Here is a 259,173-nt window from a genome sequence, read left to right as displayed (position 1 = left end):
AAAGTGCTTTCGGGTTTCAATTTTTATATCTAATACTTTTGATTTCCTTCTTAGTGATACTTGCTGACAGCTGCAGAACTGCAGTTACCTGTGAGCAGAATCTGCCAGAAGAGCTCTCCCATGGTTCAGCTTGAGTGAGAAGCATAAACATAAAGAATTTATGGACGGTTAGAAAACCCTCATTATTGATCATTTCCCAGATTACCTGGGCAGCAGAAATCTATTTAAAAGGAGATTCTAGATTAACTCACTCACTCTGAAATGAAAATGCTTGCAGTCCTTTGTTTACAATGCAGTTGTGGGAATGATTAATAATGAGGCTTTTCTAGCTGTCGATTAATTCTACAAACTTATGTAGTGCTGACGTGAAGGAGCTGCTTCTACGGAGGGTTGGAAGGAAGGAATATGTTGCTTTTATTAGTTTCCATTAATCTCATAGGTTCCCAATTTTGGGTTTTTTTTTTTCTTTTATGACTAAAAACACACTTAAGGGCTTTTAAAATACTGTAGCTCGTAGTCTAGAAATACATCTGTAAGTGGGGTTTTTTTCTGCCAGAAAGAGAGTGGTGCGCTGCACTGTGAATGCTGCCCATTCCAGGTCCAGTTCACCTGGTAACCCTGGCTGCTGGGGGCTTGTGCTGGTTTTGGCTGGGATAGAGTTAACTTTCTTCACAGTAGCTAGTATGGACTCCGTTTTGGATTTGTGCTGGAAATAGTGTTGGTAAGGGAGGGATGGTTTAGCTCCTGCTGAGCAGTGCTTTCTGAGCCAGGGGCTTTCTGCTCCTCACCCCACCCCACAGCGAGGAGGCTGGGGGTGCAAGGGGCTGGGGGGGGACACAGCTGGGACAGCCGACCCAAGGGATGTGCCATGCTGTGTGGCATCATGCTCAACGTGTAAAGCTGGGGGAAGAAGAAGGAAAGGGGGGACGTTTGGAGTGACGGTGTTTGCCTTCCCAAGTCACCATTAGGCAATGGAGCCATCCAGGGGATGGCTGAGCCCCTGCCTGCCATGGGGAGCGGTGGGGCAATCCCTTGGTTTGCTTTGCTTGTTTTCAGGGCTTTTGCTTTGCTTATTGAACTGCCTTTATCTCAACCCATGAGTTTTCTCACTTTTTTGATTCTCTGCCCCATCCCACCGGAAGGGAGTGAGCGAGCAACTGCGTGGGGCTGAGTTGCTGGCTGGGGTTAAACCATGACAGGGCTACAGCTTGGGATGGGCAGCACAGTCATTATAGGAGAAAAAATACGCCTGCCCCCAGGAGGGGACAGCAGTGGCAGTATTTGGAAGGAGCGATGGGAAAGGAGGGAGTGGAGCTGCTGTTTGCAGCACATGGACCATCGGGGGAATAGCGTCGGTGACGGAACTGTCCCACTGTGCCTTTGGTGAGAACAGCAGCTTTTAGCTCAAGAGTTCAGGATCAGCTCTAAGTCAAGTGGTTGGGGGTTGTCTTCGCATGGCAGAGCGGTGGCTCAAGGTCAAATGATGGCTCAGGTGTCATGGATTTTATGGGACAAATTAGGCCATCTGTACGTGCCAGCATTCAGTACAGCTCAGTGGCATGTGCGAGGCAAAAGTGTCAGGAGGGCATGCTGAGCTTCTTGCCTAATTGCTTACTTATTATCTGGGTGGAAGTCTCAAAGCTTCTAAACAAGAGCTTGGGGAAGTTCTAGCCAATGTCCTTTTCTCTTGGACTCTGTGACCTAATATTCAAAATCAGGAAGGTGTAATGACTGAGCAGGCCAGAACACCTGGAGTCCTGGGGCTCCTGACATCACACTGGCTTATTTCCATTTCTGTCAGTGGTAGGAGTCTTCTTGGGCATGTTGCAAATCTCAGCCAGCAATCCCACAGTTCTCCAGTGTGCTGACAGGTCACAGAGCCAGAGCTCTGTTTAATGATTGCATTTCCAGATGCAGGACGAATGAAGGCTCTGGAATTTCCCAGATATCACTGACTCCCTGATAACCTCTTTTTTTTTTTTTTTCCATTTTTTCTTTGCAGGCTTGCCTGAATGCCTCCTACCTTATTCAGATAGTTTGAGCAAAGAACACATCAAAGATGTAGACTCGTCTCTCATCAACTAAACACCAGCAGCCAGGTTATCAAGTAATTTTCTGCCTGCCTGCCTGCCACTGGGAAGAAAGTGCCTTCAGGGGTTCTCATTGTGTGCCCTGAAAGTACACAGCCTAACAGCTCTTGAGTAAACAGAGGGGAAAATCAGTATCCCCCATCCTCCTCACTGAAACACTGTATTCACAATAAAACCCCCGCTTTGATCCCTTGCCAAGGATAACACAGACAGTCTATTAAAACATCTTTAATAACATGATATAATTAAAAATATCTAACTTGCAACTCAAAGAAATGAATATGAAGCTCATTTAAATCTGTTTCCACACCCCTCCAAACTTGACTGACAGGTTCCAAACCTTCATTAATTGGCCTGAAAATTTATGAATACCTCAATATTATGGGGGAGGGGGGGTGTCCTATATATAAGTTGGGAGCACAAGGAATTAATAATCAGATTAGAAAGGATTTGGGTGCCATGGTAGCTTTAAAAATCCTGCAAGGCGTATCACAGCATTTAAATTTGTTTAAAGTGGTCTGAAATTAGTTGGAGACGCTCATCCCTTAGGCTTTTAACAGCCTGTGTGTTTAAGTCTCTGAAGGCATCAGAGAAGTGAATTCTAAATGCTTTAGTCAAAGGACAGCGCTGGTCTGAATTGATCCCTTTTCTTCACAGTAACAGAGAATTTGTATGGCATCTGACTTTTTAGACAGCAGAACAGACCAGAGGTGCTGAAATGACTGCCAAGCCCCAGAGGAATCCTGAGTGCCGGATTATAAAGTAACTGGTCACAATCTAACATGTAAGTCATTGGACTGACAATTAGGAAAGCTGTTCCTGGGCCTGCTCTTGTTGAAAGGACAGTACTAGATGAGAGACTTCACTGTCAGAGTCAGCGAGACAAGCAGTTCAGTGTAAATGAACAAACTGGTGAACCTCAGCCCAGCACGCACCCTGTTTTAGCACATGTGAAATTAAATGTGTTAAGTCCTGGTTAAAGAGTTTAAATTGACAATTTTAACCCTGAGTTGCTATGACTCAACCGAGAGACAAGAGCTCAGCTGTGTGTCTGTGCCCTTTGTTTCTCCTTTGATGCTCCACACATTTTGTAGAGTCCAAAACTAAAGAGCATTGCTTTTGAAGGGTTCTCGGTCAGTAGGAGCATTCGCTGGAAGGGAGATGGAAGAACAGACAGATCAGTAGTAGCAGGCAGAAAATACCTGCTTTTTCCCTAGATCATGGAAGCAAGTTGGTTGTTATATTCTGACTATATTTTAATGCTGTTCCAGTCTTCGCTGGTAGCGATACTGCAGGTATTGTCTCTCTCATGAGCACAGAAGAGGACAGCGCACTTTTTTCAGTTGCCACCTCTCCTGATTAGACAAGGTTGTTCAATACTAACTTCACAACAGCTCAGGACCTGCCTGCTCAGAGGTGGTGTTTCATTAGGCTGACACAAGTAACATCAGCTGCAGCCCAAGCAAGATCTGTGCAGGCTGCTCTTATCTGGAGAACAAACAGCTTGCCATCCACCAGGAATCATAGGTTTCTTGCAGAGCAGGATCCATTGTCTCAAAGTGCTCCATAGTGCAAGTGCTAGCAAGTGGAAATAAGGCACTGAGGCTCCAGGAGTCCTGCAAGAAAATCACTTGCATCCTCCAGTGACTTACATCTGTGTGATTTCTGTACATTCCCTATTAACTGCCCACTGGCAAGAGTATCGATTCCCAGAATACCTGTCAGTTGTCATCAAAAACACTGCTGTTCCTGTTACTGAAGCTGTTCTCCTTGACCATCACCCGGTATGAGATGCGCATGAAAGAGCCAGTGAGCAGCACAACAAAGAGGATAAGGAGCAAAGACCAGACCCCTGGTTCAATCCCTTTGAGGAAGCTTGGGCTGTCCTGGGGGATGGTGTTGGTCAGACTCAGCAGGTACCCAAGAGTCCAGCTAGATGATGCATCACCCATCTATCGAAATAAAAAGGAGGAGATGTCAGAAGAGAAGGAGACAATCCACCTCAGCTGTGTTTTTGTGCATAGGTCCAAAATATGCTTTATTTGAGACTGATCCAAGAATCAGGCTTGAAATGAGGAGTGATCACACTGTCAGTGCTCTGAGTGCACTAATAGGCCTTAATTGTCCTGACCAGCCTCACCTGGCACTTCCACCCACCCCTCTGCCCATGGGCCTGGCAGCTCCATTTAAGCTCTGGGCAGCCCCACCTTTCCCAGGCTGTGCTGTGGGTGTGTGCTCTTTTCTCTCCCGCTTGTTGACTGCTTTTCCCAGCTGGCCTTCAGGTCTGTGTTGTGGGTAGTTCTGTCTCTGGCCCTGTCGCCTGGTTGAACCTCATGCTGATGTTGTAGGCTGCTTGTCTCTGGCTTTCCAGGCTGGCTTCCCTGGATGGACCTGGGACCCCCCTCGTTACCTTGCCTTAGCCTGATGGTCACCACGTGGCTGACTGCACCACTATCACTGATGTGGCCCTGCTCAGTGGGGCTATGCCTTTGCTGGGGAGTTGTGAAGGGGTCAAGGAATAAGCTTTTTTTCTTTTATGAAGGGGAGGACCTAAATCAAATCCCCCTTTTCTAAGGGGCTCCAGACTCTCAAGCAGTTTCAGACCTTGTAAGCCAGTTAGAAACCCTCACTAGTATTAAGTTGATGGCAAAGAAGTAGGGCAGTGTCTCTTGTCTCAGGAAGTATACTCGGCAGCTTGTTCTTGGCATTAAGTGGTGATTGAGCCATGCTTCCTTCCCTGTTGGGCATGGACTCTTAAAGATGGTGTTGCTGCAGATAAGGTTTTTGACCCGTCTAATTTTTTGGTGGGAACAAGCATAATTCCTAGATCTCTGATGCCGGTTTTCTTGCTTATCACAATTGTGAACTTATTTTGCAAAAAATGTGTTGCTGGAGAAACCTAGCTTGTTAGGGGTTGTAGGAGTGGGGACAGGCTGGCTTTACTGAAGCCATCCCTTCCCTGTAATTGGAAATATCACACTGTAGGTAACTGACCTTCTTCTGGAACGCAGTCCAAGCAGGCCTGTCAAAGTCGAAGGTGTATCCCTTGGTACTGAGGTGAAGGATAAAGGCAGACACAATGCAGTAATTGGCAACTCTATCCAGGTTTGTGTGGGAGTCCTTGACCAGCTGGTGTCATTTCCAAAAGAAGATGCAGGAAAAAAAGAAAAGAACTAAACATTCAGTAGCTGAATTTCAGGTCTGCTCTAAGCTCTCCTTTCCTGCTATGGGACTGACTGTAGGACTAGAGGAGAGGGTTGTGCCCTGTGTGGACTGAAACAGTGTTTCCCGCATCTGCTGGGCTGTGGTCCGGGAACCAGTGCCATCCCTTAGCGCCTTTGCTCCCATCTTATTAAAGACCAGGCGGTTCCAAGAGCAGCAGGACTGGCAGCCAGGTCTCCTACAGTCACCTGGCAGGTGAACTGCTTGATATCATTCTCTGCTTTCTAGTTAGGTTGAGCTAATGCTGTAGGCTTTCTCTCAACGGACACATTAACAAGACCTTTTGCCTCTATCCAGAAGAGAAAGCTTTAGGGATGTGCTTATGAGCTTTGCTACCCCATTAGCAAATGCTGTAGAAATTGTCGTTTGTCACTGTGGATGCTTGGTCAGCTGAGGTGCAAATGAGTGACCTCATAAGCCACCAGCTGAGGGTGAAAAAACTTGGAGACCATTCTCCCTGGCTTAGTCTCCATGGGCCCCGGTGGAATAGGAAAGCCCCTGGAGTCTGAGCAGATGTGTTCCTTGCACTGAAGGAGGGGAGGATAACAGAGACCAAGGGGATGGACAGGAGTGAGTCAACAGCCTTCCTGTTTACTCCTTAATAGTCAGTAAAAGTTACTTGTGGCTTTTCATTTAATTAAGTCCAGGTGTTGCCAGCAGCAGCTGGGACTTGAGAGGAAGGAAAAGAAGTCAAGCCTGTTTCCCCAAAGAAAAAAAACCAAAACAACAAAACAACCAAACAAAAAACCACCAAAAAAACCCCAAACAAAAAACTGAAACCAAACCAACCAAAAATAAAACAAGAAAAAACACCAACAAACCAAAAAACCCACCAAAAAAACCCAGGCAAATGGAAGTTTTTCTCTGAGGGAGCCAGTAAGTTATGGTTCTGTCAGCCTGAGCCCCATGGGCTCTTGTAACAGATCATTCCTTACTTCCCGGTCTCCCTGCACATGAAGTTATTCTACAGTTACCTCTTTGACAGACATCCCACAGAGCCTGTTGACTGCCTGACCCAAGTCGGGAGAGGGGACAGTTTCTCTCATGAAGTCCATGGCCTCAGAAATCACCTACAAGAGCAGCAGAAAGAATCGGCAGGTTGGACTGCGCTCTGCATCCTTGCATTGTGAACAGCGCCTATAGGAAAGTAGGTGGCAGTAGCTGTGGGGTGCACTGCCAGGGTGCCCTTTCTGGGTGCCTCTGAGGGGTGCAAGGAGGGCAAGCAGCAGTTATTGTCTGGAGATGGAAACAAAACTGTTTCTAGCTCGCATGCAGCAGCCTTTCTGGCCCTGCCTGGATAAGTAGATAGTCCTTATGCTCCTTGGCACCATGTCCCTGGGAGGCTCTCAGGGGCAGGGGCCTAGGGAAATTTCTGCAGTTCCTCCCTCTGAAATGCACTCAGTTTGTCCTAGGATCTTGAGCTTAACAACCAAATGACTTTGGACACTAGATGCACGGTCTCAGATATAAGCGTGCTTGTGGTGGAGCGTGCCCAGATGTTTGCTAAGGAAGTGGCAGAGGATCTTCAGCTTTACCGCAGGTTTTGTGTGGCAAGTCCGGCTCAGCACTCAACTGCTGCCTCTGTGGAGCCCAAAGTTTGTCTCACAAGCAGACGTTGCTGAGACATGGATGAAGAAAGCCCTAGCACAGTTGGTGGTGGGAAGCCTGGGGTCTGTATTTGAACAGCTGTGTGCCAACGAGGGGCAGAGGACAGGAGTCTGTGTGTACAGCACTAGCCCTCTTGGCTAGCAGAAGGTACAGTGTGGCTGGTCCTACTGTATTTATTAATGATGAAACTGGTCCCATTTCATGGGTTCTCCATACCAGTTGCCTACCCCGGTGTAAATGAGAACCCACCAGAAACCTGGTCCGGAGGGGCTTGAAAACGCTGCTGAGGGAACTTTTGAAGAAGCTGCAGGAAGAGGAGGAGTTGAGCAGGCTTTGCACAAGTCTCATGCAGGCGGTGGGATTGCTGGAGCCGGTGATGTTGAAGACTTCTTCAGGGGCAGGGATGTCTGACGTGTGATCGCTGGCAGCACAAGGCACAGTATGCACTGATCGCCACTGCACTTCCCGGGAGTAGGTGAGGGGCCAGCAAGGATTAGACACAATTTTAGCACTTCTCTGATCCTAGAGGCAGAATAAAACAAGGACAGAGGCAGCAAGAGAGGAGGTGCCATCCCAGGGTTTCATAAAGGGAGACAAAATATGACAACAGTGAAGGTAGTGTTCCTCTGCACCACAATGTTGTGATCAAGCAGGTTCCCAGCTCCTGCAGGGTTCAAGGCAAGCTGCAGCGACTAGACCTGCTGTGGGAGGCTGAGGGGTCCTAGCCCTGTCTGCTCTCCCTTAGACCAGAAATACAATTTCAATGAATCCTGTACTCTTTCTAGTCGCAAGAAAGGGGCTGTTCTGGTCTGCCTTCCAAATGGCTCAGCCCCTGAAGGATCCATGTTTCTTATCTCTAGGAATTCCCCAGTATAACTGTGGTGAGGTAGGTCTCCATGTGGGACGTTCAGGTCTCATATGTGTGGTTTATAGGGAGGCAAGTGGATGGGCAGTAAGTAGTTTATTTATGAAAAATTCAGTTTTGGTGGAGACCGAAGTGATTCCTGAGCTTGCATCAGATCCTTCCCCCCACCCCCAGTGAAATAGTTTGGAAGAACCAAAACACCTGCATGTTTTCAAAATGAAATACTGCTCTTTTAAAAATGCTTCAGGGTTAAAGTCAGAAAATGTCATCTAGTGATATTGTATCCAGGAACATTGCAAATACCTTCTGGCAGACTCACTTGAATAAGCATAGAGAGCAGCCTGCTGCGGAGCTGGTCCGTGCTGTGGCAGGGGCAGCGGTGAGTGTACACGTTGTGTGTCTGCCCATACAGCTGCAGCCTCACTCCCTCTTTTGGTGCCTGGTTCTCCTCTTCCACTTTGGAAGTGAACTGTGTTGAGGTTCCTCCCACGGACAGGACTCCTGCCATCCCCTTCGTGGAGGGGACCAACTGTCCACGCCAGTCATACTGACCCAAAAAGAACCAGAGAGGTCAGTTCTTAAGATTGTACGTCTGGGTTACAGTCAGATGCAAGCATTAGTGCACAGAGAGAGAAAGCAGCTTTCTGGTGTGGAACAACCCAACTTTTGTTTTTGCCCCACAGGATATGAGGATACTGAACTGGTGGCTTTGGAGGAAACAGAGGAGCCATTGAACAAGCACTTTCATCTGGGCAGAGAGCCACCCACAGCCAGCGAGAGCAAATTGGGCTCACCATCCTGGGTGGCTGCTCAAGGCAGTGGTCTCGGCAGGTAGGAGCAGGGGAGAGATGAGAGAGTGGTGGGGAGTGGGAGGATGTTTCCATATGGGCAGATATGGGCTTCAAGTGCTGCCTTGATGCTAAAGCGATCCTCCTGTCATGAAGAGCCCCATGGTTTCATCTCATGCAGTCTGGCAGAACTGATTTTGGCAATGCTGACGTTAGCAGTACAGGCAGGAAAGTTTAGGTGGGGGTAAGCCCTCTGTCGCTGGCTGGGGGAGGCTGTGTTGCTGCCCAGCAAGTCCTGAACCAGTGCATGCTGGCTGCTGGTTATCAGAACTGCCTTTCACTTTCCTGATGTGAAATAACTCAGTCTAGCTACCTTTCTCTTGCCCTTTGAGTTCTCCTTGAGACTCTTTGGCTTGAGAAGCCATAGGTAGAGCAAGGAAACTTAAATGTATTCTTTCTTTGAGTGCCTTCTGAATACAGACCAGGCCTCCATGCTGGGAACACCAGCTACGCTCTTCACTAGCATCTCAATGAAAAGAAATTTGATGGACTTTTGCTTTGGTACCAAAACACTCTGCTTCTCTCTCTACCATCCACAAGATGTCCCAAGGGACAGCTGGACTCCAGTGGCAATCCCACAGGACCCCACAGACAGCAGCAATGCCTGTTTGACAGTGGTGCTGAGCTAGATCTGCAGGGATTCAGAGCAGTGGAGTTCTTATTGATACCCCAGGGCCAGGCTGTGTAAGGTCTTTTATGTGAGCGTGCTGGTTGTGTTGTCCAGAAAGCCTCACATCTTCACATCTGTTAGGGCAACTTTATGAACGTGTCCATGAAAGGCTATATTAGAGGTTTGGTCCTTCAACCTAGTTACAAGTGTCTCACATTATGTCACTCAGCCAGCTAGTGCTGGATATGACCTGCCTCTGAGAGACAGTGGAAGTTGTGCTTAAGCATTGTTTAAAATACAGGGTTTTAACAACCCCTCCACATGTCTCTGTGGCTATTTCTTAATAGGAGTTGCTGAGCTCAGTTCTGTCCTCCCCAGGCAGGATCATCCTTTACCTTGAAGAAGTTCTCCAGGACATAGTTAACAGCAACCCAACTGAATGCTTCCTCAGCTGGACTGGATAGGATCTGTGCCCCCTTAAAGTCAAAGGGAGATGACTTCAGGGCCACAGTCAGGGCTGCAAGGAGACCATCGGAGAGGATGGGGTTGGTGAGGCTAAACAGAAAAGAAAAAGAAGGCACATTTGTTACAGAACCCTCCCAGGAGCAGCCTGTGGTGGGTGCACAGTGGCAGGGCCTCTGCTCTACTCCCCACTTTGGGCAGTAGCACAGAGGCACAATGACAGTCCCACTCTTGCTGCCACCTCCCTTTCCCCTCGCATGGCACAGCAGAGGGATGGTTTGAGCAGTTGTGCCACCATTCCAATTTTAGGAGTTCAGTACTCTGCCACTGAGGGAATCTGGTGGCATTACCCCACTGACCTCGTCCCCGCCAGACCTTACTTGTCCTCAGACTCTAAAAGGAGGTAAAAGTCCCAGTAACGAGGTGACTGAGAACAGGGTTCATGAATGTGTGTATGATCAAGTGGATCTTTCCACCACCATTCCCAACCTGCTGATAAGAAGCACCCCTGTAAGCCCATGTGAGTTGTCACATAAACGGAAAACACTTCGGCTTCCAGACCAACAAGTGTTTTCTCAAGCCCTAATTGTGAAGATTTCATACAGACTGGTAGCAGTAGCAACACTGTCATCCTCATGGCTGCTTGGGGGGACTGTGGAGATGCAGCCATGCCATACTCCCCTCGAGTACATCAGGACCTGAAGAAGGTTTACCTGACTAGCAGATTAGGGATGAAACACACTGCAGAGCAGACAGGGTGAGATGCATTTACAGAATGATCCACATGACGTGTGCTGATCTCTGGGTATGGGTTTGCAACATTCACTCACTTCAGCTGCCTCATGCTGGCAGTTGCTCCCAAGTAGAGGGGGGTTTGGCTGTGCTGCTCTGCCGGGATCTCTTTCTGGGCCCAGTTCAAACATGGCTCCAAGCTCTTCCCTACTTTCTGAGGAGAATCTGAGTAGCTGGAGACTCCCAGACCTGAGAACCAGGGGAAAGAATGAAATTTTCTAAGGAAAGGTACAGGAGAAGTGTGAGAGCTGTTACCCAGCCTTACAAGAGGTTGCTGTCCTAGGGCATGGTTTAAGTCAGGACCTGTCACAGGTGGAATGAAGGAGTTCCTCCAGGTAGCTGTCCTGCTAAAACATGGTACTGGGAGCAAAACACATGTGCATGTAATCCCAAACAGCACTAAGAGAACCCTAGCTCTGCTGCTGAGACATCCCATAAATGACTGTCTCAGCCATGTGACTGCTGCAACAGCTGAGGCTGTCTCAGCCCACAGAGGACGAAATGTGGCTTTAGCCGCTAGAAAAGATAAGCAAAAGGATGCACTGCTGTGCAGACAGAGCTGAGGCTGACGTGTTATCTCTTCCCTCCAGCCACTTCCTCTTGTGTTGGCAGAGGTGGCTTCTGAGCCCCGCGCTGGCAAGCAGGGGCACCTCTGCTCTAGAGGAAGATGGTGCTGTGCAGGGGGAAGCTGTCTGCAAGCCTTGACTCATCTTTCAGCGCTGGGCTCTTAGATGCTGGTTTTGAACTACTACTCAGGCAGAGTCTCACTTCCCCTACCTGTGGCCCACTCGTTTTCCTGGCTGTGTGACTCTCTCACCATGTGCTTTGCCCTCCTGGGCCCTGCTTAGGGCTGAGCTGCAGTTTGCCTACAGCTACTCAAAGGCTATGACCGCACTGCCATGCAGACAGGGGACTGCTGCTCATGCCTGGGTGACAGACCTGCCTGGACCTCCTGCTGTTGCTGCTGAGCTGCTGCACCAAGTTACAGCTGCTGGTTTTAACTCAGCCACTGAATGTGGCAGCAGTCAAGGGATACATACAAGGTTTCAGGAGCCCTGATTGCATCTTCTGTATGTGGTTTGTGTTGTTTATAGTCTGCAAGGGTACAAGCCCTCTTCCCTGCTTGTTGTGCACCTGCCCTCCCACAACACGCTGCTGCTGAGAGTTCAAGGTTTCCCAGCATCCTGCTATAATCAGGCTTCAACATCAAAGCAAGATTGAGAGATAGGGAAGGAAAACCCCAAGCATTAAGGCATGAAACCCTTTCAGGTGGCTTTGGCAGGGTCAAGCTGATTCAGACTAGTGAGGAAGACCCCAATGTTCTCCAAAATGTGACACCTAAACCCAAGCTGAACTCGTGCTTGTGCTGTCAAGCCCCACACAGGAGGTTAGAGACTTCACACTTCTGTTGTGCTGGAGCTACACCACCTACTGCCCAGAGTAGTTGGGAGGAGGCAGAAGACACCAGGAGCCACCCTGCAGCCAGATTTGTCTCCCTTGCTGTTCACTGTTTCGCCTGGGTGAGAAGCTCAGCAGCCTTGGCTCTGCCACTGATCCACATGGACATCAGGAGCCCCATCCTCTCTGTGTGCTTCCCTGCTTGCAGCAGGCCAAGAGAACTGTCACCTGCTGCCAAGCACTCTGATGTCCAGCTGTGTCTGCCTAAATCTGCTCATGTTGAGAAGACCCATGTTAGAAATAACCAGCCTGTGCTTCACTGTCTCCACTAATTCAGCTAGATGATACGGGAGCAAAGAAAACTGCAGTGACGGCCTATGCACCGATCTCTGGGTTTCCTTCCATCCTGTGCCAGTCCCACAGCCCACCAAGCACGAACTGGGCACCTTACCTTGCACAGGACAGGAACTACATTCTCTGATCACCCCAGTCTTGTTTGCCTTGGTAGTGGTCCACTGGTAGAGGAACAGGATGGTGCGGGATGGGCCAGCATCCAGAACAATGCCATACTGGAAAACCCCAAAAACATTCTAGATAAACACCACTGAATGCAGGTTGCTTTGTTGTTGTCAGGTTGCTCGGCATTACGTAGGTATTCTAGGTAACCCATGGGCCTGCACTGCAGTATTTGAGTTACATTTTTACGTTCAATGAAAGGGTGAAGCCAGATTATGTGGATTTATAGGGAACCATCTGCATTTCTGAATATACATGAGGAGCAGCAGGAGTGGAGAGACACCCAGAAATGCATCAGACCTACAGTGGCATGCTCTGTTGGTGTTCCTGAAACCAGGCAGAGAGATTGCACTGAGAGCCGAGCCACCTGGAGCTCAGGAAAAACAGGTCCAAAAGCAGTGGGAGATGGCACTGTACAGGCTCTCAACTGATTCTGGGACTCAGACTGCTGCTGAATTGGTTTGCTAAGACTTTTGTGCAGGAATCGGAGGGCTGTGGCTTGGTGCTACTTCTGAGGAACCCAAGACTCTGGTATCTGTTTGATGCCATGCTGCAGAGATGGTGTGACACGGGCTGGGTTTGCCCTGGTGTGTGCCAGACCTGTAGGAGCTGCAGCACACTGGGACCAACCAGCACATACACTGTCCAGTGCAGCAGCCCGACGGAGATGTTTGTCGCAGCAAACATGAGATTTCTCAACACCTCATCCACCGACAGTTCTCCTGCTGCCTGGCCCATGAGGCCGAGGGCTTTCTTAATCTCTGTGCAGCCCAGTGTCTGGTTTATTTGTTGCTGACTGAGCCTTGCTCAGCTGCCCATCATATGTGAGGATTAGGAAATGAGAGCCACTGGGGTACCCTGCAGCACAGCCCCACACTCAAAATAGCCCTGGTGCTAGCCGAGGGTCTCCTCCTCTTCCCCCTATTACACGACCCTGAAGTGGGGCATCTACACAGATGGGAAAGAAATTTGTGAAACCTGGGAGGTACGTGGTAGTGCATGGTCTAAGCTGTATCTTGTGCAGAGATAGTTGTAGCTGTGACTGAGTGGGAAGAGAAACCTCCTGAGAGGCTGACGTTAACACCGTTGGGAAGGTTTTAGCACAAGACAGAGCCTGGCTGCAGGCTCCAAATGAAGCTGGCTGCCTGCTGCCTTCCTGGGAGCTCCCAGCAGCACCAGACTTGGTGTCCGGGCCAGAGGCTGGTGTGACTGGAGCTGGAGCAGAAATGCGGAAGGAGGATGGAGCCCACTGCCTGAGCCTGCTGGCATCCTCCCACACGAGTGACAGCGCATATTTCTTGCAGGGACATGTTGGCTGCCGCAGAAGAGGAAGAAACTAATGGTATTGGCAGAGAAACCTGGATTTTTTTCCTCCTTCACAAAATGAGAGGCTGGGAGCGCAACAAGGGGAAAGGATCACTGCATTTCTGCCCTAGCTCAACACCAGGGAGGGACAGAGTGTGGATCAATAAGGTTGTTTTTTTTTTTAAATCCAGTTCTGTTTCCAAGAGGAGTGTGGAGGAGAGGTAGTATCTCTAAATGCACAGATTAACCTACTTCTGTTCAATTAAACCATAGCGTGCTGCTGATCTCCTCACCAGCGTGTGCATCAAGAGGCAGAGTGGATGGGCATTAACCACCCGCTCACCGGGCAGATCTGGCCCTGCCACCTAGAGCAGGCTGGCTCTTTGGTTAAAATCAAGATAGGACAGGAGAGGAGATGAGAACGCATGGAAGGTAATTTTCTTTTAAAGACAGAAGCAGCAGTTCAGGGCTAAATTCCTACTGACTTTCAAGAGGGACCTAGCTCTGTCCCTCCACCACTGGTTCCTTGCCACTCTGGGGTGGCTCCTGATATGGGCTGCCTCTCCTCAGCCTTCAGTGAGCCTCTCTGTGGATCAAGAACCACATCCAGCCTGTATTTCCTGAACCAGCCAAAGACATTTATTTTCAGTTTGAAAAGCTACAGCATGTTGAAGGATGCCAACCTGTCCTCGCAGCCTTGTTCTAATCCCCTCCTCGGCTAGTAACTAACTCAGTAGCGCAATGAATGTAAAAAGCAACAAAATGCACCAGTTTAAATGCCTGGCTTGCACAAGGAAACAGGCAGCGGCTTCTTAACGAGCAGCCCCACAGACAAGGAGAAGGTTCCCTGCTCATTGCCCGGCAGGACCCCCAGCTTGGCCACCCCTCGGGCAGGCAGATGCCCTTACCTTGGTCCTGAGAGGGGCAACAGGCACATCTTTAGTGGAGATGCAAAGCAGAACGATGCCCGTCAGTCCCGCTACGATCACTAGCCAGGGAGGAAGGAGCTCCCGCCAAGACATGAAGCGTCTTTTCCTTTCGCAAAGTCAAAAGAGGAAGCAATGGAGCAGCAAACTGACAGCAGCTGCTTTTTACAACCTTTAAAAAGAGGAGAAAGGCGGGGCCGGGACCAGGCTCTGACTTCAGCCCAGCCCCAAGCCACAGGGACCACAAGGCGCGCGTGGGCCAGGCTGTGATGCGTCAGGCAGCTCTCCCTTCCATTGCTCCATGCAATAAATAAAACAACGGCTTCGTGCCTGTTCAGTTTGAGCTTTGCAAAGGCATCGGTGCAACCTCGAAACTGCCCCAGGCAATGTGGTTGAGGTAAACAGAGATGTGGGGTTAACTCAGCTGTGTAATAAGCAGAAAACAGGCAAAACTCATCCGTTTGGTATTCTGCGCCTAGCAATACTAGCTGTCAAGTGGGGAAACTCCTTGTAGCTGGGTATACTTTATATCTGAGGGCTCCAGGGTGGACCTGCTTCCCCGCAAGCACGCGTCCGTCGGGTTGGGGCAGAGCGTGGGCACTCTGCACGGTTCCTTCAGACTGCTCCTGCTTCCTTGTTTGCTCCCAAGTGGCACCTGGGACAGGAGAACATCTTGCATGTTTGGGCTTCCACCTGCAGGAGACTCTGGCTGGTTTGGTCTTTGCTTTGGGTAGGAGACAGCAAGGGCTGCTGGTGTCAGCATAGATGCCTGTACAGCCCTTTCTGACAGCTATAGACTTGTTTTGATCTTTTTGCTAAATATATGACTGAGTAACAAAATTTTAATGCCAACAGTTACCAAGAAAGTTCTACCAACCAAAATGTACGCCAATGATAACTGAGAAAAAAGTTGTGAAAAAGGAAGGTACAGATCAGCATCTTTCAATTGCAGTTTACATTTTTTACAGCACCATGTGTGTTCTTGTGCTTCTTGTGAATATGTGGGCCTGCGTTGTAGTATTTGGATCTATTGTACTAGTCATGCCATGACTACTCCCAGTGTTTGAGTAGTATGTGTACCATGCTTTTATCTTTCATGAAGTCTGTTTTCAACATGTTTAAGGCTAGCATTTTGATTCTTGGTTAAACAGCCTGCAGGATATTGCAGTGTGATTTAGATTTTTCTTAATCTGTTCTGCCTGCTGGCCTATGCTTAGATAATAAGCATAATTTTGTCCCAGTGCCCCAAAATTTCTTTGAAGAACCGCCTTTGAAATTCTTTCTGACAGCCTGCCCTCAAAAGATAACCAACCCCCGGGCTTTACAAAACACACACCTGCTTTCTCCTTTGCAGTGCCACAAAGACACATCCCCAAAACCAGAATTTCTGAAGAAAAACCTCAGTTTTTCTGTCCCAGGAGAGATGCTGCTTTCAGGCTGTCCCCATCTGTTTCCCAGTGACTGGGTCTAGGAGCAGCAGTGCAGCTCCTTTGAAGGATTTCATATAGTTTGTGTGAGCTGGACCATTTATTGGCAAGGCCATCTTGTCCCCACCAAAGGAATGCACCAGCCAGGCCTCTGTCTGTGGAACTAAAGGAACACCACCTTTGTGGCCAAGTGCCAGAATTCCCTCACCTTCCTGCAGACTTTAGAAAAAAAATTTTTGCTGGTCAGCATCTAGAATGCAGCTGCAGCTGTCCTGTAGTGACAGGACAAGGGGCAATGGTTTTAACTGAAAGAGAGTAGGTTTAGATTGCACATAAGGAAGACATTTTTTGCGGTGGTGAGATGCTGGGACAGGTTTCCCAGAGAAGCTGTGGATGCCCCATTCCTGGAAGCATTCAAGGCCAGGTTGGATGGGGCTCGCAGCAACTTGATCTAGCGTGGGATGTCTTTGCCCACGGCAGGGGGTTGGATTAGGTGGTCTTTGAAGGTCCCTTCCAACCCAAACCATTCTGTGATTCTTTTTGCTTACACCTGGGCTGACAATGCTCTACTTTGCAAAGGGGACAGGGATTAAATTGCCAGAGTGCTAACAATCGGCCTTGCTTCTGCTCCCATGCCTGCCCCTGAGAACAGGCAGGCTTCCACGCACTTTGGTGGGACGATTTGTGCAGCGGGTCATCCTGCTGCAGCCTTGCAAAAAAAATGGGTGCCCCAGGTGTCCTCCTGTCTCAATGAAATGCTGCAGATGGGTGCGTGGAGTGGCTGCTCGGCTCTGCCTGTTGGCTGATCGCTTTATGCCCACGGGCTGGTCACAGTAGTTTATACCAATATCACGATATATCATCGGCACCTACTGATATCCAGCAGCTGCTGAGGAGCTGCCAGATCCTGCTGTGGTCAGGCTGGTCCGGCATCGCTCCTGCAGAAAGCACTCACTGGCAGAACAGCGTGCACCCCAAAAGCTCCTGCTGCCAAAGCAGCATGCACCCCAAAAGTACTCAACAGCAGAGCGGGGCGCACCCCAGCAGCGCCCACCGGCAGAGCGGGGCGCACCCCGAGCCGTGCCGGGGCTGCTGCCGCAGCTGGGGCGCGGGGAGGGCGGCGGGGCGCGGGGGGCGCACCCCCTTCCCCCGGCTACCGGGGTTCGCAGCCCCCCGCGGGGCTCGGGGGCGCGGTGTGGCTCAGCTCCCCCCTCGATCCTACAGTAACCGCTGGGCAGGTGCCGGAGCGGGTTGGGCGACGGACTGGAGCGGCGCAGCTCTGCAGGGCCCTGGCTGCAGGCCCGAGCGGGGCATGTCCTGGACCCGCAGCGGCTGCAGACCCGCAGGGGCACCCCGTGACCGGGGAGAGGCCGGCTCCCCCCCGCCCGTAGCCCCTCACTGCCCCACGGGATCCGGGCAGCCACCGCCGCGCACAATGGGAGGCCGGAACCTTTGTGCGCGGAGCGGGTTCGGCGGGGCGGGGAAGAGCAGCCGGACCGGCGGGGGCGGGGGCGGGGCGGACCGGCCCGCGGGGGGAGCTGCGGCGGGAGCGGGCCCGGCGGGGCCCGGTTAGGCCGCCATGTACGCGGGGCTGCAGGACCTGGGGGTGGCCAACGGCGAGGACCTGAAGGAGACGCTGACCAACTGCACGGAGCCGCTGAAGGCCATCGAGCAGTTCCAGGTGCGGCGGGGCCGCCCCTGAGGGGCCGGGGCGGCGGGGAGCCCGAGTGGGCCCGGGGCGCGGCCTGCTCCGTGGGGCTTTTCCTCTTTTTGTTCCTTAGCCGGCATGTCGTTAGCAGTCCCTGATGCCGTTCGCTGGCTGGCGGGGCCGGCTAACCCCTCGCCTCCGCCCCGGTCCGGTGCTTGTGTTGGCAGACTGAGAATGGAGTGCTGCTGCCCTCGCTGCAGTCCGCCCTGCCGTTCCTGGACCTGCACGGCACCCCCCGGCTGGAGTTCCACCAGTCGGTGTTCGACGAGCTGCGGGAGAAGCTGCTGGAGAGGGTCTCCGTCATCGCTTTGGAAGGGAAAGTCGAGGAGAGGTTTGTCAGAATTCTTGGTTATTTGGTGCGAGCTGGGGATTTTGTGTGGAAACTAGTTACAGCAGATGAGCGGCTTCTGCAAAGGAGAGTTAGGCTCCTGGGGGATCAAGTGCCAGTACCTCTGAGGTGAGCCCCTTTGGTTCTTTGCTGTTATGTAGCCTCTTGCTATTGTTTTCAGGTACAAAAAGCTGGAAGATCTCCTAGAGAAGAGCTTTTCCCTGGTCAAGATGCCCTCCATACAGCCTGTGGTAATGTGTGTCATGAAGCACTTGCCCAAGGTAAGATGGCTGTGCTGTCGGCCTGTTTCTTACACCCCTGCGGTACAGCTTTTCTGTCCGCTGGGCTGCGTGCTCCATCCGCAGACCTCCTGTAAGTCTGTCATTCAGTGTTAGGAACTGACTGAAAATTTACTACATTCTTGTATCTGGTGACAACTTAGTAGACTAATTCAAAAAGCATTTTACATTTTCATAACCAGGCGGGACTGTTTCACTCTTCTATTGAATACATGCAGCTTCCTAAAAGTAGTCAAGTTCATTGATAGGTGAATTTTTCCACAGCTGATTTAAAAATATGTGACAGGTGGAAAACAAAATTTGAAGAATGCAGCTAGAAGTAGAAGGGAGTGAGATTCTCTCTGAAACAAAATCTCTAGGAGTAGCCTTATTAAAAGTGTCATACTTAAGGTAACGGATTCAAAACTGCTTCTAGAACTTCTGTAAGTTTGCTGAGTTTTGAGACATCACCTCAAATCTCAGCATCATAGGTTTAAAGGAAGTATTTTTTTTTTTTTGAAAGAAATAAGGAGAAGCTTGGTGCATAATTTAGTTGTTGAAGACATTAAGTGACTTAGGACTGGCTTACTGTTACAGGACTAGGTAAGGCAGAAGATGAGCCTGTGATACTGCCTGTTGTTAATTTGATTGTTGTGTAAATTACAGTTTGCCACAGATTATGATTTAGATGTCTTCTGTAGTCGGTTACTTGTTACTTGGACAGGCAGTCAGGCGAGCTGCTCTACATTTTGATAACTGCTCTGTTGATCGTAGGTCCCTGAAAAGAAGCTGAAGTTAGTAATGGCTGATAAGGATTTGTACAAAGCGTGTGCAGTGGAGGTGAAGCGCCAGATTTGGCAAGATAACCAGGCTCTGTTTGGTGATGAGGTGTCTCCACTGCTGAAGCAATATATCCTGGAGAAGGAAAATATTCTCTTCAGTAATGATATTTCTGTCTTGCACAATTTCTTCAGTCCGTCTCCCAAAACAAGGCGTCAAGGAGAGGTAAGGACAAGGAAGCCTCCCTCTTACAACATGCTTGTAAATGGAATTAATCACCTTTCAGTCAACGTCATCAAATAACAGAGCATCCATTTCACCCACCCAACTTTGCTACTGAAGTTGTTTAGCTGGACAAAGTATTTGCAAGAAATACTGGACCGTTTTGTCCTATGTGTCTTGAAAGAAGCAGGAATTATTATAATCATTACTCAGTGCTGTGTAATAATTGATTAGTGTTCTAAGCTGTTTCTGTGTTTTGAAAAAATAGCAAGGCCAGATTTTTTCCTTTGTGGCTTAGTCTGGCTTTAATACGTCTCAGCTGTTCTGAAGGCTGAGCATCTCTATCAAATCAGTTTGAATGCATTAAATTTGTTTTCTTGAGACTTTTCCCTAGCAGGACGTAGGCCAGCAAAAGGGTTTTTTTTGTTTATTTTGTTTGGTTGGTTTTTGGTTTTTTGTAATGGAAAGGGACATGGAAAGTTGTAGCTAGGTTGGCGTTCAGCAAAGTTGCTCTTTGAATGGAACTATATGAGATGGCTGAGCTGATCCAACACTCAGCCACAGGAATGGCAGGTGCTGCCCCTCCCCTCTCTACCTGTAACTCTGGTGATTGTCAGACCCTTCCATGAGCTGATACAGCTCGGGACTTGCTACAGAAGCTCTAGCAAATACAACCAGTAAGTAGTTTTCCAAGACAGTGAGTTGAAGCTGCTCAAAGAAGAGATCAGCTGGCACCAAAGCCATGCAAGGCAATGGACTGGATCACCCAGGACTGGATCCCACTGATGTGGGAGGGTACAGGTGCTGGGAGGAGTGGGTCTCTCCTCTTCTTGGCAACTGCAAGCCATTGCCATGGTTCAGCTATAATGTGTCGCTTTACCTCAGGGGGCTTTTGGTCCAAAAGGGAAACACCAGGGTTTCTGTAAAAACCTTGCTATCGAGAATGCTAAGGAATAGAGCAGTATAAAGCTTTAATTTCAGAGAGAGCAGCACATCTGTTACATGGAGGGGTTGGCTTGGGTCTGTTTTGCTTTCAAAAGCCCACTTAGTGTAAGTGCTCTGGTGCAGTTTACTTCAGGTTTACACTGCCGACTTGTGGTTTAACCCTGGCTGGCAGCTAAGCCCCACACACCTGCTCATTTCGCTCCCCCGCAGTGGGGTGTGGGGGAGAATCAGAGGGGTAAAAGAAAGTCAGTCATTAATTAAAAAGAAATGTAAGAAGGCATTTGTAAGAAAAAAAACAACAGAGGAAAATAAAACACAAGAAAAACAAGCGATGCAAATGAAAACAGTCGCTTACCACCAACTGACCAATGCCCAGCCAGGCCCCAAGGGCCCTCCCAGCCAACCTCCACCCCCAGTTTTTTTGCTGAAGTCACAGGGCACGGAATATCCCTTTGGTCAGTGGGGTCAGGTGTCCCGGCTGTGTCCCTTCCCAACTCCTTGTGCCCCGCAGCCTGCTCGCTGGCAGGGCAGTGTGAGGAAAAGGAAGGGCTTACCTCTTGTGTCAGCACTGCTGAGCAGGAACTAAAACGTCCCTGGGTTATCAGCACTGTTTCCAGCACAAATCCAACACACAGCCCATACTAGCTGCTATGAAGGAAAGAAACTCGATCCCAGCCAAAATCAGCACAAACCTTCACCTTCATTCTCCTGTCCGTAGCCTGAAGGTAGATGTAAATGCAAAAAGACTTGCAAAAAAAAGTTAGTTTCATTCCTGTTACAATAGTTGTAAATTATATTCATCAATAACGGGGGGGGTTATGTTATATAACATCATATAATTATATCATAATTATATAACATCAATAACCGCTTCTTAGCCATTTCACATAGCTGAGCACCTTATTTTACAAATGCTTTGATTTCCTTTTGCAAAAGCTTTTCTGGACATTCTTTATTCTTTCATGATGGCTGTGAAAGATTTGGTGAACATCTTGAACAAACGCTCTTGGAAATCTTGGTACAAATAGTTCCTTTTCGGGAAGTCATGTCAACGCAGATGTTTCCATCTGATAAATCATGTAAAAAAATTAATTTACATTTTGTGTGTGTGAGAAATAACAGTATCTCTTGGTACTGAGTGCACATTTTTTCCACTTTGAGTTTAGGTGGTTCAGAAGCTGACCCAGATGATTGGGAAGAATGTGAAGCTCTATGATATGGTGTTGCAGTTTCTGAGAACTTTGTTCCTTCGGACAAGGAATGTTCATTACTGCACGCTACGGGCAGAGCTCCTGATGTCACTGCATGACCTGGAAACCAGTGAAATCTGCAACGTTGACCCGTGTCATAAGGTATTAATCATGTGGGACAGATAGGAGTATTACTGGAGAATTTTCTGTTTCGCCCACTCCTGTGCATACCTGCTGCCCTGCAGGACTTCAGCCCAGAGAAGATGACTCCTCTCTGTGACGAGAGTTCAGACCTTGAATCCAAAAGTCATCTTATATTCCTTGGAACTTCAGGTGAAAATTTCATCTTGGTTAACCAGCAGCTTGCTTTCATTTCATAACCCATAAATCATTCAAATTTATGGTATTTGTGCAGTGTTAAAAACAATGTCTAATCTGACCTATGTAGATGCTGCAAAAAAACACCCTGTTAACTAGCCCCAGGTTCTTAATTGAAGCTTGCTTCCCTCCCCGTTGTGGCTGGTGTGATATAGTCCATCTGTCAGTAAACTGTGTGTAACATTAAATACTCTGGATCTTGAATTATAAGAAAACATTATTAAAATTTTGGGGTGCGACAGATGTGTTAATGTCACACCAGGATCTTGTGACTGGTTTTTGTCCACAAATAGTGTCTTGTGACACTATCACCTTTATCTAGAATAAGGCTTTTTCTCTTAAGTAACGTAGCGAAGTTTTATGTATATTCTGCTTATGGAGATTATGTCCTAGAGTGATGCTAAATGTTACAGCATGCTTTTTAATGTCTTCTGATCAAGAGCTCCAAAATCAGTATACAGACAGTGACTGACTAGAAAAGGGCAATTCCTGTTCAAGTTACAGATTATTTTCAGCAACCTCGTTTTGCCACTGCAAAACGCAGTGACTGCTGCAAGGACAGTAAGCCACAGTGAAAGAATTTCAGAAAACTCAGCAAGTTTTTCTTTCTTGACAGCTGAAATATTGGGGCCAAATATGTGTCATTTTCTGAAAGGGGAAAAAAACCCCCACCTTAATTCTGGGTCAAATAAAATGTTTCTCTTAACTATCTTTTTCCATTTTGGTAATACAGCTCTAAAGCAGAAGCACCTCCAGTGTTTATGTCCCCTACGTAGAGGGTGGCAGTGATACTGCAATGGCTAAAATTTCCCATATTAATACTGCTAAGTGATGCTCCTTCTTTCTCAGCCTCCTGCTTGTGCAAATCCTCATAGATCAGGTGTGCTGGGCAGCGGTATATTTTATACATGCCTGCTCCTTAATTGCCAGGGAATGCCTTTCTTGGGAGGGGAGAAATGACACAAGTTGAACTTACATAAGTATCTCTGACCTCCTTTTGGGATGTTTGTATTTCCAACCTGCTCTGTATTTGTGGCTAGCTTGGTACCATACTTAGGTATATTAATAAGTGTATTAATTCCAGGTATTTGGAGGTCATTCTGAGCCTGTTTTCTCTGATACCATATGTTTTATTGCTGGTTTATTGAGTTGCTGTGGTTCATAAAGCTTTCTCCTTTTTTGTAACAGTTCACCTGGTGCCTTGATGCTTGCATTCGGGAGAAGTTTGTGGACAACAAGAGAGCTCGGGAATTGCAAGGGTTTCTGGATGGAGTGAAGAAAGGACAAGAACAAGTGTTGGGGTAAGGCACTTGAGCTATTTATTGAGAAGCTGAAAATGCGTTCCTGGCAGTCACGACATCTAACAGGTATTGTAGGTGTTAATTCTCCACTAGAGCCAGCTAACAGCCAGGAGCTCTTCTGTCTGGCCAAATTCAGTATAGTCACGAGCACTAACGCGCTAGGGCATAGCCAAGCACATTCTGGTGTCATAGCTTGTACTGCTTAAGTCACCGCTCCCCTGCAGCCTGGTGACTGGTGGCCTGGTAACAGACTGTGGGAGACCTCCTGCTTGATTTTAGTGCAGAAGACTTTTAGTAATTATTTTCAGCTAATATGCTCTTTTCAAGTCAAAGAAATAACTTTCATGGTGTTTTTACAAGACAGGAGAAGGTTCATCAGGTGGACACTTGTAGGTAACGACAGAAATTCAGATTGTACATTATTGTGGTAAGGGTGTTGTAGTTACAGTGCTTGTCTTGTGTCTACCTCTCTTTTTAAATTCAGCCGTGTGTGTGTTTACAAAAATACAGTGTACACACGCCCACAATACTTTGATGTTAAATATGATAGTTTACAGGATTACAACAAAGAATAGGCTCAACCATCTTACCCCAGTGAAACACATGTTCTCAAGAAGCTGGTGTCCTACAGCTGGATACAGAACTGTACAGCAGGGTTGTTATGTATGACGTGTATTTGATTTTTCTTTCTTCTCAGGGATTTATCAATGATCTTGTGTGATCCCTTTGCCATTAACACCTTAGCCTTGAGTACCATAAGGCACCTGCAAGACTTGGTTGGGCAGGACACCTTACCCAGGGTGAGTGTTGCAGCATGTGTGCCTAATATGAGCTGTAGTCTTAACTGAAGAGCATGCATCAGCAGAGGACTGGCACTGTGGAAGAAGTACGATTAAGTTCTCAAATGCATGTGTAAATTGAGATAAGGGAAACAGGATACTACCTGTCCATTTGTGGCACATACCTTAGAGCTCTGCAGGAGCACTGCTTGGAGACGGACGTTTTGGGGCTCTCCAAATCGGCAATGAATTATTTGCATGGCCCATTCTAGCCTAACAGCTATGCCTATGTAGAATCATATATTGAATATGTGCCTCCCTGCTTTGTCCTTCCATTGGTTTGCCTAACAGCCGCAGCCCTTTCCTCCCTGCCGTGGTAAATGCGATGGATTTGGTTACACTGTGTTGGTCTGTTGGCTGCAATATAATACAGTTCCTGCAAGTAGTGTCTGCAGGAGGTACTTACACGTTAAAGGAGGGTAGTCTTACAGGTGTCTGAACAGAGTGTAAAGCATTTGCTGTTTTTATCCCCAGGTCACTGAATTTTATTGTTGGATTGAATAACTTGCTCTTGAAGTTTAAGACTGAAAATGGTTTTGGTTTCAGGGCACAATATAAACAAAAAAATGTTGTCATGCTTATACATGCTTGCTTTCTTAGTGCTGCTGAGGGGACCTGATTTGGCCATGTTATGTTTCAGTGTACTCATTTGGCAGGACACATTTAAAAATGATGTCATGATCAGATCGGCTGCATCTTGGTGCCTTATAAAATGTTACAAAAATCCACAAACCTTCAGATGTGTCTGTTATTTGATTCACATTTGAGGAAATCAGTTGTCAGTTAAATTGGAGAACTGAATGCCTCCAGCAGTCTTTGATAGTCTCCTGCTAGTCCAGGAGATCTTTGAATGTAAACCACTACTTCCAAATAAATATATGTGCAACTTGTGGAAGATCAAAATAGCTGGTTTTCTCCTTCCCTTAAAATTCTAGGAAAGCCCGGATCTGCTGCTGCTCCTTAGGATGCTGTCTTTGGGACAGGGGGCCTGGGACATGATTGACAGTCAAGTCTTCAAGGAACCAAAAATGGTGAGCCATTTTCATGTTTAGAATTTATAACATCTACTTAAGCACATTTAGACTTGTTTATTATTTTATTGCATCCCTGATGTAACACTCATTCTGCATACCTCTCATCATAGCTTGCTTAGAAAAATATGTAAGTGATCACAGAGCAGCAGCTCAAGTGGACGTGCTGTAAGGTTTGATTACCTGGGGTTTTATTTACATGAATGCCTGACCCTTACTGTTTTAAAATCAGACCATACCTCTATTAAATTGTGCACTGATTGCTCGTTTTTCCTGGGAGCTTCTACTGACACGTTTGTATAAACCCATCTTGTATGAGAAAGGCAGGATTTCAGAGGCTGGTCTGAAACTCTGGTAGCAGTGTAGTGGCTTTTCCTTGACTCAAAAAATGTTTTTCCCTTCCAGCTATCTGTAGTAGCAATTCTGTGTAGTGCCACGTTCAGCTACAATCTTCCCATGCTTTGGAAATCCTTTGTTCGATATTACGGGCAGCCCTAGCGTAGTTTGGGAGCAGGTATATTCAACTGATGACAGGAAGGCTAACCGTGGTGTTACACAGTGGGACTGTTTCTCAAGAGAAATGTGCTGTTTCTGTTCTGAACGATAAAGCAGCAAATGTTTACCTAGGGGGACATTTGAAGTCTCCAAAATACGTATTACTGGCTGATGGCACGTGTAAATTTACCACAGGAAGGGTGTGTGTTAACACTGAGACTGTAACAGCGAGGGTCACCGAAACTCCAGGAGTAGCACTGTGGTTTGACTTGGCAGAGGTGCTCTGATGAATCGCTTGAAAAAAAAAGAACATGTGAACAATTTTCTTAAAGGAAATCTCCAAATCTGTATTTAAAAAACTGTTTTTATTTGTGATTGCCACAAGCTGTAACCTCCCACTCTGTGAATCTGATACAACATAGGTTGATCTGCCTTATTGTGAGGAGATGCTTTTTATTGTTGCTATTCTCGCTATGCATTGATCCCTGCCAGTTTAGGGAATGAACAAAATGATTTGTAGTTGTTGATAAAAGCAGTTTGATGCCATCCTTAATGTGCAGTGCTTGCAGCGGTATTGGAAAAGGTCTCTCAGAAGAAATGCTACTAATTGTCAAAAGAAAGGATTTGAGCGGGAGTATTTCTGTAGATGAGGTGAAGTACAATTTTCCGGATTACCAGTGGAACATGTGGAAGTGAATTATTCAAGAATTTTGACTGGAACTGGATGTCTGAAAGCTTGTTTTTCTAAGTGGAGGGTGGGGCTCGTAATACTGCCTCACTATTTGTTATGGCTCTCTAGGACCATTAGGTGGCATGAACTGATTGATCAAAGTGGTGTTCTTCTCCCTCTGTTCTTCCATCCCTCTAAGGAAGCTGAGCTGATCACAAAGTTCTTGCCTATGCTGATGTCCTTTGTGGTGGATGACCACACGTTCAATGTAGATCAGAAACTGCCCTCGGAGGAGAAGGGACCAATTCCCTACCCCAGCACCATTCCTGAAGCTTTCACCAAGTACGTAATCTGCCTTCCCGACTTTGTATACATAGTCCTGTTGCCAAAGCAAAATATCAAGGAGCCAGCCAACACTGACAGGAAAAAACACTGTATGTGGTAAAGTGAAGACGGTCTTGGGCTAAGATTTAGTCCCAGTTAATCAAACCTGAACTTTTCTTTTAGCAGAACAAGTTTCCACTGTGATTCCTCAATCTATCTACATAAAATAATATTTCCTGTAATGACCGTCCTTTTGACAGATTGAATATGAAAGTCTTTTGTATTACTGCTTTCAAATATGCTGCCTGTGGAGCTTGCCAAGCGGTGAATGATGAGCGTTTGATATTTGGTTGCAGCTGAACAAGTGCCCGTGCTTGGCTCTGAAGAGTGCTATTGTAAATCGCAAAGTTGGCATTTTTGTCACGCAGACACTTGCTCTCTGTTGATAACCTGTCACTCCAGGGATGTCAGAAAGATAAATAAAACCTCTGTGTGCTCTGATGTATTCAGATCGTGCGCTGATTTCCAGCACAATTCCTACCTGTATGCCAGAATCTGGAGTATTGTATCCCAGTTAGTCGTGCTCTCATCTGTGGCAGTGTTGATATTTGACCTTTGGGAAACTAAAACAAAACAGTATTGCACTTTGTATCATTTTTGAGTATTTGGGCTTCTTCTAAAACCCATCCTGAATAGCACTTCTATCATTAATGCTGTTATAAATGTTCACTGTCAAATCCAACTGTTTGATTGTGAGGCGATGTGTGTTTGCTGAAGTAGATTTTTCTGGACCGTGGTAGTGAACATAGTCACTGAGTAGCTGCTTTTCAGTGGGTTTGAGGTTAGCCACTGCTGTAATGGCTTGGTTGCTATCCAGCAGCATTCTAAACCCTATGTTTAACAAAAACCCGACAACTAGTTCATTTTAGCTTTATTGACGAAGAGACTTTGCTTCTGCCATAACAGATTCTTGCAGGAGAACAGAATAGCTTGTGAGATTGGGCTATATTACATCCTCCACATCACTAAGCAGAGGAACAAAAACGCTTTCCTTAGGCTCCTGCCAGCACTGGGTAAGTTTTTATCTTGTCTTCCATTTTATAGCTGTTTGCCTTGCACTTGGCACCCAGGAGGCAACTAAACCTGGAGTGAAAGTGATTTTGGAGTCAAAGACTTAATGTTCTGCCTTTGGCTCTTCTGGTGACGTAGTTCTAAGGTCCTGCAGAAGTGTTTGGTTTTGTCTGCAATTAGGATACTTTGCTGCTGATCTGAGAATTTAGGGATAGCAGCTGAAGGTCAGTAGTTCTGTGGATCAAAAGCTCTATTAACAATGAGATTAGCTGAGAACTGTTTGGAATGAGTCTAGAAAGATAAAAGAGCAAGTGGAATTCTGCTGCTGCTCATAGTAATTGCAGGTGGCCAGAAATTCCTGGGACTTAGCTTTGTGTGGTGAAAATACCTGTGACAAAACAGGACTGAACACAGCCTTAAATTTTTGCCTGGGATTATTTTTTCACTGACTTCTCTGGGGTAAATTGCATGAGAGTTCTGAAGCAATCTTGGGAATTGCAGCTCCCAGCAGTGGTGGTGAGGGTTCACTTCCTGCTCCCTCACTCCAGCTCTGGTGTTCTTTGAACCCTTTGCTGAACTGTCAGCTCATTCACGTGGGTGAGTTTTCCACTGGTGATTTGAATCTACTCACTGCGGGGTCTGAGGAGTGCAAGGAGGTGGATGTGGCTTTGAAGAGAGGGTGGTGGAGGAGCATAGTAGGGGGCTTTGTGATTTTTGGCAGGAGCAAGCTACTCTGTGACTTCAGCCTTGGTAGAGGCAGGGCCTTCCTACATATTCTTCTCACTCCTCTGTTCCTCGTCTTTTCTATCTGAAAGATCAAAGCCGCCCGCCTGGGCTACTTGTTTTAGAAGGAAATCTCACTGCAAAGTTTTCTGCAGGAACATCTACTGTGTAGTCAGGTTTTGGTACATCCCTGTCAGTCTCAGTCTCTCCTTTTCATGTTGTCTAGTTGAGACGTTCAGTGACTTGGCCTTCAGTGACATTTTTCTGCATCTGCTTACTGGTAACCTCACGCTACTGGGTGATGAATTCGCACTTGAGGAGTTCTGCACCAATCTCTTTGATGGCTTCTTTCTCACTGCCTGCTCAAGGTAAATCAGATTTTCCTCAGGGGAAAATGAGTTGACAGGATACCTGGGAGAGGTTATACTACTTCGACCTATAGTTTAATAGTTCAGCAAACTCTCCACATATAGTGGAAATACTAGCCTGATGCTTTTTTTCTTGAAGGAAAAGCTTATATTTGGTGATCAAGTTTTTATCAGCAAAATGGTTAAGCGTTGATTGTGAATTATTATCTAAGCTGTAATACATTATTCATAAGTTGGGGTTTCAAAAGACAATATACTTTATGTTTTCCAGTAGGTCTGAATACGGAGAGCTAACTTCAGCTCTTGGCAGTGTCAGCTGCCCACAGAAAATCTGTATCTGTTAAACCTGTTAAGTCAGTATGGTTCGATTGATGGCCTGCAGACCAGATCTAACCCCACGGAGGCTTCCCCAAGAGTGGCTAGAACGGCAGTTCAGGCATAGCAGCGTGTGCTGCAGCTACCGCTTCCTCCACACATATGGAGGGACAAACGGCCTCCTGCACATGCATGTGGCCTGTCCAGCAGAGAGACCAGCTGCTGCCACGTGCTACGGTCTGTGCTTGAAATCTTCCCCCTCCTTCCTCGTGGTTGCTACCCTTCGTGGCTCCTATTGAGTAATTAATCTGAATTGCTTGAAAGTCTAAGGCAGGATTAGCACTTTGTAGCACATAGGCTACAATTCTCAGGTGTTTTGGAAAATTGTAACGAAGCTGCCGGTCTGTGGGTGTGTGAATTGTTCTGGTACTGTTGCTGTAGCTGTCTTGTTCTCAAGATGGTGTTTGTTTATATCAGTTACTCTGCTTTAAAATCGCTTTTTGCAGAAAGGAGAATGTACATAGACATGTGCTAAGACTGCTGCTTCATCTGAATCACAAAGTGGCGCCTGCCAAATTAGAGTCTCTCCAGAAGGCTTTGGAACCCACCAAGCAGGTAAGAAGGGAAGCATGAGAAAGGGAAAATTAATTGCACATGAAAGCAGCTGCCTTTCCAGACGTTGCTTAATGGAACATGAGCTCTGTTTTCCAAGTGTACCAAGTTGCATCTTAATTACCTTGTAACTTCCTCTTTCTTTATTGGTTTGTGTTAAAACACACAGAGTAATTGCATAGTTAGTGTTCTAGCTAGCAGTAGCTAGAATGAAGCATGACTTTTCTGTTTTTCCCCTCCCTACTTCTCGTTCTGCAGAGTGGGGAAGCTGTGAAGGAGCTTTATAACCAACTCACTGAGAAACTGGAGCTTCGCAAGCCAAGTCCAGCCGAAGTGACTGAGACTCCCTCCATGGAGCTGCCCTTGCCCGCTGTGCCCACACCAGCCTCACGCTGAGCCGTGCCTGTAGCGCAGGAGTGAGACAGGAGAAGAACTAACCTAGTGCTCTGCCGCGTGAAGGCACTCTACTGCCTTTCAGCTGTCTCTGCCTACAGGGTGGAAACAAAAAAAAAAGCCACTGAAGCTCTTTCAGGAAACACTGAAGTTTACCCAACGCACTGGCTCTTGCTGGTTAGAAAACTCTGTATGCAGTGCATTGCAAAGGTTTACTTTTCTTAAAGGTAGCTGAGTGTTGTCTTGTAGATCCACTTTAAAATCCGACTGTACATTTTTTTCAAAAAGAAAATGTGTATTTTTAAGCTTGGCATCTTGTATTTTTAAACTTTTACCTTTAAGAACTGGTCAATGACTCCATTGTGGTTGGGCAGGTAATGTGAACTCCTGAAAGCTAACCATAGCTTTCTGTGGCTTAGTTTGTTCCTCTGGGTCTTTGGAGAAGGTGCTGAACAGAAGGAAATGTCAGAGGAGATAAGCTCCACTGTTACAATTTCCTGTTTGAGGTTCTAGCTCTTCTGGTCCGTGGTAAGACATGCTGCATTAGTTAGAGATGTCCACCACGGTCACTGGACCAAGAAGCAGTCAACAGCCATCTTTGCAGCTAGGCTCTTACAGAGGCGGCTGGAAATGGAATAATTTTCTCCCCTTTTTTCCCTACTTTTCTCCGAAGGAGTAGTTCGAAATGAGTCCTGGAACCAGTGTATTCCCCAGTGACAATAGGGTCTGAGTGTAGGTGGAGTGAAATTCTGTCTTGGGGGGGGGGGGCGGGAAATGGGCTGTTCTTCACGTCTCATTTGTCTCGTCGCTGTCTGTACTGTTACTGTTAGTTCCTGTTCGTCACTGTCTGTACTGTTGCTGTTAGTTCCTGTTCTGCTTTTATTGCTGCCTCGGTGTAAGCCTCGGGTAGAGCGTGCAGGAGGATGGGCATGGGAGAGGAATGAGTTGTGTGGGTTTACAGTAGACTTCGCACTGATTTCGACAGGTACAATATGCTTGAAAAGAATCTTGCTGGTCCCTTGTAAGTAGGAAGCCATCTACATGAATTATTCCGAGTCGCAGAACAGTGTAGGCAGGAAGGCACCTCTGAGGATCTGTGGTCCACCCCCTGACCCAGAGCAGGACCTAGGTGAGGTTGCTCAAGACTTTATATCTCCCTCTGAGTTTAATGAGGTTTCTGCCAGGCTGTTTCTCCAGCCTGTTGAGGGGGTCCCTTTGCCCACAGCCCTGCCCGGTGGATCTGTTACCGAAATCTCGGAATGAAGAACTTATCGACACCAATGTGATGTAGATAAGCAGACACTTCTTTATTAACGGCCAGGTGCGTGAGCGAGTCCTCTCACGATCAACGCACGCCAGGTCTCAAAATCAGACACCATATATAGAACTTTTTCATGCATATTCATTAAATATTCATGCATAACCATGATATTTCCCATAAATCATTAACATATTCTCCTCCTATATCCGATTCTGCACAGTAGAGCTTAGAAAGGTCTAGAAATGGGTCTGGGGTACGATTTGGGTAGGTGGTATATGAGTCGGTGATTGCGATCTCCCCCTGCCGGAATTACCTTTTACTAAAGTTCACGATTTCTTGGCAGGTAACTACAAGTTGTTCCAGTCGACTCTCCCCAGTTCCCATTAATTTTATATTCTGACATTTCAATACACCTCTACATACAGAAGACTGGTCAAATACAAAGAAACCTTTCAAACCCTAAAGTTATTACCTAAGTTTTAACAATGGTTCTAGCCCCTTCTTCTAGCCTTGGTACAGGATGTACAGAAGATCTCATAGCAGCTTTTACTGTGCAACTATAAGTTTCATTAAAAATATTTTATAAAATGATTTTATAAAATCAATTAATCAATCAAATCAAGTCAATCAATCTTAACTTATTAACGAATCGATAACAGATCAGCTGTGCCCACAACTTGGTATCATTTGTGAACTTGCTGAGGGTGTGTTCTGTCTTCAGGTTATAAATTGAGGCATTAAATAATATTAGCCCCATTAAAGGCCCCTGAGGATCGCCAGGAGTAACGGGCTGCCAGTTGGACCTTGTGCTGTTTGATCACAACCCTCTGAGCCTGGTGTCCCCCTGGTTTTCCGTGCCGCTATCTGAACTGTATCAAAACGATTTGGTTACATGGATTCTTCAGACAGTTGAGTCAAAAGCCATTTAAAGCCAAGGTAAGCTACCCGCTGCGCTCCCGCCGCCCACCCCAGCAGGCGTCGATTTGTACGAGGTTACTGGGTTTGCCAGGCACAGGTAACCCTTGGAATTTGCCCATCCTCGCTGGCTGTGCCCTGTCCTCTTTTATCCCCTTTTATCTGTCATGTTTCTGGATACGATTTCCACATCCACACCCCCTGTCACCCCTTGTTCCTGGGACTTGCGCACTCGCAGTGCCAAGTCACGCACATGAGACTTTTCCATTTCCTGAAGATGTGTCCAAAAATAAACAAGCGCTAGTTCAGTAGAGGTGGAAATCCCTCCCCAAAGCTGCTGACTCATTGCGTGGTTTTTCTTCCTCCTGGGCTCTCAAATGCTGCGTGAGGAAAGTAAGTGTCACCTCTCTCCATCGCCTTGGTGCTTTATTTTTCTTTATGCAGGGACTTGTCTGTGTCTTGCAGGTGAGCTGGGAAGGTGGATTAGGTTTGGGTGGGAGACAGGGGCACTGTCCTCTAGGCTGTGCTGCCTTTGTGCACCTCGTCTCCCCTGCGCGCCGGGGTCAGTGCTGCCTTTGGCAGCCTCTCAGCCCTGCTGGCATCGGACTTAGAGGAAACAGGAACTGGGTATGACAATTGGGGCTGTCCTGCAAAGTTTTGTTTTTAAACCGTTTAAACTGTCATGGTAACTTATGCAAAATAACATCCCACGCTGCTGGCAAGCCTTGTGCAACGAACCTACTGGGGCCTGTGCTCTGCTGGGACTCTAAGGTTGGTTTAGGTTTGTGTTGGGGATTCTCTCTGTCACTACAGGTTTCCCGTATACCGAAGGTTTCCCTTATAGCACTTGCTGACGTGGTGCGCTCCTGCAGCATGAATTTCTTTTAATCCAGGCTGACTGATGTGCTCCTTGGTAGAAAGACCTCTTGTGTTTTAGCCTGTACCCACAAGACTGAGATATGTACTGGTGATTTTTTTTCCCAGGTTTTTAGATCCACAAGGAAATGGAATCCCAGAGCACAAACTGGCTGTGAGCTGTGCTGGTGGATGCTTTGGTTGAGGAGGGGAAATCGAGGCAGCCGGGAGTGGAAGTGGCTGCCAGTCTGTGCTCTCCCAGCCTGCCTTCCACACAAGGATGTGAAAAGAGACGCTTTTCAGAAAACATATTTTTACTAGTGAATATCTTGGCTTATTTCCATTCTTTGAGATGAGAATGGTTTCACTGCAGTGCCAGAGCACCCGGACTCCACTTGCACAGTAAGCCTCACCCCAGCGTGGCAGGAGCTGGCTGTGGCTGCCTTGGCTCCTGGTCCAGAGTTGGGACATCCCTGGGATCTGCCCCGGGGTTCCCGTCTGGAGGAGTGTGCGCTCCTCTTCACCTCTAGATGCTCTTGTATCAGATGGTACAGCCCTGCCAGGTGAAGTACAGCTGCGCCGTGTAAGACAGTGTCTTTTTAAATTATTATTTATTAAATCTTAATTTTAAAAAATACATATTTTTTTTTAATCTTCTGCCCTGCAGGTAGCGCTGGGATGCCCACGGGGTGCTGTGCGGTGCTGTGGGTGCGCACTAGAGGGTCCTGCTCCCCCGGCTGCCCCTGCTGCTGGAAATCTCTCCCTTTGGCACGGCACAGGGAGCTGGAATCGCTCCCCACTTGCACTTGTGTCGCAATTTGTCTTTACAACGGGGGTGTCATACCTGTGGTATGGAAAAATGTGTCTTCCCTCCAAACCTGCCGTGCCTGACTGGGGAGGGAATTTGTACTATGAATTCTAATTCGCTTGAGCAGTCTGGTCCTCTCTGTGTGCTTTTCCTGAGAGATCGGAGCAATTAACAGCCCGGGGACGTTCCTCGGGCTTTTTGGATGGTTAACATTGAAATGAAATATTATGTTAAGCTGTGAAATGATTTGGATTGAGCTTCGTTAGAAGATGGATAGAGCACTGTAACTGCAACAGTCAGCAGAAGCAGCCAGTTATGGAGGCCTGTGCTAGCAGAGGAACCGGGTCTTATATAAAATTAGTGGGAAAGATTATTACTATAATGAAATACTATTTACTGACACCAAAAGCGTGCCTAGCATAATTTCAAAAATGCAGCCAGGTTCCACTCGACACATTGGTTTGAGGTAGGATGGCTTTCTGGACCAGGATAAAAGGAGACCAAACAAATCTCCTTGGCCAGAAAGAATAGGAAGACCCCCTGGATACCCCTCAGCTATTCCGAATCCCTTCTATTTTGCCAGGAACTCTTTGGTTTTTAGGGGATTCCTGGCCTCCTCTATACAATAGCTTAAGGGAAACCTGCCATAGGTTTAATTTCAGAGATAAGTGATTTCATTAATGGGGTTGTGCGGCGCTGGTCAGACTGCTCCCTGCTGAGGGCAGGAGCGTGGTGGGCTCAGGGGTCTGGCTGCAGTTCCCCCTGCTGCTCCTGGGGGTGTCAGCTCTGCTGGGACAGTGGCGCTGGAGGCTTTCTTGGGGTGACAGCATCCAGTTCCCAAAGTATGGTGATAGGTTGGGCTGAAATTCCAGCCCTGGGATATCAGGGATTTATTATTCGTTTTATTAATAATAATAAATTTATTATTATTATTCGCTTTAAGAAAGGAAATAGCTGAAAATCATATTTTCCCAATTTCTGTGCATTTAACTGCAATCCAGAGCAGTAGAATTTCTTAACCAACGGGGGAAAGAAAAAAGTGTTAGTCCAGCCTCAGGAGTGGCTGTGGCTTAGGTGCTGCATCAAGAGGCCCGGTGTGGGAGAGACCTTAGAGGTTTCTCCCCAGAACCAGACGAGGGTTCCGGCAGTGCGTACAGCGTGGGGAGGAAGTGTGCAGGGTATGTCCTGTTTGATTCCCGTGCTGAAGTGGCCGGGTTTGGGAAGGCGCATCGCCTCCACATCTGGCCCATCTTCTTGCAGAGGTGAGCACAAAACTGGGGTTGTCCTGAACTTCACCCTGTGGTCCCCGTGCGTCTGGCTCTGGAGCACCGGTCCCAGCACACCAGGTCTGCTAGGGGGTCTGCTGGGGGGATGAACCGGTCACCGGGGCCAGCTCGCTCACCGCTCCAGGCGATGCGGCTCTGCCTCGCCGGTGGAGCGGCCGGTTCTTTGCAGATGGAGAGTGGCCAGCAACCGCCAGGGACCAGCTTTTGCCTTTCCAGGTGGGGCAGGAATTACGCTTTGCAGTCATCTCTCCTGCCTTAAGCTTGGCTGTAACACTTGGGCCCATCGTGGTTTTAGCCTGAAATACTGGAAGCAAATATCAATCCCCTCTTGTTCTTCTAATTTTGTGTCTCTGCCCACTGTGCTGCCTCAAGTAAAGCTTGATTTTTGGCCAAAGCAAGGAGCATGGCGTTGGGCTTACAAGTGACTGTCCCTCCTCCCCTTCTCAACAGGACTGGAGTGGCAGAAGTGGGTTCCTGCAAGGATCTAAATGATTTCAGCAGGCACAGGACCACGGAGAAGCATCCGCAGCGTTTTCACATGACATGTCCTTTGCTACCTCCTCTGCTGTAGTTGTTCATCACCAGACAATGAGGGCTGCTGGTCTGAGGGCTTCCCTGGGGAGGGACGGGGGCTGTCAGTCCCAGAGGAAACAGCCCTCCTGACCTTTCCTCCTACTGCTGGAATGCCTGAGGTCCACCCAGACCGTTCTTGCTGTGATTTCAGAGGCTGGCTACTGGGGCAGCATGCAGTGGAAGCAGGTAGGCATGTTGCCTTGGCCTGCTGAGACTCAAGAATAGCCTTGAAATTAGCCTCCTGGAGAGCACCGGTTGCCAACTTCTGGTTTCCAACCCATTGACGCTATTTCCCAAATAGTCCCGCAAAAGCCACGGCTGGGACCCTCGTAAGGGTGAGCTCTGTTAGGCTGGTAAAGGTGGTAAGAGGTGGGGACCCAGCAACTGGAAGGTGGTGTGGTGCAGCTCCACAAGTCTGAATGCCCAAAAGCAGCTGCTTGGTGGCACAACACCCTGTTCTTAGTGCTGTGGGCAGTGGATCCATTGGAAAAGTGGTCGGGAGCAATGGGTTGTGGTGCAGATGGCCGGAGGGAAGATGGACGTTAAAAAGAGTGTCTGACAAAGTCTGGAGCAGATGCTGCACAGCAGGAAACTGAATTATTGCTCTCCAGGATACTTTTCTGGTGGAACTGCTATATGGTTCAGGCTTTACGGTCACCTCTAGGTTAATTCTGATGCGTTGCGTGTGGTGGGAGACTTGGTATGTGGCTTTCCCTGTAAGCGAGAATCCCTTATCCAGCTTCCTTGGGATGAATGTCTTGCTTTGACTTTGGGAAAGTGGTATTTAGCCTAGAAAATGAAATGGCATGAAAATTCTTAACTCCTTTTTCAGGATAGTTCAGCCGTTTGGGGATGGAGAGCCCCACAGATTTTGTCTGCAGGTATATATAAATGTACTTGTCGCTGCCCTGAATTTTAGGTCTCCTTACGCTGGGGTTGTTCCTCAGAGGTGACCAGCAGCAGGGCTGTGTGGGGCAGGAGCTGTGCCACCGCCTGCACCCGAGTGCTCCAAGTCTCTCCCAGATGCAGAGAGGAGACTGAACGCCATGGCAATTCAGAGAGCTTCTGGCCTTCATCACAGTTGTGACTGATGAGACACAGATGCTGCTTTATGTTTTCTTTTGTACAGTGGTAGGAAGCCTGTCCTGGCATACAAATGCCATTATTAATACAGCTGTCTCTCTGGGGACACGTCTTGATGGAGCAGCTTTTCAGGAGGAGTATTTCTGCAATTATCTTTGCAGCTCTGGTAGATCCCACTGTGACCACAGAACTCTCTGCATTCTCTGGCTTTGTTTTCTCACCTTTATTTCCCCTTCAAGCTGTTATGTTCATAAGGGCTGAGCCCAACAGGGCTTGTGGACCAGTCCAGACTGTCCCCATGGCTCCGAACCCACAGACATGCTCAGGGTCTCCTTGCCAGCACGCTCCCTCCACCAAACCAGGCTCAGCATTAAAAATCAAGGGGTGAGTCGGCTTCTGAGAGCTTCAGGTGGGTGTAAAACACTGATTAAGGGCAGCTCCACCCAAATTCAAGTGTTGAGGGCACATCAGACAGGGTTTCAGCTCCATGGTTGCTCCAGACTTCGCCATCCATGGAGATGCTCTGCATCCACTGCCCTTTCCCATGTCCTTCGTCCTCTGCTTCTTGCCCTGGGGCACCTGGCACTTATTGCCACCACCTTCACCTCCATTCTCTGCTGCTGCTTCTGGTCTCTGAGCTGACCCCAGCAGACCAGGCAGTTCGACTGCCAGAGGTCTTTCCCACCTGGATGAGGGCAGGTGCCTTAACCCTTCCCTCCAGCAGGCTCCTGGGAATGCTGGCTCCCGGTGTCGTGGTGGCTGGGGCAGTGGGACAGCCGGCCGTGTGCTGGTCTTGGCTGGGTGGGCAGGGGGGTGATGCCTGGCTCTGTGTGCTCGAGCCCTGGCTCCCCCTGTGCTTACAGCCCAGGTCTGTGCCTGGGGCAAAGCACAGCTCAGCCTGGGGTGTTGAGGGACCTGGGGCTCACACGCGTTGTGAGCAGCGTGTTCTTGCCTGTTAGTCTCGTGTGCTGGGAATTCACTTATAAACTACCTCTAGGTTTGTGCTGGGTTTATATGTCAGCCCTTAAAATTAAGATTTTTCTGGCAGGAGACACTGTTGTTGGAAAGTTTCTTGCTTTCTAGGGGAATCAGATTTTAAACCTGGCTGATACCCCGCTCGGTAATGCAAGAATGACCGTCAGTGAACAGAGGATGCATTAGCACGTGGAGACCATGCTGAAGGCAACGAGGTCGGTTCAGCTTGAAGAAAGCAGCCGAACCATCCGTGTGGGTGGGTTTTGACCTGCTGGACCTGCAAGGGGAGTTTGATGAGAAGGACAGAGCTGAAGAACTGGATGCAGTGAAACCAGCTTCCTTGCAAAACAGTTGCACAAGGTGGAAGAGGCATCTCACCAGGGCTTATGGACAGCTGCACCCAGATGGGTCCATGTTGCTGCTGCTCCCGATCAGCAGGGCCGGTCCTCAGGGAAGGCGAAAAGCATCAGCATGGGACCACAGCGTCTGCACCCACCTGGGTTAAAGGCAGCAGCCCAGAAGCGAGCATCAGTGCCTTTCTCACCTCCTCCGGGTTCTGTGAACATCAGTTCTGTGGCAAGGAAGGTAAGAAAGGTAATTCCTGTAATGAGCCACCCAGCTTGAGCCAGACTAAACTCCTGCTGGTTCTTGTGCCTTTGTCACTGAAAAAAGTCCAGAACTCAAGAGGCAATTATTATTACTTGTCGTTTTAATATTAATTTTTTCCCTCAGACTAGCATCAATTCACTGTGCCAAAGCTGTTTTCTGATCAGAGTTAACAGAATTTAAAAGTAGTGAAATGTTTATCAAACCCTAGTGATGAGTCATTAGCAACCTGATACAAAGCAATCTGATGATTAAGAGCGCAAGTTTCATTTTTCAACCACATTTGTAGGTAGAAGCAATTAAAAATCCTCCGAAGAAATATGTCTCAGAGCATCTGTTCTTTGTCTTTTATTAACTGTTGACTCACATGAGGCTGTGGAAGGCGCTGATGGATTCTGCACTACCTCTTTTTCTTTTTAACCCTGAAAATCCCTTTTCCTGGCCGCTGTGAAGGCTGAGATCTGCTCCCTCCTGGCTCTGTTGGCAGTTGTATTGCCACTTGCCCGGCTGGTTCCAGATCTGTTCGACTTCTGAGCTGAGGAAGGCAACACTGATGTGGATGAGGGAGGAGAGAGGTGTCTGCACGTGGTGTTTGTTCCCCTGCTCATGAAGCCTCATGTCGGTGTGGGAGTCACTGGGCTGGAGTCGTTACTGGCTTGTTGCTCCCCAGGCTTCGTTTGACAACAAAGCAGCTGGTCCAGTAGGTCACAGCTGTTACCAGCCCACCGCCCACTCCAAATGAGCACCGTGGTCTCTCTTTAATCTCTAATGAATAATCTTCTAATTACAGAGGGCTTTTTACAGGCAGGTTCCTTGCAGGGCAGCCAAAGGGCAGAGAAGGGAAGCTGTTACCGATCTCTCCTCTCCCGGCAGGACAGCACTCACACCCTTTGGCTGAGGGCAAGTGTGTACGGAGATGGGGGAAGCACCCCTGCAACTAACAGCATCCTGCTCAGGGTGTTTGGTGACACCAGACCCTAGGACCTCAGGTGCACCTTTACTAGCACAGTACCTAAGTAGAGATGCTTCTACTTACAGATGCTTGTGGCCCGGCTGCTGCCTGTGGGGGATCACTGTGTCTCCTGGGCACCACAGGGATTTTGGACCATGACCCCATCTAAGAGCTGCTTGGGCCTGATCTTCTCTTTAAACTTGTGTGTGTGAGGTTTGATGTTTCCAGCCCTTGACTATCCTGTTGGCTGGAGGGATCCCTGAGCCCTGTGCAAGGGGAATGCAGATCACTGTCTTGTCAGCAAAGCTCTGAAGTTCCTTCAAAAAAGCCAGTAATTGCAACAAGTTCAACACACAGTTTAGGTCCACCCTGACTTACTGTAACAAAACAATTGCTGCTGCCTTTCTGTGATGCTGTTTGGAGATTCTGGGAGTTCTGGATCAAAGGTGAGCCTTGGGAATGGTGGGGTTTCTGGTTAAAGTCAGTTACACCATCTTCCAAGTGGAACAATGGGGTAATGGGTGCTTCCAAGGAGCCTGAAGGAGGGTGACATTTGGTGTTGCACTGTGCCCTTGGGGCTGCAATGAATATAAATGCTGACTGGCACCTGCCACCTCTATTTTTTTTTTTTAAATCTCTTCAGCAGTAAAGAGGCTTAGATTGTCATCTGACAAAGAGGGCAACAAGCCCTGAGTAGCAGAATGACCTAGTCCCATTCCTCAGTGCCTTTGCTCCAGCAATACACAGCCCAAAAGAATGGGAACGCTGCAGCAGTCAGGCTTGCAGGGGATGAAGGGCTTGGTGACTACTCAAGTGTTGGGGGTTTTTCTTCCAGCCCAACTAGCTGGACTGAGTGCCTTGGACAGAGGAGCTCGGCCCCATCTCCACCCTGGTTTCACGAAGGAATTGCAAACCTGCACGTGCTAGTTCCACTGCTTCTGACTGAGATTGTGTCAGTGCACCAGTGGCTCAGCTATGTCACGGTTCCTTGTGTGTCTGCTTAAACTGTGGGTTGAAAGAGTTGTCCTCTGCATGGGTTTCTGCCCCACTGAAACTGGGGCAGGCTGCTTTGTATCCAAGAAGTTGCTTTTCATGTCCTTCTGTTCTTCAGAGCCCACCTGAGTTCCAGGCTCTCTCAGGTCCTGCTTCCCTCTTACCTCAGGCTTGGAGAACTTTCTCCATGCCACTTCTTTCACTCAGCCTTCATCCATATTTGACCTGCTTGTCATTTTTGTAGACTTGCCTGAAAACAGCAGGAGAGAGGGATGATGTACCTGAGGAGTGCTGACTCTTAATTACAACCATTTGCAGAGCAGTGGACAAGTCGAGAAGCAGACCAAGGCTGCTCCGCAGGTTCAGGCTGTTTCAGCGCTTGGGTGCCTACGTCAGGCGACAGCCTTGCATGCCTCTGTGTATCTGTCCTGACTAATGACTGTACCAGGGTGTGCAAGAGCTGCTGCCGGCTCCGACCCTTAGGAGTCCCCAGCATGTTTGCTAACCGCTTCTTGGCCCTGCCGAGAGTACTCACACGGGCTGAAAGACCCACGTCGGTGCTTCTGCTCCCACCCCACCACTCCAGGCCGACGCCGAGGCTGGGCCCTTGGGCTGAGTTCAGGCGCTGGTGTGGGCTGGGGGAAGAAGGGAATCACCTGCAGCTTGGGGGGGATCTTGGGGTGCCACACAGCTTGGGCAGGGGGGTCCTGGACCCTCATACCACATGTCTGCTGGTGGGGCCCTTCAGTGCCATCCTGCCCTCCCCTCCCAAACTGGGCTCCAATCGCTCTAAAATCAGCCTCTCCCGTTCCTTGTTTGAGTCGTTTGCCAAAGAACTTGCTGCTGGTGACCAGTCACCAAGCTGCTGGAAACCAGCTGCTCTATCAGGAGCTCTTGGCTCTGGCAATAGCTCACAGGCTGTTGGCTTTTCTACGTGACATTGTATTCAGGATAAATTGGTGAAATTTTTCACACAAAAAAATGTGTGTTAAAGTTTAGGTAGCTTTTTTAAGACTCAAAAAGATTTTCAGACCTAGGTGATGTTTGCTTGGGTATTGAGGATGGTCAAAGAGCAGAGGCAGCCTGCTGGGATTTTAGAAGGAGCATCAGTCCGTCAGGCTGTGATGTTCAGCAACAAGCAGATTTTTCAAAATGACTTTGTGTTCATCAGATAAAGCACCTAATACAAAACTAGGAGTAAGTTGTAGCGAATTGTCCTGCTGCTCTTACCTCAGCAATTTCTCTCTTTGATTTTGTGTAAAAAGCTGCTCTCCCCAGAACAAAAGAGTCACATTGCCTTTACTCATTAAAAATTGCACATGTATAAAATATCAGTGTTGTCTTTAGACTAAAATCCCTTGCTACGTATGACTTGTACCATACATCAGAACCCATCTCCTGCAGCCTGGCAACTGTCTCTGTTGCTATAGGGACGGCTCCACTATCCTTTCGTGGAGAACCTCAAGTATTCCCATTTTTGTAGCTGTTAGAACACCTTCAGTCCTTCTTTGTTCCATTCACTTGCTCACTCCCATCCATGAGATCTTCTCCTCCCAATTTAGAGTTACTCAGCACTTCTGCACTCATAAATGACAGTACATCAGCCAGCTGGAGGGAAGTCACAAGCACTTCGAAGTGCATATTTGACTGGGGCATTGATACTTTGGTTTATTTAATATGCAGGCATACTGTCTAATTAGCATTCCCCAGTGTGTATTAAATTTGTATTTAATAGAAAATGATGAAAATCCCTGGTTTCTGCATGCTTGTCTGCAGTTATATACCAAAGGGCAAAAGTTTCTAAGAAAACTCTGGCCTCAGGTGTTGGACCCCCAGGTAACGTAGCCGGAGTGAGCTGGGAAGCAGCTTCCTCGGGTGAGCTGGCTGCGACGTGGCGCGTTACGTGGCAGCCGTGCACGGCCTTGAAGATCTGCACAACCCAGCTCCGTGCTGGAGAGCAAGGCCAGCAGTGCCTGCGTGTCGGAGCTGTGGAGTTGAAGGTGACGAGGGTCCCTGTGTTTGCTCTCCTCTGGGCCACCTTTTCTGCACCGAACGGGCACAGCTCCATTAAGCAAAGGTAGGCTGGTTGATCTGCCTTCTTGCTTCTAGATGACCCTGATAATTAAATAGTTGCAGAGGGCTTACTAGTCCACCTTTGGAATTTCACTGGAATAACATGAACTTTGAGCAAGATGGTTTTACTCATAAAAAACACACTGGGCGGGGGGGGCGCATTTTTTGTATTTATCCAAGTGTCTAAACAAGACCCAGTTCTGCTTTTATCCTGCTAGAAATACCAGGCACATGTATTGCACTGTGTCCTGGTGGAAGGGAGAGGCTGAAGTGATCTAGTGTCGTGACCAGATCTCAGCTGAGCAGGATCCTACGCTGCTAAACAGAAACATGTCGAGGGGCTGGGAGAGGAGCCGTGGTGTGGAAAAGACTGGAAGCTGTTGCACCACGGTTTTCCTGCACATCAGGTACCCCACCAGAGCTTTTCCACTGGGAAAACAGCAGCTGAAGGAATCAGAGGTAAGGAATAATGACAAGGAGAACAAAAAAGTGTGAGAAAAGTGAGCAGAAGAAAAGATTTCTCAGCTGCAAAATACTCGGTCACACTCCCAATGAACACTGGCTCGGTGCATCCCAAAATTCTGAGACACTGGGAAGAGGCAGCTCAGAGAATCCCTGGTCATTGACTGAGGGTTTTAATTTATTCCTTGCAGCCAAGACAATGCTCCCCTTGCCGGCTTGTGGGCACCGCAGCCGCCTCTCCCCCCGCCACCGATCAAAGGGGCGCTGCCGAAGCCAAGCGGCTCTGGCGATGGAAGGGTAGGAAGCTCATGGCTGCGGAGTAATGCAGACAAAGCATGAGTGAGAGGGAGACAAAAGGGATGGAGTCCCAGAAGATGTGATCCACCCCGTTAAAGGAAACGTCCGTAGGCTCTGCAGCTGTGTTTATGCTGCTTCACGCAATAGGCACCAGCCTCTCATCCCCCCCGGGGAGATTTTTACAGCATTAATTCACTCTGCACAAAACCCAGCCTGCAAGGCTCCTCTTCAGCAGCAAACCTTTCATCCCTCCAGCTCCCCCCGTTCCCGAGAGCCCTGCCCGCAGGAGCTGCACCCCTCTGGCTGACCTCCCATCGCTCTCGATCAAATGTCACCTGTACCCAATGAAGCAGACCCCGAAGTGCCACGAATGGATCCCAGGATTCTTATTTTCCTTCTCTACGTGATGATCCTTCACGAGCTGGTGAGTGGCTGGATGGAGTACCAGAAGCAGATAGCCAAGCCAAAGAAGCAGGCAGGTCCGGTTTGGTCTTCTAGGTGAGTTAATGTCTATTCTGTTTCCAAAAGGTGAAGAACTCTGGTATGTGTTGATGGGGAGTGTTGTCTTTTGTGTACATACATTGGTCCTTATAGCTGTGTGCGTGCGTGTATCCTCCGTGCGCATTAATGCACAGCGGGAGGATTAAGGTCCATTAATCTTTCGAGCCTGTGTTGTCTGAATGTGTCCTGCACATTTGACACGCTCGCAGATAAATTTGCCCGTGATTTGTGGGATTTTTCTTTTGTGTGTGGAAATGTGCCGTAACTCAGCACAGTTATCATCGCTCAGACTCCCAATCAACACACCTGGAGGAGAAAAATGTGGGTAGCACAAGGAGCTACGCTTCATGCATGATATTCATCAATGAGGCACAAGCCTCTAGAGACTCTTTGCAATCAGAGTATTTCATGTTAAATCACTAGTGTGCATGTCACTATCTCGCCGTCTCCTCCCACTCACTGGGCTGTGCCCACTACACTAATTCCTTCCTTGTTTTCTGCCCAACAACAAAAATGAGCTGGAGAAATAAGGACACGAAAGAAAAATGCTGCGTGTCCTTAAAATTCAGCTGTTTCTGCAAACATGGTTTACTTGTAATAGTGGTCTTCATATTGTTGGGGTCTTGTAACGAAAGGTATCTCGGCAGCTATATATTGGCTGTGTGATTAGAGATGTGCACCCCAAGACCCAAAATTCACCTCCTGGCAGATCTCAGGCACCGGCTCACCGACACCTCGTAGCTTTGGACCGACAAAGACGCCTGTGACCCAGTTTGCTCTAGGTGTGACAGCTGCAGCGCGAGCGCATGGAGCTCGCCGCTTGCTCCTCACCCGAATCCCCTGACGTGCCGCAATGCCAGCCACAATCCCAGCCCCACTGTGCCTGGGCTGCACATCCCCACCCCAAAGGTATCTCCAGAGGTGAGACCACCGAGAGTGGCGCGAGGATGCGCCCACGGCTCGCTGGAAGTCAGCAGCCAGCAGGTACCAGCCTCTTCGTCTGCAGTTCAGGGATAAATGCACTGGTGGAATTTCCAGCCCACCGAGGCTGAGCTGCACCTTGCGCTGTCTGGTTGTACCAGTGAAATGATGAGCACAGGGAGCACGGCCATGGGTGGAGACAGCTCTGGTGCAGAAATAGCTTGAAAACAATGGAGCTGGCAGGGCTATAATTGAGGTGAGAGGCAGAATTCCTCGCTGTCTTCAAGGAGGAGGGGAGGGAGGCATTGAACAATTAACGTATGCTGAGGGACCCTGGTGCTAGCAAAAGGATGCAATGCAGAAAACCTAACGGAATCATTTTATTTACGAGAGGCCACCAAACAACTTGCATCAGGCTGCTGGGATCATGTCACAGGACTGACTTTTTTTTTTTTTTTTAAGAGAACCTAAGGAAATTAGGCACACTCTCAAGACACAAAATCTCCAGTGGTGCCATCTAACCCAGCCTCCTCTGGGGAGGTGGGACCAAGCCGGATGATTTGTGCAGGGCCCTGTACCCTGGGGACACCCCAGCCACCTCCAGCTGAGCTGAACGTGCAGCCCTTGCTGTGACGGCAGTCTTTGCCCAGCCTGTCCCTGCCCTAATACCTGCTCCTGCTGCTCCTCCAGCTGACTCCAGCCAGCCTGGGAAAGGAGAGCCACCAGACCTGCATGTCACACAGGTCATTCACAGGTTGCACGGTGAAGAGGTGAAGCTCTGTGGCCCGGAGAACTGGAAAATTACAGGATGAATTGGGATCCTCTCAGCAGAATTATGGTTGCCCTGCATGTGCACCCTGGTTCTGGTGTAGCCTGGGCTCATCCACCCCCACTGCAATAATGCTGAAGCTTTCTTGAGTAATGACCCCCATGATGTCCACGTGTGTGGACGTTGGGTGATGGCCACGTTTCCATGCTCAGAGAGCACCGCTGGAGCAGCACGAGGAAGGTTCCTCACGCCTCGCATAAGGTCAGGAGCAGCACAGCACCAAGCCGGCTCAGAAGCGAGGTTTGCACCAGTTGGTTCGATGCTGGACCAGGTACCATCCAGCCCAAGAACTGCCTGTCTTCTTGCAGCTGGTACAGCACCAGCATGAAAGCGTAAAGCACGCGGCAGTATCAGCTTTGATTTAATTGACAAAGTGACTGTACGCCCACACCTGTGCCAGACAAAGTACGGAACTGGGGCACCAAGCCCAGCTCAGCCCTGGTGTCAGCGGTGGTGGAGCGGGATGCTGCGCGCACAGCCACCAAGCATCAGCGCTGCTGGGTACCACCTCCAGCTGGGAGGGATGGGAGCAAGGGGCTGGTGTGGTCTGGGATCCGAGGATTATTGAGTTTTAGGAAGGGTTTGCAGACATTGCTGAGGTAGCTGCCCGAAACTTTCCTGTAAGAGCTTAAACCTGAGCTGACAACAGGGCAGACCTCCCCAGAAGCGGTGGATGTAAGGCCACCCTGCTTCCCAGCACAGCCTCGAACTGGGCCAGTGCTGTGGTGGTGAAGCTTCACCTCCTGCCACGGGGCCTGAGTTGCCACCTCCCCAGCCTGTTAGAAGTGATTAACTTGAAAACCAATTAGGAAATTAAGTTATAAAGCAGCAAGCTAATTAGGGCATGAGGAAGCTGTCTCTTGCCTGTAGCCTCAGCACAGGCAGGGATTTCAGGGCTCTTCCTCCTTTTGTGGATGTTGAATAGTAACAAGCTCTGTTGTAAAGCAGCTTTTTCTCACATTCACAGCTTTTCCGCAGCGCTCTCTTCCTCCGCTCCCGGAGTGGCTGGCGGCTCCCCCACTCCCTGCCTCCATTCATCAGCTGCTGCTGGCGTCCAGTGTCGCTTCTGCTCCCCGCTAGGCTTTCCTCCATGACAGGCATGGGGGGAAAGGGTACCTGGATGACATTTCTTGGTAAAACCACTGGGGATCAGAGGAGGAATAACTCTGAGCAGGACCTAGAAAGAGGAGAGATCACCGGACCCAGAGAACACTATTGCACAGCCCTTTTTGCAGGGAGGGGGAGGGGATGCGCTTCATCCCATATGAATTTCACTGCAAATTCCTACAGAGACAGTTGTGCTTCACATCACCCTCTGCACTGGCAGGAGAAAACGCACGTTCACTGCACCAGTCTTTTGCAATCTTTGCAAAAGCTAGATAAAAAAGTGAATAGTGAAGGTGTTAGTGAGGAGGAAGAAAAGCAAAACCTGGGACCGAGTGCTTAGGGAGAATAGAAATGCCCAGGACAAGCGGGCCTGAGCATGAAGTCACCCCAGAAGAGCCCTAGGTGGGCACAACCCCACTGCTCCTGCAGCTGAGCCAGCTCTGCCAGGCTGTCCCGGGGGTCTCTGCACGTGGGGGTCTCTGCACGTAGCGTGGTTGCTCGTGGTGTGGTTGGACCACCCCCCGGTTAACCCCCGGGGAGAACAAGGGCGGCAAAAGCCCAAAGAGCTGCCGGGTGAGGATGGCGTTGGGTCTCATGGTTTTAAGGAAAGCTGCTCAAAGGGGTTTGAAGGGGAAGTTTCGGCAAGCCAAGGGGTTTGGTTTCAGTGACCCCCCTGGCCAGAGTGGTCGGTGCCTGGGGCTCTGCCAGGCTGTTCATGGGATTCTGAGCTCGCATTTGTGCACCTGTAGTTCAGCAGCTGTTTGCAAGACCTCCAGTAGCTGGGACGGGGGAGGGTCCCCATCACCACTTGAGGTGCGTAGGAGTACCTCACCCCTAGGTCTCTGCAGCCCCGGCATCTGGAGCATCAGGGGCTGCAGCAGGGTCCAGTACCAGCCCTTCTCTCGGCAGCAGTGGTGGTGAACCCCTTTCTGCTGGCCAAAATTCTCTACCTGTTTAGGAGCCTCCACTAGCAGCAGGAGACATGTCCCGGCTCTGACCCACACCAGTAATGATGTCTCACTTTGTTCCCCACTAGCAATGCCACCAGATCAAACCGCTCCAGCTTCTCCCGGCCTCTGGTCCACTCCGTGCGCAGGGAGAGGTACCGGGACTGGAGGAAACCAGGGCGGATCATCCGGAAAGCGTGAGGGAGCATCCACCAGGGAGCGATTACTGAGCCAGAGGCAACCGTCCCTCGCAAGGTCCGCACCGGCACACCACCCTGCACCAGCCACCGGCGTGAGAGCATCCTCCGGGATCTGCAACCTGCTGCTTTCGTCCCATCGCTGAGCCTGGCACGACCGAGAAGGAAGGAGCCCCTGTCTCCAGGGAACCCATCCCTGCGCTGGGAGGAGCTGCGGGGGAGACACCCCAGCAGCACGGCCCGAGGTGGGATGAGGCTTTTGCCACCCAACACAGCGAAGTGACTTTTCTTTCTCCTTCCCAAAGGGTTGAGTAGATTCCTTGGGGGAACAATGAGATTTGCTCCTGCATGGGCGGCCCTGGGAAGCCTCCAAATGGTTTCAGGCTCCTCTCCTCCTGCTCGAGGATTGCGTGCCCAGTAAGCAGCATTTCCCAAAGTGACTGGAAGATCGTTGGTGTCCAGTTTGTCACCGTTCCCAGGAGAACTTGCTTTCATTGGGGCACCCACTTTGGGAATGCTGGCTCCCCGTCAAGTCTCATGCACTGGGAGTCTGTAAATTTTTTTCTGCTTTTCCTCACCCTTGATAATTGAGTTACTCCAGGGTGGAAGGGGGAAAGCGCCCTGAACCAGTGACTCAGAGTTATGCTACCAAATGCAATTTACTACAATGACCTTGTAATTAGCGTTCTTTGGAGCATTCTCAGCAGTCGAGCTAAATGAGAGCGACTTTCCAATGAGCAGATAGATGGGAAAGGAACACAATATTGCTCTTTTATCAGAGTCTGTGGTTTAGGAACAAAATTAGATTTTAGAGGCAAAAGTCAGTTGTCTCATCCTGCCACCCCATGGTAACAGTTGGCGCAGGGTGGGAATTGCTGGGCACTGGAGGGATGCTGACACTGAGCTCTAGCAGCCGCTCTCCGTGGCAGCACTGCCTGCTTTATTTGCTGAACAGAATGTTTGGCTCAGATGCAGCCTGTTTTTCTCATTGCCAACCATTTGTAAACCTGACTCAGATTCACAGACGCATTATCCAGAGGTAGATGGGGAAGGGAGTCGGGATAAATTATGCATTCATTATCCAGAAGCAGCCACCAGATACATTCGCACGTTTGTCTGCTGCTGGGTTGTTTGCAAATCATTCCTGCGGGTTGATGCTGTGTTTGTTCAGTCACCCAGGCAGGAGTCCCCTGGCCCAAGGCAGAGCTCCGTGCCTGAGCCAGGCATCCAGACCTCTGTGCCGCAAAGAGGGGCACGCGAGGGGCTGCCGTTTGTCTCCTCCAAAGTTAGACGTCAAAAGAAAGCTGGCTCAACTGTGCTCCAGGAGCGCCCAGTCCTCTATCCCAGGCAGGCTGGATAAGTAACTCGGATGTACACCTCTGCTGTTAGGGGGGATGAAGTTTTTGCCTTGGGAGATGAAGCTCATGCCTTGCATTCAAATATTTTTGAAAAGGGAGATGGGAGTGGCAGTTAACGCTTTCTGCACGTTTCCAAGCATGAACTCTGCAAAGATGTGCCTCTGCTCTGTGACGTGGTGGCTGTCTCCTGAGGTGTCCACTGCCCAGCCCAATACATGCAGGTGCATCACGTGCACAAGTAACAGCGCAGCAAACGGAGAAGATGTCAGGAGGAAAAATGCTCAGAAAGCGTTTCTGGGTGGTGGGAGACTTTGCTTTCCTGGAGTTGTCTCTGGTCTTACAAGGGATGTGCAGCTGGGTGTTCTCCCTGCTCTTCTGCTAGAGCGCGTGTGAATTTGCTGGGAGCATTTGCTATGCAAAAAGTGTTTGAGTTAATTACTGAAGTGGTGCAGGGTCAGGCTGGGATCCCAGCCTCAGCAGGACAAACAGACTCGAACGGGGACAGACCGACCGAATGGGGCAGGCAGATATCCCAGCTGCTGTATCCTTCAGGAACGGTGAGGGGACAGGTAGGCCTTGTTCTACTGATCACATGCTGGATTTACCCCTGTAAATATAGTCATGCTTATTTCCAATAAACTCTTTTACATATACGATGTTTAGGTTGTTTCCATTCTCATTCGGGCTGTGCATCTCTCTACTGGTGTTGGCTTTCCCAGCCCAGGAGCCAGTGAAGGCAGTGGCTGGAAGCTACCCCAGAGGGACAGGTGGTGGTGTAGGGGGTGAGCCAGTGCGGCTGAAAGCATCTTTGATGCTGAATTGACAGCACAAACGTTTGTTCTCTCATCCTGTAAGCAGAGGAACACGTGATGCAGACCAGTCTCGCTTCAGATGGTTGTAGGCTTGGCTTTGGTTTTTTGCAAACATTCCAGTTGCTTTGCAGCTCTGTTGGAGAAAGTCCTGCCCAGAAACACACCTGGTGGTGGGGGCCGATGATGGTGGAGGGCTCAGGATCCACCAGTCGCCAGTGGTGCTCAGCCCAGAGACCTGAGGGAGCGTTGCAACCCAGCAGCCTCAGGCCAGACCCCCGCCGGGGCTCAGGGTTGGTATTTGCACAATTAACTGGGTTGACTAAAGGCTAATGAGGATGCAGCCAAGGGCAGCCAGCTTGTGTCTGTCTGCTGGGGTAACTGACGCCCCCGGGGGCGGGGGCTGGGTCTCATTCTGCACTCTCACCCCGCTGCTCCCCCATAGCACCCTTGGACGCACATTTGCCACCCACGGAGGGGAGAGGGTGACACCTCAGCGAGGAAGGGCTGTGCCATGACACCACCATGGCAAGAAACGACTCCGCACAGGAACCCCTGAGATGACACCCCATGCGCTGTGGCCAGCAACGTCTCTGACACAAAACCAGCACAGCCACTGTTCTTTATCATAAAAATAGAGAGTGATCTCCCTCCAAAAAAAGAATTGAGCGTGCTACTTGGTGCTCACCGCAGGCCACGGAGGCAGTGCTGCTCCTGGAGGGCCATGTAGCCCGGTGGAAGGGAGTCACCTCGTGTGGCCTCAGCCGTGTTAGATGAAGTCCCAGGGCGGGCGGCTGTGGGGGCTGCTGGCTCCGCTCTAAACAGGCTCTGTGGGCTGTAGGCTGTACGCCAAATGCTTTTCTTAGAAACTTCCTTTTTGGCTTGAAATGGTTCAGAGAAATTTCTAGCCCTTCCACGGTGAGCCAGCGAAAGCCCCGCTCCTCCCGGGGCTGGCTGCTAGCAGGAGCATTCGGGGAGGTGCTACAGCATCATGTCTTGACCATCTGTGGAGTAACCTTCCTGCAGCGATTGTTTCCATCTGGTCCCAAAGAGTTCATTGGGATGGAGCATTAGGATTTCACCCTCTGGGCTTTTGACGTCAGCTGTGGATGCTGTCCTGCCTTACAAAGCAAGTGTGTGTATAAGTTAGAGCTGGTGGCAGTGAGTTTCATGAGTTGGGCTTGGATCAGAAGATTGCTGGAGTCAGCACAACTGGGATCATCTTCTGAGTATCTCAGCAAAGCCCCTTGGGTTTTATCTTTTGCTTGGGAAAGAAGCAAGGAGACAGTTTCAGAAAGTCACATTTTCTGGCCTACAGTATGATGCTTGTTCTTGTATCTGGTGTGACTCAGGGGCATGCCTCGCCATCCAAATCTTATGATCCCACCAAATCTGCAGCTTTTACTGAGCCAAAAGAATAATAAGCAGCACCTCAAACCCACTGTATTTAAATGCTATAGCCGAGTTCTTGGGCTGAAGCCCTCCCTTTGGTGTCAGATCCTGCCTTTGAGGTTATCACTACTTAGCTATTAGTGTCTGCAGTACCTGGAAACTCTGACTGCCTGCCCAGCTCACCCACGTGGCCCTGCTGCTACAGTCACCTACCTGCTGGCACCCCAGCGATTTGGGGGAGCAGTATCACCTCAGCCTTGCTGAACTCTGCATCCCTCGATGCTTCCTGCTGTGGCTGTGGTGCTTGGCTGGGGTCAGGCTACGCACGTCAAAGCAACTGCATCACCTGCATCCTCAACTTGCAGGGACTGTGCTCCCCTCCCCAGCATCTCCTAGTCCTTCCCCTGGGGAGAGCAACCCCAGAGGTTCTTGCTTTTGGAGGATTTTGAGCAAAAGCAAGCTGTTCTTGTAAATCAGCTGCTGCTTTTCCTGCCCGCGGTTCTTCAAGCTGCTGCGGTTTCATCACCGAGCTCTCCTTTCCATCGTACAGCCAAGGGTCACCGGAGCCCATCGGTTCCTCTCTCGGTGAGTCTGAAGGAGCTCGGCCACCAGCTGCAGCGTGGACTGACTCTTGTGGGAGGACAGGGTAAGTCTCCCCTGCGGCTGTGCGTGATGCTTTATTCATATTCTGTTTTAACAGGAATCCGTTTCTAAAACTCTCCATGGGTGTAATTCCATGCAATGCTGTTGAGGTTTTCTAAGGGCTCAAACAGGTGAGGGTTTTTTACATAAAGAACAAGCAAAACCCCTGCAGTGCTCAGGGATGCAGGGCTGGATGCTGGTCCTCATTCCTCCCCTTCACATCCAGATTAGCTCTAATTCCGCTGCTGTTTTCCAGGAAAGTGTTTGGCTAATGGCTCAGGTAATTCACCTTCAAGTTAAATGAAAAATAACTTTTTTTTCTCCTGCTTTGCCTTGTTAAGTTAAAGCAAATTTCAAATGTTTCAGTAATACTTATGTATTTTCTTCTCACCGCTCAAAACGTCTCCTCTCAGAGTACAGATCCTCTGCCTCTTTCATTAAGAAATTATTGTATATATTAAAATTTGCTTTCTACAGAGTGGGCATCAATTCTGAGCTGCAGCTAGTGTGGGGAAAATGAAGCCCATGACCTTGTGGATTTTTGTCACCCCAAGAGCTGAGCTGGTCATTGCCACCGCAGCAGTTCTGCTTTGAGTAGAGAAGAAAGGATCCACTTGCTGCCAGCGTGGCTGCTCTCTGCAGCAGGGTAGGATTTCTGGAGCTTTGGGGATGATGATAATGATGCCAAAAGGCAGTAACAAAACAATATTAAAAAGTCCTTAATTTGGAAAAGTGCGCTTTTTGGGGAAAAATTGTGAGAGACAGAAAAAGCCGATGGTTGATGGCTGCAGTAGCCGTAGACATCTCTGTATTAGAAGCCACCATGTTTAGCTAATGGCTTAGCAAATAGTAATCGGTATTCCCCAACCCCCTGGCTTAGACTCCCAGTTTTACTAAAATGGGCGATAAAGGCTAGATTAAGGAAATGGCACTGGTTGAGCCAGGTTTGGGGAAGCCCTGGTGAGGATGAGCCGGTTCTTGACCCCTCCTGAACTGTTCAAGCCGCATTCAGCCACCGCAGAGCGCACAGGAAGGGGCACTTCAAGTTCCTCTGGCTGACCAAAGCCAGGAGAGGTCAGAAGTGCCTCTGTCTGAAAACGCATCAGTCCTAAGAATGCCTTTAAGACTGTTTTCTCGCCAGGAGCTCACCCACGTCTCTCAGGATGTGGTGCAGAGCTGTGAGCTGTGACCGCAGCAGGGCAGGCTGAGAGCATCTTCCTGGAAATGGCTCATGACACGGAGCCATTATCCCAAAGAGCATTTTGGGGAGATGCTGGGATGCCACACAGTCATACCCCAAAGGTCAGAGTGAGCAATGACTAAGAGCCAGGGTGTAAATCCAGGTGTTCAAACATAATCAAAACTGTCTGATTTCAGAATTATCCACATATGGATGTGAGGGTCCCAGATGGCCAAGGAAATGTTTTACTGCTGGTGAGACACCAATGGGCTTAAAAGCTGCGTCCCAAAAAGGGACAGGCTTGGTGCCTGCCAGATGGGGCTCAGTGCTGCCGTGACAGTCTCACTCCTTGCCCTGCCATCGCTCCTGCCAACGGGAGCCTGGCACAATTTTGGGTCCCCTCGTGGTTACAATTGTGCTCAATGGAAAGAGCAGCTTTGGAGGATGCTGTGCCCCCAAACAGCCCCCCTAGCTGTTGGTACCACTAGCAACAAAGAGGTTCCCAAAGGGCATGAGCTGGTGTGGGTGGAGAGAGCATCAGCCACCTGCCCTGTGGTCCTCCCTCCAGGACAGAGACCCGACTCGCGCAGCAGAGACACCCCCTTCACCAGGCTGTGAACTAACAGCAGCACCTTGGACCCAGCGGGGTGTCCTGCTGGGCAGGGCGATGGGAGAAGTTTGGGTACGGCAGCTGAGCAAGGCAGACGGAGGGTGCACGGGGGCTGCTCTGTTTGCAGGGCTGGCAAGCCTGGCAGCGGGAGAGGGAGTAGGTCGGTGAGCTGCTTGCCAAGTGCACTGTAACAAAACCAGCTGAAATAATTGCACCGTGGGTGATGCTGGGATCTCACCAGTGATTTTAAATGCAGAGGCTTTTGGAGCCAAGCAGTAACAGCATCATCTATTTCATCTTCCCCCATCAGCAGTTAGTAGTGGTGAGCATTAAAGCTGCTCCTGCTGTTCCTTTGGAGCCCTTTCTCTTTCCTTTGCAGCACAATCAGAGAAAGTCGTGCTGAGCATGGCAGGTTTGAGCCCAGTTCCCACAAGGTTATACACTTGCATGTGAAAAGCAAGACTTGGCCCCTTGCACCTGCCAGGTCTCCTCCTGTGGAGGCTGAGATAAACAGTGGTCAGCTTTTGGCCACAGGTCTTCAGGACCAAGGATCATTTGAAAACCTGACCCTGCTGCTTCAGCCACTGCTGCCTCTGATCCAGCTCAGCCTTAAGATGATGAGCTCAGGTGGTTTCACTGCTTGCTTTTCTCCACCCAGCCCTTGCAGGTCAGCACAGAGGGTTCTCCTAAGTCCTTGGAGCTGCTGGACTCCTTCACCTTCATGAACACTAGCGTGGACTGCGTGGCCCAGAGCCTGCACCCCGCCATCCCTGCCCTGGGGACCCTTCTCCTGCTGGGCTGCATCCTGCTGAACGGCACAACCCTCTGGGTGTTCTGCTTCCGCATCAAGCAATGGGATTCAGGCATGATCTTGCAGTTCAGCCTGGTCCTGGGAGACGTCCTGGTCATCCCTGCTACTCCACTGAGGATTTCTTACTTCAGCCTCGGCAATCAGTGGCCATTTGGGCAGTTTCTCTGCCAGTTTGAAGTCTTCCTGCAGAGCATCCACATGTACAGCAGCATCTATTTCCTGACACTCATCTGTGTTCACCGGTACTTTGTCATCGTACAGTACAAGAGCAAGTCCGTCTGGAAGAAGAAGAGCTTTTTGAGAAAACTGTGCTTCTTCATCTGGCTCATCCTCTTTGTCCAAGGACTGCCTTTCTTCTTCTTCCTTAAGACTTCAATTGTCAGTGGCTCAGCAAAATGCCTAAGCATTTATCAGTCAGAGTTGGCCTCTTTTTACTACTCCTACAACATGGTTTTGGTCGTGTTCTCTTTCCTCCTGCCCTTTGCCATTTCCTTGACTTGTGGAGCTCTGTTGGGAGCTGCCATTGCTAAAGCAGCAACAAAAAGCTCCAGAGGCAAGAAGATGAAAAGCAGGTCTCTGCAGATAATAACAGTGTCTCTGGTGATTTTTGCCATCTGCTTTGGCCCCCTGCACATCTTGAGGACTGTTGGCGTCGTTGTGAAGTACTATGGCATGTCTTGCAAGCTCTTGCACCAAGTGGAGTTTGCCTATTACATCAGCTGGCTGTTCACCATTGCAAACACCTGCCTGGATCCCCTGATTTATGTGTTCGCTAATGTCAAGTTTAAGAAGAGCTTTGCTGACTCCTTTCGCAAATGCTGGAGCACCAAGTGAGTGCGAAAGATCCGGGAGCCACTCTAGACATTCCTGGGAGATCCCGTGGAGTGGCTGCTGAAGATCCAGACCCTGAGCTTCTGCCGCCTCCTCCTCCCGTTCTGTCACACGTCCCCAAAGCTAGTGGTAGCAGCGCTGCAGGGGTTTCAGGGTTTCTCTGTGCTCCTCCAGTGTTATCGAGGAGTTGTTCCTGTGGGCAGGGACTGCCTGGGCTGTAGCAGCTCCAGCAAGGTGCTGCTCCTGCCGGTGCCTGGGTGGCTGGATCTCCCAGATGTGGGCTTCTCTACACTGCTGAAGTGGCCAAACCCTGTTGGGTGCAAGGGGAGGAGTAGGGGAAAAATTTACACCTAAAGTCCTAAATAATGAGAAAGTCCTGCGAAAACTGCCTTGAATTTCCTGTCCATTAATGTTTTGTGTTTCTTCTTGTCTGCGTGGAGCAGGGTCTGTGCGAGCGCTGAGCTGAGGAGTGTGCTACTCTGAGCCCAGCACCCCGGCACAGGGGAAAATAACCTGTGTCCAGGCACCTGCTTTTCCCTCGGCCACCCAGAAGCTCCTCAGGCCTGGAGACAATCCCAACCCAAGTGATGGGATCAGACAAACTCTTACCCATCAGTCGGCTCTTTTCAGATGAAAGGAAAAAGTGGCAGATGTTAAGCCATGGATGAGCAGTACAGGAGGGAGATGCACACATGGGGAAAGGTGCTTTACCACTTGCTAGGAAACCTGTTGGAAAGTCCTGTGAAACAGGAGTCAAGCCTTATCTCCAGAAACACTGGTCTGAAAGGCTGTGAGGAGCTACCCTCCATCCTAGCCTGGGTGGCAGCCAGCGAAGAGCAAGGCCTTTTACAAGAGTATGGGTGAAGAATGCAGAAAACTGGAGACTGGAGACAAAGCCTGTGTCCATCTCATTTTGGCATGTTACCTAGTTCACGTGAAGCTGAAGGTGAGCAGGGCCAGACCCCTGCCTCCTGCCTGCTGCCACCCAATGATCCCTTTGCCCTGCATCAGGGAACCAGCCTCGTGGTCTTCTCCTTCCTCCACTGCCCTACAGAGATGGGTGACTGAGCCCTGGGAGCCCAACCACCCCGGCAGGAGCAGCTTCTCCTTCCAGGTGGTGGGAAGCGGCCCATCTCAAGGAGGGAGCCTGGCAGGAGCAGAGGGAATGGAAGAGACTGGGCTCATGGGGACAAAACTGGTGAGCTGGGAGCTGGGTTGACCAAGACAGAAGAGGAAGAGTTGTGGGAGGCAGCATCTCTCGGGCTGGCCAGGGTTCCTACAGATCCTAAATACAGTATAACTGTGAAAAACATTATAATTTGGGGGTAGTGGTGCTCTTGTAACCCCTGTGTTTCACACTGAAGGATGCAAGAGGGCAGTGCTGGAGGCACTGGTTGCATGAGCTTGCAACTGGAGTTTTGTAGGGGAAGGTGAGGTACAAAAATGACATTACAGAGCTGTCACATTGTTCCCTTCAGTGCCGTGTGCTCCAGCCCTTCCCCTGCCTCGATTCGCCTGTGTGAAAGAGACCCAGAGACCCAGCAGAGCTCAGTTGTGCTGAATAAATGCACTTGCACTTTCAGGCAAGTTTTCATGTTGTCATAGTGTTGCAAACTGTGGGAAAGAAGGCAACAGAGCAAGTACAAGAGCCAGGGGCCAGAGAGAAGAGATGCTCCTCTGGTTAAGGCAATGGCCTGGAAGTTTGAGGGTTGTTTTTAGGCTTTGCTGTAAACTTAACTGTGAGCATGACACAGGGTCCATATTTCACTTCTCCATCTCTCAAATTGGTCTGAATTGTCCTTCTTCCCTTTTCTGTCCTGCCTCTTTCAAAGGAAAACCTGTGGTTACAGTTAGTAGCTGTAACTTGCTTTTTGTATCAGCAAAGCCAGAGAGACCTTGGTTTTGTCCGGGTTTTCTGGAGAATGCTGTGGTAAGTGCTGCTATTAGGGCAACAGGGAGCGAGTCCTCATCTCCCAGGAGGAGTTGGGTAGTAGTTGGGCTTTTCATCAAGGTTTTGGTTCCCAGTGCTCCACTTCAGCTTGGGTTCGAGTATCCTGGTTGTTGGATCTGCCTCCGTGGCCACCTCTGACCACCTCCGCAAATGCAGCCCGTGCCAGCAGAGCCCCCTAAGTTGGCAGCAAGTTTCCTTAGGGCAGGTGTGGTGGGTGCCGTGTTTGTGCCCCCCTGTGAGGAGATGTCCTGGTTTTGCCTGGTACAGGCTAAATTTTTCTCCCCAGTAGCTGGTACAGTGCTGCGCTTAGGATTTAGCGCGAGAACAGCGTTGATACCACAGCGATGGTTTAGTTGTTGCGAAGTCGTGCTCACCCTGAGCCAAGGACTTCTCCGTTTCCCATCTCTGCCAGTGAGGAGGGGCACAAGGAGCCGGGAGGGAGCAGAGCCAGGACAGCTCACCCGAACTAGCCACAGGGCTATTCCATACCACAGGCCCTCATGCTCTGTACAGAGACTGGGGGGAGCTGGCCGGGGGCCACCGATCGCTGCTGGGGGACCGGTTGGGCATCGGTCAGCAGGGGGTGGGCAGTTGTATTGTGTCACTTGGGTGCTATCCCTCTCTCCCCCTCTCCTCATCATTAATACTATTATTATTGTTATTTATTTACTGTATTTCAGTTATTAAATTCTTCTTATCTCAACCAACAGGTTTTGCCTTTTTCCAATTATCCTCCCATCCCAGCGGGGTGGGGAGTGAGCTGCCGCCCGGCGCCCGGCTGGGTTCAGCGATGGCAGGAGGGGTGCAGCCCCCTTCCCCGGCACCCCTGGCACCCACCGTGCTGACACACGGAGGCAGGTCTGCCAGGGTGACTATTCGGGAGGTTTTTAGTGCAGCAGCAGGTGCAGAAAGGCAGCTGCAGGGGTCTGCCTGTAATGTAACCCAACAAATAACATGTTTATCCTAGAAACTCCTATCAAGGGTAGGGTAGAGGTGACGGAGAGACTCACTTTCTAACTCAGCTTCTCTCTGCTAATTAATTCTTTGACTAATCTCCGCCTGCCTACCTCACTGAGGGCTGCTGTGAGGCTTAATTGAATTTGTGTCTCTAATGCACCTTGCAAGCTCGGGGGAAAGGTGGTGTTCCCTGCTGTTGGTAACATTCTGTTGGATAAATCCTGTTGCAAAACCCAGGCAGGCTCCAGAGCCCTTCCCATAGTGTGTGGGTGGCAGCAAACAGCAGCTCAGTTTGGGGCTCTTACTTGGAGGAGGAAATGTTTTTGTGTTGGTGATTTGATGCTTAAATAAGGGGACGTTTGTATATGTCTGTGGAAAAGGTGGCTGTCCCTGTCCCCGGTCAAAGAGACAAGTCTTGTTTCAAAAGCCAGGTGAGCAAGATGGGAGAAGCAGAATCAGGATAATCCCTTTTTATTCCACCAGGGAGCACAGCTCTAATGATTTTGATGCTGAACGCCTCTCCAGGTCAACATTCGCCCTTCTGTTCTTAACTAACCGACAGTCACTCACTCAGGACAACCAGCTTTAAAATCCATCGTTGTTCAGGCAAGTACAGATACAGAAATTATTGGGAACCAAAACACATCTGCAGTCCTGCAGGTGAGTGTCATTACACCATCCTGCATTTAAAACCCAAGCCCTACCCTAAGCACTACCACAAATCCTATTGTCCATCCTTGATTCAAGCAGTTACTGAGTTTTTAGTAACCCCAGTAAAGTCACCCCATTCCAGACATGTTTGATTTGAAGAAACTTTTGGGAACATGGTCCCTATTCACTTGCTATGGGGAAAATGGTTTTAAGCTTTTAATGTTTTAAGGTGATTTTCTTATGCTTTTCTGAGATGAACTTGTGCGCTTACAAGGAGCATGATGATACCATCACCTGGTTAAATCCAGATTATCTATCACTGTTTGATCACTGCATCTTTACTGGATCTGGCCTCTCACCCTGAAGGAACAAGACAGACCACTGGCCCAGGGCACTGAAGGTCTGGTTCACAAGGCAAACGCGGCTGGTTCCTAGCGTTGAGCAAAGATGAAGATACTGATGGCTTCAGATGACTGACCTCTGCCACTTTCAGGTTTCCAGATCTTGACACCATCTTTTCCACCTTGGTTTAACTGACCTTGGTTCCCCCCAGCCCCAAGCCCTGGTTCACCCCTGAAACGCAGCCAAAGGTTGAGATTGGGAAAAGGGGATCAACTAACTCTCTGTAGCTGGGCAGAAGGGGAGAAGGAAGCCTGAGCTCAGCAGGAACGTTGCGGGTGATGGAGACTCATCCCCAGGCTGGTTCGCAGGTGGAAGTGGCTGCCTCGGGCTGACTGATCCTTCATCCACCCAGGGAGGGGGATTGCCATTGCCTGTTCTGCACAGACCAGCGCCTGTGAGTACCCCAGAGGTTGCTGACCCTCCCACAGGGCCATGATGAGCACCTTGTGACTTCCAATGATATTCCCTAGTTTTGAGGCAAGAAAGAGGCATCAGGTCCTCGCCCACTGTGCGCGTGGCAGAGCTTTAACGGGACAACTGAGCTCTTGTGAATGGTGGTGAGCAAGGGAACAACATTCATAATCCTGTTACTGGTCTCCTGTATTACTGGTCTCCTAAATCCTCCTGACTGTTTAGAGAATGGCTGCTGGTGGTGCTGTGGTGGATCTCAGCTGGGCTCGGGCTGGGAGTCCGCTGCGGCACGACCACAGCAGCACGTGTGGTGTTGCTTCAGTGACCTGAGCCCTTGCACTCACAAGTGAGAGACAGGCAAATAAACAGAACTCTGATGCCAGCATTGCAGCTGGTTCTCTGTAGAGCATAACGACCTTCTGGAAAAGCCCTAGTGAACCCAGCCCCAGAAAACTACCATGGCACCAAAGCCCCCTGTACAGCCTGGCAACATGGAGGCCCTGGTCCTGTGTTGATCCACCAGGTTTTATTTTAGATTTTGGTATTTAAGCTCACCAAGCAGCACAGCGAGGGTGGTGCTGTGGGAGTGAAGCCTGTTAAAAGACTATAAACCATGGAACCATCCCGGAGCACAGGCCGATGGTGCCCCTCCACGGGGCAGCTGGGTTCAACCTCTGGATTAAGCCAGTAGTTTCTTCCCAGATTGACACCAAACCCAAACCATGTGGCAGGCTTTGCAAAGTACAACAGCGCTGTATTGAGGCTTGCCCTGTAGAGTTTCACACTGTACGGCGCATTGCACTGAGGTTTGCATGATATGGTGCTGCAGCACATGGCACACCTGGGAGCAGGGGTGTTATAACCAGGTCCTACCCGAGAGGCTGGAGAGCCACTTCTCCACTTTTTAGCAGAAAGCTATCACTCCAGACGCAAACAATTCATTCTGCGGATTCCCTGGTTTTCCCACAACCTTTTCTCCCCCAGGGAAATATCAGCCTATTTGCATATTAAAGATGCTGGATGATGAGCTATTGAGAGGTTTTCTCATGATGTCAGAGCCCTCCTGAGCATTTCCAGTGGTTGCCGGTGGGAGGAAGGACTCCCTGGGGCCAGCTGGCTGCTGCAGTAAGGTTGGGGAAAGCCCTCAGCTTCATCCCTCTGTGCAGGGCTGGGGATCTGTTCCATTATCGCCTGAGGATCCCGACAGTACCGATCTGGTGTGTGGGCAGTCCATGCTGACAGCCTGCTGGCCCAGCAGGAACGACGGCCACTTACCCACATTTTTAGCTGGTGACTCGCAAACGTGCTTCCTGTTTATGAGTTGATAAAACCACAGCCTGCATGAACAAGCTGTGCCAAGGCTCAGCTCATCCCCCTCTGATGGTATTTACTGGATGCTGCCTGGTGCTACTGTGAAAGCTTTCTTCCTCTTCTGCGGACTGGTTGAGGTGGGAAGGGACATCTGGAAGTCATCTAGTCCAACCCCCCTGTTCAAGCAGGGTCACCTAGAAATAGTTGCCCAGGATAGTGTCCAGGTGGCTTTTGAGCATCTGCAAGGATGGAGATCCACAATCTGCCTGGGCAACCTGTGCCAGGGCTTGGTCATCCTTGCTGTAAAAAAAGTGTTTCCTGATGTTCAGCTGGAGCCCTCCTGGGACACACAAGAAGAAGTGTCCCTTGCTTCTTGTTCTAACACTGGACACCACTGAAAAGAGCCTGGATCTGTCTTATTTGCACATTCCTTCAGGTATTTCTAGACACTAATGAGATCCTCATGAGCCTTCTCTCCTCCAGGCTGAATGGTCCCAACTCCCTCAGCCTCTCCTCAAACGTCAGATGCTGCAGTGCATTCACCATCTTCATGGCCCTTCCCTGTGGATGGCAGGATGACCCTGTGATGTACCAACCACACCTCCCAGTTTGGTATCATCAGGAAAAATCACTGAGGGTACGCTCTGCCCCATCATCCAGATCATTAATGAAGATGTTAAACAGGACTGGACCCAGGATTCCCAGGACGGACCCCTGGGGTACATAACTCCAACTAGATGTCCTGCCACTGATCACCACCCTTTGGGCCCAACCATTCAGCCAGTTTTCAATCCACCTCACTCTGCTCATCCAGCCCCCACAGCTGGATTTAGACCCAAGAGCTGGGGCTCCAAATCACTATGAGGGAGGAGATGAGCCACATTTTCAGGTTTGTGTCTGCATCCCAACCAGCTGGGAAATGGACTTCGGAAAATCTGCAGGTTGGTCATCGAGGGCAACTGAAATGCCACATCCCTTGAGACGTGCAAACCAGGAGCTTCATAGCAGCTTTTCTTGCTTCAAACACAAACAAAAGCAGCTTTAAAAGCTCCTGTCCTGGTGAAAGGATGAGCATGCCAGCACCTCCTGGGCTGCTTGCTGAGGGAGGCTCATACAGAATAAATGTTTGCGAGAGGGATTTGTGTGAAAAGGCACCTTTGAATGCTGCAGGCACTGCTTTTGGTTAAAAAAACCCACCACCTTCCCTGAAACCTGCCCCACCAGCCTCTGTCCAGCTGTGCACTGGGTTGGCTCGTGGCACCTGCTGGGGTCAATCCCACCAAAACCAGCACAAAACCAACCCAAATCCACTTCTGCTGGGAAAGGAGCCATCGCTGGCTGCCTTGTGGCTCAGTTTCTTTCTAGAAGAAGTCAAAGTTTATTTGCTACCCGTTATCCGATGCGGCTGCACCCTGTGAAGCTGCTCAGGTCCGGGCTGGGGCTGGCGTGTGCTGCTCAGCATCGTGGTCCTGTGGGGAGCAGCATCGCCCCAGCATGTGCTGAGCATGCGATGGCAGGTCCATGCCCACAGCCTCCCCCGCACCTGGCTGCCCCAAGCAGGTACCAGCCTTTCCAAGCCCACCCAGCCCAGGTAAAAAGGATTAACCAAAACAAAATCAGTGCCAGCCACCATCACCAGATTGGCACATGGGTCCCAGGGGAATGTCCCTCCCCAGCAGCAGCACGGGGAGACCCTGGGGCACTGTCACAGGCAGAGACATGCTGCTTCTTGCCCGCGCCAAGGAGCTGCTGAGAGCACCCCTCGCCCAGGCTCAGCGCCGCAGTGTGACCCCTGCTTGGGCAGCCGCAAGGTTGGAGGAAACACAGGTCGTGCCTGTGCAAAGGGAAAACAGGACACACGGCAGCTGTGTCTGTGCCTGGAGGCTTGTCTGTCTTAGAAGAAAATAACAAAGAAATGTATTTTTGCAGCCACACCGAGGAGCTGGAGGGGAGCAAAGGCCAAGGAGGGGCTGTGCAGCTCCTGGGGCTCTGTTTAGTGCCAGCTGCTGCAGAGAGCTCGCCCCAGCTGGGGGGAGTCCAGCTCAGAGAGGAGGAGAGGCATGAAATGTCACCATGGCCCCAGTGCCTCTTCCAGCCAGCTGCCAGGCATCACAGTGCCGTGCCTCAGTTTCCCTCCCTGCCCCTATCTGCTGAAGACTGTCACCCATCCCGAGGATGGAGAACCGGGGGAGGGATTTCCCTCTCTGCTTAGGAAAGCTTCGGGGTTGGGGTTCCTGATCCTACCCCCAGCCATTCCCCACTCCCAAGGGCTGCATCAACTTCCCCCCAGCACTGCTGGGGAAGGTGAGGGTGTGGGATGGAGGGTGATCATCCCCTGCAGCTGGAGGTGGGAGGTGCTGCTCAAGGACATTAAGCCCCAGGGGTGGGAGCAGCCCAAGGATGCTGCTTGGGGCTGGGCAGGGCTGCAGGACCCTTGCTGTGAGCACCAGGACCTACCTGGTAATGGCCAAACACGGTGTTATTTTAGCTTTCTGCAGCAGTGGTTGGCATGGGGAGGGTGATGGGGGTGCCTGTGGGCAGCTGGGGCTCAGCCAGCAGTACCCCAGGGGACTGGCACTGTCCCACCAGCCCCAGTGTAAGTGTCCCAGCACTGGCTCCAGGTGATGGCTGAGCTCCCCAGGGTCACCCAGCACAGCCTGCAGCCGGGCACTGGTTCCTGGCCTCCAGCCTCCCTTATTTTTCTAGGTCCACTCCCAGGTGAAGACTGATGAGGCCACCAGGGATGGAAAGTGGATGGCACCTGGGCCAAGGGCCAAGAGGAGGGTCCCCACCCAGGGCTCACCCATTGGTCTCACAGGATCTGGAGCACCTTGGCACCCTGGCAATGGTCCCCTCTGAACTTGGTGGTCCCTGGCTTGGTGGCACATATTGATGGCCATGGGCCCTTCCATGGGCAATATCGCTCTGACCAATATGGGAATGTTTCTGGATGGAGATCCCACCGGTGGCAATGCCACAGCTCCCTTGTGTTACAGCGTGTTTCCCTGAGCTCTCCCAGTGGGAAACTGTGGGCTGCACTGGCTCGGCTGGGACAGAGGCTGCTTTGTTCCCACCTCCCCTCTGTCCCTGCTCCCTCCTGCCCCAAGCTGGGTCAGGCGCAAACAAGCGCATCCAGCCGGCTGCGAGGGATGGGTGGGTGTGTGTCCCTGCCTGGGGCATTGCCAGGGGCAGGTTTCCACCCTGCCTGGTTGGGATGGTGCTGCAAACCCCATCGGGGGGAGGGGCCATGAGCCTCCCTTGGCTCTGGGTGGGCACCCCCAGGGGGTTCCCATGGGCAGGCACAGAGCTGTGGGCTTATCGTGTTTTGGTGTTTGGGGGGGTTGGGTGGACCCCCAAGGGGTAAGGTTGGCACTGCCACTGCGGGATGGGGAACATTGCCCTTCCTCAAGCTGTCCTGGCTCCTGTATCCATCCCTCCTGGCCACCCTCCTCTTCCTCCTGCTTGGCCCCAGGAGGCTGAAGCAGGTCTGGATCTGCAGACAGGGCTGTCCTCAGCACTCACAGGGGACCCTCTGCGCCCCCAAGGGCTGCCTTCGCTGCCACCACCCAGCTTGGTGGCCCCGGCCAGGGCAACCTGAGCAGGTATTTACTTCAGTCCCATTAAATGAGGAGCTGTCCCCACTCTCACGGCAGTGGGTTTCATCTATGGGCAGCATATACCCCCTTGTGTTAGGGGCTTCTTTACTGTCTCCATTAATTCTCCTCACCCTTGCAGTGTAGAAAACCAGCAGTCATTTCCCTGAAGGTGCAATGAGATGGATGGATCCTCAGGCAGAAAGAGGCTGAAGTCCTCATAGCATACAGTCCATACATAGCATCGCTGTTGTCCCCCCAGGTCCCCCATGTGCCAAAGCAGGTGATGGAGCAGCTGGAGAGGGCTCAGCAGAGGGACCCTGTCTGCAGGAATTGTGGTTGGCACTGGTAAAAGGGGCAGAGAAATACCTGGAGGTTTGTCCAGGGCTGAAGCAGGCTCTCGGTCCCGCAGGATGCTAAATTCAACTTTCCTCTGTGACTTCTGCTCTGACTTGTCTTGTGGCCACCTCAGCCTTTAGCCAAGAGGGCAGCAGAGCCCCTGTCTCCAGCAGCAGCTTGGGTAGAGGTGACATTACACCTGTAACTAGACCATCTCTGCCACCGTGCTGGGAGGCGAGCAGCCCGTTAGGAAGTTCTGCTGGTCCCAGACCGCTTTGTGTTCATGAGTAAGGAGTAAGTAGTGACTTCCCAGTGTCTCGAGGCTGAAGGGTGAAAGGGAGGGTTGGTTTAATGTTAGCAGCCTTGCTCTGGCTGTGCGGGAAGCAGTACAATGGCCATCGGCCATGGAGATGCCAGATGAAGGGCATCAGTCAGATGAAGGGGGAAGCAGCCAGCTCTGGTCCTTGCGATGGGGTTTTGCTGTCCAGTTCTGGGCAGCAGAAGAAAAAGGTGCTGGAGGGGTGTTTTGTCCCATCCTGGGATGTGAAACAGGGAAAGGGGATGGGGGCTGCAGAGGGGGGCAAGGGTGGCCCAGGGCAATGGCTCTGGAGGGGTTAAGGCAGGCTGTGCCACCCGCTCCAGGAGGCTCCCAGGAACCAGCTCTGGATGTGGTGGGATGTCTCCAGCCACGATGGGGTGCTGCAGCCCTGCTGGCCAGGCTGGATGCTCAGACCTGGGAGTGCAGCCCCCCTGCCCACACATGTGCGGGGGCTGCCATGTGCGGCTGTGCCAGTTCTGGCTTCGGGGCTTTTCTGCCTCATGCCATCGGTTTGGCTGTTAATGGGCTAAGGCAGGGCAGGGGACGATGGGTGGCTGCATTGCCAGCTCACCCCAGGGCGATGCTGGGAGCAGTTCCCAAGATTTGGACAATGAAAGAAACTGTATTTTGGTCTTGGTACTGTTTGGAAGAGGGTCATGTTGGGACAAGCACCCAAACCGGGAGTAACTCTGGGGTGCTTGTTGCTATGGCAGAAAAACGAACTTGCATCAGCTTAGTCTCTGCCGGGAAGGGATGCTCTGCTAGGGAAGAAAAGTAATTCCTTTTGAATCAATTTATTTGTGAAATGGGTTAAATGAGACCAAACTGAAGTGCTTGGCAGGCCTTTTTCCCCAGAACAAGGGAGTTTCTAGGGCCAGCAGGTTTGCTTTAAATTCACGTTAAAGCCCTCCTGAGAGGGGCTTCTGGGGTTACCTTTGTGGGATACAAAATGAGTCACAGACTCTGCAAGTTCAAACCGTGCTGCCCAAGGTGCTCAAGTGCAGCTGGCAGCTTTGCTCTGGGTTAGCTCAAAGTCAGCTTTTGCCAGAATTTGCCTTTTGTTTGTGCAAAAGGCTGCAATAAGCCGGCAATAAGGTGGTTTTCTTTAAAAATCAGGCTTTTGCCCCCCAAATATCTACCCAGCTGCACTAATGGCCTCAGACACCACACAAAACCACTTCAAGGCAGCCTTGTTTTGTGTATCTAAGGCCAAATCCTGCAAGCTGTAGGAATTGCCTTAAAAAGTGCCTAATTTAGGGTTTTTTTTCTCCTTTAAAGTTCTAGCTCCTGAAAGCACGTGATTGCAAGGCGATGGCATTGCTTCTGGGGAGAAAAACACTGGTCTTGGGTAAGAACCAACCTAACAGAAACTACCAACAAAGAACCTCCCCCTATTTTCTTTGGAACCCCCCCTCGTGGCCTGACCCAGTAAACAGTCACGCTGGTTTGAGTGCCCAGGCTGGAATCAGGGAGGGCTTGATGTGAGCAGCGAGGGAAGTGAAAAAGCTTTGCATTTGTGTAAGACTGCAAAATCAAGTTGCCAAACAGGATATAGGCTGGGAAACCAGCTGGGTGAGGTGGCTGCGGCTGTCTTGCTCGGGTGCATCGCTTGCTGGTGGTTATAATCCTATTTCTGATAAATGGTAGTTAATCTTTTTGGTGGTTCACTGCTTATTTAGAGACTCTACTCAGAGCACTTTGCTGCTACGGCATTTCTGATGTGCTCTGAGATTTAGTTTTGTTAAAATAAATGCTATCGGTCAAAAAAATCCCCTGGCTTTGCATCCTGGGAGGCTGGCTGGAGCCTCGGGAGGGGTTTCAGAGGGTGGCAATGGGACCATTAGTCCTGTCCCCAAAGCAAAGAGCTGCAGAAAAAAACAGGAGCTGGGCAAGACTCCCACGGGACAGGGCTCCCAGCTGTCATGTGGGGAGCTCCAACTCGTGATTTCTTTCTCTAAAGAAATGAGAAGGAACTCTTCCCCATAAGTCACAGCTTAGTGGGTCCATCTCAGCAAAGATCATGGAGAAACTGGTCCTTCTGGGTGGCCAAGATACCTGCAGGCACCCCAGCCCCACCGCCTGTTCCCCGGCGAGCTGGGGCAGCCCTGCTCTGTGGCTGCTCCCGGCAGCTTTCCTTCCCGGCTCTGGGCTGTGGGTGACCCAGGGGAAGGCTTGGGTGAAATTTAGCCCGGCTGTTCACCTATCTAACGGGTTTTGTGCTCCTACTCATGCTGAGCCACCCTCTGCTGCTTTTCCTACACCATCAATCTGCAAATCGTAGCTCCTCGGCTGGAGATCGGCCCCTTCCACTTTGGCTTCCCAAGGTTGTGCATGTGCCGTATGCCCCCTTTTTTTCCCCCCTGGTTTCTTTCCTATAGCCTGAAGTGACTACCAGATGATTAAAACATAAATTCAAACAAAAACTTTGCAGGAGGAAACTGCTTGGGGTTTATACCTGGGGTTTGTTCTGTCTGTGGGCTGGAGGGGTGGGCATGCTCAGGGGTGGCGTGAGGATGCTCAGGGCAGCCCACGCCCTGTGCCCCTGCTCTGTGAGCCCTGTCTGCTGCTTGCTGAGAGCAACATTGCCCTACAAATGCACACACGTCCCTGAAGCTGAACAGAACCTCCAAAATAATTTGTAATAGCTTCCTGCAAACAGAGCCTAATGCACCGTCTGTGCTGCGAGGAGCTTGGGCTGTTACTGGCAGCTCACACCAGACCCGCGAGGCTGGATGGGGATCGCTGGCCTCGCAATGGGGTTTCTCTGTGACCTTGAGCAAGTTCCTCATCCCTCAAAGTCTGTAGATGTTGCAAGGTGTTACCTCCCCGTTGCCAAGAGGAGACCTCTCTTCCACAGCAGCTGCCCCAGGGGCGCTGTGAGCATGGGAGGGCATCCTTCCAAACCAAACCAGCCCAGCAAGGAGCTGCCAAAACCAGCCCGGGTGGCACGCGGAAGAAGGGACAAAGCTTTGCCACATTGACATTGAGCTGCTCCAGGATGAGTGCCTGATCATGCGCTATGAAGGTGGAGAGGCAGCTACACTACCCCAGGCCAAATACCCCCTTGTGTGTGCATGAACAGCAGGGACCTGCTTGAAATTCCTCCTCACCTGGCTCAGAGCAGGGTTTGAAGCCCCCACCAAGCCCAGGGAGACTCCCTGTCGTGGGCTTCCCCTGCCTGGATGGGGCTGGCTCTGGTGGATCTGGAGCCACCAGTGGATTGAAGCTGTCCCAAGGGGATAAAGGAAGAAAATAATGGTTGGGGTCTCCTGGGCTTCCCTTGGGGTAGGAGTGAGTGGTGTGTGGCTGGGGTCTCCTGCCGCTGGCTTTGCCAGTGTGCGTGGGGGGAAATGGGTGGGATAAGTCTGAGTGGGAGGATCCCAGCTTTACAGGAGGGATGCAGGTTGGTGCTGTGCACTTTGGTGGCTGCCAAAGTACTGTTTGAGTTGGGATTGTGTGTTCCCAGGCACGTTGCTTGATGACAGACATAATTCTTTATGTGTATACATATCTATATGTGTGTGCGTATGTACAGAAGAAGGTATAGCAGTACTGCTTGAATGAAGAGAAAGTGGCTTGGGTGCAAACATGTAGACATAAGGAGATTTGTTGTTGCTTAAATGTGTTTTAACTGTAAAGGGAAACTGTCAGTTCAGCTGTTCTGTAGGAAAAATGTAGAAGTGAGTGTGGGGACAGGGAAATGTCAGCACAGCCTCCTCAAACAGGGTGCTGGGTGGTCCCTGCCAAACCCTTCAGCAGTGATCTGACCCACCTTGGCCACCTCCTGCTGCATCCCAGCAGCATCCCTGCAGACTGGCTGGGCCATGGACACCCTCCCGCTGGCCTTTCTTCACAGCATCCCCCTCGCATTTTCTTGGCTAGAGAAAATGCCTCTTCCCCAGCGGTGCACACAGGAAAATTCCCACCCACTCTCCCCCCACAGCCTCTCTAATCCCTTTATGGTGTTTGTGCTGGGCTCCCCCGCGCTGACCCTGCTCTTTGCCTTCCCTCTAATCTCCCCATCAAACAGTTTGGGTAGAAGAAAAAAACCCACAGATTGTTTGGTCCCAAACCTGAGAAGAGAACATGCTTTCCCCTGGGGCTCTGGGAGATGCTTTTGGGGTTTAACAACCTGGGTGAAACCCCCTCAGTTCTGAGCAGCAGCTTGAATCCTGGAGGATAATTTAGAGTAAAACCCAAACTCTCCATCCCAGTACTCTGCTTTCAGCTGTGCCCAGGGACGATCCCTTCTGGGCAGCCATGGGGAGGGGTCTGACAGCCAAGGCTGCAGGGTCCCCAGCCCCAATCCCCTGCCCTGCTGTAGCACCAGCTTGTAGCTGTGGTGAAGGGGTTAAAAGTCATGCCAGGAGGTAAGTCAGTCCATGTTTAACTCCTTCTTGGTAAAGCATATTGTGTTACTGACGTTTTTCAACTTGGAAAACTTGCTAAGGCTTTTATTGCTACTGTTAAAGCAAAGGCTTAAATAATATCTTCGGTGTATTTTGGCAAGGCTGAAAAACACTTGGGCTGATAAAGTCTCAAAGTCAGAGAGATAAAAACAGAAAATATTTAGGCCTCGGCCAGCGTTCCGCAGGAGACCTCTCCGGGCTTCGCTGGCTGCAGCTCGATGGCCATCACCCAAAAAAAGGTGTTGGGAAAGAGAACAGCCCCACCGTGTCCCACAACATCGCCTGCAGATGCCAGGCTATCCCTGTGGGTACCGGGATGGCATCTCAACCACAGCGGCAGAGGCGATGGTTCGTCTGTAGCAACAAGGTGGAATCAGCTTCTCTTCCTGCTGTCCTTTGTCTCAAGAAACGCTTCTGTGCCATGCCACAGCTCTGAATGGTCTTCAGCAAAGTCCCTTGGAGATTTGATCTGTGACCTTTTACTTCCACAAGGTCAACCCTGCTCCCTTCCTGCCTCCAGCCCCTCCGGCCACCTGACCTTGGGCCAGTCACTGATTCCCTGAGTCGGGTGCCTCGTGGTGGTTAATATTTACTGTACCTGGTGCAGAGGGGAGCAGGCAGGAACCCACTGATTGCAAAGAGTGTGGGTTTGCTTGGGGCATAAAATATTGTTCAGGAGAGGTAAGGATCCAGGTGTGAATTGCGTTTGGCATTATTAGCGTAATGTAGAGTTGATGCCGTAGAAATGGCTGAAATTAGACTGTGGTGAGGTAAGACTTGATCCCAAGAAAAACTGAATAATCAGGTGCCCTACACCGTATGGCAGAAATACTTTTTTCTGCTTCCTAAAATCCCTTTTGACATGAAATAATTCGGCATCAATTGAGCTGCTTCTGTTGCAGTGTTTGGGCAGAGGTGGGACCGTGGCCATGCGCCTTCAGGTTGGTGTCATCCCTACTGCCCCCAAACAGCCATAAACACATGGTGTTTGCCCTCCTGGGGCTGGGTGGGCTTTGACCAGGTGAGGGATTATCGGTGTTTATTCTGTCTTCCCCATTTGGGTATTTTGGTGCTCAGTGGTTCCAGCTGTTCAAAGAGGAGCTCTGCTCCCCAGTCCAGATTACTAGTGAGCATTAGCACAGCCTGAACTTTGCTTTGTTCCTCCATGGTTTGGAGTCCACTCATGCTTTGGGGTGTTTCCAAGCAGCTGGGCATGGCATATCCAGGAGGGAAGCTGGGGCTTTCTTTGGGGATAAAACAAGGTTCTCCCACACACAGCTGACTCGGGGAGGTGTGGGGTCTTGGCTGAACCATGGCATCTCACGTGAACACACTGGTTGCTGGTCCTGCAGTCTGCCATGAAGGATGCAACGCATCGGGCTCCGGAAAGGTGGCTCACCTCTCCCTGGGCTGGGGATACTTCCCAAGGGATGCAGGTCCATCTCCATCCTCCTTGCTTTTCGTGAAAGCTCAGCATCAGCTCCTGCTTTGCCAGCCCTGAGGCTGGTCCCATGGGCTCCAGCTCCCCAAGCAGGATGGAGATGGGTTCACAGGGCTGAGGGACCCGGCCAAGCCACTGACGCCTCTCTCACTCGTGCTGGCTTGGCTGCATGTTGCAATGCCTCCAGGAAATGCTGCTGCTGGGTTGCACACCCAGGGGTACGTTTCCTCCTGCACTGCCGCCCTGCTTAGGATGATTTCCAAACAGGAATGAGGAAATGCTGAGCTTTGCAACAACATTTGTGGAAGTGGCCCTAAAATACCCCAGAAAGGGAGGTGGCCGCTTTTGACTTGCGCCCCAGTTTCAGCTTCAGGAGACCCTGCACGTCACCTGGGCAGCATCAAGGACATGAGTGACACAGAGGAGGCTCACGTGGCTCTGCCACTGCTGCTGCTCCGCAGAACCTCAGGCACATCCCTGGGTGCCAACCTCCTTTGCACAAGCTCTGCTGGAGGCAGTGCCCATGGGCAGTGGGGTGGGTGACGTCTGGGCTGCCTGCAGCCACTGATGTCACCATCTGGGACCAAAATTGGTAATTAAGTTTTGCTTCCCTCTCTGCCAATCTCATTTCCTGGTTCTCGTGCAATCGCAGATGCTTTCAGATTCCTTCTCGGCTCTTTATCTGCCTGCCAGACCAAAACACCTTCAGAAGAACGACAGAGCTGAGGGTCCGGAGTCGGTGCCTGGTGAGGAGATGTGATGGGGGGCAGTTTGTGGGTCTGTGCCAGTGAGGAGGTGTCCTCGGTGAGGGCAACAACTGTTAAGGGATTTTTTTTAGCTGCTTTGGCGCAAATGTTTTACTGTTTAACAGAAAAAACATTCCTGGGGGTGAGTCATGCAGCCGCAAGCATTTGTCTGCCTTAAAGACTGGGGGAATTAGCAAAACCCCAAACTGCCTTGGAGCCCCATCATGCTTTAAAGCCTTTTCTCCTCTTCTAACATTGAAAAACTGCTTAAAAACAGAGGTTGGAGAGTCACGGTGAGCTCACCTGGCTGGGTTTGCTGGGGGTTTGTTTGAAATCCTACCCTCCTCCCAGAAAAAAAAATATACCGGAATATTTGAGATAACACTGGAGAGGCGCCAGCTGTTTGTGCTGGCACGTTTTGGATCTGTCTGCTCTAACAAATGTGAACTCTGTAACGCAGTATTATTTTCCATAAACAGAAAAGGCAGCAGCCCTTTTAATGAATCTAATTGAGATTTGGGTTCAGCTCAGTAGCTGGAAATTGCTGCTATATGGAAATAACCGACTGAAATTCACACCTGTTGGCTTAGATTTTTTTTTTAGGTGCCCATAAACCAGATCAGAGCCATGGCTGTGTGTGGGTAGTTTGGGGTTTTGAAGGTGCTTAGCTACACTCTGGTGTTTAAAAGTGTAAAGGAAATTGTACTTGAGCTCAAGGATTTATAGATGCGAGGGGCTGGAGCGGGTGATTTCGGTGTTTTCCCTGGAAAGCAAAGGCAGCCCTGCCTCCGTGGGGTGCCCAGGGCAGGATGGGGGGCACAGGGGTGGTGGTTGGGCTGCCAGGCACCTGGTTGCCCCCATCGCCAGATCTGGTTGCCCCTGTCCCCAGGGCCAGCCAGGCACACCCTGCTCTGTCCCCAGGCATGGCATTGTCCCAGCCAGGCTGGGGGTGCCCGGGGGGAGCGCACCCCTGGGCTCTGCACCCCGGCAGGGCTGGGGGGCACAGCACCCGCTCCGGGCATCCCTACTAAAACAGAGCCGGGGGGAGGGCACATGCAGCCAGGGGGTAAATAATATTTTCAATGAGTAATGCTTGTTCTTTTTTAATAAATAACTAGTTAATCAGCCTGTAACTTGTTATTTATTCACAAAGTGATATTTTAACAATATGAAAGTTGTTGTTTTTAATAAGTAATATTTTAATAAGTAAGAAAGAAAAATCGTGCTGAGCGCTTTCACTCGGTACCGGGGGGTGGGGCGGGATCGTGCCCGCCTCGGGGCGGAGCCTCCCCGCGCCGGCGGCCGCCTATAAAGCCCGGCGGGCGCGGGCGCGGGCAGCGCTGGGGCCGGTGAGCGACGGGATCCGGGTTCGAGCCCCGCGAGGGGACACTCGGCTTTGGAAGGGGACAACCGGGGGGGAGGTTAGAGGGTGACTTATTTTGGAAGGGTGGGGGGATGATGTTGCTTTTTAAAATAAATGGGAAGGGGGAATATGGGCTGGGGCTGATGCCACACTCACCTGGCACGCTCTCGCAGGGCCATCACCATGTCGGTGTCGCACAGCTCCAGGCTGAACAAACTGGTGCGGGAGCAGTACATGAGGCTGCCCCAGGATGGGTTGGTGCAGGTCACCTACGTCTGGATCGATGGCAGCGGCGAGGGTGTGCGCTGCAAAAGCAGGACCCTTGATAAGGAACCCAAGAACATTGAAGGTAACACTGCTGCTTATCCCCCTGGGTGAGGGGGGTGGGTGGTGGAGGGCCCTGAGCATCACCAGGGAAGAGCTGTGGGGTGCTTTGGACAGTGGAAGTTGGCACTTGCTCTTGCTGGTTGCGTGGTGCTGGTGATACCCGCTGCAGTTATCTCGTGGGGTGATACCAAGCAACAGGGTAAATATCCGGCCTGTGTCTCTGCGGTTTGCTTAACCTGCAATCTCTGTCATTAGTGCTGGGTGGAAGGGGAGGATGAGATCCTCACCCCTTTCCACCGGGCAAACAGGCATGGAGGCATGTCGGCATCCGGATGGGGTTTGCTGGAGGGAGGTGAAGTGGCAGGGCTGATCCTGCCCCAGTGGTACTGGGGGGGTGAACACACTGATGCTTGGTGAGCACTGCGGGGCTCCAGGGTTGTGCAAGAAATCCTTTGAGGCTGTCATCCCACGGCACTCTGTGCCCTCTGGGCTCTCCATCCCGGGTCTAAGCCTCCAGCACTTGGCACAATCCATATGTGAGATACCTTTTCCCAAAGTTGCTCCCACCTCTGTCCCCCTCCTGTATCACAGATGTCCCGGAGTGGAATTTCGATGGCTCCAGCACGGCGCAGGCAGAGGGCTCCAACAGCGACATGTTCCTGGTGCCTGTCCGCATGTTCAGGGACCCTTTTTGCCTGGACCCCAACAAGCTGGTGCTCTGTGAGGTGCTGAAGTACAATAGGAAACCTGCAGGTGAGCACCTCCAGCGAGCACCCCCAGCTCCCAAGGGTCACCCACTTATTATTTAGGGTGGCATCTCTCCAGGGGGCTGCTCGTTCTGGACCGCTGGCATGGGGGAGCAGCTCTCAGCACTGAGCACTTGGCCTGAGGCTCTGAAATTCAAGCTCTGGTGGCGGCGGTTGTTTGCTGGAACCTGTTTTAGCAGCGCAGGGTGAGAAGAGCAGCGAGATGTGGAGCTCGGGGCGCTCACCAGCTCCAGCATGCCCAAGGCGTCACCGGGCTTTTAAGCCCCAGTGCACCCAGCCCCCGGGGGGATTAGGGGGTGGGGGGCTGGAAGCTGCAGGGGTTTTAATGTGCTGGGTTCGTGGCCATTCTCGTTGTTAACGGGCAGCTGCAGAAAAGGAGGGAGAAGGTGCTGGGGTGGCGTGGGGTGGCTCGGAGTGACCTTTTCCAAGCATCCCCAGAGCGTGCTGCCTCTTGGTCTTATCACACAGGCAGAAGCCTGCAGTCCCGGTAATGTCCTGTCTGTCTGATAAAGCCTGAGTTGGAGGAAGGGAAGCCGGTTTGCAGGGACATGCCGAGGGGCTCCCAGAGGGGTTATTTGCCGGCAAATAGCCGGTTATTTACCAGTAAAGCGGGGCCAGTGTCCCCACTGGGTGTGTGGGGGAAGGGAGATTATCTGCGGGATGATGCACACATCTGCCTGGGAGTGGAGAGGCTGTGGGCAGCTATGGTGAAAGACAGGGCTGGCTCCTTTTCAAATGGGGTCATGCCTTTTGGCCACGGGGGAAGCATCTGGGTTGAGATTGCTGCCCGGCAGCTCCTCTGTCGGAGCAATTTGGCAAGAGAGCTCCTGGGGCTGGAGCCGGGGCAGAGAGCTCAGCCCTGAGCCCTGCAGATGAGGGGGGTGCACCCTGCAGCTCTTCCCACAGTGGGTCTCTGTGGGTGTTAAGGTGTTGTGTGGGCTCTGGGGGGGAATTGCCTTCCCCCCTTCTCCCATCAGTGCTAGGGAGATGTCACCACTCTTCTCCAGCCCCATGCTCTGGGCGTATATCGTAGCTGCTCTGGGGTATGTTATTGTTATTTAAAGGCAGAATTGCAGCCTGGAGACTGCCTGTCTCTGCAGCAACAGTTTTTCAGCCTTCTTTTCCCCTGCTGTTTCAATCCAAGCTCTTGTTCCCCTTGCCTGGCATGTTGTCCCATGTCAGGATGGTTCTCTGGTATCTGGTATCTGTGTCTCCCTGGCAAAGCCCTGGTTGCCCTGAGCACCACGAAGGACCAAGGCAGGGCCAGCCAGCCTGGGTGCTAACCAAAACCATAGAGTTGGAGAAAGATAAGGATAATTAAGCTGGTAGAAAGAGGATGGGTGTGAAGTCGTGATGGGAGATGTACGGTGCCTGTTCCCAGATCTACCTGAGGCCAGTAGGACAGGGCTGCAGTATGGCTCCTGGTCTCTCAGTGTCTAAGAGGAGGATGTTCCTGGACCATTGGCAGTGTTTTGGAGAGTAGGCTAATTAAGCCCTCTTGGTCTGTGGCCTGATGCTGTAGTGATGGGCTGTCTCTGTGAGGAGGAAACCTGTGAGCAAGGAGTGTTGCAGGGAGGGGGGATTCACTCACCAGTTTCCTTAAGGCTTTTGTGGGAAGCACTTGGCAGTGGTGGAGTCTCAACCTCTGAGTGGGATGGAGCAGTGTGGTGGGTGCCTGCCCATGGCGTAGGTCTAACCCAGACCTCTCTGCTCCCAGAGACCAACCTGAGACACACGTGCAAGAAAGTCATGGACTTGGTTAAGGACAGCCACCCCTGGTTTGGGATGGAGCAGGAGTACACGCTGCTGGGCATCAATGGCCACCCCTACGGCTGGCCTGACAACGGCTTCCCCGGCCCGCAGGGTAAGTCCTCCCTCCCTTCCCCAACCCAAATGCCCCCCTCGGCTCCCACCTGCCTGCGTGGGAGCGCTGCCCAGCAGCAGGCATCCTGTCCCTAACCTCAGGCACAGCTTTCCCGTCACGGCTGACACCCGGCAAGAGCCAGCACGAAGTCAGGAGCTGTTTGCCCAGAGTGCCGGGTGGCCCGTGGCTCACGTGAGCCGGCCAGCAGTGCCGCTCCTGCCGGACCCCAGTTGCACAAACAACTCAGCTGCATGACTTGTTTGGCAAGGGCTGGCTAGGAAAACCTCCTCCCTGTGGCTGTTTGGGAAAGGGCTGGCACATCTTGCCCTCATGCAGCAGCAAGCAAGCCCCAGCGCCTCAGTTGCCTCCTGGGAGAGGGCCAGGGGTTTCCCAACCTGACTTAATCAGTCTTTTGTGGGGACTGGCTGCTTTCAACATCTCCCTTCCCCCAGGCAAAGATCTTCCCCCAGATCTTTGTCTGACCTACTTGAATGAGGAAGAGCCATATACAACGACAGGGAGCTGCATTTTCCAGCCATGAACAATGCCGGCTGTTGTCAGAACCATCTTGGACACTTGATGTGCTCAGAGGGTCAGCAAGGTGCCGGGGGCAAACTGAGCCAAGCTTTTGTTATCTCCTGGCCACCTCCCAGTTGATGCATTGCAAGTCCTGTTTACTTGCCTAGATAAGGCTGAGGTTGCACAGATGAGCTGCTCATGCTGCTGATCCTGGAGAAGGGGTCGGTGGCTCCATGCATTGTGGAGGGCAACACCATTTACTCCCCACAAATCCACTGCAGATGACGGCTGGTACCTGGGAGTGGTGGGATTTCGCTGCACTGCTGTTGCTCCCAAAAGTTTTACATGGTGGTGACTCCTCTTTCCTTTCCAGGCCCCTATTACTGTGGGGTTGGAGCAGATAAGGTGTACGGGCGTGATATTGTGGAGTCCCACTACAAGGCATGTCTCTACGCGGGGGTGAAGATCTGTGGCACCAATGCAGAGGTGATGCCTTCCCAGGTACGTGTGGATGGCACCATGCAGCTCCTGCTTCCAGTGATGGATATGAGTTATCGTGAGGCTGGAATAACCCAGCAACTCCCAGCTCTGCTGGGATGCTAAATCCACTCCCCACATCAGTTTTGTCTAGGTGGGAGCAGGTGCACTGCTAGGATGAAAATGTACAAGTTTGATTTTTTTTCTCCTAACCCACCCTGGCGTGCAAATCCTTGCTTTTTGGGGCAGGCAAGCGAAACCGCAGCTGAGCCAAACTGCAGGTGAGCTCCTTGCAGAGCTCAGCCTGAGTCCTGGCAGCCTGTGCAGAGCTGGGTGCTCCCCTGCACTTCCCTTCTTCCTCAGAGCAGGGATGTAGGGGACAGCATGAGCCAGGATGGGCTGCGGGAGCAGCATGTGGAGCAGTGGGTGTCTGCATCCTGCTCCTCTATCCTGGGAGCTGGGAGGCTTGGATTTATTTAGGAGTCAGCTGGAGGGAGTCCCTGATTGCATTAGTGGGTGGCCAGACTGGCCGATGGTAATTTGGCCCTGCAGCCTGTGAGTCGCTGACTCTCCTGCTGCTGATGTGGCAGCGATAAGTGGGGGGCTTATCTGCAGTGTAGCTGAGGCAGGACTTTTAACAACCCTGCTGTTTGCCCTGACTTTTTCAGGGTCCTTCTTGGCTGCCTTCTGCATCCTGGGCTCGGCCAGGCCAGGCCAGGCCATGCCAGCAGCCGTAAATGTGTCACCCTCTGCTTAGTCACCGTGGGTGGCGCAACCCTGGCTCCAGCTGGGGAGGGAGCAGCACCGGGAAAGGCTAACAGGCTCCTCGTTAGTCCCCTGCCCTGTTTGCAGTGTGGGTTGGGGATCCTGCATGCCAGCAGCCCCAGCCCCAGCCTGGAAGGCAGGCGTGGTGCTTATTTCCCTCCATTTTGATTAAAACCCCTCTGATTTGCTCAGTTTAGTCATGAGCGGTTTATTCCCATTTCTTTTGTGTGCCAAAGCTGTCCTGTTGCTTAACTTCATACTCCCCATCCCTGTTGCTGATTCCCAAGGGGTAAAGCTCAGCCGTCGCCCAGGCTGGCAGCCCTTGCTGGAGGTGGTGGCAGGGATGTGATGGCTGGGGAGGCACAAACCTGCCCACCCTCACCAGCGCATCTGCTTGCCCCTTCCAGTGGGAATTCCAGGTGGGACCGTGCGAAGGCATTGAGATGGGCGATCACCTCTGGATGGCTCGGTTCATTCTCCACCGTGTCTGCGAGGACTTTGGGGTTGTGGCTACTCTGGACCCCAAACCCATGACTGGCAACTGGAACGGCGCCGGGTGTCACACCAACTACAGCACCGAGGAGATGCGGAGGGAAGGGGGTCTCAAGTGAGTGCTGGGGGAGTTGCCTGGGAGGTACCCACGAGCTTTGGGGTGTCCTTGGCCATGTGGCAGGTCCCCATAGTGCATGTGTCTCTGTACCTGTGCCAGTCAGGGCTGAGGCTGTCCCAGCTCATTTTATTTTAAAAACAGCTGGTCATATGAGAGTGTCCCTTGGGCTGTCCTCATCCCTGGACAGAAGGAAGGGGTGACAGCCTTCCTGGCCATGGGACCCCCCCTGCAAATGGACCTACTGACAAACCCCACCCCATTCTCCTCTCCCACAGATACATTGAAGCTGCCATTGAGAAGCTGAGCAAGCGGCATGACTACCACATCTGCGTCTACGACCCGCGAGGTGGCAGGGACAACTCCCGGCGGCTCACCGGCCACCACGAGACATCCAACATCTTCGAGTTCTCTGCCGGTGTGGCCAACAGAGGTGCCAGCATCCGCATCCCACGTCAGGTCGGCCAAGATGGCTACGGCTACTTTGAGGATCGGCGGCCGGCGGCCAACTGCGACCCCTACGCAGTCACCGAGGCCATCATGAGGACGACGGTGCTCAATGAGACCGGGGTGGAGACCAAGGACTATGCTGACCCCTGAGGCTGCGGGGTGGGTGGAGGTTTTCATTTCCACACTAGCTTCTCACGTGGGATTTGTGCCTGTGCGGTGTCCTCGGCTGCAAGCTCAGACTCTTTAGGAACCTCGCTTCTGGTTTTGTGAAACGTCGCCTTAGAAATATATATATATTTTATAGTAAGAGGGAGGTGCCCAACCTATTTTCTCAACCACTTTTTTTTCTGGTTCCTGGTTTTAGATTGTTCATGGGGAGTTTTTTTTAAAACTTGGATTGAATTTTTTTCCTGATGGACTTTACACTGTGATGTACATAGATCCCTACATGGAAGCTGCAGCTGCTGCTGTTTGCACCTGGGGAGGGCGGGTGCTTTTTTTCCATATCTGTGTTGCAAGGAAATGATAATAAATAATTTTCCTGGCTGCGTGGCAGCCAAGTTATGCGGCAGCCAGTGCATTTTTCTGTAGCTCCTAGAGCTCTGTGGAGGATTTAATTTGGGTCTTGCTGATGAATTGCAGCTACTGAGCAGCCTGCACAGGGGCTGGAGGAGCTGAGATGCTGGAGGATCCTTGGGACAGGTGCCTGGGGCTACCTTGCCCCATTTGCCGGCAGCCGAAAGGCCATCATCTCCTTCCATCGTGATCCCCCGAAAGGCAAACAGAGTGGCCGAATGAGCAAACAGTGGCTGGGGCAGCAGCTGGCGGGCGTTTACACAGGGTGTGTGCTGCTGAGTCAGCAAAGGCTGCACAGCGCTGGGCACAGTGAGCAGCAGCTCCCCTGCAGGTACATCTTTGGGTGAGAGAGGGGAGCCTGGGACACCCCGTGCTGCACCCCAGGCGATGCCTTGCTGCATCAGAGGGATGTGGTGCAGTTCTTTGGGTGGGAATCTCTCTACAAGGTGGGGGTTGTAGATTTTGTTCAAAGTCAAACCGTGACATAGGATGCTCCCCTGTAGATGGGGTGTCAAACGCATCTCCAACAGCCAGGCTCTTGGGGTCCCTCCATGCTGCAGCTGTGGGAAGGAGCTGGATGGAAGCATGGGGACAGCTCTGGTCCCAGTGACACCCTGAACAGGCAGGTCATGTCCCATGGTGGCAGTCACCAACAGAAGGGTTATCTGTAGGCAAGGGGAAGCAACAGCATGAATGGACAGGGGATGTCATGTTCGTTCCAGTGCAGTCATGAGGATTATGAAACTGGTTTTATGTATTTTTTAATCTAATGCAGTTGACAAGCCAAAATAGAGGACCCTGAGTCCCTCCTGTAGGTCACGGTGCTGCAGGGAGTGGGAGTAGCAGGAGCTGGGGAGGGAGGTGGCCATGCCCCGAACCACAAGCAGCCAGGAGCCCGCAGTGTCTCTGAGCTGCTCAAGCATAAATGTAATCCGGTCCCCACCCTAAGAAGCATAAATTTTCTTTCCAGAAATTGCTGTTTGGGATGTTTAATGTTTTTCATCAAAACCACAAGGCTGTCTTGTTTTCTTCTCATTTCTATGATGTCTTTAATGGGTAATTTGAGCACTGGGACAGTGACTGATGGATGCAGCTGGAAAATCAATAAAGAGCTAAATCTGGAACAGAAAGATTCATGTTTGTTTCCCTGACTGTACCAGTGGCTTAAAGTACTTCAGCTTTCATCATACTGTGCTGTACAGCCCTCGCTAAATTTGGGGAATCACGTGAATTTGCATTGCCAACATGCAAATGTCTTTGGTCAGACACAGCACTGTGGTACAGCTGAACACTTTGTACCTGTTCCTGGCTCTCACCCTGCGATTCCCCTCTGACAGAGGACTGTCCTCTTCAGGTGAGGACAGTGAGGCTCCAGGGGAGACCCAGGGACTCACCCCCAGCCACAGGTGGGGCTTTTCCCCAAGCTGGGATCAGCCCTGGCCACTGTTCACTGGGGATGCTGCTTGCTGGTCCCCACGTGGCTGGAGCAGTTGCATGCTTGGACAGTTTCATGCTATCTTTTGCCAAACACAGATCTTCTTGTTTGTACTCTTTGAGGTCAAAATGGGCCAGAAACTATATGTCAGGGTTTTTTTAATTTCCTAAAGCAGGAGTGGTTCCTACCCACAGGGCCTGCGGCAGAGGGGAAAGGACACCAGCAAGTTCCCACAAGGGATGTTCTCAGAATTTTGCTGCGTTTGCAGATGTCGAAGGTGGGTTGTTGGGTTCAGCCAGCGGAGCAGGCACTGGTGATGGAGCCAGCCCTCAGGCTGAGGCTTGAGGCCGGGGGGGGGGGGGGGGGGGGGGGGCGGTGCCCCCAACCCCACCCAAGGGTTGGACAGTGCCCAGCTGAGATGCGCTCAGCATCGCCTGGAGCTCCCTGCTGGACCACCATGGGTGGGAGCGGCACGGGGACCCCCCAGCTGGAATGAACCCCCCGGACGGGGCTGCTGGGGCCGCTGCAAGGTGGGAAACCGTTTCCCAGGGCTTTCCCGAAGGCTTTCCCGACGGAGCGGGGCGGGGGGGGGCAGGATGCTGCCGCGCTCCGCCGCCGCTCGGCGGGTCCCTGCTGCCCTCCGCAGGCGCAGCCCCGAACCGCAGCGAGCTGCCCCTCTACCCGCGGCTCCGCGGGGCGGCCGGCGAGAGCCGTGTTCCTAAGAAAGGGTTGTGGGGGACGAGGCCAGGAAGCTCTTCAAGAGAAGCTCCTCTTTTTTTTTCTTTTTTTTTTTTTTCTCAGGCGCTGACCGTGCCTACCTGCCCCCCAGGACCACCCTGCGCCCTCTGGATGGATGTGTTCACCTTTACCAAATTTTGCATTTCCACATAAGCCCTCATGGATAGTGGCAAATAAATCCCGCTTTGGGCTCTTTCGCATACCCATCCCACCGCTCAGCTGGACACATGGAGCTGGGTGCTACCAAGGGGTGCATTACCCCTCAGGACAGTTGTCCCCGGGGCTGTGACCAAGCAGATGGACAAGTGGCTCTGGCACAAGGACCAGACACCCACTGTGTCCCTTCCTTCATCTCCCACCACCGAGCACCCCAGGAAGGCACTGCAGAGGAGGACACACCGGGTAGGTGAGCATCACAACCACCCCGTGATAGGGAGTGACAGCATGGGAGCTTGCAGGCTTCTCAGTCTTCAGATCTCTTTTTATCACTATAAATTCCATTACTTCAAATTCAGTCAAGTCCTTCAGGATTTTTTTTTTTAAGCCAGTTATAAAAAGGACATTAGAATTACAGTTCTGGTGCTAACAATAGCATTACTCAAAGCTGCTGGCCAGAAGTAGAGAGCTCTGGGTAGAATAAAGACCTAAACTAAATTGTCAATAATAACTTCTTTTTTCCCCTCCCTGTCTTCCAGCCTCCACAATCTGCCCGGGTCTGTCCATCTTAATGAGTATTACAATGGTTTCAAATTAGATCTACAGAAAATTGAATTTTTTCCCCTCAGAAGCTTATTCTGGCCTTTAAAGGCCAGTGATCATATTTTGGTTTGTATAAGAGCATCTTTGATCTCAAAGGCTCTCAGCTTGTAGAGAGATACGGCTCATTACCAGCAATTCGATGCTGTTGAAATGCAGCCACAACTGAAAGGATGACAGGCACCATGCTGCAGCACCCAACATGTCAGGAGAAGAGTTAGGGAGACGTTTGGCCAGGGGTGCTCGGTCCTGGCCCCCCACTGCCCTGCGTGGCTCTCCTAGACAGAGCACCGCTCTACTGACACCCAGCTGGCATGTAGGTGATCACCCTCCCCCAGGCAGGTGCTGGGTTTGCAGCCAGAGGCTTTCAGCACCGTTTGACTCCTGAAAGTATGGGATGAAAGAGCCCCAGCAGCCCAACCTAGCTCCAGGTGGGTTATTGGGGAGCCCCTGGGGACACCCTGGGTGACAGCAGTGTCTTGCTGAGAGGGTGATGCAGCCAGTAACCTGGCAATGCACAAGGGATTTTCTCATCTATGTGACTGACCCATGTAGCATCGCTGCTGACCCAAGCATGGGGCTCAGGCACAGGTGCTGTGCGGGGAAAGGGATCATGCTGGCTGCAGGAGACCTGCTGCTTGCTCACTGCTGGAAAGGTACAGCAATTAGACTTTCCAGGAAAGCCCGTTACCATAGCAGGGCACTGGGAGCAGACAGTCACTTACCTCATCCACAAAACAAGGGGGATTTAGTCTTGGGGGGGGTTCAATGGGCCCAGCAGCTGCAATTAGACCTCCCATCTGCTTTGCATCTAGATAGCGCAAAGCCGAGCAAATCGTGAGCAATGTGATGCCCTGTGGCAGCATCCACAGCCTGGGCGTTGTTTGTAGGGGCACTGGGGACAAATGATTTCATGGTGCGTGGTTGGGGGGTAAGATGGGGCTTGCACCTGGGTGTAAGAGAGGCCAAGGGGTCTGCCCTCCTGCTCCTGGGAGAGAAGGCAGCAGAGGCTGCAGAGTCTCTGCTCCTTTCAGCCATACTGAGGCAGGTAAAGAGTCCCCAGTGCCCTGGCAAGGATGGGGCAGGGTCTGCCTTGGTGCTCCCTGCTCCAGTGGGGGCTGCTGCTTCGTATGGACAAGGCTTTTTCATAGAGCAGTGCCATGAAGCCCACAGCAGTAGTTTGATAGTTGGTTTGAGAAAGGTCTGTAAAGATATCAACTCCCCCAGGTATTCCTAGAGCAGCCTCCACAGAGTCCTTAATGACCTGCAGCAGCCACCTCTGCTCACCCCAGCACCCATCCTGAGCACCCACTCCCAGTGATGGGTGAGTAGGGCCAGATAAGCTATCAAAAGCACCCTGCCAGCTGGGGGCTAGATGCGGGCCAGGAGCTAAATAGGGTGTCAGGGCACTAACAGGCTTTAATGACCCTGACCAGCCTCCCCTGGAGCCACAGGCCCTGGGGGATCCATTTAAGCTCTGCCAGGGGCATCAGTCACTGCCTAAGTTGTTTTGAGGAGCGTTGGTCTCCTGACCTTAACCCATGGACTGATTTCCCAACTTGATCTGCTTTATCACTGTAGACCTGCTGAAAGATGACCAGGTGCCTCTCACTGATCCTGAACTGCAGGCTGATTTTCTGGCTTGATTTTAGACCTGTCTCATTGTGGGGAACTTCCCTGATGGTCTGTCTGGACTCCTGGTTGAACATTTCTACTACCTCTGCATCTGCCATGATTTGGAGCAGAGGAATGGGGTCCTTGCCGGTAAGACTGCCCCATAGCTGTGGTGTCTCTTCTGGCTTCCTGGACCTTTGGGAGCCCCTGGCCCTTGCTGTGCCCTAATGGGGGGTGGGGGGGTGGGGGTTGTATAAGGACTACCGGAGCACATACAGCGTTATGAGAGAGGGAACTGTGGGGTATAGGTGTTAACAGGGCACTATCTGCTGGGGTGCTGTAGGACAGTCTCCTCTGCGATGCCCGTTGCAGCACTTGCCAATGCTGCTCCAGTGCAAGGACCTTGGAGACGGGTGTACCCACAGCTGGGGTGCAGAGGAAGGAGGTGACATGTTAAGCTGTGCAGCAGCAGTTGAGCTGTGAAGCTGCAGCTGATTTCTCAGGCATGCTGGTGCAGGGATGCAGACTTTGCACTTGTGGGTCTGGGATCAGATTCCTCACCGGTATCTGTCTCTGTTGTGCTGCCTTTTGAAGCACACACCGAGATGGCCACATTTCCAGCACCGAGTCAGCTCCCTGTAGTGATAACCTTGTGCACAGGCACCCATGTGAGGAGCTGGGAAACCAGAAACTTAGACCCCACAGAGTGCTCTTACCAGAGAAGTCCCCTGACTCTGCGTGGGGACAGGCAGTAGTAAACGGAGTCTGGGGAATTTACTTTCTTCTTCAATCCTTACTCCCCGCAGCTGCTGAGATGGATGCCATGAGCAGGAACGTACTTGCAGAGGATGATGAGATGCAATTGCCGTAATGTCTTTCTCTTTTTCAAGCCTATTTCATTTAAGCTTTTTGCAGCTCCCGCAGGTGCTTGGGTTGCAGCAAGGAAGGCAAGTGGTGAAATTATAATGGCAGAGCTTGCTAAGAGCAGGAGGGACAGGTTAAGCTATAGCTGTGCTTTAGTCAGGCAGGTGTCTGGTGGAGAGATGATTCAAACCCAAATGAAGTGATTTCTCCTGGTGCTGCTCTAGCCTGATAACTGTGATAACACAAATTGAATGCATTTGTTGGCCTTGATTCACATCACGGTGGGTGTTTTCAGTGGCTGAAATGTCAGTGCAAGGCAGGTTTTAGGAGGACTTAAAAAATAGCTGTAGTTAGGGCTGGGCTTGGAATATTTGCCCGTGGGAGGAGCATGCAAAGGTGATGGGTGCTGTCAGGAACCAGAGCTGTTAGTGAAAGAACTGGTTTCATCCTAAACCACCTCAAGCTCACAGGATATAGGGGAGACAGGGAAATGCAACTGTGATGACATAGTTCAGCCAAAGTGAGAGAAGTTTTGACAGCTTTGGCACCAGCTGATCTGTAAGGCAAACTCCAGCCCCAAGGAGAACGGTGAAGTAAAATCAATCTGGGCAGATTTAGCTAGGATGACTGTCTTCTCCATGGAGCTTAATCCAGGACATGGACCCGCAATGCCTGGGATGTTTCCACCTCACCCACATACTCGGAGAGAACTGAAGCACGCTGTTAACAGTTATCCTGGCTGTATTAAATCAGGCATACCATGCCTTTTCCCTCCTTGTCCTCAGAAAAGGGTTCCATGGCTTTTCCGTGCTTAGTATGTCCCGTTCCCATCTCCCAAGCCTTTTGAGGGAGGGAAAGGCTGTCAGGTCTTGTACATAGCTCACTGCTGGTCTGCCCTGAGCTGCCTTTCTCTGCTTTCTGACTAGTTGTGCTGTTATAACACACTGATCTACTCTTGGCTTTCAGTTTAAGGGGTGAAACTCTCAGATGCCGTGTGTGGCTCTCCAAGGCATGGGCTCTGCCCTCCCAGCTGCACCTGCTGGATGCTTCTCTGCTGCTTTCCTGCCAGGCTACACCCTTGTACCAACCCTGGGTTTGGAGGCTCTTGTCACTGCCTCTGTTGCGCTGCTTGTCTCAGCCCCTTTGGGACCCTGTGCCAGGACAGTCCCCAGGATGGGACAATGGCTTCAGCTCACACTGTCCCAGTAGGTAAACTGGGTGACTGTAGCTTGGCAGGCTTCCCCCACAGAGGCAGTGTTGGGGGAGTAGACATGGACACGCAGAAGCTCATCACGCTCAGCTCCTGTCACTGTGAGAGATGTGGAGGCAGACAGAGCAGTGAGGATGTACTGACAGCTTGTTGCCTTCACTTACCTCATGGTGGCAGGTGCTGGCTGCTTCCCCAGGGCAGTTTTGCCAAATTTATGTGTATTTTTTCTGCTGTCACCACCCTGCACCTGCAAATATAGACCTTTGAGGTGGGCTGGGCAGCTATCCTCTGTGCAGAGAGCTGGGGGCTGCTGGCAGGAGCAGTGTCCCAGGAGCTGCTCCTAGAACCTGTCATGAGCTGCTCGGTCCTCTGCTTGTGTCCCCCTGGGGACAGTGGGTTTGACTTTTTCCAGCTGGCCAAATACAAAGGCCACAAAGCAACTGGCTGCACAAGCATTGTTGTTGCCTGGTCAGCTGGTGAAAGTGGGTTGTAGACCCACCTTCAACAGCTCAGCTGGCAGTGTCATGGGCTGGCAGGAGACTTCCAGCACATGGTTCTACCTCCACGGAGGAGCCTCCATCAGCTCTTCATGTGAACAGCACCGTGCGGATGTGTGGCTGGGCAGGCATTGCACATGATGTGCCAGTGGAGGACTTTTTAATGATGCCTCCAGTACTGGCCAAGGCAGGTTTGTCAGATGTGATTCACCTGCCTCATGACAAATCTGGCTGGCCAGACAAGTGACCTTTGAGTCTTGTGTATTAGCTCATGGAAACCTGAATCAACAATGACTGAGGAAAGGGAAATACCTGACAAGGAACAATCCCAGGACAGCCCCGCTGAGGAGCTGGGATGAGCAGGGGTAAGAACCGCAAGGTGAGGGGGGAGGGACACCCATGCCCCCCTGCTTTTCCAACCAGCATCCACCCATAAGCCAGCCAGCCAGCAAACTCTTTTGGAAAGCATTACTTCACAAAGAAAAATGCTCAGTGGCTGACAGTGCCTCGGGCAGAGCACTGCTCTAGCAGAAGTTTAGGCTCAGAGGCCAACTCCTTCCCCCTCATGCCTGGGTCTGGGTGGCTTTCTGGCCCACCCTGTAGGGTGTCCTTGGGGCCAGCGCTGCTGGCGTGCTGTCCTGTCCCTCACCCAGGCCCTGGGTGATGGAGAAGGAGCTCTGCACGTAGGTTAACCTAATGCTGTAGAGGGGTGGTTTTGTTCAGAAGGGGACTTTCAGCTGTGTCATTAGGTGTTGGGCTGCTTGCTCTGCTGGAGCCGCTTGCAGCAGCAGATCGGTGGCTGGTCAACATCATCCTGAGCCTTGGTCCTTTGGGTGCGTCTGCCCCTGCACCAAGCCATGGTTTGGCTCAGACATCCCACTCCAGCATGTGCCAAGAGTTGCTCTCTGTGTTCCTGCAGGAGCAGCTGCCGAAACATGCTTTTCCATGCTGGGGATTGACATTTTTTGCTCTGGACACATGGAGTGACTGATGATGAGCAGGAAAATGAAGTGTTTCTCTCGGCAGCAGGGGGTGAGATGCGTGCAGAGGGAAGGAGTAGAATTCTCTGTGAATTGGCAAAGGCAGCCAGGTGTGAGAGAGAAGCATGGGTGTTGTGGGGTGCCCCCACCCCAGGGGTCTCAAGCTGGGTCATTGACATGTACTATCTCCTCTCCCTGGACACCTCCTCCTGGGCTGCGTGGAGGGTTGGGGGACTTCTTGGTGAGGACGGGGTCCATCCCACAGCTTTTTATCAACTAGAAGTGGGACATCTGAGCTGGGTGAGCAAATTAATCCAAGCAGGGGGCTGCTGAGCCACACAGAGATCCACTCCTTTAGTTGGCAGCTGTGGTGGTCTCTGATATCACTGTTGCTGCCTTCTATCCCTGGATATTCATCATTGCTTCTCTGCTGGAGGCCATCTCCACCACAGCCAACAACATGGGAGTGCTCCTCAGCCGTTTCTGGGGGGAGTCCAGTGGATTTAGGTGAAAGTGCTGGAGGAGGTGTGATTGTGGACTTTGCACAGGAGTGGCTGATGAGATGTCACATCCCTGACAGTGAGTCTGTGGTGGAACAGGGGTCCCCACCAGGAGGGACGGTACCAAATGTCAGGAGTGTGGGAAGAGCTGGTGCCTGGGGTCGTGGCACATTGCTGTCTCAGCCAGCTATGCTGTGATGTTGTTAGAGGAGCCTGTTATGGGGAAAAGGGAAATAGAAGAACTGGGCAGTGAAGGGAAGGGAGACACGAGAGCCAGTCAAATACACATGTCTTGCACCTCAAGGTGGTGATGAGGCAGGGTTAGCGACCTCACTGCTGCTGGACCCTCTGGCTGCCCAGGACACCTCTTGGGATGGCAGATGCCAGGTGTCGGGCCACCCTGCTCAGGCGGCACCGCAGTCCCCTGAAGGGATGCCCATAAGCCTTGACCTCAGCCTGCTCACGCATGTTAAACAGCGACTGCTGCCTTTCCCTGGCATTGTGCGAACCCCAGCCCAAATATGTGTAGGTTTGCAGTGAGGGAGAAATGAAAAAGCTGCCCAGTGCTGGGGGTATGACGGTGCAGCCCTTGGCTTTTGTTTGGCCCTTTTCTCAGGTGAGGTCCTGCTGGGATCACCAAGGGTGAGTAAATCCTCCCATTCCCAGAGCCCATAGGTGAGGGCAAATAAACCGTTGTCCCGGCTCTGCCTGTGCACAGATGCTGAGCCCTGTGGGGAAGGGAGGACAGGCGTCCCACCATCTGATCCTCCTCCCCAGTCCCACAATGAGCGAGAAGCTCTTCCAGCAAGAGATCAGAAACCCAGGCAGCACAATTAGAATTATAATAATAGTAATTACTGCCTTGCCTCTCTCTAAGGATTTTCTAGTGAGGCTCACCAGGTGCTGGCTGGGCATTAACTAATTAAAGCAATAGCATCCACGTGAAGGGGATGGGTGCCAGCTGGGTCACGGGACTGCAGCAGCTCAGCTGGGGGCTCGTGTTCTCCCTGCCCTCATCTTTATCCAGGCTTGGGGGGGGAAGGTTAAAAGGGAGGAGCTCGATTGGGAGGTACGTCCCCGAATGGGCCCTCTTACCGCAGGGATGAGGGTTAATGTATGGGAGAGAAGAAGAGCAGGTCAGGAGCACTCCGCATGCTACCCACGGGTGCTCCTCTGGTCCCCAGTGATGTGAGCTAAAGGGCTTGCGCATACCTCTGTGTGCGTTTGGGGATAAATAAACTCTAATGCATCAACTTCTGTGTGTGCACATGTCTGTACGTAGGAGGCTGCTCCTGCACGCAGATTTCCATCAACACACAAACGCCAGTATGTGGGCCTGCGTAGATACAAGCCAGCACAATAACACAAAGGCTGGAGAAAATGTTTCACAGGGAGAGACCTGAAGACCTCAAATTGCTCAGTTTATCAAGGAAATTGAGAAGTGTCTTGATTTTGGTGTGTAAGTATCACCACAAGGAGAAATTGCTTGGCGCTAAAGGACTCTTTAATGTCAAAGAACGAGAAGCCTGCCAAAGTCAGACTAAAAAGCAGGCACACATGTTAGCAGCTAAAGGGATGAGCAGCGGAAGCAAACTGCCAAGGGACATGGCAGGACTTTCTGTCTGTGGGTGAAGGGCAGCCTCATCTCTCTGGCGGAGATGTGTCTGCCAAATTATTCTGTAATCAGGCATGCAACATGAGTGTAAGTGGATGATATTTATTATGTTTTTACAGCCCCTTAGATCTGGGTTTTTTTTTTCTTTCTTACTCCTTGAACGAGGCCTGGGATGCTGTCTCAGGGTATGGGGTCATGAAGCATCCACGGGACAGAGCCCAAAGCTGCTGCCTGGCCTCTGTGCAGTGGCGTCTCCCAGCTCTGCTGTGTGGATTGTTCCTGATCACTTACTGCCCTTTTCTCATCAACCCCGGGAGCGGGGCTGCCACGTGGCCCTCACGTCTGGGAGGCTGGTGCAAATGTGGGGTGTATCAGGCAGATGCAGTTTCAGGCGCTGCTGCAGAGCCCTGGGACATCGAGATCCCAGAGCTTCGTACACCACTGGTGGGACATTTAGCTCCAATGTCACCGCATGCCCTTGCCTGCAAGCTGCCTTGCTGGCCCACAGCAGGGACACAGGGGACCTCTGCTGTGGCAGCCTGCGAGGAGAGGGCGGATGGGCAGGCTGAACCAGGCTAAAAGTCACTGTGAACTGGTGAAAGGTGTCAGCCCAAAACAAAGGAGTAATTGTTGTTGCTTTTAGTATCAGATGATGTGGTTGACTGGCCAGGGAATCAGCTGAGAAGCAGAGAAATTATTTGGAAAGGTAATAAACGTAAGTGTAATATAAATATGCCTGTATTACGGATTTTATATGCATACATAGGTATATGGAAAAATTATCAGTGTATATAGTGTAACTGTATCATCAGTGAGCCCTCTGTGGGCTCGTTGTTCACGTGTGTATATTTTAGTCCAAGGGAAGCTTAAGAAACTTAATGGCCAACTTCCTTGGCCGTGCTGCTCTGCTGCTTTCTCTCTTCCTCCATCACAGCCGCTCCCCCGCGCGACCTCGCAGGGTGTGGTGGGCTGCCCAGCCAGCAGCAAAGCCCCTATCGCTCCCCTCAGCAGGACCAGGGAGAGTGGTTGGAAAAGCAAAACCAAGGAAACCTGAGGGTTGAAAGGCTCCTCATCTTGTATCAGAGGGGCGAGAGAGCAGGAGAAGCTAGGAGTGTCCCCAGGGTGCCCGGCAGCACCCTGTCTCGTCTGTCTCCCCAGCAGACACGCACCCTGAAGCAACAGAGCGGGTGGAAATCACTGTGCGCACTGCAGGCTGCCCCGGGGTGACATGCTGCTGCTTCACCCAGGAGTGTCCACATCATTAAACCCGCTATCAGTCACAGCTCAGGTATTCACCACCATTTCCGCGCTGCCTCACCCTGAGCACCCCCGGGTCCCTCGCTGGGCTTGGCCCCTGCCCGGTCAGACTGTTGCAGCCAGCGCAGGGGAAACTGAGGCATGGTCAGGTGAGGCTGTACCTCCTCTGTGTCACCAGGCACAGCTGCAGGACAACAGCTGGAAAGCCAAAAGAGGAACAAATTTGTCTGCAGACAACACCTATGGACTTAACCGTGAAGCCTTTTACATCTATAGAACAATACACGTAGTTATTACAAAACTCGCAGCTACAGCTGATCCCTTCGTGGGCATGTTTTGCCCACGTGTGACAGCATGTGCAGCTGCTCTCCCCCTGCAGGGCCTGTGGGCGAAGCTCTGTGCTGCAGGCACAGCACGGCTAAGGTGCCAGCAGGGGTATTTTATTGATAAATGTGGGGTTTTTTTAATAACTACTTTGTTCTTTGTCAAGAAATTTCATGTTCCATGAAGTTAGGGGAATGTGATGGTGTCTGAAAGGAAAATTTTATTCTAAAACTAAAGTTGACAATTGTTTTTCTTTTCTCTTTTTAAATTTCCCTTTTAATAAAGGAAAAAGGAGGAAGGGAGAGCAGACAGAACCCAGAGGAAGTAAGATTTCCCACCACCACAACAAACCCTTCAAAACATTTTTTTAAAGCATAATAATGGTCCAAAGTTGCAGGAAAGCGAATCTTTTGCAGTTTAACAAACATCCTTAGGTGATGGTTTGGTTTGGTTTTTTTTTTAGCTGCTCTGAATTTCAGCGCTGGTGAGTCCACAGACAATTAGATAACAGGCATGACTCTGGAGCACGGGCAGATGAGCAGGGAGGCAGGAATGCAAATACACATTTGACTCTAATGAGTAAAATCCTCCTGAACCTAGCACCACCGGGCCCCATACAAGGAACAGCAGGTGCCCTGGCATCGGATATATTGAATTATTCCCATCTAGTTACGTCTTACTAACTGCTATGCACAGTGTAGCTGTGGTCTGGGGGGTTAGTGCTGTTGCTGACTGTGCCATGAGAAGGGCTCCTGTATTTTGTGTCTAAGTACACTGTGCCTGTCTTGCAGTACTGTAGCTGTGCCACAGCATGCACAGCCGGGGCCGGAGCCCCAGTGCCTCTGTTCAGCAACCGGTGCAGGAATCCTTTTTATTCACGTTGTGACCTTGGGCAAGCAACTTCACCACGCTTAAAATTAACTTTCCTGCAAACAAGGCGTGTAAGTCTCTTTGCGCCAGGAGAGCTATGGCACAGCGTGAAGGGCTTGGTTTTGGCAAAGGGTGTTTTTTCACCCTGTTGTCACGCCTGTGGTGTCCCTCTGGGCCAAGGGTGCCATGCTGCCCCGGTGATGGGGTGGCCCCAACAGTGGAAAAAGCCCTGAGTCTTTGGCTGCTTTCCATGGGGGAACAGGGCTCAGCAAAATCTTCGGTAGCACAGGGTGCTTTTGCTGCCCCCCCACCCCCCAATTTGTTTGTTTTTGCTGGCAGAGCTAAACAGGGGCTGCAGAGACTGATGAAAGAGGCTGCAGGCTCGTCTCACAAAAAAACTGAGATGAGAAAATCAGTGAGCTTAGCTAGCCTGGCAAAACAAAAGCTAAGGGCAGCCCAAGGAGAGCGGTGTATGGATGCATCCCGGGGTACGCCCTGCAGGAGGAGATGAGCTGTTGAAAGCCTTGGCAAGAGACCCTATAGGGGTGTACGTTGCCTGTGACTACATGCAGGCTGGAAACAAGGCAGCTTTAAACATCGGAGGAAGGAGGGCCTGGAAGGGCTTCCCAGCAGGAGCCTTGTGCACTGCGAGCTCACAAACTCCTTTGGTGCTTTATGAGGGATTTTAGGTTGTGACACTCACCATAAGGCAGCACGGAGGGTCCTGCAGCCCTGTGTGCCCGGGCTGGTATTGCTGCAGGTCCACGGGAGGATGTCTGTCTGTCTGGCCAGGTCCAGGCTGGGTGTGCTCTGCAGATAAACAGCCTGTTTCATACTTATTAATTCTGCCTGTGTACACAGCCTGCGTGCCAGTGGCCGGGAGGCCTCGCCGGGAGGTGCCTTTCCTCAGTGCTGCCTTTGGTGTGGATTTTACAGATGTTTTTTTATTCAATCACACAGCTCAGAGGGGGAACATGGCAAGTGTGATGGAGGGAAGCCGGCTGCTCGCCCTCAGCTTCCTGGGATACCTCGGCGGGGTCAGGCACCTTCACCCTGACCTGCTGGGAGCATGAGGCCGCCATTTACCCCTCAGCCCCAGGCGGCCATCGGGTCCCCTGCATTTGCCCCTTGCTGGATGCTTAAAGAGATTTGGGTTATAAAAATAGGAGGGGGAAGATGTGACAGCTGGGCCGGGAGAATTACAGGGAGGAGATCAGATTAGATGGAGAAGGGAGCACTTGGAGGCAAGATGGCCCCATGCTGGGACAGCTCCTTCCCTCACAGATCAGCCCTACAGGCCGCCCCTTCCCTCACAGCCCGGCCCCATAAGCTGCCCCTTCCCCCACAGCGTAGCCCCACACCCAGCTTATTCCCTCATAGCCCTGTTCCATAGCCGGCTTCTTCCCTCACAGCCCAACCAGACAGCCCAGCCCCACAAGCGGCTCCTTCCCTCACAGCCCGGCCCCATAAGCTGCCCCTTCCCTCATAGCCCGGCCCCACAAGCTGCCCCTTCCCTCACAGTCTGGCCTCACAGCCCAGCCCCACAGCCGGCCCTTCCCTCGCGGCGCTTCCCTCGCGGCGCGGGGCGGGCCGGGGCGGGGCGGGGCGGGCGGGCGGGCGGGCAGGGCCGGCGCGGCGCGGCGCGGGGCGGCAGGTAGCGCTGTCGGCGGAGCGGAGCGGGCCGGGCCGGGCCGGTGGGGCCGGCGCGGCCATGGGGAAGGTGCAGCTGTTCGAGATCCGCCTGGGCGACAGCCGCGTCGTCTACAGCCCCGGCGAGCCGCTGGCCGGCACCGTCACCGTGCGCCTCTCGGGCTCGCTGCAGTACCGAGGTGAGCCCGCGGCCTGGCCGCCGCCTCCCCGGGGCCGTGGCTGCCCCCGCCCGCCTCTCCGGGCGGCGGGGCCGGGGGGGGCCGGGCCGGGTTCCCGCCGCGGGGCCGGGGGGCGCGGGCTGCCCTCGCCCGTGGGGCCGCTGCCGGGGCGGGGGGGGACGCGGGCGGGAGCCGGGTCCGTCCCCCCGGCGGTGCTGGGGCCCGGGTGCTGCGGGGCTTGCAGCTCGCTTCCCCCGCTGCGGGACGGGCAGGAGCCGCCTGTGCGGGGGTATTTTCTCCTTTGCTTCCCTCTTACTTTTTACTTTTTCCCATGAAAAAAGCAAACAAACCAGCACCCCCGGAAAAAAAACCCCAAAAACACCCAGGGCGAGGGTGGCTCACAGGCACCGCCGGAGCCGGCGGGTGCAGGGCGGTGGCACCGGGGGAACCTGCGCCCCCCGCCGGTGCCCGCAGCGCCGTGGCGTCGGCCCCGGGGCGGGGCGGGGGGTCCCGGCGGGGCGGGGGGTCCCGGCGGCCCGTGCCCGGCAGGGCGGCAGCCACCCGTTTGCAGGCGGCTCCGCGGCGAGAAGGCGTTTGGTAACGTCTCACACGAACGTTCTGAGCTGTGGAAGTGCCGGTTCGGGAGATACCCAGGCTGTGTGTGCCGGGGAGGCAGCAGTGCCCCCCGCTGTGTGGGGGCTGTGGGCGGCTGTTGCTTCGAGGGAGACCCAGGCCCGGCTGGTACAGCGTGCTACGGCAGGGGGATGGGGATGGAGCGTGTGTGTGTGTCGGGAGGTGAGCTGAGCTGCTCGGTTTGGATTTTCCAAACTGGGAATGTGTTCCCCCACCCTAGGGAAGTCATTCGCATTTCCAAGTTACTTTTGTGCTCGATGCTGTGGAAGTGCAAACTGGTTTGCTGGATTTTGTCTTGCTTGCTTCTATGTGCACACTTCTTCCTTTATAACAAATTGTTGGGGTGGGGGGAACCGAAGACTGTAAAATGCAAAGTCCCTTGAACAGAGACGTCAGCCTGGGTGACGGTGGATACGCTTGCCTATGGCTTGCTTTTGCAAGCAGCTCTCCCCGTTGTCTGCAATAGCTTTTTGGAAGCTTCCTGAGGAAAAAGGTATCTAGGACAAGTGCAGACTTGTAGTCTCTTTCACTCCTCTCAGAGCAAAACAGTTGCACGGTCCAGCGTTTATCTTTGGAGGATACTCCCAGATGTACTACTCCCAGCAAACACGTTCTTAACGAAGTGTGGCTGACTTCCATCCTCGGCCCATCCCGTTGACTTCCACGCCTGTTCCTGAAGGTGCCTTTTGGATGAGATGAGAGCGTTTGGCCATGGAGGGCTCGGTTGTGCCAGCCCCTTGCACAGCCAGCTGACCACAGTTACACCTTACTGTTTTGTTTCCTCTACAGCTCCCATCTTGGAGGGGAGCAGCCAGGTTCTCTCTACACCAGATCTTTGCTTCCTGGTGTGCTGCACCTGATCATTGTGGGGAAGGAAGAAGGTGTCTCTTTGTTGTAGACCTTCTTTCTGCTTCCTTATTGCTTTGACTCTGTGAAGCTTCAGGGTCTGGCATCAATATTAGCCCTGAAGCCAGGAGGGGTTTTGCTGTTGGATCTGGTGTTTGATGCTGGGGCAAGGATTTTAGTAAGAAGCTGGGGCAGTTGAGCTCTAGGAAAATGGGCAGAAGTATGGAGCCAAAATCTGAGGTGGGCTGTGTGTGGCTGTTCCTTCTGCCTTGGTGTAGAGGTGACTTGAGCAGCTCTGTTGGGCTGAGGTCCCTGCATGTTGCCTCCACCAGCTGGGCTGGAAAACTTTCTGTTACTGGTGTCTGAACCTGCCCGAATAAGTCACATTGGGATGTGATGCCAGCATCTGCAGAGCACAAGGGTGACTTCTTGCTGTGCATCCTCCCTGCTGTTCTGGTGTTTATACCCACACGTTGGGGCTGGGGATCTCTCAGATGGGGCTTCTCGCCTTCCTTCTGGCTGAAGGAAGTGTCTTGCCCTCCGAGGAGGAGGCTTGTGTAGCTGCTGAAACATCCTCCTTGGTTTGACAGCAGGCAACAACCTGCTGGGGAGAGGTCTCAAAGGGACTAGTCAGCCCCGTTGAGCTCCACAGGCTCAGCACGGGAGGAATCAGACAACCCCTGACACGCTGTAGCTTTCCTCTGGGATGTGAGGAGAGGTGGGTGGCATCAACTTTTCTGATACAGTATGTATACCTACACCTCTGTGACCAGCTATGGCTTTTCAGATTAATAAACAGCTCAAAGGAGAAGACACAAAGTCCTCGCCCAGTGCAGGTCTGGCTCACAGCACTGCGGCATGGTGCTTTCCATTTCCTGAGCTGGACCAGTCTGGTGGGGTGGCTTCTCTGTGTTGTGGTTTTTGAGATCACAGATGCCAGCAAGCCTGCCGATGACTACTTCACAGAGTAACTCGTTTCATGGCTCTTGAAAATTGCACCTTCTAAAAGGTGGACAATGCAAACAAACAAAGCTCGTTCTGCTTTTAGCTTGCTAAACAACCACCCAAGAAATCTTGGGTCATAGGAAAGCGTAACTGGAGACACACCTTTTGGGATCATAAATGCTTCCACCTACGCTGCCTTCTGTGTCAGCCCTGCTGACTAGCAATAAAGGCTGTTCCGTAGCACACCTTCAGCTGGCCTTGTGGCAGTGTCACAAAAGATGACTGACTGCCCTTTGATGACCCACACAGACCATTTGGGGTGGCATGCTTCTCCCTGTGGCTGTGCTGGGGTTAAGGTCCTTCCCGGAAAACTTCTGAGCCTTGGGGGAGAGCGCTAATGGGAATGCAGAATTCCTAATCATTGTGCCTGGCTTGCTGGGTAAATCATCAAACTCGGTGTACAAAGAATAATTAAGCTTAACAGGAAGCTGGCGCTGGGACAGCTGGAGAGGGAGTTAATTCGGGAGGAGGGAGAAGGGAAATAAGTTTGTTCAGAGCAGGGCAGGCGGCCCGGTTGCTGGCAGGAGCGTGCTGGGACAAAGGCTGGTGCTGCTCGGGGATGCTGGAGCACTTTCCTCTCAACTCTGCGGCTTCCAGGGCCCGTGTAGATTATTTCAGTCCTGCTGCCTGCCATTCGGCAAGCCTTCATGCGGGCAGAAGTGTAATGTTGAAATAACAGCCCTCTCTTGTGGGTCACTAAAGAAACCTGCGAGTGCTTTCTGGAGCAGATTTCAGCACTTTGCTATTCCCTACTCTATTATTTAGCTGTCCAGGTTTATGCAGTGATGACTTGACTTTAAAATCACTACCCTGAACTACAAAGCTGCAGACAGAAGTACCTATGTCTGTTCGTGCTCTAGAAGTACCCAGGTACGTAATTCCCATTTCTGCAGAGCAGAGAGCCTGTGAATCATAATTTCCTTCTCTAATCTTAAATGTAGTAATTTTTCTTACTTCTTATACAGAGAACCAAGAAGGCTGGTGGTGAAGAAGGGGTTTGAAAAGCAGGTCACTTGAAACCTAAGTATGTATCCGAACTAAAAGATGGCTTCTGTTTCCCTAGAAGGGCAGTAGGAAGAAGTTTGCGTTTGGCTAACATGTAAGGTGGTTTTGTTGTGTGTGTAACCTGTGCTGTTCCCGAGGGGAAGAGGTGACACTGAAGGTCACTGTTGGCCACAATCCTTTCTACTACCTGACCTCTGAAACAGAGGAGAATACTGTTCCTGCAGAAAGGCTGTGGCTTGGGCTGCTTGGGAAAGTGATGTTCAAAGCATGGATTCGGTCCCTGGTTCATAGTCTGAAGCTTGCTCTGTCCTGAGTCAGAAGTTTTTCTTCTGTAAAGGTGGATTTGAAATTTAGGTATAAATTTAGGTGTAAATGTAGGTGTGTAAGGTCACCTATACATCATCGGGGTGGGAGGAACCCCACGGTTGGTCTCCGCTTTGGGTGGCAGTGTGGAAGGGAGCGCGGCGCCTGCAGTGCAGAGCTGGGCAAGGGCACGGTGGGTTTGGAAGGCAGGAGCGGATTCAAAGCTGTTGCTGCCCCTGGCGATATAGGCAGTGCCCGGTGAGGTCCTTGAGCCATCCGGCATCCGCTAGCAGCGGTGGGTGCCAGCATGAGGGGAGGCTGGCACTGATGTGCAGGAATGCTCATACATCGTTCTGCAGCATCGCTCCAGCAGGCTGGATGGCTCCTGCTGTAGGCAAAGTGGATTAACTTTCTTTTCTCATTGTCTGGAGTGAGACAGCAGGGAGCTGTGTGGCCAAGTCTGTCTGAGGCTGTGGAACAAAAGAGGGATTTTTGCTCTCCTGGCTGGCTTGCTGCTAGAGCTCCAACTCCTCTGGAGTTAATAACTAATCACGAGATTGTTTTGTGTCTCTTGTCGCTGCAGTGTGTGCCTCTCTCTGCTGCTCCCCCCGCCCGCGCACCACTTGTGCTCATCTGAAAAACTCTGCTTGCTGCTTTCCTTGGCGAGGAGACGTGCTGCGGCCTCCCATCTCTTGTTTAACAAAATGGGAGAACAAGTGGAGCAGAGTTCTGTCTGTCTGATTTGCTTCCAAGTGTGACAAACGGGGTGTGAGTGCTTATTCCTTCCCAGCAGCAGTGCAGGGCTGTCGGAGATGTAGCTTGTCTTTCAGGGCTGGAGTCAGGTAAGCAGCAGGGAGGCTTCCTGGCTGGGAGGAGGAATTCTGTGGGTTTCCATCCCTCTCCTCCGGAGGCAGCTCCCCATCCCTGGCATGGCCCTGCAGGCAGGGTTGGGCGAGGAGGAGCAGCTGAGGAGGATGATGGCTGGGGCTAGCCCCTCTGCCAGAGGAGGTGTGTGTGCATGGACAGGCATGCTCTGCTCATAGCATGTTGTGGAATACCTTTTGCTGAAAGTCATCCGTGGGGAAGAGGAAATACGTCTGTAGAGGACACATAGCTGTCACTTGACTTGGCACAGTCTTGCTAGAGGCACTGACAGCCAGAAAGAGTAGGATGGGCATGCAGACCATCTGCTGTCTGGAGAAGGAGGTGACGCTTGGGCTCTTCCAAGAGAAGAAGGGCAATGGGTTGGTTGGGTTGTGCTGCGGGGCTGCTGCAGACCTGACCTGTGCAAAAGCGTAGAGAAAGGTGCTCTGCCAGGCACTGGGGCAAGTCTTTACTCCTCCTGCTCAGGGCAGCTGCTTCTGCAACAGCCTGGCAAGCATGCCAGGGGCTGGGTTTTGGTTTGGTGCCTCTGTTCTTGAGGGCTGATTGCTGAGATATCCAGCACACAGCCTTTAGGCTGCTGTTGTGACCTCTGAAGCCTGGCAACAGGGATTGCTGTGGAAGTTAATTACCTCTTTGTGCTGCTCTTAAAATCTGTTGCTCTTCCCATCTCTTGTGTAAAAGTGCAAACTGCTTAGGAGAGGAGAAAATGAGCAAAGGGCCGGTCTTGAGAGTTTTACCTTGTGCACAGTCGTGCCTGTGTGTGCTCAGAGTCCCTGTGTCATGTCCAGGATCTGAAACAGGAGGTGAAATGGCTTCAGACCACAAAGATGTGCAGGCTTCTCTCTCCTCAAGATGGCTTTTTAACAGTAACTCCACATCCCCCAAGTCTCATTGATGGCCAGTTAAAACTAGCTGGTGAGGTGCCAGCGTCAAGTGTGAGCTGGGGGTTTTGCTGTGAATAAGCTTGTGCACAGAGGACTTACACCAGGAGGTGGGTAGCTGTGGCTGGGAACCACTTTGTCCAGCATCAGGGACCATTTGAAGGGGTGGGTCAGAGCCCTGTGATTGAACTGAATGCCTTGAGCTAACTCCCACAGGTGTATCAGGACCTTGAGACGCTGGGTGATGGCAGCAGAGAGGATATGGGGGGTGTCCTGAGATAAGGGTGGACGCTACTTTTGACCCTCTCATCAAGGTGAGGGTGACAAGCTAGTGCCAGCCTGGAATAATTTGAACACCTAGTTTAAAAACACCCTGACCTCTGAGCACCTTAACCTTGATTAAAAGTGGAGCTTATCACATATCTGTAGGTAGCAAAAAGGCTGTTTCCAAGAAGAATGAATCATTTCTGGAGCACTAATGCTTATAACTTCCAATCTTTTGTTCTTGCTGACGGAACCGTGCTCGGTCGTTCTGGCTTTAGCAACTCAGGCCAACAGTAACAATGCTGCTGCAGCTTGCTGTCCCTCCCTCCCAAATGCGCCTGCCTGAATCCCACATGCTCCCTACAATAACACTTGAATAAAACTAGCTCGGAAGGCAGCGTCTTCAGGGAGGAAAGCTCCATGTGTGCGGGAATGAATTGGTGCCGCCTTGATGGGGAGTGTCAGCACGGGACTGAATGTCAGGTCCAGGGTGCAGCTCTCGGTCACAAATGCTCCATTTTCTGTCTGCTTGGACCTCTGGAGGTGTCCAGCCTGGCCACAGGGACTGTCGTACCAACTTGTAGCCCTCCTCGCATAGCAGAGATCTGTTATGTATCTGGTGCTGTGGTAATAACAAGAACCTAAGTTGTCCTTCCAAACTGATGATCTTGCTATAAATAGAGAATCCAGCTGCTTGTATTGAATGGCATCAAAGAAAATCATAGGAGCAGCTATTATGCAGAATGAAGTGGATTCTGGCTGCTTTCTCTGGAGATGGTGGGGCGGGGGGATTTCTTGACAGTTGAGACGTGTGAAAGCAATACTCGAGAGCTCGGTGTGGTGTATGAAATCTTCAGCGGGGAGCAGGTGAGGCATGGTGGCTGGGATCTCCTGTCATGCCATCCCATGCTGTGCCTTCCTCCCTCCCCACTGGAGGACCTGCCTGCGCTGCTACCCGGGTGAAATGAGGGCTCACGAAAACGCAGGGTTGCTTTACTGCTTTACTCTTAAGGAAAAGGCACTTGAAACCTCTCCTGCTAGGGGGAGGTGGGTTGGCTTCGGGCTTGTGCTTGGGAGCTGCAGCAGCGCTGAAGCAGACGATTGGAGGTGTCTCAGCAAATTCTAGCTGCTGACTCACGAGTTTAGCACCTGGAGGAGGGGTGGCCGCAGGGTGGACGGGCCTTGGTGCAGTTATGCGTGGTTGCTTGTCCCCCGTGCTCTTGGCTTCTCTCCTTGTATGCGGGCTCCAACCCCTCATGCTGAAACTGTTGTTTCCAGGGTGGCTGAGCAGTCCTGAACTTGCTGCTTTAGTCCTTCTCAGTGCCTTGGAGGCGGAGGCTTGCTCAGGATGCCTGGTTATGGCAATATTGTCTCTGCTGAATCCTTTCAGCCCCAGGTGCACGTGGTGGGGGTTGTCCAGCCTGTAACAGACCTTTTCCTGGCTGACTGGGTCCTGAGCTGACTTTGCAAGTGTTCTTTTCTCAGGACGGAGGCCAGGTACTGGGGAGTTTGTGCCTGGGATCCATCCCTTGAGCCCCAGGAGGTGATGGAGGGGCGTCACCTCCTCTCCTGAGCATCTGCATTGCATCTGCAGGGCTGGCCCTGGCTGAAAAGACTGGGAGAGCTGTGTTGTGGGTGGCAGTGAGGATCTGCCAAAATGAGCATCAGCCAACAAGACTTATTGTAGCCTTAACTCCTAGACAAGTGTATCGGGGAGTCTCAGAAGAAAATGAGCATGACGCAGTCCTGCAGCAGAGTCTGGCCCACAGGAGCCCTTGTACCCGGGCATTACAGTAAGCCTGTTAAGCATGAATTTCCAGAAGTCTTTGAAGCCTTTATTTAGAAAGAGCCTGAGAAGGGAGTAGGCTCTGGTGAATCAACCTCTTTGTGGTAAGTAGAGAAACCTGATCAGTCGGCTATTTATCTGCCTTCAGTGGCTTTTGCACCCAGTGTGGAGGGGTGATGCTCCTGCGGTGGGAGCAGAGGGGCTGTCTGGGGGGAAGAGCTCGCTGAACCTGCTCTGAGATGTGGGAAGAACAGAGCAGAGCGCTGGAAGTGGTGGCAAACAGAGGTGTGTTCCCAGGACATCAGAGAGCTCAGCCTCGCTGGCTGCTCCTTGTATCAGGTGAATCGCTGGCTTGTTCTGCCAGCGAGGTGGGAGAAGATGCCTGGCTTTGCACTTGCTGGCAAAGAACAATCAAATTTGTGAATGAATTTAAAGGGGCAGTCTGTTACAGCGTAAACCTGACTGGTGTTAACACACCCAGCAAAAGCCTCCTGGGACCTGCAGCACTGTGTGGTGGACTGTGGTGGGGTTTCTTGCCTGGTTCTTCCTTTTTTAGACAGCCAAGTCAAGTGTACGGGAATATCATAACTGCTTTGGCCTAAAGTAGTGTTAAGTGCTGGGTGGAAACCTACTTCACTTTGGGCAAGCTATAAAAAAAGAGGTTCTGCTCTTCTGTTTCAGTGCTGCTCAGCCTGAGGAAGAGTGGCTGTGGTCCCTGGCTGGCTGAAGTGTTGAGTGCTGGCAAGTCCTGGTGTCCGTCAGCATTCCTGTGAGCTGGGGCGAGCTGCTGGCTCTGCTCCACGTTGGGCATCTGGGACCTGCATTCTCCTCCTACAGGGCTGTTCTAGGGGCCAAACATTGAAGATTAAGATGCTCTGAGTGCTTATGTGTGTACAGCCTTGTTTTTTCTTTGAAGAGCACAGCTTGCTTATGTTCGCATTGTCCAGGGCTCACAATAGCAAGTTTAAGTGGCCCAGGTCCCCTGAAAAGGCTGGCAGTGAATTAGGATCTGTGTTGTTAAGGGGATTGTAAGTAAAACTCTCCTGGACCTCACTGAGATCCTAAATACGAGATGTTTCTGTACCAAGCTGGCAGCATGTGCTGCTGGGAGGTGCTGGTGCTGGCAGGCAGCCTGCAGCCCCGCAGAGCTGGGTGTAGCTGCTCGGGGCAGCGTGGCAAGGACGAGACCAGGAGCTGGGCTGCACCTGGGCTGTGCCGAGCTGTACCGAGCGCTGGGCGAGAAGGAGGGAGCGCAGGCAGTGACAGGTCATGTTATTTGCAGAGATCTGCTGGGTAACAAGCTGAGCTCCTCTTTGCCGGTGTCTGACTTGCTACAAGCCCGGCCTGGAGCTTGTCCTGTCCTAGTAAAAGCACAGACGGCTGTCTCGTGGATGGGGCAAACAGAAGCGAGCCTCAAGCATAGCTCTAGAAGGAGGACAGGCATGCTGGTCTCTAAACAGGTCAGAGTTTTCCCCTTTGAATTTCAGTCCAGAGAAGTAGAAAGGAAAGACGTTTCTTGAGCTTGAAAGTTGGCTTCACACAGCAGAGTGGTTGAAGATCCACATGAAACGCTGCAGCTATCTCCACCAGCCTTCTGCTCCTCTGCAACCTCTCTGCATTTCCCCACTGATACTCAGAGGAATAGATCTTGGGAGAGGAGGCAGCGAGTGCTGGCAGTGTGGCTGAGGTGGGTGGCTGGCATGGGGATATTCGTAGTCAGCTGTGAGATCTGCCTCTTACTGCCAAATCCGTAGTTTCTCGCAGTGCCTCCTGTACTGCTGTCTGCTCTGGCTGTTCCCAGCACACAGGGTGTCTGCATATGCCATCGTGGCTTGGGAGGAAGAGGCTGGTCCCTCGGCACGCTGTGGTGGTGTGTGGTTGCTCTCCTTGCACAAGGACCCAAGGGCTGGCGTCGCTGACCCAGCCCCGTGTGTGGCAGCAGGTGTTGCATGGAGCAATTCTGCAGGGCCGTGCTACCTCTTTAGGATGGGGCAAGAGTTTGGGCTCCCAAAATGGGTCCGAGGTATGACTTTCTTCCCTGCTTTCTCTGTAGCCACTAATGAGGGATGCTGCCTGTCCCTGGTCCAGCCCGGGCTGTCCTGTGGGAAGGCCATGGTGCGTTGGTGGGCAGCCTGGCGCTGGTGCCTGCAGTGGGGAGGCCAGGGTAGGTGGCACGGTGAGGGCAGGGACAGCTGTGTGGCTGTACACCCCTGCCAGGCTGCGCGCATGGGCTCTGTGCTATCTGGCTGTGACGGTGCAGCCACCTCTGTCCTTGTGGGCTCTCAAGGCAGAGTAACCCCATTCCCCACACCTCTCTTCCCAGGCTGTTGGGTTGTCACGGCGCTAGGACCTGCATCAATCTGAAGCTTAAAAAAAAAACCCCAAACTTGTCCTTTTCTTGCAAGAGGCAGTTCTGGAGAAGGGATGCTGGGGGAGTCCTCTCTGGAGCACGTTTGGTGAGCAGTGAGGTGGCTGAGGCAGCAGTGATGTGGTGGGCATCGGGGTGAAGGGCAGGACAGGGTGCAGCCTGTTGGTCCACACAGATGCCACAGTGTTTGATGCCTGTTGCTAAGGAGCTGCTGTTGCCTTTGGCAGCAGGACTGGCAGATCCAAGGCACAGGCTTTGTGGCATGTGGGCATCCCCCTCCCACAGCCCGTGTGGCCTTGTTTGCCAGTGAGTTTTCCACCCACAGCCTGACATGTGCAAAGACAGGCTTGTTAAATGTGCTCAGCTGGGGATTTCATTCCAGATGTTTGAGATGACCCCTTCCTCTGAGGGCAGCCAACGTGCTGATAAAACACTGTGATGCTATAAATAAACCTGTCAGCTCTACAAGGGAGAGGAGCCTTCTGTTTGAACAGGAGTTTGTTCTAAACGGGAACCCAACAGTTTGCTTTCTTCTCTTGGGGTGTATGTTGACCTCTTACTCTGGGGAAGAGCTGGAAAGTATAGGTTTCCCTGTTGCTCTCAACCTGATGGAAGAAACTGCTTGAAGAGCGGAGAGGATCAACCTGCCTGGGGGAGGACTCTGAGAAGATTTGCTGCTTTGCTTTTCTACAGGCACACACCTGCCCAGTCTCCCTTTGGAGACTTCTGCATTTGCTAGAATGAGGACATCCTCCATGTGTCGATACTACCTGTGTGAACGTGCCACTCCTCACGTTGGACTCTGGCTAAAATAACTCGTGCACAGCCAAAATAATGGCTGTGGGCGCTCTGCCTTCCTAGTAGAGCTGTTGCTCCCTCATTGTTGGTACAGGTGGAGTTTTCACCGGCTGTGTTGAGGAGCTGGTTCCTGCAGTGTGGGGCTGCGTTTGTGGGTCTGGGCTTCCTGCAGGTCGTGTGGGAGACCCAGCGGCGTCCTCCTGCTAGAGCCTGACAGCAGGCAGATACAGCCCTGTTGCTACAGCCAGGGAGAAGAGGCACTTGTGGCCCAGCCCTTAGGATGGGTTTTGCTTAGTTTGGGCTTGCAGGGCTGGCTCTGCTGTCCTGGAAATCAGCTCACTGAAAGGTCAGAGCCAGGAAGGGAGGGACTGTCCCTTCCATGGCTGTGAGTCATTTGGCTGGTCCAGCCTCTTGCAGGGTGCAGAGGGCAAATGCCAACCTGAGGAAGAAATGGCTGAGCAGCAGATCTTGCTCCTGGAGGCTAAATGATGTCAAAGCTTGTGTCACTGCAGAGGGATCTGCAGGGTGGTCCTGAGCTCCAGCTGGGCTGATGTGTGGCAGGAGCATTGCCCGCAGCCAGCTGCACAGGGACAAAGATGGGTCAAACTGTGGCAACAACAGTATTTTGCTGGGAGCCGGTCTGCAGCCTCAGAGTGGAGAGCTGTATTAGGTGTGACTTGTGTGATGGGCTGGTTGGTTGTGGGAGGTGGGATGTCCCCTGGGTCACAGGGAGCAACTGCCAAGTCCTTTGTGTGCTCGAGGCTGCTGCTGGTGTGGGAGATGCTGCTCGATGTGTGTCAGCTCCAGATAACTCGCCTCCCAGAGCCTGGCTGTGGGCTTGGGTTTGAGTTGAGACGGAAAGCATGAACTACTCTTCTAGACAACTCTTCTCCATCCACATTAGAGGCCGAATCCCCTTTCTGCCCCTGCGCTGGGCTCTTGGGAAGGAAGAAGATTAAAACCTTCCCAGACAATCCTTAACCTCGTGCCAGACTCGTTGCTGCCTCTAGCATTTGGTGTAAGCTCTGCTCACGCCTCGCTGGCTTGTGAAATGCTCAAGACTATTTGTGTCTCTGAGAACTGACAGGATGGACCCAGAAGGATGGGGACAGCTGAGAATTAATTAGGAGCTGCTGGTTTAATTAGTAGTGTCTCAGTATGTTCGTGCATGAGGGCTGGGTGCTGAGGGAGTAGCATATCTTGTGAGCATCCAGCCTTCCTGCTTAGCAGACTTGAGCCCTTTGTGTCCGGCATTGTACTGGTGTGTTGCTGTGTAAATGCCATCAGTACAAAGGCCTCATCCTGCCCCTCTTCAGGTTCTCAGTGTCCTTGGTGTCCACTTTCCAGGGAGCTTTTCTAGGAATTGCCCAGTCTCTACAAACTAGTTGAGATTAACTTGCTCTGTCTGTGGGTCTTGCTGTCTCCCAGGCTTTCTGTTTTCCCAGTACCATCTGGTCCCACTTTACTGGCAGTGTGGGTAACCTCAAACCCATCATCTTCATCCAGATCCAGGGCAGGGGCTTTACAGGGCCAGAAGACCTCAGGGCATACCAAAACTCGTGATCTTTCTTGAACCCAGAGGTTTCACTCGAAGGTGGAGCTGTGTGTTGAGGTGGCCTCCTGCTGCCACTGTGACAGCCCATGAAGTCTGTCGAGGGCAGATCCCCGCTGCCATCGGTCAGGGAGTGGTTGGGGCTCAGGGCCATCCATCATCCCCTTCTCCCAGGGCTGTTTCTGACCCCTGGGGCATGCAGGGCCAGGGCGGGGGAGAGGTGGCTCGTTCCCAGCTCATGGGATGCTCTGGATGTACAGATGGCAGCTTGAGGAAATCTAATTAAAACGTGGTGACAGCTGCCTGCCGAGGCTCTGATGGAGGGGGATGAGGAAGCGGGGATCTGGCTTCCCGTGGCAGGTTTCCATGAAATGAAGACTTCTCTGATGCAGACTCACTTGTCTCCCACAGTGCTTCCTCTGCCTCTTCTCCCCCGTTATCTGGATCCAGTCCCACGCAAGTTTCCCAAAGGGTGTCTCAGTCCCCAGGTACCCTCTGAGCCCATTCCAAATGTGCGCCCCGGTCCGCTGTGCTGTGTGCGGTCACTACAGATGCACAGGGTGGCTTTGCTATCCATCTCGTCCCTTTCTCACAGGGCTGGGCGCCTCCTTCTCTGCAGCAGGGACGGCTGGAGCCTCCGGGTCCAACACACAGCTGGGGCCATGTGCTGACTCAAGCAGGCTTCAGCTGGCAAAAGCCCAGGGCTTTTTTTTTTTTTCCTAAGTGCCATTTCAGAGCTCAGTCGCCAGCTCTTTGGCTGTCCTTGCTGAGGAAGGGGAATGACGGGACAGTCCGTTTGTCCTGCATAAGATGCTGCCAAATGCGACAGCCACCACCCTCCATGGTTTTTGCTGCTTCCCTTCCCCACCCCAGAAAACCCAAACCAACCAAGCTGTCAGCACCTCCTGCCCGCTGCTGCTGTCTGTTGCCTGTACCTGTTGCAGCAGGTGTGTGACACAGAAGCGACTTGAAGCCAGGGGTGGTCACTTGGGACTGGCCCTGCTGCTGCTAAGTGCAGGGTGGCCGGTGAGACATTGCTTGCTCAGCACGTCACTGGATTTTGGCAGCAGGGTTGTCCACACACAGCCTGCCCCTGGCAGGGGAGGGGGATGTCTGTCCTCAGCTTTCCTCTTGCCTGTGATGCAACACCAGCTCCCCACTGAAGGCCATCTTACTGGGTCACCAGAAAAAGTAATTTGAAGTCTATGGCTGCTCTCCTTAAATCACCTTGGAAGAAGGCAGACGTGCCCAGCTCCTGGTATCTCTATTTTTACTTCATGCAGAGATGGATATGGCTGAGCTGTCTCCTTTTATTTCCAGCATTTGGCACGTGCTGTAGCGTGTTGCTAAAGATGTGTCTGGCTGGATGTGAAGCTGCCTGCTTCCCTGAATCCCTGGGGGACTGCAGGGGTGAAGGGCTCTTGCCTTCTACATGGCTTCATAATGCTTTTCTTCTCTGCTTGCTGTTCTTTGCCTCCCCCTTCCACTTCCCGTACAGTTTTTTGACTTATTTTGACTGTATTTATTCAAAGCAGCCTGGATAAACATGCAGCAAGAGTGTATTAACTGGGGCCGCTGGTAGCACTGGATTCTAGAGACATTTTTAATGGGTTTCTAGTAACTGGAACTGGCCTGTTCTGATGTAGTAACCTTTAATTGCTCTATCTGCAGCTTGGCACAGAGATTTCCTTGGGAAGGCTCAGCACGTTTAGCCTCCTGACAGGCTGACAAGCTTTGCACCTCAGTTGGCTCCAGTTGCAGCAGCTCCAGTGGTGCTGGTTTGCCAGACCTGGCCCACCAATGCTGGTTTGAGCTTGCAGCTGCCCACGTGCCCGAGTTGTGCCTGTCAGCTGCCCCTTGCCCTCCTCCTGATTGTGGGCAGGAGTCCATACACAGTAGCTGGGCAGGTCCCCAGTGTCCTGCTTTGCCCATGGGATGCTCATGGAGAGGCTGACACGGTTAGGTGCTCCAGAACCTGGTTAGGAATAAGATGAATGGTTTGACCTGTTGAACTGGGCACCTCTGAAACCTCCTAGATAACCTGGGGGGAAATGAACCCTGCAGCTGCCAGGCTTTCCTGCTGGGGCTTGCTGTGGGGGTGAAATGGGGGGGCTCTCAGGCTCCCCCCAGCATTGCCCACCCTGTGGGGGGCTGGCTGGCGAGGGGGAGTGAGTTAGTCCACTGGCACTTCCAGGAGCCAGGGGGATGAGCTGGGACACGTGATCCCCATATCTGGCCATAGCTCTGCTGCAGGGCAATGTGTAAGCTCAGAGCTGTTGTCTGCTCCGTTTCTCCCCCAGTGAGGCAGAGAGAACTCATGTTTCTGGAGCAGGTTGGAGAGGATGCTCCACAACAAATCCTCTGCCACCTGAACTGCTCCAAGGCTTGTCCTACATCTCATGACTTGGTGAGCCTGGTAATGGTACGCTAGCGGCTTTGGAGAGCGCAAAGGGAAGAGTTTTTCCATTGCTATGGAGTTGTTTTCAAGCTTTTCAGCTTTCTGCCCCTTTGCTTGCCCTCACGCACCGGGAATGGCAGCCCCAGGGAGTGTGGCGGTCAGGAACATGGCTAGAGAGGGCTGTCCTCGGTGGGGATGTGGGACTGGGACCCCTGAGAACCCCAGAGCTCTTCCTCCAGGGACCATCCCTCCTCTGTAGGCAGAGGCTGGCTGTGACCACACCAGTTTGGGGTGTCAGTGGTTAACTGAGAAGCCTGGGAGCTGGCAGCTCCTGTGCCTGCTATAGAGAACTCGTTATCTAGCTGCAGTGAGACTTTTAGATAAGGACTTTAGCTTTGATGGGGGGTTATAGGGGGGGTCCACAATTGCAGCAGGGACCACCAGGCAAGGGTTGGCTCCAAGTGTCAGGCTGCAAACCCATTGCCTTTGGTTGCTGAGTCTCTGTCTGCCGTGGGAAGGGAGATGGCCATAACATGTGTGTGTGTTCGAACATGCCCACCCACCTGCCTCCCAGGAACAGGAATGCCTCAGCACCGCAATGCAGCAAGCGGGCTTGGGCTTGAATTCAAGGCCATCATCCCCTTATCTGGGTGTTGCAACAGATGGTGGTGATCTGTAAACTTCTGTGGCGAAGGGAGGCTGGGGGGGGAGCTGTTCAGGGGCTGTTCCTCCTGAAGGATGCGAGCGTTCCCCAGTTCTTGGTTGGGCTTTTCTCACTCGCATCTCCCCCATGTGAAAATGTGGGAGTGGAGCAGCTGTCTGTGCTAACTCAGAGCAGGACAGGCCTGTTGTGAGCCCAAACATGTGGTGGGATGTCCAAGGTGGGAGCGTGAGAGCTGGTACCAGCGTGTGAGTACACAGGCTGCCACCCTACTGAAACCACTCCCTGCTCCTTCTGGTGCTGAGACCCCTGTGTGATTTTTGGCTCTGCCAGCTGGCAGAAGAGGACTGGATGTCACCCGGGGGTGCGCAGGCAGGTTCGGTGTGGTGGTTTGCTTTGAGAGGGGTCCTGTGTCTGCTCAGACCGGGTGGGCTGTGTGCTGTGATGTGGGCAGCTCCTGTTGTGGGCCACGCTCTCCTGTTCTCCCCCTGCCTTGGAAGTGCCGATGCACATCACAGACACAAAACAAGTGAGCCAGCGTGTCTTGCTTCTGTATTGATGTTTGGTTAATGAGAGTTGGCATCTGGAGCTGCTTATCCTTTGCCCTTGAGATAAAACAGCACTTTGACTGCAACCGGCTCTGGTATTCAAAGTCGTGATCAGGCCGTGAAGGTATGGCAGGAGATCTGACGGGGGAGGCTGTTCTTCATTGTGGGATTAGAGGCTTTTAAGCCCTGAGGAGACCATTCTGCCTGAATGCATGTAGCAAAGCACCAGTAAGGGGTCTGAGGTAAGGGCTGTGCATTCCCCTTGCAAAGAGGGCTGGGTTTGGGTTTCTTTCCACCCTGTCTTGAGTCGGTGTGGAGGACAAGCTCACACTGGCCAGGCAGGTGCTCTGGAGAGCTGTTTGAGGTGGCTATAAGCAGCATCACTTGCAGCCCTTGGTGTCTGGGTAGGTGGGTGGAGGTGGTGAGATGCGCATGGCTGAGAAGGCTTGTGCAGTGGGGAGGGGGAGAGCTCCGAAGCCAACGCAAATTGGCCACCTTTCTCCCAGGGAGATGCTTCCTGTGAGATGTGGCTTGAATACAAGGGAGCAGATGGGTGAAATGGGAAAAGAGTCTGTCTGGTAGCGCCTGCCACCTTCCTGCCAGCAGAGCTGTTCATCTGGCAAATCTGGGGAGGGAATTCTGTGGGATCCATTAAAGCTGTTGCAAAACCTGGTGAGAATCAGGACAGGAGATGTTCAGGCTGGGACAACCCTGAAGGCCCAGTCTGTGTCTCGACAGGTCTGCCTGCGTCCTCCCTGCGTGGGGGTAGCACAGCAGATCATCTTGTGCTGTGCACCAAGGCCAGTCTGTCGCGTTTGTCTGTCTCTTAAGGTGCAGTGTCGACATCAGAGCTCGATTTCAACCTCCCATGAATTGGCCAAGACTAACTGAAAATGTCTTGTGGGTACCTCTTCTGAAAGCCACGTAGCTCATTGCCACAGGGTGAGCTCTGGGGTGACTTTCCCATGGCAAGACACAAACATAGCTTAGATTACTGTCCTTGCTTTGGGAGGGTCAGATACTTCCAGACCTCGCTGTGTGGCTTTGCTGAGAACCCTGTGTCTCTAACAGGAGGAGGAAGCCACTCACTTGAAGTGGTGTCTGGCTGCTGAGAAGCAACATGCTTATCAACGTGACTGGAGGTCCTGGTGAAGGATGAGCGTTAATGGCCAAAGTGCTTCTGCTGTAGTCCTTTGAAGTAGAGGCTGACCCCGGGACATGGGAGCAGTGTCCCACGAGCTGGGGATGTCCTTGTGAGGGTGGGTGGGCTGTGAACTCAAGCAGCAGCTGAGCTTGTTCAGGCTGTACTGGGGGGTCCAGCTCTCTGCTGCTGCTGCGGACAGGGCTGTACACCTTTTTTAGCAGGCTAACGGGCTCGTGCCAATGTATCTCTCCTTGCAGGGGTGGTGGGACACTTGCTGGGATGCCCAGATACTTGTGTGGTGGGAGGTAGCAGAGCCCACTGCCACTCATCCCAGTCTGGAATGTGACAGCCATGCGTATAGGAGAGCATCACTGCCACAAAGGTCTCTGCTGTCAGCCTGAGCACCGAGGCTGATGCGCATATTGGGAAGGGGGATATTGCTTCATTTGGGACAAACTAGAGAGAGGGTTGCTGCTCAGGGAGCTGAAATCACTGCTGTTAAAGGCTTTCACAGTGCAAGGAGGCCAGCTCGAGGACTTGAAAGGTGATAATACCTGGGAATAGCACGGGGGTAGCAGGGAGTGTGCAATAGTGCTGTGAGTAAGGGGAAAACGTGCTTCTGAAATGAAAGCATGACCTGATTCCTTTGCTCCATTTTTCCACCCTGTATGGGTTTTCATGAGGCACTGCTGCACAAGTCCATATGCAGTACCTGAAGCAAGCCTGAACCTGAGGTTTTGCTTTCTGCCGGTGCTTATGTGTGTGCTTTTTCTCAACAGCCATCAAGGTGAGCTGTGTTGGATCCTGTGGGGTGTCTAACAAGATCAATGACACAGCATGGACCGTGGAGGAGCAGTACTTTAACAGCACGCTGTCTCTGGCAGACAAAGGTAAGGTCTGCAAAGATGCGGTGGAGATCTGTGATTCTGAGATGGTTTACAGAAAAGTGTCACCAAGACTTCAGCATCTTCTCGATGTGGAATACCCCTTCATAGGCTGGCTTGGTCTGTGTATGGAGGATGGGAGCCAGTATTAGAGACTACAAGAGCTTAGGAGGAGCTGTGCTGAGAGGCATCCTGAATAGCTGCAGAACTTGGCCACCACCCTGCAAACACTGCTTGCATCCTCTGGCCCTCGTCTTCCTGAAACGGAGCTGCCAGCCGTGACTTTCAGTTTTTTCAAGGCCCTGTGGGTTCACTCTGCTCCACTTCTTATGTATGTTGTCTGTGGTGGTCACAAAACACTGATCAAAGCTGGTCAGTAGAAGCCAGTTGTGGGCCAGGAGTAGTTTACACTGAAAGAGATGTGAAAGTGGCACTTGTCCTCCAAGAGAGATGCTGAGAGCATGGCAGGAGCAGCCTAGGACAGTTTGCCTCCACACCCCCTCGCAAGCCGAGATGCCCAGGGTTGTATTATCCCGTGGGGGTAAAGTGACACCAGCAGCCTCTGGGGAATCTGGGCTGGAATGAATGCTGTCTTTCTGCTGTTAAATAGGTCAGCCTTACCACAAATAATTCATGCTGTGCCCTGGCTCCTGTTGAAATCGAGATGTGCCAGTATTCACCTGCTGAAGGCAGTGGCTGTAGCAGTAACTAACGTGGCAGAAGCCCCGGGGTAGCAGGAGCTCAGCCCTCTGATGCCGTTTTATCTAATAACAGGAAACGGGTAGACCAGAAGTGGCAGTTCCTGCTAGCTCAACAATTTTTCAAGCAGAGCTTTTAGCGTTGAGGGGAGACTGACCTCATCCTCGCAGCAACTGGCGAGAGCACTGCTTGCTCTCAGGCCCGGGAGAAGGGAGACAGCTGGCTGGCTTGCCTCTTGGCTTGGCTCGTAGCCCAGGGGCTGCAGTTGGAGGTGAACTGCCTGGGAGGGCAATGAGAATTGTTCCTGATTTTTGAATGCAGCACTGAGCACAGCCAGAGCGCCCAGCTGTGAATGTCAGGATAGCAAAATCCCGGAGGCTTTATAAGGTGCTGGGGGCCATTGAGCTTAGATGAGTTGGGAGCTGGAGGCTGCAAACAATTGTGGACTCCTGGACAGGTTTAAACCTGCAACTGCATTGAAAAATGCACCTTCCGAATTTATTTTTTTTTTTGTTTCTAATATTTAATGATTCAAGGGAGAGCTGTGATACTGTGGTCAGTTATGTCCTGGTAAAGCTGAGCTGTGGCAAAAGCCAACAAGGAGAGACAGGAGTGTGAAGAGGTGGGTGTGCTGTTGGTTTGCAGCCCCTCAGAGATTTTGATGGTCACTTCAGCAGTCCTTGTGAGGTTCCCTATGGGAGCCATCCCCTTGACAGCTAGGGCCAGTGTGGACTGGGAAGGATGGAAGGAAAATGCAGTAATGGCTACACGCTTTCATGGCTCTGAAACGCCCCCTTTGAAAGCCCGAATTCCAAAGACAGCCACAATTTGGTATTCCCAGCTCTTAAACTGTTCATGGAAAGCCCTAATCTTTTGGCTTCCAATTTTCTGGGACCCAGACTCTTGCGTATCACCCAGTGCAGTGCTGCTATCTGTCAGCCACTGTGTTGCAGACTCTGCCAGCCTTGAGCAGGCACCAGCGATGGGGTGGCAGGGCTGGGCTGCTCGCTCTGTGTCGGAGCCAGTCGTAGAGCTGGCAGCTGCCCAGCTGCCTGTCTGGAGTGTGATGGGACAAAACAGGCCAGCTGAAGTCTTCCAGAGCTACCACAGCTCCAGGCAAGCGAGGCAAGAAGTGGTAGTGCATGACTTACCAGGGATGTAATGAATTGAAGGGAAAATCTGAGGCATCATTGTCCTGTCTTGCAAAGCTGCAGTGCAATTATGGGGTGAAGCCTGGTCTCTGCTACCAGCAATCAGTCTGGAGCAGTGTGCCAGGTACTTACGGTCACTGACCTGTGCCCTTCAGCTTTTTGTGTCAGAGTGGACCCAACTGATGGGAGCTCTCAGCCTCTGGCTTCCAGCTGCAGGGAAGCAGATAAGAAGTCGGGCAGTCCCTGTGCGTGGGGTGGCAGCCAAGGGCAGTGCTCGTGGGGCATTTACTCTTTGCGTGACTGGTACAAGCTCAGGAGTTACTGTCCTGGACTTGCCATGTTTGTCCTGTGTCTTTCTTCAGGCAGGGTGGCTGGGCCCCTGTGAGAACATAGGGATGGGCTGTATGTGCGAGGGGACGGTATTGATGCTGCCTTTGGACCCGAATCCTCCAGCAGAGATGGCTTTGAAACCGTCCCTTGCAATTGCTGCACTGGCCTGTGCGGGTATGGAAACAAAAGCCCTGGGGGCTGGCAGCACTCCAGCCTGTGTCGTGGGGAAGCGAGATAACGGCTATCACAGCCCTCGTGGTGGCATTGATGCATGTCTGGGCTGGCAGAGCAGCAAGGGAAGCCAGGCTGCTTCTCCGTGTCTGTGCCTCCGTACGTGCCTACCTGCCTTCCTCCTCCGAGGGCTGCTGGCAGCACAGCATCCTGGCACGGCACGTGCAGCGCGGCAGTGGCAGGGGTTCGCTGGGACAGTCATGCAGTGACCTGGTGCAGGCAGTGCCTTGGTGCTGACTCAACCGTGGTGGTTTTAGGCTCCCCAGGAATAGCTCTCAGCTGCCCCAGCCTTTCCTGAACAGATCGTGAAGGAGCTTCAGGCGGGTGGACCATCCCTTGGGTGCCTGCTCTGCACAAAGCAGGGCTGTCCCTTTCCCTGTGCCTCTCGCCAGCAGTGTTCAGCAGCGACGAGCTTCTCCGGTGTCTGGCAGAAAAGCGGTTGCCTCTGGGGAGCTGCAGCCAGTGCTTGTGTGTGCTCCCTGGGGTGCCTCCCTTGCAGGTCTGACACTTGGCTGGGAGGGGAAACTGAGGCAGGCTTGTACCCTTAGGGCACGGGGTGTTGAGCTCGCTGATGGAAGCCCAGGGAGCAGATGAGTTCAGGGAGCTGGAAGTGTTTCCAAGCAAGGACCTCCAAAGGAGCATGGGGCCAGCTGGGCTGCTCACCCCCAGCACGTGCCTCCTTCCCTTCCAGCATCTGACAGCCACCGGTGAAAAGCAGCAGGCTCTGTGAGCAAAGGTTACTGCCGCTGTGGACAAATACTGCGGTGGCCTATGGGATGTCCTACCATGTGCGTAAAAATGTGTAGAACCCACCCAGGGTGAACACGTGCCCTCTTCTTTCAGGTGAGGGCTGGCTGTGCCCACCCATCCTTCTCACGCCTGGAAAAGCAAACAGCAGAAGGGCAGGCAGGGACCACAGGAGGCAACGTGCTGCCTTTCTGTGGTTCTGCAAGAGCGTCTTATCCACAAAGGGAGATGTCACCTCCCAGCAGCACAAATGGAAAACGAATGAATGAAGGGGAGGAATTTGCTTCTGCCTCAGAGGGCTCTTCTCTTCCTCTGTGTGTGTCCCCTTACAGCAATGCTGTTACCTCTCCTTTTTGAACCTGTGCATTAAGAAAACAAAAAAGGAAGGGGGAACAGCGTGTCCCCGCTTCAAGAGGTAACTGGCAGCCAGGCTGTGCCCTGGGGCAGGGGGTGGTGATGCCAGGCATCCTGCTGGCACCATCCCCAGCCTTCTTGCAGAGGGCTCATCCAGCCTGACAGCATCAGCTTAGGTTGAGGGAGGATCCCAGGTGTCCCTGAGGCCATGCAGCCAACAAATCTCCATCTTGCCTGTCTCAGTGCTCCAGCGGGGCCACAGCGGTGCTGGCACCTGGAGGACGGTGCAGCGAGGCGGACTCAGCCTGAAAGCCTGAAAAACAACCCGCCGTGCTCTGTCCCTTCCCACATCCTGAGCAGTAACTTCAAAAAATGATGATCTGTGTTCTTTGAGGACGTGGGGGGAAGGGGAGAGGAACTATCGAGCCTTAGATTGCTCTTTAAGCATGTAAGAGTGACACGGCACTTCTCCACCCACACACCGTTGCATTGAAATAAGTGAGGGGGCAGCTCATCCTCTGTAGCGTCAGCTGTTGCTTTTATTACCCACTGTTTTGTTGATTTTTTTTTTTTAATGGTGTACGTTGTATGAGAAATGAGGCGAGCCCTGAAATAGCCCAGATGCCCGCTTTGCAATGTCAGGCACTTGTTTAAGGCACTGGCCTCATCCTTAATTCCCCTTCTCTCCCACCCTCAGAACAGCATCCAGGGTGTGGAAGACTCAGCCTTGCCGTTGGAGCATCTGCAGGTTGGCGAGCGGTGTTTTTGTTACAGAGGACCCTGCTTGCATCGGTGCTGGCGTGGTGCGTGTCCCCACTCGAGCAGTGCGGTGGCCGTGCACTGGGAATTTCTCGCTGGGCTGGCCGGTGCCGAGCGGGAGCCGGAGGCAGCAGGCACCCGTGAGCTGCTGGGGGATTGCGCAGGGCTGCGCTGTAGCCTTGGCAATAACACGCAAGTCAGCGGTTTCATGAACTCGAGCTCTTGACATAAAAGCTGCTGGAAAGTGCTGAGCATATACCAGCTGGTCTGGAGCCTCTGGCTGCTGTGTTTGCTGGAGAGCACACTGCGGCACTGGGGAGGTCACCCAGCCCACCGGTGGCTCTCGGGGGAGGCACGTTATTTGCTTCCTGGAGGGGAGGCTGATGGGGAGATTTGCTTTTCCCACTTGGCTTGAGTTTGACTTGTACTTCGACTATTCCCTGGTGCTGTTTTTTCTTGGGTCCTTTTTTTGTAAAGAATCGCAATAGGAGTGTGGGGGTGTTGGGTTTCTGTAGGTGTCAGCAGTGCAGGAGATCAAGTGCGCCAGTTGCCCTGAGTACAAAATAGCACCGCTTGTACCCGCTGCTCTTGGACAGAGAGATGCTTCTCTTGATCCGATATAATGGAGTAATTCAGCTCTGCGGAGGCCTCCTGCTCTTCTCTCCCTCCCCTGCTGCAGCTCTGGCCTTAATCAGCCACCGAGGAGTAGGTCTGTCGTGTGCCTGTACCCACATGGGGCTGTTTTCTTTGGACACTCCGTATCTCCGATGGCACACACAGCTTTTGGCCCTGTGGATGGGTTGTGCATGGAAAGGTAGACTTTCATTTTTTTCATTTCCTTTAAATCCTACTTGTACCTGAGTTGAACCCGTGCAGGGAGCTGGCTGTAATTTCCAGTTGACCTTAGTTTTGGCAGCTTGTTAGCTAGCGAGAAGGCGCTGCAGGGAATTCCTGGCTGCTCCACGCGCTTCCTCTGCTGGCAGATTTCTTGCACAAATTGCTAAAAAGGGGCAGTTGTGCATCACCTCCTCTCTGGGTTCTCTGCCGGACTGGCACAACACCTTCGCGGCCAAGAGTTGGCATAGGGTGACGATCCTGTCTTGCAGCTGAATTGCAGGAGCTTGGCGACCTGACTTAAGCAGGCATTGAGAGACTCTGTCTCTTGTTCTGTGCTCAGGAATCACTGAGCAGGAGGTAGTGAAGCAGCAGGTGATGCTCCTGGGCAGCCCCTGGCTGGGTGAGAGCAGGAAGGTGCCTGTGGGCAGTGGTGAGCCGTTAAAGGGTTCTGGAGCAGTGACTGCAGGGTCAGCCCAGGAAAACCACACGGAAGGAGCTGCAGTTGCTTTAGGTCACAGCTGCTTCCTCAGCGCTTCCCAGTTTCTTGCCTCAATAGATCACTGTTAATCCTCAGCGTTTTTTGCAGCATTGCCATACCACCAGATCCTGCTAATTCATTGAAAATCTCACGGAAAGTGGCTGACAGAGATTTATGAGCAGTGGCGCCCGAGCTTCAGTGCTGGTCTTTCCTGTGTGTTTTCTTCCTTCCTCTCTCCCGCCTGTGTTACAGAAAGGTTTACCTTGGCTGCTTTAACCGTATCGGAGCACTGGCTGTTGTTCCTTCTGCGTGTCTGTGTGCGTTCAGAGCCGGTGTGAGCAAGCTGCTGCTTTGAATGGGAGCTTGGATCATCCTGGGGACAGTGCTCCCTTGCTGCTGTACGGCAGCTCTGCTCACTGAAGTGCTGCTTCGTGGCCTGAGAGCTTGTTTGAGCGAAACTAATTTGAGCTAAATACGGAATCTTTCCCCGGCAAGTATGGCTGTGCTTGCTGGCAGGTCACTCTTCTGACTGTCAGCAGCTCCCTCTGAGGCACCTGTATCTGCTGCAGGGATAGCACGAGCAAGTGTGTGTGTTTACCCTCATTTGTTGTAGTTTGTAATCTCGTGTATGAGTTTAATCCACTAGAGACCGAGTTGGAGTCCTCATGCTAAAGCTGCAACAGCCCAGCATTGCCTGAAGTGCCCTGACACAGACAAAATTAATGCTTCCCATCTGATCTCTGATACAGCCTCCTGCAAGCTAGTAGAGCTCTGACCACCTTGCTTACATCTAATACTCACTTTTCTGCCCTGCAAAGGTGGATGAGGGAGAGATGGGAAGGCAGGGGTGGTGAGCAGGGTGCTGGCTGTCAGGGCTGCAGCGACTGATGGTTCTTCCAGTAGCTGAGGAGTCGGTATCCTGTAGCACAGCATGGAGGCAGGGCTACCTGTTTCTCCACCCGAAAGTGGAAAACACAAACCTGCTGCTTTCCTGCTTGCTGCCTGGAGAGCCTCGAGAGGAAAGTACCCGAGTTGTGCATCAGCAACGCTGGCGTCAGTCTTCAGCACCTTTGGAGGAGCTCACCCTCCCTAGGGGAGAGGGAAGGCTGATTTTAGGCAGCAGGAAGACTGTTGCTACAGGCGATGGCAGGGGGACCAGCAGGCACAAAGTACCTTTCCGTACTACACGATTTGGCCAGCACAGTTAATGCATCACTCGCTAAGTAGCCAGAGAGAAACTGCCATATGGCTCACCCTGCTGTTCCTCTACTAGAAGAACCAAAAAATATGTGTATTCCAAAGGCGCAGCTTGTTCCCACTCTAGCATCCGTGCATGCAGCAGGAGGGAGCAGAGCCACTGCTGTCTGCTTGGCAGGTTCCAGCTGGAAAAGCCGGAGGTCGGGGCAGGAGCCCTGTTTTGGCTGCTGCCTGGCTCCTGTGCCTGGGATGCAGGGACACCTTCCAGGTTCCTAGTTGTGGCTATGGAGCAAATAGTATCCTCCTCTTTGGAGGACAGAGGGAGCAATACACAGATATTAATCTTTTTTGCCCTAGTCTAGCCATGGATGAAGCCTGCCAAGGCAGAGGTGTGTGTTGTGTACCGTGCGCTGCCGTTGCCTGGCCCTGCAGCCTGCTGTGGGCTCAGACATCTGGGCTGTCTCTCCCAGCACACTAGAGCATGAGATTTCACAGGGGTCAGTAATGTGGCTCGTCTTGAGTCTGTCGTGTTTGTGCATCAGTGACCAAGGCATCTCTCAGCCCTCTTCTGGCTTCTCTCCAGTGCCTTCCCCCGCTGGCACCAACCTGGAGGTCCTGGCTTTGTTGTGGTGGCGGCCAGCCTTGCAGGGAGACGGCTGTGACTGCCTGTGGCTTCCAGCTGTCCAGGGATGGAGACACTGAGGCTGGGGGAGCCAGGCTGGGAGGAGGCGTTTGGCAGATGTCCTTGCGGTGGCACTGGTTTGAACATGCAGCCCAGGCAGATCTGGCCCCACCAGTACTGTAAGACTGACCTGTTTGCATGGGCCACTAACTGAGAAAGCTGCAAAACAGCCCTGGGAAGCCCAGGTGGGATGCAGCAGGTCGGACTCTGTGTCCTTGCCTGTGTTGGTTTCTCCTGAAGCCCAGCCCTGCCCTGCTCTCATGCGGGGGCAGAGGCTGCCAGAGGACCTTTCCCAGCCCTCGGTTGGCTGCTGGCAGGGCAGGGTGTGGGCAGCAGCTTCCCCTCGCTCTCGGAGGGATGGTGGTTTTGGAGGGCTGGTGACTTCCTCTGGCTGCTGGTTCCACCTGGGCAGGTGCCTGGCAGCCAGGAGCCAGGGAAGCTGCACTGCTCAGAAGAGGCTCCAAAGCCTTTCAGCACCTGAGCTGTGGCGGAGTAAGCCCAACTTGGATCATTTGTTTAGCAGTGTAAATACAGACGTGTGGTCATTTCACCCACACACAGTTATGACGGTGTCGTGTTTTCCCATGTGGTTGTGCAGCAGCATGCTGGTTTGCAGTGAGCGTAGAGAAACCTTTGTGGGTCAAAGCAAAGCTGTGTGCCAGGAGGGAACGGTGCATCCAGCAGCTGGGTAGGCTCAGGGACATGCTCAGCTCGAACTTTGCCTGGGAGCCCCATACAGCCCTGGGGAAAACCCGTTCTGTCCCTCCACTGCACACCGGTGTGACCGCAGGTGCCCCAGGTGCTGTGGGACAGTGCTGCAGCATTGAGGTCTGTCGCGCCGTGCAGGCTGGGCTCGGGGCCATGCTCCCCAGCGCTGGCAATGCTTTGCAGGCTCTGATCGTGCAGGGGAACCCCATCAGGCTCTGGCTGTGTCACCACGTTACCTCCTGGGGACCCGGCAGAGGGCTCAGCATCAGCTCTCTGGATCAAAGCATTTCTTTTTGGGTCCGGCCAGGCCTCCTCCACATCCACTGGTGCAAGTGAACAACCCCCCATCCCAGTGCGGAGCGGAGAGGAGCAGCTGAGCCGGGAACGGGAGAACCCATTTGCTTCCAGACAGATCTCCACTGTATTCAGGGAAATCTCCAAGGTCACTCTGCTTTGCACTGTAAGACAGCTCTTCCGCATCGTTTGCATGTTGTTGTTGCTGCTGCTGCTTGTCTGAGTTTATTCTTTTTCCAGGCTGTCTGGGGTAGCAGCTCCTTTCCCTCCAGGAATTTTTAGGGAGGATGTTTCGAAAGGCCATGCAGAGGCAGCCAGTCTGCTGGCTCAGTTCCTATCGGGAGGAAAGGCTGCTGCAGGTATGGCCCCACAGCAGAACCCTGCTAATCCAGCTGCCTGTGTTGCCTAATGGATTTCTCAAGGTATTTTTAGCTGCGTGTAAACTTCAGGAAAAGCTTTTTTGCGGCTGAACACACTATGGCCTTTGTTCAGGCTTCTGGCAATGGGGAGGTAATGGCTCAGCGCAGCTGCGGTGGCTTGCACAGCCCTTTCCTCTCGCAGTGTGTTTGCAAGCTGCTCGAGAGCATCGCAGCCTGCTGCATGGGGCTCTGGGAGATCCCTCGAGCGATGCTGGACCCCTGGCCTGCACTTGCCCGTGCACACACTGTGGCTTCGTTTGGCAAAGCTGCTGGTTCAGGAGCAGCTTGGAAAGGAGCTTTCAGGCAGGGCTGCCTCCCTCGGGTTTCTGCGTGGTGGGGTGGCTGTTGGAGGAAACCATCTCACCTCTGCCTGCTGTCAACAGCTGTCTCTGTTGCAAAGTCAATTTGCAAGTGAAATTAGCGCATTAAACGTCCTGGATCTTTCCTAGAAGCTCTCAGGGCTGGAAGGATAGGGGCAATGAGCAGCTTCCTATGGGCTTTGTGTCCGCCTTGCTGCCTGGATGCTGGAGTTGCACAGGAGATGCAGCTGGGCAGGCAGAACAGTTTTGCATGCTGTGCATGCTGCCCTGTCCTGCTGTTGTGGTGGCTGTGCAGGTTGAGTGAGCATTGCAAGTGTCCCTTGCGGGGAGCCGAGGTGGCTTTTGCTGCTGTTTTCCACAAGAGAGGTGCCTGGGTGCTGGCACAAGGTTAGACTGTGCCCTGCCTGTGCTCACAGGGTGGCTGGGACAAGGGAAATTGCAGATTTTCCCCATTATATCAAGACCAGTCAGCATTTGGAAATAGAAGCTCAGCCTTTAGGAGCAGAGTTGCCAGCTGGAGAGTTTAAAAGTAGTTGCCACCTCCCTTCCCTCTGTAAGGGGAGACTCAGCTTGGGACTTGTCAGCTTTCCACCTGCCAAAGGCACCAGACACATGGCAGAAGACCAAAATGGCTTTGTAATCCCAGGCAAGTTGAACATGGAGCCTCCACTGTGTGCTGGGGGAGCTTTGGCCAGGAGAGATGAGCAGGAGCCCAGGAAGGAGCTCCAAGGGTGCCTGCAGCTGGGATTGGGGGTCCCCAGGCAGGTGGAGGGCTGAGGGTGCTGCTCCTGTCATAGCCTTTCCACCAGTGACCTGCCCAAACAGCTTCCATGCTCACAATAAGGCCAAGAAATGCAGGTGTTGAGCTGGATGCTGGGGCGCGGTGGGCAGCTGGCTGTTAGCTGTGCTAGAAGTGAAGCCGCCTGCAGTGGTGGCTGCACCTGTGGGTAGGACCTGGGTGCTCGGTCCAGCCTGCTGGAAAATTCCCTGTACCTGGAGGATCTCCGGGCAGGCATAAAGATGCTTCCCTCTCTTTGGGGGAAGAAGAGTGTGGGCTGGAAGGAGCAGGTCTGAAAACAAGAGCTACTGCTAATTGCCTGCAGCATCTCTTTCCTTAATGGAGTGGAGAACAGAGCTCACTGCATTTTCCTGGCTGCCTGCTTGGTGTAGGACAGAGGTCTGGGCTCTCTTGGCTGCAAGCCAAGTGCTACTGCAGTGCCCTCGGTCTGCGTGCACTGGGATGGGGAACAGCTTTAGTCTGGGATGGCTGGTCTTGAAACTCATCACCGGCTGTGAAGAGCAGGAATGGCCTTTTCTAGCCCTTACGGGCAGTTTGTTGTGGGCAGGAGCTGTGGGAGGAATTTGCAGGCTGCTCCCTGCCCCAGGTGGGCTCACAGCCAGTCTGGGTACGCCGTGAGCCAACAGGTCTTAGGGTGCTTGGGTCTGAGCTGTCGGGGTCATCCGTGCTGACCTGTGGGCAGTTCTCACTTGGTGACTTGCTCTGAGGCTGGGCTACCTGTGTGGAAACTGTGCCAGGGCACCGAGTCACGCGGTGGCTCCAACAGCCAAACCACATCCTCTGCGAGTGATGCTGGCCATGCACGTTGCTGTGAGAGTGTTTTGCCTTGCTTGGTGCTGCCGTTGGCAGAAACCTTCAGGACCCCTGGCTTTCTGCAGGGGGTTAGGAACTGTGAACGTGAGATGCTTGCAGGTTCACCTCCAGCACGACTTTCTGTTGGTGCACGTGAGCTGGGTAGGAGCTTGGCCGAAAGGACCTGTTGGATCATGCTGCCTGTAATGTGGAAGAGGAACTTTCACTTTGTGGAGTCCATGAGCTTTTCCTGAGGGTCCTGGAAAGCTCGTGAAGTTTCATGCTCCTCGCAGGAGACTTGAAATCACTGCCTGCGTGTTCATCTGGGGCTCTGCAGGTCAGACAGCTGGAAAGTCTCCAGGTCTTGGTGAAAACTCAGCGGCCACTGCCCTTTGGGGCTCTCATCTGCCTTCTGTCTGCATTGCAGTGACAGGACTTGCTCCCTCTCCCTTTCAGGTGGAGCCAGTCCCCTTAGCGCAATGCAGAAGCTGTGCGGGAGAGTTGACGTATTCCACTTTATTGATTCACTTTCCGAAAGTGAAATGATAATAAGGTCAAAGTTGAACGGTGCCCGGTGAAAGGCAGAAACCCTTGGAGCAGCACCAAGCCCTGGCTTAGTTGAGCGATTCGGATTAGCCAGACTTTACCCCGTAGCCGACAAGCAGAGGCACCTGCTGCATCTCAGCTGCTGCCCTGCACGGAGGGATGCTGCCCGGGGAGGGGGCAGGAGGAGCTGCCCTGCTCTGCCTGTCCCAGCGCTGCAGGCAGCAGTGCCGGCAGCGGGGGCAGTGCCTGGCTTTGTGCCTCCACCTGGTGACAGGACCTGGTGCTGCATTTTAGCCTACATAACCCGGGTTTGGGGGGCGAGGAGGGAAATCACCGGGGGGGTTTTCCGGGTGGGGTGATGGGAAGGAGCAAGTCTTGCTTGCTCCTCTTTGTAAGGGCAACGTGTATAAATAGCCATCGCTCAGTTCTCTCCTGACTTGCCTTTGTAGCGCTACGCGAAGGGATGCTTGTCGTGCTATTTATGGTGCCTGCCTGTGCGCTGTGGGCGGGCTGTGTGCGAACTGGGGTGTCCTCAGGTCCCCGAGGTGTGGCTGAGCAAGTGGAGGGGCAGAGGTGCAGCTTTTTATAACGTGAAGGATGCACTGAGTCAAACGTCACCTCCCCTGCTTCCTGCCTGGATTGCAGTGCCAGGGAGGGGGATTTACCCTTCTCTCTTCCCCACCTCCCCCCGTCACGTAATCCACTTAATCTCCCAGCGATAGGACTCTTATTACTGTCAGCTCTGCGGAGCCAGCATTGCTAACAGGCAAGCTGTCTCCGTCTTGCATCAACAAAAGTGCCAGCCAAATCCGGAGCCTTGGTACCTGCAGCAGTGATCCTGCAAAGCAGAATGAGCACAGCGTGGTTTCATCGGTATCCGGGTCTCCTCTTAGCACTGCCACTTTACAAACAAAACCTCTCCTGTTTACACGTATTTAACAAATGTGGATACACCTTAGTGCTTTCTTACTGAAGGCAGCTTCGGGAGCTGCCCCTGTGGGTCAGTTCAGCCATCACGCTGCCCTGGGAAGCAGCTGGAATCTGGATGGGAGTGCTGGAGGGTGGATGGGGTTGGGGAGTCTGAGTCTGCAGTGGTGTCCAGCCGTGTGCTGAGTCTTGGCTCCGATCCGTGCCCTCCAGGCCACTGTTGTAGGGTGGGATATGGTTAAAGAAAACCAGTGATGAGGTTTTAACGTTGTGGTAACTTTTTCTCTGCTCCTGTTGTCTAAGCAGCCAGACTGGGGTACTGCAGGTCCCTTCTTGGGATTGGGGATGGGTTTGGGAGATGGACCTCTGTTTCCAGCTCCTAAGCACTGCGCAGTCTGCATGGGGCTAGGTATGTGGCTGAGGCTGTAGAGGCTTGATGCCCACCAAACCTCCTTACCACCCTCTGACAGTGCCTGTGCTTTCTCACCTTCCCTCTGACTGGCTGTAGCCTGCTTGAAGAAGGATAAACACACAGCAACCCTTCTCCATGCCCTGTCAGTAGTCTGGGGCTAACCACTTGCCATGGTACTGGGATCCCTTAAACTCTGCCCCAAACTACCTTATTTACTGGGTATCTTAACATAGAACCAGTCATTGGGAATGAAGCCGTCTCCCGTCCCAAGGAGTGGTGGTGGCAGCAGATGCTCCTGGTGACTCGAGCACTGCTCGTTGCATCTGCAGTTGTCCAACCGGCTGTAGGCAGCTGAACAAGTCATCTGTTATTCCCCAGGTGGTGACCTCTCGCTCCAGAAGATTATGCTCTCCAGAAGATCATTACCATTCCAAGGCAATGGCCTGTCCAACTTACCTTTTACTCTTGTTTCCCACAGGGGTCCTGACAGCTGGAGAGCACAACTTTCCCTTCCAGTTCCTGCTGCCAGGTATGATGCATTGGCTGAAGGCAGTTCCATGTAAGCCTTGGCTTTGGCAGCCTCTCGAGGTGTGCTGAGCAGGGCTTGGGCTGGATGGCAGAGGCAGGCTGGCAGCTTGGCCTGGAGATGCTACGGGCAGCAAGCGTGAGGTCAGCCACAGACAGCAGAAGAGCTTAGAGAAGTAGGTACTTTCTGTGTTGGTGCAGAGCCGGGTCTGAGCTGTCGCTGGTGCCTCTCCAAGCGTGCCCCTGTGAGCTCTTCAGGTGTGTGCAGGGGTCCTGGTCTGTAGCCATCCATCCATCCTGCACAGTGTGCCCAGAGAGAGGATCTCTGCTCTTGCGCCTGTGGTTGCAGAGGATCCCTTCTGTAAGGAGGTTGCAGCAAGGCCTCTGAGTGACCTAGGTGTTCAGGTCTTTTTTGGGGGTGTCTCTACGTGCTCTGTCTCTGAGGTGCTTGCAGAACTCCTCAGGTCAAGAGGAAAGCTGTTTAAAGGGACTGTACTTCCAGTTTGGAAATGCTTGGTCTGACTCAGCCTTGCGATCCTCCTCTTTCTCTCTCAACTCCAGCCTCTGCTCCTACATCATTTGAAGGCCCTTTTGGCAAGGTCCTCCATCAGGTGAAAGCTGTGATAGACACACCTCGCTTCTCCAAGGACTACAAGTGCAACAAGATCTTCTACGTTCTCTGCCCTCTCAACTTGAACGACATCCCTGACATCGAGGTAAGAACAAGGAGGAGCATGGCTGGGAAGTGCCGAGGCTTCAGCTCTTGTCCTTACCCTGGCATGCTGTCTAGGGAATAACTGTGTGGTTGGACAGCTCTCTGACCGCATGCCTGGACTGTGCAAGAGCAGGATAAGGACTCCTGATCTGTCCTGCCTTGCCATCTGTCCCTGCTCCAAGCAATTTTTGACTCTTCTGCATGTTGCTTTGAAAGATTTAGGTGAACGTTCAGCACTCGGAGGTACTGGCCAGTATCACCAGGTGCTTGCAGAGACCTGGGTTTAGGGAACTTGCTTTGGAGGCAAGAGTGGCTAATAGAGCAGCGAAACTGGGGAGATGGAGAAGTGAGACCTGTTGTCTGTGGTAGTGCTGTGTTGCTGGTTCTTTGTGTCCTCTTAGACTGGTATTTCTGCTTGAATCTTTGAGTGTTTCCCGGGAGGCTCTCTTGAGCCAACATCTCTGTCTCTCTGCTGTCCTGCAGCAGCCCAACACTATGTCAATCACCAAGAAGTTCAACTACAAGCTTGTGAAAAGCGGCAACATTATCCTGACTGCCACCTCGGATCTGAAAGGGTACATCGTGGGGCAAGCCATCCAGCTCCGCACAGACATAGAGAACAAATCGGGCCGGGACACAGGGGCCGTGGTAGCCAGTCTGCTCCAGGTAACCGTCCCAAAGCACAATTCTTTGGCTTGTGCTGGTACTCCACTCCCCTGCGACCTCTATGAATCTGGGGCGGTTCTCCCCAGTGTGCCTCTCCGCTGCTGGGAGGTGGCAGAAAGGAGTCCAGACCTCTGGCTATCTCTGTTTCTCTCTACCTCCCTGGGGAAAGAGGTGGTAGCACTTGTCTTGCTTAAACCAACTCAGTCTGTCATACAGTGATGGGTATTTCTGCTCTGTAATATGCACGTTAGGTTTATGCTTGTGCTTATTTGACAAAGCAGTTGGGTGGTTTTGTGTACCGGGTTAGGTTTGTGGGAAACAGAAGACCATCTGCAAGCTTTCTGCTAGCTGTATTTTCTCCTGTCCGTACAGAAAGTGGCTTATAAATCCAAGCGGTGGATTTACGACCTGAGGACTATCGCAGAGGTGGAGGGCTCAGGAGTGAAAGCCTGGAAACATGCAGAATGGAAGGAGCAGATCCTTGTGCCAGCACTGCCCCAGTCCATTCTGCAGGGCTGTAGCCTCATACATATTGACTACTACATCCAAGTGAGTACACCAGTAGCCTTGTGGAGCTCCAGTGGGCTGTGCTGCAACTTCTGTGCTCTCTGCTGGGTTGAGCTCAATCACTGAACTCCGTAGCTGTGTGGTGGGGGTGGCCCTCACATCAGGTGAACCTTCCCAGTGCAGTCTATAATGAAGAGGATGCCACTGTTTTTCCTTCTCTTCCAGGTTTCCCTCAAGTCGCCAGAGGTTTCCGTCACTCTCCCCATTTATATTGGGAACATTGCCGTGAACAGGGTACCTCTGAGCCCCTCCCGCTCCATCCAGCACATACCGTCTGCAGTGGTACCCAGTGCCCCGCCGGAGGAAGAGGAGGCTGCCAGTGGTTATCACTCGATGGACAATGTCTCGATCCCCACCAAAAGCCATTCCCAGCAGCAGCCGTTTAGCTACGCCCCAGGACTGAGCTTCCAGGAGATAAGGGTGGACTCGGAGCAGACGGGCTCCCCAAACCATCCCACGCTCTGCCTGTCGACGGGAGCCACTGTCCCTTACTACGCCGAGGGGAACGTGGTGCCCGTCCCCACGGCCAGCTCGCTCATTTTGCCTCCAGAGTACAGCACGTGGGGCTACCCATACGGTGAGCAGCCCGCTCCTGAGATCTGAACGGGCTGGCAGCACGCTGGTAAATGTCTCCTACCACGAGAGTTCCTTTGCCAGCTGTGAACTGGGTGGGAATACAGGGATGTCAGGCTACTGGGGTCCGATGTCAGAGGGGATCATGACATCTCTCTGCCTGCTTTAGCCTCCGCAGGAGTCCCCTCTTACAGCTGTAAAAGCCGGCTGTCCGTTCCCACATCTGCACCCGTGCCCGCCCTGGGCTCGTCGTGAGAGGATCTCCCTGTTCTTAAATGAGCTTCCAGCCTCCCACTGATAGAAAAACTTCTTGGCTTGCGGTGAGGCTGGTGGGAGCAGAGCCAGGAAAACCGTGTAACTGAAATCTTCTGTCTGACTTGGAGTGGGCTTGCAGCTGGTCTGAAGACACAAGCTGCGGGGGCAGGAGCTGAGAGACTGTCCAGGGTGGAAAAGCTTGAGGAAATCCCAGCGTGCTGGATGCCTGGAGCTGTGCTTGTCCCAGGCGGCTGGGGTGGCAGGGGCCAGCAGTGTCTGTTAGCACAGTCCTGCCCAAATAAACCTGTCTGTTAGCACCGGCGTGATGAGGCACTTGGTGTGTCACTTCAGCCCTGGCTTGGGGTACACGGAACGCAGGTCACCTGTGATCTGGAGGTGTTGGAGTACGTGAGGATGCTTGTGAAAGAAAGGGAGGAACAGGACAGGACTCTGAGGTGCTGATTTTAACCCCTGTAGGTGTCAGCACAGGGGTGGGACTGGCTGGCTCACGTTCTACGTGCACATGTGCAAACCCCATCTATTTCAGCAGGGCAGGGTCCTGGAGAGGGAGTGCCTGTGTGCATGACGTGTGCGTTGTTATAGTAGTTTGCCTTACTCTACGCTGAGTTACATGGACTGGGATGAAGGGAACCTCCCAAACACCCACCATAACGGCTCTTATTCTTTTTTTCCCCCGCAGAGGCACCTCCATCCTACGAGCAGAGCTGCAGCAGTGCCAACTCCAGCATCAACGGCAACTAGCCTCCCCTGCTTCGAGTCCTGCTGGCGCTGCCCACCCCCAGGCGCCATGGTTCACCTGCCTACCGCAAAGTCTGGTACAGCACAAGGTGTCTTTTTATCTCTCTGGCTGCTTGGTGGGGTAAATGGCACATCCCTGCCCAGGCTTTTTAAGTCTCTTTCTAGGGAGGGGGGAAGAAAACCAAAAAGGGCAGCCAGAGCAGCCTGTGTGTGCATGTAGGAGAGGTCTGGGAAACTGAACTGTCTCCTGCTGCTGCACCAAGTGCTGGAGAGCTGGTTTTGCCCCAGGGTTGCCCTCTGCAGCAGCTTGTGTTAAAGTACTGTAGTCAACACTAACTGCTTTACTATCAAAGCACCTGCGATGCCTTATCCGAAATGCTCCTGACTTGGCATGTCTCCACTGTAGGTGAAGGCTGGGCTGTGTGAACTTTCTCGTCTTTTTTAGGGGCCGTGTGCTCTCCAGAAACAGTTTCGACAGCCCTTCGTCCTTGTCCTCATGGGTCCTAAGGGTAGCTGAAACAAGAGGTTTCTTGGAGTAAGTGGGTTCAGAAGGTCAGGGACTCTCAAAAAGCCAAAAGCACAAGCCCTCGCTGTGCCCGTTTGTGCGGTGAGTGACCGGCAGCCTTTGGCCCTCACAGTGGGCTGCACCGCTGCCTGCACGCGGTGAGCTCGCTGGGGCATGTGCTCATGACGCAGGAGGCCGTGGTGAGCTGTGGAGGCAGAGCCCGGTGTTACCGTGGGGTGCCTGCCAGCCCGCTTCTGGCCTTTCCCAGCAAGGGCGACTTTTCTCTGAAAAGCCTTGTAGCAGACAGCACGTCCTTGCTCACCGCTAGACCGCAGCGCCCAGGCTGAACAGCGCTAGCCAGCCTGCAAGCGGGGGGGACCAGATCCCCTGTGTCCCATCTCCCAGCCCTGCAGGGTGCCCTCTCCATCCCAGCTGCCACTGCCCAGGCCAGAATTACGTGACGACCAAGTTACAAAAGTCAGTCCAACGCTACCTCTGAGTCTGCCCAAGGACCCTGTCCGTGGAAGCCCATCCCTCGGGACAGCCCTCCCGCGGGGCTCAGACGGGTGTCCCTTGCGGGAGCGGTCAGTGCCACCAAGCCAGTGCACGAGGGTGCTTGGCCGGGGGACTGTTCTCGCCACGAGCTGGTGCTGGTTTACTGCTCGTCTCCTGAGCCACAGCAGAGTGCAAAAACGAGCAAGTGGGAACACAAACAGCTACAGCTCGTTCGCAGCCTCTGCCGGACCTGGCAGGTCAGGGGAAGAAGCTGGTGGATGTAAAACAACATTTTTCTTTTTGCGCTTCTTTTTTTACCCCTCCTCATTTAGCTTTTTTAGTTATTGACTGCCCAAGCTGAGGAAACCACAAACCAGATACTCAAGAGCTGCAGGCATCCAGCCACGGCTGAAATTATGGGCTGCAGACCTTTGGCATCCCTGAGGACTGGCCTCCAGGCTGCCTCACACTGGGCAGGCAATATCTAACAAACCCGTTAGGAGCACTGCAGCCTCTGCCACCTCATTTTAGCTCGCCGCTGCACACCCCTGGCAGGCAGCTGGGGACAAGCCCTGTTTTGCACTCTTTTCTTTGCAAATGCTTTTTATTATTATTTTTTTTTAAGTGTTGAACTGCTTTAAGGATAGTGTAGAGAAGGTGCTGTTCTGAGCAGTGCTGGCACAACGTGCACCAACGTTGATAGAATGATTGTCGTTGTCCTTGAATATATATATATATATGAGATGAAGTTTTGTTTTTAATGATTGAATTCATAAATACAAATTTTAATGCTGTATTTAATAAATTATTCTAAGAGAAATGCTGTGCTTTTTCATCCATTTCTGATGCTTATTCATGTGCCTGTTCATGCCAAATCTAGGAATGCACCTTGCTGATTTCTTACAATATGAAGCAAGTTTTTTGCTCTTGCCAGAAAGGATGGTGACTTTTGCCAAGGCAGCTCAGGGAGAACAAGCACGATGCAGCCTGACCGTGGTGCTAGGCTCCTAGTTCCAGATGGCTGGAGGGAGTTTGGCACCGTGTGCGCTTGGCTCTGGAGCACTGCTGCTTCCCTGGCCCTGTGTCCCAAAGCTGTGGTTTGTCCAAGTGGCCCATGGGTCTTGGGCAGTGCTCTCTGCTGCCTGACTGGAGAGGTGAGCCGGTGGGGAGGAAGGGGAGAGTGGATTCTCCCTTCAGGAGGATGGAGATGGAACAGCCAAGGACTGGCTGGAAGGGCTGGAGACCACCAGCCCATGCCCTCTCCTAAAGGGACATTTGGAATAAACTTAGAAAAGTGGAAGAAGGCTCCTTCCCATACCCACAGTTTGGTGATACCATGTCTGAAGCATGTAGGTGTTGCCTAAATGTTGTCATGGCAAGTAGCCTGAGGTGTGATCTGCGTCTGAGACACAAGGATCCTTCTTCACTCTCTGCTCAACTTATGCTTCTGCCCAGCTTTTATTAGTTAAAGACTCTCTCCTTTGCCTGGTGGTCTGTGCCTGCCACGAAAAGCATTCTTCATCTGCAGGGGGTCAAAGGCAGGTGCTTGTTTGTTCATAATGGCGCATCTCTTCCCTGATGCTCTTCCTCTTGCTCCCAGTTAGCTGAACCTGTTTTGCTTGGCTCAGCCGGTGGCTCTTGTGCCCTTCCTTGCTGTTGGCAGTACATACCCTTCCTTCCAGGTCTCAACCCACATCCCTTCCACAGCTCTGGAAAAATTCCTGTGAGTTGTCAATGCTTCTGGACCTGCTGGGTTGGACTATGGGCTTCTGAGCCAGCCGGGATCTGGGAGAGGCAGCCTGGGCTGGGACTGAGTTCCCGGATCCTTGTTCGCCGTCCCTGAAGCTGAGCTGCTGGCGACATGTCTAGCCCATGTTTCTTGGCTGGAAAACTTGATTGCTGTTTGGTGACTGTGGCCAGAGCCACTGGGCTGCCTTTCTAGACCCCCAGCCAGTGTCTGCCCACCTTGTTTTAACCTTCACAGCTGGGAACGCAGTGTTCGCGGTGGAGGCTGGAGAGGAGAGGCCAGCTGTATCGCACACAGCTCCTGTGTTGTGCCCAGCATCTCTGCAGCACTCCCGTGCACCTGAGCTTGTTCTCCAGATTGTTTGCTACGAACTGGTCCTTCAGCACCCGATGCTGCACGTGGAGTCCACTTTGCAAAGCAAGGAGCAGGTGGGCACGCTCTTCTTCGCTGCTGAGGAGTGTCCATCTCCCCTGGCTGCTGTGGAGGGAGCGGGAAGGAGTCGGAGCTAGGCTTCATGGTGGTCCTCATTCTTTTGGATGCTGGGGCTGGGCACGCACAGCTCCTGTGGAGCGATGCCTCTGTCAGACCCGCGAGGCAGCTCTGGCCAGGATGCAGCAGGTTATCGCCCTGAGTTTGGCTCTGAGCGCCCTCGCTGTTGTGCAAGCAGCCAGCCGTAACCAGCGCAGCACCGTGATTTCCACCATTCCTGCCCAGCTTTGCCTGTCCCCCAGCGCTGCGGCAGGGAATTGAAGCCTGACACAAAGAGCCTTGTTCGTGTCTCATGGACCCCTTTGAAATGGTCCGGGACTGCAGGATGGAGGAGTTAGTCCAGCTCTTCTTAAACCCGCCTGCAGCTGGCCCCAGGGTGCTGTGGCAGCGAGGTGCTTGGGGTACGCGAGTGCTTTGGGTGAGCACGATGAGGCAAAGCCCGGTGCCTGGCTTTGAGTACGTTCCCTTCTGGAGAGGGCGAGCAGACAATCCCTGCCCTCTGCCTTGTTGCTGTCTCTCTTCTCTGCAGCCTCTCCAGCTTCAGCCTCTCCGGCTTCAGCCTCTCCAAGTCCTGGGGAGTTTCTCTAGGCTCTCGGTCATCCCTCTCTCCTCTTTCTGAACTCTGGAATAAAGAGGGGGAAAAAACCCTTTTTTCTGAACCCAGCTCTGGGTGAAAAAACTTCAGTACATAGGAATTCAAATTCCTGGCTCAAATTTTTTAAGCAATTGGTTTTGGTTTGTTTGAAATGGGGAGGGGAAGTGGTGGGACATGAGTGAAGCTTGAGCTAATTGTTTCCGAACTCAGCATTCAATGGAAAATACCAAAAACATCATCTGCCTTTTTTTTTCCTCTGCTTCTTTTTTGTCCTTTATGGTTTTGTTCTTGTCCTGCTCTCCACATGTGCTGCCTTCATGTTTTTGGCTTTTTCGTTGTTGTGTCCTACTAAACTCTGCTTTGGCACCTGTTGTCCCGCTGCCCACAGGAGATTGGGAAGGGGGGGACGGGGGACACACGGAGGCTCTTATTGTTGGACCAGTGAATCTTTTTTAGCTTTCCACTGAACTTCCAGTAGTTTTGTAGAGGTAAATATTTTCTGCTAGGAAGTTTTCCTGTTGAGCCAGCACAAGAGAGGAGACAAAGGGTTTTCTGAGGTCCGTTTGGTTTTTATTCTGTATTTGTAAGTATTTCCAACTATCTGCAAGAGGAATGTCCCATCCCTCCTCCCCAAGAGAGACTGGTGGGGTAAAACCCTCAAAACTCGTGCCCTTTCTTGTACCAATACTCATGGCTGTAATTCTTTATCCCTGTGGTTCTCTTTACAGATTTTGGGGTTTTATACAACAATATTTGTGATGGCTCTGTACAACCGGAGATTTCTGCGCAATTTATTACTGGGTTTTAAAATGTAAACTAGTGGTTTTACATGTTTGCCACGGCTTTGGGGGGAGTATTTTTGTCCTGGGTTTTAAAACACCAAATGTAAAGATCTGAAAGGGTAAATAAAGCGCTGCTTTTTTTTTTTTTTTTAAGACCATGGGTGCTTTTGCTGGGGGTAGGTGTTTGGTGAGCACAGCCTGTCCGCTGAGACCCACCGGGAGGGCATCGGTGGGCGAGAAGTGGCCATCAGCTTTCAGAGGCGGCATCCACAGCGGCAGCTGGAAGGGAAAAGCTGGTTTATGGCCAAGGCGATGGCAGAGCCACGTGTCCCCCGCGTGTCCCCCGGCCCCGGGCAGCCGCTGCGGGGGGAAGATGCTGCTGGGGCCATCTCGGCTGTGCCCACGCTGCCGCCATGGGGAAGGGCCCAGCTGGAAGGACGTGGAGGACGGAGGAAGCGCCGGGGCGGTTGGTTGGTCTCTTCCTGCTGGCAGGAATCCCAGGATGTGGCGTCCGTCCCTGCTCGGCCGGCTCGGTGCGGGAGAGGGCGATGTCAGCCTGGCTGGAGAGCCGCGCCGCCACGGCCGAGCTGCGGGCTGGCCTCATGCTGCCTGGGGCTGAGCCCCTGCCCCACACACCCCTGGGGCTGAGCCCCTGCCCCACGCTCCTCTGGGGCTGAGCCCCCAGCCCAGGCTCCCCCTGGGGATTGAGCCCCTGCCCTATGCTCCCCTGGGGCTGAGCCCCTGCCCCACGCTGTCTGGGGCTCAGCCCCTGCCCCACACACCCCTGGGGGTTCGCAGCAGGGAAACGGGGCAGTTAATGGCCAAACAGGTCTCGCCCTTGCCCCGTTCACTGTAACCGGCCCGTGAGGCTGAACTAGGTGGGCCGAGACCCGTGATGGCAGGCCGTGGCGGGCTGCAAGGGCTCGCTGCCTTCACGTTATTTCTCCTTGCGGGAGCCTCTTCCCTTCCTGACGGCCCAGGGAGGTTTGGCCCAGGTGTCCCCAGCTCCCGCTCAGCAAGATGAAGCCCCAGCAAAGGCACAGGGAGGGGGGCCAGCAGCCCCTGGCCCTGCTGCTGCACCCACTGCCCTCTCCCCCCAGCCCCAAGCACTGGTGTGAGGGTCTGGGGGAGCCAGGGCTGGGTGCGGGGGTCTGGGGGAGCCGGGGATGGATGCAGGGGTCTGGGGAAGCCGGGGATGGGTGTGGGGGTCTGGGGGAGCTGGGGCCGGGCATGGGTGTCTGCGGGAGCTGGGACCGGGTGCAGGGGTCTGGGGGAGCCGGGGATAGGCATGGGGGTCTGGAGGAGCCAGGGCTGGGTGCAGGGGTCTGGGGGAGCTGGGGTGGGGTGCGGGGGTCTGGGGGAGCTGGGGCTGTGTGCAGGGGTCTGGGGGCCGCAGGGTGCAGGTGGGCGCTGCCCTCCCTCCCACGCCAGCTGAGCATCCCCAGCACAGCGCGGTGGTCCCGGGTGACGCCGGGTTTTTCCCGCCGCGCCGCATCGAGGGGCTGGGGGCTGGCGACGGACGGTCACTTCATGCTGGGGGGAGCCAAGGGGGAGGACACCCACCCTCGCCACCACCGGGGCAGGGAGCGAGACCCCGGGGACGCGCCTGGGACCCCAACGGCAGGGACTCCGCGGGGGGCTTCTCGGGGGGATTTTTTAGCTGCTACTAAACCGGGGCGCGGCGGGGGCCGGGCTGGGCAGCGGCTCCCCCGGCCTATCCCGCCTCAGCCCCGGGGACTCTTATTTTGACCGCGGCGCGGCCGGGCGGGGGCAGCAGCAGCCGCGGCCGGGCCCGGCTCCGGGGCCGCGGGGGGCCGTGGGTCCGGGGCCGGCCCGTGGGGCTCCGGGACCGGCGCGGGGGCCGTGGGGCTGGCTGCCCCTTGCCCTCCCGGGGGCGGCAGCGCCGGGGGAGTGGGGCCGCCGCCTCTCGCTGCGGTCTGGGGTCTTGCCTGCAGCCTCGGACGGCCATTTGGGGTCTGTCACCCCCCAGAGAAGCCCCCGCACCCCGGCACTCGCGGCTCTGCTGGGTCCGGGGGTCCCGGTGGGGCTGGGGGTGGCAGCCCGGCGTGGGGCCGGGGCTCCGTGGGTGGGTTACAGGGGCTGCCACCAGGGCAGATCCTGGGGTACCCCCGTGCGGGTACCGGGGGGCGCCTGTGCTCGCCACCCCGGAGCCTCCTGGCTTCCGTCAGGGCAGCGATGGCCGCCCGGCACCGGGGCGGGGAGCCCGGCGGTGTCCCCAGGCGCAACCCCCCAGCAGAGCAGGGTTTGTGGAGAAAGGCGGCAGAAGATGGGGGGACCCTGGGGTGGCTGGTCAGAGATCTGTGAAGTGACATCGGGCCACCCAAAGCCCTCCTGCCCCCGGTTCCCAGCCCAGCAAGAAGCCAGCCGCAGCCGGACCCCCACACCTCGATGTGGCTCCCCGGCTGCGGAGCCCTTGGGGGGGGGGGGAGGGGGGGCGTTTATCTCCCCCTTGCAGTATCTTCTGCTTTACTGAAGAGCTGTAAAAGGGATAATTGTTCTGCAATCATGGCTTTAGGGCCTGGGCGTTGGGAGGGGATTTGGGGTGTGTGAAAGCAGCTACAGGGGATATGAGAAGGGGACAAAGACGCTCCGTGGGGTGTCCCCCTTCCCCTAGCCCACCCGTCCCCGGCTGTAGCAAAGAGAGGTGCTTAAGGCTGGGATCGGCTGGTGCTCTGGCCCCACGCCGGGCCGCAGCCGCGGGCAGCAGGGACACAGCCCATGGTGGGGTACCCCCCACGGCACGAGGGGCCAAGGCCACCGTGGCGGGGTCTCCCGACAGAAGTAGTGAGGAGTCCGCGGTCCGAGGGGTGCCGGCGCGGCCGTGCGTGGGGAGCGAGGGGCCCCGTCCCACCCGTGTCCCCGTCTCACCCCATCCTCATCCCACCCCCTGCCCGGCGCCGGCTGTACGGCCGGCAGCTGGTGGGCGCCGCCATGATGCCGTACGGCCGGAGGGGCGCCGTGGGGGCCGCCATGATGCCGTACGCATGCGCGATGGCCGGCGGAGCGTCTCCATTGAGAAGAGTGAGGGGAAAGGGGCGGAGCCAAGGCGTGAGGAGCCGCCGAGGGGGCGGGGCTACGCTCCGGGGCTCCGGCCATGGCCACAGTGGATGCCGAGGTGAGTGAGAGCGGCGGCGTCCATCTACCCGGGCGGGGGGAAGGAAGATGGGGGAGCGTAGAGTGGTATCGCCCAGGGCCAGGCGGGTTCTGTCGGAGGCCTGGAGGGGGGCCGTGCCCCCGCCGCCCCATGGTTCAGTCCAACTCCTCTGAGGGGAAGAATGTGGGAGCTGCTGCCATTGTGTGTAGGGGGGCCCGGGACTCTGTATAAGTAACACCCCTCCGCGGTGAGTCAGTGGTATGGGCCATACAGATTCCGGGGTTCCCCCCAATGGGAGCGAGTGCGTGTGGCGGAGGCGGGGGGAGCGGCGCGGCCGCCATCCATGTTCCGGGGCCCCCCATGCGACGGGGCGCCGGGCGGCGCTGGAGCGGCTCCATCCAGAGTCCAGGGCCGGCCGGGCGCGGCGGTAGCGGCGTGGCCGCCGCTATGAGCTATGCAGGGTCCCGGGCGGCGGGCCCGCGCCCGTGCGGGGGCAGGCATGAGGCATGCAGAGCCCCGGGCCCGCGCGGCGGCGGGGCGGCCCCGGCCCGGCCCCCGGCCCGCCCCCGGCAGCCGGGCCGCGCTGCGCTGGGCGGGAGCAGCCGGCGGGCGGCCGGGGCCCGGTGCGGGCCCTGCGCGGGCGGGAGGCGCGGCAGGTGCTGTCCGGCGGGCTGTGCCCGCGGCCTGCGGCTCTCTGGGCAAGGGCGGCCCGGCGGGGCAGCCCCCGGCGGGGAAGGCCGTGGAGTTTTCCCTCAGAAAACACTCGGGAGTTTCCCCAGGGGCCGAGCGCGCCCGGCTCCCGCCTGCCCTCAGCGCGGCGGGCCCGGCAGCGGGGCCGGGGGCTGCCGGGGAGCCAGGGGCGCTCAGGGTGGCTGCACACACACACACACCCCCCCTCCGGCCGCAGCCAGCCCGGGGTGCGGGGGCTTCCAGCGCGCTTTGCCCATGTGCTGTTGGGGTTTGACTGTGAGCGCAAACCTTGAGGAAATTCTGGCGTCGCATCCAAAATCCCCAAAGAAAATGAAGTTTGCCGTGTAATGACAATTGGCTGTAATTAGCCAGAGCTGGAAACATCCCCAAAGAGTTCGGCTACTCCATGAAACTACGTGAGTGGCACGTGGAGCTGGGACACTGCGCCTGCAGTGGGTCTTTGTGCCAGGCTGAAACTTTCCCCCCTGGTTTTGTTAATACATTATAAACTCTTTTTATAAAAAGTCTGTTTGCCCTTTTGTTAGAGTGTATAAACTCTTGTAGGTCTGTTTGCCCTCAGGTAAACACCAGCTTGCAGCATGCTGGCTGCTGAGCCTGCCCATGCAGAAGGAGCGCTGAGGTGGTGATAAAAACTATATATATACCTCGTATAGAAACTAACAGTGCCCTGTCACTACAGCCCGCTGCTGTTACCTCAGGACCTCTGGGCACCTTGCGGCTCAGGTGTGCCAGGTTGTGCTGCAGCCTGTCCCAGCGCTGTCCCTGAAACACCGCGGTCGGAGGGCTGTGCTGCCGCAGGGAGCTTCTGCCCCGCCTGGGATGAGGTCTGTGGCATGGCCACACAGGTGGCAACGGCGGTTCCTTGTGGAGCACTGCAAAGAACAAGTTCTTGGACAAGATTCCCTTCATTTTTGGTGGGAGTTTTGCCCAAGGGTTTCCTTTACGGTTTGTGTTCTATCACAACAGCGGTTCTTTGGGAAGCGCTGCAAAGAACAGGTTGAATTAGTACTCAGACAAGATTCCCATCATCTTTAGTGGGAGTTTTGCCCAAGGCTTTCCTTATGCTTTGTGTTCCATCACAACTGCATCTCAAGGCCTGATCCTTCTGCCCTTTGTGTGTGCTTCTGAAGTGAATCAGGTGTTAATTTTGCCTGTGATAGAGGAATCAGCCCTCAGGTGCTCGTGTGACTCCACAGTTGGGTTTTGCCTTCGGCTACCTCCGTGTGATTGCTTTCAGGAGAGCGCCATGGCTGTAACAGGGGCAGGACTTGGCTCACAAATCATCAACTTTTAATGCACAGGTTAGTCTTAACACTACAGATGCCCATCTTTTATTTTGGGAAGCATCTCCCAGCAGTCCTGGCTGGGTCTGCTCTGTACACAAAGCATCAAGAAACATCGCTCTTAGAATCAGGCTTAATATCCACAGATGTTGCTGTGGATTATGGAGGGGGAACGATCACTCATTTGGAGTTTAATTCCTCCCCTCCCCCATAAACTCAGACAAATCTGAGGCCAGAGGGGAGGAAGTTGGTATAAATCAGGCTGGAATTTAGAGACTGGAGGAGATGCTCTTTGCTCCCCCAGCGCTGGCAGGGGAGAGCAAGGATAAACATCCCGCAACTGTGATGGTCTGCCATGTGCAAGATGGAGCAGAAACGAGGGATTATTTCACTTGAGAGAGGGGCAGAGGTGTGTTGCTGGGAGGAGATAATTGCTCCACGCAAAGAGCTGGGTGGGAGTGGGCAGGTTGGAAAGAGTGCTGTCTGTGTGTCTCCAGGGAGTGTCCATACCACCTCTGCAGATAAGGTTGTTGGCTGTTAAGACAAAAGCTTCCAGTATAGAATAGCTCCTTGGCAAATCTTGGTGTTGATGGGTGAGGGAGAATCTCTCTGAGCACCAAGTTCTTTGTAAGTTCTCAGCTTTAAACTTCGATGGTTATTCTCTTCTGGGTGCCTTGCTCTGAGGCAGCCCCAAGTAATTTCTGTGCTTTGGTTGAGCTGCCAGGTAAGTAGCCATGCTGCAGTCATTAGGCACAGTAACCACATTGCTTCAGAGAAGCCTGGTTTTGCTGCTGCTTTGCTTTAGCAGGTCTCTTGTGTTCCGTCTGGTTTGGGACTTTCACGTATTTTAGACCTGCTGCAGTTACAGTGCTAAAGATTAAAGTTTTAAATAAATGGGTTTGTCTTGCTCAGCCAGTTTTTTATTGATAGCGCAGGTTCATTTAATTTGATGCTGCTACTCCAGTTTGCATCGGTTTAGTGAGGAGACTCAGCTGACCTTGTGTTTGTGTGTTTCCTAAAATGATTGTTTGGTGTGAACTTGAAAGAGAGGTTTCAAGCCATGATGTTTTTCCTCAGACTCATGCTAACCTCAGGAAGGCTGGTGCCTGCATGCTAAGCAGGAAGTAAGGTGTGTGTGTGGCTTTGAATGAAGTGGTTCTCTTCAGAAGTCACACTGCATTTTTCATCATTTTTTTTTCCTCCTATCTGTTCTGATCTGTAACATCTTTTTTTCTGGAGATGCAGCTTTGATCTTTAAAGTGAAGAGACGGTGTGCAAGCCACATAGAGGACAGATTTCCCCACTGCTCAGCATCCTCAGCTGAGGTCGGATCTCCGACGAGTTCAGCACCCAGCAGCTCCCCACCTTTTAAAGGTGAGGACTCAACAGGCTGAGCAGTTTTTGCAAATCAGGCTCGCGGTGCTGAGGCTTTGCCCTGGCTTTGATCCTTGCTCTCATCCCCTCAGCCAGCTGGTGCCGGCAGCTCTGTCGGCAGCCCTCCGCCTGTTCAATGAACTCCCCACTGGATTAAGGGGCAACATTCACTCATGTCAAAGCGCTTCCTATTCACGGGTCCCTGGCTGGAAGGAGGTTGCTGTAATAGGCCACTGAGTGCAGCAGTGATAATAGGAAAAGCCAGGACCTAATGAGCAGTGCCTTTGAGCAGTGAGCACACAGATGACTACTTCGGTTTCCCACTTTCTGTTTTGCAGGTGACGTGAAATCCAGTGCTTCTTTCAGGCCTGCCCTGCCCTTCCTCCTCTCTCATTTACTCCTGCCAGCTGGTATTGCAAGTGAGGAGAGGGCTTTGCTTTCCCAGGGCTGTTGCTTTTAATACGGAGTCTGTTTCAGTAAGTTACAGCAGGAAAACTTGGTGCGTTTAATCTTTTCTACTTTGTGAGCTGTCTGGGAGCCTGCACTTCTTGATGGCTGCAGGACAGCTGTTTCCCTTGGTCTCCTTAGCACAGTGAGCTATGTCAATACTACACTGACATGAGACTGTGAACGCGGGCAAAATATGTGTGTTTTCAGTTGTCTTAAATTTCTTCTGGAGTACCAGGGTTAATACATTTTATCTGTGTCTTTGTATGAAGAGAGAAGGTGGTTTTTCCCCTCTTTGATACTAAAGGCCTAGTAAGGAGATTTTTAAACTTTTGTCAGTTAGGGGCTTTCGCACAAGGGTTGCTTTGTTGACATGTTAAAATTGCACACTACCCTGTCCAGGACAGAATTTTGCCCTCTATCAGATGGATGCTAACGTTTACTTCCAAAACATGGGTTCTCGTGTGCTGAGCAAGCTGTGGGCTAGCATAGGCCCTTTGGGAACTCATCCTTTTCTTCCACATGGAAAAACTTTAAATAATAACAGAATGGGCAAATGCGGCTTCTGAAGTTTTAAGAAAGCCTTAGAAGTGCCCTTCAGTTGTGTTAAGCTAACGTGGCTGAGCCAATGTGACTAAAGAAAGCATCTGAAGAACGTTTAGTCAGTCAAGGCAGAATCAAAGGCCTGGTTTATACTTTAAAAAAAGCCCTTCCAATATAATTACGCTGGCTGGAGAGGATGATTTTTCATTTTCCCTTGCTGAAATAGTCATGCTAATATAAGTCCTTGCTGTGGACGTAGCTGTATTAGCTTAGAGGTGATTTTAGACCAAGGTAGTTTATTTTTTGCTTTCCAAAGCAGAGGCTTGGTCTACATTTGAGAAGTTTTGCCGACTTAGTTATCTGTCCGTGAATGCAAAGAAATTGCTCTCCCCTCCACCATAGCTGTGTCAGCAGAAGTCCTAGTAGAGATGCAATTACGAGCAAAACCCCCAACAACAGCCAGAAAAAACAAACAAACAAACAGCCAGCTCTTCTGTGGAGGGAATGGATTCGAGCTGTGCTGGCAGATAGAGCTGGATGTGCCCTCACCTTGCAAACAGCTGTGCCAGCTGATGAAGGCATTAGCATCCCTTGGCGGTTCATTGCCGCTAGCAGAGAGTGATCTACCGGTACCCTGGGGTATCACATTTCCAAATGTGCATGAGAGCAGCTGATATCGAAATGATTAGGGACTGATGCTGTTGTGTTGCCACTGATCTGAAATGCTAGTTTGGGGCCTTGCTCTTGATCAGCTTGCCTGGTGTTTTGTCATCTGTCTCTTCCCCTCCTGAAGCTGCGGTGATGCCACCTGCGTGGCCTCTCCGCTCGGGAAGCGGGGCTGTGGAGGGGATGGCAGCAGGCTGTATTCCTCTGGCTTTTCCCTAGCAAAATGTTTGGAGCAGAGGGCAGCTGGCGCCTGTGGTTTGGGTCACTGGGTCCCAGAAAAGGAGGAGGTGAAAGGGGGGGTTGTGCTTTGTGCAGGACAGTGAGAGGTGCGAGGGGTCTGTGTGAGTGCTTCAAGACACGTTTCACTGGAGATTTCCCTTTTCTTGACTGTCATGGGAGCCAAAGGTCGCCGCTGAAAGGCTCACCTAGCTGTCTGTGTCTCCAGTAGATCAGGGAGAAGTTGTGTGAGTCTGGCCTCCCTCAGTGTGTGGGCAGGCACGTCCCCTTGGTGATGGCTGGTGACTGGTTGAAGCGGTAAAGTAAATCCGACCAGGAGTGGAAGAGTTTGCTGTAGCCCTGCTGGCTTAGCTTGGCTGCCAGCCTCTGTGAAATGCATATAAACCCAGAATAAACTGTACTTATAAAAGCGCTTGATGCTGGTATCACGGCGTCTAAAATAGAAAGGCTTTCCTGCTTTTAATTAAAAATTTCTAGCATAGGCAACGTATCAAGGACATCCAGCGTATCCTCTTTTCAAGTAGGAAATGTTCTTCCAAGAGGATTCCTGTTTCCTTAATGCCCAGCCTGATCCCCTCCATTGTCTTGCTGTCTGCTTCCGTACCAGCTCATTTTGCCCGAGTTTACATTTAAGATTGTTTGGCTCCACTGAGAAGTCCCCCCGGCTCAAACACGCTGCCCGCCATAAACTGCAGACAGCTGCTGAGCCAGGTGAGCTGACACGGTGTAGGGCTGAGCTGCTTGTGTGTTCAGGGGACTGGCTTGGGGGTGGAGGTGGGCTATTAAATATTAAATCCATCCTTTTCAGTGTCATATCTCCTTCTCAAGGGAGAGCTCTCAGAGGCAGTGGTGAGCAGTGTCAGTTTAGGACAGCGAGACGGTGAGTGGGATGGACTGGTAGCGTCGAAAATTCAGGTCCACTTCGGTTTGCATACGGCTAATCATCCTGCAGGGACAGCACATGGGAGAGGGAGGAAATTTGCAGGTGGCGCAACTGGGGAGGAAGTAAATACAGAGCAAGATAACCAGGCTGACACGGATAGACTCAAAATAAAGCCAGGTAAGTGACTTTCCCCATTTGTTACAGGGAAATGTAAAAATTATGCAAAGAGGGATAAAAATAATCAAAATCATTAGAGCTTCTTGAGTCAGCTGGAGCAGTACATGACCCAGAAGATAGTTATGAGCTTGCCATGGCTACAGCATTCAAAACCAGCAGCGGAGAACTGGGGAACTGAGCAAACTGCGGTGAGCAGAGATAATAGTGGTGCCCAGAGAGCATGCAGCAGGCCCATTACCTGTGATTTGGGGCAAAGCATTTGAGCCAAGTCCAGGAGGCTTGTGATGCTGCAGAAGAACGTGCCTGCTTGTGCTTGTCTTGTTGCTAAGAAGAAGAAGAACATGGTGCTTACTGCTTCTGGGAACAGAGGGCAGCTGGGGTGAATCTGATGGCGTCAGCCATCCGTAGAGCTGAAGGGAACATAGCACGAGAGCACGGGCACCTCCGTGGAGACAGAATTGCAGTCCCGGTGTCCAAACTGAAATATGCTGTGCTTTGGCCTTGGTTATATTAAGTGTCTATGTGTCCTTCAGAGTGCTACTTCAGATTTTTTTAATTGATTTTAGAACTCAAGTGTAGATGTGGACAGATGTATTTCAGCACATTAACTGGCAAAAGGGAACCCTGGTCTCCCCAGGACTATTGGCCATGACCTGCTGATGCATTTGAATCAAATGCAGTGAAATACATTTTTTTTTTCCTTTTTTTTGGCCTCCTTTTCCTTTTAAAGCATGAGCTGCTGGATTCTTAAGAATCTCAGCTACCTTCTTCCTCTCCAGTCGCACATTTCTAGTCCTTGCAGTTTCAGAGGAAGTTATAATAGGTAATTTCTCCCAAAGGCTTAAAGCCAGAAGGCATATTACCCGAATGTTTTATCCAGCTTCTGTGGTAACTAGGGATGCTTCGTACTGCTGGCCCAGAGCATTCAGAAGCTATAGTCTGTTTCTCTCAAAAATCATAATATTGTTTCAAGAAGTGGGAAATTAAACATGCACGTGGTAGAAGAGTTAGAAAGGATTAATGGGTTTCAAAATTACATGTTTTATCCAGCTGTTGATTTGGGAACTGAAAGGACGCCTGTCGCAAAATCAGGAGGTAGTTACTGAAATGTGATGCTCGTCGGTGTCCAGTGAATGCAGATGCCCAAAGGCCTTTGACTGAAGGCTGTGCCCTACCTCTAAACCGACTCTAAAGTTTTTGATGCTGCATTAACTCAGCCCAGGTGCTTGCAGTTGGGCAGCAAAGCCTGTTCTTCCCTGTAGTTTTAATTTATCCTCTCGATAATCTCAGTTCCTGGGGTGTTACCCAAGGCATGTTTTTATGCTGCCCTTGACTGAAGTTCATTCCCTGTGAGTTTTGCTTTAGGCACGTGGCAGGGACTTGCAGGAAGGTGCTGGAGGCTGGCAGCGCCGTGCGGGTGGTGTCAGCCCTGCGCACCCCGTGTATCGCTGGCCAGGGGGATTCAGGGGCTGGAGAGGCAGCACCTCCAGCCTGGAGGTCATCAGGACCTGCACTAAATAGGAGATGGATGTTTTAAGTCACTTGCATTTTTGAGACCTGAGAAATTAACTTTTTTTTTTTTTTTTTTTAATGCCTTTCTTACACCCAAGGCGGTAGGTAGTGGATATGCAACCTGGCAAACGTGGGTTTATCAGCGTAAAGGGAGCGTGTGTATTGGGGAGATGACAGCATTAACAGTCAGGCTGTGAGCTGGTTCATAGGATTCCGTCTAGTATCCTGTTGGCCTGCGAGTTTGAACATAAATCTTTAGATTATGAGGACATAAAGGATAAGTCTAAATATTTCATTAATTGAGGAGCATTATTAATATTTGATAGATTAAATCAACACCCAGAAGGCTTTGCAAAAAAGCACGGCTGCTGAACTGGTAACCAAGATATTAGGTGGTTTTAATTGCAAACTTGTTTGTAATAGCTTTTGTCAACTCTCTGTTTTAAATGTTAAGGATCTGTGAATTCCAGACATTAGAAATCCTTTTGTTCTTTGGATTAGGGAGGGTAGTTTTTAGTGCTGCTAGGATGCATTGTTTCAAGTTGGTGCTTTAATGCCTTCTTAATATGCAAAGATGATTGTTTATAAGCAGGTGTCCTGTAGGACCTGGAGATGACATCTGGAATATTTGATCTTTTTTGCCACACTTTGAGGAGAAACAAGGAGTGTTCCTTTAAAGATGGCTTTCGGATGAGATGTAATATTTACTCTTGCTGTACTGCCAGATCCTGTAGCTTTCAGAGCGTGTGTGGAGAGAGGAGGTGAAGAGCCATGCTGTCTTTTAATCAACATCCCCTTGTACCAGGGAAACGCCACCAGTGAGCAAACAAACAGCTACTGAGCACATTTGTTGAAGATTCGTCTGCTTTGACTTTTGAGAATTTACAGTGGGGAAAGGTTAGCACTGCCTCCGGCTTGTATCGTTTGAAAAGGCCAGAGAGGGGGCATCATATTCTATCTCGGTTATTTCCACATTGTTTTCCAGTCTGCAAGTTGTACTTCCCATCTTTTTTTTAAGATTTAGACCAGGTGTCTCTCATACACAGTGTACTCTGTGCCTGACTCCCACGTCTTTGGTATTTCTTTGTCTGTGAGTTTTATGGTCTCCTTCCCTGTTGAAAGCACCCTGCGTGCTGGCAATACGGTTATGTTCTTGGGTTTCTAAGAGTTTTGCACCTTTTCTCACATAGCTCTACGTTGATAGCACATTGGTCTTGATCTTTTAGGGCTTTTATTAAAAACTGTTTGGATTGGTGTCTTCTCAAATCCACACCCCTAGGCTATCCTCGTGTTTTATAGACATAATTTATCTTCTCCCTCTTTGTGACAGCAGGCGTAAAATTTTGCCTTTTGCTGCGGATGCAAATGGTGCTTTATGCAGTGACAAGATGTGTGTTATGTTGCTGTTGCTGCTGCTTGGCCTGGAGTTGTGGCTGGAGGCTGCCGTCAGCAGTGACACACGACACAAAGATCCTCCTCGCCCCCAGCCAGCACTGAAATACAGGTCCTGGTGTGATCCCAGAGGGATCCCAGAGGCAGCCTGGCCACGGAGGAGAAGGTCAGGAGGTGATGAGGGATGAGGGTGATTTGTCAGGTCTGAGGCTTGGCTAGGGCTAGGAAGTTTTACCAGCCAACTTGCCTTTCTTCACCGGGTCTTTGTTTGCAGCCATGCTTCTGCTGAAAGGCAGAAACGGCAGCTCCTCCATTGGCTGCAGGAAACCACCTCCCCATGCGGCACAAGCCCTTGATGAACAGGCGCTGCGGCCGAGTGCCAGCGTGGATGCGCTCCCGTGGCAGAGCCGCTTTGGCAGCCGCGAGCCCTGGGCTCTTGCTTGTGGGGTGCTGGCTCCTGCCAAAACAGCCTCCTGCAACGAGGAGGAAAAACAGCTGGGAGGGGGGATTTCCATGAGATCTGCCTTGAAACGCACCTACCCGAGGCGCCTGGCAGCGCACTGGTTTGAGCTTGCGGTGCCTCTTGGCTCAGTGAGGGCAGGTAGGCCCCCATGGAAGCGCTGGGATGTTCTCGGCAAGCTCCCTGTAGTGGGGAGGTGGGATACGGTGTGTCCCCCCCCCCCCCCCCCGTGCCTGTGATCCAGCAGCTTGAAGCCGATGCAGGGGCAGAGCTGTGTAATGTGCGCACATGGCCAAAGAGCCCATGGCGGGAGGCCCTGTCATGTGTATTTATACATCAGATGCACAGGGATAGTCTAAATTCTTCTTTAAATGACAAAAGCTCCACAAGTGGAAGCTGGTGTGGGGCTGCCAGGAGCTGCTCCTGATGCAACAGTGTCTGCTTTTAAAGAGAAATGTGAACGGTGACAAGCCACCGAGGTTCCTGCGTGCATTTCCCTGATGAGTCAGATATCTTCGCTTGCACTGGGATGGTAATGCTGATGCAGTTGCTGATTGCTGCCAAAGCAAGGAGTCCACACAAGGAGATTAGACAACAGTCCTTTTCCCTGCTGGGTCTTCATTAACATTTTCTTGCTGATGTATTATTAATTAAGCTAATTTTTATTGCCCTGTAAGTATAGATGGTGCTTTGCAAGCACGGGACATAACCTGCTTGTTTCGCAGAGTTTCTGGAGTGTGTGTTGTGCCATGTGCAAAATGAGTATTGGAAAAACTGACTGTGCAGTAGAATATTGAAGTAAAGTAAATCTATGGGTTTTGTTTTCTTTTTGCCTTCTTACTTAGCCGATGCCCCGTTTTGTGGCTGACTGGGGCTGGAACTTGAGCTGTATGTGCAGAGAGCTGAGGACCTTTATATGCCCTGTATGCAGAATTAGTGCAGACGGATAATAGGACTTAAGTGTAAGGAGAGTTTGCAGCATTGACCCCTCCATAACATGGAAGATTACATAGACTGAAGTAGAGTATTACACTAAAAAGAGCGTGGGACCTGATCCAAACCCACAGAAATCAGGGAGGGATTTGCCATCAGCTTCAGTGAGAGGCAGCCTGCTTGCAGTGTACACAAGCAACGGGGCAGTCAGCAATTTAAACAATAGAGGTTCAAGAACTGTCCAAAAAAGGCTGGGTGGTGGAGTCCGATTATGAGACTTAGACTTTGTCCCTGCTGAAAAGCCGCTGTGCCCAAGATGACTTCCTATCGTAGTCTTGTTGAATGCCAATGAATTGAAATTCTGCTAATTGGCCTGCCATCCCATTGTGCTTTGTCTACTGCAAACGCAGTGTCCTTGCTGTCAGCAGCTTGTGTGCCTTAGAGGTGCAGCCGGGCGCCGCCGGTGCAGGCGTATCTGCCGGGGAAGGGGTGGGCTGTCATCTCCAGGTTTGCTGTTTCAGCTCAGCTTGAGATCTGCGTGTTTGGAAGTCCCTTGAGTCTGCTGAGGTTACCTGTGTAGATCTGTACGGGTTGCTTTCTTGTGAGGTCTGTGAGGTGGCCTCTTCATCCGAACGTGTCCCTTGGTTCCTTTGGTGCTGGTGGTGTCCCTGGGGATGAGGGGAGGCTCCCACTCTGGAGCTGTCCTGGTTGAACACTGTGGCTGGGTTCTGCAGCCTGTGCTGCTGCCCCAGGCTTTGTCCCTGCGGCTGACAGGTTGATGTTTTGCCACCTGTGATGCTTTTCCAGCGAAAACGGAGGTAATCTTTTTTACAAAGTTGTAACACTTGATTTGGTGTTAGAAGCCTGTAACTGGGACTGTTGTGGAAAGGCAGAATGTTAATTTTTAAATGTACAGATTATCTTCACTGGGTAGGAGATGGCAAGTGACACAAGTCAAAGTATTCACTGCTTTATATGCTCTGGTTTATGTGCTCTGGTTTCTGGCTTCATTCCTTGAGATCATGGGTGGGCCTGATTAAGAGAAATAGAAAACTTCTAGAAGCACGTGAACTACTTGTGACAAAGCCAGTATGGCTGCAAATGTCCAGCACCTCTGTTTTGGACTTCTCATAGCAGCATTGGTCTTTACCTTGAAAATGTGATCTAATTTTTCACACATTCTCTTATTCCATTCTTAAATTAGGCTAATGTATCCTGTTCCAGCCTATGCAATTATTAACAAATGTATGCAATTATGGGATCTATTGTACAGTCATTCTGTGCTCCTTGCTAGGAGAAGTCCATTTTTAATAAACAAATCTGCTTTGACAACGTGTCGCTGACTTTTCTAAAACAAAATGTTGGGTAGAAAAGTGACTAGCGAATTTTCCTCTTTTATTTTAAAAAAAAAAAACAAACCAACACATCTGTTTCTTTTTTTATGTGGTTTTGCAAGAGCATAGCAGTTGCAGCTGGGGGTTCAGGCCTAGTTTCACATTGCAGGTGACTGGAGGAAAGCAGAGAGGGGACTAATGGGGCTGGACCCCCATCAGCATCCTCTGCTGTGGGCTGCGACATGGCCACGCGGCCCAGCCGTGCCCAGTGCAGGTTTCTCCCAGCCACAGTCTGGCTGTGGCTGCATCTGACCCTGCAAAAAGTGCTGGGAAAAGCTCTGCTCTGTTGGTTGATTCAGCCGTTTTATTTTTTTTTTTTTTTGAATGAGAAAAAGCCCTTAATATTTTGGCATGAATTCACAATGCTTTCTTTTATTCCGTGCGTGACAAAACCATGTGGTTACAGTCTCTTGCTGGGTAAGGTCCACTCCTTCGTGGGCTGCCATCAGAAGTTCAAGGCGTATCTTAAATCCTACTTAAACCTCGCTCTGCAGTGGATCCGCTGCATTTGGCTCTGGACACAAGAGTGGGAAGCAGTGTGTTACATTGAGTACTAGAAGTTCAATTTCATGGAAGGCAAATCAACCCGTGTTTTTTTCACAGCCTTATCAGAGCTTCGTGAAGGTTTAGGCAATGTAGGCTACGGTTTCTGTTAATTGTAAATATTCCTGTGTGTTATGTCACCGGAGGAGCAAAGGCAGGAGGGAGAGGTTTTCCTGCCTCTGCCAGACGACATTACCTCTTCTTTGGGTTGCCAGCCACGTGTGTCCCAACAGCTTGCGCTTCCAGCATTGTTGTCCAGGGAGTGCCAGACACAGGCCACCTCTGGAAATGAATTTCCAAGAATACAGTCATTTCCCCATTTCTTTCTACAGGAGTACTTGAATCAAAATTTTTGCTATTCTCCATATGAATTCAGGGACTTTTCCTAAGCTTAGTTTTAGAGCTAATCTTCACGCAGACGCTGCCATTATCTTGGTGATGTGTCTCCTCCCCTTAACTCACCAGCTGCACTGTGGCATTAAGCACGTCTGTCTCTCCTGACACCGGAGTGCTGTATCGCGGTGCTGCCTTCTGGGCTGAGCAGCATATGGGAGGAGTAGTTAAAATCTCTTATCTTTTCTACTAGATCCTCTGAGTCCCTTATGTGACAGCATCAGCTTCTCCAGGGATGTGGTGCCCAAAATCAGACAAACCCCCTTTCCTGTCCTGACAGCCCCCTGTGAGTGTGCCGGGTGGTCTACCTGTGACATAGGTTATTTATGTGAATGCAGCCTGGTGTGGGAATGAGCCCACGACACCTCGTGCAATGGTGCGCTGCGGATCCAAACCAGGCAGAAGAGGAGCACAACCATGTGCAGCCGAGCGCTCTGCTCTGTAATTACCTAAGGCGGCTAGACAGGTACGTTTCCATCTTGCAAACGTTTACACATCTGAGTAATAATTACTAATATGCCATAGTATGCAGCATCACGGGGAGAGCTGTTCATCGGTGAACATAAGGGCTCAGGTGCTGGCTGCACCATGGGTGCAAGGCTGGATCCCTAAGCCCTGGCGGTGTGGCTAGGTGTGAGCCGTGCCTCTGTCCAGGAATGCTTCCTTGGGAAGGCTGTGCAGGTGTCTTGGGCTGGTGGAGTGTGGGTGCAGTACTACTGGCAAAATCAGCCCTCCTGTGTGAAGCAAGCTACTGCCAGGGCATAAAGACCTCCCAGCTGAGGGCTGCAGAGGTGTGCTCCTCACAGCCCTCCGCAGCACGGCGGCGAAGCCAGGAGGTGGGGGATGCTGCTGGTGTGTATTGAACAGCATTTGCAGTTTTTCAGCCACGAGCCACTGGATTTGTAGAAATAACCGTTGACAGGATGGTCATGGCAGTTCCTATGCATGTTGAAAGCTATGACTATTAATTAAGATTGTACTGTGAGAGCTCATTTACATCCAGCTCAGCATATACAGGCTGAACCTCTACAAATCCTAATTAACAGTTCAAGTTAGCACTTCTGTATTGATACAGCTAATTTGTGTGAAGACACAGGGCTTAGCCATGTCGACAGAAGCACATTTGTGCTGGTATGAATGTAGCTGTGCTGCACATCATATAAGTGCGTTGACCAAAGTCATGTTTCTGTTGGCATGACTTTGAATATACTTTGAATTGTCTCAACAGAACTGTCATGCTATAAAGGATGCCTTTATCAGGGAGAGCTAAAAAGATGCAAAAATTGTGGATGGACCAGTAATCAGGTCCTTGAATTAATTTACTTATTTTTACATTATACTGTTTCAGTGTTTGTCATTCCATGTGTTTGTATTTTTCTGTGTTTGGGATTTTCTTTTTTTTTTTTGGAGGTGTTTGTTTTTGTTTTTTTTTTTTTAATGGGTCAAATGGGGAACAAACTATTTTGGAAACATACAAACAAAAAGCTGGAACGTAGATGCCAGTTGAGGTGAGACTGGACCATATCCCACTGCACATTCGCTTTGCATGCCTCGTGAAAGGTTTGTTGTTGAGCAAAACAGAGGAAGGCTCAGGGTGTGGAGGAGGCAATGATTCTCCCAGAGCTGCGAGCAGGCACTCGAGGAGGCATGTGAGCATTGATACCTGCCTGTTCTGGAAGGTCCCAGTCACAGTTTTGTGCTATCAGGGCCTTTGGATCAAGTTGCAGCAAAACCCTTCAGTTTTCCTGAGGTCTGAATTCTCCCCGTGCATTACAGCAGCTTGAGAGCGTGGGGCTTGACCATCTGTTCCCAGAGCAAGGCAGGCGGTCAGCGCTGTGATCCTCATCCTCAACAGTAACTTCTCCACCTTTGAATTTTAATTCAGAGGGTGGATAAATAATGCTCATCCTCTTCACTGCTTGGTTTGTAACCTGTACAGGTGTTACAAGCCAGAGGTGAGGCCACATCAGAGCCTTGAAGCTGGTACTGCCTTTGCTAGCCATCATACTCACTTTCACAAGCCACCATGAGAATTTTTGCCTTTGTCAGCTTCACTGAGGCATTTGCTTAAGCTTTGAAAAAAAAATTATGTATTTTTTTTTGGCTTTCGTACTTCCAGCCAGATGCCTCCAGGACTTCCTCTCTGATACTTCTCCTTAGTTTGTCAGCGTGGTTTTTAATCCCATGCCAGTAGGATATTAAACATCTGTACAGCAAATATGACTACTGCAAGTGGCTTGCTTTTCTTAGCTACCTCTCAGAGACTTCTGGAAGTAGTTGGCAGACCGAAGGTTGAAAGCCACTGGTGTAGGTGACAGGAAGACCAGGCACAGAGGGACAGTTTTTGGTAAATGAAAGAAGGACCCCTTTAAACAGTGTTCTTTTCTCTTGAGAGACAAATCTGTTAGTCAGGTCCTCGTGACCAGTGCAGGGCAAAATGAATCCATGTGCGTGTCAAGTACGAGGATCTTCTGAGCTCTTCCGAAGTTCTGCAGTGCTAAAACTGGTGCTGCAGGCAGCACGATGCCGCACATACAAGCCACCGTGGATTGATTTTGAACAGTGGGTTGCAATCACACAGAAGTCTGCTGTTTGCTATGCTCCCACTCGCCACACTCCAGCAGGTAATGTTTACAACTGGGGACTCTGCACACATCTTTGGTGTAGTGTCTCCATGCTGAAAGTGCTAGAAGGGACAAAGGAAAGTCCCTGTATCTGTCTGCTTTGAGGATTATTTTCTAAAGCATCCATATTCATTGCAACCACGTGGGCTGTTCTGACAAGCCCTGGAAGGTGCACTGAGATCCCATTAAGAGCCTAATTTTGTCTGCTCTGCCCAATAAACTTCTGGAATTTAACCTACGTTGGATTTGTCTGGTGGGAGGTACTCTGACCACATCTCCTTCTGCAAAGGCAACCTGGCAGACGTGCAAGCAGGGATTTACTTTGCCTTTACAGAAATGTCTGTCCCTAATTCTGCCTCTCTGCACCCAAGTCAGCTGTGAGGTCCCACACTGCAGTGGCACGTTCGTGCTGGGCATGAGATGATGGCTCATGAAGAGGGCAATGCCTTGGCTGGTCCTGGGGCTCCTGATAAGAAGTAGACATGGGGCTAAGCTGCTGTAATTTCTTACGGAGATGGCGGACTTGCTAAATTATCATTCTGCCCACCGAAAGTAATGAAGATGGCAGTTCCCTGCTCTAAGGGAGGTCTCTTGGTCCATTTTACATTCTTGCTATCTCCTTGATAACATCCTCGGTGGGGTCGTGAAGCCCTTTTGTTCTCTGCTCTAGTTTCTGGCATTTGTTGCTCTAGCAACACTTTCAGACCCAAAGCAGCGGGATCCTGGTGCTAACACACGCTCCGTTTTAAAAGAAGGAAGCAGAGCACAACAGATGATCACCGGCTTTTGTATGGAATGGTCGTGCCTTGAGGTCTGAAGGAGGAACGGCAGGTTGCGATATCTCCTCGTCTTGCAGCTGGCATTGTTTTCATTGTAGAAGATGAGAAATAGTCTTGTGTTACTGCTGCATTTACAGTTTGTGACGGTGCTGTATTATTTTCCTTTTCCAGAGTATGCCAACGCAGGTTAGGCTGAGGCTGTGTATCCATCGAAGCCAGGCCCAGAGCTGGCAGCAGGATTGCTTTCCTTTGTGGGGAAATAAATAACTATCTCAGTGGTCAGCACCTCCAGCGGTTTTGCAGGCTCCCCTTTAGAGCTGTGCAAAAGGAGTAAGGACTAGACTGTCCTTCCAGTGCGGATGCGCAGACCTGCTATTTATCTGGATCTTTGGAGGGGGAGAGGAAAGAGCACTATATTTTATACCAGAAAAATGCAGGTGGTGTGTGAAAATAATTCTGGTAGGCTGCAAAACTCAGGAGTCCGCTGTTGCTCTGGAGTGCGGTTTGTGGGATCCTGTCAGCTGCTTTGGCATTTTGTGGCTTTACTATAAATGGCAATAGTGATGCAGTGTTATGTGTTAACACAATTTTTTTCTCCCAAGCGCTCTTCCATGCTTTGCCACGATGTTGCAGACTAGACTGACAGTGTAAAAGCCACCTGTAGATGCTTTGTGGGTAAGAAGTGGAGAAATCCTTTTCAGATTTCGGGCATACATTCCCACAGCTTCCTGCTGTCCCAGCCACTGATGAAATGAAGAACCGAGTGCGCTGCATGTTGCTAGAGGAGGAAACCTCAGTAGACTCCTCCACAAGAAGTCTGACCCAACTGGCGAGTGCAGTTGAAGTAATTCGTTACCTGCTGCCTTTCACCTGACCTTCTTTCCCAGACCTCTGAAAGATGGTGAAGACTGAGGATGTGTCCTCAGATGCCTGCGTTTTGTAGCAGATGGAGTGAGTACCAGTCATGGGGTTGATCCTGCTTCCAGTGGGTCACCCCTTTTTGTTTAGGTATCAGGCTCAAAATCTCAGGTTTTTTTCAAGCTAGTGTGATTGGAGATGCTTAGTCTGCAGTATTTGGTCATCGTTATACAAATATGTTCCTTCCTGGGACCAGTGGGCATGTCAAACGAAGCAAGATGCCTCTGTGCTCTGTTCTTTGGGAGCTGCTGGTGGGACGGTCCCAAGTCACGCCACCTTCTTCTCTGATGTCTCTGGCATTGCCTAGAGCCCTGGCAGCCTGCCTAGGTGGGTCACAGCTACACTGCAGCATGGTGGCGGGGCTGCCCCAAGCTTGATGAATCTGGGACACTTCTGCAGCATAAGCAGAAAGCTTCACGGGCTCCAGGGGTCTTGGATTTACGATGCTTGTGCAACTTGTTGGTACGTTGTTTACCCCCTCCTGTGCCAGCAGGTTAGCACCCGATGCAGAGGATGCAGCATCCTGTAGGCCGCCGCCTACCTCCTCTAGCAGCAGAAGCAGAATTATTTATTAAGTGTTGCTCTGTTCTTTTGGTACTTTTAGATTGTTTCTGTGACTTGTGCAAGAACCCATGGTTTAAACAGTGAAGGTACCAGAGTTTCTAGGTTCTGCAGTACTAGATAGAAGGTTGCCGATGCTCTAGGCTTGTGTTCCAGCTGCGTGATCTCCTGCAAATTACATAGGCAGTTCTTACCTCTTTTCATACAAATGAGTCTTTAAAGGCAGTCTGCACTGAGAGCATAAAATGCCTACAGGAGTTTTCGGCAAGGCTGGTTTTCTTCTCTGTTGTCTGTTGCACAGTGTTGGCACCACTGGATTTAACAGCATCACCTCTGGGTCACTCCGAAACGTGGAAGAGGAGCCTTTGGCTCCCGTACTTGTATCATGTTTAGTCCATGAAAGAGCAAAGAAGTGCATTTCCTAGGATTAAATGATTAATTGTATAGCCAGGGTATAGAGGTCACAGCAGGGATATTAGAAAGATGCCATCAGTTTGCTGTCACGGTGGTGTTAAACAGGCTCTTGCTGCTATTTCCGAGGCTCCCAGGGTACAGTGAGGTGGGTCACAGGGAGCCAGCCAGGAACGGTGATGTGCGTTTGGAAGGCTGCCCCGCTCTGCTTCTTCCCTACAAGTGACTGTTTGAAGGAGAAGGGGTTTGCTTCCTCCTCTCTCATCTTCTTCGTCCAGCTGCAACTCTCATGCTGCTCGTGACAAGTGAGTGTCAGAGGTGGATTTCACCACGTCATGTACTCTCTCTTCTGCGGTATATTAGCAGTACGCCACTGTACCGTTCTGCAGGAACCTCTCTGTCCTAGCTGCTTTTTCAGCCAGGTTGAAGGCTGGGTGGGTTTTTAAATGATGATATTTTAAAATTTGAGAACAGCTTTGATTTATTGACCTGCTGCCTCTATGAATCGAGCTGTCTGGGCTGGCATCTGGAGATAAGAGGCTGTCGAGTAATTGCTTATTATTGACCGATTGCCAGCTTGGGCTGTTTGCTTGAAGAAGAATCAATAGCAGTCAATCTTCAAAGTCTAAACTCTCAGGGAGTATGACTGGTTTCCAAATTGGGAATGACAGGTCAGGATAACTCCATATCTGATATCCCAACTTCGTGTTTGAGTGTAATCCTGCAATGGAGGAGGAAGCGCAGGACATGATCTTCCTGCATCAAGGCTTTCACATCTGCCTGCTCTGCAGTCTGGGATTTTTCTTCGCGGGGATTTTCAGGGACAGATTCTGCCCTGGCTCCAGACCTTCCTCTGAGAAGTTGGAGCAGCCTCAGCACTACCTGAGATACGTGGGAGGCCAGGGCAGGATGAGTGCAGGCATCGTTCATTAAGTCCCCAAGGGGTAGAGCTGGGAGGGGTGGACGAGCAGCCTCTGCTATGACACATCCAAACCAACCAGTTTGGATGCTTTATAAATAAAACAATGCGTCTATTTTAATGCATGGTAACAGAGATTTCCTTTCTGTGAGTGATTCTATTTAGGTGACAACAGAACAAAATATCCAGTGTCACCATACGTTTTATCATTCCTTATGGAGACTTGTCGCTATGGTGAGCGTTCATTTTAAAAAGCAGACATAGCCCTTATTTAACACTATCATGACATGTTGCCTTTTTTGTAGATTCACGTGTAGGGCTCACAACATAAAAGGGGCTTCATGGCATCAAAGGCATTCAAGACTTTTATTCCTTTTTTTTTTTTTTTTTATAAATGTTTAGATCTTTGTAGTGGCTGGGGTGAAGGCTGGCGACTGGATTTGCGAAGCAATCTCACACCTTTGGCTGTAGCCCACTCCGGATTTTCCCCAGCGCTCCAGGGATGCTGCAGGGTCTCTGTCCTAGACTCAAGCAGGGTTTAAAACTTGAAATAAGAGCCTTTTGTGGGGGAGGGGGAGGCTTGAATCTCTATCAGCTACAAAGAGCAATTAAGCAACAGGACATAAAATAGATAAATGGGAAGGGGAACGGCAGTAACCCTGGTAATATGGGAAGATGAAAATGGAGGAATCTGCTTCTAAAGCATAAATATTTGTCCTTAATTTTGGAGCTTTGTTTTCACCAGGAAAACTGGGATTTGAGGTGCACCGTGTGGGGTGAGGGAGGAACACCTCACGAGGAGCAGTTTGATCTACAGTGGTTGAGGAGGGAATGGACAAGATTACTGGAACAGCCTTGTTTAGATACTGGATTTGTTGTCTACTAGCAAATCCTCATTTGCATGGGTCCTTAATCTGTGGAGTTAAATGTGTCTCAGGATCTGTTACCTACTGTGATGCAGAGTTGGGAACTAGGTTTTTAAAGCTGTTCCTTTTTATTTGAACGTTCCCCCTCCCCTCCCCCCCACCCCCCAAATTACCTCCCTGATTATTTATTTTTTTAAAAAAAGCAAAGATGAGCCAACGAGTGACACAAAGGAAAAATCTGCCGGTGAGAAGGAGCTATTTTTGACTTAGGATTCGGTGGGTGAACTGTCCACCAGCTTGTAGAGAAAAGTCAAGATCAGACATTTAAAACGTGTGTCGCAGGGAAGCCACTAGCCCCCCCCCTTCCTGACAGGGCACATGAACGTGAAATCTGTAAACCTCGTTGGAGGTGGAGGGTTGGGCAGGGATCCTCTCTGGAGCCCTGGGAAGGGATCAGCCCTTATTTTTGGGGGGCTGTGTAACTTTGCCTGTAGTCCTGAAATGGCATTTCCTCATGTCTGCAGCAGCCCTCATTTCATGAAATGGATGCAACTGCTGAAAAAAGATCTCGCGTGAGCATGCTCACTGGAAGATTAATCCTTTAGAGGGAGTTGGAGAGTTAAGCTACTGTAATTTCTCTGCAGTTGGCTGCAGTAAACAACTGCTCTAAAGACACGAGGAAAAAAATTGACGGAGGTATATGGGATTAATGTACATATCTTTTTGTGTTTCTACTTTAAGGTTGAGGGTTTGCTAAAGGTTTTTTGTCTAAGAGCTGGGGAAGAGGGATCTGTGTAATGATTTTATGGGTGACCTTCATGTTGTGGTTTCTGTTTTTTCCTCCAGGCCAAAGCAATCCTATTTCCGTGCAAGGCCACGCTGAGGCACGGGCTGGCTTTCTAGAGCTGGGGTAGAGCACCAGGGTGGCTTTGTGTTGAGTTAAATGGTTGTACGAGGGTACGAGGCGAGGCCTGCTGCACGTTGAGCTGTGTTGGCAGAAGGGAGCTGAAAACACCTAGTCCTGTTTGGTTGTGATCAGAACCCAGCGGGGCTCGAGATCTCGTGCTTCTGTTGGGAAAGAAAATGTGTCAAGGGATTAGCTTTGATTGCCTACAGAATAATAGTCTTTTTCTTTTTATTATTTATTTTGCTCCCCCTCCTCCCCATGCCTGAGGAGCTGCAAACCTGTGTCAGATGGGGGAAGAAAAATAATCGTTGAGCTCTTTGGCTTTGCTTTAAAGGATGATCGCTTTTCGCATGTTGAGGAGCGAATGCCTTGCCAGCGAGGTAAGTGTTGCAGGCACACGGGTTGCATCAAGGTGGAACCCAGCTCCTTCCTTCCCAAGCGCTGCTTTCCGGGTGCATCCTGGAGGAAGGAAAACCTCTCCTGGCTCCTAGAGAGTGAGCAGTGTTTTGTCTGCTCGCCTCCAGAAAGTGTGGGTGAAGGAGGATGTGATTTACCACCCTTGATGCTTTCTATCCGCTTCCTCCAAATACTTACAGCACAGGCGATGGAGGGCCGGCCTGGGGGCTCCCAGGACATCCTGCAGGAATACCTGGGTGGCTTGATTTTTCTCGGGCTGCTTCAGCGCAGTGCTTGAGCTGGGAGAAGCAGTGCTCACTAACCACAGCTTGCATCTCTACCTCTTAAAAACATCTAGCTGATCCCTCTAAATGATGAGGAACTGAAGGTGAACTGCCAGCAAAATGTGCCTGGCTTGGGGGGGTGGGGGGGTGTGGTGTGGGTAAGGGCATCGTTTTGAGTGTTCCTAACTGGAATAAATCGCCCCCCTCGAACTCGAGTTGTTAGAGATTGTCCTCAGCAAGTCACCAGGGCAGTGTGGGATGGGAAGAAGGGTACACCCTTCCTCCTTTCCAGGGAGTGAAGAAAATAATAGGTGCAACTCAGCCTTTGCCACTGAAAACTCATTGCGTGGCTGTGGTAGCAGCCCTGATGTTACCCGGTATTACTTTTATGTCCAGCCGCATGTATTGGAAAGTGGCTTCGTATTTCCTTGGAGTGGTGTGAAGAAGGGAATAATAATTCAATAATTTTGCAAATGTCAGTGGTTCCCACTAGATTCGTCCTGTGGTAGCTGTCAGCTTACATGTGACACACAGGTGGATGCTAATGCTGTCGGATGAGTTCAGAAGGGCAATTCTATTACAGACTTGGCTGAGCTCGAGGTGCTGCGTATTTGAAAAAGAAAAAAATTCTGCCACCCCAATGTTGAGGATTTTCACTTAGTCCCTCCTTTTCCCCTCCTTTCCAGAAGCTCTGGCTAGCACAGATTGTCTGTTCTGTGGACGGTTTTAGGGAACATTGGTGGCTGTGTGCGTAGGGGGAATAATTAGCTACCAAATGCAAATAGATTGTTTCTTGCTGTTTCAAAATCATTGTAATTTCTATTGAGGGTGGGTTAATTATATCTTTGTTTTGATGGGTGTAAGGAAAATGATAGAGATATAGCAATATAAATCTATATAAGGAGGAACGTTGTTTTCAGAATACTGTTTTGGAAATTGTGAGAACAAAGACTTGTCTCTTGGAGGACCGTGGTTCTGTCGGGATTCAGCGGTGTTGCGTGTTTCTCAGTGGTGGATGAGTGTTTTCTGTTTCAGATTTTTCTCTTATGCCAGCGACACATCTGCCACCACGACAAGGAGTTTGTAGTACAGAGGAAAACTATCAAGTTCTGGTGAAAGTGCATTTGGTTGAAGGGCTGGGACATAGCTTTTTGAAAAGCCAAGGTGAAAGCAAGAAAGTGAAAATAGCCCTTAGAATTTATTATCAGAGTGTAACAAAAATACATCTTTAACCAAAAGTGTGTAAGCAGGGGGCTGCTTTACCGGTACAGTACCCAGAGGTCCCTTGGCACCAGGACTGGTTCGTAGGCTGAAATGAGGTGCTTGTCCCTGGTCATCACTGTCTTTCCCTCTTGCAGTGGGCCACTTTAGGGAGCCTGGGTCCATCAGCTCATTCTTTATCACAGCCTCACCAGGAAAGGGAATTGGGTTCATCTCTGAAACGGTTTGGACTGGCTGGAAACTTTTTCCTTCAGTCTCCAGTACCAGGGTGGGCATCTCTGGCACCAGAAAACAGGGGAAAGGCTCAGCAAAAGGACAAAGGTGACGCTGTTTCCTCAGTGCCATGCCTTTTGGCTCGAAGCCAGGGAGCAAAGCCCTCCTACTCTTCCTGTTTTAGAGTAAAATGGGGAAAACGAGCCGTTTGCAGTGGCTGAGGAGAGCCCCTAGCACAGAGCGCTGTGCTTCAGCCTTACCACACCTTGGGCGGCTGGAGACTTTGTGCCTCCGGGTCGGAGCAGCTTTTGCAGAGCCTCAGCCCACAGCTGCTTCCCTCCTGCGCAGGGCTCTTCGGTGCTGAGAAGACGTTCAGCTCCTCTCCAGCAAGCTCTGGAACTGCTAAGTCTGAAAGGGAAAAAAAATAATAGCTACAACCAAGTTTAATTTGGTCGGTTTAAAATTTGTGGATCTGTTGGTTCTTGGGCTCTGCCAGAGGAGCTCTGCAGCTCCCTGCCAAGGTGTTCTCATGGAGTGGGCACGCCCGTGCAACGCCCCCAACCCTTTGGTATGGTTAAACGTTGGTTCTTCATTCAACCTGGGCTGAAATGGGGGCAGTGCCTGTTGTGGGGCAGGTGGTGAGCCCCAGCAGCCGAGGGGATGGGGCACATCAGCGCCGGCTGTAGGAGCAGCAGCCTACAGGGAATGGGGCTGTCGGTGGGGAGGCAACAGCCAGTGCTCAGGCTGGTGTCATCTGGGGGGAGCAGAGGTGTCATCCCACCCAAAAACCTTCCCCCGGGTGTTTCACTCCTGTATCCTGCCCGTCAGCACACTGGGGCTGTGCACACTGTGGTGGTGCAGGGAATGCAGCGCAGGGGACTCCTGATGCTGTTACCGAGATGAGTAACTCGAGTTTTTCAGGAGGCTTCATTGCCTGAATTTGCAGGCTCCTGTCTTTAGGTTTCTGTGAGAAAACCTGCCCGTATGGCCAGTTTTGTCTCTTCCTCCATCAGCATAACTTGGTGCAGTGGAGGAACTGAAACCTGAATGTGGGACTTGCTCACATCTTTGGTATTGTAGCAGCCAAGGACTGCATTCAAAACAGAAAGAACAAAATGGAACTGAATCTTACAGGTCTATCTAAAGAAACCTTATGCAAACCTGGCAATCACAGGGAAAGTTACTGCTCTGGGTAATGCATTGCATCAAGGTCCTGGTCTTTAATAATCAAATGCTGACCACTTCAAAGCCCAGTGTTTTTGCATCTCACCCTTCTAACTGCTTCAGCCAACCTTTAGTCAATTGGCAATGACTTGAAAACCAGACATTATGATATAAGCCTTGTAATTATTTGCTGTGATGAATCCTCTTTCTGCTGTGAAGCTGTGTGGAAGGGTTTTCTGTAATGCGCAGCATTTCTCCACCTTCATGCCTTACTGAGGCTCGCTTCAGAGGAGAAGTTTTATCTCCTGCTCTCCAGCCTTCCTGGGCATTTTGGAATCCGGCTTACGGCTGCATTTCAGCTTCTTTAACACCCTGAACCAGCTCCTTGCTGCTGCAGCCTCCTTCGTGCCCTTTCGCAGCGCTCTCCCTCTGCCCCGAGCCCTCCGGCTGGGCTGCCAGCTCTTCGCAGGTCCGGGGGAAAGCAGGGAAGGGTCTTGTGGCATCTCCCCGGCGGCTCCCATGGGATCTGCTCCAAGGGCGCTGGTGGAGCTCTGTTTTGGGAGGGGACCGGAGCAAGCCTGAAAGCAGCAGCTGGCAAAGAGGACTCCCTACCCCCCTTCTCCCTGAGGATTAATAAGTGAAGTTATGGACATAGGGGAAGGAGCTGCATTTTTTAACCTGGTTGTGAAATTAGTAGAATAACTACCTTTCCGGTGGTGGATGAGGCTTAATGAATTGATCAGTGTGGAGGAGGACGTAACATTTGGGCTTCTGAGTGTTAGAAAAGCAATGCACTGCAGTATGTTATGCTTGGGAAAATACGGTCTGTGGTGAAAGGGAAGATGGAAGAAAAATCCTGCTTTAAAGACCTGCCTCCACCTGCAGGGAAAGATGGAATTAAACAGAGCAGGGAGAGAGCAGAAATGGAGGAGACAGGGCTGTGGGCATAGCAGCCAGAGGAGGAGAGGACCAGGAGGGATGGATGGATGGGGCTGTGCTGGAGGAGGAGGCTGCTTTTGAAGGTGGTGGTGAAGTGACTTGGTAGCTCCTGAAAAAAAAAAAAAAAAAGAAAAGGGAAGGCAATGAACTGCAGGTGATTCTTCAAGCGCCATCTAGTCCGTGACCTACTTGCTGCCACAGTGATTTGCAGTTCGAGAAGCAAACAGAAGACATGGCTGTTCCCCGTGGGAAGGGCAGCGGTGCCGGTATGTGCGGGAGCTTTTTCTAGTGGTGCGTTCTCCAGCTGCTGCAACGTGGCTGTGCCTGGGCACCTGGAGTTTGTAGAGCCGCTGCTGGAGAAAGCAAAGGGAGCAGCTTGGAGCCATGCATTTCCCTCTGGTGTCACAGCAGTGGGGGGGGGCCGGGGCCGGATCCTGGAACCAGGCTCAGATTTATGAGCTGGCATAAACACGTGGGCTCCTTGATGCACGAGCGAGCTCCGTCCCCAGGAGGGGTGCGGGGCACTACGTAACTGGCCTGTCTGGGGACATGGCTTGCCAGGACATGATACGAACAGTAGGAATTATTCATCCCTAACCTTCTTAATAATCCACTGCAAACTAAGAGCCTGCTTCTGCTCCTTCAGGAGGCCCCACTAACTGATCATTCTTAATCTCATCTTATTTTCCAGATCATCAATTTGATTTCTCAGTACTTTTACAGTCAGTGTTCCTGGGAATCTGTGCCTCCATCAATTACCTCTCTTTCTTTTTCAAGGCTGTAGCAACCTTGAACCACAGTTTCCATACTATTTTTATAACTCACGCTGCTTATTAGAGGAGTCCTTCAGAAATAACTGTACAGTTCCTACCAAGATATCCCAAAATTTTCTCAGTAAATAGTAACTCCGTCTCTTGCCAATACGAACTTGAAGGCTCTCCTTTTCCTCTTACTCACTTCTCCCACTGGGGTTTGGGATTTAAATGTCTTACCTTTAATTTAATTGCTAAATGGAGGTATACATGCATGTCACGGTGTATCAGATACTCCTTTAACCATATTAATCATGGTGCTGAGCATCACGTGCTACAGGCTGGTGTCAAATAGTGGCGTTGGTAAGACAGTCGCTCTTCTGCTTTGCATTCATCAGCAAGCATTAGCATATAACCTTCCTTTGTTTGCTTTTGAAACTGGTTCTGATAACTTCTGCAGTGGCTGAAATCCAGATAAATTCATTAATCTCAACGGACTCAATGTGGATTTACTGGGGGCAGAGCCCTGGATGGGAAGAGGACCCTAAAAAGCGGTGACCTGATGTTGTCAGTGCCCAGTGCTGTAGCTGTGCTTGCTCCTGTGGCACCTTTCCCACTCGGACTGGGGCTGCTTCAGGCTTACCTCTGTACAAAATGAGATTGGCAAGTGGCCTTTGTGACTTTTTTTTGGGGTGTTCTAAGTTGCTATATTAAAAAATTAAAACAGTGGCTCCAAGAGTGTCTGAAATGACCGTCTTCCTCCTGCTGATGGCATGTAGTGAGTTAGCAGTCCAAGGTTATTTAACTCCAAAACTTCTGCACTTGCCTTGCAGACTCCATCCAAGAATATCTTCTCTTCGGAAAGAAAAATGAAAAAAAGTCCTCTGTTTTTCATAAGTTGTGAATTGTGTTCTTGTCTAAGCTGATTATTTTATTTATTCCAATAATCCTCTCTTCTAGAATAAAGGAAAATTAATTGTCTTCCTATTTCCGTAATGATTTGCCCTTCAGACAGTTGCCAGGCAAAGTGCTTAAAACCTGAAATGAAAAGATGGTGAATGTTTAAGATCACTGAGCTACTGTAGGAACATGTTTGTATTTTAATAGGGTGGTATTCAAGTAGTCCCAAAGAGTGCTATTTGCTCAGTGTTCTGTAGGATTATGAAATTGGGTTTTTTTTGCTTCTGCATATGAAAATGGGGTCAAGCCTGCTGTGGTAGATAGTGCAAGTCTTAATGTAGGATTTTGCTAGCAATATGGACTGCCTGCAGTTGAAGCCTTAAAATTATCCGGCATTAATGGGGAGCGTTGTCCTTGGGCTTTGTGGTGTGTGTTTGCTGGAAGGTGGCTTTGCTGCATTTCAGTGCCTGGAGACGGGCAAGGACTGACTGACTTACAGGTGTGATGGGACAAGGTTTTCCCTGCAAGAGCTTTTCAGTGGCACCTGCCTGGCCCTTGGTTATTTTTAACTTTGTCTTTGGCTGAAAAAAAGAAAGTTACCTGATTAATTTGGGAAAATGCTGGAATGCTTCCTTAAAAGGCTCAAAAGTGATGTACGATCCGGTGATGACTCTCAGAGCTAAATTAGAGCTTTTGTGGGTGCGTTGGTTGAGGAAGGGAGTTTCATATTTTATCAGCTAACACATTTATTTTTTGATACCAGACTAGGCGTTGAGGGCTCCTGACTAACCGGGCACGCTGGCGAAGCTGGTGTGGACGCAGCGGCACAGCTCCGGATTTAGACCAGCACCAGGGGCCTGGTGAACCTGCCTGCCCTCTGCTTCGCTTCCCAGTTTTATTGCCATGAACTTTGAGAACTGGGGATGGCCGTGCTTCCAGTGGGGGTTTAGACTGAGGGTGTGCAAAGAGAAAAAAGCACAATGTATTAAAAACAAGAGTCTTGCATGATGAGAAGGGTTTGATGCCCAGTCATCCAGGTCCCCATAAGCATTGCACATCCAGGTGTGGGCTCCCAGGTGCAGGGAAAAGGTGCTGGCACCAGACCTGGATGTGGCCCTGACTCATTCCTCATCTCACAGCGTGACCGGAGGCACTGCAGACAGTTTCAATGCTGGGTTTCAACACAAGAAACCACATGGCAATAAATTCCTCATACCTGTCATATGTTCCCTCTCCCCTTACATGAAATTGCTCCAAAGGAGCAGAGTGCAATCCATCGTGGAAGAGAGAAGGGTGGGGGTTAATTCATTTTCATGATCTTTCCGTAGCACTTGGTCCAGCTAATAGTGATTTGTCTTACTTGGCTGCTGCAGTAATCCCGTGAGGGACCCACTGGGAGAAGGCTCGGCACAGAGCCTGTGGCCCCCAGGTATTTCCATGAGCTGAAGAGCATGTGTGATCCCACCTGTTGTGTTTATAGCCAGAGGTTTGTGCTGCCATCTCAAGGAGAAGAAGAATGGAGGTATCTCAATACCACCCAACCCCAGGAGACTGCTGTACCTGGGTGGGATAGCAGCCCATTGCCCAAATGTCCCTTAGCACGAGGGAGCGAGGGGGGCTCTCGCTTGGGTAGAGTGAGCTTAGGGGACATAAAACCAGGTGTGTGAATGTCCTCCTCAGGTCTCACCTGGTAGTGCTGGGCATACAACAATCTTTTTTGTTAAACATTGTAAACCTGGCAGGGGAATTAATTAAAGTGAGTCCTGACAGCCTTTGGTTTTGCCAAGGACTGATTTCAGATCGCTCTCCCTGCTTTTCATAGGCGAGATCTCCCTCCTCCCTGTTCAGAAGTCCTGGGGTGGTGCAGGTGTAGGCTGCGACACAAATCCGCCCAGTGGTGTTTGTTCTGTAGCTGGTCTGCATTGCTATTGCTGCTGTCGGTACACTTGGCTTATTGCACGTAGCATGGAAGAAGATATCCCAGACAGAGAACACTCAGGTGGCCACCTCCTGTCTGTGAAAGTTGCTCTTGATTTCATTTTTTTAGGCTCAGTCTCTTAAGTTGCAGATGGAGCTGTATTTCCAGGTAGTACAAACCCATACAGTTCATTGAAGTAGGTGAAAATACTCCTAATTTACAGCAGTTACGGTCTTGACCTGTAGGCATAAGCTACGTAGGTATGATGTGGAGGGAAAAGCCTGAATTTTATCAGTCACACAGAGGCTTGCTTGCATAAAAGAGCTCTATGCTGGCTGGCATGGTTGTCAGAAGGGCTTTTGAAACAGCAAAGGTTGTGAAATCGTGGCAGGGAACAAGAGGACAGGAGCTGGGCAGAGCAGCGTGCTACCCTTCCTGTAGCACAGCAAAGACTGGGAGCGTGGGTGGTGATGGCTGTATTTTGTAAGGCACCTTCCTCATGCTCCAGGCGTTCCGTGTGCTAGGCAGTGACCTATGAGCCTTTTTCAAATGAGAGGAGTTTTATAGACATAGTCTTTTCTCCTGTCTTTTGACGGCTCTGCAGGAGTAACTGCTTGTTAGCTGGGGGCTGTTACTAGTCCCGTGAGACAATACTGCTTTTGAAAATTAATAATATTTTTTTTTTAGTCACCACCACTATTCTGTTCATCTTGTCCTTTTGCCTCCTGTTCCCCAGGGGAGTTTTTGCCCTTCCTGGATCTCATCCTGATTCCTGCTTGCGAAAACAAATCCCAGGTTGCTGATGAAATCAGTTGTCTGATGAGCTGCATCATCTATGATTGTGCAGGGAGGGAAGGAACTGGTGCCCTGCCAGAATAGCAGTGCATTAATACTGTGCTCTGGCTAAGGGCATCCAATCTTCCTTTCTGTGTATCCTCTGTGTAGCTGAAGTAAGAGGAGTTTATCATACTTGGGTCCTCGAGAGTATTACCTCTTGGCTGTGTGGTTAGGACTAACTATTGCACAGCATCAACAGCCTTTCCTTCCTCTCCCCTCCCGGCACCTCAGTTCTGTGTTACACATGCACAAGAGATGGGCTGAAGGGGCAAACAGATCTCCATCGTGAGCGATGAGCCTGTCAATGAACGTTTTCATGCCAGCAGTATCACTGTATGTTCTGGTCTTTCACCCTCTGGAGCTCACAGACAAGGAAATGATGAGAAGCAGGTGATGGGAGATGTTACCTGCTGGGGCTGCCTGCTCAGCTGCTCCTGCTGAGCAGCTCCCCCGGGGAAACACCTCTGTGTCCTGCATTTTGGAGGGCACAACTTGTTTCGACTGTCCTTGCTGCGGAGCAGCCTGGGCTGACTCGTTTTTCTGTTGGGCACCTTGGTGATGAGCTGGCGTGCCCAAGGTGGTCGCCCCAAAGGCATCGCTGGGTCCTGTGTGACCTTCAGGTTGCAGAGGGATTCACGATGAGCATGCATCTAGTAGGCTGCATCTGTGTAAAAAAAAAAAAAAAAAAAAGTGGCTTGTTCCTCTTTTTTTTTCCTAAGATCAGTAGAATTGTTGGCTTGGAATGTTTTGGTCTGCTTTTTGGTGGTTGTGGTTTGCTTTGTCTCCATGCACCTACAATGTCACAGCGCCACGCACAAGTGTTCGTAAAATCGGAGCCATCTGGGTGGCCTGGGGCTGAGGCTGGGGAGGAGGGGGAGGCATGGCTTCCAGGAGTCTGGTTAAAAATCAAACTGCTGGATTTGGAGTGACAGCTCAGCAGTAGCTGCTTGTCTCTGTTTACTTTTCCTTGGGATTTGGAAGCTCGCACAGGCCCTGTGCGCTGCGGCGTGGACGGACACGTGGGTTTGCGTGGGGTTCGTTCTGCCCGTGGAATCGGGCTGGGGCACATCTGCGGGGTTGCGCCTCGGCATGGTGGGCTTCTCACTCTTCCCACAGAGCTCTTGTCTGAAGAGACACCAACAGACGTTTGCTATTGATTCTTTGTCTGGAGAGAGAAGTAGAGTGTTTTATATATATATTTATATATATTTTTATCTCTCTCTCTCTATAAAATTAAGCGAGTATATGTGTGTGTGTGTGTCTATATTTTAATACATGAGATTAACCCAACAAACTTCCCTCTTTCTGAGTCACCGCTGCGTTTTGAAGCAGGTGGAAGACTTGCCATGGCTGAGAAGATGGTTGTTAGACCTTTTTGAGGTTTCCAAGGCTCAGAAAAAAAAAATGAGGAATGGATGATTTAGATCTGTAACAACAAGAACAAAAAAACCCCAAACAAAAAAATCTTTATCACGTTTCAGATCTTCCACACACACACACACACACCCCACTTCCAAATGTGCTTTTTAAAGAGTTACAAATGCTTGTTGGCATAGAAACTACAGAATCTGAGTGAAGCATGCAAATGTAAAAGGAGCCATTCTGCCTGAGCAACATGGACTGAGTCTCTGCAAAGCTGGCTGAAATCTTTTACGAGGCAAAGAAAATTGTCCAGATGTTGCTCGAATTATAATGGCACTAAATATTTAGGTTTCTCAATTTGCACTGAAATCCAAAAAAGCTTGCAATGTAGTGAATCAGATCCATTACCAGTGGGCTTTCTTTTCTTATGAAAGAATTTGTAGTCCAAAAATATTACTAAAATCTGTTTGGCTCTGAGTAGTGCCAAATCCTCATTAAAACATGTGGATATTTCTGTGGTTTAATCTGTTAGAAATGCATTGGGGATCCAGTTATGTTAAATTAAGCAACAATATTGGCCTGGATGTTGTTTGAAATATTAAATGTGGCAGTCGGAACACCAAGCAAAATGTTTGCACATTTTAATCGCTTGATGAGTAATTTTTTAAAAATTTTATTCTGAGGAATGATCGAGAGTGGTTAAAAACCCTCCCTGCTCTGCTCCGTTTGCCTCCTTCCCCCCGCCAGGCTCCTGGAGCATCCCGGTTCCTTGCCTCCCCTTGCAGCGGTGGGCTCTGGGAGGATGCTGCTGCCTCTGAGGATGCTCCTGGCCACCTCCCGTGGTGCGGAGCCCATGGATGTGCCGGTGTAGGCCTCCGAAATCCTTGATGGGAATCTAAAAAGCCAGCACAGCCCAGCAGAGGTATGCACCACGCCAGGTTTTCCTTGAAAGGTTTTTACTGCCGATTCTTCGCTCCATTGGGGTTTCCTAAAGATTGCCTTGGACAAAATGCCTCTAAACTTAGATGGCTGAGCGGCACGTAGCAGCAGGTTGTCTCCTGGATAGTTTATCCCAGGTGCTGGAGCGTCCGGCAGCATGATGCTGTGCTCTGCACCGGGCTGTGCTGAGGATGTTGCTGTTGGGGGGCTCCCCTGCACCTCTCCCCCCGGCAGGTGAGGCCATGGGTTGCAAAGGCACTTCGTCTTGCCCAGTATTTAATTTCATTTTCTCTTTTTTGCATTTGTTTTGGTTTTGGTTTTTTTTTTCCCCCAGTTAATTGCCTCATGGGGAGGCAGGCCCCCTTTTTTCTGCTTTAAGTGCAGCTGTGCCAAGGAAGGGCTGCGCTGGTGCGAGTGGTGCGGAGGATGGCCAAAGGAGCCATGAAGCACTGCTCGGGCTGTAGTGCCCAGGCACGCACTGGTAATGTATAGCACGTAAAAAACACCACTGCTGGGTAGGTTTGTAATGGGCTACGGGTCCGTGTGTCTTTGGTTTTGAATTTGACACATTGCAAAAATAGTTTTGTATTGCTGCCTTGCTCCTTGTTTGAGGTAAAATGAGAATAATCGGGTCTATTAGCAGGTTTTTTTCTACAGCCTTTTGTTTTGGGGCTTTTTTTGTTGCATGGCAGCTTGTGTTGTATTAAAATGAGCACCTAGCTGGAAAGTGGTACAAAGCAGGATCGGATTGCCAGTACCTGTGTGTGACTTGATAGCATTCACACCTCTTTGTTGTCGGACACAAAAAGGGCAGTGTGGAAGCCTAGTAGGCTCAAAATTCAACCATGCTTTACTCTTTCTGTTTTTCTTTTCCTCTTTAGTATAAAGTGCATACTTTTCTGTGGGATGGTTAGGTGTTTGTTTTTTTTTTAAAAACCCCACCAAACGAAACCGTCTGAAGGTTCAGTGCAATTTCCTTTATTATTTTAATTTCAAGAATAACTATATGATGATAAATGGGGATTCTTAGTGATTCATGATGGCAGAAAGCAAGTGAAATATAAAGTATAATGGAATGGAGGTCATCGCTGTAAATGTCCTCTGCAAAAGTAAACAGGCTTGCGGGGAGGGGAGGCAGAGGTCTAGAGTCAGAAGAGAAATCAGCATCAACCCTTCTTTTGGCTAGTTTTTGTGGCTGTGAAATGCACCACGTGGAGGGTCCAAGCCCCAACAAGATCCTTGGCAGGAGGCTGATGGCTCAGTCATCACTTGTTTGTTCGATTGCTCATCCCGTTGTCCCTCTCTTGGCTTTGTCTGCTTCACTGTAGGGACCTCATAGCACAAATTAACTTCAAGCAGGTGCTTGATTTATTTAAGCAGGGTTTTTTAATGCTTAAAATGTGTCACTCGGTTAGACCAAAGTGTCTTGAAGCTTGCAGAGTCAAGGCTGTGGGATGCGGGAGAGGCTCGGAGGGATGCTTTCCCCCTGCTCTGTGTGTTAGCTGTGCAGGGCTGGTCAAGACCCCCTTCCCCGGGGTGACAGTGCCAGCAGCCTTGCCCAGACCACCTTCACCTACAGGGTCCACAGCACCTTTTCAGGGTAACCATGAGCTCTGGGGGGTTTGATTAAGCAGTAAAGGCTGGATTACCTGCAGTTGTGAGTGTTGTATGAGAAGGGATGTCTGGTGTTGCCTGAGCTAAGAACTGTGGGTGTACAGAGAGGCTTCAGCTCCACCGCTTGTTCGCTCACCAATTTGATTTGCAGAGGGATGTTTCTCTTCATTGTTGGACTGGGTTCATATTTTTGCTGCACTAATACTTGCTTAACAGTTCGCTTTACAAGTGGGATAGGAGCAGCTGTTTAAAACAAATTTTCAGGTGGGATCCAGTATGCATCCGACAGAGCAGCATCATTAGTTGGGCAGGACAAGGTAGGTCAAGCTTGTAGAAAAATCTTGAATAAATGACAGAGAAGCAAGAAAACTCTTCCTTGTATTTCCACGTATGTGGATGTGTGTGCATATGTATTCAGTTATATACATTATCACTTTTCATCGGTCAGGCATTAACGGGGAAGAGTATTTAGATTTATCCCTTGGTTACATTAGGATACGAGAGACTACTCCTGTGTAGCACTACCTTCCTGTCTGTTGAGTCAGTGGAGTGTGTGTCTGTCTTTGGAGTGGATTTGGTGGGTTTTGAGACTGGAGCAGGGATGTTGGCGGGGTTTTTTGCCTTTTGTTTCCATCTGGGTTCTCTCACTTTCAGAGTCTGCAGAATAAAGCAGTTAAGCCTTGTTGCAGCCTGCACCTCGAGGTGAGCAGCAGCAGGATCTTTGTTTTAAAACCTGCCCCAAGAGGATAGTAGGAAAGGATTAGAAAGGCAGAAGTGGGATGGAAAGAGTAAATTAGAAAGAGAGGAGAAAGAAAATAGAGGAATTAAAAATAGAGGAAGAGAGTTCAAAACAGGAGAGAAAAAATGGAGTGGATGATGAAGATTTGAGATGTGAGGGGTTGGGTATCTGTGTGTGTGAACAACCGCAAACAGAAAAATCTCTCATCCCAAAGCAAGGTTAAAGGACAGGAGCCTCTCTGTGTAGGCGAGAAGGTGGGAAATGGGTGAGGATGGCCAACAAAATGAAGGATTGGGAAGCAAGTACCAATTGTTGTCTCTGCAGCAGGCTGCGGAGTATTTGCTTTAATTGTCCTTTATGCCAGTGACTAAAAAGTGACACAAAAAAAGGGTCCAGAGCCCTGGATATGGATGGGGTGATGAATGGGAAGGACTGACCCATCTGTTCTCCACAGGGAGCATCTCAGAGGGCTGGCAGTTCCCATCATTTAGGAGAGGCTGTGGGGAAGGCAGTGCTCTACCAGGCTGAGAAACCTTCTGATTTTGAAGGTCTCCCACAAAACCTGTGAATGGTTGAAGGGAGAGGACATCGAGCACAACTGTACCTGGCTAATGAATGAAGAAATTGTGTAAGTCACATTTCCCACATCTGCTTCATGGTTGTGTCACAGTCTTGCACTGTCCACAATGCCAAAAGCGCCGTGTTTGCATCAGGACTGGGGACTGTTTCAGCGCTGCAGCTCAGTGACGATAAAGGATTTTTTGACCTCTACATCTCAATTTAATTTAATTTGCAATTTTATCCTATGTACCTAGCAAAGGCAAGGTAATATAATTTTAACTTCCTGTAACCTGGCTTCAGGTAGCCCTTTTAACACAGACATGCATTGGCTCTTGCAGTGAAGATAGATCCTCCATTTAATTGTCAATTAAATGGCAAGAAAGAAATGAATTGTGTCGCTGTTAGACACTGGAAGTCTGAAAGGCGTGAGCTTGGTGGAGTTTCCTTCTTACCAAGAAGTCTGGCTTTCACTTCTAGAAGTGTGTTTTATGTACCTGTCAAAATACTTGGTGAATTTTTATGGTGACTTAACAGGCTGAGCTGACCTTCATTCTGTAAGGAGCTTGTTGTAATGCAGCTGTGCAAATCAACACAGCTGGATCCATTGGGTTGTAGCTCTTTAAAACAAAATGATGGCAGCAACCTTCCTTCTTCCCAAGCAGATTGGCAGACTTCTGGAGGTGAAGTTAACTGATGGGTGGAAGGCAGCATTACAGGGATTAGAAATGAGGTATACAAACCTGATAAAAATAAATGGAGAAGAATCTCTCAGTTACTGGACTCTGTTACTTTATATATACATCTTGGTGTCCTTCCTTCATCACTCAGATCCGAAGAGAAGCTCCCATTTACGAGCATCCCTCCCTGCAGAGTTAATCTTGCTGTATAAACACGTGAGACTGGGACTTATTTAGACTGGTGTGTATGAACTACACTGCTGCAGGAAAATTCGTATGCACTTGTGTTACTTAGGAACTTTCTTTTTGTTTTGTTTGTTTGCTTGTGCATTGCAGTGGATGCAACCTCTTCTTGAGGTTTTATAGTTTAAATCAAACTTTGATTTATGACATCCATTCAGTCTCCTTGGGAATGGGGCATATCTAGATTAGCAGAGGAATATGCAGGGGTTTATAGGAACTTCTGCAATGCTTTTTTTCTGTATGGAGAGGAAGAAGAGTGTTAAATGCAGTTTGAAATGACAGGCGTTTTGGGTTGCTTTACAGCTGACCCTTTACTCTGTTCCTTCTAAAGCAGGGCTTAGGAAAAAATATATTGGTGCTCCTGGCGTCTCACAGCATATTGACTTGTAAATACCCTCCCTTGCAGGTTTTCACACCAACATCTGAAGCGTGTCAGGAAAGGGGAATATAAAAAATATTACTGTGATGATGGCAGTACCCAAGGGATGTTCCCATTATAACCATCTGGGCTGTTGTCATTATTGTCATTATCTGTGTGGGTCTTTCCCTCCCTCTTTCTTAAAGGGGGGGAAAAAAGCTGCTGAGCGATCTTCCTGCTAGGATAAGAATATTGTCTACCTGCAGTCAAGGCTTAGAAGTGTTTGTGTTTCTATTGAGTGTGGATACGTTACACCTGAGGTGGCAGGGAGAAGACAGGACAGCAGTCTCCAGGGCAGATGGCACATGGATGGTGCTCGGGGCTGGCTGGGCTGTCCCTCCCTCGCAGGCTGGGGACCTTGCTAGAAGTCTGCGCTCTTTGGGTTGGAATTGTATGGTGGGCAGCAGAATGGTCAGGGTACGTATATACCCATGCAATAGATTGCAAAGGATTTTCCTTCCTCTGAGGGTTTTTGCTTTGAACCCATATATCGCTAAGCCTCAACGAGGGCACGTTTCTTTGGAAGCAGTCCCACGCGTTTCAGCGGGGACTTGTTTTGGTGGCTTGGGTGTTGGGAGCAAGCCCCATACTGCGGCTCCCAGGTGCGGTGCCGGAGCACAGCCGCAGCCCCCGCCTCGACGTCAGTCTGTCGCGAGAACTGAATGCACGGAGCAGGCAATGAAAAAAAGCTGAGCGATGCTTGCCAGGTGATGCAGCAGCTCTTCGCTTGAGTCTCACCCGGCTCATCCCGCAGGCTGTGTGAGGTGTCAGGGACCTGCCACCGTAACGCTGTGCAACACCCTTCCTCCGTGACGGGGTCTGGCTGTAGGTTGTCAGCTGCTGACTAGCAGGGAGTCCTGGAAATCTTTGTTGAGGGCCATATCCTGCCCAGCTGGCTGGTTTTTCTTGGCTTGAGTGTGAAAACAAAGCTGAAATTCAGTTCCCCAAGTGAAGCAAGAGCCTTTAATCAAAGGTGCACGGGAACAAGCTGTCTTGGTGTGATGCTCTGGTTGTGGGTTTTGAAGTCAGTGACAGGGAAGATCTAGCTGCTAATAAGTTTCATGTGAAACTCCAGAGCTTTCAGCTACCGAGCAAATGTCTTACAAAACTGCTCGAGGAAAGGAAGCAAACTTCTGCAGTCCCTGACTTTGTTTAATTGAAGCCTGAGAGTGATCAAGTGGCTGCTGAAGGCTGGATTTGGCTTCCTGTTACAGAAGAAAAATACTCAGGATTTTCTCCCACCACCCCCCCCCCCCCCCCCCCCCATTGCCTGTGCACTTTTATTTTATTTTATTTTATTTTATTTTATTTTATTTTATTTTATTTTATTTTATGTAGTATTACCAAACCAGAACCAACCACTTCTGCTTGCCTTTTCTCTGGGGTAAGGCTGCACGAGAGTGGAAGAGACACTTCCAGAGGTCCATGATGCTTTTGAAGCACACTTGAATTCAGATCAGCATGGGGACGAGAGTCTGGGCTCTGTACAGAGCACTAGAAGGGTGAAGCCCTTTCCTGTTGCTTGTGTGATAAAAATAGTGCAAGTAGTCTTTTTTTCAGTGTGCAAAACTTCTCTTCAGTAGACTCCAGCCTTCCCTTGCTTGGCCTCCAAAACAGATTTTGGATGCTGTGGCCAAGAGCAAGCAAAGGAGGAGAGGGGCTGCTGTGCTCAACCGCAGACGTTCATCTGTCCCCTGTTCTCAATTCACCTCTCTGAGAGCTGGTTACATTATTGCAGCATTTTGTGTTGTTTTTGGGTTTTTTTCTCCTTGTGTTTTGCTGTGTTTTGAGTCCTTCCGTTTAAAATGTGAGGGGGTGGGGTGGGGGGAAGATGGGAGAATTTAAGGGAAGTAATTTTTTGAAATACTAGTTTAATTTTTTATGTGAAACCAGAGCTTAATTTTCAAGTGTACTGACCATTTGGATCTTCCTATAGTGTCTCTGTATCACTAGGAGATGCAGGGTCCCGGCAGGTCTCAAAGACTCTGCCTGAGCTGGCCACCCAAAATCGGCGTGTGACTCTTGATTTGTAATTTGTTGGTTTTTTTTTTTTTTTTTTTTTTTTTTTTTGTGTGTGTGTGTGTTTTGTTTTTTTCCCCCCAGTGCTTTCATGTGAGAAAGCACCAGAATGAGAGAATGAGCTTATCAGTCTTCAGACCTGAGCTTTAGGTACCATCCTCATGCTTGTCCTCTGTATTACAGCAAGTCTTTAGCATTGTAGCTCTGGGAAGCTAAGCAAATAGGATAGTTTAATGATTTGGGCATTAAAATAAATCCCATGACTGTCATCCCAAATTTAATCTGTGTTCAGAAGTCACCAGATGTACATGGGGCTCACGGCATCCATCGGCTCTTTGTTCCTCTGATACCTGCAAGCAGCATGCTGAAGGGGCTGCCGGGCTGGAGGGGGAAAAGAAAGGGAAGGGAAGCAGTAGTGAAATTTGTTAGTAAGTGGTGTAATCTCATTCTATTTCCACATTTGCTTTTGTTTCAATACAATATTTCCACCTAAGTGTTTGCCAGGTGTTTAATGCATCTGCATTAAAAAACTGTAACCAGGCTTATTGCCCCAGGGGCTTTGAGCTGCAGCCCAGTTATCTGAATGTATTGCTCCTGTTGGTTGATTCAGATGTGACTGAGTTCTTGCATGAGCCTGGGCTGTGTCCTGGTGTCACAGATCCACCCAGCTTTCAAATCTGGCAATGGGCATAAAAAGCTCCTTAGTGATTGCAAGGTCACTGTTTTGGGTAAATATTTCCCCTCCCCTCCAAAAACATGTTAGTTATAGGGAATATTATAGAGAGGGAGGAAAAAATACTGATCTGTTACGTACATTGACGTGTTTTGCATTTTGTGGTTGTTTTTAAGTAATGGAGGATAAGATTGTTTTTTTCAGGGGAGCTTAAAGTGCTCAGACGTCACTGAGATTCAAAGCCAGGTCATCCCAGACGAGCTGTCCCAGCACGTTCTTTGCTGCTCCAACTTGGCCAGCCGAGGTGACTCAGTAAATCAGCAGTAAAGTGTGACTTCATGGCCAGGTCTCCTGTATCATGTTCCTCTGCTCCATATGTTTGTGAAGGACCGCTCCAGAAATTTTTGGCAGTTAGCTCTCCAAGCCTTGATTGTCCCATCTGCAGAATGGAGGCATCAGTGTTGCCGGCTATTCCCATCTCTTATTATAAATTGCTTCTAAAATGTCCAAAGTAGTAGTATTGTTGCAATGCATTTAAGCAAATCAGTATCTGTCGGGTTCTTTTTTACATGGTGATGTTTAGATGCGGTTTTGAGTACATGCTTTGGTTTTTGATCAGGAAGAACTGGATTGTTTTCCTTGCTCTTCCCCCAGGATTCATGGTGGCTGGAGCAGTCTTCAAAACCCCTTACTTGATTGCAGCAGGAATGGAAACCTGTGTTAGTCATCTTGAATGCTCTTCAGCCACATTGGAAGAGTCAGTGGGCTGAAGAGAGATTGTTTTTTCAAGCCTTAGGGTGAGACCCTTGGGCAGTTCTGCTGGACATCTGCAGAGTTTCGGGGTGTTTTGGTGCTCTTTGTTTACAGTTTGCCCTCCAGGTGACTGCAGCGGTCCCGCCGTGAGCATGTTCAAGAGGGCAGCAATTCTGCTCTGCCAGTGTTGTGGCATTTGCAGACTCTGAACCTCTTTGGAGTATCTGGTGCATTGGAGTCCAAGGCCTGATTTTCCGAAGTGTGAAGCATTCAGGGGTCACATCAGACAGGAACAAGAGACGTGTCAGGCTCTGCTCCCTTGGATACAAAGGGAATCTCCTCAAGCAGAGATTGCAACCCAGCCTCGGCCCAAGCATGTTGGGAAATGAACTCTGTGCTAAGTCAGCCTCCTGCACGGCATGTTTAAGGGACCATAATTTTATTTGCTGTTCTCCTGTGTGTCCATTTTATGCCGTATCTGAACAGATTCTTTGAAAGGTGCTGAGCTGCTGTAGTTCCTGACAAAGGCTCTGGAGGCTGGAGGAACTGCCTGCCTTTGCAAATGAGGCTGTGGAGACTCAGACGCTTTTTGCCCTCCCTCCTCTTTCTTGGCCGCACAGGGCGGTTGTGTGTCGTCGCCGTAGGATTTACTGGCTTCAGCGGGAGGACCTTTGATGTGAGCAGGCTCTAGGAGAAGAGTTACAGCTGCGTGCAAAGGCTGGCTTCCCACTTCAGCCCTAATGCATGCCCTCGGTGGGAAAAAGTTGGGCTTAAAACTGGCACAGCATGTCTAGAAGATGTTACCGCTTTCTTTTTTATTAAGCTTGTGTTGACTCTTCAGTCTGTGTTGAAAGCAGGTGTGTTTTCAGCTGTACTAGTGTATCTTTTGGAGCGATGTGGTAGGAGCAATACAGGGTTTCCCTCTTAAGTTGTTCCTCCACTGGAACCAGCGCTGCTAGCCTAGGTTAAGAAAATGACTCTGGTTTTGCTTTTTTTTTCTTCTTTTTTTTTCCTCTTACCTGTCCCTAAGGAAACAATATAAATGCCATGCCTCGAGTGTGTATCTATTGAGGGAAAAAGGGATTTTTAAATAGCGATGAACTGTGGTTTTCCCTTAGTGCAGCCAGCCAATTGTTCATTAGTGAAATATATTAATAATTCTCTTATGAACCTTGTTGGTAAGTGAATCTGCTTTAATTCCTTTGTATCAACAAGAGCTGCAGGTATGTATGTCTTCGTTACATAAAAAAAAAAAAAGGAAGAAAGCAATGCTTGCAAATTGGTCTTTGTTTCCAAGGAAACAAATTTGACATGCTTGAGCTGTGCTAGATGCAAACACTGCTAGATTCAGCAGACATGTCTCGGGATTATATGGTCTGAATATTATTTTTAAACTACCTCCAATTTAAAAGGCAAGGAAGAGGACGAGAATAGAATTTGTCGGCAGGGTTTACCAATCTGTGCTTAATGAAAGCACTGTGCGGTGTCTTAGAGTTGCCTGATGTGTAGAGAGAATCACGTCCTGCGCTGAGCATGGAGGTCCCTGATGAATGTGCCTGGAGAAGGGGCAGGCGGGGGCCATCGGCCACCGGTGAAACCCTTCTGCAGAAACAGACTCTTTGACACGGGCTCTCTGTGCCAAATTATGATGATTTATCCTGGGTCACTTTACCAAAGCTTTTGTGCTCTAAAATTATGTTAGTAAAATGCAACTTGGCGTGAAAGGCTGCCTGGCGTGCAGCAGTCAAATGCGAATACTGTCCCAAATAATTTGCTAAAAAGCTGTTGCCTGATGTTGAGGATTGGGCTGAGTTTATCGGGGAAGAGATGGGAGAGCAATATTAGGGGTTGTTTGCGGAGCGTATCTGACACGAACGTGCTGCGGGCTGATGAATATCTCAACTTTTGGGTTATTGCATTGTACAGAAAGTCTTTTAGTGTTTTTGTGATTACTTCGGAAGTTTGGTTCAGGAAAAAGCTGGGGTTTGGCATTCATCTGTCACCCTGATTATTTTTCTGAAATGCTGTGTGGATAAAATCACTTTGATTTATTATTATTATTATTATTATTTTTTAGTCTTCCTTTGAAGAATGAAAACTCCAGCACTGAAGCAGACACTGTACATACATGGCAGAAATATTAGCCATCCATGCATGGGAAACAAGCACCGCTTGGCAGAGTGCACACACAATTAACGGATTTGAACATCCAGAGTTGTTTTTGGCTTGGGCCCAACATCAGGAATAGGGTATACATTAAAACTTTGTTGGGATTAAAGAACTGATTTTTTGCCCTGGCCTGCAAAGCTTTCCTTCTGCAACAACTCTCTTTGCTTTCTGGAGCAGCTCTGTGAGCTGGTAGGGATCTGTAGGGGATGTGCAAAGGATATACAGGGAAATACAAGTTTTTAAGGAGCAGTCAAGTTCCATGTGCAGATCGCTTGCAGTATGCAGGGCTGTCGTCCTCCGGCACTGAAAATACCTGGTGGACTTCAGCGTTGTGTGTCTTTGCATATATTGTTGTTTGGAAAACGGGAAAGGGTAAACACCCTCCCCCCCCCCAATAATCCTCTATTAATTCTTTGAAATGGTCCTGCTGCATTGAGGAGACAAGGTGATGATGGAGTAATTTCGGGGCTGACTAGTGGAAAAACAAACCTCTTAAAATTGAGGTCGTTAGGAAAACACAGCATGAGGTGTGTTGTACTGTAGTCTCTCCCTGCCCCCCCCCCGCCCTCCCATCCTGCTTTTTAACTTTCTTGCAAATGGAGTTAAAATAACCTTGGAGGTGATAGAGGGTAGACTGGAGTAGGTTTAGCTTTAAGATGGATGGGAAGCACTATTTGCATTGTGAGCTCAGAGACTCAGTTGAAGACCATTGGGGGGGGAAGGGGGGGAATAATATTAATGGCATTTCATGAAAATATTGTAATTTGTGGAAGGCCCAGAATGAAAAACCTGCTGGTTTGAGCATCACTAGGAAATGCTCCCTTTTGCACAAGGCTTGCCTGAGACAGGATTTTCCTTGCTTTTGTTCTAAAACAAGACGCTTGCTGCCTAAAAACGCCTGTGATCCCTGCAGCGAGAGCTTCACCTCCTTGATAGAGGATGGAAACAGGAAGGTTGGCCTGATTGGGATGAATCCTGCACCTTTTTTTTTCTTTTTTTTTTTTTCCCTCTTCCTAATGACACTTCCTTATGCTTACATTTCATTAAAGCTCTGAAATGGCTGAAGATCAGCCGGTACTGAGCATGCTCCGGGGTGGAGGCTGCACCCATAGAGTGAGATGGATTTGTGGCTGGAGGAGGGATAGGCCTGGAGTCAGGATCTGGAAGGACCCAGCAGCTTCCCACAGACGGGACGGAGGTAGGGCAAATCCCACCGATTCCTTCCCGTGCCCCCGGGCCGGGGGGAGCGGGGAGACTGGATGAAGTAAAAACTGTTGGAATTGATTCAAAAGCAGCATAGTTAACCACTGACACGAGATGGCTTCAAACCGCTTCCTGCGGATCAGCGGGGAGGGGTTTTAAAACCCTGACCTTTACCGACTGGCGAACCTATATAAAGAACGGACCTGTCTCATGTTAGGGTGGTGACATAAAGTGACAGCAGGCAGGGGCTGGCAGCGAGGGCTGCGGGGACTTGCTGGGTTGTGCCTTCATATTGGAATGGCATGTGATCGCGTCTCAGTCGTGGGCTGCGCGTCTCGGTCACTAATTATTATTAATGGGAAGCCTTGCAGGGCGCAGACCTGCTCTGCAGTTTAAATCCAGATCCGTCTGTGATTGTGGGAGGGTGAAAGAATGTAAAACTCAAACTCCCTTTTTTGGACTTACTTTGCATTCCAAGAATTACAAACAAACCTTGCCACATCAGGTCCTCCAAACTGGCAAGGAGAGGAGGGAATATAGATGTGTTTATTCCTTTGGCTGAGAGATTTTCCATGTTCCTTGCAGGGGTTTTAACGTGTTGACGAGTGAGTTTTGGGGAAGGAAGGGGACTCTGAATTGTGCCAGGTTGGGCTCTTGGATTTCATCTGTAGTTGCCAGCTTTTTACAAGGAGCGTGTAAGCACCAGCAGGTGTGTGCTGCGTGAGCTGATTGACTCCAGTTGTTGTACAAGCAAGCTGCGTGGTAAGGTGCCAATAAAACATGTACGTTGGCCCTCGGTGTCTGTATCGGTGAGGTGTAGGGAAGATCTGACCATGTGGAGCAGGGGGTGAGATGTCAGCCGGGAGCCTCAGCCCTCACAGACCCTGTCTCCCATGGGGTGTGTGTCATTGGGTGCCCGCGCTTGTTTCAGCTCGGCTGTAAGTCAAGGTAAGGCAAGAGGTTTGCTCTGCTTTGGGCGCTGCGAATACGTTGGTATTACAAGTTTATTGTGTTTTATTAATGGGAATCACTGCAATCACGGTCTGTCTTTCGGGTGTGTGCAGTGAGGTAGGTCAGCTCTTTCTTCAGGGCAACTCTGGCTGCTTTTCAGGGGGTGATCGGCAAGGAGCAAAACATCAATTTTTATTTTATTGCTGTGGCTCAGGTGATGGTCTCACCCAGTTGGGTCAGTCTGCATGGTGAGTCACTTCATCACCTAAAGTAACTTGCCTGTTCATTGCCTGCTTCTGAATTTCTTGTGTGCCCAGTGCTTCCTTGACGTTTTCTGAACCAGTTTGATAATGTCAGCCCTGCACTAAGCTGGTGACCAGTTTGCTTACTGGTGTTGCTTTTATGGTCCCTGAAAAAAGGCCTGCTGGAGCCCCAGCTTGCTGGCTGGCCATGCAGAACTTCTCTTACTCTTTAACAGATGCTGGGTTATTGACGGTTGGATGAGTGCACAGAGAAAAGCATTTCTGTAAAATAAATGGCATTGTAATTGCATAATGAAAGGAAGAGGTTTTGATTTTCTTTGGTTCTGGTGGGGGCTGCGTTCACAGCTTTTCAGAATTTATCCCGGTGGCTTGTTCTCCTTGGGCGATTCTGGTGATGAGGTGATCTCAGCCCCAAGCTTTCATGTATGGTCTGTCTCCCTTGATGAGGAAATTTGACTTAAAACAGTTTCAGATGCTGGAAAACCACTGGTGTGATAATTTCCTATTGTGCTTGTGCGAAAGGTGTAAGGTAGCCTTAAAGACCCACTGCCACCTTATGGCAGTTGCTGAAAAGCAACCTCTTTAGAGCCAATTCTGTATACACATCATGCTTGCTTTATTTCTCCACTCTTCTTAACTAGTGATATTTGCATGAAGGCAGGAGCTTTGTTTTTAAAGAGTTCATCTGCTCCTTCTGTTCCTTGCAGAAATTTTATAATGTCAGCGGAATTGCTTGTAGAGCCATCAACTGCGATATTTCATAGGCGAGTTCATGATGTGGGGAGAGACACAAAAGCATCATGAAGCACTGCTTCTCCTCCAGCGAAGAACTTGGCTTATTTTCATGCGAATGCCCTAATCCTTAAAAAAAATAGGTGTGAGGTCAAAGAACAGGGACACGTTGAACACGTGAGGCTCATCGGCAGAATCTACACCCGAGCTCCAGCGTTTGTTTCAGCGAAGTGTTGCAGCAGAAGCCAGATCGAATGTGAGCAGCCATTTTTACAGCCGCCTCTGCTGGCACAAGACTGCTAATGAGCCGGATGGCTTTGCACGGACATGGGTCTGATTCCCACCCCATCTACTGTCCCCCAAATAAACCAACAAAACATTTGCCTGTGGAGCGAACGGTGAGTGCGGTTAAAGGGATGAGCTTGCTCGCTGTTGCTGAGACAGGATTGCTGTATTTAGGATCCTTCTCGAGCAAGGCTGTGTTTGTATGGTAGGAACTCTTGATATGCGATAGCTGAATGAAGGGGAGAAATGGTGTTTTTAGATTTCCAAAATAGAGCTGTGGTTACTATAAGTTAAAGCTGAAGGAGTTTATAATTGGGAACTGTTAGGAATACAGTATGTTCTAAATTACAGCTGTCTGGCCAATATGCTTCTAAATAAAGTTCTAGGATTGCCCTGTAAATGAAATACTCAACGCATATTCTTATCAAAACATAGCAACATCTCCCTGAGAGCTTACGTCTCAACATCTGTCGCAGCAGACTCTTTTTTTTTCTTTCTCTTTTTCATTTTTATTCTTCTTCTTGACATGTGTGATGTACTCAATGTCGTGTCTCCGGGAACATTTCATGTTTCCTATTAAGTAAAAGCAGTTTTCAACTTTGCTGGGGAAAGAGGGGGAGGAAGGGAGATGGCTTGGAAGCTTTGAGGGGGGAAAAAAGCAAGTTTTGAAAGGTGGAGAAAGCTGCGATTCCAGAAGCGTGCATGAATGACTGCTTGCTCCTTGGAGGTGGTTACCTGAGCCTGGAGCCAGACATCCGCGCTCCCCTGGAGGATGCTGAGGACACTCAGTGTGTCCTGGGACGTTCTGGTTAAGAAGTGTCACATGTAATGGCTGAGGAGGGAAGGGAGGCACTTTAACAGCTTCCTGCAGAGCTGGGGAGTGGTTCGTAGCAGTGCAGGAGCAAATCAGGATTCCAGCAGGAATGCTCATCTTATATCGAAAGTCCCTTCAGCTTGTCGCGCTTTTGGGATTGCTTCCGGGGAGGCTGAAAGGGAGCTTCGGATTTGAGCAGCTGGAGGGTCTGGAAGAAGAGGAGCCTGATTGAAATAAGGAGAACCTCTTGTGTTTTGCAGACCTGAATATTGTTCTTTCTATGGAAAGAATAATCTCCCCTTGCTTCCCACTTGTGCTTCCTCTGCAAGGGAGCTGTGAAAATGCCATACGTAATGGTGTAATTAAGCAAAAGCCCCGAGGAACCCGGTGTCCTTTGTGAAGAGAGGTTGTTGTGCTGCTGCCTTCCTCCTGAAAATGTGAGACTTCTGAAAGGGATATTCTAGCCTTGAATCAGAGAATGGAGGCCACAGAGTGCAGGAGGAAAAACACCTTGCGGTTCTATGGGCCCTGATCAAAGGTGCTTTGAAAGGGGGGTGCTGTGCTGTCTCGTGCTGGCTTGGGGGGGAAACTGCTGGTGCGTACTCGGGTTAAATAAAGGAGAGAGTCTCACGGGGCACAGGCTTGTTCTTGTCCTACACCATTAGAAAACCTGCTTCTTTGGCCAGCCTGGGACTGGATCTCTAACCAGCTGGTTAGGAAAGAGCCTACTGCGGCACCTGACCTCTACAGAATGGGGGAGATGGGGGTCCTGGGGGTGCTGGGGCAGGAGATGCTGCTCTGACAGCCCCTGCTCAGGCACAGGGGAAGCTTCTTTCTCCTTTCGGGTGGCATACATTTGAAGTCTTATTTATCAGTGCACAAGCAACCCCCATAAACGCGGGTCTGTGGAGTGCTGCTGGTATGATGGCGATCGATCGCTTTGCTCAAGTTGGTTGTTGAAGCACCTGTGATACCCCGATCAGCTTTGCTTTTTCTTTCTTTTAAACAGTGTTTAGTGCTTTCAGGGATGGCTGTGAGATGTGAAAAGCATCTCTGGTAGCTTCTGCTCTCTGTATATATTTAACCTTGGCAGTAAAAACATGTCTAGTGTTGAGATGGAGCGGGGAGTGCTGCCCTTCTGCATGCACAGGAAGGCTGAAGCGTGGTGCTCCATCGCTATTTTATCTGTGAAAGGGGATGTTGACTGTGGTAGTTCATTGATACTGCCTTTGTTAATAACTTTGTTTCTATTTCTGGATATTTAATGAAAGCTTGGTAATTTCATGCTGCAAGGAAGGGCAACGTGTCAACTGTTTTAAAGCCATCTTTGGTTTGAACTACAGTACTCTTTTGATGCAGTGGATAATACAACTTCTGCCTGTGTAGTCAGTTTTTGTTGCTTTTGTTTGGGGATTTTTGAGTTTGTCTTAAATGGGTTACCTCTACACCTCTCAGTGACTGATAGAAAGGCCAGGACAATCTCATTTTGTGTGTATTAAAACTTAAGATTTACATCAAACAAAAACCCAGTGGGTGAAAGAGCGAGCCTCGCTTTATACTGTCACCTCAAATATTTCTTCCCTACGAATTTCAGTCATCTCAGTTTAGCCTTGTGCGTGTTAACTGTTGAGCAGCGAAACTTCTGCAGAGTGTGGAGAGGAAAACAACGTCCTCGTAGCCGAGGCAGATCTGTAGCAGGCTCTTCTGCTTCTTTAACTATTGCTGTTTTACAGATGTGCCCTGGACATGGTGGTGAGTTAGGTGCTTGGGCTGGAGAAAATGTGGCTGGTTGGTGTTTCCAGCCTGCAGTGCTGCAGTGGCAGGACACGCTCCTGCGATGCTGGATACAGAGGAGGGGATGGGCAGAGCAGAGCAGGCGACGGCTTCGTGCTCGAGCTGAAGGCCTGACTGCTTGCCTGCTTCTGGTGCAAAGTGTACGGCAAACTGAAGCCTTGGGCTCCTCAAAACCTCACTATGGATTGCAACGGCTTTTTTATCTCCCTACAGTGCCGGCTGCTCCCTGCCCCCCCCAGCCCACAGTAACACATTGCACTCAGCTCATCTTCATTTTAATGTCTGCTCCTAAAGAGAACCATCTTCTCTTCTCTTGCATTATTTTTTTATTATTATTATTTTTGAAAGTGTTTTTCCTTTGGCCAGGAGCAAGCGGGTGGTGCCACAGTCCAGCGCTGTTTCCTCTTCCTCCTGGCCTCCTCTCCGGGGTTGCTGGCCGCCCTCCCCCTGCGCGGTGGGAGGTTCTCCAGCTCCATACGGGCTCCAGCAGCCTCCTGCTCCTGCCTCCCATAAATGCCAGCCTTGCGCTTGAACCCCTTCCAGCCCATCTCTGCTTACAGATGTTCCTGTGACTTGCTCTGGCAGTTTTACTGGGAGCTTGAGCAGATGCGGAGGTTGCCAAGAGTTTATACTTAATTGTTAAGTGGAACAGAGGCAAACTACTTTTATTTTGAAGCTAAAATTTCATCTTTTATCTTGCTGGCTGGGCCAAGCTGTATCATATGGTTTGACATGGGCTGAGCTCAGAGCTCCTGCACCCACTAGTGCACTACCACTTCACTAGGGTTTTCCCCCCTCATCCCACCCCCCCACCCCCCTCTTTTTAACGACTGCGTTCGTGATACCCTTTTAAGGTTGGTTGTACCAGGTCAGGTTGTCTTATTAATCCCCAAAGTGAAAAACAGCTCTCCTTCAGCTCAGCAGATCGGATCTCGAATGCATTTGCAGTTGGACACTGCACGCTGCATCAGTTTAACCCGTGTGCCTTCATCCCCGCGCTCAGGGGTCGGGCGCTTTATTAAGCAGAACCAAATTGTCACGGGAGCATCCCCCAGCCGCGCAGCATCCCTGCCTGTCCCTCCCGCCTCTCCTTTTCCTGCGGGCAAGGGCTACTCTTGAAGGCCACCGAGAGAGAACACCTCGCTCTATGGTTTAAAAGGCTTTTTATTTTTTTCAGGCGAGCGATCAGTTTTGAGGCCTGGCACCCTGTCAGAAAGTTGACAGATGATCTGCATTACCGGTGCGTCCCCGGGATGCCCGGGATAATCGCGCTCCAATGGACGCCCTGGAGCCGGCAGGTTCTCTGTGAAATGGCTGCAGCTTGGAGGGAGCAGTGAAATGGTCTCCTCTGGGCATGCTCACTCTGTAGAGGGAGCTTTTATCACATGAGCAGAAACTGAATCACGGCTCATGAGGATCTGGAATATGCAACTCTTTGAGTCTTCACCAGAAGAAGACAACAGATGTCCGCAGGTACCGCAGGGTCCACCTCCCGTGCCTCGCACAGAGCGGCTCCCCGCCGGCCCTGGCCGCAGGCAGGCTGGGGAAGGAGAAGCCTTGGAGAGGAGGAAGACAGTTTGGGGAATCATGGCTGGGGGTTATTTAGTTATGTGCTTCTGGAGGGATGAGTTCTGCTGCCCGCTGCGCGGGCGGGCATGCATGCGGGGGAGCGGGCTGCGGCGGCTGGCCTGGCCCCAGCGGTGCTGTGCGGCTCGCTGCCGGGTGCTGGGCCATGGGCTTGCAGGTTCCTTGGCATCCCACGGCGCCTGGCTCCGGGAAAGCTCGGCCTTTGTTTCCTCACGTCTGGGTGGGCTTTTATTTCTCTTCTGAGGTGGGGAGGCTTGTTTGGGGCTGTTTTTTTTGGTTTGTTTGTTTTGTTTCGATTTTTGGTGCTTTTTTAAAAAAATATTTTTTAAAGTGTGAAGTTTCTGGAAAATTCTCCCAGCTTGCAGCTCTTGTAAGCAAGAAGCGCAAACCTTGGGGTGTCCGAGCTGCTTGAAGGCTGAACTTCCAAAGGGGAGGAGAGGGCCTGAGGCCACATGGCACCTCCTTGCTCAGCTCCTTTGAGAGCTTCTGCTTGCAGCAGGCGAGCCGGCAGCTCATGTCTGCGGGTGGAGGCAAAAGCGAACATTATTTTGCCAGGAAGAAGAAATAATCCTTTTTATTTTGGGGTGGCTTCCTCCCCCCGCCCCTCTCTCTCTCTTTTTTTTTTTTTTATATATAGTAGCTTGCAATCCAAGGGAACAGCTGATTAAAATGAAACATCCGTGGTTGATTTCATGGCAGGAGGCCCATGTCTGCAGTTTATTTTAAAGGTTGCCTGAAATTCAGATCACTGGTCCTGCCATGCTCTTGGGTTTTGGTGTTGGTTGTTGGGGTATTTTTTGCTGTCATTTGTGTTGTGCGCAGACAGCTCTGTTGGCTGCCATGGACCTTGGTGGGACTTGGGGTGGACACCGAAGGTCCCAGAGCCATGGGGGGTCCAGGCAGCCCTGGCAGCGGGCAAAGCGCTGCCCTGAGCTTGCTGTGTTCTAGAGAGACCCCTGAAGCTGCCATGCAGACATGATACAGAATTTTCAATCCAGGAGCGAGATGTGAAGATGGCATTTAAAAGATTAGGGAGCTTACAGGATACCTAATCTAAATATCTACCGTGTCTCCACTGGACTATAAGTACGCTCACTGCTCGTCATCTAGAGGATGTCTGCTGAAGGAAAAGGCATCAGAAGAAGCCAGGAGAGAAACAAGATTTCATTTTAACAGCGAAGAGGCCTTGATGTGCTGCCTGATCAGCTCCCATCCAAGGCAAAAAAATGTGCTTTGGGTTTGGTGAAGGAGACAAGCAACCAAAACCACACTGAGGTGTGCAACGTGTGCTCTGGTGTGGTGGTGACCACAGTGACACTGGTGTGACAGCCGGCCGAAAACAGCTAATGCTCCATCCCTGCCGGCTGATGCCCTTTGAAAAGCATCTGTGGAGAGACGCTGAAAAGCCTGACCTACTTTGGAGGGAAGAGAGAAGCCCGAGGTCTGGACTGGACTTCACGCTGCTGCTGAGCAAGGGTTAAGAGCCCCAAAGTGGGGCCTTGGGTTTCTTCCCCCTCACATATTTAACTGACTTTTTAAGTGCCAGCACGAGCTCTTCCCCTCTTCCCAAGAACATGTTTGGACAGAGCACACATGGGGCATATTTTCTGCTGATCAGCTCCTGTTAGATGAACCCTGGGCCTGGGGGCAGGATCAGGCCCAGGACTGGGGTTCGGGCAGCAGGTGTTGTCCTGGGGCCGCTGGAGCCTCCTAAGGGAAGAGGACCACATGCCTCTTGTGCAGTGGCAGGGAGCTATTTTATTCCGGTAAACAAGGAGTTTTAAGGAGCTTCACCCTTCTGGCTAGCTGGTTTGGGCGAGGGCTGGCTTGATTCCTGCTGCTCCTCTTCGTTGTCCTTTTGTGGCTTTTCCCTGAAGTTTTTCCTGCTCCCCTTCCCACTCCTGGAGCCGAGAGCAGTCGAGGAATCACCGCGGCAGGAGAGTTACCTTACTTTTGTAACTCGGGGCTCTGACAGTGCGTGCTTCCCGCCCGTGAGGCTGGGAAGACCATATGTTCCTGCAGTGACATGTAATGTCAGTGATTTGGAAACGAACCTTGAATTTATAATCCTTAACTGCCATTTTCAGCCAGTTATTTTTTGACTCCTGTGAATTTCGACTTTTAATAGCAAACCCTCCTTGCAGAGGAGACCCTTCTGTCCCCTCGTGTTTCCCTTGTTCCCATTGGATCCGTCCCTCCCAAGGGTGAGGTCCTTGGTCTCTTGGGTGGAGGGGGAATGTCTGGCTTTGCTGTATGGTGGTGCTGGTCCTGGAGGGGGGCAGAGGAGGAGGACGGGCAGCAGGCAGCACTGCCTGCCAGGATTTACAGTAGTCAGGAAAGCAGCAGGAGCGAAGCCCACAAACTGTATGAGCTAATTGGAAAGCATCCTTTAAAAAAAATAGAGGGGGAAAAAAGGTAGAGCAAGCTTTCTCAAAAAATATGTTGGGATCCAACATAGCAGGTTGCTTCCCCCAACCAGGTAATTTATTTATCTTTTTTCCTTCGGTCCCCATCAGGAGGGGGAAGGCTGGTGGACCTGGTGGAGAAGGGTTGAGGCAGTGGGGGTTAAGAAGATGTGACGTGCAAATGTCTTGCCTGCAACGCAGCCATACTGTGTCGGAGCAGCACAGTGCCTCTCGCAAAGGAAGCTTTTCACAACTTGTCCTTGTTCCAAGGGTGAGGAAACTTCCAGCTCTTCTGGCATTTTCTTTCCGTCATAAGTCAGAGCTGCTTTCACCTGTAAAGTACGATCAGCTTGGATGGGGAGAGGACTGGAAAGGAGAGGGGCTGGGGAGCAACCTTGCAAGGCTTTTCATGGAGCTTTTGGTGTTAAATGAGGAACTTTTCCCCTCCTCCTCCTCCTCTCATTTTCCTGTGTGCCTGCAAAAATACTCTGGTTTGCATTTAAAGGAGAAAACTGTATGTGCTGGGACTAAGCCAACTTGTTTATTCAAGGGAAATACCATATTTCCAACCCTTTCTCTCACCGAGGAAGGCTTGACAGAGGATGGCAGACTGGGCTGGGTATTATATTTTTAGGCGACATCGAAGCACGGTTGTGATTCGAAGAAGCTAAAAATCATGGCTGGCATTTTGCATCGAGCTCTGCGAGACCTCTCCTCCACCAGCTCCCCCCCAGCCCCCAAAGAGCTTAACTTCTCCCCCCAAAAGCAGGTGGATTTTGACCTAAATCAAGGAGGGAAAAGGAAAAAATAGACAGACAAACAAACAAAGAAAAGGAACACACACAAAAAAAAACAAACAACCCAAACAACACAAAACCAACAACCAACCAACAGACCCACCACCACAAACCCACAGCCTGCTGCTTTTGCAATTTCCCTTCTCCAAAGCGGATTTTTATGGCGAGGGGCTGGGGGGCCGCGAGCGGTCGGGAGGCGAACGCCTGCTCCTCTCCTCCTGTCAAAAAATGGCAGGTCAGTGTGTGTCTGTAAACAATGCCGTTATGAAATGGCAGCGCCAGGCCGAGCTGAGCATGCTCGGGAGCAGCCTGCAGGGGGAGGTGAGCCCAGAACGATGAGCTAATTCAGTGCAATTCTTGGGATTGAAGGAAAAGACCAGGCTCCACTCTTAATGACAGAGCAGAAAAAAAAGGCCCCACGCCGGGGACGAAGCCCGTAGGCCATGGAGGAGAGGGTGTGAGGATCTCCCACCTCCAGGACTTCGGGTGCTGGGCAGCGCTGTGTCGCTTTCTCACCCTCCAGGAGAGTAAAGCCTTGGTGAGGTTTTGCTGTAGTTATTAGAGGGACAGGCCCGAGGGTGCAAGTTTTATTATGTGTTTTTTTTCATTCTTCTTCTTTTTATTATTATCATTATTTTTCTCCCCCCTTTTCCTCGTCCGCTTTTCTGGCTCGCAGGCATCGCTGTCTTGCTGGTGGCCTCCGGATGGCTGGAGGTGGCCCAGGTGGAGGTGGCGTGGGCACCGAGCGAGGTCCTCCAGGTCCCCCGGGAAGCCCGTGCGGGGCCTTCCCTGCGCTGCCGCCCCAAGGAGCCCCTCCGCCGGGCGCCGCCGGGGCGGGCAGGGGGCGAGGGAGCTGCTCCGCTGGCTGCCGTCGTTTGGGGGCGGGAGGAAGAGGAGCACGGAGGCTGAAGAGGTGCCTGAGCCCCGTCGATGGGGGCAAGCTGTCTTCCAGCTCCTCCGCCCCGGGCTGCTGCAACCTGCTGGCTCCAGGCTCCTCTTGGTGCTATGGTTTTATCCTGGCTGAGCCTTCCTGGGGACCGGGTGTTTCTGAAATGGCTGGTGTGCTTTTGCTAGAGATAGTGATGGATCTTGGTCTCCATTTTAGGGTTTTCTTCCCCGTCCCCCTTCCCCTCACGGGTGCTAGGAGAAGGCAGGCAGCAGCTGTACTCCTTGCTAACCTCAGGCTGTGGAAGGAGGAGATGCCTTTGTCTGCTCTGGATTTACACTTGCCTGCACGTACCAGTTGCACTGGCTTTAACTCTACTGGGACACAGCTAGATGGGTACAAGGCTTCCCAGTGTGGAGGCAGTGAGGGAGCGGGAGTGGGATCTCCCCTTCCAGGAGGGCATGGGCTGCGCAAACCCCCCTTGCCTGAAGCCTGCACGCCATTGTGGACCGCGTTGCCTTCCGAGAAGTCACTTTAAGTCCTGTTGTGTTCCATGCACGTGTCTCCTTTTCCCCAGCTGTTGCATGCAGGGACCTTGCGCCTCGTTTCTATGCTTCCCCCTGTTTCGGGAGTTGATTTGTACGGCTGGAATAGGAGAAAGGACATGGGGGTCGAGGAGGAAATGTTTCTTTTCTTTTAGGGAGAGCCTGGATGAAAGGAATTCGGGAGACAAAAGAATTGCAGAGTTTGATTTGGGGACAAACTTCAAGCTGAGGGCAGTGCTTGTTGTGAGCTGCAGATAAAATTCCATGTTCACATGATTGCACGAGGCTTACAAGGAAGTGGCCTTAGCCTAAAAAAAAAACAAAAAAACCCACCACCAAACCAAAAAGGAGCTTTGAGACTGGTGACTGCTTTGTAGGCCAGGTATGCTGCTGGTTACGTTTCCTTCCTTCTCCAGATCAAATGCTTCTACTGCTTCTAATGACAGGCCCGTGGTCAGCGTCCCCATGAGCAGTGATCCCAGACCTTGCCCGTGTGCAGCAGGACTTGAGCAGCGCCGAGATCTGAAATGAGCAGCCTTCGCACGCCTACAAAAGAAACACTCTCTTTCTACAAGTGTTTTCTTAATCATTACTTTCAGCATAGTTAACTGCAAAATGTTTGTCTTCTTTTTAAGGCAAAGGTTATTATGAGCAAGTTGGTTTGGGTTGTGTTTCTGGTTTTGGTTGTGTTTTTTTTCTTTAGCAGAAGAAGGGAGGGAAAAAAGAGTGAATGAGAAGCTGCTGCTGCTGCCGTTGCATCATTTATTGAGAGCTTTGCCTCCCTGCCTTGCTGCAGTGTATTGCAAACCTGGCCGCTGCCTTGCACGGGAGGTGGAATCCTGCCCTGCGGAAGGGCTGGCGGGGGCTCTGCCTGTGCCCCGGCCCCACTGGGCACCTGCACTGGGGTACATGCCCCAGCTGCTCGTGGGGAGCGATGTCCGGTGGTGTCACCTCCGAGGGGTTGGTGTCCACCTCTGGGCTGGAGGCTTCGCAGGCCGGGCAGGATCAGTCCTGTCCGTCCCGCCAGCTCTGCAGGCAGATGTGTTGGTGCAGCTGCTGCCCCGAATGGGAGCGAGCAGTTTCAGAGGGGTCCTCCTGCGCCCAGCCCTCTTTCAGATCGACGGGCTTTAGCTTAGCTGCATGGCTCCAGTCAGAACAACGCTGCTGCAAAGCCTCAGGTTCCTAGACGGTTGATTTTTAAGACAAAAAAGAAAAAAAAAAAAAAAAAGACCCTGGTGAAGGTAGACATCTTAGCACATCAACCTCCGCTCCTTCCTGGTCTGCCTGGAGAGAGCTCTGGTTCATGATGTAACTCACTGGTCTCTTGGGCTTGGTAAGCTGCAATACGTTGGAGTTCTGCTGTGCATGTATTGTCTTTGACTATAAAACCTGTTTGGACCTTTGCGAAGGGCACCCGGATGGCTGATGAAAATGCCAAGGAGGAGGCTGAGAAAGCTCTTTCTGTGTTTCCCAGCTTTGTTCTTTTTCTCTTCTTTTTTTCTTTTTTTTTTTTTTTTTTGGGTGGGCTTTTTTTTGTTTGTTTGTTTGGGGGGTTTTGTGTTTTTGTTTTTTTTTTTTGTTTGTTTTAAAGGCACCACTGTAGTTTCTAGTCGTTGTCTGGAAATGCTGCAGAGCTTTCCTTGGCTGGTCTGACCTGTCCTCCATCCCCTCCAAAGACCTCTTGGAGGAGAGGAAGCCTGTTTTCTTGTAAACAGAGGTTGGAGAGGAAAAACTAAACCAGCACTCGCTCCTCTGCTTGGATCCTCATGGCTTTTAAAGCCCTCTCAAAGACCTGCTCAGTCTTTCTTAAGATGGAATAATTTTTTTTCTTCCCCTTGAAAGCTAAAAATAAAAGTGTTGGGGCGGGGGGGATGCTTCGTTGGTGCTGGGTGCGCTTTATGGAGGCTCCCCAGCACGGAGGGTGAATAATCAGGCTGGGGTCGGCGAGGGAATGGAGGCGGACGGCTGCGGGAAAGGGGGGAAGGAGGGGAAAAAAAATAATGGAGAGAGTGAGACTTTTATTGTGAAGCAGCTTGTGCTTGGCAGTTGGCTTTTGTTGGGACTGCTGCAAGAGCAGGCATTTCTCGGCGGGGAGGGTGGGTATAGGGTTTCCCTGCCAATCGGGAGCCGACGGATTGGGGCATGGGGAGTGTGAGCAGTAGGGAAGTTTGCTTTGAATGTGAGGGAGGGGAGGGGAAAAAAACCCCAACCAACACACACACAAAAAATGGAGGTATTGACACTTGCGGTGAAGTTGCTCTAAGTTGGCTGGGTGGAGCCGTGGACTGGTGGGAATGAACGGGCAGCGTTGCTTGGCTGGTGCTGGGTGCCCCCGGTGCTGGGTGCCCCCGGTGCTGGGTGCTGCATCTGCCGGCTGGTGATGGAGCAAGGAGGGGAGAGTGCTGGCCTGGGGGTGAGAGGCTTCGAGTGCTTTGCAGAGGTTTCCTGTAGCTTCCTTTTCATCAAAATGCTTCCAAATTCACAGTTGGCTTCTTTTTTTTTTAATTATTATTTTATTTTCTACCTTGATGCAGAGTTTTTGTTTGTTTCAGAGCAAGGCATGGAAGTTGCAAAGCCGCTGCTGCTGCTAGCCAGGGATGTGTGTCTGAGATAGGAACTGGGAGACCCCGTCAGGTGCCACCTCACTCAGCCTTGCCCTGGCACACAGCTTTTTAACTCCCACAGGAAAAACACCATGGTTTCTCTCTTGGTGTTGGAATTTCTGCTTTGAGAGCTATCACTGCTGGGCAAGAGCCAGGGCAGCCCCAAGCTCCTGGTAATTGCAGCGAGGAGGGAGGGTGCTCATTAGCTGCCAAGGTCTAATTGACTCCAGGGTCCCTGCAGTGGCTTTTCTTCAGGCATCATGGGCTGAGCAAGCAGCAGTGCCTCTGTGGAAGGGAGAGCATGGATGCTTTGTGGAGTTGGGGGTACTGCTTGTAAAATAAAGAAAAACTTAGAATGGAATGGCTAAGAATGACCTGCTGGAAATCCTGGGGCTTCTAGCAGCAGTCAGCTTCATAGCAGGAATATCAAGACCTTTCCTTGTTGCAGCAAAGGTTGGGAAAACAGGCTGGTCCCTCTTAGACTGAGGCTCTTTATGTGCTGCCGGTGTCTGTGGTGAGGACCTGGGTGCCCCTTCCCGTGGGTGGGAGCCGTGGGGCTGTGCTTGAACCCCGGCTCTCTGCAGCTCTCATTGCCTTAGTCTTGCAGCAGGGTAAGTCCATGAGAAAAATGAAGTTATTCCCAGTTTACAAGAAGTCCGGCTAGAGGAGAGGTAGGGTTTACAAGCAAATGCTTGCAGCAAGGTTATGTAGTATTGGATTAGCAAATATATATATATATATATATATATATATATATATATATATAAAAAGCTGGTCTATGTTTAAACTGTGGGCTGTGTTGTTATGGTTGTTCCTCAGTGGAAGCTGTGGGCCAGTGTCTGGTGGAGGTATGTTCTGTTCCAGGCTATCTGATCAGTTGGCAGAGCAGAGGTTTCAGATGCTTACAGCTTGCATTTTTGGTCTGTGCCTGAAAATCTGAAGGTGGTGTGCTTGGGGCACAAGTTCCTTCTTGCTGAGAGCATCTAGACGTGGCCGTGTTTGCTGTTTGCTTGCGCTGGGGGGCAGGCAGCCACCCACAACCACCTTCCTTCTCACTGGAGGAGCGATCCTTGAAGGTGCCCTTGGCTCCACACGGGTGGGCTCGGCAGGCGGTGCAGGCTTTCCCAACCAACCTGCACCCAGCTGGTGTCCCTGAGTCTTCGCCTTCCCACCAGCTGTGTGTTGCCTTGCATGTAGTGTTGTTCAGGTGCAGGGCAGGGTGGTCGTGCAGGCACCCAGGGGCCAGGGACCTGGTGCTGGATGAGCCCTGGCTGGCTTCACGGGGTGGGAGGGCTGCTGAAATCAGGGGGAGCAGACCCCGCTGCAGGACGTGGCATTGCAGCTGAGTTCATGTGGAAACGAAAATGACAAAGGTGGCTGGTAATAGCGATCAATCGCAACACCAGAGCTCATGTGCCCTGCTAGCTTTGGACAGAAAGTTGTGTGGGGAAGGGCGAGCCACTGCTGGGGATGGTTTTGGAGCTGGTACCCGCCTGTGTGCATCCCATCTCTTTTGCTTGTTTTACGGGAGATGGGCAGGTTGCTTTTTTTATTATTTTTTTTCCTTTATCACTCAGTGTGCTTTAAATCTTGTGATTTGCATGGCTGCAGGCACCATCTGCTCTCTGTGGTGGCCTACAACAGTTGGCTTGACCTGGGCTTATTCTTCTCCTGCGAGGCCGGCAGTGTGCGGTGAACCCTTCACCCAGCCTGGCCCCGGCCCCGGCAGTGGGCAGCTCTGCAAGGCAGTTGCCTTCTTTACCTTTCAGAACAGCTTGTCTCCTTAAACTGTGTCAAATAAACCCTTCTTTTGTGCGTTTGGGGTTTTTTTAAATACCTTTCTCCTTTTGTTTTGTTCTGGTAGCTTCTTTTTTTTGTCTTCCCACCTCAAAAGGCAAAGGGAAGGTATTAAGGCTGCAAACCTGATCTGGCAATGTGACTGCAGGTGTGTGAAAGGCTGAGGAGACGAGCAGGTGTTCCTTTTTTACAAAGAGGAGAAAAAAGAACAATTACTTTCTATAAAATTAAAAATAGAGCTCGCTAACTATAATAAACATGGATGTTAGGAGTGATGAGTTAGCTCACTGATGGTTTGCAGTTTGTATGTTACATTTGAATGAACTACAAAAAAACTCCAGACAAACTACCAAAAGCATACTCGGGCTGTAAATGTTGATAGATGATGTGTCTGATAGATCTGCCTTCCCCTACCCAAAATCTAAAAAGTTTGGGGGGAATAAGGGGTCACCTCCTCGAGATGCCTTTCGTGACTGTTTTAATCCGCACCTCTACAGACACGTTCAGCTGGATTCCCAAGCACGTTACGCTGGGAAGATCTGCCTGGCTGCATCTTGACCAAAGAGTCGTGAGGTCTCGGCCCTGGGCACAGCTCGAAGTCCCTCTGCTTCTTGGGCGAGACGGGCTGTCAGCTGGGGCGAGCCTTGTCGTTCTTTATCTTTGACCTGTGCCTTGGTGGCAGTTTCCTGGCAGCGTTATTTTGCAGAATGAGGTTTGCTGGTGATGTAAACAGGATGTGTCCATGATTGTCTCTTCTTTTAAACGCAACGTGTGTATGATCGTTGAGCTAAACCGTGCTGTTTTCTTTTTTCCCACCCCCTGTCCCTTCTCTCCCCACCCCTAGCGAACAGTGCTGAGTAAGGGAGAGACAAGGAAAGACGCCTGCATGAAGACTGAGCTGCTGAAAGATATCACCAACAGCAAAGAGGAAGGTGAGCGTCTGCCTCGGTTGAGGGCCAGACCTTGTTGTGAGGTTGGCATGTGATGGGAACAAAACTGGGGGTTCGGAGATGGGTTCTGTCCCCTGAGCTCCCACAAACAGAGTAGCTCCATTCTCCTGTGTTTATTCTGAGCAGGGCTCTTCCCCAGAAGATGCAGATTTGCTTTTCAGTCCATCTATTGCCACCCACCTAAAGAACGGTATCTAATTTTCACTTCTGCTTTGGTGTGGCTGTGAAGCACAAAGGAATTACTTTGAACCTCCTCTGTGTAACTTGTTTTAACTGAACTCTGATCCCCACCACACGATGACCTAGCCCTTTTCCTCCCTCTATTAAAGTTAACTTTCTGTTCTCCTGTGAGTTCCTGTGTTGCTCCAGATCAGGCACCAACTGCTGCAGGATGGCCGGTGGGGTTAGACACTCCACCCATCATGCTGTTGTGGGATGCTTCATGATTTCTCCCTTGTTTCTGCTTGCTTTTACTTTGCAGGATGCAGAGCACATGTTAATTTGACGAAGTCTTTCCTGTGTAGTTCTCTATGAGTTGCATGCACACAAATCTGAGGGCTAATTTTTCCTAATCTGGGATTAGGAAAAAAAAAAAATCACCGCCCTTTATCTTTCACCCCTCTCTTTTCTTTCCATGGCTTTATTATTCCTTTATTAGTTACTTCTCGTAGCTCTGCAGGGATCTGATTTATTTTTGTTCTCCATTCCATAATAGAGCATTTGAAAAGCACTGAACTAGTCCCATCAAAATACCTAGTCTTAGATAGAAACAAAATTTTGAACTTAATTCAGGTGTGGTGAGGACAGCATTGCTTTTTATTGCTCTTCTGTCCAGCATAATTTTTTGTCAAGCTGCTCTAGTTAGAAAGTGAAGCTCAGAGCAGGCAAAATACTGAGTGCCGTGTCAGATGTGGCTGCAGTGCTTGCATATTAACTGGGAGCATGTGAGCGCTGCTGCTGACGCCGGTTGCGTGTGGACCTCTGGTCTGGGCAGACCAGAGACGAAGCCTGAGGTGTCCGTGGGAGGTTGTGTTACTCTGGGAGGAGGCTCTTGCTTCGATCCCTTGCCTTGCTTGGCTCAGGACTACAAAGTTAGTTTATTTAGCTCTTGGTTGATCCAAAGGTAAGTGTCAAGAGCCTATGGAGGTAAAAATCCAGGAGGAGGGTGGGAAGAGACATTTCTGTGCCATGTATATCTTGACTGATTTTTAATTGAAGCAAATGCTGTGTATCAAAAGGGAGCTGAAAACGGTCCCTGGGTAGGAAAGGTCTCGAGGCTTCCCAAGGTGCTCAAATTCTAATCACTGCAGCTTATTGTCCAGTCCTGTTACAGGGGAAGGAAGGGTCCTAAAAGGAGAACTGCGCAGTCTCCATTTTTGTGGCAGTGTTCAGATTGTACCCTTCTCTTCCCAACCGTACCACGTGTGTAAAAGACAATGCGTATTTGCGTGGTTGTTGTGCTCTATGCATTGTTCTTTGCTGACCTCCGTTACCCAGCTGTGATCATCATAGGAGTTCGATTAGCAGTCCCTAAGGTCTGTTATTAACAGTGTTTAGCATTGGCAGAGAATTTATATTTTTGAGCATTGCATAAACATGAAGTCATTATGGCAGACTTGCAAGATGGCATGAAATAGTTTCTTTGAGCCTTGTTTCCTGACTCAGGGATGAGTGGCAGCATACGGAGCTGGGATGTGTAGACTGGAAAAGCACTCTGAAGTCTTGAGATTTCTCTGTTTAAGTTTGCTTGAATAGTCTTATTTTTCCTTTAGCGAGGAGGATGGCACCAGTACAGTTTTAATATTTTCATCCAAGGACATAGCGGGATTGAATGCACCCTCAGCAAGGTTGCAGATGACACCAAGCTGAGTTGCTCTGAGCAACCTGATCTAGTTGAAGATGTCCCTGCTCCCTGCAGAGGGGTTGGACTAGATGGCCTTTAAAGGCAACAACGTTGGCCTGCAACATAAGGCTAGATCTGTTTTGGGTTTTAGTCCCTTTGGGAGAATCCCCTTGGCAGGTTATCTGTCAGTATTAAACCTGGGATCTAAAATTTTCAGGGGCTTGAACTTGCAGATCCAAAGGCTGACTAGAGGTGCTGTTTGGGCTAAAGACTTAGTGTGAATTATTGTGGTTTTCCCTCTTTTTACTCCCCCTTGACTCAGAAGGGTACTGGTACTGAGGTCAGTATCAGATCCCCATTTGCACTGTATTAGCACATACCATAGCTCTGCTGCTGCCTCTCTGAATGGCCTTTTCCAAGTTACACGTCTGTGTCCAAGAGGAGCTGGGAAATTTCAGTAGCTTGCAGCCTTGAATGAGATTTAGGGGGTCTGTCTCCCAAGCAAGGCACATCAGCGCCACTGCAGCAGTGCCTACGACTGCTGTCTGACTCCACCACTGATGATCGCCATCATGTTGGAGATCTCTGTGAAGATCCCTGGTTGCAGGGAAGGCTTGTACTCTTGTAGGGCAATAGCTGAGCTGCCCCAGTTTATCATCTGCTGGTTTGAAGCAGCACATCGTCTTTCTTGGTTGTCCTCAGTGTGCCATCCTGCCATTTGTGACAACGGTAGCTGCTGCCGCAGGGAATGCGTTGTTGGGGCAGGGGCCTGGGAGGGTGCTCCTGGGGGGCAGCCTGGGCGTCGGAGAGCCTTGGGTGGGCAGTCGTGGTGTTTTGTTCTTTGTTGTGCCAGTGGAAGGTATTGCAGAGATGCAGTGTGTTACCAGCTGGGATGTCCTCTTCTGGCTTGATCCTGGCACTGATGAAGAGAAATAATTGAACTATAAATTTAGCGTACATCTGTAGAAACAAGATCTTTGTGTGTTCCCAGCACTTCCATTTCCAGTTCTGGGGTTGAGTCCCAGCCCGCGTGAAGCCAGTGTAAGCTGTGCGCTAGACTCAGTGTCCCCTTCTGTGTAAAATTGCTCAATACAGATAGAAAAAAACGAGCTATGCATGAGACTGTTCTGTTGTTCTTGGGGAGACGTTCCAGTTCAGTTGTGGGGAAATGTTCCAGTTCGGTTTTACATGTGGGTGTGAGTTTAGGTCCGTCTTTCCCTTTGACAGGGAGATTGAAGAGATGAGCAGAAAAAAGTTGCTCTCATGTTTTATTAGTCCATATTGTCTTTAGTCTGACTCAGAGAGAAACTAATTAAAAAGTGGTTTCTTTGCAAGAATTACAAGTGATTTCAGTTCTTCTCCTAATGTACATAGCTTCTAACCCTGTGCTGCATCTCACTTGACCTTTCAAGGCAAACCGATCTTTTTCTGATTCCCCAGCCCCAGAGGTGGAAAGTTCCACTAAAGCAGTGGCACGAAGGAGCAGGAAGGGGAGTTGGTAACGAAGTTCTCCATTAGCCTCAGCGTTCTGAGACTTCACCCGAGGCAGCTGTTTTACAAGAGCCACGGTGCTGGAGCGTAGTGCTGGATGAGACGTGCACAGTCACTTTGCTCTCAAATAAACTGAAAACTACTTTTAGAGAGTGTCAGAGGTTTAAATTCCTGGAGGCCCCCCCTCCCCCCCCTTCTCTGGTGTGTGTATTTCTTTTTCTCCTTCTTACTACAGATAGGAAGCTGCCGTGAGTGAGGGAAGTGCTGCTTTCCACTGAGCAGCTGCAGCCTTTGCATCCCCAGGTGCAGGGATGGCCGCTTTAAAAGGAGAAAAAGAATAATCTCCTCGCCTCAGCAGACTCAGCACTTGGATCCCCTGCTGAGACCAACAGACAGCCAGGAGACCAGACGAGCAAAATGATGCTTAGGTATTTTAAATGTTCACCCAGATGTGCACCCAGGTGCTCTCGGTGTTCCAGACCCCTGTGCCAGGGGAGGCTGTGCCCTGCAGCAGGCAGGCTGCGGCAGCAGAAGGAACGCTCGGAGCTCCGGCAGCCCCAGAGGGCTGCCAGAGCAGGAGCATCCCAGTCACAGCTGGGCTCGAGGCCTTGTGGCCAGTGCTGTAACACGGTGGACCCGATCCCACGGCAAAGGAACAAATTAATTTCACGCAGGCTGTTAAACTGCTTTGAGTCCCCGCCGGTATTCACAGGCAGCCCACCAGCAAGATGCTGAATCCCATTTACCCAGCCTGTGTAATCTCAGTATTGAGCATTCACAGCACAAATTGTTCTTTTTTTCTTTTGTTTTTTTAACTTTTCTTTTCCTGTTTTGACTCTCAGTGTGTCTGAGGAGGTGGGAAGCAGTGATACTGCCACAGGGTGACAGTGCTCCAGGGCACTGGGAGGAGTGGCACTTGTGTTTTGGAAATACAAGGCAGGCTCCTGTATGGATATCACCTGCCTTCACGGATTTAAAGGGGTGAGGGAAAGAAGAGAACATCAGTAACTCACCCCAGAGAGGAATTTTGCCCTGAGAACATAATTCTGCTCATTTCTTGGCTTCAAAATGCTCCGCTTTTTGGCTTTAGTGATAGAGGTGGTGCATTCCTTTCCAGTGGATACAGGATCTCCAGCCACCCATCCTCTCTAGTCTGTGTGGTTTCAGTCTTTTTTGTGTCAGTGGGGCTTCTCTCTACTTGACAATTTAAAAAAATTTTTTTTTTTTGACTTGGAGGAAGAAGGGTGGAGGGAACAGTTGCAACACAAGGATTATAAGCAGGTGCATTTCCTGCTCTTAAAAGTTTATCCAGCAGGGTAGTTGGGTATTGAATAAATGACGTTGGTATCTGTGGTGTTTTAAAGATCATCTGCAAAGTGCTTAAGGTAAAACACATGTGGAATATGCATGTGTGTAGTACTTGTACAGCAGCACTTCAGAATCCTGAGCTTTTCACTGATGCTCAGTCTTTGCTTGTTTCAGAATCTGATGTTTCTCCTGCGGCGGCTGAAGCCTCATGGCTCTGCTGAGCTGCCCTGTGTTCCGTGCTGGGCACTTGAAATGTGTGGAAAATACCGTGCAAGCCGTGGGCAGCGGGGTGTCTTGCCTCTACCAAGTTGTTCAGAAAAACGTGTAAAAGTTCCAGATCAGATATTAGTGCATTTGCTTGTAGGATAGGGTTTTTTTCTTTTTTTTTTTCCCCTCGGACTAGTGATGATTGCATTTTGGCCTTTGCATAAGGGCTCATAATGCTTGGGTCTTTTTCTTACTTTGTCTCATTGAGCAGTGAGATCTGAATTTAAAAAAACCCAACATTTCAGACTAGAGCGTTCTCAAAGTAAGACAGTTTTGAGCTGATCGTCTGGCTGTCTGAATGTGGGAAGTTTCTGGTGGCTGCTCATCCCTTTTGGTCCCACAGAGGCGATTCGGTTCCTTCTGGCCGTGGCTGGGCTGGCTGGTGGGGCCGGCAGCACATCTGTTAGACAGGCTGTGCCTTGGGCAGGTTCTGGCAGGCTGGAGCGAGCTCCGGGGCAGGACGGGAGCCAGGTCTGGCTCTGCTGAAAGGGCTGGAAGCCTTACAGGCAAAGGCAGTGGAGAAGAACCCTCACTGCAGGAGTCTGGGCTGAGAGAGCAGAGGTAGGTTTCATTTTGCCTAATTTAGGGGTATTTTTTGAAGTTACGGTAATTCTGAACTAGCCCAGCTAATTTCTGCTTCTACGTGGTAGGCATGTCTGGTGGTGATTAGTTTATCTGAAGATAGATGCTTGAAGTCAGAACGTGGTTTTTTGGAGCCGTCACCTTCACTCCATTGGTTGGAACAGTGGCTTAGGGCACCCTGGTGTTTGAGATACCTTTTAGGTACCTAAAATTTGATGAGGTGTCCTCATCCTGTGTGACAGCTTCTCCCCAACTTCCATAGGATTCTGTTCTCTACATGGGAATATCATTTCAATTTTGAATGACTATGATATTAAGAAGAAAGCTTAAGACTGAAACTTCCACAGAGGGTCTGCTTGAGCCGGGGGAGAGGTGGGAGGGCTGAGAACTCTGCATTGCTTTTAATGAGTTATTAATTCAGACAAGTGATTTAAATATATTTCTGATTATTCTTTGCCACGTGGAGTTGCAGGGATAATGATCTACATGACTTGCTGAGTCTTAAATTCTTTGTGTTACTAAAATGCAGTCAAGCTCCTAAATAATACACCTTTGCTGAAGTTTGTTGCAGCCTGGAAGAACGGGCATCATAACAGAAAGTAAATCTCTTGGGCAAATTACCTGTCCTACACGTTGCTGGATTTTAAATTAATACCAAATGCTTGAATCGGGATGCAGGCAGCATTGTGGTCAATGTGGCAAGCTGCTACTGCTGCATATGGCGTAGGGGATGCTTAAGGGAGCCCTGAAAATACTGGGATGCTTCTAGTAAATGAGGTTACACTTCCGTGGACATAGGCTATATCTTTCTACGTTTCTTCTTTTTTTTTATTAAAGAAAGAATGGTGTTAGATTAAAGAACAGTGAGTGAGTTGGAGTGAAAAGTGGATATGGAGGAAATGTTTTGGTGTACTTCGAAGGAATGAACACTGTCAAGTTGTAAAGTTTTAGAGAAATACTGATTTTAGGGTTTTATTCAGTTGCACTTGCAGCGCAAGAGCAGAAGAGCTGTTGAACAGCATTTTCAAGAAGAGAACTTGTTGCCACAAGGTGGATTTGAAGCCAAAATTTTAGCAGGTTTGCAGTGAAACCTTTTTTTAATAATGGAAAAGGGGAGATGTAAAGGTCACATCAGGGACAAGTGTTTCTTTAGCTGTCTGGTGCTGTTGAAGAGCTTCTCTAAGCTGTTTTATTCAGTATTTCTCCATCGTGATGTTCCTGCTGTCTCTAGTTTTGTGTTCTTATCCCCATCTATAGGCCATATTTCAGCAAAAGTGTAAATATATATTGAATTGTGTCTATTCAGCAATGCTTGTAAATGTGTATTTAGTGGAGCTAAGACTTGTTGAACGTGGTCAGACTTGCAGATGTGTCCTGTGACAGAAGGATGGAGCAACGGAGTTAGAGGCAGAGCATCATGGCAAGTGGAACAGTAGCCTAGCCTGGGATGGCAACCCCTATTTTCCTGTTACCAGACCAGGTACTTTGGTTGTGAAAGCCAGACTAGCTTACTGGGGTTACGACATCTTATTAAGCAATGTAGCTCCTGACAGAAACTAGTTCTTCGTGGGGTCTCTTCCATTCAGTGTCCAGGTAGTGCCTTGGGATGCCGAGCTCCTCCAGTGGGCGGGTTGGCTGTGGTGCTTCTCGCAGGAGCTGTGCGGGAGCTCAGTCTGCAGGAAACAACGCTGTTCCAAACTATTTATCAATTTGTTTTAGTGCTGCCAGAAAAGGGAGCAGGAGGGTGGAAATGGTTTTTCCCCAAAGCAAGCAGCAGCTCAGGACAGCCCTGCCTGCGGTGTTTCAGACTTCTTGGATGTTGGAGAGGGACATGGTCTCTCTTCCCATTCCCACTGGCCTCTGCTGACTCTCGCCAGCCAGCGAGCTGGGTGATGACAGTTGCCATGATAGTTTTTGTCATGTGGATGCATGTCTGTTAGGCACTGAACCGTAACACCCCACCGGTGGCAGCACAGATGTTTGGGGCTGGAGCTGAAAGCCCTGGGACCTTGCTTTGCCCTGCAATGTGAGCAGTCACCTCCGGCAGGGCAGAGTGGGTGCGTAATCCTGTTAAATCAAAACCATACCCCTGACCACTGCTGTGAAGTTGTGCGCAACTTCAGGGACTATGGAATTTCCTCTCTTTTCTTTTGTCAAATCTCTAGTCATATAGATTTGGATGTCTGGTGCCTGTTTATAGGGGATTGATGGCACTTCCACAACCAGATTGCATTTTGCACACTTAATGAGAGTGTGTGTGTGTGTGGGAAACCGTATGTGGGATTTTAATTTTAGCTTCATAGATTTTTCATAAAGTCTGTGACGTTTTCTGGAGGAATGCAGTTACTCTTTCCCCTAAGGCAGTGCTCTAATTTACCTTGTTTTGGTTACCTTTGTGGCAGGTAGAGTAATTCTTGCCCTCTGCTTTTACAGTTTATCTAATACACAGCCACTGCAGTTACTTGACTGCTGTGGTGGGAGTGCACAGAATTTAAATCAACAAATATTGAAGGCTTCATTCTTCCAGGTGCCTAGTGCTGAGTGCTAGAAACCTCCGTCTGTGGTTAGGGAGCTCATTTTTTGTTTTCTTCTGGCACTGACTTTAAACAACTGTTTCAGCAAATGGCCACAGCATGACCTTTTAAAGACACTGATTGTGAAAAGAGAAACAAGGACTGAAAGAATAAGGGCATGGCTGTTGGTTCCCTCTGTCCAAGACCTTGCTAATAGTTAAATGAGTGAAAAACTTAGCACTTTATCTTCTCCCAGAGTTGTTGCTACCCAAAACAAACCCTTGTGTGTCTTACCAGAGCTTTCAGTACACAGAAGGTGGTTTGGGTGCTCAGAGAGGGCAGCAGATGGAGATGATGGCTTTGAGTCATGCTTGGAAAGCCAGTCAGTTACTGCCTACTGGAGGTGGGGGTTCTGCCTCTGCCCCCTTGTGTGTGCTTCAGCAAGCACCGAGGAGCTTGTTTTGGAGCTCTTTTTGGAGGCTCTGAGCCAGCAGATTCCGCATGGGAGGCAGTCACAGACTGGGTAGCCTGAGTTTGGGGGGAATGGACTGCTTAGTGCACGTGTCTCGTCGGGAAAAACGGCCAGAGTTGAACCCCAGCGAGGAGATACCGCTTGTCATCAGGGTCTGGAGACACCTTCCAGTAAGATGCTTTGTGCCCAGTGTCTGTGGCTTTCAGTTGGAAATACAGAGCCAGGACTAGGACTGTCCCCCTTGTAATTTATGGGTAGGACTAGGCTGGAGCAAGTTGGGCACTGCAGCAGGTCCTGGAGACCCACCTGGGCAGAGCCCTCACCAACCGGGTTTGAATTCAGCACTGACCGTGCTTCAAGCTGGAGGTCAGATTGGGTGGTCTAAGCGTATTGACCGGTTCTAAGGAGGCTTTCAGTTTGGTGCTGGAAATGTTTGTCTTTAAATCTCAGATGAACACCAAACCCAGGAAGTTTAGGGAATAATACGGTTGTTTCAGGTACTAGAATGCTTTTAGAGTCTAGATCTGCAGTGCTGTTTGTGCAGAAATCTGTATCAGTGTCTTTTAGGTCAACCCAATGGTAAGGAGATGGACTGAATGAATGCATTGGAAAGGGGTAGAAAGGAGGGGGAGGCCCTCAAATAGTTGGGGAGAGATTTTTCTTCCCAATTGTCACTGACTGGAGAGGGAATGTGGTGCGTTTTGGGAAGAGCAGTTCTGGCGAGCTGTGCAGCGCTGCTTCTCCTCCCCGCAGATGTTTGCACTGAGCTGCCTGTGCTTGGGGGCATGCAGCAGAGCTTGGCTTCGAACAGTCAGCCCAGGTATATTGGACTTGACATCCTGGGATTCAGGATCTTGGATCTTCTTCATGCTTTAGCCTTGCATCAGGTTTTTGCCAGGTCGAGACATTCAGGGTGTTGTTTTCCTTGAGTGTTTGGGCTTCAAGAGCAGCATGAAATAAGATGCTGATACCCAGCGTGCTGGTCTGACTTGCAGCGTTGTCTGTTGATTTGACTCGGGCTCCTTCTGAATACTGTAGGTGAAAATTGCTGTGATTTGAGCTGGTTGTGAATCAGTCCTACCTGCTTTGACAGCCCACTCGAACAGAGCTTTTGCTGGTACTTCTTGTGATGCTTTTCATAACTGTCTGGCCTCTGGAAGGAAAACAATACAAGGAATCCCTAACAGCAGGTTGATTTAATCATTTTACTGATCGTGCCAGTGAATTGTTATCACTCGGGGTTGCCTGGGGAGCTGCTAGTTTGTCATGTTGGAAACCTTTCTGCAAGTGCATGGCATTCGTACTTGGATTTTTTTCAGCTCAGGTCTGGAATCTCTGATGGGACAGATTCATCGATGGGGGAAGAATGTTTGGAAAGGAGGAAAAACCCCAGTCTTTTTACATGGACACTCCTGGTTTATCTGTGCATGAGCTTTTAGTCAGTCATGCTGCATTTGAATCATGTAATTATTTTAGTCTAGGATTGCATTAACATGCTTCGCTCCTGTCTTTACTCTGGCTGTTGCCTCTGAAATGACACTGCTCCTGCGCTGCTTCATCCCAGCGCAAGAGCCAGTCTCCAGTGGACAGCATTGCCAGGAGAGCTGTGATGGCCAGGGGGTTATTCCTTGCAATGTTTCATGTAGTGGCAGAGCCCTGATGTAGACATTTGGCTGCTCAGCTGTGTCTGTGCCACAAGAGATCACCCATACAGCCCCACCAGCAGGCTTTTCTTGTCTCAGTCTGGCATTGTGAAGACCTTTGCCAGAGATCTGAATGGGAGATTGGACAGCATTTTGTTTGACATGCGAGGTGTTGACATATGGTCCAATAAATGTAGTTATTGGAAAAGCTAAAGATAATATTTACCTTGAAAAATCCATAGTTGGGGAATAAATGGCCACATCTGCAGCTGAGGCAAGTGAGAGTGAGTGCACTGCTTTCAACTGAGCCACCCACCCCAGTTTTCACCATCTGAGGATCCAGGCAAGCCAGTCAGGTAGGTAAGCAACCTAAATGGAGAGATATATGTGTAATATATCTTTATACATATAGCAAGCAGTGTTCTGGAGGAGAGATTTGTTCTTCGTTAGCCACTGTAAGTAGCTGTACCTTCTTTTTGGAGTGTTGATACTGCTTGTGACCCTTTTCTTCCTCCTCTCTTCCTCCTTACCCTCCCTTTTTCTCCAGGGTTTAATGCCATGGCTGCAGATGAAAGTGCTACAGAAAAGCAAGCGGGGGAACCAAAAATGGCAGTAGACGGTGAAACCAATGGTTCCTGTGAGCACAGTGAAGCTGGTAGCCACCCAAACCCAGCTAAAAACACTCAGGACAATACGAAAGTGAGCCAGCAGGACTCCAGTACTAAATTAAATAGGATAGCAGAAAATGGCATTTCTGAACGAGATGGCGAGACTGGGAAGCAAAACCATATGAAAGCTAATGACTTCACACAGACTTCTGTAACAGGGAGCAATGGATATATTCTAACCAAGCAGATGGCACAGGAGCAACCTCTAAGGACTACCAGCACCTTTGCTTCTCTCACCGGCCATGCTGCAAAAACCCTTCCAGGAGGAGCAAGCAAAGGGAGAACTGTGGGCTCCTTTTCTCAGATGCAAGCCACGATGCCAGCCAAGCTCGGGGAGGGCAGTAAGGACATGGATGCTAAAAAGGCCACCGCTGCTAACGCTGAAGTCAAGGTCCACAGAGCACGGAAGACAATGCCTAAACCCACCCCTAGCCTGGTAATGTATATGGGCTGCTGCGATTGCTCTTGGCTTGCTCTGTGTGTGTGAGAGGGATACCTTGCTGCATTGGGAACACCTGCAGTTCGGAGGTGTCCTGCTGAGTGGATTGATTATTTTTTTATTGCATATATTTTATTTCTGTTTTTTCCCTCTCTTCCTACAGAGAGACAGAGGTGTTAAAACAGTCACATGGCTACCATCAGCCCTCTTCCCCAGTGTGTTTCTAAATATGTAATTGATCAATTACCTTCTCCGACAGATTTATGTGAGACACTAAATGGCCTTTCTCTCTTGGCTGTATCGCTCATCAGCCATCAGCTGAAATCCAGAGCTGCTTGTGAAACAAATTATATTTCTTACAAGTTTGACCCAAAGGAAATTAAGCATAGCGTGTTAACTTGAGGCTTCTCCTAAGCTCGGAAGCTGTCAAGAAGCTGATATGTTAGGCAACTTGATTGCATTGCCATATCGTTACAGTGGTAAACCAGATGATGTTTTCTCTCTCTCTGTTGCCTGCAGTAATGCAACTTGTTCAGAAATCTTCACTCCAGAATGCTTAGGGGTGGATTTACCATCACTTAAACAGAGTTCTGCCTTTTTTTCTAGGAGGCAAAAGGAGATGGGAAGTCATCTGGTGCATTGATGTTGTAGCAGGGTGAACAGAAACGGGACTTTGTCACTGGCCAAGTTTGGTTCTTTTGGTTATTTTTGGGTTCTTTTGCCAAAGGTAGGGAATGGATACTGGAACAGGCAGATCTCCACTGTGAGCACTTGGTCTCCAGCCCTGTGACGCTTTATATTTAGCTGCAGTGAGCTAGATCCTCTCATTGTGCTAATGATGGAGAGAGGCTGGCCTTTAGGTATCCTGCACCTAGGAAAGGATTACAAGCCTTGCTTGGAAATGTGAGTCACACCCAGAAATAAATGGGAAGCTGCTGCAGCTTCGTAGGGGTTGGTGCAATGGATTGTCTTTAGCTCCCAGCATGTCATGGCCCAGCACATGCAAAGTGATCCTCAGGTGTCACCCACGTGTTGCAGCTCAGCAATAATACAAGGTGAAGGTCTCAAAGCTGTGAATCGCTGTGGTTTGGAGTAGGGGAAGGCAGGAGAAAAAAAAAGATGGGTGGCTCCTAGCCAGCCACAGATGGGGAAAGGTGCCCTTGGCTGTGGCACCACCTGTGCCTCCGGAAGCAGGTGGGAGTCCAAAGAGCACATCAAGATTATAAACCTCGTGGGCACCCAGCCTCAGCAGGAGGGCAGAAACCACGCCTGCTATGATTTCTCAACCATTCTCCTAAACCGCTGATTTTCCCCTCTCTCTTCCCCTGATTGCATTTAGGTTCTCTCGCTCCTGCACCCCTGCTGTGTTTTCTGGCTAGCAGGCAGGGAAGCCCAGATGCAGTACATGCAGCCTGATGAAAAGCTCGCAGAAGGCTGTCTCCTACCCAAACAAGGCTTTGCGACCAAAACTGCCTCTCAGCTTTCCTCCAGCAGCCTGTTGTGCGCTTAAATTAGGCCGGGCAAACCCCCAGACCCTTGTGGAATTTGACAGGGAGGGATCCCTTGGGGCTGAGCAATTGAAAGAGGCAATTCCCTTCTAAAAGATGAGTGCGAGGTTAGGAGGGAGTGTTTTCTTCATTCATATTTGATGATACATCAAAAGAATATTTTTGTGCAGCCCCTTGGGCTTCAAGGTTTGTCTCTAGAAAGCTGTGTGCTGCGTCTACGAAGGCTTGCAGTGCGCGGGTGCTGGAGTGGCTGTGACCATGCTGTTGATCATTACTTGCTCACACAGTAACAGTGGCTTCAAAAACTGAAACATGCAGTTGTTGGGTGCACAGCTTGTCCTCAGCACCTCTGCCCATTGCCCTGGGGCTTAAAATAGGGAGAGAAACAAAATTCGCAGGGAGGGTGGTAAGAAGAGGCTGTTCCCATGTGCTCTGCTCAAGCCTTAGCATCTGAATGTGAAACCAAGATTTGATCTCGTGTCTGCAAGACAATGAAACAGCTGTTTTGTTCAGCCTTCCTGATAATTGCTGCCTAATTTTTCCCCATTGTCTTTCGAATTTACATGCTATTTTCTTTTGGTAGCAGAGTCCTTGCTAGTTGTCATTTTTCTGTCCTGATGATTTCTCTGTTGAGCTGCTTGTAAGAGGCTCGGCAGCACGGCACTGCAGTCACTTTTCACGCACCACCCTCCACGTTCATACTTTTTCCCCTTCAAAAACACCACCATAGCAGGTGCTGTATTCCAGGAAATAAATTGTGGAAATCACCCAGAATTGACGTTACAGTACACAGTAATTTTCTTCGCTAATATTTTTTAAAGCATTGTTGTTTTCTTGGTAGACTGTTCTTGCTGACCTGTGCTGCCTGGAGGAGGGGAGGAAGGTATTTTGTTGTCTGCAGGGTGTAAACATTTGTTCCCACTGGCTCCTGCAGAAACCCACTGGGGCCAAGAAGTTATTTTCTGTAATCCAATAGCTGTCAGGGGACCTTGGTAGCCTTTTCCTGCGCATGTGGATTGGTCTTTGAAAGGAAGAAAATAATTTTCTCACAAATTTAACCAGCTTTTTCTCTGTTTAGGAGTTGCTTCCTGAATTGGGATCGAAGCTGAATCTGAAACAGGTGACAGTTTTAATTGATATTGTTGCATGTTAAGGTGGTTTTTGAACAGAGACCTCAGAAGAGTTTTTGGCAGCATCATTTCTGCTCCCCTTCTGAATAGCGCAGTTGCACAAGTTTTGCACCTTTTGGAATAATCTTTCTTTACTTCCTCATTCATTTACAATCCCATTAAGAACTCAAAGGTTTCCAGGGCCAGGCAACAGACTGAAGGGCAAGTGTATGCGTGTGTGTGTGTGTGTCCTGTGCTTGGAGAAGGCCCCTCCTGCTTAGAAACTCCAGTTTCTGAGCTTAATACCACTAAGACGTGTCTGGAAGGGATAAAGGATGGTAAAGGTAGTGAAAGCATGCTTAGTTCTCTCTTGAGGTAGGAAGAGCAGGTGGCTGAATTGGGAATTCCAAGTTACGTATCCATTCATTATGTGGTGACCACGAGGCTGTAGTTTGAGGTGTGTGTCCCTGGGGGTATTTTTTTATGCTGTGCAGAGGATGGGGTCAGGGGAACTGAACTGTCAGAAGAAATAGTGCAGAAATCCATGACATTAATCTCTCAGCCTGATTCACAGTGTGAGTCCAAAATGTAGAGTACCAGTTTAACTAGCGGAGACAAAGCCTGGGAAGGAAGGAAAGAGGAGCTTGGAGCAGGAGACACTTTGCTTGTGTTGGTGTTTCTACCAGTATGCATCAAACTATACCTTTAAGCAGCGTTGCCACTAAATATCTGACCCCAGGACTGGTAAACTGCTTTCTTTCTGTGTGCACACAGGTGTTGCTGTTGCTGTATTGTTTTCCATGTCAATGTCCAGCAGTACTGCAGCAGTGTGCTGACAAGGTCTGTGGGATGCTCTGCAGGAGCTCCTGGCCTAAGAACATCTCATGTTCATCTCTGGGGGCCAGGCAGGCGGCAGTTGGTGGTTCGCAAGCATCTGGGATTGCTCAGCAGGCTAAGACCTTCTAATATGCAGAAAACTCAAATGGTGATGGAGATACTGTCTCCTTGGGGGGAAAAAAATAAAAAGAGAGTACAGAGCAGAGTGAGATAGAGTCTGCATCTGATTGCAATGCTGCGGTCAGCTTGTCTGGACCTGGAAGGTGCACCCATCAAGGAACCCTCTCCAGATGGGTACCCAGGTGTGCGCAGGCAGACTGACAGTGCAAAGTCCATGTTTGTGAGCTTGGCCACAGCTTAATATCCCCTGTGGGAAATCTTCAGGCATGATGAGGCTATAGGCTACCCCTGGACTTCTTATGTAGAGGGTTTACTGCAGAGGAAGGTAGAAAATGAACGCTATTGCGCAGTACTTTTAATTGTATATTTAACTGGTTGTGCTTGTGCTGCTGACACGGCCACACTGGCTGGGTGGCTGCTCCAGCTGCTGACCACAGCCCTCAGAAATAACTGTCCCAGTCCCAGGTCACCAGCAGACCTGTTTCTGTCAGGAGGCTTGCTGTGGAAACTGGTTTGTGTTACCCGGTTTCATTTTGACTGGTGTGTGACACTCCCTTCCTCTGGAGCTGCTCCATCTAGGAGGGCACAGGGATGAGGAGTGGGGTGTCCTCCCCCTGACCCAGCAGAGCACACACCTCTGAACGATGCAAGTTCGGAAATCCATTAAATGCATGTTTGTAGCTTGGTTTAGGAACGTCTACACTTAAGCAAGTCTGCCTGGCAGCCTAAACTGCTACGATTTTATGCAGATATGACCGCACACAAATTGTAACCAAGTCGCACCAGAATCCCGCTTCTAATGGGCTTGTTAATCTGCAGATAAAAGGGCGTTAATAGGTGGATCAGCCTGGCAGCTTGTTTGGTCTAGATGAAGACCAAAGCCATGCAGGTTTTTTTTATTGCTCCAGGGTAAGGCTTAGGCAGTGGCTGGAATCCCCAGGCAGCTGCGCTGAAATTTGGTGGTGAAAAGTGTAATTCTGCAGCAGTGGAGGAAAGGGAGAGTAACACCACTACAGCTCCTACAGGCGCTGTCATCTGCTTGTGATAAATTTTTTATAGCAGGCTGATATTTCTTGCTTAAATATCATTCACCAGTTGTTAGAGGCAGATACCCCTGGGAGCTGCTGCTTTGTGGTGTTCAAAGGCAGCGCCTTGGTACAAATCTCGTTACCCCTCTGCGTGATGGATGGAGAGAAGCGGGTTGCTCCGTGACAGCTGCTGTGTTGCCCGGTGGCGGTGGCAGTTAGTTTAGTCCTCCTGGCTAGTTGGCTTTGGTTTCAAGCTCGTACTGTGCTGGAGATGAAAGTCCTTAAAAGAAGAGAAATAAGGCAGCTCGTATGTCTAAGCTGGAGATGGTTTCAGGTGTCGAGAGCGAACAGCACTCCTGCGGCACTCGTCAAAGCTGCTCTGCTCCAAAGCAGGACCTGCGGGACTTTTGCCGGTGTCGTTGCATCCTTGCAGCAGCACACGGATGGAGTTCTGGTCTGGCTTCTCTTCGGTTGTTCCTAGCTTGCTTGATTTGGTAATAGAAAGACCTCTTAATTGCTGGGCTGTGGTAAGAATGCAGCGTGCAGTCTATCAAATTAGCGTGGGGTTTAATTAGTAAGGTTTGTTTATTCTGTATTTTTGCTTTGGGGAAGGCTAAAAAAAAAAGGGATATTCTGTCTTTTGCCATTTTTAGTAACTTCTCCCTGCTGCGGTAGGGGACTTAAGTGCCAATAATAGAAACATGGTCGATCCTATTAAAATGTAGAGAGCACTTGAGTTTAATATTTATAAACATGTAAAATTCTCTGTTCATGTCCCAGCCTAAGCAGTTTGCTTGATTATTTTTCTCCCAGTGGTGTCGGACATAGTTGTGGTCCCATTTTTGCTGTTTCCAGACACAAGCATCTCTAGAAATGCTGGCCTGAGCCTTGGAATAGCTGTCTTCAGCTACTTGGCTATTCCTTGCAATGCCCAACATGAAATAGTGACGTTACAGCCTTTTCCATGGAATGAGCTGATACCACGTGAGAAGCTGCAAGAAATGAGGATGTAGTGACACAGTTACTTTCTTTCTCTATTGTTTTTGGTCCTTTCTTGGCCTTCAGTGGCCCACACGTGTGGTGGTTAGGACAACATGTGAACACAGGGAGCTCAGACTGAAGTTGCCTTTGCATGGGATTCTCCTCACTGTGCTTCTTTAAAACTGGAGATGAAAACTGTGCTTGACTGTTAAATATAATTGAGGGGAAAAGAAAAAGACCATGGCTGCTTTGGACAAGGATAACACACAGCAGTGGCGTTTACAAGGGTCAGGAATAGTGCTTCTTGCTTCTAATTTTGCTGTTTGCAGTGGAGCCCATGTAGGTGTTAGATGAAAGCACCTCTGCTCTCTTGAATGTTTGTTGGTTTAAGGGAAGGAAGATGATCTTCATCCAATTTCTGGGTGTAGGAGTCTGCTTAGTTAAAAATGTGGGCAACTCAAAGTGTGCGTGGCCTCGTTAGTATTCTTGGCAGATCAGTCCGTGCCCAACAGATCACTGACAGCCGTGCGTCGCTTTCCCGGCGTGGTCGCTTCTGGTGCAGGCTCCGGCATTGCTGGTCTGCATTTTCCACCTTTAGCACAGGACTCTGGATCTTCAGAAAATGAAGCAGGGGCGTGTTAGCATTTGTCACAGCAAATTGGATGTGTAGATGTTGACTAGCAATCAGCTCCACTGGGTTCTTTGAAGTGCCTGCTGTTGGCAGCCCCCTTTGTGCTTTGCCAGCACGAGTGTCCTCTGCTGTTAAAAGGTAAGAGAGGCTGTAAGCCAAGGAGCAAGAGTTTGCTTGGGATGGATCCTGAGCTGCAAGCAGTTTTATAGGTACCTGCTTGATGCTGTGCTTGTGCTAGGAACCGGGAAGGCAGGAGGAACCCATCCATCATGAAACTGGAAGAAGGAGTGTTCACTGCTATCAGCTGTGCCAGTGACTGTGTAGCCCACAGAGGTGGCTTGGAGATGGGTCCTACCAACCTGGGGCAGGGGCATGGGGTGGCAGGGCTGGAGGTGGCTGCTCTGCCTGCCCTGCCTCTTCTGCAGGAGAAACCTTGACCTGAGGTTTTCCTTGGACAGCCTTTTCCCTAGCAGGGAACTTGGTGGAGCTAAATGGATGTGCAGTCTTTTGAGAAGTCATCTGATGGTGCTGGGGGCTTGCAGGTGGATTTGTGAGCTTTGCGTTTAAGTGGATTGCTGTAATCTGGGAGCAGCATTTACATTTGGAGCAGATAGAGCAGAGCATAAAGGCTCAGTGTTGGAGACCAGGATGGGCTGTACCTACAGGCTGGAGTTAAGGAAGTGGCAGAATTCAGAGACATTAGAAATGTGAAAAGAATACAAAGTTTCATCCACTGAACACTCTTACTTGCTGGAAGAGTAAAATTTAATCAGAACAGTAAAGTTCTGGTTAAAAAAAAAAACAGAACAGTAAAAACTTCTATCTAGCTAAGAATGATGAAAGATGGTGAGAAGACTCAGTGTAAGTGCTTTCAAATCTTTGCTGATCCTTTTTATTATAATCCTTAGATTAATATTTATATATATATATATTTATACACAAACACACGTGTGTGTGTGTGAGATACATATGTTTTACTGCTGGCCTGCTCAGCTTCCCATCCCATCAGGCTTCCTGAGAGATCTGGTCACCTCTCTGTGGGAATTCGTGTTCTTTAACATTACTGCATATGCCTCCGAGTAATAATCCAGATCTCACAAGGCTTAATTTGGTTTAAAAAACTAGTTTACTGGAATTGCCATGAAAAAGTCACATTTAACAGTTGTCTAGCAGCCCTATTGAAGATTTTAAATTTATTTCCATACTGTAATTACAGGGGGAGAGAAAAACCCCAAGCTAATAACATACTAGTTTTTCATTTAAAATTTGATTACGTTCTTCCAAACCATCTGGCATGGTCTGAATGTGAATTCTTGATGTTTTGGAGTAGCAGCACATTTTATCAGAGACCAGTTGCAAGAACCTGCACTTAAAGAACAAAAAATGCAGCCCTTGCTTATACTTGTTGCAGGCAGCTCTGTGTCAGATCTGCCTCTCCCAAGCTCATTTTTCTAATTTTAAGTTAAAAATGGAAAGCAGTGGATGTTCCAGGGGACTTGGGAATTCTCAGAATAATCTTGTAGCCAAGAGTTACCGTTAACCTTTAGATCTGTAAACTAGGGAATTTTAAGAAGTATAAATAGTATTGTTGAGACTATCATTGGTATACTGTGCCCAGCACTCCTGACGTACATTTTGAAGGGGTAGAACAAGTGGGAGCAGTCTCAGAAGTGATTCAGTGTCCAGAAAATGATCCTATGGACACTTAATTTGCTCATTCTATTAAACTTACTGAAGAGAAAGTTGGGTGGTTTTTTTTTAAAAAGGAAGTTGGCCATAGTCTATAAGTATCTGCTTGGGGTGAGAGTTTCTGATGATACAGGGCTTTTTAATTTAGTTGAAAAAGCATAATGCATTTAATTATTTGACAGCGAGAGCAATTAAGCATTGGAACAACATATCAAAGGATATGGTAGATTTATTGTCTTTGAAATTGTTAATCCAAGACTAGATGCCTTTTAAGAGAAGATGTGGCAATTCAGCCATAAGTTATGGGCTTGATGCAGGACTCATTGGCAGTTTGATGGCCTTTTTATGCAGGTCATTTTTGATTATCATTATGGCTTTTCTGTCTGTGACCGAGTCCTTGCTTTCTGCCAGCAGTGTGCACGTGGCAGAGCCGTAATTATGAGAATCAGTCGCTTCCCCATTTGTTCACAAGGTCACATCACTTGAAAGCAGTGTCTGAGAGCGCCTATCTGAACCTGGACTTTAAAGAGTGTTTTTATTTCTTGCTTCTTTTTATTCCTATCTTTTGTTTGCTTGGGTTCCTCTCTTCTGTTTTGGTATTTCAGCTGTTGCTTCAGAAGTCCCATAGGAAGTATTTTCCTGCAAATGGAGCAGCACTAAAACATTGCCACTGCAGACCTCATGGTCTGCTAACTGTGCTTTTGGTTTTGTGGAGCATCTTTGCCAAACCTGCCTCCTACCTGACAGCTGAGTGGACAGATGTATGGAGAGGCGTGGATGCAGCTAGGTCATCTGTTAAATACATAAGAGGGGCAAATCCAGTGTAAAATGTCAAGTCAGAGTGGCAGCATTTGCCCCGTGCTCTGTTAATACGGTGGTTGCTGCCAAAGGTGCAGCGCTGGGATGTGGAGCTGTAGGAACCCTGCTTTCCTGACCAAAGATGCTGGATGAAACTTTGCCTTAAGTGCAAGCTCAAGTCAGAGGAGGTGCAAACTGCCTTGGGACCTGGGAGCCTGGCCCCAGCGACAGGCAGGGCAGTGGCAACTACAGAATTCTCGTGGTTTTCAGTAGGAGCTTGTAGCTTGCTCTGTTTGGTGTTGCAAAAGCTGGGTCAGGAGTGCCTGCTTTAAAGTAAGCTTGGGCAGGTCTGTGCTGCGCCAGTGGCATGAACCTGCAACATCAAACAAATGCCAACTTTGCCCATGTTTTGTTGTATGCCAGGCTAGAGGTGGGAGCCTTTGCTAAGATCTGATGGTGCCAAATGCTGTCCAAAAGGAAGGATGCCTTCCCGTTGCTGCCTGCTTTTCCAAAACATCTCTGCGAGACTGTTCTTGTGCATGCTTGATGTGACAGCCATGCCTGGGGAGTGTTTCAGGGAATAGATGTTATTTGTTGCATTTGTCCGTCTTCTCCAAAGCCAACCAAATGCCTGTGTAAATAGTGTCTGATCCTTTCCGTGACTGCAGTTGCTCTGGGTCTGCCACTCTGCCTCTGTGAGGTAGCCTCTCACCCTCAAAGGCAGCAGCCTTCACCCAGTGAGCGGGCAGCAGGCTGGGAGTGTTTTGCAGTCTTTAGGCAAAGTACCATTATGTGCCAGAGCAGGGGCTGTGCGCATTTGTTCCGGATGCATGGTCCTGTCTTCAAAAGATTATGCTTGAGAGAAAGGAATTAAGTTTATTTTCTGATTATTATTTTTTTCTTTAACTGCGGAGGTGCAATTTACCTGTGTTTTGTTTTCCAGCATGCAAGTAAAGACCCCAAAGATGGGAGAGACAGCAGAGATCAAAAAGAATCCAAGGAGGAAGGCAACAAAAACATCCTGGAGTTTGGGAAGCCGTTGCCGTTGCCCTCTCTCCCGGGCCTTCACCAGTCACTACCTCAGAACCAGAGCTATGTGGCCACCACGAAGTCGCAGACAGGTAAAAAGGAGAGAGTTAAAGTCCTCGGCAGCACCCACCTCCCAAAGCTGCGTGTGTGTGTGGCTGAGTGGGAGGTGAGGGAGGTTAAGTGGGAGGTGAGGGAGGTTAGGTGGGAGATGAAGCAGGTTAACCTCGTTAACTGAAGCCTCCGTTAGTACCTTTTTCCCACTGAATGTCCTTCGGGGTTTCCTTTCTGCTGGCATCGGTAGGGCTGCTGCCACAGACCTCGCTTGGCAGAGGCCGTTTCATCTGGCTGCTTCTCTGCAAGTGGCTGTTGCGCTGCAAGCGCGATGCTGGTGTCCCCTGGGCTCCCTTCTGCTCACCTCTGGGTGTTGTACAGGGCGTCTTCTGGCGGTCCCCTGTTAAAGCAGCCTCCCAAGTGAGGTCCACCAGTTTTCTGCTCCACAGGGAAGGACTGCATGGCACGTGCTCCCTTGTTTCGTGGGGTGCAGGTCCCTCCCAGGTGGCGTGGGCAGGTAGACGTGCTGCTCTGTCAGGCACCACCACACACCAAGGATCTCTCTTCTGCTAAAGGTTTTTGTTAGAGGAGACACTTCCATCCCGTCTTCCTCGGTGATACTCTGAAGATGTTTCTGTCAGGTCTGAAGGGCTTTGTATATCACCGCGACAACTGCTTACTGTGAACTACAGCCTTATAAATAAAATTAATTGGGTTAACAGCGTTCTTTTGAGAGGTCTCTTCGTACATTTTTGGTGAAATTTCATCATAGTGGGAGATGAGGAAATGCTTTCAAGGAACAGGCTGTGCAACTGCAAATGATAATACTGGTACTGAGGCTGGCTGTTCCCTGCTGTATGCTATTCTTAAAAGAGTCCCATACTAAGAGTCCTTCTGATGTGTGTTCACCAAAGACAGCATCAGGCAGTGAAGTGTGATGACTGATTTGATTAGAAGGCCAGAAGGGAGACTTAACAAATTAAGACCCAATCAAAGTAGTGAAAGGAATCAAACAAACTTTCATAGTAGGTGTGAAATGAGGTTAAATGGCAAACGGCTTTTTATTTCAGGTACCTTTTCCCTGTGTGTTCTTCAGTTATTGTACAATTGCTTTCCTTGTAAGTCGGTATTATTAGCCTTGCAGTATCTATTTGAGCAAGTTGGATTCTATTCAGCCTCCTACAGCGGAGCAGTACTGCCAAACACAGGCTAATTTAAGGATTTGATATTATGTATGGTGATGGAGGGACCAGAAGGAGCGTGGCGAGGGTACTCAGAATTTGGGTGGGTTTGCAGCCCTGGCAGAAAGCTCTTTGTCTGTTTGCACATATGCCTGTGTCATCTTTTGGTTGACTTGTAAATAAACTAGTTGGAGGGGAAAGCCTTTTTCTCAGATCGTGCCCTCAAATGTGATCTACCCCCATCTCTCCGCCTCTACTCTCTGTCCTTTACTCTTTTGATTCCTGAGCAAACTTTGGGGTTTTTTTGCTTCTCTTTTCCAGCTGCTGCAGTATCTCGGAAGAAAAAACGGAGAATGGGAACCTATAGCCTGGTTCCCAAGAAAAAGACCAAAGTGTTAAAACAGAGAACAATGATTGAGATGTTTAAGAGCATAACTCATTCCTCTGCGGGTGCCAAGGTAAGGGGAGCACTGAACCCGCTGGACGTGTTTGTCGTCACCATATGTGTCTCTTGTCCTGGCACACCAACCCCCTGTAAAGGCAGGAGTGTGCTGGCTTACTGTGGTTGCCATCTTCCATTCTGAGTCTGCATCTTCTCTCTGGTGACAGCATCCTGCCTGTAGCAGCCTTACTGCCTTGAACATGGTTTTTTGAGAGGGGTTGGTTAGATACCAGCTCTTAAACAAACGTTTTCCAGTGGATGTTCCCCTTCTGTCTAATGAGTCCTGTGGAACTGTGGAGAGATTGCAGGCATGCCCCACGTGGTAACTTTTTTGTTTCAGTGTCCTCAAGGTAACGCTGTATAGTGTTGCTGCTTGAGGTTGTGCAGCAAAACAACTGGTTACTTACAAAGGTTTAAACAGGGACTCACTCCTTTTCGATTTCAATTTTGAAAAAATTTTGAAAAAAAAAAAATACTGAAAATAAATTTGATTTAAAAAAAATCAAAAAGATCAAATTCTGCTCTTGTTGCAACCCATGCCCTGAAGTTTTGGTCTTCAAATTCAAGGAGGACAGTGCTAGGCTTTCATGGAGTGGTGTGAAAATCCTCTATGATTTAACTTCCCTTTCCATTCCCTCGGAGACCTTCAGACATGCCCTTCCATGTTTGAATTGGACTGCAGGGTTCTGTCTGAAGGCTCCTGCCCAGCAGCCTTCCCTTAATGCCTCGTACAGCCACGTGAGTCTGGAATGACTCCTCGTGGCTCCTTGGTCCCCAGACTGACAGGGGTAGGTGACACATGGCAGGCTCTCAGGCTGGCTTTGCTGACAGCACTGATGAGCTCCAGAGGGAAATTCAGCCAGCTTCCCCTGGCAGCTTTAGGGCTCCTAGCACGGAGGTGGTCTGGGGTGCGTTCAGCTGCTCTGTCCTGTGAATTGATGTTGTCTCTGTGGCTTGTGTGCTTGGATGACTTTCAGAGCGAAAAGGACCTGGGTGATGCCAGCCCTCATGTGAACGGGGAAAGCATAGATGTAGACTCTGAAGAGGAAGACTCTGATGAGTTGGAAGAGGAGGATGATCATGGAGCAGAACAGGCAGCTATGTTTCCTGCAGATGATAACAGGACCTCTAAAGACAGCGCATCCGATGCAGACAATGCCAGAAAGGTACTCGCATGTCCTGTGCAAGACTTGGAGCGAGATGGGGCACTGCTTGTACACGTGGGGTAGGACTGGCATGAGTTGAGGCAATTTCTGGGTTTTCTAAGCCTGCAGGATGGCACAGAGTGCAGCAGTGGTAGTGAGACTTTTCAATGGTCACTTCCTGCTCCCCACTGCACCTGTGAGAGTTTCCCCACCAACCCCCCAGTTTCAGCCTTGCTACGTAGGTAGGTCTGTGGTCCACTACACATGCAAAACCCCCACCATGTTTCGTTATGGGATTCACTGAACCAGTAAGAGACATCTTCCTGATCTTGCTTGTAACAGGCCGGTAAAGCACTAAAATGAGTTTAATTTTTTTTTTTTTTTCCCCCAAATCATGCTACATGCTGTAGACATGAGGCTGGTTTTGGATAATGAAGGAAGTTAAGATACGGTTGGAAAACTTGCTTCTGGAGTCAAAAGATCTTTTCCCTTTACAATCCCCCATGAATATACCATGACGTGCATTAGCAGCCTTGGAGTTGTTGCCCTGGAGAGGAAATTCTGTTGGTGCATGTGCAGGCTGGGGCTGGGTGCTGGGCGCAGCAGGGTGATGGGGTGATGCTCCACTTTGAGACACCTGGCTTGACTGACTTTTTCTGTTCTTGGGCAAATGGCGGCTGCAGATTGATGATGGTGAGTCTGAGGAGGAGCAAGAGTCTGGAGAGTCTGGGGAGGAGGAGGAAGATGGAGATGAATCTGACTTGGTAAGCCTGGCTGCTAGATGTCTTCCAGCCTTTGTCCTGTTGATAATAACTTCCCTTTTGCACTGCTGCCAGAAGGAGAGAGCCAGAGAGCACAGGGGTGTAGTTTCATGCCTCTTCTACAAAACTTACTCTCGGAAACCACCTACACACAGAGTATTGTTTTCTACAAGGTGCTGAGCCCTGATCTGCGTTACAGTTAATTGCTTTCTGATGCTAATTAATGGGCCGATGTTGTTCTCAACAAGACGTTGTCTGCTTTAAATCATTGGAATGTTAGTAGAAATATTTAAGGATGCTTAAATTCTTCAGATACAGACTTGGCAAGTGGTGGGAGCCAGCAACGTGTTCTTACAGCCTGAAGCTCTGCGTGGCTTTTTGGAGCTCAGGTGGAGTTGTTCACAAATCCATTGGCCCAGCCCACAGCCTAAATTCACGTTGATCTGATGTGCCACCTCGCAGCACCAGATGAGCAGCTCTTATCTGGGAGACATACAAATAGCAGACAGACAGATACAACAACACTCCTCTAGGAGGTTGTTGTATAGTGCTAGGGCAAGACTTTCACCAGCTGCTGGTGATTTTTACTTTTTGTTTTTAGATGGCTGGTGAAGAGAACCCAATTATTTTTTTTTAATTTAAATTGTTGTTCATCGATTGTCCCCTGCCCTCCCCTTTACTTAAAAATTTTGCTCCCTTTCCACAGCATCTCAAATTGAGGAGCCAGCATTTAAGGCACCCCAGCTCTTCAGTCACCTTGAGAAAATTCTTGGCTTTATTTTTTTTATGTTTTGGGCTGAAGGTAAAAATGACTGTACCAAGTGAATCACTGAAGCACTTTAGGGTCTTGTTCCTTGTGCTCTGACACTACAGGAGCCAGAGAGGACCAGGCAGCAGGGGCTGTGTAGCCTGCCCCTTTCTTTGGGTAGCTGACACCAATCTGTAGCGTTAGCTCAAACCAAAGGTTGAACTTGCAAGTCCAAACTCCCAAGTCATACCTCCACATCCTAGACGGTGGTTTTTGCTTGCTCATATCTGGTGAGTCAGTCAGTTCCCCAGACAGGGACTGGCTCAAAAGCAAACCTCTCCCCCACAAGCAGTGTCATGCAATTGATGTAAGCCACGTGGCAGGGCGCAACTGAGCCCACACTTTGGGACAGTTATCAGGGACAGCATAGACACACCGGACAGCTGCCCTGGAGAGTCAGGGCTCAGCACTGCCTTTGCCTGGCTTCCCTCACTGATAACAGGGCATGGTGCAGCACCGGCTTCCTATGAAGGTAGGGTGTGATCCAGGGACTGCTAGTGGTAGCAGGAGGTTTGTTGTAGGCTTTGGTGGGAGACAGATAAGCATCAGGAGCTGACAGTTCCAGTTTGAACATGAATTTTATGATTGATGCGTTGAAGACTGCCTTACAGGGTTGGGGTGCCTGATTCCGTGTCCCACGTTGACTTTAAAAACCCACCACAGGCAACTGTATTTTCTTAAACCCAAACCCTGTTTAGATTCATATATGTCTGAATATTTGCTGCATGATTAGTCTGTGCTACCGTGTGCTGTGCTCGGGGAGGGGGCTGGTGCTACCCTAAAGTTCAATTCCCCAGACTTCATCCCAACCCTGTAAGGTGGCTCTTCAGGTGCAAGGTGGGGTTGTGTTGGCATTTTCTAGCATGACTGTGGAGCAATGTGAATATTTTAGTTTGAAAAACCCACAGTTTTTCTGGGGAGAAGCTAAAAGTGTGCATGTGCCTGCATACTTGCCTTGCTGCGTGGAGGTGCTCGGCTACTACTGTGATGAGTGTGGTGTAAGAGCCTACGTGGAAGAGAAAGTGAAGCATGCACTATTGAAATGACAGGAAATACACCCACACATGTGCTTGTGTTTCCTTTTCGTCGTTCTAAAGACATCTTAGCACCACTTGGTTTTAAACCCCCAGTCCTTAAGGCCTTTTCGCACAACTCAAGCTGCGAGAAGGCTCTTTCGCATGGGCGCAAAGGACTGCTGGGACGCTGATGCCAACATGCCTTACATGCACGTGGCCTCTCTGGTTATTCAGAGCTCAGAGTCCAGCGTCAAGAAGAAGCTCCTGAAGAGGAAAGGAAAGACGGACAGTCCATGGCTGAAACCCACCCGCAAGAGGAGACGGAGGAATAAAAAGAAACAAGCCAGTGTGCTAGGTAACTAACTAATTGTGGTTTGTTCCTTAACTACACAGAAATTAGCCTTCCAGGTGGAGGGCTACGGACCTGAGGCAGTGGCTGTTGGCAGGGCTCACTCTTCCTTTACAAGGGTGTATGATAAACCAGGGTGTGAACTGGCATCTCACTTGCCAGTAGCTGCTGGTGGGCACACTTGAACAGCAGAACACATGTGAGGTGGCATGCTGGAGGAATATTTTTTCGTTCATGAGCTCCCTTTATTTTAGAGTATCCAAACAAGACCTCACGGACTTGTGTCCGCGTGGACTCATGTCCCATGAGCTCGGGGAGTGTGGTTAGATGCAGAAGGGAAAGGAAGAACCACCCCGGAGTGATACTCAGTTGCGTTTGTGTGGATGTTTGTCCAGCTGAATGCAATGTGCAGGTTGTCTCTGCTTATTCTGAAAGCGCTGCAAGGTTTGTAATGAGCTACCTGTGGCCCAGCTCATGGTGTGGACGTTGTTCAGGGGGTCACCCTTGTTTGACCTAAGTTACCCAGCACTCAAAAGAAAGTTTCAGTGGCCTTTGTCTTCTGAAAGCTGTGGGGAGACCCAGCAGTGCAGGCTGGGTGTGATACTTCTTCAGGAAAGATAACAACATGGGGAAAAAGAAGTGGATGGTCTCAGAAGTGAAGCTCTGTCTTCAGCTTTGTTATTGAGGTTTCATGCACCCATTGCCATCAAAGGGTTTATTCTTCTGTGCTTGCTAATTCTTTGCAAACAGGCCTTTTTCTTTTATCAGCAGATTTGTGGCTACTTCTGAGCTAAATGACCATGTTTCAGCCACTCTGTGCCTGGGGTTTGTCAGCTGTCTGACTTGCTCCTCTTCCTCCCACTGCAGCCCTTTTCTCAAGACGAAGCGGGGGCCATTGAACCCTTTCACAGCAAATAGCTAATTCTTCATTTCAGATGCAAACTGGTTTTCTGCCCTTTCAGTAAAGGTGGCGGCCAGTCTTCCAGGCTAACAAAAGTCTCTTGGCCAAGCTGGAGTGGGAGAAGCAAACCAGGAGAGGAAGCGAAACAGGGGTGCGCAGAGAGATTTGACAATTCCCGTGAAGGCTCCGAGGGATCCCCGTGCAGTCTCTTCCCAGCCAGGGATCCCCGTGCAATCTCTTCCCAGCAGCAGCTTTGTCCACTTAAGAGCCAGAACTTGGCTTTTATGTTTTTCCCCTTTCCATTAAGCGGAATGTCGCCTGTCTCGCCCTCCGTGGGATGCAGGTGATGAGCTGGCTGGCTCTGCCTGGCCGGGGTGCCCCTGGAGCCCTTGGCAGTGGCTGGGGCAGGAGGATGAGCCAAGCCCTGTTGCAGCCCTGCCTCGTGCCATCTCGGCTGCTGCTGGTGCCTACAACAGCAGGCAGATGTGCCTTTCAGAGGCAGAACTTGTCTCATTTATTCTTTTTTTTTTTTCTTTTTTTTTTTTCCCATGTGTTACCTAGTGGAAAATCTTTGTGATCAGACAGGGGAGGAAATCGGAGATCGATCGTGCCATGTATGCCCAGATGTTGCATTTCCATAATTCAGTGCGCGGTGTGCTCGTGGCTTCTCTGAGGAGCCTGCATACAGCCTGCTGGCTTAGATATGGCCCCGACACCCGCACGTGCCTGCAGGCGCGTTTATTTCTTGTTTTAGTCTTTTCTTTTTTTCGTCGCTGTGTAAATAGGTGTGTGTTTCCATCTAGGTGCCGAAGCCTATAAACCATCTCTGGGAGGCAGAGAGGGCCCCGGCCAGGAGAACAGCATGGAGTACATGGAGGTGTCCCTGGATTCCCTGGATCTCCGGGTGAAAGGAATCCTCTCCTCGCCGGCGGGAGGTGAGAGGGGCCGGGATGGAGCCGGGATGGGGCCGGGCCTTTGTTCCACGGGGCGCAGCTGGGCGGCGCGGGGGCCAGGCTGCCCCCTGGCGGCGGGGACCGGCACTGCCGTTGCGCACCCGCCGGCCCCTCTGCGCCGGGCTGCGGCGGCGATGGGGGACCCCAACTCGGGGATGGGGCATCCCAGCCCGCGGAGGGAGTGGTGGCTTGGGAGGGCACCCTTCAAGGGGTGCAAGGTGCTGTGCCAGCCCTCTGGTCCCACTGGGCAGCTCTCTCCGTTCCTTGAAGGATGCTGGTTTAGCATCTCCCCGCATGGCTGCTGCTGCACCCCAAGATCCTCTTGTTCAGCCCCAAGAAGAGGAGGGACTAGTGTTGGTTCCTGGGTGCTCACCCCCGGCTGCTGTTACCAATGCTGAGCTTGCCTCAGATCCTGTATCTCCTGGCTGACCTGGATCTGTCCGTCTGTCCCCATCACTCTCACGCTTTCCAAGGGTGTCTGGCTCTTCTGCTGGAGGCGCATCAAGGAGCGGCTGGGAGTGCTCAGCACCAGGGGAGGGTCCGGCTGGATGAGGGATGCTTTCACCAGAGCCTCTGGATGTCAAAAAGATTGTGAAAGTGGCAGCTCGGAGGGTGAAGAAGGAGCTTTGTGATTTGCAGTACTAGAAGAAGATCTTAAACCTTTTCAGGTCTTGACAGGTTTTTACATGAAAACTGCAAGGACTTTCCCTCTGCTTGTGTGTCTTGAAATACCCCATCCGTGCTCTTGGCTTGGTCTTGGAACTTTTTGGCTGAAGGAAACCCTTTACAAGATGAAAGGGACTTGTGCTCTGCTGATGGGGCCGTGCCCACGGGCAGGGTGCTGCGGGGGAGAGTGCTGCCATTGCCAGAGCAGCTAAAGAGGAATCTCCCCCAGGAATGAAATTAGTCTTCAAAACTTTGCAGCAAAATAATTCCCCTTTCCAAAGCTGAAAAGCCAGCAGCACGCTTCCTTCACGCTGGGACTCAGTCCCACAGCAGCCTTGGGTGGGGAGAGCTTGTGGCACTTCAGGGTGAGCCACTCCAAAGGCAAATGTGTGAGGGTTTGCTTCTGTATTAAAAATGTTGCAAAGAGGTGTTACAACTGTGTAGGATTAGAATAGGAGGGTAGGACTAGAAGCAACCCCTTTGTCATTAGGCCAGTGTTTTGCAATCACAGGTGACCTCATGATTGAGTTGAATCCAGAGAAGCCACAGGAACGTTCACTCTGTGCCCCCGTACCTGGTGGTGAGCCCCCTCAAAAGCCATTATCCACCTTTACATAGGTTTGAAAATGTTTAAAATCTGAAAGAGATGAGGAGAAGGCAAGAACATCTCAGCGTCTTGTTGCTTTCTTTTCCCTGGTTTGTTGTCTTTCCAAAATAAATAATTCTTGGTTGACTGAGACCAAACAGTCCCAAGAATTTTGTTTTCCCATCTGTGTAATAAGCCTCTACAAATAGAAGTTTATGCTTTCCTGATCTTCTCTATTTATCACTCCACTAACTATTCAAATTTCTAGTGCCGGCTGGTTTCCTACAAACACTCTGGTGCCAGAGCAGTGTTGTGGGGCAGGTGGGGAGGAGAGACAGACTGGTAAAAATCTGTACCTAATCATTGCTTTTCCTTGTTGAGGTTTTCTCAGAGTAAACTGTTCTTAACTTACTATTCCTGATTTCAGCACAGTCAGCAGTGGTGTGGCTGGACTTAGAAAAGTACAGGATGCTTTTCCAAACTCCAGCTGGTGTAAGAAAGGGGTCTCAGAGGGGTTAGATAATGCCTTGAGAGCATTTCAGGACATGAAATGGGAAGATGCCACGGGACAGGGGTGGTGTTGACGGGCTGCATCCTTTCTCTGGGAAGAGAATTTCTGAGTTGATTTACTGGTCTTCTGTACTCCAGGTCTTTCCAATGGTCCTGAAGCAATGGAAGTAGATGGTCTCCAGGAAGTCCCCCTCTGTAGCTGTCGAATGGAGACCCCCAAAAGCAGAGAGATCACCACGCTAGCCAACAACCAGTGCATGGCCACGGAGAGTGTGGATAACGAGGTAGGAGCCTGTCTTTCAGCTTCTCACAGACTTTTCTGCTGAGGACAAAGACACAAAGAATAAAAAGCTGTGGCAGGAACACGTGTCGGGTCACGCAGGGGCTCTGCAGCCTGCTAGAGTGGGAGCCCACTGGTGTGCGGGAATGGCAGGGCAAACACCTCATTGCTAAGCTGAGGGCTCCGGCGCTCTGCGTGTGTCGCACGGTTGGGTTGAAGCACGCAGAAGGGAGGAGGTGGTGCGCTCTGCAGTTGGAGAGGCGCTGGGTGGATCTCTCCTGCTTGTCCTGGCCTGTGCGGCTGGATCAAGTTGATGTAACTGGCACACTTGAGGCCAAGTGGGCTAAAATACATTAGCATGCATCAAAGTGAGAAAATCCAATCAGAGGAAGCTTGGAGCTGGTTTCCCTTGACTACGAAGGAGCTGATGCAAACCTTTCTGTAGCCAGCTCTTGAGCTTCGGGAACTTGGCATGCCCTCCGCCGGCTCAGCCTGCCCCAGCCTTCCTCTCTCTTCCTTCCCTAAGAGGCTTCTGTGACAAAGCTTCCTATGTCCCGGCAGCCCTGCGCAGCCTCCAGGTCTGGCTGACTGAAAATTACTGCACTCGATGCTTTTCAGTCGATCACAGCTGGGCTAGTTGGGCTCTGCTGGTTCCAGAAGTGTGGAATTAAAGTGGCAGAAGTGACCCTCTCCCAGAGGCTGGAGAGTGAGACTGCAGGACAGGAACATACTTGGTAGATCCTCCTTTTGCTGGGATGCTCTTGGGTTTCTTCTAAGCTTCAGCTGGCTGCAGTCACACTGCAGTGCTCGGATACTTGCTGGTAGTAGGACGGGGAGTGAGAATATCCCTGGTTCTCCTGTAGGATCCCAGGAGAAGGGTGGATGGAGGAAGAAAGGGATAATCAGATTGGCATCCCAGCTCTGCTTCTGTTAGTACATGCTGGTACCTACAGAGAAGAGAGTTTCTGAAGCATGGCAGAATTGATTCATTAAGGGGAGAATGCCCTGAAGACTTCCAGGAGAGAGGGGGACCCCAGGGTTTCTAAATAAACGAAGGGCAGTGAAAGAGTTCCTTCTCATGTATGTGGTGGTTTGACAGTTCTGTCCCTGGATAAATCAGAGAGGAATAGCAAAGGCCATGCTTTATGTTAGATTCTTTTTCATAATGGGATAAGTGACTCATAGATGTTATAAGAATATTATATGTGTGAATAGTGGGTTCTCCAGACTGTGATGTCCTTGGAGAATGTTATAAATAGTTATGAGCACCCTGCTGCACTCTCTAATGGTTGGAAAATAGCAATTAATCATGTCGTAGTTTTTTAGAGTTTCTAACAAATAAGTAGTGTGACATAGTAATGCAGGGGCTTCCTCACATGGACAGTACAGCTTTTCACGTGTTAATGAAATTTCCTCAGCTCATAAGTAAAAAACGATGCAATGGTCCTATCCTGCCACCCCTGCAGCCCCTGGGGTCTGTGTGTTAGCGGTGATCAGGCTAGCCAAAGTCTCACAGCCACAGGTAGACTTTGCAGCTGGAGTTTGGGTAAGTTGAGTCAGAGATTCTAGGGGCGAGTGGTGAGCCTAGGTTAAAACCCGTTCTCTTTTTTTTCTGTAGGGGTGTTGATTCTGCAGGAGAAATGGAATTTTAAAAAAGAAAAATTAGAGAGAATGTCTAGTTTTGTTGAGAAAAAGCAGCAGATGAAAGAACTAGACCAGAGGGACAGTCTGTTGGTGGTGAGCAGGTTCCTGACTGACTCCTCTGCTCACGGTGACAGCACGCAGTAAACCATGCACAGATTTCAGTAGGGACGTTTCCTTGTAGCAGCCTTTCATGTTTGTATGTCTAGTTTATGAATGTCCTTTGCCAAGCATCTGGGGAAGGCAAGGTTATTATCCAGAGGAACTTAGAGAACCCAAATGGCGTTGTGGCACACTAGCAGGTGGCAACAGAGTTGTGAAAATGTAGAGGTATGAATGGGGGCAGCAGGAGGAAGCGCTGATCCTTCTGAGGCAGCAGAACGAGTAGCACTGATTAGAAAAAGCGAGCCCCAATTACGGAGCCTGCTGTCATTAACAGAACAAGGTGGTGCACGAGAAGACAGCATTCTAAGCCCAGAGCTGTACGTTGGTGAAATCCTTCAGAAAACACGCTCAAAGTGTGACGTTAGCTGAGCTCTTGTGAAAGCCTGGCTATTCATCCCTGTGGTCTGGGCAGGGGCCAGTGCTGGAACCAGCGCAGGCGATAACTTCCCTAGCAATGAAGAGCAATTATTTTCCCTTTATCTTCCTGTGACTTACGCTTTTGAACAGTAACAAGATTTAGTGCATATGGTCTTGTTCTCTTGGTCACCGACACCCACTCTTCCTGGCAAAAGGAGAGTGTATGTTGTGTGAGTCAGGCCCCTGGGACTGCCCCTTCTGCCGCTGCTTGGCTGTTGCGTATTTCCCGTGACGATTTTTTTTTTTTCCTTGCAAGGGGCAAAGGGCCCGGGGTCCACATGCATGTTAGTAAATGATGCATTTCTTCCTGAGAGAGCAGCTTTCACAGCTTCCTGCTGCACTGCTAATGCTATCTGGCACACATCGGAATTACTGTGAAAAAGCCAGGGCTCATCAAAGCAGTGTGCAAAAATCTTCCTCCGCACAAGCACAGAGAGTGTTTTGGTCTCCAGTAATTTCATTTCCTTTAATTTCTCCTGTTCCAGCTGGGCCGATGCACAAACAGTGTGGTTAAGTATGAACTGATGCGCCCGTCTAACAAAGTCCAGCTTTTGGTGCTGTGTGAGGACCATAGAGGGAGGATGGTGAAACACCAGTGTTGCCCTGGCTGTGGATACTTTTGCACTGCAGTAAGTCCGTGCTCTCGATCTAGGGAAGGGGGTACCTGTCGCAGTAGCTGGAAGAGCTGAAGGTGGAGATGGTACCTAAAGGGGTTTACTGACTTCCTGGCATCAGCTCCACCTCGTTCCACAGCACATCAGGTGGTGTTTTCAACAGGGATGTGTGTGAGGGTAGCTGCAATCGTCATCTTTTATTTTCCTGGAGACCCTGAGGGGTGTTACCGAAGGGTTTTCACTGGGATTTCACACCGTGGAAGACTTGCCTTAGGAACAAATTTCTTTGGAACAAGGTTTTCTTTTCTTTCTCTGTACAGACCAATCACATCAAAAATTGTATTAGTTTGGTTTGTAAATGAATCTGTGTACACACAACTGTGTCCCCCCAGCCTGTTCACGACGGTTTAGGTGGGGAACCTGAGTGATGGCACTGGAACAAGGCAGTCTTTGAGATCTGCTGCTGCTTCCTCCACCTCTGCCACTGAGGCTTTTAATAGCATTGGTCCAGTCCTTTAAGTCATCAGTGTCCTAGTTTCCCTGTTGTTAAAGCTGAAAAACACCAGTTGAGGGCCTCACGGGGTGACGAGAAGGCTTAATTGTCTGATGGTAGTGTTCTTCAAGATGACTCAATGAAAGATGCTACAGTAGTCTTAAGCGTTATTGTAATAAATGGAGCCATCCTGGGTTTTCATGCTGAGTCAAAGATCATTTAAAAGATAAAATCCTCAAAACCCTTAAAGGCATTTTGCAAAGCTGAAACAGAGTTAATTAGATTGCTTGGGAGGACCGTGAATTCAGGAGAAGAGTGGGTTTTAACTAGCCTTCCCTTACATGCTTGTACGTCTCTCAGTGACATGTCACTTCACACAGGTGAACCTGGGAGGGTTTGTCTGTGCTATCCATCACTAGTAACACAGAGCACAGCAGGGCTTCGGGTAGCACTGGTACCACAGGGCAGTGAACTCTGGGGTACCCTCAGTTCAGTTCGAAGGACTTCGCTGGAAAGGGAAACTTAATTTTAAGCAAAGTTGCCCAAGTTTGTTGAATGTGCAGTCAGCCACATTATTGGCATTAAACAGCGTATGGGGCTGGTCCAAGCAGGGAGGTCGCATACGTGAAGTTACATTGGGGTGACAGCTGATGTAATTATATTCATGTAGGTCCTTGAATGGTTTGTGTGCAGGTTTGTTGGGTAGTTTTCATGCTGGCTCAGCACATAGGCCTGAAGTTTTCTTTTTCCAGTTTTGGGGGCGTCCTTACAGTACACTGGCACTTCTAGGAACATAAGTGAGAACTTCAAGCGTTAAGAGGAAAGAGCTGGAAATTGGGACTTCTTGGTTCTGTTTCCCAAGCACAATTAAAAAACTTGCTTTGCAGTCCCTAACCGAGTGAGTTTTTTCTCCCATTACCTTGCTTTTGTTCTTTTCTAAAGAAGTGGCAGTGCTTGCTTACTGTATTGGAAGCGCCAGGGACAAGAGTGGTGATGAAAGAAGTGTTTAAGAGATCTGCGGATGAAGCATGTAGAAGGGGTAAGGCATGTAGTGACCAAGGTGTGAATTTCTTCCATGTGGTCTTTTTAGGGCACTTTCATGGAGTGTCAGCCGGAGAGCAGCATCTCCCACCGTTTCCACAAGAACTGTGCCTCCCAGGTCAACGACATGAGCTACTGCCCACACTGCGGGGAAGAGGCCTCCAAGGCAAAGGAGGTGACAATAGCAAAAGCAGACACGACCTCGACGGTGTCACTGACCTATGAGCAGCAGAAACCAGCGGCTGTGGAGGGAAGGGCTGACACCACGACAGGGAGGTGAGCTCGGGAGACCATACTTTGCGTTGGGATGCTTGTGCTCCTCCTGATGGAGCAAAGTGCTTTCTGGTCCTGCTCTGACAACCCAAACTCAGCTGCAGGAATCTGCAAGTGTGTTTCGTTTTGCTCTTTGTGCTGGAGAAGAGCACAGCAGCCACAGGGTGAGCTGGGGCAGAGACTGTGAAGATACTGGGGGTTCAGGACTTAAACCCATTCCTTCCTCTTGTTGTTAGGAATGGAAGTAGTAGTGGAACAAGTTGATGTTGCTAGGTCTGCTGAGTGACAGGGAAATTCATGAAGTATCGAGCTATAGCTCCTGACTTTCACCAGTGGGCACAGGTATAAAGAGAGGATGAAAATGCAGAGGAAAGCACAAACCAAGCCATCCCCGTGTTGAAAAGTGCTCCGAGTTCTTGTCTGACCTGATCTTGTTCTGGTGGCTGTTACAACTTGTGCTACATTCCGGGGTTTCCTGTAGCACAGAGTACATCAAATTGTAATCATAGGGCAGTGCAGCTCTTCTTTGGGGCAAGGTCTTACCGAAAAGGCTGTATAATATATTGGTTTGTGTTTCAATTTCACTTAAGCTTATCTGTATTTAAAATCCATTTCCTTTCCTTCTTTGGCATAAGATACGCACTGTTGTGTATTTTTAATGGTTGTGCTTTGGCTGTCTCTCATTTTTTTCTCTTCAGTGGCACTGGGTCACGGTTGTCAGAGGAAGACAAGCCAGAAAGTTCAGCTGCTGAGGGGTTTGACATGGCTGGGTCTTCAGTTTTTCCAAAGCCTACTACTAGCCTGACCCAGGGACCGGTTAAAGAAACTCTGGAAAGTGCCCTGATTGCCCTGGACTCCGAAAAGTAAGAAAAAGACTGCTGGGTCCCTCCAGTTCCCAGCGAAGCTGCTTAACCTAGAGAAGAATGAGGTTTAGCTTCTCTGGATTTTGGTCCCACCCAGACCCTTTTTCAGTCGTTTGTCACCCCCAACAGATCACTGATTGAAGAGAACAGTTACAGCTCTAAATGTTGCATTGCTTTATCTGGAGGATTTAGTTTTTCACTGTCCCTCCAACCACAGCTGTAACTATTGGGAGTGCCTGTTCACAGTAGTAAGACCCAGAATCTGTTGGTGAGCGGTGCTGTGTAGATACGGCCCTTGTTAGCCCAAGGCTGGCTGTGGTCGGGGCTGGAAGTTTTAAGACCTCCTTCTGGAGACTTGTTGTTCTTGTGTTTTGCTGGCACTCTGGAGCTGTGCCATAGGGACAGACTTTGTCATGCATGTGGGGTAGCAGCGGGGTGGGATGAAATACCGGGAGTGTTATTCAGTGAGTATTAATTGTGCCTCTTGCCTCCCCTCCTGTAGACCCAAGAAGTTACGGTTCCATCCAAAGCAGTTGTACTTCTCTGCGAGGCAAGGAGAGCTGCAAAAAGTCCTGCTTATGTTGGGTAGGTGGCTCCTTCCCAGGACACTGCGTGTCTGGCAGTACTCCCAGCTCCTGCCAGGCAGCTGCCAGAGTCCAGTTCCCAGCATGGCAGGACGTCATATTCCCCACTGCCCCCTGTGAGTGGAGTTGGAGGAGAAAAGACACTTTACAAGTGATGTGTCATTGGAAATGGCTTCATCTTTCTGTGAAATGTGGACCTGCTCCCAACCTGTTTCTGCATTTGGGCATGGTTTTATCCAGAGAAGCTGTTTCTGTCCCCAGGTGACCTACATGTGATTTTTCCAGTCCCACAGAACTTTTTCTCTCCATGCCATGGGATAGTCAGGTTTTTGCATCCAGTAGAGAGCTAAAAAGGTGGGAGTCTGCTTAAGCTGGGAGGCATGAGCAAGAGAGCAGAAAGAAAGAGCCCTTCAATATACAGGGTTTGTTTTGGGGTACATTGTTGTCTGTCACCGGATGACTTGGAGCTGCTGAGCTTCTTTTTACCAGCAAATATTCCGGAGGAATCTCCCCCTTCGAAGGACACAGTGTTTCCTTGGGATCATTTCCTTTCCACTCCAGTACTTTGCAGTACATTTTTGGATGCTTTCTGTTCTTGTCATTTATCAGATTCTTCTTTTTTTGTCTAGCAAGTGTTAGCTTCATTGTTTGTGTCTTCAATAGCACAAAAATGTTATTCATTGATATTTAACTACGGCCTCATCATATGCAACATGTTATCATGCCCAGACATCTTTGTCTGGCTGTCATCATCGTCTGTCAGTCTTTGCACAGCTGTGTGAATCTCTGGCCAGATCCCGAGCTTGTGTTAGTTGGAGAAGCTCCATCCATTTTGTAGCCCTATGTTTGCAAGGATGCAACAAGGATTGCTAATATTAATTGCAGTTAATAGTGGTGAGACAAAAAAGCCCAGGTAGTACCGACTCTGTCTCCAACTTCTGTGTTGCTTTAAACAAAGCAGCTTTTTTTTTTCTTTTTATCATTGTATGGTGTTTGTTGGTTTTATTGCACTGAGAGGTGGTGAATTGTGAATCTGAGGAAGACAGCCTGTGCAGAAATTGTAATGCCTTGAAAGGTATTAAATTCCATGGTGTTTCTGAAACTCTTGGTTGGAGGGCTGTTGCATATCAAATGTCTGTGGGACTACCCTGAGAGCTTTCTGGCTCGAATGTGTAGTGAGCCTTTAGAAGGACTGAGGATGGGCTGGGAAGCTGTCCTTTAAAAGCCTTTAGCTGAGACCAGATTCTCCTGTTACGCTTTTCTCTGATCTCTGAATTGAGGTTGAAAGCATCTGTGCTTTCTTTTTCAGTGGATGGGATTGACCCCAATTTTAAAATGGAGCATCAGAATAAGAGAACCCCTCTCCACGCTGCTGCTGAGTCTGGCCATGTGGACATCTGCCATATGCTGATTCAGGTCTGTCTGCACTTACATTCTTCTGTACAAGCAATTTTCTGTGGTTTTTGGTCTCCTCCCTCACATGGCTAAAACACGCTTGGAAATCAGCACTGAAGCATCCCTCCTGTAAAAAAACCTTCTCGTTCTCAGGGTTTGCTAAGGAAGGAGTGGTGCAGAGTAACGTGAGGTCTTAGGTCACAGGACTGAAGCTGTCTTTCTAGGCTGTTCTCCAAGCAGGCTTTGCTCTGGGCAATGAGCATGTGAAACTTCGATGCAGGGCACAGTGGAGCACGTGGGAGCCGCAGAGCAGAGTGGTGTTCCAGCGCAGGCTGACCGCAGGCAGGCTGCACGTGGGCTGCAAGCTGCTGCCGCGTTGCTCTTTGTAACGAAGGCAGGTAGGCTCTGGAGCCCGGAATGTAGCAGACCCTGTCTTCCCTTCTGTCAAAACCTGAATAACTCCAGCAGGATTTTCCTCTGTGATGTAAATGTCCCGCACGTGGACAGGAGGGAAGGAAAGATGCAAGTTTGGCTTGTTGGCTGAGATTTGGATTCTAATTGAGGGAAGATGGTCAAGGACAAAGAGGTGCTCTTGTTGACCCACTCCAAAATGACGTGAAGAAAAAAGGATTTTAAAAGTTACAGCTTTTGCGTTTTGTACTGGCGTACATGGTCCGGAGTGACTGCAAGTATGTTTTCTTTACCCTGTGTGACTGGTAAACCTTAAAGGGCTTTCGAGAAAACAGCAATGCCACATCTCTGAAAATGAGCCTGCTGAGATGTTGCATTTCAGTGTCTGGAGTTAAGATGCTTTCGGAGTGCTGTCCGAAGATGCAGCTATGGCCCTACCTTGCTGCTCTCACTCACTTCAGTTACTGTACATGAAGGCAATGGAACGACTTATATTAGTAAAAGGAACAAAATTGGCAAGGGGTGACAAACAATTTGAACTGAGTCTCACTAGGGTTGGCTTGTATCCAAGGTCCTTCATCTTCTTGTCTCTTCCCTGATGTCTGGCTACTGCAGTAGCACAGTATTTGGCTGGGAACGTCCCCAGCTTGTTAAACTCAAAGTGCCTCTTCTCTGGTCTGGTTTAAATAGCTGCAGCTATTTAAAAGTGATCAAAACAAATGCATTCAGTGGGAGGCACCTGGAAGCCGTGGGGCCAACTTCTTGTGCCAGGTGAACCTGGGTCAGTGTGTGGCTGCTGTAAACAGCTCTGTGCTTCACCCGTACGTACGCCTGCATGGCCTGCCCGGAATTGTGCCATCTCTACAATTTTCTTTTGGTTTTAAGTATTGGTTGGGTTATTGAGCTAAGCTGAAGAGTTAAAGCAGGCAAGGTACATGACACAGTAGTGTTTTGGAAAAAAGTAAGATTTTGGTCCAAGGTACTCCATGTTGAACTGAACAGATTCTCAGAGACCTCTAGAAATGTTAACGTTGACTTCAACAGGAATAGTTAGCCAATCTCTAGGACTTTTTTTTTTTACAGCTCCTGCCTCTTGCAATCAGCAAGTTGTTCCTACTGCTTGTGACATTGGGAAGAGCTGGTTGTTTTGTTCATTGTGTCTGTAGAAATGAAAGGCCAGGGAAAATGAAGCTGCTGGAAAAAGGAGGGGGCTGATTTTTCCAAATTGTTACACAAACAGTATCTAGAATGTAGCGATACAAAATCCATTAATAACAGGAGATATTTAATAACAGCTCTTGGCTTCCTTATGCCCCAGTTACTGGCTGTAGAAGGCAGGAGAGGGGGCAGACAGTGTGTGCTGCTTTCCAAAACAGGTGAAGTTGGACTGCCGCCTTTCCTGGTTTTATTTCTTCCCACCCCCCCCGCCCCCCCCCCCCGCCTCTGCTTAATATGGCTAAATTTCAGGAAAAAACTTCCTACGAAATTTCTGCTCCCACATCCTTCCGCTGCTAACTGGTGATGATTATAACTGTCCTTGTGTTTGCCTTGGCCTCTGTAACAGGCTGGTGCCAATATAGACACCTGCTCTGAAGACCAGAGGACCCCACTGATGGAAGCAGCAGAAAACAACCATCTGGAAACTGTGAAATACCTTATCAAGGCTGGAGCACTAGTAGATCCTAAGGTAGCAGTTTATTTCTTCTCTTTTTCTCCTGAAGAAGCTTCTGTTCACCATTTCTTTCTTGATAGGTTTTAAGTCTTGGGTGGGAGTACACAGGCCGAGGGGGAACGGACCTGCTTGTCTTGGGCGTGAAGGCTTGGCGAGGCTGTGCTTGTTGGTAGGATCATTCTCACGGCGCTGTGTCCTGGCTGGGAGCACTCTGGGGCAAGTGCTGCCACTCGCTACATTAGTTTGTGGCCCCAAATGTAGCAGGTATTTGATTTTGTATGGGGACCACTAAGTATTAGTGTCATAAATCCATTGCATTTGAATTTGGAGTTTGATTTCAGAGTTTCCTTCTCTATAGACTCTAATAATGAGGATTTTAGGGTGACATTTTAAAATGAGTTGGTAATTAGGTGCTTGCCAAGCCAGCAAAAATGACAGAGGAAGCTTTGCTTTCCAAAGGACTGATGTGTGGTTTCTTGCAGTCACGCTGCGGTGGCAAAATTGGACCCCATCTTTAAACTCTACCCTTTAATTTAAACAAATACAATAAAATGCAGCTGTCTGTTTGCCTTCAGCATGCTCTGGTTACTTTGCAATCTTGGAAAACGTACAGATCGTTTATTAGTCCCATAAATCAGATGCTATTTGGAACACAGGAACCCTCCCCATGTGAACTTCTTATTGTTACAACCTGCTGCTGTAGGCACGCTCCTCTGCTATTGCTGGGGAGTACGGCAGGGTCAGGATGTTCTTTTCATGAAGGAGCTAGCAGGGCTAGGAGGATTGCACAAGATATCGAGTGCTGCCCACCCCGAGCCTTAAAAAGATCCTCAGGAGCCTGGTTCTGAGCTGGGAAGGGGGAAAAGACAGGACAGGCACACGTGAGCTCATGCTGGCCACTCTCCCAAGCGTCTTGGAGCAATCCAGATGTCTCTCACCTGATTTGTTCCTGTGGAAGAGAAAAGAGGGGGGGTTTAGCTTTTAAAGGAAGGAAGAAAATCCTGAGCTTGCAAAAGCAAATTAGAAGCCCGAGATCGCATCTGAAGTCTAGACTAGTTTATTATGTTAATTAGTTTCTTGCACCAAATTAGTCATCTTTTTGAAAGCAGCAACATTGCAGTTTAAAATCAGCCATTTCGATGAGGAATCCAGACGGTAACTGCTGTGGGTGTGCTGAGCCTGCCCAGCCTGGCCCAGCAGGGCTGCCAGGTGGAGGGGATGCTGAGGACAGCGGTGGGGTGGATGGGGGCTTCTCAGACCCCTGGGTGAAGGTTTTGATCCTGTTAAAAACCCACCCACAAAATCTGCAGGAACTTTTTAATTAAAATGTGCCTGCTGCCCGTAGGGCTGAGAAGCTGCACTTGGCTCATGCTAATTTGAGGGGAAAGCTGTAGCATGATTCAGGTATGGCAGGCAATATGGGGATGTGGAAATCCCTTCTTTACCCAAAGGAGCCCACACAGTGTAACCCCTAACCCAGGATGTCCCATCCTTGCTCCCCAGCCCTGTGCCACCACACTCTCAGCTCTGCTCCATCCAAAAACTCTCACCTCCAATGTTGTTTCCAGAGTCTTAGCTGGAAGGAATCATTTGGGTTTTCAGTCTTTCATTTCCTCCTCCTTATTTCCTGGTCTCTGGGCCTTGCAGCTTGCTCGTGGGATATAAATGCCTGATAAAAATCAGGCTTCAGCCACTGAGACCTTTCCTGTTAGTGTGGGAGTGTCTCTGTCGTGACTCACAGCCTGTCCCATCTCCACCGGACCCTGTATTCTCAGCTCCCAAAGGCATTTTTCCTTTCAACCTTCACGTTCTGTTGTTTTTGGTTTTGTTTTTTTTTTTTTTATCTCCTATCTCAGTAGATGGTTGCAGGCACACTGGGGACTTGGTCTCTTGGCAGCCTGGTAGCCCCTGGTACCCCTTCGCCCTGCTGCCAGGTGCTGGGATAATAAGGCCTTGTGCTAATAAAACACAGCAAAAAAATCTGGTATTGAGACAAAGCTGATGTAAAGTGCAAGCTCTGCCTGTGTAAGGGATTTCTGTCTGCCCTTGGCTCTCCAGCACATGGAGAGGAAGAGCTGGAGAGGGTCTGTTGTGGAAGGGGAGCATCAGTCTGTCAGGGTTTGGGGCTGGTACCTTCCCTAGGCTTTGCCAGGGCATCTGTTCCCATAGCCTTTGCACTCTCAGCCTCCTACTCTGCATGGGTTGCACCTCTGAGCTGTGTGTAGAGCTCCCTCTGCTCAGTGCTGGCGTTGGTTTGTGCTCTCTCCACTCCTGGCAAGGGGCTGGGGGGTTTGGAGTCCTCTGCTCTGTCTGAGAACTTCCCTGATGTTCCTGAGCATCACTGGTGTCATGCCAACATGGGAAACACTAGGAAGCCATGTCTCCTGAGTGCTTGTTCTGTGGTTATGTCCAGGATGCAGAGGGCTCCACGTGTCTGCACTTGGCTGCCAAGAAGGGGCACTACGATGTTGTTCAGTACCTCCTCTCCAACGGGAAGATGGATGTCAACTGCCAGGTGAGGCCTTTCTGCAAGGGTAGAAACTGCTTTTCTCAGGTCAAGGACTCAAGTCTCAGCAGTGTGGGCAGTCATTGCTCAAATACAGTCCTGCTGCTGGGGGGCACCTGAGGAATTACGGGGTGACAATGCCATGGGCATCCTGGTTGCTAGAGAAGGCGATCCTCTCCACTGACCTCATGGAAACTTTCGTTCCATGTGCCTTCATCTGCATTTTGTCCTTGACCCTGGATTTGCTGGTGGAGCTCTTCCTAGCAGCAGGGGTGGTAGCATCGTGGGTGTGCTGTGGAATGGGTCGAGCCTGGCACTCGCCATGGCAGAGCTTAGCCATTGCTGTAGGGTGAGGCATTGGGGTTCCTCGTTCTGGGGGAAGGCCAGCTCCCCCAGGCTTCTTGGGGAGCTTTTGTAAGAGCTTTTACACAAGCTGGATGTTTGTTGTGCCTTCTGGACAGTCAGCTGTGTTTGAACAACCAGGAGATCCATTGCCGGTGTGTTGAGCTGCAAATAAACTCCAGCCTGCTAGGCGTGTTGGTTCAAATCATGCTGGGCATGCAGGACCCTGAGGGACCTCTCCCTGGAGTGGTGGAGACAAGGATAGCGATGAGACACAGACATGGCGAGGGAAGGGGTCTGTGGCTCCCAGGCAAGGTGCTCCCAGGCAAGGTGCACCCTGCTGCGGCTGCCAAGGGGCTTGTGAAGCCAGCAGGAGGCTGAAGCCAGCAGGGCATTGTCCTGCCCGTTCTGCATGTCTCACCCTTTCCTTTCCCTCCTCAGGATGACGGAGGCTGGACGCCGATGATCTGGGCCACCGAGTACAAGCATATTGAGCTGGTGAAACTGCTGCTTGCGAAGGGGTCAGACATCAACATCCGCGACAATGTAAGGTTCTTCCTGGAATCCGTTTCAGAAATGAACCACGATCTCTGTCTAAAAGCCCAACAAACCCAAGGAGGCAGATTCTGGGCTCAGTGCAGGGAGGCGCAGTGGTCCCTTGACACAGGTAGTTTGGGGCAGTGAGTGAAAAGTACCTGGTGGGAGAAGTTTCCTCCGTATTCTGGGGAGAAGTTTAGAAGCTGGCAAGAAGTCCTTTTCCTTCAGCTCTTCTGACACAGCCCATAAGGATGCTGTACGCAGCGCTGCAGGCTGCAGTCAGCTCTGTGCCTTGCTGCTTCTTACGCACCTGGGTCCACCGTGCTGCCACTTGGATGCTGCGCCAGGCAGATCCCCCTCTAGTCCAGACTTACCAGCTCCACGTTGGTCACAGGCCAGTGTGCACTGGGCATGGGTTAGGGTTAGGGGCATCCTGCGTGCTTTTTGAGGGGCGTAAGCTTGTGCTTAGGTGTTCTGGATGGATTGGGCCGACCCTCTGCCAGCAAGTAGCACAAGCCTGGCTTTTCCTAGGCATAACAGGCATGTAGCCACCAGTGTGGAGCGAGCGTGCCCAGGCTGGCGGCAAAACGTGCTGGAGCTGGCTCTTGGCCTGCTATTCACCTCCGTAAATCCTGCTCAAGTGGGATGTGCTCCATATCTGAGTCTCTGGGAGCTCCATGGGCCCAGCAGTGCTGCCTGTGGGGCTGTGCCAGGCAGTTTCACAGGGATTTCCAAGTAAGCAGGGAAGATACAAGGGAGATGTTGTCTCCTTTTTTCCCCAGTCATCCAGCTTTCTGTTCAGGAGACTCATTATAATATCAGCACTGCTCCTCTTCTTTTTTTCTTAATAGTATGTTTCTCTTTCTTTCTTTTTTGTCTCTAAGGATATTGAAACCCCAGAAGTACCTGCAAGGCAGGCTTGAGTGTGAACCGGGGTGTGATTAGATATTCCAGGCACTGGCCTGAGAATAGTTTGAGATAGTGAGATAGTTTGGTAAATGAAAGGTAACTGGCTTCACTGCTTTCTTCACGGAGTTTTTACAGTGAAGTACCTTCCCCACCATCAGTTCACGCTCTAGCATGCCTCATGGCAGTCTGTTTTGTTGTCCAGGGCTCCTAGTGCTTTTTTAATCCAAGGGATTTAAGCAGCTGGTTTATATTTGTCTCCCTAAACGCCTCACTTTATCTTGGGTGCTAGCAGAGGTAGGTGTTGGCATGTTTGTCTCCTGGGGCTCAGAAAGGCTCCAGCTGTGCCTGAGGAGTTGCCGTCCCCAGTCTGAAAGCCCTGCTGGGTAGGAACCTCCTCGATAGCTTAGATAGTTCCCAGGCAGGTCTGGATCTGATACTGTGCCTAAAAGCAAAAGTCGAGGGGACTTTCTGGGTTGCTGCGTTGCTTCAGAGCCCTACTGCTGACTCTGAACAAAACTGACTTGTTAGATCTGTCACAGAAGCCTTTTGGCTACCAGTTACAAGATCACACATTAAATGATGAAAATCAAATCAGCTCAGTCAACAATTTACTTGAAAGAAAAATGTCCTCTTAGTAGATGTATGTATGGCGTATCCGTTACTGTACCTAGGTTTGGTGTCTCCTGATTGCAGTCATTAAGAAGCAATGTCACTTGTGCTGGGAAACATCATACTCTGGGAGAAATGCTTTGGATTGTAATTATGCCGCTGTTAGGCAGTAGCCGATGCAAGGTGGAGCAGCGAACCTAGGTGTCTGTAACCTGTCTGAGCGGCAGCACATGGTGTGCAATCGACAGGATTAATTTTTTCTGTAGATCGGTACATGATGTGGTTAGAGTTTGGTTTTTTTTATTCTAGATGTTACCATAATGGGAGGCAGAAGCCTTATAGAAAAAGGGCTCCCCACTCCCTGGTGTATGTCAGTACACCCATTTAAGGAGGGATATAAGTTAAGTTGCGGTGACTTAAAGATGTGCTTTATTTTTGCTTAAAAAAAAAAAAACAAAGGAGAAAAGTTAGGTGATCATTACTATTATTGCACTGTTGTAATGGACGTCTTTAGAGCTTGTCGTGGGGAAGTGTTCAAAGTGTGCTGCAAATTGCACTGTAACAGAAAACAGAGTATCATCGCTTAAAATATCTCCATCAAAAAGATGAGTGTTCAGCTATTTCTAGTGCCGCTAGTGAGAGATGAGTACATACAGTATTTAAGAGATGCCTGAAGTCGGATTGATTGCTTTCCCTGTGGCTCACGGTTCGCTTTCTAGTACCTTCATATACCCTGTAGCTTGTGCTCTGCTCTTATTCTCTTAATTTTGTAGCACTGGGAGACATGCTGGCTTTTCTGTCTGTCTGGGCTGGGGAAGCTCAGCTTCTAGCCTTTTCCAGCATGTTTGTTCATGTCTGTCACCTCTCTCATGGATTGATCCAGATTGTTTTGTGGCTTAGAGACAGACGATTTGCCTGCATGTATAAGGCAGGCGACGGACCGCTTTATGTGCAGCCTCCCCGTCGTTGGTGCGCGGAGGCGGCGGGAGTGAGAACTGCCTGCTTGTCTGCACGGAGATTTCCCTGCCCGCCCTGGCAGTCCCAGCCAGAAGGAGCAACGCCGGGAAGGAGACTGCAAGCCACATGTTGCATCCTGCAGGTGTAGAGCTCCCAGAGCGATAGGGTTTTAAGGCACTAAACAGCCTCTACTCTGTTTTCTATCTCTCCAGGAAGAAAATATTTGTTTGCACTGGGCTGCTTTTTCTGGCTGTGTTGACATAGCGGAGATACTGCTGGCTGCTAAGTGTGATTTACACGCAGTGAATATTCACGGGGACTCGCCCCTGCATATTGCAGCCAGAGAGAACCGCTACGAGTGTGTCGTGTAAGTACAGCTCCAGTCCAGCCACTTCTCTCCCCTCCCCTGGTCACTTCTTTTTACTGGATGCAGGCTGGCAAGCTCAGGAGATCCTGGGAAACGCCTTTGGCATTTAAACACAAACCAAAATTGCGATGGAGGGCTTGTTTCTCCATTGCCTCGCTCCTGGGGGCACTGGGCCTGAGCTACCAGCTGCTGCCAGAGCTGGTGTAAAACATCAGAAAACAGGGAGTGGTCCTGGAGCCTTAGGCAGAGGGCTCGGGGGGCTGTACTCAGCCTGGGCTTCCCAGCAGAAAGGTGTCCGGCATCCTCGATTAAAGCTTTTTTTTTCCTCCCCTACTCGCCCTACAACTAGCCAGGCATAATATGGTAACAGGGCTTTTCCTTTGCTCCATCGCTGCTGTGAATGAAGTCCCCGTGTGTACTCACCAAAAGCTGGTGAGTATAAACAAGGGCCAAGTTCAACACCAGTTTTCTGCGGGACTGTTCCGTTTCCAGCCACCTCTTCCCACCCCATATCTTTCCCTGTCGGAGAGTTTCAAGCCTGTCTGAAGTTAGGCTGGTACCAGCCAGGTACCTGTCACGCCTGAAGCAAGGCGAGGTTTGCCTGGAGCTCTCGTGAGTGCCTAGAGCTCCAGTCTGTGGCTTCTGCCAGCGCCTTCACCTAGAAGGATTCACTGAACCATGCTTAATAAAGAAAACTCAGGTGATTATTCACTACTACAGATTCTTCCTTGTCCCTTAAGGGCTGGCTGGAGGATGCAATTCAGCTTGTTTTCCCCTTGCACGGTTTCTTGTGGGGAATGCTTAACTTCATCCTTCCTTACTGTTTTGCAGTCTCTTTCTTTCCCGTGGCTCTGATGTCACTTTAAAGAACAAGGAGGGTGAGACTCCACTCCAGTGCTCCAGCCTTAACTCTCAGGTCTGGGTGGCCCTACAGATGAACAAGACTCTCAAAGAATCATCTACTGACAAGCCTGCCCAGATAGAGAAGGTTGTGAGCAGGTGAGAATACGCCTGGCTTTGCTTGTGGGTCATGAAATAAAGCCTTTGCGCGGGGGCGACAGGGGACCTGGTTTAAGAAAGGATTGCAAGTGTATGCTTAGCTTTTTTAATTAGTGTGAAGGTCAGTTTGGGCTTAGCAAGAACGAAGCATATGCTGATTCAGACCTTGGTTTGTAAATTCATCCTCCAAATGGAAATACTCACAAGCAGAACAATCTGTAAGACGGGGCGGGGAAAAAATGAACTCAGTTCTAGTCTGTGATGCTTTCAGGCTTTGAGTGCTCAGTGATCAAAGACAGTAATTCTGCCCCAGGATGGCATCTGAATGGCCCCTTGTTCAGCAGAGCTTTTCTCCTGTGACAATTCTCTTTCTCCTACTGACAGAGACATCGCCCGGGGTTATGAGCGGATCCCAATTCCCTGCGTCAATTCAGTGGACAGCGAGCCTTGTCCTAGCAACTACAAATATGTTTCGCAGAACTGCGTCACCTCCCCAATGGACATTGATAGAAACATCACTCATTTACAGGTGAGGAATCGTGCATATCCACATGTTTTTTCTTGTCCTGGTGTGTGCATTCAGAGATGTTGCAGTGCACTGCACCTCAGAACAGGTTTTGCATTCAGAATGGTCTATGTCTAGTACTAATATTGCCATCAAATTCCAGCTCAGGCTGTAGTCCTGAACTCCAGCTCTTGCTCTAGGAGGTGAGATTCTGCTTTTCTTTGTTTCCAAGACTTAAGCTAACCTCTGCATTCAGTCGTGTGCTGTAGCCTCAGCCATCTTGTGCTGGCTGATGTGGCTCCCATTTATCCTTTTCCTCTGTTCTGTATCTGGAGAGTTAGTGAGTTGGTGGGAGACCTTCCTCATGCTGTCTCCCTACCGACTGCAGCATCCAGGCCAAGGTCTCTGTTGTGGTACTGGAAGTCCCTGAAGAACTGGGTTGTGAAAGCAGAGGTGAGGAAGCGCAGGGTGAGGGTGACCCCTCTGGGCACAGCTTTCAGGTGGCCCAAGTGACCTTCCCATGCCTCAGCCCCTGTTGTGCAGCAGCTGGTGGTGGGACTGTGCTGGCTGGTGGAGTGCTGGGGAAGCAGCCAGCTGGAGCACCTGTGTGGGAGGAAGCAAGCAGCAGGGGAGGACTGAGACATCATGTTGCATCATCTCCCAGCTCTGGTCCCTCCTTGGAGCTTGCCTTGTCCTCAAGTGTGGAGTACAGCTCATAGGGCATGGAGGGAGGTTAGTGACACAGGGGAACATCTTCTCATGAGAAAGGAAGGTGGCTCAGTGTGAGATTCTTTCCTCACATTCGTTGCACACAGAAATAAAGAATGGAGTGAAGATGCCACTGGACTGATGAGACTGATTATCTTTCTGGCTAATGAGCTGCAGCAGGAGAAAGTGAAGACTTGAGGTTTTCTCTCTGACCCAGTCACAGAAGTTGCTCTCTCAGTTGAGTGAGTGTGGTGTGGAGTTAACCCCTTTTCTTCTCTTCCAGTATTGTGTGTGTATAGATGACTGCTCCTCCAGTAACTGCATGTGTGGCCAACTCAGTATGCGCTGCTGGTATGATAAGGTGAGGACACAGAACCTCCTCTTGGGCTAGACCAGTGCCTGTGAGCTGAACTTTGCACGTTCAGTAGTACCTTGAAAACAGTTCCTTGCACAACTCCTCTCTTCTTGTGTTAAAATGCCTAAAGTTGTAGTCCCAGCTTTGAGATGTATGTGACAATAACGAAATGAGTACTCAGGGAAGCTTTTCTAGTGTTACTTATTTGTGTTACTGTCATGTCAACTGAGCCATTAATTATACCCATGTGATAGAGAACATTTAATAATCCATGCGTGAAACGGCTTCCGTTTCAGAGCAACGTAGGAAATGCTGTAATATCTGAACAAGGGGAGGGTGGTAGAGAGATTTTTTTCCCCTGCTTTTATTTATTGTGATCCTTCTGGATGAAGACAAAGTAAAGATGTTTTAACTGCAACATTGCCAGAAGCCTGGTTTGTTTTGGGTAAGTGTGCTTCAATCCTCCAGGGAGGTTTTGAGGTTAATATTTGGACAGGTTCTGCTAAGATCAGAAGTTCTGTGAATCTCGGCAAGTTTCTCCCAGGGGGAACGTTGGCATCTTTCTTTGCTTTGTAGCCATTTTATTTACACGGTAATAGGTGATTACATCTTTCAAGCCTTAAAAGCCAAATTTGTTAAATATGATGAACTGCATCTATCACTTCTTTAATCCTACGTGGTTGGTAAATAATTGAATTGCAGCCTTTTTGGGACTGTTATTTGGGAAGATAAGATAATGTGGTTCACAGAACTTGGGTGTACTGGCCTTGTACTCTGGAAGTTTAGGCTTTATTCCAGAGACAGACTAAGCGTCTGCTTCTCCCCTCCAGCACTGCAAAATGATAATAATGGTGATGCACACCGGCTTTTTGCACAGCACTGTAAGATGTGGTTTTGGTTGTGCATAGGATGATGCCAGGCAGCAAATATCTAGACCGTTTCTTGCTGTTTGTCAGCTGTCAGTGATGGTGGCAAGTGTGCCACTGTCGGAGTGGAGGAAAACTACTGCAGAAGTTGAGATCTGGTGCTGATTTTGGGGAGCTCAGGGCCTGTCTCCACCTTGGGGTGCTCTGGCCTGTTCTTACACTTGGGGGAATTTCTGCTCTCGGCCTGCCTCTGGTTTGGAGGGGTCACAGGAACAGACAACTAACCCAGTCTTGAATGCCTCTCCTCTTCAGGATGGCCGACTCCTGCCTGAATTCAACATGGCTGAGCCACCACTGATCTTTGAGTGTAATCACGCGTGCTCGTGCTGGCGAACCTGTAGGAACCGGGTGGTGCAGAATGGGCTCAGGTGAGAAGGAGGATCCAAACGCAGCTTATCTTGGCAAGACCAACACCAAACTTTTGAGCTTTCTGGCTCTCTAGTCTCAGCTCACCCATGAACCCACAAAAGCCCCAGACTTCCCGAGATGAGACAGGAGGTGGGGCAGGTACCACCGCACATGCAGTGTGGGATGCACGTGGGTTCCTGCGTGCTGCTGGTGGGAATGGAGCAGCAGTGGGTTGATGAGCTCAGTTAATATTTGCACCCTGTCCCTGCCACGTCGTGTAGGAACCGCAGTGTTCTTTCATCAGCCTGACCATGAAACATACAAAGGGCTGGTGGGTTTGCATGAACAGCCTAGATGTAACTTCTCAGATGGAGATCTGTGAAGAAAATAACAGCAACAGAAACGGCAAAGCCTTAATTTAGAAGATCTTGTGAGTTAGCAGTCTATATTAGAAATATAGGCCAGCATGCCCAGACTTGGCTGCTTAAAATTTCCAAGCTACTGGCGTGACTCCCCCTGAATTGCATACCTGAATACCTTTTGGTCTCCGGTGCTGCAGATTAGGCTGTTCAGGTTTTGGTGCCAGGCTAAAAATGTACGTGTTTTGTTTTGGACCTCTGCTATGGAGAAGTTTGCCACTGCACTATGTTCAGAGGAATCCCACTGGAAAAAAAGCCTTTTGCAAATTTTTTGTAGTACTGACAACACTTTTTTTTTTGCAAGCTTTGTAGTTTCAATGACATTTCAAAATGTTAAAAATAAGTAAGGAAAAAGCTCGATGTGTTTCCACAGAACTTTACCTCTCTGGTTTTCCCTGCCAAGCTCCAGTGCTCCATTGTCTACGTGGGTGTTTATTTAGGAGCTGTACAGCTAGAGCTGTTGCTTTTACATTTTTGCTTTGCTAAAGTGTTGTGCTGAAAGATGGGAAGGGTTGGAAACCCAGCCATGAGCCTGGGAGAGCAGCTGTGTTGGAAAGCTGGCGGTAAGGTCGTCAGGTGCATGGCAGAGCTGTGCCTGAGGTCCCTGGGGAGGCAGTGCAGGGAACCTCTCGCATTTGGGCTGCGGTGTGACACATGGGTGCTCCTGCTCCATTTTCAGTGCTTCCTTTATCAGATTCGCTCCAAATTAACTCTGCTTGGCAGCACACACGTTTCCATCTGGCAGGCTGACCCAGCTCAGCTGGGAAGCTGAGATCGGAGCCGTGGTCCTGCTGCTGTCGGTGTTGGTCCCGACAGCAGAGCCTGAACCTGAGCTTGGCTCTCTGTTCCGCTGTGATGGATGAGGCAAAACATGGGGGAGCTTCCTCAAGCCTGAAATACAGTGTTAATAACTGGTTTCTCTGAGGGCAGCCGTTCTCATGAAGTCATGTTTTGCCCTGGTGAAGGATGCAAGAGTTGTGAGCGAATATGGGAAAATGCACAGCCCCTGGTTTGAGCTGACGGTGCAAGGATGGGATGGGTGGGGGGAAGAGGAGACAAGTACTGGAGAAAGCAACAGGATGAAGTTAAGGTGACATTGGGTTTCTCTTTGTTCCGATAACAGCGTTGCTGAGAGTGGGTTTTGGTTCCCTCGGGGACAAGAGCGAGCCTTCCCTAGCCCTGGAGACTGTTCATCCTGCACTTAACTCAAGTTCTGGCTGAGCAGGAGGCAGAATGACTTACAGGATTGTTTCTCTGCCTATAAACTCCCCATCAGTAAAATTCCACAGAGCAGCTCTTACACCAAGAAGTTTCAGGTTGCAGTGTTTCTTCCTTGTCTTTCAGCCAGGGAGCTGGATATGATGGAGTTGCTAAATGCACTGGCCTCAGCAGAGGGCAAAGGGATCAGAGCACTTAGCTCAAGGTGTTCTTAACTCACTGTAGGCTCCTGCAGCACACCTCCTGGCAGAGCTGCGTTGCCTTAAGTCCCCTTCCACCTTCCCTGCCTTCCCCTGAGCGCAGGGGGTGTGCATGGAAAGGAGAAGAAATGCTGGTGGTGGGATTCTGGTATCCTAGTGTAACCACACAGAGCATCCAGTGCCGTACCCTCTTCCCCAGCCCCTCGTGTGGACCTCACAAGGTGCAGCTGGGCAGGAGGAGGGGTTAACAGGTGCCCATCCCTTGTCCCCAGGCAGTTTCCATCCCAGCATCTGCCCACACGCTCTGAGCAGCAGTGGGAGTGGAGCGTACCCACAGTGGTGCCAGCATGAGAACTGGGGTGGGGGGTGGATAGTTGGATATTGAAATCCTCTTTGAGTTTGCAGTGGTGGAAGGAAGGTTGCTGGCTGTTTTGCTCATCTCTCAGAAAAGTCGTTGCCATTCTGCAGAGTGCTGCCATTAAGGTGGCTTTGTTTCCTCTTTTCCAGGACTCGATTGCAGCTTTACCGGACACAAAAGATGGGCTGGGGCGTGCGAACAATGCAAGACATTCCACTGGGAACCTTTGTGTGCGAGTAAGTTATTCAGCTTTCATTAGCTCACACAAACCGTGCTTCCCGAGGGCTGGGTCGTTACACCTCTTTAAGGCAAAGAAGTGGTCACCCAGCCAAGCTGCTTGCCCTCGGTCAGAGGTTTCCTGACTCCATTTCCTATTGTGTGTCCTTTTCCTCATGGCATGGAGCTTTCTCCACCCCTCTCTGTCTTGCTGGAAGCGGTGCTCAGCTCTCACCCCTCTGAAACACAAACGGTGCTGGGGGGGTGGGAAATGCATTTGGGTTGTGCTGCGAACGTGCTCAACTCACATGTTCATCGTGGATATGGGACATTTAAGGCCAAGGCACTTTGAAGCAACTTTTTTCATATTGGATCTTCTTCCGTTTCAATACTGATGTCTCAAGAGGTTTTCCAGTGTCACAGCTCTGGTTTTAGTCTGATTCAGCAAAACAATGAAGCGCTTGGCGTTAAGCACATGTTTCGGCCCTGATTCAATAAAGTACTTAAGAACAAAAAATGTTCAGATTTACGTCAAGTGAAAAAAATGCTGTCAAACCCCATGGTTTTTAGGCTTTAAAGTGGTATATGTACTTTATATTTTGGAAATATTTTGGGAAATGTTCTTTCCATTGCAATAGTACAGTGACTTAAGACCTTCTAAATAAGGCTGGACTCATGATCTCCATGGAAATAGCTGCTGGGGTTTTGTGGAAGTAGTTATGGATGTTTTATAGAATTGGATTGGGGGTTGAGGAAGTTTATTGTAGAATTTAAAAAAAAAGGGGGGGGGGAAATAAGAAAAATCTTCAGTGGATCAGCCAGATATTTCTTCCCTGTTAGGAGCTGCTAGATGATAAAATGTTTTTTTCAGAGTTGAAGCTTAAAACTGCTGTTTATGGGGAGTGTCTCAGGTCCATCTTCAGGTGAGGTTAAATACCAAAGGTCCTGGTGTCCTGGTTTAGCACCCAGAGCTGAGCCAGAGCCTGCGAGTAAACTGCTCTCAAAGAAAAAAGGCGCTGACTTGACCAAATCCTACTGGAACGCTAACACACGAGAAGAATAAGCTGTGGTGAACAGGCAGCCCAAGGAAGTGGGGCAGCCCTGCATGACGGTGTAATGAGTGTGTTGTAGAGCACATCAGAGCTGATGGGATGCAGATACCACAACCATGCTTAACTCTTCCCTCCACCCTTGCCAGGAGCTGCTGACACTGTTTCAGTGGTAGGCGCTATCTTCTTCATTATCTAAATGAGCTGCATACTAAAGAGCTGAGCTAATTTATGTCTTGCCCAGGTGCATTCCTCCTAGTCTCCATCACTCTCACAAATTATTTACTCAGCTCACCGACTCAACTCGCAGTTCTCCTCTCCTCCTCAAGCTGGATTTCATTGCATTGATGTCCTTCCTGTGATTCTTTATGGACAACCTGTAGACCTGGTTTCTTCTTCTCCTCATCTCTGGCAAAGAAGCCCCAGTGCCAGCAGTGCTCGGGGGCTGCTTGCACACAGCAGCTCCCAGGATTCGCTCTTGTGGAAGAGCATTTTGCATTTAACTCCTGGTTTAGAGCCCTGAGCAGGTAGTAGTTTTGTATGGCAATTATGCTGCTTCAGAAGGATGATAATTGGTGTAAGGATGACTTTTATTTCATAGTTTTTCACATATGCCCACGTATGTGAACTGTAGTTCTCACAGCATTTTTATTTTGCAAAACTCTGCTGGTCCTGGCTGTTTCTGTGTGTAAATCGTAGAATCACAGAATGGTTTGGGTTGGAAGGGACCTTAAAGATCATCTAGTTCCGCCTCCCCTGCCATGGGCAGGGACACCTTCCGGGAGACCAGGTTGCTCCAAGCCCCATCCAGCCTGGCCTTGAGCACTTCCAGGGATCCACAGCTTCTCCGGGCAGCCTGTGCCAGCGCCCCCGCCATGAAGAATCTCTTCCTAACACCTAATCTAAATCTACCCTCTTTTAGTGCCTTTCTTAAACACACCCTACTTTTCAGCCTGTCCTGTACTTCAGATACCTCTCCCCTTTTCTCTGTAATCACTCCAAAAGCAGGGTCACCCTCCCTGCCCCAGTGGGGTCCCGTGGAATTTTTAAGCTTTCCACTTGCAGATGCTCAGGGTACAGGTTTCTCCCTGGCCTCTAAATGTGTCACTGCTCAGAAGCTGCTGTTCTTCACCCTGTGCTGATGTTGCTGTGGGTTGTTTTGAATGTGAGGTGGTGTAACGGCTCGTTCTGGAAATGGCACAGCTGGTCAAGGGCTTTTACTGGAGAGGCTGTGAATTAGCAGGATGCAGAAACTAGAGGCTTGTGAGGATCTGGTCTGTTCCTTTCAGTGCACAAGCATGGTGGGGTTTTCAAATATTTTCTGTACAAAACAGTGATGCTTTAGTAAGATACCATCTGCATTGAGCCAGATATTTTAGCTACACCTTCAGCCAGAGAAGCCCCAGGCATCCCATCTCCCACACCCTGGGGAAGATGCTGGAGCCTGTGCTAGGGACTCCCTGCTGGTTTTGATCCCTGTGTGGAGTACCCTCTGATCTTGCGGTGATGAGTGGCACTGAAAACCTCTTGAGATGTGGTTACTTGCCACCAGCATGCTGAACACCTTGCTGACAAGGACGCTGGCTTGACTTCGGGGGTTGTTAAATGAAGGGGCTGATGCTCCTGCGCTCTTCTGGGTAGGAACACGTACCTCTTGCACATCCCTCCGTAACTCTGGACCAGGGAAACTTTCGGACTAGGGAAACTAGGGAACCATCTGATCTGTAAGCAGGCTTGGAAAGGAAATGAGTTACAGGAATAGTCTTTAAAGGAACATCAAACCAACAATTTTTCATTAGGTTGTCGGGTTTTGTTTCACTGAGTTGTAAACCTGAAGTGGCTGTCCCTCAGCAGAGTGTCTCTCCGTGCAGCATTATTCAGCTGTTTTGCAGCTGCTGCTGGCTACTGTGCCACGCTACAGCAATTTCTCTCCCTCTGTGGCCATCGTCTATCACTTCAGGTCACCACCGAGCGTGTGATTTCCAGTAATGCCGCAGCCTTACGGGAGCGCTTAATAAATAACAAGATGCAGTGGGGGCAAACGGGAGGATCACATGCGGTAGCAGCCTCATGCTCTGGCAGCGCAACTTGGCCAGATCGCTCAGATCTGGGAACTGCAGCCAACTGATCCCTTGTCACGGAGCACGTGGGTCCTCTCCAGGTTAACGTCTTGTGGCTCTCCTGTCCCCCAGCCCTGGAGGGAAACGCTGCCTTGAGCCACAGGGGGAAATGTATACAGTTGGTTAAGGCTTGCGAACGCTATGAGAGCTGCAGAGGAATAATGTGATAATGGCTGCTGCTCCTGGAAGTCTCTCTTGATGCTGCGAAGATTTTTTATTCGCATTGTGGATCCTGTGCTTATGATTAATTAGCATTAGCATCGCAGGCCAGGAAGACTTGCAAACCAGAACCTGCTGTGCTGTTGCTTCTTTCTTGTATCCTCGCTCCGGCTCAGTACCCCTCCCCTTGTGTCTCTTACCGATTGCAAACAAGTCAGGGCAGGGGGTGTTGAACCTTGACAGTCCAAAACTGTTCCAGACGGAGATGGGGAGACAAATGTGGGAACACCAGTGCAGCAGGGACTGCTGCAGCAAGGGGGTTTGCATCAAAACCAGCCAGGCTAAGCAGCACATGCTTCGTGGTGGTCAGAGAACCTGATTGTAATCTGCCTTACACCTGGTTTTCCAACAAGGTGGTTGTTACTGGGATCCCAGCTCTGATGTATTCTGATTTGAGAAGGGTTGAGAAGGAAGCCTAGATCCTTCCAGGGATCTTGCCAGGTTAGGTTTTACCTAAGACTTTTAAAACTTTCAAAGGTATGTAGCCTATGTAATCAGTCACAACACCCAGGAAAATACAGGAAGGACAGACACAAACATTTTACTTTGGGCTGTAAACAGCGCAAGTACTGCAGTGGTGTATAGGAGAGCCAGGACACGAGTCTGACCATGAACATAAGGAGAATTGGATTAATGTGTTGATCTTGGCCAACAAAGTGATTTGCCAAAGGAAACAAAGTCCTCGGGAAAGAGTAGATTTTGTTGGAAGGAAGGCTCCATTTTTAATATTAAAAGTGTTGCCCTGAAAAGATGGAGTCTGGAGCCAGATTTCAGCTGCCGTAAATTGGCAAAGCCCGGTTTGCCTTGGTGGCTCTGAGGTGACCTGCACTGCTAAGGCTGTGGGTTGCTGCCTGTGGCTGGGCTGCATCCCTTTCTTTCCCTCTTCCCAGAAAGAGGTGTCTAAACCCAAGCTTGTGATTGCATGAGCGTCTTATTTCTTCCTTTCCTGTTTGTCTGCAGGTACGTTGGTGAGCTGATATCCGATTCCGAGGCAGATGTCCGTGAAGAGGACTCCTACCTCTTCGACCTTGACAACAAGGTACTGTATCTGAAGGTGTCTAACAAGACAAACCCAAGGTCTTGCCTCTACAAAAGAGCAAAGAGAATATTTGCCTCCATCTTGACGTGCAGCACGATCTGAAAGCTTGCAAAGAGGAAGACCACGTCCTCACTGCGTTTTAATAAAAATATAGAGTGGCTGAGGTAAGGCTTATTACCAGCAGCACTGGGCCACCGCGGTCCGTGCTGCCCACACCAGTTTTGATGCCAGGTGCTCTTCTGTCAAAACCGTTCGGGGTTCCTGAGTTCAGCTGTTCCATTTTTGATGCTCAAGTGTTTATATGTAGGCTTGCAGCTGTGTTGATTGGCAGCTCTGTAATTTCTTCATAAAAAGATGAGCTGGAATACTGAAAGAAAAAAAAAACCACCACCAAACTAACAAAACCCCCTGTTCACTTACAAAGGGATCCATCAGATACCCTGGCAGGGACTTGTGGCTTGTTCTACGGGTAGTTACCCCGTGCTGCTCTTGGAGGGCTGTCTTGGAGCAGAAATCTGGCTTCGACAAGTGCAACCTAAAGCTTTTAAGCAGGGCCATCACTCCAGACTTTCCTTGGGAAAGGAGGAGAGGAGAACGGTGAGCTGAGGACTCAGAGGAGTGGGGTGGCTTCCAAGGAAGCCTGTTAAACAGTGTCTGTCTTGTTTCTGTTGTCAGCTAGTGACAAAGCAGCTTTGCTTTATTGTTTTTTTTAAAGTGACACACATTCAGCAACTGAAAAAAGGTAAGTAATGAGCCTTGCACTCGGTCTGAAAACAGCGAGGTAAAGCTGTAATTACAAAGTTGAAAAGCAGCAGGGACTTCAGCCTGGTTTGTGTGTTTATGAGCAAGAGCCCACCCGGGCCTTGCCTTGCCTTTAGGTTGGCCTCTGGCTGTCTGTCTTGAGGGAGAACCTCTGCGTTTGCTCTTACAAAGCCTTCAGTGAAGCCAGGAGGGAGACCTAAATCCAGGCATAGGCATTGTTTTTTCAGGGTATCTTCAACGTGGAACATCCCTAGAAAACCAGGCACCAGGTCATTGAGTGATGGTCAAAAGAAGCCCCTTGGGCCAGGCGGAGGGCAGGGCAGAGCCAGCCGGGTCCTGCGACCTCCTGAGGGATGGGAAATGGCTCCGGGTGTGAATCCCAAGCCTGGGACGGGCAGCCTTGGGGTCCTGGTGTGTCCTGGAGGGGTGGCCTGAATGGGCTTGCGCTGGAGTGGAAGGGTGTGGCTGGGTCATCATTTCTGCTATCCCTGTTCCTTGAGTTGTCACTCGAGTCCACATGCATGGTGAATCGTTCAGTGCACCAGGTCCTGCAGGCACATCCCATTCTAGGACTGAAAGAGGGCAAATGTCACACCGCCAAAACTTCCTGCCGTTGCTGGGTTCCCAGGACGGAGGCATAGCATAGCAGATGCTCTCTGAGCTTCCGCCGGTTGAAGGGATAGCTTTCTTGTCTCTGTACTGGAGAGCTGGGAAAACTCGTGCTATTTCTGGGAAGAAAGGTGAGGTTGAGTTTTAGCTGCTGTGGGTGCTTTCTGTTATGTTAAGCCACCCCTTTCCCCCGTGGAGGCTTATCCTCCTCGGTCCTTGCTCACACGGGTGGCCCTGCTGCACTCTGTCGAGGGGAGGCAGCGGCTGGACTGCCTCCCTGCTTGCATCCCTGCTTGCATCCCTGCTTGCATCCCTGCTGCATCCCTGCTGCATCCCTGCTGCATCCCTGCTTGCATCCCTGCTGCATCCCTGTGGCCCCTGCGGGCACAAAGGGCTTTCCTGGCCATCCTCCCTTCTCAGACACCCCAGTGCCTTCCCGCCCTTAAGGAGACTCACCTCCCCCCAGAGCAGATTCACATTTTCTCCCTTTCCTCCCTGGTTGCCACCATGTGTCCGTCAGTTCCCGATACCCTCAGAGCAAGGTGGGAAGCAGTTTGCTCTGGGACTTGTCCTCCTCAGCAGCTTCCCGGTGAGGTCACCGCCTGTGTTGGTCAAGGCACCTCTGGAGAAAAACACCTCGGCTTGCAGAGAGCACAGGTCTTCCCAGATGGTCACTGGATGTGGTAGTGGGTGATGTCCTCACCAACCACGGCTTTCCCATGGATGAAAGCAAGGGGGTGACGGGAATGACTTGAAACTAGAGCTGGTAATACTGTGTGTGATATGGGACGGTGTGGGGTGATGCCTCCCCCAGTTGTTGGGACATCTCTCCTGGGCTCCTGCACCAGTCAGGTGGTGTGATCTGGCACAGCTCATCCATTAATGATTGCAAGGTGCTTGCCCAAAAGGGAGTTTGAGCACTGCTAATGGATCCTTTTGCTTTTGGCCTCTTCGCAACTGAAATTAGCTTCTGTAATTAAAGTCTCTGCTTTGCACAGTCATTCTCTGCTGGAATAAAAAAGCCCTGAGGGGGGTTCTTTTATTTTCAAGGAAGACAAAATATTACTGCTCTCTGGGCAATCTGGAAAGGGAATTTCTGTGTTCTCACTTTCACTTTTATCTGCAAAACCCTGTGTTTTCTGGAGGCTCTGGCTTTGTGTTTCCTAGCTGTCATGTTCAATTAGAGGACAAACAAGATGCCTGCTCCCCTAACCAGTAGCTTTTACCCGTAAGGTGTCTGTCTGCAGCAAACATCCATCCTGCTACGCCAAACCGGTGCTTTAGCAGGGCAGGGCTGGGGGATAGCTGGTGTCCAGCCAGTGTCAGGGCATTTTAAAAGGTCTTTGGGCTTGTGGGGGCAGAGTGTCTTGCAGAAAACTCTTATTTTTAGGATACTGTTGAATATAAACGTGTGTGTGTGTTGAGTCCCTTCAGACCCACAGTGGGTGTCCTGCCCTGGTTGTTCTTGAAGCTTCCCAGAGTTATTAGCGGAACGACCAGTAGTTTGATCATTTGTTTTATTTAAACAAGTAGCCGGGATAGTACTAAACCCAACCTCATCTAATGAAAGATGCCACGTTTCTCCCCTAGGATGGAGAGGTGTACTGCATAGATGCCCGTTTCTATGGCAACATCAGCCGCTTTATAAACCACCTCTGTGAGCCAAACCTCATCCCAGTGCGAGTCTTCATGTCGCATCAGGACCTCCGCTTTCCCAGGATTGCCTTCTTCAGCACCAGGCATATAGAAGCTGGAGAAGAAATCGGGTAGGTGGTGTCCCCAGGGGCCGCCGCTGCCTTGTGTGGGGAAGGACGGGGCGCAGAGTGTGAAAGCTCTGCTGCTCCTGAGCTGGTTCTCTCCATCCCTTTGCTCCCCGGGCCATGTCCCCAGGGTCCCTCGGGGATCCCACGAGCACACTCCATGCTCTGAAGCTTTGCAAAAACCCAGATGGTGGCAGCGCGGAGGGTCGCCGACCCCGGCATCTCATGACGGTGCGGGGTCCCTTTTGCTCCTCAGTGTTGCTGCTTTGCAGTGACCCCATCTCTGTCTCTCTCTTGCAGCTTTGACTATGGAGACAGGTTCTGGGACATCAAAGGCAAATACTTCAGCTGTCAGTGTGGTTCACCCAAGTGCAAACACTCGAGCTCAGCACTGGCCCAGCGGCAGGCGAGCACCTCGTCCCAGGACACGCAGGAAAATGGGCTCCCCGACACCAGCTCTGCCACAGCAGCCGGCCCCTTTTGAGGCTCCCCGCTCCACAGAGACTGACTTGTTTTAACCCTATAGATTCACATACTGTCTGAATTTCCATTTAAAGAGAAAAACAACAACAACAACAACAAAAACCACAAAAAAAACCCACACAAAAAAAACCCACTCAAGGAAAGCCAAGGGTTCGTGACACTTAGGGCTGTGCCACCGACTGTTACTTGAGGAATAAGTAAAAGCAAATCCCGCCTCCGTGATGTTGTTCTCCCCTCCCTGGTCCTGGAAAGCTGCTGGTTTTCACAGTTGCGTGTGGAGGGGTGGCTGTTGCGTTTTTTTTTTTTCCATGCAAGCTGTCCTGGCCTCCATCTCTTAATGTGCTAAGTGTTGTCAGAGCCAAGGGAGAGCCGCCCGTCCTCCGAATATTGTTAATTGAATGGATCGCACATGCCAAGTCATCTCCAGTTCACTTGTAATAAACTTTGAATACTTGATGGGACTTTCTTTCTAACAGCTGGGGGGAGCGGGGAGGGAGAGGGAGGTGCTGGCACTTGGGTTTGCTTGGCACAGCCCCAGGGCAGGTTCTGCTGGTTGGTTTTTGTTGGTTTGTTTGTTTTTTTGGTTGTTTGGTTTTTGTTTGGTTTTTTTTTTTGTTTGGGTTTTTTTTTTTTAAGTCAAGTCATGATTTTCTCCCACATCTCACAGGACATTGCGGTGGGACCTTTCCCTAGGAGCTAGAGGGCATTTCTAACAAATACCCTCCTTGTTACCAAATCCACCGGCTTTTTTCTCTTCTGAGGAGAAGAAACCCACAACCCTTACAAATCCCTTTGCTCCCTGGCCCTCTCCCGAGCCGACCAGAGACACTTCCCCTGAGACCCCGCTCCCTCCCAGGCTTTCTCCGTTACAAACCAGCTCGTCTGCGCCGCTTGGCCGTGTTACTGTCTCAGTGTTCGGTTCGTCTGTGGAAGGATTTCCCTCGCCCCATCGCAGTAGCGGTTTTAGAGAGGGAAGGTCGAAGGGGATTGTACAAGACACTAACTTCTTAAGAAAATCAGGTTTTTTTCTTTTTTAAAAAAAATAAAATGAATGAGATATATATTATAGAGAACCTCGACTCACGTCTGCCGGCTGGGGCGAACAGACAGGACGTGTCACGGCAAGAAGATCCTAAGATGCTACCAGCTCGTCTGTTCCCATCACTTTTCTCAATGCTGGGCACCTTCGATTAATTTTTAAGCCACATGCTATGAGGTTTCAATAAACTGTTTTATTTTTTACCATTAACTGAAACATTGGGGACTAGCATTAAAAAGAATAATAAAAAGAAAACCACAAAAAACCAAAAAAAAAAAACAAAAAACAAAACGACAACAAAAAGAAACCACAAAACAAAAACGGTGCTGATTCTGGTGTGATTTTTGCTCACCACGTGAATATAAACTTATCAATTGTATAAAAAGAACAAAGTGATTTTAGTATAAAAATGCAGGAAAAAAACAAAACTTTTTTTAAATTGTTAGTATTGTAGTGTGAATAAATTTGCCATCACCTTTTGTGTGGTGGCTGGGCAGGTCATTATCTTAATTTTTTTTTTTTTTGCATATACCTTTAAATACTGTAATTAGTGCAGTAACAGTTTTTTTTGTTCATCTCTTCTAGAACATTCATAAAGCCGTCATGTTTATTATTATTATTTTTTTCTGTTAATGTTTTTGACAGTTTTAAAGGAGCAGTCTTTTGGCTCTGATCATTTTCTTGTTCTGTTTTCAATGAAATCAATAAAAAAAGAAAAAAAAAAAGTGCTTTAAAAGGAGTTTGGCCTCTTTGTCTGCCTGCGGCGATGGGGCTGAGCTGGTGGGGATGGCACCTCTGGCCGGGTGTGAGCTTCTCATCCTTGGGTGCAAAAGGAAGACGAAGAAAACAAAAAAACCCAAAAGCCAAAAGAACCCTGCATACTTTCAAGCAAGAAAAAAGAAGCGTGACTGTCTGCTTTTTATTTTGTGGGATTTGGTGTTTGGTTTTTAAATTCTGTATAATCCTTCGGTCGAAGTTGTCCTGTTTGGGAGCCTGGGCTCTGGCTGGGGCTGGGCAGTGCTGGTACCCACCGGCCATGCAGGGCGCGGAGGGACCCATCATGCCTCCCCATCACCTGCATGGAGGCAATTAAATAAAATTAAATGAAAAAGCCCAAGGAAAGGGGCAAGGGGGAGAATCTCCTACTCGCCAGCAAACCCTGTTTCCTGGCACAGGGAGGAACTGTGGGCCTCCACGGGTTTGTGGCCAGGGCAGGGGCTGGGTTTGGGGGGTGCTGTGGGGTGCATGTCCTGGGGGAGCAGAGCTGGGGGGTCCCCAGGGTGCCAGGTGCGGGTGGGGGCAGCCGGGGCTGCGTGACTAAGCACAACCACCGCGCGCCCTCGCCGTCAACCTGAGAATAAGCGACTGAGTCACTGCCAGTCGATAGCTCATAAAAATATTCATAAACAGCAGGAAAAGCCCGGCCCGATGCCAGCCGGGAATGGCAGGCATGGGCAGGGCTTCAGCTGTAGCCTCACACGCTTGCCCACCTCTCACCCCACCTGGCAGGAGCCTTCATCACCTGCAGAGCCCCGGGGATGCCCTCAGCATCCTCACTGACGGGCGGGTGGCTTGCAGGCAGCTGGTCAGTAAAACGCGGAGTCTGCAGGTTGCGTTGGGTCGATGAGAAATGAGTTTTTTCTGCT

At 50.5% G+C, this 259,173-nt stretch overlaps 6 protein-coding genes and 1 long non-coding RNA gene across 34 annotated transcripts; 6 read left to right on the top strand and 1 right to left on the bottom strand.

Moving 5' to 3' along the window:
- Positions 1-2,302: 2,302 nt before the first annotated feature.
- Positions 2,303-14,806, bottom strand: LOC101915547 (ectonucleoside triphosphate diphosphohydrolase 2-like). Of its 2 annotated transcripts, XM_055791189.1 has the most exons (10): positions 14,625-14,806; positions 12,347-12,464; positions 10,536-10,686; positions 9,639-9,798; positions 8,105-8,332; positions 7,170-7,442; positions 6,287-6,382; positions 5,085-5,219; positions 3,809-4,042; positions 2,303-3,240 (listed from the first exon to the last, which is right to left on the bottom strand). In XM_055791189.1, exons 1-9 carry the CDS (start codon positions 14,736-14,738, stop codon positions 3,812-3,814), a joined length of 1,506 nt encoding a protein of 501 aa, XP_055647164.1. In that variant the 5' UTR covers positions 14,739-14,806; the 3' UTR covers positions 2,303-3,240; positions 3,809-3,811. The 2 variants fall into 2 exon arrangements, with proteins under 2 accessions (XP_055647164.1, XP_005231326.2); XM_005231269.4 differs by having other exon boundaries at positions 2,303-4,042; positions 14,625-14,804.
- A 2,769-nt stretch (positions 14,807-17,575) lies between these two features.
- On the top strand, positions 17,576-30,388 carry NELFB (negative elongation factor complex member B). Of its 3 annotated transcripts, none has more exons than XM_005231270.2 (13): positions 17,576-17,750; positions 17,945-18,108; positions 18,287-18,386; positions 19,158-19,388; positions 21,497-21,682; positions 23,087-23,199; positions 23,897-23,999; positions 24,974-25,069; positions 26,434-26,576; positions 27,525-27,631; positions 28,579-28,720; positions 29,542-29,650; positions 29,906-30,388. In XM_005231270.2, the coding sequence occupies exons 1-13, from the start codon at positions 17,649-17,651 to the stop codon at positions 30,041-30,043; spliced, it is 1,734 nt and encodes a 577-aa protein (XP_005231327.1). In that variant the 5' UTR covers positions 17,576-17,648; the 3' UTR covers positions 30,044-30,388. The 3 variants fall into 3 exon arrangements, with proteins under 3 accessions (XP_005231327.1, XP_055662085.1, XP_055662091.1); XM_055806116.1 differs by having other exon boundaries at positions 17,625-17,750; positions 17,869-18,108; XM_055806110.1 differs by lacking the exons at positions 29,542-29,650; positions 29,906-30,388 and adding an exon at positions 28,992-29,523.
- A 23,341-nt stretch (positions 30,389-53,729) lies between these two features.
- Positions 53,730-55,317, top strand: LOC101921717 (P2Y purinoceptor 4-like). Its single transcript, XM_013294287.3, has 2 exons — positions 53,730-53,744; positions 54,331-55,317. Exons 1-2 carry the CDS (start codon positions 53,730-53,732, stop codon positions 55,315-55,317), a joined length of 1,002 nt encoding a protein of 333 aa, XP_013149741.3.
- Positions 55,318-71,667: 16,350 nt separating this feature from the next.
- On the top strand, positions 71,668-79,554 carry LOC101915892 (glutamine synthetase). 2 transcript variants are annotated; one of them, XM_027778156.2, is made up of 7 exons: positions 71,668-71,690; positions 73,381-73,556; positions 74,126-74,287; positions 76,019-76,165; positions 77,058-77,185; positions 78,334-78,533; positions 78,812-79,554. In XM_027778156.2, exons 2-7 carry the CDS (start codon positions 73,391-73,393, stop codon positions 79,131-79,133), a joined length of 1,125 nt encoding a protein of 374 aa, XP_027633957.1. In that variant the 5' UTR covers positions 71,668-71,690; positions 73,381-73,390; the 3' UTR covers positions 79,134-79,554. The 2 variants fall into 2 exon arrangements, with proteins under 2 accessions (XP_027633957.1, XP_005231328.1); XM_005231271.4 differs by lacking the exon at positions 71,668-71,690 and adding an exon at positions 71,697-71,844.
- A 1,291-nt stretch (positions 79,555-80,845) lies between these two features.
- LOC129785022 (uncharacterized) lies at positions 80,846-89,406 on the top strand. Of its 4 annotated transcripts, none has more exons than XR_008748430.1 (4): positions 80,846-80,913; positions 81,189-81,271; positions 81,796-82,138; positions 84,070-89,406. It is a non-coding gene; the product is annotated as an uncharacterized LOC129785022 (long non-coding RNA). The 4 variants fall into 4 exon arrangements; XR_008748431.1 differs by having other exon boundaries at positions 80,861-80,913; positions 81,170-81,271; XR_008748429.1 differs by having other exon boundaries at positions 80,857-81,271; positions 81,796-82,134.
- Positions 89,407-93,846: 4,440 nt separating this feature from the next.
- Positions 93,847-133,492, top strand: ARRDC1 (arrestin domain containing 1). 2 transcript variants are annotated; one of them, XM_055812210.1, is made up of 8 exons: positions 93,847-94,048; positions 111,884-111,994; positions 125,149-125,199; positions 125,757-125,911; positions 126,394-126,576; positions 126,949-127,125; positions 127,309-127,720; positions 128,672-133,492. In XM_055812210.1, the coding sequence occupies exons 1-8, from the start codon at positions 93,931-93,933 to the stop codon at positions 128,731-128,733; spliced, it is 1,269 nt and encodes a 422-aa protein (XP_055668185.1). In that variant the 5' UTR covers positions 93,847-93,930; the 3' UTR covers positions 128,734-133,492. The 2 variants fall into 2 exon arrangements, with proteins under 2 accessions (XP_055668185.1, XP_055668193.1); XM_055812218.1 differs by having other exon boundaries at positions 127,309-127,765.
- Positions 133,493-136,344: 2,852 nt separating this feature from the next.
- EHMT1 (euchromatic histone lysine methyltransferase 1) lies at positions 136,345-257,955 on the top strand. 20 transcript variants are annotated; one of them, XM_055799228.1, is made up of 28 exons: positions 136,345-136,479; positions 195,689-195,776; positions 206,461-207,017; positions 209,607-209,648; positions 216,665-216,842; positions 218,304-218,440; positions 219,402-219,590; positions 220,253-220,333; positions 222,389-222,509; positions 224,208-224,339; positions 226,258-226,403; positions 229,108-229,251; positions 230,820-231,046; positions 231,742-231,906; positions 232,409-232,491; positions 233,800-233,906; positions 235,861-235,983; positions 238,382-238,483; positions 239,258-239,362; positions 242,041-242,195; positions 243,027-243,194; positions 243,579-243,723; positions 244,691-244,768; positions 245,941-246,056; positions 248,381-248,467; positions 252,796-252,874; positions 255,836-256,011; positions 256,306-257,955. In XM_055799228.1, the coding sequence occupies exons 1-28, from the start codon at positions 136,459-136,461 to the stop codon at positions 256,487-256,489; spliced, it is 3,936 nt and encodes a 1,311-aa protein (XP_055655203.1). In that variant the 5' UTR covers positions 136,345-136,458; the 3' UTR covers positions 256,490-257,955. The 20 variants fall into 20 exon arrangements, with proteins under 20 accessions (XP_055655203.1, XP_027633962.1, XP_055655234.1 ...); XM_027778161.2 differs by having other exon boundaries at positions 222,269-222,509; XM_027778164.2 differs by lacking the exon at positions 136,345-136,479 and adding an exon at positions 157,099-157,180 and having other exon boundaries at positions 222,269-222,509.
- The last annotated feature ends 1,218 nt before the right edge of the window (positions 257,956-259,173 follow it).

This window comes from Falco peregrinus, chromosome 1, assembly GCF_023634155.1.
Source record: "Falco peregrinus isolate bFalPer1 chromosome 1, bFalPer1.pri, whole genome shotgun sequence".
Taxonomy (NCBI): Eukaryota; Metazoa; Chordata; class Aves; order Falconiformes; family Falconidae; genus Falco; species Falco peregrinus.
Note: the sequence above shows the minus strand (reverse complement) of the source record. Positions and strands in the feature narration are given on the sequence as shown.

What these genes read in the sequence shown, in the direction of transcription:
- ARRDC1 (XM_055812210.1), top strand. Translation starts at nt 93,931, where the DNA reads ATGGGGAAGGTGCAGCTGTTCGAGATCCGCCTGGGCGACAGCCGCGTC. An exon ending in GCTGTCTCTGGCAGACAAAG is followed by an intron (nt 111,995 to 125,148) that starts GTAAGGTCTGCA and finishes TGTTTCCCACAG; the next exon opens with GGGTCCTGACAGCTGGAGAG. An exon ending in ACGACATCCCTGACATCGAG is followed by an intron (nt 125,912 to 126,393) that starts GTAAGAACAAGG and finishes GCTGTCCTGCAG; the next exon opens with CAGCCCAACACTATGTCAAT.
- LOC101915892 (XM_027778156.2), top strand. Translation starts at nt 73,391, where the DNA reads ATGTCGGTGTCGCACAGCTCCAGGCTGAACAAACTGGTGCGGGAGCAG. An exon ending in CAGAGGTGATGCCTTCCCAG is followed by an intron (nt 77,186 to 78,333) that starts GTACGTGTGGAT and finishes TGCCCCTTCCAG; the next exon opens with TGGGAATTCCAGGTGGGACC. An exon ending in CGGAGGGAAGGGGGTCTCAA is followed by an intron (nt 78,534 to 78,811) that starts GTGAGTGCTGGG and finishes CCTCTCCCACAG; the next exon opens with ATACATTGAAGCTGCCATTG.
- LOC101915547 (XM_055791189.1), bottom strand. Translation starts at nt 14,738, where the DNA reads ATGTCTTGGCGGGAGCTCCTTCCTCCCTGGCTAGTGATCGTAGCGGGA. An exon ending in TGCTCTCTATGCTTATTCAA is followed by an intron (nt 7,443 to 8,104) that starts GTGAGTCTGCCA and finishes TTCTGCCTCTAG; the next exon opens with GATCAGAGAAGTGCTAAAAT. An exon ending in CCCTCCGGACCAGGTTTCTG is followed by an intron (nt 6,383 to 7,169) that starts GTGGGTTCTCAT and finishes CTGCTCTTGTAG; the next exon opens with GTGATTTCTGAGGCCATGGA.
- EHMT1 (XM_027778158.2), top strand. Translation starts at nt 185,635, where the DNA reads ATGAGGATCTGGAATATGCAACTCTTTGAGTCTTCACCAGAAGAAGAC. An exon ending in GAAACAAGCCAGTGTGCTAG is followed by an intron (nt 222,510 to 224,207) that starts GTAACTAACTAA and finishes GTTTCCATCTAG; the next exon opens with GTGCCGAAGCCTATAAACCA. An exon ending in AACCGCTACGAGTGTGTCGT is followed by an intron (nt 242,196 to 243,026) that starts GTAAGTACAGCT and finishes ACTGTTTTGCAG; the next exon opens with TCTCTTTCTTTCCCGTGGCT.
- NELFB (XM_005231270.2), top strand. Translation starts at nt 17,649, where the DNA reads ATGTACGCGGGGCTGCAGGACCTGGGGGTGGCCAACGGCGAGGACCTG. An exon ending in AAACAAGGCGTCAAGGAGAG is followed by an intron (nt 19,389 to 21,496) that starts GTAAGGACAAGG and finishes CTTTGAGTTTAG; the next exon opens with GTGGTTCAGAAGCTGACCCA. An exon ending in ATTCCTGAAGCTTTCACCAA is followed by an intron (nt 26,577 to 27,524) that starts GTACGTAATCTG and finishes CTGCCATAACAG; the next exon opens with ATTCTTGCAGGAGAACAGAA.